Source organism: Pinus tabuliformis, chromosome 2_2 (genome assembly GCF_031772625.1).
Source record: "Pinus tabuliformis cultivar Carrire ecotype Pingquan chromosome 2_2, CPIR1, whole genome shotgun sequence".
Lineage (NCBI taxonomy): Eukaryota > Viridiplantae > Streptophyta > Pinopsida > Pinales > Pinaceae > Pinus > Pinus tabuliformis.
The window spans coordinates 90,607,820-90,823,899 of NC_142300.1; the positions used below are offsets into that span (position 1 = coordinate 90,607,820).

Sequence of the window (216,080 nt, forward strand, 5' to 3'; positions counted from 1 at the left end):
AAGCTTATTTGTTTATTTTTTGATATGTTTCCAAAGACAAGGCCTACATTTGACCATTGCCCTCCTAGGGTGATCACTAAGTTTCAAATGGACATGTGGGGGAAGATGATGCCTAAGAGGGGTCTATCGGAGTATCCGACCATGATTTCTCCCAAGGCAATGGTGCTACTAGATAGTGAGGATGACCATACATTTGTTGTGTTTGTGTTTTCCTATGCGGGGATTAATTGGACAATGTGTCCAAAAATCCTCTTCACAACGGCTGAGCCTCCAGATAATAGAGGTAATATTAGCATTTTCTTTAAATTAATCTAGTTTCATTTTCTTATTTTAAGGAATTAGAATCAAATTTTATCTAGTGTGTTCTTTAACTTGTTTTCTTAAATTGTTTAATGAATTTTTTTAATTATTTTTGTGTAGTATATATTTTGTTGACATCAGCTCATTTGGTGGGGACATGCCTCCTCCCCTACCATCGGATGGAGGAGATGAGGAGATGGGTGAGGCCCAAGAGGGTGAGGGACATCCTCAGGGGGGCATGGGCATCTGAGGTTATAGGGTTATTCTGTATTTTCAGATGGACTACTGCGACAAATTGGCCGAAGTTTTTGTTCAGCAGGGAATCTCCCTTGCGAGGCCCTCAAATATCAGCGCATATCCATTGTTCATTGATATCTATAGGGACTATCCACATGAGATTATGTCTCTTATGCCACATATCATTAGAGATATTAAGGCACTAGAAGCGACGAGGGATGCAGGCAAACATCATGCAATGATAGATACATCAGATGAGGGTGGTGATGATGATGATCAGGGTGATGATCATGATCATGATAATGAGGATGGTGATCATGATGATTCTGGTTGTAACACCCCATTGGATCATGGCCATCAGGGTGTCAGTGAGCCTTCTAGTAGTACACCTCCTCATTAGTCACATGATTATTAGATTCCAGAGCTAGAGGACGTGCCTTATGTTTCTCATGACAGAGCATACCAACCACCTCCTTCTCCACCTCAAAGTTCGCCAAACCACATTGAGGGCGTAGTAGTTGACTATCCATCATATTATATTGTAGACCAGCCACCTCCTCCTCCACCTCATATGAGTTTGATAGACGTTGATAATGCAATAGTTCACCATTCATCATATTCTACTGTAGACTAGGATTACATTACGTCTGTTTATCGGATATTTGATTACACTTATTTGAATTGATGTAGTTATATGACTTGTTTGTTTGTTTGTGTGTGTGTATATCTATATCTATATCTATATCTATATCTATATCTATATCTATATCTATATCTATATCTATATCTATATCTATATCTATATATATATATATATATATATATATATATATATATATATATATATATATATATATATATATATATATATATATATATATATATATATATATATATATATATATATATATATATATATATGGTGCATTTTTTTGGTTCATGTTTATGTACTTACTTTATATTTTGGTGTTGATGTGTATATTATTAGGTCAAATGTTACATAACCAACTTAGAAAAATATAGATCAACAACTTAAAAATTATTCTCTTCAAGGGGGAAACCTCCTTTACATTACATAAATGAAAAATTATTGAATGATACAAATGACATGACCTCCTTTGTATATAGGAGTATAAGGGGTCACAATATAATCAGAGCCTACATAAAAATAATAATTTAAGGGCACAACAAAAACAATAGTGGGCTTCTATGGGGTACAAAAATAACAATATGGTAGCTACATGGGAATAACAATAGTAATAAGGGGGATACACTAATATTATAGGAACCTAACATGCCCTCTCCTTCAAAAAAGTGTTGTCCTCAACGCTCGAGTAGTTTTGGATGCTTCTATATACAATTCTCATCCTCCCATGTGGAATCTTTAGCGGGTAAGTTCTTCCACTTAATGAGATACTCTAAAATTGATCGATTCCATAACTATTGGGTTCTTGTTTTCATGACTGCCTCAGGCTCAAATATGATTTTTCCTTCTTCGTTAAGTTCTTGCAACATTGTTTGAACTAGATGCTTGTCACCAAGAACCTTCTTTAAGCATGAAACATAGAAAACTAGGTGTACTTGGGAAGATGCAAGCAGCTCCAATTTGTATGCCATAGTACCAATATTTTGCAACACATTGTAAGGACCATAGTGCTTGGGTGATATTTATTATCCTTCTTAGCTTGCTTAAGAGACATTTTTTTGTATATTTGTAGCCATAAAAATACCCAATCACCTACATCAAAATTTCTTTCACTGTGATGTTGATCTGCCTGTTGTTTCATTAGATTCTGCACTAGAGTGAGGTTATCCTTCAAGAGTTGGAGAACTTTTTGTTGATGCTCGATGTGATCTTCCACTTCTTGAACCTTAGATTTTTCTCTTAAATATGATCTGATGGATGGTGGATGATATTCATAAAGTGCCATAAATGGGGTCATTTTTGTTGCAGTATGGAAGGAAGTGTTCAGGGAAAATTTTAAGGATGGAAATTTATATTAAAGGTTAGAAACCTTGATGAATCTTATTAATCCATAATATGTGAAATACAAAATTCTTGGTGATATTTTAGTAAAAATATTCAAACTTCTAATGATTTTAGATAGCCTCTATAACATTTTGGCAATTTTTAAGGTAAAAAAATGTTTTCTTATAAAATTTGGGCGAATCATTTTTAGGAAAAAATGGGAATTGGCGAATATTTTTTTGGAAAAAGGATGGAAAATTAGTCCATCTATGAATATTAGCCCCTAAAATTTTCCCTGGAAGTGTTATACCACCATTTAATTAGAGGTAACCACTTGACCCATTGTGTTGTTTATCAGATACAAAGCAACAAAGATATCCTTCTAAACATTTGTTCACTATCTCAGTTTTTTCATCAGATCGAGGATGATAAGATGAGCTATGAGCTAATTGAGTACCAAGACAAGAAAATAATTTCATCCAAAAATTTCCAGTGAAAATGGGATCTCTGTCACTTACTATAATCTTTGGATTTCAATGAATCTTTTGAATTATTTCCATAAACGCAGTAGCAACTGTAATGGATTTAAAAGGATGGGATAATGCACAAAAGTGTTCATACTTGGTAGGTATACCAACTACCACCATGATGAAACTCTTTCCTTCATATTTGGGTAAAACTATGATAAAATCCATTGAGACCTCCTCCCAACGCTGACTTGGAATGGCCAAAGGTTGTAACAAACCTAGGGTCATAATTGTCTCAACTTTATTTTGTTTGCAAATCAAACATTTTTTCACAAAATTCAGACTATCATATTTAAGGCCACCCCAAAAATATTCCTTCTTGACCCTATGGTAAGTTTTTAAAAATCCAGAGTGCCCTCCTAAGGGAGAGGTTTGCAATACCAAAAGTTTTTTTTGTTTGAGTTGCAAATTCCTACAAAGATATAAGCGATCTTTGTAAAATAATGAATCATTTTCCAGCTAAATGTATAAAATGTATTGGGATATTGCTACGAATTTTCAAAAATTGACCACACCTCTTCATCATTCTTCCATTCATCCCTTACTTCAGTTATCCACTTAGTTTGGATGATAGAAATGGCACAAATAAATGCTTCCACATCCTCATCCTTTCTTGAGAGTGCATATACAACAACATTTTTCTTCCGTTTTTTGTAAATGATTTCAAAGTCATAACCAAACATCTTTGTCACCCATTTTTGTTGCTCTTCTGAAGATAATATTTATTCCAAAAAGTATTTAAGACTATCATGATCTGTTTTTACCTTGTAGTGTCTTCCCATTAGGTAAGGTCGCCATTGGTTTAGTGCATGTAGTATTTCCAACATTTCCTTCTCATAAATATATTTATGTAAATAATTTTCGTTGATTGGATGACTTTAAAAAGAAATGGGCATTCCTTATTTCATTAAAACAACACCAATTCCATTTCCTGAAGCATCACATTCCACAATAATTTTTTTTGTGAAGTTTGGCGTAGCTAGGACCTATGCTTGGCACATTGCCTCTTTAATATGTTCAAAGGCCTTCATTGCTTTTGGAGTCCAAGAGAATGCATCTTTCTTAAGTGATGATGTTATAGGTACTACCATTCTCCCATAATTCTTAAAAAACTTACGATAATACCCTGTCAACCCGAAAAATCCTCAAAGATGCCTTATGGTTTTGGGGATTTTCCATTCCTTAATGGATTTAATTTTGTTAGGGTCTACATTAACACCCTGTCAATATGTTGAACATGATCCTTCCAAGACTTGTTGTAGATTAGTATATCATTAAAAAATAATAACACAAATTTTCTAGGGAAGGGTTTGAAAATGGAATTCATCAAACCTTGAAATGTGGAAGGTGCATTAGTAAGGCCAAAAGGCATGAACAAAAATTCGTAATGACCCTCATGAGTTCTGAATGTTATTTTCAAAATGTCTACAATCGACATTCTAATTTGATGATATCCTAAATGAAGATCCAGCTTGGCGAAGTAAATTTCTTGATGTAATCATCCAACAATTCATCAATGACAGGAATGGGAAATTTATATTTAATAGTGAGCTTACTGAGCTCCCTATAATTTGGAAACATACACCATGACCCATCCTTCTTGTGCACCAATACTACTGGAGCAAAGAAATAACTTTGAATAGGTTTAATTATACCTTCCTCTAGATTTTCTGCAACCATACGTTCAATTTCACTCTTTTGGACATAAGGATATATGTAAGGCCTGATGTTTGGAGGAACACTTCTTGGAATCAAGTGAGTAGCATGATCATGATCATGAATAGGTGGGAGGCCTTTGGGAGTCTCAAAAACCTTGGAATGATTGTCCAAGACTTTTTGGAGATCTGGAGAAATAAATGATTTCGATGTTTGAACCTCTAGTGATCATAATTGTGCAATTACACACCATTTTTATTTCTTCAGAAGATTTGTCATGCCATTAGAGCTAATTATCTTTCCTAGTTTCCCTATGATACCCATTAATTCAACTTCCTTTCCTTCTCAAATAAATTTCAAGAAAATTTCTTGAAAATTGAAATTTATCGCCCCCAAATATTGTAACCATTGGATTCCTAGTACAACATCAACACCACCCATTGGAATGTAAGGAATTGTTCTATTCAATACATATTCACCAATGGCTAACTTGATATTATGGCACTTTCTAGATAAATTTATAGTTCCTCCATTTGAAACCATCGCTTGACACTCTGGTGTTGGTTATTGGAAGCAATTCAATTCCTTGGCTTTCTTACAATGAATAAAATTATGGGTACTATCCGAATCAATCAAGACTATTACCTTTTGCTTCTTGACATATCCTTCTATATTGAGAGTTTTAAGAGTGTTAATTCTTTCTAATTCATTACATGATATGGTCAAATTCATTTCTTCTTTCTAGGGGGTTGTTTCCTAGTGTATATCTCCCTCTTTTGATGTTTCTTGTTCCTTTTCTTCCTCCTCTTCACAATCTATGTAGAATAAGTTATTCCCAGCACACTTATGATGTTTAGTGTATTTTCTATAAAAAATGTAACAAATCCCCTTTTTTCTTTTTTCCTCCAATTGTTATGGTGTCAAACTTGTAGGCTGTGGAAGACTAGGAGAAACAAAACTTCCATATTTATAGTTGGGAGTGGTAGAATTCCTTGTTGCCATATTTTTTCTTTCAACTTTTCTTGCCACCCTGAATGCCTTCTCCAATGAATCAAGTTCCCAAGGACGAACCTCATGTTGGACATTATCTTTTAAATTCCCTATGAATACATCAATCCTACCAGGGAAAATCTTAAGAACCCCCTAAAATTATATGTATAATAAAATGGGAAAATCCCCATGATACGTAGGAAAAATGAAAGGCGATTATATATATATATATATATATATATATATATATATATATATATATATATATATATATATGTGTGAATATCTCACCAAATTATATTATCTTGTAAAATCATGGTAAATCATTAGTAAAAAATGGTGAATCACTAAGAAATCCAAAGGTTGTTGCAATTGCTTGGAACCAAGAGAGTATTGAAGAAGAAACTGTAAAAGAACTTAACTAGATTGTTGCTAAATTAGAAGAGATTGACTAGTTATCATCAATTGTGGCACTCTAGCAACTAAATCATACTGATCTAGAACCATCAGTTTCCACCTAAGAATTGCTTTCAAAAGTGATAGTGCAATGATAGTTGAGATACTCTCTAAATTGATAAAGAGTGGACATTAGAAAAGCATATTTAATGGATCATTTGAGATGGTCGTATTTGCATGTGTTAAAATCATAACAAGTAAATTAACATAAGACTGCATTAAGGTATTGTCACTCTTTCTTGATGTTAGGTCCATATTAAAGACTGAGGTAATGTTGCTAGTGTGAATATCAAGAGATGGAAGGGGAAGTCTCAATTGGCAAGCCAAACATTTCACAAAATGTGATATAAATCCTTCATACTTAGATTTCAAATAATGCCCTAGTAGTTCAATAAAAGGGTCTAACATCGCTATTAAATATTAATGACTCTTATCTATTTTGAGTTTTTTCATATGGTTCTCAAGACGTCAAAATGCGAACACTAAAATTAGATACCTATTGGGTGTATCTAGATTATCATCTATAGGTCCCTCCATTGAATTATTATATCAGTCCAATGATCTTGAAAATTTTACGCTAGGTTTAATTAAAAAACAATCTTCCTACTCATGTTTTCTTCCTCCATACCATCATCAATCAATCCATATACAAAAACAAACAAATCTATCTGACTTAATGATGCATTAGCTTGAATATAGGTTGCTAAATAGCATAGCATGGACTCAATATTATTTTTTCTTTTGGTGCAAGTTTTCTATGAAGATTGCATCTAAAAGGTACCAACAATGTACTAGCATGCATAGAGAAAGTAATACTCCGAGAAATTAACTGTAATCTTTCAAAAAAATTGGCACTCCTTGTCTCCTTCATTTTGAAGGATTTTTTTTCAACTTCCTTTCTTCAACAACTTCTCCCATGATATCATTTTCTTCAACTTCTAGAAGTTGTTGCACACAATAATAGATATCTCCAATGTCCAGGGAAGTTGAAACTTTTTATAGGATGAAATTGGTAGTATAGCCCAAAAAATGTAATTCATAACCCCTTGTTAATATTGTATGTAGTGTTTTTACAATGAACTACAAATACTATGTTCTTAATTCATTCGCACATGCAGTTAAGCCCTGTAGGCTGGGCTCATCTCTTACAAAATGAGGGTGACCCTTCAACAGATTTTCAATATGTTGTATAATAGGAGGAATCTCTAATTCCATTGTCTCCAAAGGAATAATTTTCAATAACTTTAGTGAAGAACAACTAACTGAAATATTAACCACATTTGAGTGAGATATCATCAGCTTATTCATCTCAGATAGGACATACTTTTGCATACATTCTTGCTTTGAGGGGAGCTAATATTTGTTTTATCACTTTTCCTCCTTAATTCCATATTTGTCTTATCAAATGTTGTTTCACCAATATCAATTTGATGATCATGTTTTTTTGGTTCTATAGTTGAGGACATTCCATCAATAAAATGAAACTTATCTAATATAGAACAAATCATTCATATAAGTATATTTCTATTATCTTCCTCAGGTAAAACATCATTTGAAATGCTCTCATCAATAAACTGAAGTAAGAGTCCCATATTATGTGACCAACAATACAAGAAAGAGTTTCTAAGCAAGAAATTCACAACATTTCCCTCCTTGTCACCTTTGGCCTCACACAACAAACTGAAAAAGAGTGACACAAATATTTGCATGAGATTTCCCTGCATAACATTCTATATACACTAGAAATGTCAATGTATTGCAACAAGTTCTGGTAAGAAAATGATAGATAAAATACTAACAATATGCCACTCCAATGTCACTCACAAATATAAACATATAAACACATACAGACTCAAACATTATATCTTACCTCATATAGATTTCCAACATCTAGGATAAATAGACCCATTTATAAAAACCAAGATCTTTCACCAACATACCAACACTAAAGAAACTACATGAAAACTCTCAAAATCAAATAGAGAATCACTATTTCAGGAAGTCAAACAAGAAAAGTCACACAACTAGAAAACCTTACAATTTGATTGCTCTATCCCCGTAGGCTAGTGTTTTATATCGCATACTAATAGCCCATGGGTGTGGGAATGCAACATGAGTCTCAACCTCCAAGATTTAGGTTTTGGTGTTTAGGCTTTAGGACTAAGTTGCACAATGCAAAATTACATAATGTGAGTGTAGATAGAGAAGAAATTTTTCTAGAAATTCCAAAGACCCAGTATGGGTGAGACTGTGGTTATTGGAGTCTCAACATTATGGGATAATTCTATGCTGATCTAGGAGTGTCATCTTGACGTATTAATATTGTGAATACCGCATAATGCGATGCTTATTGTAAAAAACAATAAGAAAACCTATCATAACACAATTTTCAAACCAATAGTGGGGATAACCATCACTAACTGCTATCCCCAAATGTAGGTTGACTCATCATTGTTATTCAAGGAAAACCATGCCACTTGGAATTACTCTGATGGTGGTCTATAAGACGCACGCTTTCACTCCTACCAAATTCCTTTGGGTCTTAGGTTGTTTACATATTTTCTTATGTCTAAGGAAGACAGACCAAGATGAACTCTTAGCCAAACATAAGCAATTTTAGATATACTCCAGACCCGTATAGTTATATTATATATGGGTAAATGTTTTATTCTCCTATTAAATTGATAATAACAATTAAATGAAAAAAATACCAGTTAAATTTAAACCCAGAATCATGGCTATGTACTCATCTTAGAAACATTTAACATTAAATTGATAGTTAACAATTAAATAAAGAAAAGAGCAGTGAAATTTAAGCCCAGAATCATCACTACTTTCTTAATGTTAGAAACATTTGACAAAACAATGGGTCCGACAAAAAAAATGCACAAAATGGGCTAGGCATTTGATTATCAAGCATTTCTTATTGTGTTCAGTGACTTTTCCCAACAAAATAGAAAGAGGTTAATATCAACCCGTTGAGCAATGAAAGACCGACATTGTCAAGCAAGTGAAGACTGGGTTGTCAGACAATGGATGGGAACCAAAAGAAACGTCACAAATTCATCTTAAGGTATTAGCGGTTGAGAAAATATGTGTGGAAGCGTAGATTGTAGTGTTTGTAAAATGATCCACAAGCATTGATCATCCAGCGTTGAGCAAAAGGTGGGAAACAATTGCTGAGCAGAAGTTGGAATTATAAGAAAATGTGTTCACTTGTTGAGTAAAGAATCTTTATGCTTGATAGAAGATAATTGAAGGATTGGAAAAATTAGTTAGGAAAAAGGGCAATCGAGCATTAAGAAAAGAACAATATGAAAATTGAGTAATAGAAAATATTATGCACCTAGTATGAATGATTGGATTACTATTTTTTCATTTTTTCCATTGAATACCACGTTATTCTAATTTAATGGTTAAAATGATTTTTCATTTTGTCCATTGAATATCACATTATTATCATTCAATGGATAAGATGGAAAAACAATAAGTCTATTATTAACTTATTGCGTGATGAATAATATTTACTATTGAGGAAAGGGATCACTTATTTTAACATTGAACAAAGTAGGGTGAGGATATTATCACTATAGTGAAAACTAAAACATCAATTGGAAAATTCCAATTGAAGTGAAAAGCTTGAAAAACAAGGGAATTGGTAAATTATCATGGAGGAAAATGGTTATGAAGCAAATCACAAAATAATCGGTGGGAAAAACCTATAGTAATACATACACCGGGAAGAGGCCATTGGAGAAATTGAGTAACATCCAAGCTAGTGAAATAGAGTAACATTCAATCTAGTGCTTTCCCAATTATTTTAAAGTTCAATGTAAGATAAACGCATTGTTTAGCTAATCTATGTTTTGGAGTTTTTGGTTGGAATTCAACGAAATAATTCTTAGATACTAGGCTTTTTTGATCCATAATATTAATGCTAGTGATAATAATAATAATATTGGAATGAATAATAATAATAATAATTTAATAATAATAATAATAATAATAATAATAATCATCATCATCTCAACCACCTTTATAACAATACTAGTAACAATATTAATACTAGTGATAATAATAATAATATTGGAATGAATAATAATAATAATAATAATAATAATAATTTCTCTTCTCCTCTTTTTAAAAATGTTATTAATCTCTCTAGTAAAAATTTTAGTCCTTTTGTTTTTAATCTTTTAAATAAGGGTCTTAATTTTTCCCTCGCCCCCAATAAGATTCCCATTAATGACATTATTTGCAACATTGAATTTGGTATTAAGGACCTTCCTGATAATGTTAAAGAGGTTATAAGGCAAGACTGTGTTATCGTTCTTAGGAAGGCTAAGCCTCCCAAAAGAAACATTAGCAAAGATGAATTTCTTGCCCTTAAAGCTTTAAAGGATAACCTCGACATTGTCATCCTTAAAGCTGATAAAGGCGGAGCAATCATCATTCTTGATAAATCAGACTATACAAACAAAATGATTGACCATCTCTATAATAACGATAGTTACATCAAGCTTAATAAGAATCCTATTAAAAAATTTAACAAGGAAATATTAATCGTCATTAATTCCATTAATTCCCTTAAACCTCTTTGTAAGAAACTTATTGAAAGCAATCCCCTTACCCCCAGAATTTATGGCCTTAACAAGATTCATAAGGATGGGGTCCCCATTAGACCTATTTTTAATACAATAGGTGGGCCTATGTGTCTTCTCATTAAATTCTTAGCCCAGAGGCTCAAACCTCTTGTTGGTTGCATTGATTCCTTTGTTAAGGAATTTTCTTCCTTTGTTAAATAATTGAAGGATATTAGGCTGGAACCTGGAAATTTGTTGGTGAGTTTTTATGTTGTTTCCCTTTATACCTGCATTCCTATTTAAGAGGCCATTAATGTCATAAATCAGATCACTGACAATGACATTGGAAAATTAGTTGGCCTCTACCTCATCTCTACCTTCTTCAGTTTTCAAGGTGAGTTCTTTGAGCAAACCTGTGGGGTGGCGATGGGTTCTCCTCTTTCCCCTATAGTTTCTAACATATTCATGGAGGATTTTGAGGCTAAGGCCTTAGACTCAGCTCCATTTCAAACTAAAAAATGGAAGAGGTTTGTTGATGATACTTGTGTTGTTTGGCCTCATGGTCACAAAAAACTGGATTTGTTTCTTAACCATCTTAATTCTCAATCTGACTCCATCAAATTCACAATGGAGGTTGAGGTGAATGGGTGTGTTCCTTTCCTAGACATCCTTCTCTCCATAATGAATGATGGTTCTGTTTCTCCCTGAGTATTTAGCAAGAAAACTCACACAAAATAATATCTTTATTCCATTTCTCATCATTTTCCAACACAAAAATTTGGGGTTCTTAGTACTTTAGCCACCCATGGTTTAAGAATTTCAGATGAGATGCACTTAGAAGAAGTAAAATCCCATCTTCTTAAAGTTTTTGAAAATAATGGCTATAGCAGATCTCAATGCGTCAAGGCTTTCCAAAGAGCTCATAAAGAATAAAGGGTTAAGCCTCCTAGTGATGGTCCAATCTCTAAGGTGCAACTCTCGTTTATCCAAGGGACCACTGATAGGATTTCCCATATTCTGAAGAAGAATAATGTTTCCTCTACTTTCAAGCCCCTTAATACCATTAGAAATTCTCTTAAGATTCATCAAATACCCTATTGACCCCAAGGACATGAAAGGAGTCTACTCGATCCCATGTTCCTATGGGGTTCCCTACATTGGGGAGGCTGACCGCTCTATTAAACAGTGAATACAAGAGCATGCAACAGACGTCAGACACAACCAATATTGCTCATCAGCTCTTGTCGAGCATGCAAAGAAATATGAGCACCATGTTTGCATTAAGGATGCGAAGGTCATTGCTAGGGTTGATCACTTCCACCATAGGAAGCTAAGAGATGCTATTGAGATTGAGAAACATGCTATCAATCTAAATGGGGATGATGGGTGGAAATTGAGTGAGAGGTGGATTTGAGCTCTTTCATCTTGATTTTCCCCTCCTTTTCCCTTTTTTTATTTATCATAATTTCTTTTATATATAATAATAGATAATGAATAATCTCATATATGTATAAACAATTAGTAAATATTATATTATAATTATATTTTTATTATTTATTTATTTAAGAAATAGAAATAGGGTTAGTTTTTATTATTAATATGTTTTTATTTGACTATGGTCCTTTTCTAAATAAATTGGTTATTATAATCAATAATACATATATAATAATTACATATTATTAACAAATAATTACGTATTTATATAAACAATTAACGACTAGTTTATAACAGTTAGTCTTTAATTGGAATTACTTTCTTTTTATTAATTCATTAATTAAATAACTAATTCCTAACAGCTAATTCTGGACTCTGATGCATTCTTACTATTTATTAATTAGGATCTATAGATTTTTTCACCTTTGTCCTAAGGATGAATCACATTAGCTGGTTCGAAACATCGACCAAATAATATTGATGTGATTAATCTGAAAGAAATAATTTTTAGTCATATTGTGTTCCTTTGTTATTTAAAATTAATTTTTGAATGCATAAGTGAATTTAACACTCTAAAAAACTTCTGAGGCTCTTGAATTGTGTAGAGTTCACAAATCACTCTTGTGGTTACAACAAATTCCTACCAAATTTCCGAGAAATTTGACCGAAAAATATAACCACAAAACCTCAAAAATGTAAAACAATTAGACTACAACTTAAGTAAAACTGGATAAAAGGAAATAGAACAACATGGATCCCATTGATACTTATTTTTAAACTTGAATAATTGTTGATTGATTTACTAGACTTTGTTCGAGCCAAGCATCTATGTTTAATTAAGTTGTTAGGTATTTTGGTTACTTGGATTCCCTGCAATCTTGTGATTTTTGATGAAATTCCATGTATTATCTAGTGCCTTCATTGTTTTCTTAGAATAAAATTTTGTGGTAATTGAACTGGTAAGATTCATCGAGTATCCAGTTCCTTATTGGATTTCTTTGTTCTCCTTATCATACTGTTGATCATAATGATTGACTCCATTTCCTTTGATGCACCAATGAACCATGAGAAACACCCTCCAAAGGTTCCGTTTGTTGTTGATCATTTCATTCCTCATCATCATTTTCCATGAGCTCCATTGCAACATCTAGAGTACAAGGGCCTCAATAGAAATCTAATCATTTTTAGGGGACAATGCCTCAGATTGGAAAAGAAACAATCCTAAAGTGAGAGAAGCCTTGCTGTTGATTTTGTCATCCCTTCTAAACTGTTTCTCAGGGAATGATGTAATATTGCCCAGTCATGGTCCATGTGATTACATTAGATCACCCACAGGTTCATGAGAGTTTGTACTCACTCGCTGCAAGCCAAATCAATAGGTGGTAGGCTAGGGCCTCATATTTTCGCCACACAGAGAGTTGTCATTTATATGATCGTGTAAAAAAATGCATCTCAATTGAGATGTCTTGAAACTGTGTGTTGAAGAACTGAACTCAATGAAACATTACATAGATTTTTCATAACTATTCTTTTAGCCCCGGGGCCAAAATCAAGATATTAAAAAATAAAGTGATACAATAAGAGGTTAGATTATATCTACCATTATGTTTCTTTTACCTTTATTGTATAAACTTTCAAATATATGCATTGAATATGTCTTCTTCAATTCTTCAAGGTTTTGTTTAATTTATTTAAGACATAATATGGACATTCTCGCCTTGGAAAATAGAGTTTAAAGGCCCACATAACTGGGGTATGAGGCGACTCTTTGGATTTTTTTACTGATATCTGGTGACATGATTCTTAGTAAGATTATGATGTTTTGTTGTTTAAATCACATCTTTAAATGTAGAAATAGATTCAACATCCTAGGAAAACCTTGAACATTTAGATTGTGTAGACAGAATAACCTAAAAGACCAAAACATCACCTCGTTCGACTATTTATTTTGAATTTATGAAGTGGATAGACTCACAGAGACTACTTTTTTATGTTTTTATAATGTATGTATAGGAACCCTACCATGTGTGATGTAATTCGAAAAACAATATATTGCCATAGTATTAAAATCTTCGAAAAGAGTTATTGCAATCAAGACATCTAAAAAATTCACAGTATCACACATTTACACATGGGATAAAACAATAACCATCTTCATCATAACTCTTCACCCTTTCCTTAACACACATCACAAAGAAACTATCATGAACCCTCACAATACGGGCATCGATATCCTTCTTCCACCCAATCTAAGAACTACAACAATAAAAGACATAATTGGTATATGAATATTTTATATTCATTGATTCACAACATTGTTGGTAATATATAAGGAAATTTAAGCTCCCACATGTCAAATGAAAAAGAACAATAAATCTTTATGAACAAAAATATTATAATACTGTCTGAAGATTTCTCACCTTCTCTTCAACATTCAGGTCACTAGTGCCTTCACATTTTGTAGAAGGAAAAGCATAACAACAGATTTTGCTAAGCCATACATTTTCAATACATAATGGATTCAATTTTTTTTTTGAATTATATAGTCACAAAAAAAGAATACTTGTGCACAACGTTTTTCCTTCCCCTCTACAAGTAAAACACTTAGAAACCTTTGTACCACGTCGCTTATCTACAAGTCTTTGAGGTTATTCCCAATGGTTTTCACCAAGAAGGTATACTCACATTTCAAAAAGTTCAACACCTTCTATGTCACTTTTTAAAGTCTGTTGAATCTTGGCAACTTTTACTACAATCGGTATATGAGAAAGGACATTTATTACTTCATGTCACGTCAATGATAATTTTTGAAGCATAATTAACATTGAAGGGTGTGGGTAGTGAACATATTGTAATGAATTTAAGCATATACTAGAACTAAGGACAAAGTTTTTCAAGCATAATTAACACCAAAGGACATGACCAGTGAACATATTGTAATGAATTTAAGCATATAATAGAACTAAGGACATATTCATATACTGTTTAAACAATCAAGATATTTAAATTTTATAGTTTTGTAAAACTTATGTTTCCCTCTATCAAAACATAATAAATTTATAATATATCTTATTTTGGATTGTTGGTCTTTTTTCTTATTAAGATCTCATGAACATGTTATCCTCCACAACATCCCAAGCCTGAGAAAGGAGATCGAAGGAGTTAAACTTAGACCACTTAGGTTTCAAAAGCTAGCCCTTCCAAACCAAAGAGGGCTCTTGTTATAAATCTCACAGCCAAATATGACTAGAGTGGGAAAAATATGTTAGGCTAGGTATGTTCAACTCTAGGTTTTTGAAATTTAGGGTTTTGTTGGATCGAGAGTGAAAATCAGGGAACTAATTAATTCAAAGGATTAAAGGTTTCAGTTGCAAGAGATATAGAGTAGTAGGGTAGGTATGCTTTTGTGATAATTTAAGAGTTTGGTCGATGTAGCGTAGAGTGGAAAAGAAAAGATTAGAAATGAGCATGGAAAACATGAATTCATTTATCATAAGACTAAGTATAGAAAATGATATTCCTAACAAAAACAGAGCTTAATTAAAAGAATTATGCTTAAAACCTCTTAGGAAAATCATTGAAGAAGGAAGATATGGAAAAGAGACTTGTACATCATTCATATAAAACTATAACAGAGAGAAAACATTATCACATACTCACAACACAATAATTCCTAAATAATAGTTGCAAATGTCCTTTGATTTCCTGTAAAAAGCAATGAAGTATAAGCTACAGGAGTTCCACTCTATGATGTCCAACAATATCCTCTAATACTTCGAAATCTGAAGTATTTATACAATGGTTTACATAAAAGTATCTTGAAACAAAATTCAAGATTTATTACAAAAATTATAAAAATAGATCAAAACTACTAAGAATATTATTTGGATGAGCTTTTGGTACTGGTTTGGGCATTCTAGTGTAACTGAGGCTATTACAGATCCATTTGGGAACATCAAATCCCAATATTTAGATCAGTGTTTTAGGACTCATCAAACCCTAAATTCAGTTGTTTCATGCCCTAAACAAGTCAACCCTTTGAATGCCCCCATCTCAGATAGTTTCATGACTTGAATACATCCAAAAATTCCCTCTAGAGGGACCAGCGTAGGTAAGCCCTTATGAAGGTGCACTGCAGAGCAGTTGAGTCCACTGCCAGGGTGCTCTGCAGAGCACTTAGGCTTCCTTTCACCTTCGTTGGGCGAGAATGAGCGAAATTCACATAGGGTTTGGGGAATATTCTTATCTTTTGGATTCATCTAGAAGTTTCCCTATCTTATCAACTCCAATGAGCTCGAAAATGGATGAGGAATGAGTTAAGGATTTTCCTATCCTCTCATCCCTTCCTCCATAGAACTAATTCTAAGTATGGAAGGCCATTCAACGTCACCATTAATGACAAAACCTCCTTCATCTTCCTATAAATTGACCACTCGTCTAAGTGATTAGGGTCTGGATTATGTTGAATTATAAGGAGATAATGCTGCTATGAGACTTGACTTTGGAGCAAATGATGTGATGCCACAAGCTTGTATTGCTTTTGATGTGATGTGGATGGGATCCAAGCTGGAGGAATGACTTTGAATCAGACACTGATGATTGTAATTCCTTCTTCTATTTAATAAAGTGTTTGAACCTTTTTCCATATGATGTGTTCTTTCATAATGCTTATATGTATGAATTTATTCTGATTCCTTTCATTTATATTCAATGGATTGTATGCTTTGATCGGTTTTCATTTTCTGTTGTGTTGACAAGGTACTTTTCAAGCGGATTAAGTATGGGAAGGAGCGACAAAATCGATACAAGGGAGACGAGAGGAAAGCAGAACTATAGGTAGGCCTTCTATCCTCTCTTCTTATCTATTGCTTATAGGGAAAGTCTAAAACACTTTAAACTGTTGTTCTAGGCACAACTACTTGTCTAGTGAATTAGTATTTATCCGTAGATGCTAAATTCTCCAAAACAAATTGGTGACTCCACTGGGGAAGAATCCTCTTTCCTAGTAGCTTATCCACCTCCTAAGACATCTTTGCAGACTCTATTTGTGTTCATAGATTGTAATTCAGCTGTTTACATTGAAAAATTGGTCAAAATTGTGTTAAATTTCCTCTTGAAATGGCTTACTATCACCAGCGCAGGCTTGTGAGGGACACAATGCACTGCAGAGCATCCCTGGCTTAGGGGCAGTGCTCTGAAGTGCACTGTCTCCCACTATGGGCTACGCTGATTGTCCTAGGATCAGTTTCCCACCTTTGGAAAGAGTTTTTGCCAAATTTTCTCTGTTTGTTTGTTTCTTGATTGATCAATGAATGTTATGTCTCAGAAAATGAGTGTTTATCTCCTAGTCTAGCCTAACTTTGATAGGATTCCTTAATGTTTCTTCATTTTTTCTTTGTCATTATCGATCAATAGTCAATGTTAGGATATAATTGATTAATCTTCATTTGAAAGAAAGTTTCGTAAAGGCTTCTCTTCCTTCGAATTTGAATTGTCGTAAAAGTCTTCGTTCATATGAAAGATTGATTGATTTTATGTGAATATTTACTTTTTGTTCATATTCACATTAAGGGAATTGAAAAGAAATACATGCATGTTGCATTGAAAAATTTTGTGTGTGCTGATAGGAATAGTGTGGTGAAATTGCGTTTAGATTGTGCTCTTTGCTTTTTGATCAAAAGAAATCTGATTGCTCTATCCCTAAGTAGCTAGGATTTTCATCGTTAAATTGAATGGAAAGAATGTTTTTCATGATAGTTGCATTCCTAGGAATTTTTGAATATATCACGTGGTGAACTTGAAAGGAAAATTCCTAAGCAAGATCAACTTAAAATCAACATCAATTTACCTAATGGAGCATTGTCATTGACAAGAACATTTAGTGGTTCTAGGCTAGAGACATGTTCCGACGTCATAAAACAAAACAGTTGTTGCTAACTTGTCTGCGATACATCTCGAGTGCGATACCTCATTCCACGTACGTGAGTATATCATAGCTCTTCCACGTACCTTTGGGTATATAGGGCAGTGAATGCTCTTACTGTGCGATTTTGCATTAAACAATGCTTATACAGACTGGGCCTCCATCTACCTTCAAGTATATATGGGAGGAAAACTCTAGGCTGTTATCCATCCTTAAGTAACCGAGTCGGCCACCTTGTAAACTGTGATACACTGAACACAACATTCAGGGAGATTGTCTACCCGTACTTCTTGGTTCGCCAAGAGGTATTCTGCAGTTCACATTTTCTTGGTAAACCTTTTGCCTAATATACCCCTTTTTGTTTATTTCTTTTTTGATAATAAAAGTAATCAACAGTCATGGAGGAACATCAACCCATACCCCATCGTTCGCAGAGAACAGTGAGAAAATCGCCTTTGCCTCCCGAAGCAACACCAATTCGGGCAAAGCAGTCTCGCTTAACTGAGTCTAGTACATCAAGAACTCCTAGTTCTTCATATGAATTACCTGAATCATCTATTTCGGTAAGTATTGAGATTCCAATTACTCCAACTATTTCTGGCCCATCTGTTTCTGAAGAAGAAGTTTCACAATTACTTGAGGACATTAGCACTAATCCTAGTGAAACAATAACCGAGGTTGTTCAACAAGAAGTTGATCCTCAACTTGAAATTTCTCAACAAGAAAGTACTTCTGAACTTGAATCAGTTCAACCAAAAGTTAATACGGAATCTATCCCAGTTCAAATAGAAGTTACATTTGAACTTGAAGTTGTTCAGGAACCTCTTTCTGAAGCTGTTTTTCATTTACCCGAACATCTGGACTTCTAATTTGAACATTAAGAAGTTGTTACTTTACCGAAAGACGATCAACCAGTTACCCCTCAGACATCAGTAACTATTATAAGTTCAACTTCATCAACACCAGAAATATTTTATGGACCTGATGGTGAAGTTCTTCCACCAGGTTTAAATGCTATAGAGGAAGAATTGGAAGAAGATTCCACAACTGGAACCCCGTTTCACTTTGGAACTGGGCTTTATCTTTACCCTAATACTCCTAATTTTTTTGCTCCATTTGATCTTGCTTCTTTTCAAGTACCTGTCAACTCTTTAGGACAACTTTTGGGTCAGTTAACTATGGCTGAACAACTGTCAACATCTCAGACTGTATCATCTGATGCAGCTGCAACAAAATCTTCTATTGCAACCTCTTCGATGTTTTCTATCACACCTGAGTCGCACCTGTATGGCAAATCGTCCGTCCCAGTTGGTTACTAATCATTGTCTAGAACCCACTCATGGGTTGCTTCTACACCATGGTAGTCACCCATGTCCTCAACTAGAATTTTGCCTGGTTCTTCTCTAATGGGAACTCAACAGTTTGATCCTGCATATCAGTATCAAGCTGGGCAATCTTGTCAACAAAGACCTATATATCCATTAAATACTGGATTGCCACCATATGGAGAATAATATGCTTATTCACCATATCCTCCTTATTCCGGAGGACTACCAGATGGTAATATCCCACAATATTCAAGTCAATCTTGAATTAGAGTTTGTCAATGGCAACCAACAATGCCCGTTCAACCGAGGCTTGTGTATCCAACACAACCAATGCAAACTGTGTCAGCTATTCCTACTACACCTATTGTTACTACTGTACCACAGTCACAAGTTCAAACTGTTGTATCTCAACCGGTACAAACTGATCCTTCTACCTTGCAACCATAAGTTTCAAGTCAAGAGGTTGAAGTTCCTCAGGTTTTTGTACAACAACCACTTGTTTCTGGAGTTCAGCAACAACCTCAGGTTAGTATACCCTTATCTGGACCGACCTAGGCTTACACTGGTATAGCTTATTCGCAACCTAGTCAACCATTCATTGCTAGACAAAAACAACCATTAAATCAACAATAGTTGTACCAACAGCAACAACAATTGATTCAACAACTGTGGAAGCCTCATTTTCAGCAACCCCAATTCCAGCAATTCCAACCCCAGTTTGGACTTGTTCCATAGGCTCAACCTAGTTTTGGTCAATCTCAAGCTTACCAAGGTCCTAGTCAACAAGGCTTTGCAGGTTATGGACAACCACACATTCAACATGGTTATCAAAACCACCTTATCCTGGGTTTGTTCAACAACCCTACCAAGGTTACCAAATGCAGATGCCCTATGTCAGTATGCAAAGACCTATTGCCTAGGTGATTCTATCATATCCCGGTTATGCTCAACTTGACTTGAATCGATAGTTTCCATTTGTAGCAACTTTAGAATTACCAAGTTTAAAACGGCTCACTAATGATCCAATCTTATATGCACCTTGGTGGCTAATAATTCTGCATAAGTTACCATCTGACATTATGAAATTTAATAGAAATCCTGGAGAAGACCCATAAAATCATGTCATGACCTTTCATTTGTGGTGTTCATCAAACTCCTTAAATTATGATTTGGTTAGACTTCATCTTTTCCAAAGAACACTTACTGGTCCAGATGCTAAATGTTACATTGTATTACCAAGAGCTTCTTTCGATAATTTCACCACTTTAGCCGCTACATTTTTGACCCACTTCCAGTTATCCATTGGATACAAGACTAGAACGGAACTCCTAACCAACGTTAAACAAACTACTACTACCCATATATCAGATCATATTCATGAGTGGCGGCATCGTCGTCGAATAGTTAAGTCATATGTTCCCGATCAACTTTTAGCTGAGTGGTTCATAAAATCCTTGTTGCCATCAATCACCAAGGATGTGGAAAAAGGTGGAGTTGTCACAGAAGAGAAAGTTATTGCTCGTTCCTAATACTTGGATTTGATTTACGCACAACCTGGCACGCTTTATGACAAAATTCCCAATACACCTCGACCAGCTTTCACTGTTCCCCCTCCTCCACAATCGAGTAAGGATTCTCATGTTGGCGATGGTGTGTGATCGGTTCTTCGAGCATGCAAACAAGAGGAAGACCATCTGGTCAAACTCTTGCTATTTCCAATCAAACTACCAATGCATCAGAAAATAATCTTGCCTCCGAGGTTAATGTCATGTCATCTGACAAAGGAAAGATTCCAAAGCAACCAGGGAGCAAGAAAAAGGGGAAAATAAAAAAGAAACAAGAAAATTCCCCTCTAGAGAAATCTTCTGATTCCTCTACTTCGTCAAGGAAACCTTGTTATCCATGTCTGATATCTAATGATGAGCATTTTACAAGAGATTGTCCACACCGCTCTGAGGTCTCTAAACTTTTAAAGACATCAAACACATCGGCAGGGTTGACTAATCCGTTTCCAACCCCAGAGACACATTTGGTTGCAACAGACTATGCTTCCACATCCCAAGTACTCATGTTATCCATCACAAAGCCACAAAACAAAATTTTGGTGTCAACAAGAAACAAATATTATGGAAATCCATCGCCATCGTCAAATAATCAAGCCATTGATCAACCTAATCCGTCGACTTCCACTTCATATGAAGCTTTTCCACCCATTCTACCTGAATTGACAATAAAAACACCAAAGGGAGTTGTGCACAAATCGACATTCAACCCTCGCGCTCGAGCAACTCAAAATTATAACATAGTGGAAGATCTTGCTCAATCACCTTCTGCTATGTCGACACTCGAGGTTTTGCAAAACTGTCCCTCCCAGAAGTAGGCTTTACTATCAGCAATAGACGGAATAGATCCTATGGATTCAAATCTTGTGGTTTTTAACCATGCGGGATATACACCACAGTTACCAACGAAGTTATCCTTCCTAATTCAAGTAAAATCTCTCAATAAGAATGTTCATCGAACTATTATTGACGAGGGGGCATCTACTTGCATTATGTCCATGAGCTGTTGGAAAACACTTGGTTCACCACCGTTGTCACGATCACTGACCACGTTGAAAGCTTTTGATGGAAGAACATATACTCCATGTGGGATTTTGAGTAACCTGCAAATCGAACTAGGGGATAAAACAATTACTGTTGAAGTTGAGGTAGGTGATGGACCCCTCGATTACAACATTTTACTAGGAAGGCCTTGGGTATATGCTATGATTGCCATGGTTTCTATGTCCTTACATAGTATTGCATTCCCTTTTAAGGGAGGAATGACAATCATTGATCAGCTAGCCTTCCTTGCCAATAATTCATAGGCTACGAGAAGCATTCCATTGGTACACAGACCCCCGCTATCACTTCAAAGTGTTGGAGTAGGTCTCCTTAAAGATCCTTCCCTAATGGGTACTTTTACACTATCGTCACCATCTGATTTGGTGAAAGTGGCAAGAATAGAGACTTGAAACATGATTTCCTCCACCTCATCTAATTTAAGGAGGATTACCAACAAAGTTGAAGTTGATAATAATATTGAGGTGATGTCGTTAAGCCCCATTGAATCATCATAGCAATCAATCTTTTGGGATTTTGCAACAAACACAAATCAACACTCAACAATTGTATGTGTAGATAGGTCATTAGAATATGGTACCTCTTCGGATCCTTTTTCATATATACATTCTACGTATGAACGAATCATCCAATCACTGATGATAGGAGAGAAACCATGGGAAGATTATCATCATCGTTCCCATCTTCCAGATGACATTGAAGATTATTCCAATGAACTAAACCACCCATCAGTCACTAATTTCCTACTGAATTCAGTTTCCATAGACACAATCGAATCTAAGCGAAACCTGTCAAATATTGAAGAAACGATTTCTATTAATATTTCGACCAAGCCTAATATTATAGAGAACATTCATGTCGACAAATCTTGTTCTCCATTGGAACTCAATAATTATTGTACTCTCTTTTGTGAATTTAGAGATATTTTTGCATGGTCTTATGAGGAGATGCCAGGCATTGACTCTATTATTGTTGAACACGAAATTAAAATGTACCTTGATGTCAAGCCAGTTCGACAATGGCTTTGACCTGTTCATCCGAAGAAAGCTGCTGCAATAAAAGTAGAAGTTGAAAAAAAAATTCGGGTTGGTTTCATTTACCCTGTTCCTCTTACTGACTGGGTTTCCAACATTGTTCTTGTCATGAAGAAACAAGGAACAATATGAGTGTGCGTCGATTATAGGGATGTAAATAAGGCATATACAAAAGACAATTATCCTACTCCTTTTATCGACCAGATTATTGATGAATGTGTCGGATGCGAAATATTCTAATTTATGGATGGTTTTTCCGGATACAATCAAATCAATATACGCCCACGGGACCAATTGAAAACAACTTTTATTTCTCCATGGGGCACATTCGCTTATAGGAAACTCCCATTAGGTTTGAAGAATGTTGGGGCCACATTTCAGAGGGCAATGAATTATGCCTTCCATGACATCAAGCACATTGTTAAACCTCACCTTGACGATTTACCTGCTCATTCACGAAAGCAGACCAATCACTCGCAACATTTGAGAGAAATATTTTTACGATGCCAACACTACAAGATTCGACTCAATCCACATAAATGTGTTTTTGTGTTGTTTATGATATCTTTCTTGGATTTGTAGTGTCTCAAGATGGGATTCGACTGGATCCATTAAAGGTTTAGGCAATTCTAGATTTGTCTCCACCTTCAAATATTTTATAGTTACAGAGACTCCAAGGGAAAGGCGAATTTCTAAGGAAGTTCATTCCTAATTACGTTGAAATGGATAAAGGTTTTACACGTGTTTTGAAAAAGGAGATACCCTTTCATTGGGATTAGGATGCACAAGCTTCCTTTAACGCTCTTAAAGATACCCTGATTAGAGCTTCATTAATGTATTCTACAAATTACCAAAATGACTATTACCTGTATCTTGCCGCTACAGATACAACCATTGGCATGGTTTTAGTCTAGGAAGAAAATGGGATTGAACATCCTATTTATTACTTGAGTTGTAATCTCAATGATATAGAAAGTAAGTACTCTTATGTCAAAAAACTAGCTTTGGCAGCTGTGCAAGTTGTTCAAAGATTTCACCATTATATCTTGTTACGGAAAACAACTGTCATTTTAGATTGCAACCCTATGACATACATTCTATCATGTCAATTTCTGGGGGGCAAATATTCAAAATGGATAGTTATTTTACAGGAATTTGATTTATAATTCATTAAGTTTAAATCAAATAAATCTCTAGTTTTCACTAGGTTACTATGTGACCTTCCCTTGACCTCCATCGATTCAACATCTGAACCATCAATTTTGGATGAGTCTCTAATTCTAATATTATCATCTGACACCTGGTATGTAGATATACTGATTTATCTCCAAATCCAAACTTTCCGGCAAGATACCTCTTTTTCGCAACAATGACGTATTTGTTACCAAGCCAAAGATTATCTTATCATTGGTGACACACTTTACCGTCGTGGTATCGATATGGTTTTATAGAGGTGCCTCATGCATGAGGAGGTCGAGAAAGCATTGAACGATTTCCATTTAGGTGCCTGTGGTGGACACTTATCTGGATATGCAACCGCACAAAGGATTCTTCATGTTGGTTACTTCTGGCCAACTATATTTAAAGATTGTATTATTGCTGTCAGAAGCTATCATGCATGCCAGATATATGACTGAAAAAATAGATTACCACCTGCACCATTGCATCCAGTCATTGTTTTTGGCCCATTCGCCAAATGGGGCATTGAATTTATGACATGTAACCCCACCTCGGCTGGGGGGCATGGGTATGTTATAGTCGTCATTGACTATTTTACCAAATGGGTTGAGGCAATGCCAACATTGAACAAAAGTGGCGAAACAGTTGCTATTTTCTTCTTTAACCATGTCGTTGCCTGGTTTGGTGTACCACAAGCCATAGTTACAGATCATGCGTCGCATTTTCGCAATCACATGATGGTTTAGTTGAATGCTAATTTAGGACTATCACATGATAGTTCTACCCCGTATTACCCACAAGCGAATGGACAAGTTGAGGCCATCAACAAGGTCCTGAAGCAGATGTTGCAAAGAGTGATAGGGGTTCATAAAAGAAACTGGAACTTAATCTTGTACTCTTCCTTGTGGGCATATCGAACCTCAGTGAGAAATGCAATTGGATTTACACCCTTTCAGTTGGTTTATGGTTTGGAAGCAATCTTACTGATACAATGTGAAATTTCATCGCTCAAACTTGTGATTGACCTGTTATCTGACACTTCTGAAGAAGAAGCACATTTCTTAGAATTAATCCATCTGGATGAAACCCGTCGTGATGCTGCATTGGCTAACGAAGTGCATAAGAAAAGTATTAAGGCGTAATATGATAGGAATGTCAAGCCTCATATATTCTGAGAAGGAGACCTGGTCTTGCTTTACATTCAGGAAGTTGATAAACTTGGAGCAGGGAAATTCGAACCAATGTGGATGAGTCCTTATGTTGTCAAGCATGTTCTGGCGAAAGGAGCCTACAAGTTAGTAGATTATGATGGGATTCCATTATCGCAACCTCGAAATGGGTCGTACCTCAAACGTTACTATGCTTGATTAAGTGTAGTAAAACTCACTGTATATATGCTTTCATTGTATGTGTGTGTGTGTCTTTTAGAGATTTGTCTAGTTAGTAATAAGCTTTGCATTTATTGCAGATGTTGGAGTCTCCGAAACCTTTTGTTGGTTACGCCGATGGTGCTAGTTGTACTATGCAGAATTTGTCTTCTACAACATGGGCCATTTTTGCTCCAAGTAGCGAGTTAGTGAGTTTTCAAGGGATTTGTGTCGGTCGATCAACGAACAATATCGTTGAGTATAGGGCATTGATTGAACTACTCTCTGATGCCATTTAACTTGGCATTCACCGAATCATTGTTAGGCTGGACTCGCAACTCGTTGTACTACAACTAACAAACATTTATATTGTCTGAAATCCAACAATTTTTCGTATGTTCCTTAGAGTTCGTATTTTGGAAAGACGGTTTGAACACATTGAATATCAACATATTTCTAAAAATCTTAACACATTAACTAATTCTTTAGTGAATTATGTGTTAAATAGACATTTGTTACATATGTAAATGTACTATTTTCAATTCACATCATCAGTTGAATAGGATTGCATATAACCATAAAAAACTCTGAAAGTAAAATAGATAGGTGTTTTAAAAGTTTTCACAAAATTTGTGCCCAAGACACATTTTGTCATCTGACCCGAAAACTCAAAAATGCATACAAAATATCCTAAGTACTTCTAGTGTTGCTCATGGTAACAGGTCACAGCCTGTGCTATCATGCGCAAAAGCCTAGCCCAACGGTTAGGAACACCAATAGTGTGGTGTTGCAGCCTCATAGGTAACTCCTCGATCCGGATATCTAGAATGCCAAGGGTTAATCCCTCTATGTGATCCTACAACTCTGCTAAGGTCTCGGCCAAATCCAAGTCCTAGAGAACTGCTCTCTCGATGTTTCTCTGCGCTGGCCCACCAACAACTTGTTGGCGTACTGTAGGTCGAACAATACCTACATCTATATGCATAAGAGTAATTTTAGTTTAGTCTTGGAAACATTAAAAAACACAAAAAACATGTAGAAACTTGAAAAATCAAAAAACACTTTGGTCAAACAACTTACCCATAGCACCCCATTGTGCTCCAACTGGTAGAATCAAATCTGGATCTCCACGATAATCCATCCCTGAGTATGGATGCTTCTCGATAATGACATGTTGTCACTCAAGTCAACTGAAAAATGCAGAGGAGAAAATGATTGTTGATTGACCAGCATGTCAAGCCATCAGTTCAACCCACCTCTGCATACGTGGATCTATAGGACTAGCCACACCCAGTGATACATGTTGTGGTTGCATCAATGGGATTTTCTCTAAGGAAAAAGCAATTAAGATCGAGACATAGCAGAAATTCTTCGTCTTACTACTTTTTACCTTAGTCAGTTGTTATTTCAACAGTGAAAGTACAACCTCGCACCAGTTGAAAACTTTTGGCTCTAGACACTCTTGTGCATATTGCATATAAGATATGTTCGCCAAATGTAGTGTCACATTGCCATCCAATTTTGCGATAGTAAAGAGGATCGTTCTTAAAGGCAAATCACTTACATCCTTGATGTTTATTTTTCCATCTCTAGTAGGCTGTGTACATGGTCGACAAAACTGTCTGATGTAATCTCTCATCGATTCACCTCCGCGGGAGAATCCAGAAAGTGAGATGGGGGCACCTCGCCTTGACAGTTCAGTAAGAAAGTAAATATCCTCAATAGTAATAGGTACCATCTTGTACCTAATGTGAAATGTCTGATCTACTAGATCCCATGCATGAACAAGGAACTGCAATAGTTCTATTTGTGGCCTCATTCTGGACAACTTAAAGTATTTGAGTAACCTGTAATTCCTGAGGGCCTCAACTGTACCTGAGTTATTTAGGAAAACCATGTCTTGTTCTTCATGCTCTCTTTCTCGCCATGTAATCCAAATTTTGATATGATGAAAGCTTGAAACACAATCATAAGCTAAATTAGGATCCTTTCCATGCAAAAAACAGGGCAAATTTTGGAGCAAACAGCTAAAACAAACTTGGGAAATGCACCCAGTGCAGCCCATGCACAGAGACAGTGCACTGCATAGCATCTAGCCTTCTATCTGGGTGCTCTTCAGTGCAGTTTTTGATGTGAAAGCTTGCGTTGATCCCAGGGCAAAAAAATGAAACCCCAGGGGCACCAGAAAACCCTAAAACTTGCATGAAATGACAAAAGAATGGATTGAAAAGAAAGTAGAGAGGCTTAGTTCCTAACTAGTCCAGATGGCTTGAGAAATGGTCCATAGAATCTTTCGAAATTAGCTGGTGAAGTTTGAGGTAAAACTGAGCTCAGAGCACAAAATTGGATGGTAAGTTCCAAATGGTAAAAATGATATGGTAAAAACTTGTTTTATGTTTATTTCATGTTAATTAATCGATTAAACATTAGTATTTGCCTATCTTTTCCTATGAAATAGATATTTTTAATCCATTTGGCAATGTTTTTGAGCAGGTTTTACAACTGATTTGCAGAATTCAACGTGCTTGATTGTAAGTTGTACTTTTGACCACAAAGCACACATTTATCTCTTTTTCGAGCTTTTTTAAAAATGAAAAAGGAACCCCCTTGGAGTCCTCTTTAAGCTCTTTTCAGACTCTCTAAATATGAAAAGATTGCCGAGCGCTTATCCTTTCCAGCTCGTTAACGGATTGGAAATGATATCTCTCTTGTATTATTTTACGCTTTTTCAGACTTGAGAGATTAATTTACGAAAAAGAACTTGTGGAGTTTTCTTTTTTTACCTTTTCAAACTCTCTAAACATGAAAAGGACCAAGTTATCTTTTTCGTTAAACTCATTAAAAACATCAAATAGCAACAAACTTGTCCATCTATACAAGACTAAGTTTCACCTTCGCTAGACTCGTTAAAACATAAAATAGTGATGGATTCGCCCGAAGGGTGAAATTATAAAACAAGCATATGTTATCCTCGTCAAGCTTGATAAAAATAAAGAGGTACTGGTCAGCAATGACTGGGGAAAATGGAAAAATGGTAAAAACATTTTATGGTAGCAGGTCGCTCTTGAACATGACACTTTCACTCCATCACCGTGACTATCTAGGTTGGGTTATTAGCTTGATGGTTATCACACCGTTGGTCTATCATACCATCCATCACTTTGTTTTGGGTCAATGCTACCAATTCACTTTAGTGTCACCGACATGTTCAAGAGAAGTCATCCAGTCAAAATCCATCTTTTGCAATACCATAAACCTTCATTTTCATGACCGCCATTCTTGAACCTTCTGTCGTCAGTCAAATTCCATCTCTAAAATCACTACACTCGTTTCATGTCATTGATGTGGGATACATCAAGGCCCTCCTGCGGCGAGTCACTTCTTGTTGAAATCAACTCATTATCCAAGAAGTTGACTTAGAAACACCCATTCAGTACCTTGAGGCTTGCATGCATCAATGGCAGGTTTCTTGCTTTTGGAGATAGGCATACATCAATGGCCTTCGACCAAAAGACTTTGTATGGTGTCATGATCAAATCATCCATTCACACCATGCAAAATGTACTACAATACCTTGAGGATCATTATCATTATCAGTGATTTCTCTCACATCTGTTAACAACTTACATGATCGGCTGGTAATTAGATGGTTCCTTCTCATGTTCGACTTCAGATCACATATTCACATGGTTAGAATCATACTTGAGTGAATGGTTGAACGAGATTGAAGAGCCCAGATCTAGTTTCATCCATCTAAGCTACGATATCAGGAGTACTAAATCATATGTACAATGGCTTTACATTGATAGTCATTCCAATCTTGGGTCTATATCTGTAGATGATTGTTTATGTACATGTAATAAAAGTTTATACGCTGAGCATGGGTATGCCTTCCCTCAAAAATTCATGTAAAATCAAATATCATGATATGTGTATTGTAATTGATGTAGGTCACCTTCCACTTTGATACCTCCTTATCACATCATAAAGCATTTCATTCGACATTGGCATTTTTTCAACTTCATGCTTTAGTGGGTTACAGATCCATTTGGGCACATCAAATCCCAATATTCAGATCAGTGTTTTAGGTTTCATCGAACCCTAAATTCAGTTGTTTCATGCTCTAAACAGGTCAACCCTTTGAATTCCTCCTTCTGAGACAATTTCATGACTTAAAGACATCTAGAAATTGCCTATAGAGGGACCACTGCAGGTAAGCCCTTATGAAGATGCGTTGGAGAGCAGTTGAGTCCACTGCCAGGGTGCTCTGTAGAGCATTTAGGCTTCCTTTCACCTGTGTTGGGAGAGAATGAGCGAAATTCACATGGGGTTTGGGGAATATTCTTACCTTTTGGAGTCATCTAGAAGTTTCCATGTCTTATCAAATCCTATGAGCTCGAAAGTGGATGAGGAATGAGTTAAGGATCATCCTATCCTCTCATCCCTTCCTCCATGGAACTAATTCTAAGTATGGAAGGCCATTCAATGTTGCCATTAATGACAAAACCTCCTTCATCTTCTTATAAATTGACCACTCATCTAAGTGATCAGGGTTTGGACTATGTTGAATTGTAAGGAGATAATGCTGCTATGAGACTTGACTTTGGAGCAAATGATGTGATGCCACAAGCTTGTCTTGCTTTTGATGTGATGTGGATGGGATCCAAGCTGGAGGAATGACTTTGAATCAGACACTGATGGTTGTAATTCCTTCTTCTATCTAGTAAAGTGTTTGAACCTTTTCCATATGATGTGTTCTTTCATAATGCTTATATGTATGAATTTCTTCTGATTCTCTTCATTTAGATTCAATGGATCGTATGCTTTGATTGGTTTTCGTCTTCTGTCGTGTTGACAGGGTACTTTTCAAGCGGATTAAGTACGAGAAGGAGTGACGAAATCGATACAAGGGAGACGAGAGGAAAGCGGAACTACAGGTAGGCCTTCTATACTCTCTTCTTATATATTGCTTATAGGGAAAGTCTAAAACAATTTAAACTATTGTTCTAGGCACAGCTACTTGTCTAGTGAATTAGTATTTATCTGTAGATGCTAAATTCTCCAAAACAGAGGTCTTGAATAGACATTTTGTTAATCCTGCTGGTTGATGAATTACGTTGTTGTTCCATTTTTCTGCATTCGGTTATGAAAAGCATTGTAATGAATGTGTAATGATGGCTAACTTTTTCTACTATTTTTCTATTGAAAGTGAGCGAGGGGGACCAATTCTTCCTCTATCATTGATCCTTATCGCAATTGCATTTGGGATGGGCCTATTTCGTATTGCAATCACAATACAAAGGGACAAAATTCATTATTACATGCTGATTTTCTATTAAACAGATATGAATAAACCTTTAAATCCATTATAATATATATCGCATTCGGTCAGGGTTTTTACTACAGACCAGGACCCAAAAAATTTCAAAATCTAGTTACATATCCTGGTGGGTCCGGAAAGGGGGCTTTCACCATATTGCAATCGCTATCGGGAGTATGGATTTGCGGGGGAGGGATTTTAGATTGGTGCGATCGCCGAGAGCCGAGATTACCACAATCAGGGGAAAGACAATGTGGGGGGAGAGACATAAGGTCGGTGTGATTGTCGGGGGCCGGGAGCTGGGAGCTGTCGTAATCGGGACCCGAGAGGCTGGGATCTATAACCAGGGGCCTTATTAGTGTAGAAGTTATTGCGGGATGGTAATATTTGTGGGATGCAGGACTTAATGTGGGACTATTAGCCAGGATGTGGGGCCGTTAGACGGGATGCGGGACCGTTAGCTGGGATGCGGGACTTAATGTTGTAGGATCCTGCAATGGAAATTAGGGAGGGTTGTGGAGCATTATTTTTTTGGAAATAATACTGAGAGGTGGGGTGAATCAATATTATCAGGTTAATAATTTTATCTTCCAAACATATTTGTATACGCTACTTCAGCTAAGTGAACCAGTGTGTACACGCAATTGTACTTAAAGCAACTGGCGTATATGCAGAGAACTTTTGATTTACCCAATTTATCATGCATTGAACTTTAACTAGTATATCAGAGATTTATTAGATAGTGCAGTAAAAGAAGAATAAGGCATCAAACATAAGCAACACACATGAACACCAAGATATAAGGTGGAAACCCAATGTGGGTAAAAACCACCTGCTGTTGTCATCTCTGTCTTCTTTTAATAATAAGAAAATCTGTTTATAATATTTTACTGGTGCAGACTTATACCAGTATGCAGGCTTCTACCTGTAGAAGGTTACAACCTTCTCTCATTCTCCAGCTTCTACTGGAAGGGAGCTACAACCCCCTAACTCTTGTACTAGCTGATATGTTTACTAGTACGTAGGTGGCGACCTACAGAAGGCTATGACCTTCTTTCTTCCTTCAAGGACCACGTTTCATAAATTTTCAGACTGGATCCATCAACAACATCATAATTCAATCATCAAATACATATGCATCAACCAATCACTAAAACTCAACCATAACTGGATCAGTCAACCATTTTGACAACCCATCGTTAAATCACAATCAATCTGATCATTCAGAATACTATCATCAGAATATAGTAACCAAAACCTAGAACTCTACAACAGCAAAAAGAAACAACTGAAACATACTTTATGAGGTATACACTACTTCCATGTGTCAAACCTGCATGTATATGCACTTCTATCAAAGCCAACCAGCGTACACATCTACAAATGTGAATTCATAATTCTGCAGCTATTCCAGACTTCAGTTATACCCAGATCATAATATTTATAGAACAACACATGTGTCAGTATTTAGATATATTCTATACATGATCAAACCACATATTGATAATTCATTTCAAGCCTTAAGATCTTGACCCATCATTAGATCTTATCCTTCATCAACCGCTAAGGTTCATCCTTGGTTCAGATCAAGCACAACACCATAAGCCAATAACCTGCATACTAGATCTCACACTTCATTAGGTATTCGATACTTGCACACCTGGCCTAATGATCTTCTCCTCCTTTTATAGTTTTATGCCTTTCTCAATACCATGGATCAAAACCACTTAGGACCAATACATTGGACTAAATACTTAGGGTCAATACCTCAGACCAGATACCTTGGACAAATTCCATGGATCAAAATACCATGGACCAAATACTTCGGACCAAAAAATTAGTTTTCCAATGTATACGCGCTTTTCCTTCTGTGAAAGTGCATGTGTACGTATACGCTACTTGTGGTCAGTGAACCTGCATGTATAAACAGCTTGGTCAAGGTGAACCTGTGTATACCTCTCTTCATTTTGTGTAGTCTGATCTGTAATTCTTTGCTGTTAACTTGCTGCACTGCGAACTTTCATCTGAGTGAGTTGCCATCAAGGACAACACCTGTATCATAATTCCAACAATTTCCCCCTTTGGACTTGATGGCAACAACAACACCAAGTCACTCTCCCTCTTTGATGTCAAGGGCAAAGGGTCACACTCCCCCTTTGACATACATTATGCTGGTCATGCTCCCCCTGAGTACATGCTGAATTCTTTGATATGTTGAAATGTACTAATTGAGCTCCCATGATTGAGTCCATGCTCCCCCTGAGCACAAGTCTACAAAAATATTTTCTAAAAGAATAACATGACTCTATACATACATCATGAATGACCTTCCTATCACCAATGACTCATACATACATCCATCTCCCAACCAAGTGGGGATATACCAAATTTGACTCATCCACCCAACCAAGTGGGGATATACCAATTGTTTATACATGAAAAAAACAAGAAATATTACATCATCCATCCCATGTAAAGTGGGGATATAAATTACATAATTTTTCCAAGAGGACCCATTCAAATGTATGAGAAGACATATCACACCCTAGATTTTTACGTGACTTGAGCAACCAATGATATAAATATCTGAAGCCATAGCTGGACTCAACAACCATAATGCCAACAATGCTGAATGTTTGTGAAGGCTAATGCTCCCCTTGAACTAGTGCTACCTGTGCATTGTTAACAGATCAAAGATCAAGGCATATTTGTTAGTCAGATAAAATTAATGAACAGAGCATATCATCAATATCAGTCAAAGCACCCATATCAGAGCCTGCCCCACTATTTTTCTTGCCTGAAAAACATATACGCTCCTTGACCCACAGAAACCCGCGTGTGTATGCAACTTCACTTTAGGAAACACGCGTATAATCACCTTTCTTTGAAAAGTTTGATTTAACAGCAGGATGATGCAGCAACTACTCCCAGCTTTTGTCTGAGATATTCAAATGTCTCTCTGGGCAGTGGTTTAGTGAATATATCAGCAACTTGTTCTTTGGAGGGAACATATTCCAATTTGACCTTTTGTTCAAGAACTTGTTCATGTAGAAAATGGTATTTGACGGGTATGTGCTTGGTCTTAGAGTGCATGATTGGATTCTTTGAAATACTGATGGCATTTGTATTATCACATAGAATGGAGATGGGTGGAGTACATGTGATCTGAATGTCTTGCAATTTTTGCATCATTCAAAGTAGTTGTGTGCAGCAAGATGCAGCAACCACATATTCTGATTTAGCTGTAGATAATGCAATTGAACTTTGTTTCTTGCTAAACCAAGACACTAACTTGGAACCCATATAGAATGCACCACCACTAGTGCTTTTTTTGTCATCAACACTTCCTGCCCAATCTGCATCTGTATATGCATGAAGAGTAAGATCTATATATCTAGGATACCATAAACCAAAGTTTTGTGTTCCTTGAAGATATTTGAAAATCCTTTTGACTGCCTGAACGTGTGATTCCTTTGGATTTGCTTGGAATATTCCAACTATTCCTACTGCATGCATGATGTCAGGTCAGGTACCTGTTAGATAAAGAAGACTACCAATCATGGATCTGTAATTTGGTTGATATACTACTGCTGATTCATCATTTGAGCTGGGACTGCATCCTATTACCATTGGGGTACATACAGGTTTAGGATCTTCCATGCCATACCTTTTCAAGATCTGTTTGAGATATTTGGTTTGTGAAAGAAAAATACCATCTTTATTTTGTTGAACTTGTAGACCAAGAAAATAGGTAAGCTCACCAAGCAAGGACATTTCAAATTCTTGATGCATTAATGAAGAAAAATTCTTACTCATGGATTCTTCTTTGCTACCAAAAATGATATCATCAACATAAACAACAATTATTAGCAATTTATCAGTGTCAATATTTGTATATAGATTGCTATCTGTTGACCCTTTTTAAAAACCCTGTTGTTGTGTGTGAAGCATGATTGTTCAAAGGTCTTTGTTTTAGTCGGATGTATACCCCAGGAAGTCTTGTACACCCCTCCACGCGGGGGGGTGTGGGGGGGACTTGTCCCCCCCCGCGGGGGTCCAAGGGGGGCGATCCCCCCCGGCTGGGGGGTCTGGGGACCAGCGGTCCCCTGGCGGGGGCTCGGGGGCAGCGTCCCCGAAGCTAAAAACAAATGTAAAATTGCCTTGTAAAAGTATAGCAATTTCTAGTCAATCTGGGCCATTCATTAGCGGATGATCTGACGGTAGAACTTATGTTTAGTTTAGGGTTTTTTGCCCTAGAAGGCAACCCCTCTCTTTGTATGAGGGTATTGTATTTGAGGCTGTGAAAAATAGATGTGTATTTTGTGAGCGAGAAACAGAGAGGTGAGACTGTGAGAGAAAACAGAGGATATTACAGCGGATTTGCTGTAGGTTGTGTCTCTTCATTTTGCTGGATAATAGAAAGGAAGGACTGGCTGTTCGGGGTGGAAGTAGCCCAAACTGGGTGAACCACGTATATCTGTGTCTCTCTTGTTTTGTGCGTTTTCTGTGTTTATATTTCTGCAATATTTTATGTGTTCCATTGCTCCGTAATATATAATTTTCTAACAACTGGTATCAGAGACGAAGGTCTATTTGGATGATAAACTCGCAGGAAAGAAGGGTTCCTAGTTCGAGTGAGAGCAATGGCAGAAGATGGTAAGTTTAGGGTCGAGAAATTTAACAGCCAAAACTTCTCGTTGTGGAAGATGCAGATGGAAGATTATCTGTATCAGAAAGTTCTATACCTACCATTGGGCGGAAAAACAAAGATGCCGACGGGTATGAAAGACGAAGAATGGAACCTTATCGATAGAAAGGCACTCGGAACAATACAATTGTGCCTTGCTGCATCAGTCGCCTTCAACATTCCGAAGGAAACCAGGACAGAGGGTTTGATGCAGACGTTGTCGAAACTATATGAAAAACCCTCGGACTCAAACAAGGTATTTCTTATGAAACGATTATTTAATATGAATATGTCGGAAGGTGGATCTGTTGCAAACCATTTAAATGATTTTAATACAGTTACAAGTCAGTTAAGTTCTGTAGGGGTAAACTTTGATGATGAAGTTAGAGCTTTGTTATTCTTGTACTCATTACCAGAAAGTTGGAATGGTTTGGTAATGGCCATTAGTAACTCCGTTTCTAGATCTAGTACTTTAAAGTTTGATGATGTTGTCGGTGCTATCCTTAGCGAGGAAATGCGACGAAAAGCTCCGCTGAGACATCGGGAAATGCTTTGAGTGCAGAGTCTAGAGGAAGAAAAATGGAAAGAGGAAAGAGCTCAGGATATCACAGTAAATCAAGGAAAGGCAGATCCAAGTCCAGATCGGGGATAGTGTACTGGAAATGTGGAAAGAAAGGGCACCTAAAGAAAGACTATAGATCTCGGAAGGGAAAAGAAGGAGATGCACGCAAGAAAACAACCATGAAGCAAATGTGACAGGTGAGGTGTTACAAGATGCATTGATTCTTTCTTTCAAAAATATTACTAATTCCTGGGTGGTAGATTCAGGGGCTTCATTCCATGCCACACCTGATAAGAAATACTTTCATGAATATTTTCAAGGAGATTTTGGACAAGTTCGTCTGGGTGATGATAAACCCTGCAAAATCGTTGGAATGGGTAAGGTTCTTGTAAAACAGCAGAATGGAAACCAATGGCTATTAAAGGAGGTAAGGCATGTTCCAGATCTAAAGAAAAATCTGATTTCAACAGGGCAGTTAGGCGGTGAAGGTTGTGTGACAACTTTCACAGTTAAAGCTTGGAAGGTTACCAAAGGAGCCCTGGTAATAACAAAAGGCGAAAAGGTTGGTCATTGTATTTATGCAATGGTATTTCTAACTCTGTTAATGCTTTAACTTCCAAAGGAGCAGATGCAGCATTATGGCATCATAGGCTCGGACACATGAGTGAAAAGGGGATGAAGATTCTTCACTCAAGGAATTTGTTGCAGGTTTGTAGCATGTTGATTTGGACTTCTGTGAGAATTGCATTTATGGAAAACAGAAGAGATTCTGATTTCTCAGAGTTGGGAAAGAAAAGAAGAATGAAAAATTAGAGCTTGTGCATACAAATGTATGGGGACCTGCTCAGGTATCATCTCTCGGTGGCTCTCGTTATTATGTTACTTTTATTAATGATGCAACTAGAAAAACTTGGATTTATTGTATTAAGAATAAATTTGATGTATTTGATACTTTCAAGAAATGGAAAGCTTTGGTTGAGATTGAGACAAGAAAGAAATTGAAGTGTCTTAGATCAGACAATGGAGGTGAATATTGCAGCAAAGAGTTTGATAGGTACTGTTCAGAGCATGGAATTCGCAGAGAGAAGACAGTTCCAAGAACACCACAAGAAAATGGTGTGTCAGAAAGGATGAACAGAACAATCATGAAGCGTGCAAGGTGCATGAGATTGCATGCAGGATTTCCTTTACAGTTTTGGGCAGATGCTGTAGATATTGTTGTTTATCTAATAAACAGAGGGCCTTCAAGTTCCTTGGATGGTGATGTTCCAGAGGAAGCATGGACAGGTAAAAAGGTAAACTACTCTATTTTAAAGCCTTTTGGTTGTGAGGCCTTTGTCCATATTGATAAAGAAAATAGAACAAAGCTTGAGGCAAAGTCTAAGAAATGTACCTTTATTAGATATGGTGTTAATGATTTTGGTTATCGCTTATATGATTATGAAAATCACAAAATCATTAGGAGTAGAGATGTAATATTCAATGAAAAGGTCTTGTATAAGAATCAGTTGTAGGAAAAGAAACAGGAAAAGGAAAACAAGGAATACGCAGTTCTTGATGAAATCACTGAAAAAGGAAAGGTGCCTGAAAATAATAATAATCAACAACCACAACAACAACAACCACCACAACAACAACAGGCACCCCAAACACCTGAAAGTGGTGTTAGAAGATCTACCAGGATAAGTAGACCCCCTAAACGATACTCTCCTTCATTATATTATTTATTGTTGACTAATTCCGGTGAACCTGAATGTTATGAAGAAGCAATGCAGGTTGAAAGTAGGAAGAAGTGGAAGGTAGCCATGGAAGAAGAGATGGACTCCTTAATGCATAACCATACTTGGGATTTAGTCAGGTTGCCTGTAGGAAAAACTACATTGAAGAGTAAATGGGTTTACAGGCTGAAGGAAGAAGATGGAGGAAAACAGAGGTATAAAGCTAGACTTGTAGTGAAGCGGTTTGCACAGAAGAAAGGTATTGATTTTGATGAAATATTTTCTCCTGTTGTTAAGATGACTTCAATCAGAACCATTCTAAGTCTTGTAGCAGCTGAAGATTTGAATCTTGAGCAGTTAGATGTAAAGATAGCCTTTCTCCATGGGGATTTGGAGGAAGAGATATATATGCAGCAGCCACAAGGATATGAGGTGAAAGGGAAGGAGAAACTAGTGTGCAGGTTGAAGAAGAGCTTGTATGGCTTAAAACAGGCTCCAAGGCAGTGGTATCTAAAATTTGACAAGTTTATGTCTGAACAAGGTTATACTAGATGTCACTCTGATCATTGTGTTTATTTGAAAAAGCAAAATGATGGCAGCTATATTATATTGTTATTGTATGTAGATGACATGCTTGTTGCAGGATCTAACATGCAGGAAATAAATGTGCTCAAAAGAAAATTGGCAAATTCATTTGCAATGAAGGATTTGGGAGCTGCAAAACAAATCCTTGGTATGAGAATAACTAGAGACAGGAAAAATCATAAATTAACATTGTCTTAGAATGAGTACATACAAAAGGTGTTGAAAAGATTTAACATGCACAATGAAAAACCAGTTAGTACACCTTCTGCTAGCCATTTCAAACTTAGCAAGGAAATGTGCCCAAAGACCCAAGAAGACATGGATTATATGTCTAAAGTTCCATATGCATCAACAGTTGGAAGATTAATGTATGCAATGGTCTGCACCAGGCCTGATATTGCACATGCAGTGGGAGTTGTAAGCAGGTACATGAAGAATCCAGGAAAGGAACATTGGGTGGCAGTGAAATGGATTCTCAGATATTTGAAAGGTACCACAAATAAAGCATTATGCTTTGGTGGTTCAAACATCTCCCTACAAGGATATGTTGATGCAGATATGGCAGGTGACAAAGATAATAGGAGGAGCACTACAGGATATGTATTTACTGTTGGAGGAATAGTTGTCAGTTGGGTTTCAAAAATCCAAAGTGTTGTTGCACTTTCAACAACAGAAGCAGAGTATGTTGCTGCTACAGAGGCTAGTAAAGAAATGATTTGGTTAAAAAGGTTTATGGGTGAATTGGGTAAGGAGCATGATATGGGCATGTTATACAGTGATAGTCAAAGTGCCATTCATCTTGCAAAGAACTCATTATTTCATTCCAGGACTAAACACATACAACTCAAGTACCATTTCATACGATCAGTGTTGGAAGATGGAGAGTTGAAGCTGGAAAAGATACACACTAGCAAGAATCCTGCAGATATGCTAACAAAAGTTGTAACCAAGGAGAAACTAAGAACATGCTCAGTTTCAATTGGTCTTCAAGGATGACGATGAAGATGAAAAACAACCAGGTCCAAAGAGGAGCCATTGTCCAGCAAATGAAGCAGCAGTGGAGTTGCTACAATCATTCTCCAAGTGGGAGATTGTTGTGTGTGGAGCATGATTGTTCAAAGGTCTTTGTTTCAGTCGGATGTATACCCCAGGAAGTCTTGTACACCCCTCCATGTGGGGCGGTGCGGGGGGGACTTGTCCCCCCCGTGGGGGTCCGGGGGGGGCGATCCCCCCCGGTTGGGGGGTCCGGGGGCCAACGGTCCCCCCTGGCTGGGGGGTCCGGGGGCCAGCGGTCCCTTGGCGAGGGCTTGGGGGCAGCACCCCCGGAGCTAAAAACAAATGTAAAATTTCCTTGTAAAAGTATAGTAATTTCTAGTCAATCTGGGCCGTTCATTAGGTGGATGATCTGACGGTAGAACTTATGTTTAGTTTAGGGTTTTTTACCATAGAAGGCAACCCCTCTCTTTGTATGAGGGTATTGTATTTGAGGCCGTGAAAAATAGATGTGTATTCTGTGAGCGAGAAACAGAGAGGTGAGACTGTGAGAGAAAACAGAGGATATTACAGCAGATTTGCTATAGGTTGTGTCTCTTCATTTTGCTGGATAATAGAAAGGAAGGACTGGTTGTTCGGGGTGGACGTAGCCCAAACTGGGTGAACCACGTATATCTGTGTCTCTCTTGTTTTGTGCGTTTTTTGTGTTTATATTTCTGCAATATTTTATGTGTTCCATTGCTCCATAATATATAATTTTCTAACACCTGTTGGTGGAGATATTTGTCAAGGTGGTAATACTAGGCCCTTGGAGCCTGTTTTAGACCATAGAGAGCCTTTCTGAGTCTGCTTACAAGTTTTGCATAATTTCCAAGAATGAATCCTTCTGGTTGTTCAATATAGACTTATTCTTCTAAGTCTCCATTAAGGAAGGCAGATTTTACATCCATTTGGTATACTTTGAATTTCTTAAAGCTAGACAGAGTAAGAAACATCCTTATGGCTTCAAGTATAGCAACAGTTGCAAAAGTTTCTTCAAAATCTATACCTTCTTGTTGAGCATATCCTTTACAAACAAGTCTGGCCTTGTTTCTAATAACTTATCCATTTTCATTCAGCTTGTTTTTGAATATCCATTTAGTTCCTATGATATTTTTATCATGAGGTCTAGGAACTAATTCCCAAGTATTATTCTCTTCAATTTTCTCAAGTTCTTCATTCATGGCCTTGAGCCAACATTCATCTTTTCATGCTTCATTTACATTTTTAGGTTCGGTGGAGGATAGGATGCTAGATAGCTTGAGGTTTATGTAATAGTTCTTCTTGTCTGTACACCTGCCTCTTTTTCCCCTAAAATTTGAGTTTTGGATGATTTTTCTGAACATACCTGGATGAAGTCTTTTCTTCTACCGTTATCTCTTCTTTTGGTGCTTCATTGGTTTCTTCTTTAGAATCATTTTGATTTGATTTGGGAAAATAATCCCAATCTTCTTCATTGTCATAAACTTCGGTTTTTATCTGTTCTAGATTTTTGCATGCTCAATCAACTACAATACTTTCAAAAGTTTTCCCAAGTCTTTTGTTATAACATTTATATCCTTTACTTTGAGAAGAGTAACCAAGAAGAATACCTTCATCTGCTCTGGGTTCAAACTTACCAATTTTTTCATCAGTCCTTTTAATATAACATTTCCTTCTAAAAACTTTAAAGTATTTTACAGTAGGAGTCTTACCATACCAAAGTTCATGTGGAGTTTTAGTGATGTTCACCCGAACATTTGCTTGGTTGAGAATAGTTACGACGGTGAATGCAGCTTCACCCTAAAAGGTTGCAGGTGTTCAAGATTCATCTAACATAGCTTGAGCCGTTTGTTGAACAGTTCTGTTCATTCTTTCTACCACTCCATTTTGCTGAGGAGTCCTTGTGGTGGAGAACTGTCTTTTTATTCCATGTTATTCACAAAAGTCAAAGAATTCATCTGAGGTAAATTCCCCTCCTCGATCAGATCCGAGGCATTTGATTTTGCGATCTGATTCATTTTCAACCAAAGCTTTGAAAGATTTGAAATTTTCAAATGCTTCATCTTTATGCTTTAGAAGACCTATCAACACATTCTAGAAAAATCATCAATGAACAAAATAAAGTATTCTTCTCCACAAGGTGACTTTTTCCTTGATGGTCCACATAAATCAGTATGGACAAGTTCAAGAGGCTTACTAGCTGACCCTTCCTTTTCAATGAAGTGAGCTTTGGTTTGCTTATCAAATTGACATGGTTTGCATATTGTATTTTTAGGGACGCTGATATCTGGAAGATCACGAACAACCTGGAATCTTCATGCTTTTCTTATTTGAGAAAAGCTTAGATGTCCCAATCTTCTATGGCAAAATAGTTTTAATCATTTTTGCTTATATAGCACTATTGTTGTCCTCCCTTGAGTATGTATAAGTTGTTTGGAGTTCTTGTACCTTTGATCACGGTTTCTCCTGTATCAAGCTCATGAACAACACATCCATTTGATTGAAACACCACTTCATTTCCTTGATCACACATTTGACTGACACGCAACAGGTTATGATTTAGACCATCTACATACATAACATTCCCAACTTTAACCTTTTCTTTCAAGAAAATAGTGTAGGAATTTACAGGGTAAGTTCCTCAGAAAGAATACCAAAAGGACACCGCTCACAACCAGATCTCAAATCAATACACCAGTATTTTTGACGTGGTTAAAACCCTCAGAGTGCAAGGAGGGAAACAGTCCACGGCCTGTCCCAACGTGGGTACAGACAATTTATTAATCAAAGAATGAAAATTTACATAAGCTTCTCTCATGCACGGATTACACGAACAATGACCCTCCATGCGCTTTAAATAGAACTCATGGACCAATCGGGTGTCAAGCCACGGATCAAGTGTCGATAATACCGGGGTGAGAGTGAACCGTCGGATCACTACATATCGTGACCGTCGGATTGTAAGTTACAATATGTACAACGGTAAAGAAAGACACTTTACCTAACTCTATACCTAACTCTAAACTAGACCAAGTTGATCTTAACTATATCCTATGTGTCGGAATATCCTAACATCCCCCCTTAAGAACAACTTGGGATAGGATTGAAGGATTTACAAATATGACACAATAGGAGAAGGAAGGAGGCACTAGAGCCTATCCCCCCTTAGTGACAACTTCCTGAACTCTAAGCATATATCGAAGTTTAGTGAACTTCGCCTCTGTGAGAGCCTTTGTGAAGATGTCTGCAATCTGATCATCTGTTGGACAATATTGTACTTCAAGAGCATGGTCATGAATGAGTTTTCTGATGAAGTGCATGTGTAGTTCGATGTGTTTGCTGCGCTGATGCTGGACTGGATCTTTGCATAGCTGAATGGCACTTTGATTATCACACCAAAGGGAGGTTGGATGCTGCTGCTCAAAGCCAAACTCTGATAGGATCTGACGAAGCCACAAGGCTTCCTTACTAGCTTCCACGGCACCACGATACTCTGCTTCTGCTGACGAAAGAGAAATGGCAGCCTGTTTCTTACAAGCCCATGTAATAGGTCCTGAACCAAGAGTGAAGACATAACCGGCAGTAGACTTCCGATCATCAGGGTCACCAGCCCAATCAGAATCAGTGAAACCAACTAACAGAGGAGCTGCTTTGGCACTGTAATGAATCCCAAACTGTACTGTACCTCGAATATAACGAAGTATTCTTTTGGCTGCTTTCCAGTGACTTTCATGGGGGTTTTGCATAAAACGAGCAACAAGGCCAACAGCAAAGGAAAGATCAGGACGAGTATGGGTTAAGTACAAGAGTTTTCCTACAAGTTGACGGTATAAGGTAGCATCAACTTCAGGAGAAGAACAAGAGACTGAAAGTTACAATTTCTGCAATGTGGAATCTAAGATCAGGAGAAACATACATTCCTATCAAACCACGTGCTTGATCTTGTCTATTTTCCCATTTTTCGGCCTTGTCTTCATCTTTGGGTTTCTTCTCTTGGTCTGTGGCTATTCTGAAGAGACCTTTACTTCTAAGTAAATCTCCCATGTAGGCTACCCATTGGAAGTAGTTAGTGCTGTCAAGAATGACTTGGCATGGACTTTCCATTTTTTGAAAAAAAACTGAAGCTGAAGATGCTGAAAGTAAGTGGTCCAATGGATAGATCTCGAAAAAATAGGCGGTTTTAAAAAAAACGGCTCTGAAAAAGGCTTCCGGATGAAGAAGTTATGGCTTTTTGAAAAAAAATTGTTGACGTTGCCGGCAAAGTGCGCGAATGTGCGGGAATGAAAAAATCCGCCCCCACAAAATGGAGACTTGAACCCAAGACCTCTACTCTCTTAAAAATTCTTTGAACCAATTGATCTATACAAAATATTTGAGAGAGAGAGAGAGAGAGAGAGAGAGAGAGAGAGAGAGGGGGGGGGGGGGGGCCTCGATTTGCGTGCTTGCCTTGGGAAGGCTCTTTTCCCCTACAAAACACAAAACACAAAACCCAACACGAATATGCAAAGAAAAACGAACCTTACGGCTCAAAGTTAGCTTTAGCCAAAAAACTAGAATTTAAAAAAAAAAATCTCAAAGTTAGCTTTTAACCGAAAAACTAAATATTTTTCTCAATGTTTCTGATTTTCCAAGATCACACTAAGGTGCAGGGAAAAGAGCATACGCATGAGAAAAATCCTTTCTTTCTGTTTCTGATTTGCCCAGATCGCACAGAGTCGCAGGGCAAAGAGCATACGCAGAAATGAAAGGTATAGATCCGAGAAAAAAAAGGCTAAATAAACCGAAACCGAAATAAGCAGAGAGAAAATGACAGTAAACTGCAAAAAAACACTGTATACCTCCTGATCTGAAAAATGACGCAGCTAGGGCTACCGGAAACCTTTTCGCGTGAAACGAAAGGGGTTCCTCACTGAAACAGATGCTCCGAACGCAACAGAGCAGTCCTCTCGGCCCGAAAGCAGTCAGAAACAGCAGATCTAGGAAACGACAGCCGCATGCAGTTCTACCGGCTTCAGATTTGGATCACCAACGGACGCGGCCCTCAAATAGCTCCGATACCATGTAGGAATTTACAGGGTAAGTTCCTCAGAAAGAATACCAAAAGGACACCGCTCACAACCAGATCTCAAATCAATACACCAGTATTTTTGACGTGGTTAAAACCCTCAGAGTGCAAGGTGGGAAACAGTCCACGGCCTGTCCCAACGTGGGTACAGACAATTTATTAATCAAAGAATGAAAATTTACATAAGCTTCTCTCATGCACGGATTACACGAACAATGACCCTCCATGCGCTTTAAATAGAACTCATGGACCAATCGGGTGTCAAGCCACGGATCAAGTGTCGATAATACCGGGGTGAGAGTGAACCGTCGGATCACTACATATCGTGACCGTCGGATTGTAAGTTACAATATGTACAACGGTAAAGAAAGACACTTTACCTAACTCTATACCTAACTCTAAACTAGACCAAGTTGATCTTAACTATATCCTATGTGTCGGAATATCCTAACAAATAGAGCCTTTACCTTTTATGAAAGCAGGAGTGTCATTTCCCAATGAGACATTCTTTTTCTTTTGTAAGGCATTATATGAGTGAAGTTTTTCTTTGCCACCTATCATGTGTTTTGAGCATCCACTGTCGATGTACCACTGATTTTCTTGTCCTTCTTCATATAAGGCTATACCACATCTTTCTATTTGAGGTTCTTTCCTTCTCCATATCTTGGTATGTTTCTCCATTTGAGATGTTTTCCGGAATTTGCTCCTGCGTTCAGATTCTTCATGGCCAAAGTTGTTACAAATTGAGCATTCTACATCATTTTCAAGAAGAGAAAAGTTATTATAGGAACTTTTCTTGATCCCTGTCACATTCCTTTGATTTCGTGCTTCTCTAGTCATGATGGTTTTGTAAGCAACACATTGAGTAGCGTGTCCAAAATTATGACATGAGAAACATTGACCATTAAAGAAGTTCCTGCGATTATCGAATCTATTGACTGGGTGATTGTAGTTTCTATTGATATTCATCTTTGGAGCAAATTGAGTATGGTTTACCTAAGGTTGGTTGTGGCTTCTATTCATCCTTGAAGCAAATTGAGTCTAATTTACCTCGTGATCTGCTTTATGCCTTTGTTGATGATTGTCATACTGTTCATTGTTCTTTGCTGCATCAAGATAGATTTTAGTGGAGGTTGATGGCTTTTGTGATTGAGATGCTTCTTCAATATATCCAAGACCTGTATTTATCAGAGGAGAACGCTACACTTTGATAAATTCATTTAAGGTTTCTGATCCTTTAGCAAATATAAGATTGAGAGATTTCGTTTTCTCAAGATCCTTTCTTAGACCCACAATTTCACATTCTAGTTTTTCATTGTGTTTTTCTTTTTCAGCAAGTTGGCATGTCAAGGTATCTATAATCATATTCTTTTCTTCTAAACATATTTTGAGTTTATAGATTTCTTCATGAAGGTCATCTTCTTCTAAATCATCCCAAAAATTATCATTGTCATAAGCCATTAGAAGTCTATAGTTATTACTATTTTCATCTTCATCACTATTTGATAAACCATCTCTATCTTCATGAGTATAGTAACTCTTTTTACTCACAACTTGTTTTCTATTCCATTTTGCATATCCCTTCCCTTTATTAGATTTATCTTTATGAGGACATTTGGCAGCAAAATGACCAACTCTACCACAGGAAAAACATTTGAAGGGTAGTTTACCTCTAAATCTTCTGGAACCTCGTTGAAGTTTCTTGATAAAGTTTACGTCATCTTCTTCTTCTGAAATATGTCCTGATTCATTGAGTTCTTCCTTTCCTTTTGTTGAAGCTTTAAATGCGAATTCTCTCATATCTGATGGACCTCCTTTTCTCATCTCAAAGGCAGTTAAGGTTTCATGAAGTTGTGTCATAGATCCTATTTTTCTTCTATGGCAGACACTTTTGATTCAAATTTAGCAGACAAGGATCTTAAAACTTTCTCAACTAAGGTAACTTCCTTTATATCTTCACCTAGATTCTTCATAAAATTTCCAACCACATCTATACGTAAGAAGTAACTAGCTATAATTTTATCATTGTGCATCTTAAGAGTTTCATATTGAATTATGAGAGTTTAAAGTTTATCACGTTTTACCTGAGAGTCTCCTTTGTAGCTCAGAATGATTTTGTCCCATATTTCTTTGGCTGATTTGAGATGCATAACTTTGACAAACTCCGATTGTGACAGAATTCTGAATAATGTATTGATAGCCTTAACATTGGTTTCATATTGATTTTTACCTACCGTATCTGTAGGAATTGCTGATGGAAATGTATATCCTCCTTCCACAATTTCCAAGGCATTCGTTCCAAGTGATTGTAGATAGGATGTGGTTCTTATCTTCCAATAAACAAAGTTGCTCCCATCAAATAATGGTGGTCTGATGGATCCCACGCTTTCTTGATTACTCATGATGATGGATCTCCCTTCAAGCAATCAAGCTTCTTCTGAAGGACCTACTCTGATACCAATTGTTGGAAATAATACTGAGAGGTGGGGTGAATCAGTATTATCAGGTTAATAATTTTATTTCCCAAATAGATTTGTATACGCTACTTCAGCTAAGTGAACCAGCGTGTACACGCGACTGTACTTAAAGCAACCAGCGTATATGCAAAGAAATTTTGATTTACCCAATTTATCATGCATTGAACTTTAACTAGTATATCAGATATTTATTAGACAATGTAGTAAAAGTAGAATAAGGCATCACACATAAGCAACACACATGAACACCAAGATATAAGGTGGAAACCCAATGTGGGTAAAAACCACCTGCTGCTGTCGTCTCTGTCTTATTTTAATAATAAGAAAATATGTTTACAATCTTGTACTGGTGCAGACTTATACCAGTACGCAGGCTTTTACTTGCAGAAGGTTACAACCTTCTCTCGTTCTCCAGCTTCTATTGGAAGGGAGTTACAACCCCCTAACTCTTGTACTAGCTGATATGTTTACTAGTACGTAGGTGGCGACCTACAGAAGACTACGACCTTCTTTCTTCCTTCAAGGACCACGTTTCATAAATTTTTAGACTGGATCCATCAACAACATCATAATTCAATCATCAAATACATCTACATCAACCAATCACTGAAACTCAACCACAATTGAATCAATCAATCATTTTGACAACCCATTGTTAACTAGAACCCAGAACTCTACAACAGCAAACAGAAACAACTGAAACAAACTTTATGAGGTATATGATACTTCCATGTGTCGAGCCCATGTATATACATGCTTTTATCAAAGCCAACTAGCGTACACATTTGCAAATATTAATTCATAATTCTGCAGCTGTTCCAGACTTCAGTTATACCCAGATCATATTATTTATTGAAAAACACATGCGTCAATATTCAGATCTATTCTATACATGATCAATTCACATATTAATAATTCATTTCAAGCCTTAAGATCCCAATCCATCATTAGATCTTATCCTTCATCAACTTCTAAGGTTCGTCCTTGGCACAGATCAAGCACAACACCATAAGCCAATAACCTGCATACTAGATCTCACACTTCATCAGATATTCAATACTTGCACACCCTGCCTAATGATATTCTCATCCTTTTATAGTTTTAGGCCTTTCTCAATGTAGGTTTTAACCCCGTACAAAAATTACCTGCATACGAATTCTAAAACACATAAAATAAACAATGCGAGAGCATAACACATAAAACACATACACAGAGATTTTCCCCTGAATCCCAAAACCGGGACTACCAGCTTGATTTTTCATTATGTTCCTTTCAATGTTACAATACATATTTATACATGCTGAAGCATCCAATACCATGGACTGAAAAGCATCGTGTCCAAAACCATGGACCAAAAACCACCGCATCCAAAAACATGTGCGAAAAACATGTACAAAACCATAGGTAGGTCCAGCCAACTTAATATAGGGTCCAAAACCAAAATTTTCCGGGGCGCTGCACCAGACCCCATAGAGTGGGGTTACCTACACCCCTCAAAACCCCTGTGACTCCCCCCACTACGCAATCGGCACAACAAAAGCGGGGGTTCCGCCCCCCTTCTAACCCCCTGGTTAACTACGTGGGCTAGTCGTGGAAAGAATATAACACAACCCAACCTTCTCCCACTTGTTGTTTTATTTCCACAGGGGGTCACAAGAGAGCCTAGTCATTTATCCATCCCTGCAACACCCATTTTTTCTCTACACCAAGAGAACTTCCCAGAGCTCACGGATTTTGTCAATGCATTTATAGTATTCTTCAAAGTGTCCACCTTTACTAGCAACATCTTTTTGTCTTCTAGCATATCCCACACAAAGTGATACTAAACATCAATGTGCTTTGTCTTTGAATGATATGTAGGGTTCTTTTCCAGGAAAATTGCACTTTGGCTGTCACAGTCTATCCTTATAGCTCCCTGTACTAACCCCATACTTGAACGCAATCTCTCCAACCAAAATGCTTCCTTGCTTGCATGAGTGGCTGCCATGTATTTTTCCTCTGTAGTTGATAGTGCCACTACAGACTGTTTCTTACTCATCCAAATAACTACACCTCCAAATAGGCTAAACACATACCCACTTATAGATCTTCTCTGATCTAGATCTTCAGCCCAGTCCGCATCAACAAAGCCATGGATATCCAAAACTTTGTCTAATCCTGGTCTTCCTTGGTAGCACAAACCATAATCACTAGTGCCACACAAATACCTAAAAACCCGCTTCACTACTGTCTAATTCTCCTTCCCTGGTTTTGACATAAACCTGCTCAATAATCCCACTGCATGTGCAATGTCTGGTCTAGTATAGACCATCACATACATTAGGCTACTGACTGCACTTGCATATGGAACACGGGACATATCCTCTTCCTCTTCTTGTGCCTTGGGACACTGTTCAATAGATAAATTTACACCTACATGAATAGGAACCTTCACCTATTTACTATCATGCATATTAAACCTCTGCAATATTGTCTCAACATACTTCCTCTAGTTTAACCAGTGCTTCCTCTTTGCCTGATCTATTTTAATTTCCAAGCACAAAATATAGTTTTTAGCACCAATATCTTTCATGTCAAATTTGGAGGACAATTGGGTCTTCAAATCCTGGATAATTTCTTTGTCATTTCCAACCAGCAACATATCATCCACATACAAGACCAGATAAATAACACGGTCAACAATTAATGTAAAATACACATAGGGATCTTCTTTGCTTCTGGTGAAGCCAAGTCCCTGTATAAATGTATCAAATTTCTGATACCACATTCTTGGTGATTGTTTTAACCCATACAAAGACTTCTTTAACTTGCATACCAGTTCTTTCTTACCCTTCACTGCAAAGCCTTAAGGTTGCTTCATGTAGATCTCCTCTTTCATATCCTTATGAAGAAATTTTGTCTACACATCCATATGTTCTACCTCAAAATCAAAAGCAACAACAACAGATAAAAGTAATATAATAGAATCTACCTTGGAAATAGGAGAAAAAATATCACCAAAATCAATTCTCGGCACCTGGGAATAACCTTTTGCTACCAATGGAGCTTTGTATTTCTCCACCTTTCCTTCTGCATTTGTCTTCTTCTTGAACACACATTTGTTTCCAATGGGTTTTCTTCCAGCCAACAACTATACTAGATCCCAAGCCTCATTTTTGTGCAAAGATGCCATTTCATCAACCATGGCCTCTTTCCAAAGTTTTCCATCCTTTGAATCTACTACTTCCTTCACAGTTCTGGGATCATCATCAGTAATAGATAAAGCAAAATTTGAACAGAAAGTAGATGGACTATACCTTTCTAGCTGCCTTCTTTCTCGAACTGATCTTCTCACACCCGGAGTTTGTGGCTCTTCATATTTGGATTCCTCCTCTGTTGTAGAGTCTGATTCTTCCTCCTTTAGCTCAAACTCTATCTTCTCAGGTTCCTTTGGTTGGACTTCATGTTTAATAACATCTTTCACCTCTCTGAACACCACATCTCAGCTGTACACAGCCTTCCTTGTTACTGGGTTACAAAGCTTATAACCATTTAAACCATCCTTATACCCAATAAAGATGGACTTTTTAGATTTACTATCCAACTTGGTTTGTTTCTCCTTTGGAGCATGTACATATGCATCACATCCAAATACCTTCAGATGTGAAAGAGAGGGTTTCTTACCAGCCCATACCTCTTGTGGAGTCTTATCCTCCAATGATGATGAAGGTGATCTATTGACTAGGTAACATGTTGTCTCCACCACCTCTTCCCAGAATTCCTATCCTAACCCGACACCGTTGAGCATGCTTCTTGCCCTTTCCATTAACATCTTGTTTATTCTTTCTACAATTCCATTTTTTTGAGGTGTATATGGAGTAGTCTTCTACTGTGCTATACCACACTTCTTATAGAATTCTTCAAATTATTTACTACAAAACTCTCCACCATTATCTGTCCTCAGCAAATTTATATTCTTCTTTGTATGGTTTTCCACTAGAGCCTTAAATTCTTTAAATTTGGCAAAGACTTCAGATTTCTTCTTAAGGAAATATATCCATATCTTCCTTGAGAAGTCATCTATAAATGATACATAGTACACAGATTTACCCAGTGATGGAACCTTCATAGGTCCAAGCACATCACTGTGCACAAGATCTAATATCTATTTCGCCCTCTTACCACCAGAGGGGAAACTCACTCGATTTTTCTTCCCATATACACAATTTTCATAGAAATCAAAATTTAGAGATCTATTACTCATACCTTCTACCATACCTTTACCATGAAGTATTCGAAGGCCCTTCTTTCCAATATGTCCAAGCCTTTGATGCCATAACATGGTCTTCTCTCCATAGACCACTAGATTTTCTGCTCCACTTTCAGGAACCATGAAATTTTTGCACCCATCAACAACAGTGCTACCTTGCAGCTTGTACAAAGTTCCAATCCGAACTCCTCGCATCAATAGCAGTTCTCCCCGAACCATCTTGTAGGTATCCTTCTCGAACACTATTTTTACACCTGCATCATCCAACTTGCTTACAAAAATCAGATTTCTAGCCAATGCAGGAATATGAAGAACACCCGGAAGTGTTCTAACCCTTCGACCTTGCAACTTCAACTTAATTTTCTGCAACCAACGATTCTAGCCTTCTTATCATCCCCCAAGAAGACATCACCACCATCATATTTCTCATACTCGCAGAACCACTCTCTATGGGGAGTGAAGTGAAAGGATGCACCTGAGTCAATCAACCATGCCTCACGATCTACATGTGTACTTGAAGAAGCCAAGTACACATCCCCACCTTCATTTGAGGTGGTTTTCACCTCTGCAGAAGGAGCATCATCATATCCCTCTCCTTTTTTAGGAGCTTTAGATTTACAGTCCCTTTGTAGTGCCCTTCCTTTTCGCATTTCCAACACACCACCTTTACAGGTTTTCCTGGAGATTTAGATCTCCCTCTATATTTAGATCTCCCACTCAATTACTTATTTTTGTTTCTATTTTGGGACCATCCCCGTATAGACAAGGCATCACCACTCTGGCTCTCCATATTTTTCCGTCCCATCTCCTCCATTAGCAAGGATGAGACTATTTCATCAAACTACAAGGCAATTTCATTACTACCTATTGCAATAACCAGACTATCCCACGAGTCTAGTAGAGAACACAACAAACTAATTCACTTATCTTCATCTGAAATTTTGATATCAACAGACGATAACTAACTTACCACAGTATTAAATGCATTCAGATGCTCTGTCACCGAGTCTCCATCTTTCATCCTTAGGTTATACAGCTTTTTCCGTAGGAACAATTTATTCACTAGAGACTTAGATTGGTACAAAGTCCCTAACTTGTTCCACAAAGCCTTCACCATAGCTTCCCCTGATACATTCAGCAATACTGAATCTCAGAAACACAATCATATTGTTCCCTTAGCCTTCCGATCCAACTTCTTCCATTCTTCATCGGACAGTCCCGTTGGTTTAGTACCTGGATCTACTGCGATCCATTGATCTTTATCCACCAACAGATCCTCCATCTTGGGTTTCCACAACTCAAAACTCTGACCATTAAATTTCTCGATCTCTATCTTTCCACTGCTCACCATCTTCTATCACCACCAGAATCGATCTCGCAGATCTCCCATTGACCAGGGTCTACCACAGGCCCGAGCGAAACCCCTCAGCAACAAAGGCATCCCCTTGAAGCCAAAACAACTCTGATACCAAATGTAGGTTTTTACCCGATACATAAATTACCTGCATATGAATTCTAAAACACAGAAAATAATCGATGCAAGAGCATAACACATAAAACACATATACATAGAGATTTTCCCCTAGATCCCAAAACTAGGACTACCAGCTTGATTTTTCATTATGTTCCTTTCAATGTTACAATACATATTTATACATGTCGAAGCATCCAATACCATGGATCGAAAACCATCACGTCTAAAACCATGGGCTAAAAACCATCGCATCCAAAACCATGGACCAAAAACCATCACGTCCAAAAAGATGTGCGACAAACATGCACAAAACCATAGGTAGGTTCGCCCAACCTAATATAGGGTCCAAAACCAAAATTTTCCTAGGCGCTGCTCTGTACCCCATAGAGTGGGTCTACTTGCACCCCTCAAACCCCCTGTGAGTCCCCTTGCTATGCAATCGGTGGAACAAAAGGGGGGCTCCACCCCCCTTCTAACCCCCCGGTTAACTACGTGGGCTAGTCATGGAAAGAATATAACACAACACAACACTCAATACCATAGATCAAAACCACTTAGGACCAATACCTTGGACCAAATACCTAGGGTCAATACCTCAGACTAGATACCTTGGACTAGATACCTTGGACCAATACCATGGATAAAAATACCATGGACCAAATACTTCAGACCAAAAACTTAGTTTTCCAAGGTATACACACTTTTCCTTTTGTGAAAGTGTGTGTGTATGTATACGCTACTTGTGTTCAATGAACCTGCGTGTATACACAGCTTGGTCAAGTTGAACCTGCGTATACCTCTCTTTCTTCATTCTGTGTAGTCTGATCTGTAATTCTTTGATGTTAAACTGCTCTACTATGATCTTTCATCTGAGTGAGTTGCCATCAAGGACAACACCTGTATCATAATGCCAAAATGTTTTTCATTTCATGTAACATATGCTGATTGCGGGTTGCAGGATGAAGCAGGCCCAATTTATGCCTCGGGGTAGGTGGATTTATATACAATGTATTACATTGTAATACATTACAATGTAATGTATTACATTGTAATACATTACAATGTAATGTATTACATTGTAATACATTACAATGTAATGTATTACATTGTAATACATTACAATGTAATGTATTACATTGTAATACATTACAATGTAATGTATTACAAAGTAAATGCGAGCATGTTTAATGATATGGGAAAACATCTAGATTTAATGTATCAAATGGATTTTCGGCTAGAGTTGGAATTTTCAAAGGGATTTCGCATAAAGTTTCAATATCAAATGGACTTTGGGATAAGGCTAGAGTTTAGGATTTTAGATACAGAATATGAGTTTTTTCCAAGGAAAAATGGGGTTTAGCTAGGATTTAAGGATTTTTCCAAGGAAAAACAGGTTTTAAAGGGAATGAGGCGATTTATGAGGGAAGTTGAGGGAGGCATATGAAATACGAATAAAGATGTTGAAACAAGCTAAAATCTCCTTGAGAATCATTTTTCCCTATTACTACTCCCATGATGATGAAATAAGGTGATGACATGACCCCTATATGACTCATTGATAATATGACCAAGACACTCTTTATTGTCAAGGAGTGATGACAAGACTATGTTAACATTAATTGACCTTGAGAATGGAGAGAGTAGTAATGACCTAGAACTGACCAATAATCAAATTCTATTTTAAAATATAACAATTTGACCTAATAACCCTATCAACAACTTTGAAAGAGTACATTTAATCATTGGTGACTAGAAGGACTTACAGACACTAACATAACAAATAAAAACCATATATGTTTCCATAAAGATGATAGAAGTAGCTAACTTAACAGGCTAAAATACAAAGTGAAAAATGTCACATTGCTTAAATTCCTATTCCTCTTTCCCCTGTATTTCAATCATTAAATTCATAAACATTCCCTTCCTGGTTTTTATCTTTCCATTTGGGTTTATTTCTAAGGGGTAGATTCCAAATAACAAACTTCCCTATGAGTAAGTTTCTACAAATCTTTGCAACTGAGAAACAAAAATTTGTAACAAAAAAAATCAACAATGGTCCTGGAGAACAAAGCCTCACAATGAATTTGAACCTCCAGGTGTTGAACTGCCATATGTTTGACATGATTATTATGAAAAAATCTAAACTCATCCCCAAACTTAAATTTCATATATAACTAGACATAAAGGATTGATTGTACAATATACTCAAGCCATAGCCATAAACAGAACTAACCCGAGGTAAATATATATAGTAAATAGTAATAACATGGCCTACACAGATCATGTTACTATCACTTGAACATTATGAAACAATACACTGATGATACATGAGAAAACATAGTTCTTTTACCTTCTTTGATGATGGAACAAAAGAGTTATTAGTCAATCCATTTTCTATGCTAGTGCCTAGAATTTCTATGACTTGAACATTATGAAAATAATACACTAATGATAGATGAGAAAACATAGCTCTATTACCTTCTCTGATGATGGAACAAAAGAATTATTAGACAATCCATTTCCTATGCTAGTGCCTGGCATTTCCTCTCTGAGCAATTTTTCCAAGAGTTCTTCAGTCATCATCCCACCCTCTAAAGTGCCTATAGTTTCTTGTTGAAAAACAAAACGTCAACGTGAATGGAAGTTTCTGAAACTTATAGTCTACAAACTTCATAAGAGAGACACCATTTCTCTTTCTTGAAGACATGCTTCTTTTATCTATTTAAGAATGTGACATTTGAGGTGTCCACTTATACTAGAATCAAACAGATGCTGCACCCAAACTTGTATTTCCTTTGATATTGCAACTCTTCACCAACAACCTAGTGTACTAAATGATAGATCAAATGAAGTCCTTTTAAAAGTCATTTTTCTCACATCAAAAGCACTCGTGTGTAATAAAAATCTAGATTAGCTCTTTGGGCAACAATAGAAATAAGCCCATGATTTCCATAACAAACAATTTATTTTAAAGGGAATACAAAGGGTAAACCTTTTTTGTTGTAAATACAAGAACATAACCAAAAGAGCCCTACTTGCCCAAGGCAATGTTGTATAACCAAATTTTCTCCTTCACTTGGATGTCCAAGAGGGTTTAACATGAAAATACAACTATAGTAGTAGAAGGAAAAAAAACTATGAAAATATTTGATGTTGGGTTTGTACAAACTTAGTTACAGGAAATGTAACTATTGGACTTCTTTTAATTCCAGTTGGAAGTGATAATGGTATGTGCACTACAAATTGGTCAACTCAAAACAATACAATTGAAAAAATTTATATTGGATCTATAAAGAGTGACATTACAATTGTTACAAGTTAAATTAGGGACTTTACTGTGCGCAGATGATGCTATAGATGCCAATTAATCTACTACAAGTTGGGGTTTATATGGTGATTGAGTCCGATTAGTCTAGCGAATCAAATTTATGAAATATGATTTCTAGACATCATTTGCAAACCTAACTACTCATAACAAGCATTGAATTCACTTAATGTAACAACAGTGGTATCTTCCCTTAGTAATCATCAAAATCCTTATACCTGATATGTAAATTACTCACTTTGCATGACTTAACGACACTTTCAGTATCTCTTTCATACATGAAATATTCCATATCCTCCTCACCCAAATAGAAACCTAGCCTCTCTATAATGCATAGTAGGTTTAAAGGACAATATACAACTCACAATGGAACCTTGTAATCTAAGTCTCAAGAAAGTATTTGTACCTGCAGGATATCAACAAATATGGAAATTGCAACAATCACTTATCACTTGAACAAATAAGACGAATTTGTCCTTCTCCACATCTAAGGTTCATAACCTATGATCCAATCACGTATTATTTAAATAATATAGTGCACTTATAATGCTAGGTGCCATGATAAAAATTTCTCACTTGAAAACTGAATCTACTACACACCCCACCTGCACACGGTGGTGCCCAAATTCAGTTCCTACTTAAAAATTAAAATTTCTTGTACAATGCAATCTAGAACACACTCATACAAGAAGCACATGAAAGCCACCAAAAAACAAAGAAAAACATATCTCATATTTTTCAAAGAGGATATTTGAGTAAATCTACATGAAGCAGAACCTGCAACGAACTACTACAACCTTCCACCTTAGCCTTCTTAGACATTTTCCTAACCAACTAGATGCCTCTTTAGGTTCCTCAATATTGTAGTTTTCAGGGCCTTTACTAGCCATTTCTTTTGGTCCAAACCTAGATGTGACCCTTGGTTTTGTCTGAATGCCAAGTATCCTCAACACAAAAAGAGAAAGTTCCTTGTATAATACACTAGTTTGGTCAAAAAATATAGAGCACAGTAGAATAGAAAAAACAAAACCAGAAACCAATGGTCACATCGATACATATAGAGAGAAATATATGAAATACGTCAAAGTGAACATGGTTATGTGCAAGTTTTACTTAGAGAAGGGAAATCATAATAAAAATACAATGCTTGAGTGTTTTGATCAACAAGGATCGAAATTAGACCAAAAAATGTCATAAAACCATGCATCTATACTTTCAAAATATTTAAGACAAGTTAGAAAGGTCAAAATGCATAAAAATGTGATGTTCATCCCATGTCAAAACCTTCATACTATTGAAGGAAGATTTGTATCCTTCTCAATTTTAGGTTGAAGTTAATGTGTTATACAATCCAACAACATGCATTTTGTCACTATGTATATTGCAATAATAATCCCAATAATGAGGCATTTACTAAATACATTTAAGTGTGCATTCTTTTAAAGGAAAGAGATCGTAATTAGAATTTAATAGATTAATCATATAAACCATGTGTGTAGCTGGGTCCAGCTGTAGGGAAAAAAAATGAGAAAAATATTTTAAGCTATGGGTGCAAAGAAATGGCACCTTTCCTTTCTAAAGGACGAGTTTACCATGATTCGGGTACAACAAGATCATATGGGTATACCAAGTATAGGTATTGTTGCAGTGGTAAAAAACTACAGATGCAACTATTGTCTGGATAAATATCCAAACTTTTAAGCATCCGTCTCTGTCCAATAATGAAATGTTCCAAATAAGTCACTGCTTTAATTCTTTAGTTCCATCCAACTCCGAAAGAGAAGGGAAATCTAATCCCTGGAGAAAGAAATGGTAACTTTTAAAATAATTCCTGATCAACATGGTATTAGCACATGTTATGATAATACGAAGCTACTGCGGCCCTCAACTAGAAAAATGAAACCTCCCAACAACCTCCATTCATGGTTCAAAATGTAAGGTGATGCAAAACTGTGTGTGTGCACACATGTATCAGGAACATGCAAAATGAAAAGAAAAGTAAAAATATATTTGACTGTACATCATCCATTCATCCACTCAGTGATTTTTTTCATTCATTTCAATTTAAAAAATAAGTTATACTCTCTTATCTTGAAACACAAGAAAAATAAGACATAATAAAATAAAGCAAGAATACAGTGGCTACGTGAAGCATAGATGGCTAAAAGTTTGGCGGTGAAATAGGTCACCAAATGGATCATTTGGATTACCATTTCCATTGCCATAAGGACCTCAAGGTCCCATGCAATATCCACCCATCAGTACCCCCTCCCATTACTATACATTCCACCAAACATATTTGATCCATCATATCCCACTTTGTACATATTTTTGCCATAAAGACCAACATCATATGATCCTGACATCACCCCATATCCTCCTCCCATTCCCCAATATAAATTTTTGGATCCATAAAGGCCAAAAAGATAACATGAATTGTAATTTATCATGGAACCATAACCATAATTATAGTTTTTCACAGAACCATAGCTTGAATTTAGCAAAATAAAAGGTCGTCAGGTGTAGAACTTCTTAATAACACAATTACAATTTAACAAGAAAGATGTAACAAGACTGCGAGGTTATACCGATTACGAATAATAATCTTAATGATTATGTCTTAAATAATCAAGATAAAACTCAAAATAATCTGGGCTACATTAGTTAAACATGATATATTGCAACACATTTACCTCCATATTTACTTCCATAGTTGCCCTCCTCCGACAGTCTTAGTGGCAGAGGTCTACCAATATTGCTTCTGTTAGCAAGTGGAACATTTTGTTCAATAGAAAAATTTCCTCCTATTTTTGCTACTCCAAACGAGTCCACCACAGTAATTATGGATCTAGTTGAAGGAGTCCTAAATGGAAAAGGCCCAAATGAACTTCCAACACATTTCCAAGGCTTAAGTGGAGGAACAAATCCTGTTTATTTTATAAACCCAAAAGAAAAGATACTCCAAACGAGTCCACCACAGTGATTATGGATCTAGTTGAAGGAGTCCTAAATGGAAAAGGCCCAAATGAACTTCCAACACATTTCCAAGGCTTAAGTGGAGGAACAAATCCTGTTTATTTTATAAACCCAAAAGAAAAGATAAGTGAGGGAAAAGTTCCACAAATAAATAACTCACAACAATAATCCTAAACTTCCCATTGATTTAAATGGCCCTTGAATATTTTCTATTCAAGATAACTTTTAAAAAATATTGTTCTTGATAAGTTCTTTAACTCAGTGGAAGAAGTTGCATTGATTCAGTATGCCAATATCTCTTTTACAGGAAATTACTCTAAGCTAGGAAATGAAGATTGGCCTGTACGTCTTCCCCAACTTTGCTAGCACATGTTCTAGCATGCCATGGACATTTTATCACATAGATTATGACATAAACAGAAAGAATCATAGTAACCAACAAGTGGGTGTTTGGTGGGAAGAATCTGCAATAGTAAGTGGGTGTTTTCTGGACAGAATTTGCAAAAAAGATAAATATATTCAAAATTTGTGTCCCTCACGATGGATGCAAACAAACTTTCAAACCAAGAATGTGAATGCACATAATAATGCATTTCTTTAGAAAATAACTCTACATATTATACTTTCCCAACTAGTCACAATAAATACTTATTAGGACTTATATTATTGTGATTGATTTTAGACCATACTAATATACTTATTCTCAATTTGTCTAGTTTTTCTAAGGAACCATTATCCTATAGGCATGTTATTAAATAATTATCTTTCATACTTTCATCACAGAATTCAAATTCTTCACTTCTAGGGAAAACCAAGAAAAATCCCTGAAGACCCCATTCATTAAAATACATTTTATAAAATCCTACAAAAAACTGGAATAGCCATTAATATTCACCATACTTAGAGAACTTTGATTTGGCCCATATTCTGTTAAATTGGTAGAAACTTTATTTCACACGCTGCAACTTGTCCTTCTATCAATCGTACCAAGTCTAATGAGAGAGGGCTCTTCTAGTAAATCAAGAAAGGTTTCCCACCCACCCTAACCCTCTATGTAATGTCTGCTAAATCCATTGGCTATCTTATTCATAGTAGAATAACACATCACCTCATCAAAGGTTTCTTCTCTCTATTGTATATGTCAATCAATGAATGAATATTCACTTTACAAATGATTATTTTATAAACATCATTGAAGAGAATCAAAATTTGGACAACAACATGGATTTCTTGCAAATGTTATGTGAGGCTTCTAGGTGGAAGTTATAAATCTAAAAATACAATGCTATCGACATAGTCAAAAGGATTCCCCTAATTGATTGGTTAGGATCTAGCCAAGTGTTTTTTTCCTAAGGAGAAAATATCATAATTTCCATTAATTTGTTGAAAATTACATGCTGTAAATGCCATAGGCATATGCAAATATTGTGACTGTAGTTAGTTGTTTGTTGTTACAAAAAATGTGATTTCTAACAAAATAGACTCTGTTGGGTGTGCTAGTGTTTTTGTACATATATAAATAATTACATATTCAAAAAATCACCAGTAGTGATCGTTGTTCTGTTGCCAAATTTTTTGATAATTACATGATAAATAAAAACTATGAAAAAAACAAGTATAGGCTGCTGATATTAGGGCCTATCTTCCCTCTGAAGTTCCTGATCCATATATGGTCTGTGGAAGTACTAGTAGGTCCACTCTGGCATGTACTTTGTGATCAACCATTCTCCTCGAGGACAATGCATTGCCTCTTTTGATAGCTTGTCTGCACTTTCATTACGCTCCTTGTAGATATGAGTGCAAGAAATGTGATCAAAATGTGTTTTGAGAAAAAAAATTTCATCCATAATAGTTCTGAGAGTGTATGCATGGAAAAATGTTGTGTTGTTAAACTAGTTTATGACTATTTTGGAATCCCCAAAAATTTGTAAGTGTTTGCACTATTTGAGAATGGTAAAATGTAAAAGGTGTCAGAGGGTAATCAGCTCTACATAATTATTTGTACCTTCTCCCAGACTCATGCATATGCGAAAGTAATGAGTGTCTGATAGATGAAGAATTATGCCTCCCCCACATCCCTGTACTTGTGCAACCCCATCAACATATGCCCAGGGGTGGGCTTTTTCAATTTGTTCATGTGTGATGTTCCGTGTTCTGTAGACTTGTTCCTCAGCGAGGAGTTCCCCATAGCTCGAGTAGATTTTTGGAGGTATCAGGGCCCAGTTTATATTCCGGTCTCTAAAGATGATGTTATTGCGGCACAACCATATGTGCCAAGTGACCAAGAGTGGCAGATTCCTAGATCTTGGTTTAGTTGCAGCTTCCCACCATCTATCCCAGGCATTTGGGATATCTATGCCACTCCAAGTATGCTTAATATTTAGAGTGTGCAGGACTTGAGACGAGAGTATTTGGGATGTGGGGCAAGTGAGGAATAAATGATGATTTGTTTCCTCCTCCTCATGGCATAAAACACACCAGGTCAGACCTGGGAAAGCCCTTTTCCAAGATTTGCTCCTGTAGGAGTTTTATCCATTATGATATTCCACATCAATAATTTTGTGTGCGAAGGGGCTTTTAACTTCCAAAGGTGGCTCCAGCAGCTCATTAGTCTGTCTGGCTTGTGCTCAACATGTATGATATCACACCCTTGCTTGGAGGAGTAGTGCACAGTTTTAGTAAATCCCCAAATCAATTCATCCTCCTCTTCATTTAGGCGCACATGGGATTCTGATAAATTCTGCAGAAATATTCTCCATTGTCTTTCCCATTGATCTGGGATATTCCAAGCCTCTCCTGTGTGCCATGCTTGCTGCAAAATGGTTGTGTTACAATGGTCTCCAAGATGTGATATGAACAGGGCTCCATTGTGGTTGAGGAGTGTGATCAATTCCTATGGGAGTTGATAAGCATTTCCACTGCCAATCTAGGGATCAATCCCAATTTGGATTGATTCCTCATTCCCAATCCTCCAAATAAGGCCCCTTTTGATGATGGGCAGGGTGTTGATTATGGCCCTCCAGATGATTGAAATAACTTTCCTGTTCCATGTAGGTCACCTTACCCAGTCCAGTATAGTTCTAGGCCAAATGTATTTATGGGTGACCACCTCTGACCAAAGACTCTTGTGCTTTAGGAGTAGCCAACCTTGTTTAGTAGCCAGTGCTTGAGTGAAAGCCAGGAGGCACTTTAAACTCCAACCTTCCCAATTTTTGGGTGTCGTAATTCTGCGCCATTTGACCCACGCATAAGGCTTTCCATCTTTCTATCCCTTCCACAGGAAATGGCACCAGACTCGTTGGATCCTATGCAAAATCCCCAAGGGGATCAAGGAAAATGACATCCAAAAGACTGGGGTTGCTTCTAGTACTACTTTTATGAGTACCAGTCTTCCAACTCTGGATAGAAGGCAATGACACCAGATATTTTTTTTTTTTTCCACCTTTGAGATCAACTAGGTCCAATCTGCTATCTTATAGCCATCAACTTTAATCCTAAATCCCAAATACTTCAGACCATCCTTTAGTGCCAAAATTTGATATGGGAAATTTTGAAGGGCTAGATGGGATTCTTGTTGAGTACATTCAGAGAAAGATATCGTGGAATTTTCCCTACTGATTTCCATTCCTGTGGCAGCACTGAAGAGTTTTAATGTCTCTCTGAGAGTGATGATATCCTGTATACCCCCATTGAGAAAGATGAGTATATCATCAACAAAAAGTAGATGAGTTAAAAGGAAGTGATCAGTAATCATGAGTCCCCTGAGCCTCCCAGCTCGCTTCTCTGTTACTATCAATCTACTCATGCCTTCCATGACCAGAAGGAATAATAGGGGGGATAAGGGACATTCCTGCCTGATTCCCCTTCCCGCTTGAAAGGAATGGGAGGTTGACCCATTTATAAGGATTGCAAAGGAAACTGATGTTATACATCCCATAATCCATCTGGTGAACTCCATAGGGAAACCCAGATGTTTGAGTATCATCCTTAGATATAACCAACTTATTTTGTCAAAGGCTTTTGAGAGGTCGATTTTGAGTGCCATCCATTTTAGTTTTCTCAGTTTAATGGAGTGGAGGGCGTCTTGGGCAGAGCCTATGGCTTCATGTATATGTATATTATGGAGGAAGGTGAATTGTTCCTGAGAAATGTGTTCAGAGAGGATTGGCTTGATGCGGTTGGCTATAATCTTGGCAATAATTTTGTAGAGACAATTGCAGATGGATATGGGGCGAAAGTCATGGAAGGAGGTGGGGGAGGTAGTCTAGGGTATGAGGGCAATAAAAGTGGAATTTAAGGGGGAATATATGTAGCCTAGAGACTAACTCTCTTCTACCACTCCTAGCAGGTCTGGTCCAACGATATCTAGGAAAGCAATATAGAATTCCATAGGCCAACCATCCAGCCACAAACTTTTGTCCTTATTGAACCACTTGAGAATGCTTTCTAATTCCCCCATGGAAACTGGTTTTATGAGATCCTCCATTCCATCCAGTTCCAAGTACCTAGGGAAATCACCTGCAAGGTTTATGATTTCAGCAAGAGATGGGGCAGGGGGGGCTTTGAAGAGCTGCTTGAAATGGGAGATACCAAGGTGGGTGAGATGAGAGTGAGTGGTGGCTGACTGATCCTGATCCAATGGCATTTGCTAGATAGTATTGTTGGCTTTCCTTCCATTGGAAGAATTGTGGAAGAATTTTGTGTTGACATCCCTTGCTTGTAGCCAGATTGATTTGCTTCTGAGTCTCCACAATTCTTCTCGTTCAAGGAGGATCTCAAATCTCTGTGATTCCAAGTCCACAAGATGTATCTTTTCTTTAGTGGATAAGTAGCCAAGCCCACTAGCATCCATTAAGGAGGCGAACTGAACTTCGATGTCCACAAGGGATTGGTCATCCCTATCTCTTTTCCTTTTAGTCCATTCAATGGTTAATTTCTTGAACTGTTGCAGGTTGTTTTTGAAATCTGCAGCCTTCCTCTGATCCCTGAGGGGTGGCTAGGCATGCCAGAACTTTGAAACCATATTAATTTAACCAGGGTCCTTTAACCAAGAAGAGTTAAATTTGAAAGGTGCCCTTGGTTTCCTTGATGGGCCAGCCACTTCTAAGAAAATGGGAGAGTGGTTCAAAATCCCCCCGAGCCAACCCATTGCCTGTAGATGGCAAGAGTATGGAGGAGGTCTTCTTGAATGATATATCTGTCCAACCTTCTATCAAGGGCAGCTTCAATAGTACGTCTATTATACCATGTTCGCATCTTCTTATTCATGGATACATATATGAGCCCATATTGGTCTAGAAGAAAGCTCAGTTGATATGAGAGAGGGTCAAGCTGCGAGTGATGCCCCTATGATTCCTCATGTCCAATGGAAAAATTTAGGTCTCCCCCTATAATAGTGGCACTTTTAATCAAGGGAATTTCCAGAAAGGATTGCCAAAAAGAAAGCCATTTTGGTTGGGGGCATAGATATTAATGATGCGAAGTTGTTTGCCTAGATCTGTAGAGAAAATGTCCATGCCCAGGTATCCCTGGACCCCCAAGAGGATATCATCCTAATAGATTTTGGATTGATTACAATAGCTAAACCCTGAGATCTGCCCAATGCGTCCAGGCCTTGGAAGTGCCAACTAGGTAGAATGGCTTGTAGGATCTTAGTAATCTGATTAGAAGGCCCAAGGGTTTCCTGAAGAAGAATCATGTCACAGGGAGTACAATGCAAGAGGCGCTTGAGGGCCAATTTTTTTTTTTTGGGTTGGCCAAGGTCCTACAATTGAAAGAGAGCCAAATCATAAGGGAATAGTATCAAGGGTTTTAAATGCTCTAAGTGCCCTTTCAAAGGTGTTCTTTCAACCTTTCACCACATCTGCCCCTGGATATTTGATGACTTTGGATATCTTTGAAGGCCTACCTCTGGTGGGTTTAATCTCGGAGGGAGGGGGGGAGGCTGAGACCTAGATTGGGGGGGCTGTTCAAAAGTCAAGATCGGAGATTGTAGGTGTGCGAGCCCAAGGCAGACGGGGGGAGAGGGGGATGAAGGAGAGGGATCAAAGCTTGTATTGTTGGCAGGGTAGTAGAGAAAATGGGGGGCGGGGGGGCTCGAGATCACAGTTAATGGTCGAATTTATGCATGATAGGGATGCAGAATGGGATGTAGATTAATGTATAGATGCATTAAATTGATTAAGCAGAGCAGAGGAAAAGGAAACAGGAGCATTACCCGTTGTAGGAGTAGCTTTCAAGTAGACCGGGATCGAGTCAGTGGATGGGATATAGGTGGTATTAGTTGAGCACTAGTTTGTTGGGAAATGACTCCATCTGCATCCTTAGATTGATCTTGACCTGAGGGCTACTCGTCCACAATCGGGTCTTCAAGCTGACGGTGCTTCATTCCCCTTGCAGCCTCCTGTGAAGTAGGAGTGAGCAGTGGACAATCCTTGTATACATGGCCAACCTTGTGGCATCTTCTGCATCGAAAAGGCACACCTTGATAATCTAGATTTTGACAACGCGAGAAGTGCCTCCAGTGGAGGGTTATATTTTCCTCAAGCCCCTCCCTGGTATCCAGATGAACCAGGATACGCACCATTATTATAATTCCTGACTTTTCAAATGATTAATCATGTTCTAAGTAGGTACCCAGTGCATCTCCAATACGCTTGAAAACTACAGGGGTCCAGAACTGCATTGGAAGGCCCGACAGATGGACCCAAATCGGCCCAGCACCCAACTGTTCTTGCTCTAGGTCAAATAAAGGGTCCCATCTTTTAACAGTACTGGAGCAAGCCCGATGTGCCAGAATCGGGATAGTATCTAGTCGGTGTATTCTTCCCTATGGAAGCGTAGGGCAAACCATCCACGAGCTAGAACCCTGATAATGGGTAATTCTTTGAGCAGGGATCCCTAAATCTTCGAGGTCTAGAGGTGAAGACGATCCACAGAGTAGTTTTTGTGCCGCACTCAACCCACCAAAACCTTCTTTGTCGTCTCTGCGACTTTGCCCATCAGAATATCCTCGCTTAGGTTTAGGTTGATGTCCCTGACCAGAGTTTTTAGGCACCTTCCTTTCTTAGGTTTGTTTGAGTGGCGAGTAGTCAGGTAATCCTTGAAAAGACCCCAACAACCCTGGTTAATAGTTTGGGGAGTGGACAGGGTAGATTTAGTGTTTGGGATCGGGGAGTTGAAGCATCCTGAGCGGATGGGGGTGTTAGGGTTTGTACCTCCAGGGTTTAGGGTTGTAGTTGAGACGACATGATTGATGAGAGGAGCGAGCCCGGATGGAGGGATATGGGAGGTGGAGGGAGCGTAATGGGGCATAGAGATATGAGGAAGGTGTGGCAAGGGGGTGTCAAATGTGGGTAAGGGTTGAAGACAGGTTCCTAGTAGGTTTAAGGTCGTTGGAGAGAGCGAGGGGTAGTCTAAACTAGGTGCATGTTCAATGTGGACAAAGGGCAGAGGGTGCTTTTCAAAAGGACTAGGATGAACATGAGCGGACTGAGCAACTGTCAGCGGTCATAGAGTGGCAGTAAAAGGGCTAGAGCCCGACATGCTTCGAGGGTGCGACTAGATAACTTGATGGGGATGAGGGTCCACCTCATAGTCAACGTACTCTATCTCCATTGAAACCGACAGTAAATGGTCGGAGGAGCTACAGTTGTCAAGGAGACAAAACCGAGATGGAGGTTAAACTAGGTGAGACCACTCAGTGAGGCCTCTGTTAGCTAGGTAACCACGAGATGAATGAATTAAACGCCACAACGAGTTAGGGAGGTGAGGGGTAAGTTCATGCCAGCCAGGTGCTAGAGCCATGGCCATCAAACCCTAGGATATTGACCCCCGAGGCCACCATGGATGCTGGCTTCAGCCTTATAGAGCTCCTTCTTCAGCCTCCTTTGCGAGTTGTCTCTTTCTTGACCATTTTATCTAGCTAAGTGTTAAATTCCTTTGTATTCCATTTTGTTTTGAACCCTCGCCAGATGAACTATAAGGAGAAATGTCGGTAAATTGATCTAGAATCCTCTATTCCTCAGAGGTAAATTAAAATTTGTATCCAAATTTTAGTTGCTACCCAAATTTATTATTCATCACATTAAGTCCCTTCTCCCCAAACTTATGCCAAGCTGGAAATTCTTTTCAAAAAAGTTATTTGCACTAAATCTAGTGGAGATGAGGGTTTTCATATAGTTGGCTAGAGCCACTATTATGCCACTAAGGATAAAGGAAGATTGGGTGCTATAGCCACCCAAATGAAAGCCTAGGCTCTTTATGCCAAATGGACTGCTAGAGTAGTGGAAGGGAAGGAGGCATGGAAGAGACTACTTGGGAATCAATCATCTAGGGGCTTTACTCTACTGCAAAATATGAAGTAATATAAACATTCACAAGCTATTGACCACCCCAAAATCTAGCCAAATGATGAGATCTTTTTAGCCAAATCGACTCGGAAATCTTGGCAGGTCAAGTTGGTGTGTAAAAGTGGAAAAGTGACTTCCTTGAATCTGGGATTTATTTCAAGGCCCATTGTTTAATGTTTTTAAGTAGTTCTTCAACAAGGAAATCTACTTGTGAACATCTCTTGGATTTGAACCAAGAGACTGTACAAGAAAGGCATTTGGGTCCTGGTGATTTCTATGGGAAAATAGTTAGAGATTGGAAGGATTCGAAAACCTTATATAAAAAATCAATCTTAGTCTTACAAATAGAATTGCACTAGAAAAGGTTTAGATTTCAATCTTAAAATACCTTTTTCTTAAGCTTGACCTTCTATGATGACTAACTTGGTGGAAATATTGGAGATGGAATCAAAGAAAATGTTTTCTGAACTACAATTGAGTTGATGGTTACAAATGGCTTAGGAATAGACCTAAGAAAAAAGGAAACATCTAGAGAATCAACTCTAAGGAGAATAATTTTCTTTCATATTTGAAATCCATCTAAAACTACCACTTACAGCCTAGAAAGGCCTACTTCAATTAGTATTAAACCCATATAAAATTGGCAATTACAACCCAAAAAACCCTACTTCGATTGGTCTTTAACACATCATGACTTAGTCATAGTGAAATTCTTGAACACCTAGTAATTCTACACCTTGAAATTCCCCTATGTGGCAAGATGAAACCTTGAAGCACTTGTTTTAGTTTTGAAAATATTCTTATTGTAAGATTTGTCCATCCTTGCTCTCATCTAATATTTCTTAGAAGATTTCCCTATTGGGAGATTCTCTCCCCTGGGCCATAACTTTTCACATACCAAGTACTAGATTATAATTGGTATCTTATATCATCTATGGAACACAATAAAGATATGTGTATCAACTCGTTCTTAGCATAGTGCCAATGTACTTAGCAAGAGGGGTATCTCATTTGTGCACATTTGAATCTGCATATCCAAGTGAAAATGTGGAGGGGGAGATGGAAATAATCCACCTTCATGAGCTAATGGGATACTAGACAATGCACAATGAACAAAGTGCCACCTCAAGGATATTATCTTGCCCACTATATGTACTCTCAACCTTCATGCAATGAAATTAACATAAAGCAAGTTGAGTTGCAAGAGAATGTCAAGAGAAGAAAAGACATTGACCCCCAACAAGACCCCCAAAGTGGTCTATCACTTAGAAATAATTATGACTATTCTTCTGGTCACCATGATGAATCTACGCATGACAATGATGGATAGATGATCCTAAGCCCACAACTAAAGGTTTGGGTCCTCCTTCCAAGGATGAAGTCTCTCCTCCTCGAATGGGTTTAATTATTGCAACATCATGGTTTATTCACTTACTCTTTCCCAATGACGTAGTTGTTTATATGTTTATTTCTTTATGATTTGGGCTTTATGGCACTTCAGTTTTGGAGACATTGCATGGCCTATTTTAACTATATAGAATTTTTTCCTTATAATTGTAGCTTGTCATGGTTGCCTCAACACCCTTTTTTTTGTAAATAGATGTGAATGGAAATCTGAAGCATTTTATCTAAATGAAAAATTCTAACATATAAAGGCCATTACTCATCAACTCAAGTATTTTATCCAACTTCATGGGACCCTGGGAAAAGGAAATGAAAACCCATCTGAATATTCTACGAAAATACCTTGGAAATAATACCTACATGTATCTCTCCCTTTTCATTAACATATATAATAGATGGTGTTATCCTGGCCCTTCTGAGTTCTCAATTACTTTTGGGTTCTACAAATATTCAAAAAATAGTCTAATGAGAAGATGTGTGAAAACCAAAATACTAATTATTTTGTCATCTCAGCCTAGAGAAAACAATAAGGACATTAACATTCAAGAATAAACAACTAACCTTCCCTTCCATGATTTCCACACATGATTTGCAGTACCTAAATCAATACCAACCACATCATTCTCAATAGGCCTTGACCTGTAAGCCCTAACAACCTTTAGAGAAAATTCTAAAAAGAAAAATTAAATTTTCAATGCAGTATGGCCATCTACTTTTTAATTGCTGGAAATTAATCAAGCAATGCAATCATACCACAAAGGAAGGTTATAGTATAAATATGAAAGTTCTTGTTGTATTTGTCCATCTATGTATGAGAGGTGACCCAAGGCTTGGCATGTAGGTACTCTAGAAGCCCTACAAAAGCATTGCATCATATTGTGAATGGCAATCCAAAATAATCAAATTAAGGAAAAGTAGAGGCAGTAGACCCACCTAACCCTAAAGAAAATTTGTCAATGTATTTTAGAATGTCAAAATGTTAGGAAAAAAATAAAAAACTTAATAAGTATACACAACTCTACATCGAACATAGAGAATCCATGGAAATATATATCATCCTATCATAAAACTCTCCATTACACACACTCATGAACCACTGCTATCCAATGTTGAATCCTCTCAGTAATTGAAGTGACTCCCAAAATAAATGCAAAGCACTACCCTGTTGATTGAAAAACCAAATTGATTGAGAAGCTATGCGTGGATAATTTTTTATTACACACCTATACAACGATCTGCTTCCAACTTCTATAGGTATATCAACAAAAGAGGCATAAAAAATCCATTTTAGTTGGTGACCATTAAAGCTTCAATGTGTACAAGATTTGGAGAAAAGCATACCTAATAAGGTTCTTGTCTAGTTACAACAATTGGGCTCTGCACAATATGCTTCCCATCTGTCTAGGAAAGGAAGCCAAAGGGAATGTCTGCATTACCAAGGAGAAGGTTCATATTCTTTGTGGTTACAGTGACAGTGTAGCTCAGTTTCTAGTTTGTCTCAGTAAATACCAACTTTCGTGGCTTGACAGTTATAGTCACGACTCACACCTCCCCTTGGAGGAATGACCCTGACTCTGTAGATGGACTGAGGAGAGTGTGCATTAATGGCACTTCTAAAGAAGACAATTGAGTGCTTCTTTGGTTGACTGGGATGAAAAACTAGAGAGAATGAAGGATAGTTGAGATTACCAGGACTTATTCTTCATGTTGGGCACTCGAAAGGATTTTGGATGATAGCCTAAATGGATTTTGTGGTATAATTAAGGTTGCACATATAAAATTAAAAAGACAGAATGGATGAAAAATAATACCATGAAAAATAAAACTAAGTGGAAAGAATAAACATATGAATAATTCTACCATGATAAAACAAAACAAAAAGAGAATCATTATTGCAATAGTTACCAAGATGACATCTTGAGAAACCTTGCCTTGTCTTTTAGTACATATAACTTTAGCTTTACATACGTCAGCCTACATGAAAACCTCAACTTTCCTGATATGTCAGTGTTTCATTAAAATTCATCTCTAGTTAGATGAAATCAATATAAGAAGACATATTAAAATATTTGGAGCAAAAACATCATCTACATGGATTCTAATTTAATTAAGATATCATGATATCATCCATGGATTTTGCATAAAATAGTTGAGAAACAAATTTCACATATCAATACTTCACAGGTAAATATATTTTACAAATATAACTATATGAGGTAAGGCATTATTAGTTACTCCCATATTCTAGTGCAATTACAGATCATGCTCAAGGATGCTATGCCTCATGTCCCGAGGTGTTAAGTTTATCATTGTGGTATGAAAATTTTCTCTTTCCCTATCTGAAATAGGAAAATGGCATGGATCAAGCCAACCCCAAAGTACTTGACGCAATGCTAACCTTGGATTCAAGTAGGCTCTAGATGACACTCCAATGTATTCAATTTTCACTCAGTGCTGCTAACTTGATTTTAGTTTAGGCCTCTGAACAAAGAGTAAATATCAAATAGCCTTATGTCATAAAATTACACTACAAAAAAAGAAAATATTGTATATCTAACAATTCCAAATGAGTTTTTTATTATCACAACTCGGTGCCGAAAAAATGAAGGAGAACCTATTTATATGAAACCATTATTAATGCATCGGGAAAAACCAGGTGTTCAATAGTCTATGATAGGGCAGGGGATATATCAACACATTATGTGTTTGTATGTGAAATGATTTAGTGAATCTATATGATGAATTTTGTTAATTGAATACGTACACTAATACAGATCCATCTAAACCAATGTGTGATATAAACATCGAGGTTGCACACCTTCTAGCTACATAATGCAGATCTGAGTTCACACAAATAAGCAATATATCATATATTGAAATTCAGGAGATATGAAATCAAGAACTCCATGGCCTTGAGGTGCATAAAAGGGAGGTATAGATGGGTATGTGTTAGTTCTCAAAACTAAGAACTGGAAGACCATATTGAAGATCATCATTGAAAGTTGTCATATAAACTAAGACAAATATGGGATTTTTTAAAAGTATTCCCTTTGATTGGAAAATATCAGTTTCCGTATATACTGTACAAGGGATTTATACAGATCCGTTGCATAATTGTCTTCATAAATTTTATTAGTACATTTAATACTAAAGATATGAAACCCCAATCCATTTTAAGCTAGATGTAGATTAAAAAAATTCCCAAATTTTTAGAGCATAGAAATCCACATACCAAACTATAGCAAAAATTCGAAAAGACGATGAACATTGAGAGTCAGGGAAGATAAGAAATCCTGGTTGTCCCTAGATCCATTCCCCAGAAGCATCCTAAAAACAAATCCCCAAATTTTTAGAGCATAGAAACCCAAATACGCAAAAATTTGAAAAGACGATGAACATTGAGAGCTAGGGAAGAGTATAACTCTCTGTTGTCCAAATCCAGTTGTACTGATATGACCACATTCACTGTGCTGGTAATGCCCCTATATTTTCCCATTTGTTGCTATTTTTTAATCACCGATGGTCGAGATATCTGTTGGAAATAATACTGAGAGGGGGGGTGAATCAGTATTATCAGATCAATAAAACTTTTTCAATGCTCAGAAACATATACGCTACTTCAGTTAAGTGAACCAGTGTGTACACGCTACTGTGTCTAAAGAAACCAGCGTATAACCATAAATCTTATAATTCAGTTAGTTTATCTTCAGTTAAATGCATCAGGACATTATTCATCATATTAAGAATAGCAGAACAGATCATCACACAAAAGCCACACACATGAACACCATGATATAAGGTGGAAACCCAATGTGGGTGAAAACCACCTGCTGCAAGTCGTCTCTATCTTTCTTTAATAAGAACTTCAGTTTACAATATTTTGTACTGGTGCAACCTTATACTAGTACGCAGGCTACAACCTGCAGAAGGCTTCAACCTTCTCTCGTTCTCCAAACTTCCTTGGAAGGGAGCTCCAACCCCCTTTGCTCTTGTACTAGCTACGATACTAGTACGTAGGTGCTGGCCTACAATCTTCTTTCCTTCAGGTACCACTTTTCATCAATTTTCAGACTGGATACTCCTGAAGCACAACATTACAATCTGAAGACCATGATTCATTCACAAATCATAAAACAACCAATACTAGCATCATCAATCTTTGAATCACTGAACCACTGAAACCCTGTCAAACCCAGTCACCAGAACACAGAGCAGACTACAGAACTCTGCAATAACAGTCAGATCCAGCTGCAACCCAAAAATCAAGCTCCAAAAGATATACGCTACTATAATGAAGGCAACCCGTGTATACACGCGGTTTTACCGAAGACAACCTGCGTACAGATCTAAAATTAATTTTTCATAACTTGCAGCTGTACCAGATTTCAGTTATACCTAGAACATAACTTTGCGTCAGTATGCAGATCTAGAAATACGGATAATCAACCATATAAATATAGTTCATTTCAAACCATTTGATCCCGATCTCTCCTTAGATCTAGTTCTCCATCAACCGGTGAGATCTCTCCTTAGCTCAGATCAAGCAATACCTCATCAACCAATAACCTGCATACTGGATCTAATACTTCATCAGATATTCAAGACTTTTTCAGATGCCCTTGCCTAATGATTTCCTTCTCCTTATATAGCATTAGGCCTTGTTCAATACCAAGAGCCAAAACCATAGAAATCCAATACCATCATCTTCAAAAATAGGGATCAACACGTTCGTCGAGACATCAAGGTCCATAATCATAGGCACAACTTCCAAGGAATAACTGCCGTGGACCAAAGAGAAGTTTTCCACATACACGCGCTTTTACTGAAGCCAACCAGCGTGTACACGCGACTTGATATATAGAGAATCTGCGTATATGAACTTTCTTGGCATGCTGTACTAAGATCTGTCCTCTGATTACTTGTACCAACCTCTGAGCACCTGTACCAACCTCTGAGTGAGTTGCCATCAAGGACAACGCTTGAATCATAATGCCAACAATCTCCCCCTTTGGACTTGATGGCAACCACCACACCAAGTCACTCTCCCCCTTTGACATCAAGGGCAAAGGGCTGTGCTCCCCCTGAGTACATGTTGATATATTTGCTTGGCTGTGCTGAAACATGCTTCCTCTGACTGTAGGCAAGATCTGCAAAATATGTTCTTCAAAGGAACCTAGACTTATACACCATAAGGGACCTTCCTATTACCAAAAGACTCAATACATACATCCATACTCCCAACCAAGAGGGGATACATCAGAAACCAACATAGGCCGTTACATGACCTTGACACCATAAAAGAGATACATGACATAGAGACAACAAATCTAGACCAAGACTTATGAAAGTCACAAGCAGCATCTGATACACATCTTTTAGATCAGCAACCAAGATTTTCTTCTGAGCTCCTTCTCCTGAAACCAACAACAGTTGTGTACTAGAACCAAAAGCATCTAAATGCCAACAATGCTTTATGAGACTTTAATCTACTCCCCCTGAACCTGTGCCTGCTGCTCCCCCTGAACCTGTGCCTGAAGAATTCTGGCATACCCATCTCAGACCTTCTCTGACTGGAGTCTGCCCTTGCTGTTCAGAACTCCATATACGCGACTTCCTTTGCAGAAAACGGCGTATGCACGCGGATATGCTTTCTGCAACACGCGTACACCATATATGTGTACACCATATATGTGTTTACCAACTTTTCTGTAGAACAGATAAGCTTCAACAGCAGGATGAAGCATCAAATACTCCCAGCTTTTGTCTGAGATATTCAAAAGTTTCCCTGGGCAGTGGTTTTGTGAGAATATCAGCAACTTGTTCCTTAGAAGGAACATACTCCAGTTTGATCTTCTGCTCAAGCACTTGTTCCCGAAGAAAATGGTACTTGATTGGTATGTGCTTGGTCTTTGAGTGCATGACTGGATTCTTTGAAATGCTGATTGCACTTGTATTATCACATAGGATAGAGACTGGTGGAGTGCAAGTGATTTGAAAATCCTGCAAGGTCTGCATCATCCAAAGAAGTTGTGTGCAACAAGATGCCGCAGCCACATATTCTGCTTCAGCTGTAGATAAGGAAATCGAACTCTGTTTCTTGCTGAACCAAGATACTAATCTGGAGCCCATAAAGAATGCACCAACACTTGTGCTCTTCCTGTCATCCACGCTTCCGACCCAATCTGCATCTGTATAAGCATGAAGTGTGAGATCTGTATCTCTAGGATACCATAATCCATAATTTTGTGTCCCTTGAAGATATTTGAAGATTCTCTTCACTGCCTGAAGATGAGTCTCCTTTGGATTTTCCTGAAATCTCCCAACTATTCCGACTGCATGCATGATGTCTGGTTGGGTACCTGTCAAATAAAGCAAACTCCCAATCATGGATCTATAAGTTGGTTGATGAACTGCTGCTGATTCATCATTTGTGCTGAGGCTGCATCCTGTAACCATGGGTGTACATACTGGCTTTGAATCTTCCATGCCATACTTCTTCAAGATCTGCTTGAGGTACTTGGTTTGAGACAAGAAGATGCCTCCTTCATTTTGTTGGATTTGCAATCCAAGAAAGTATGTCAATTCTCCAAGTAGTGACATTTCGAATTCTTTCTGCATAACCAAGGCAAAGTTTTGACTCATAGTCTCTTCATTGCTGCCAAAGATAATATCATCTACATAAACAACAAGTATTAGCAATTTCTTATTTTCAATTTTTATATAGAGATTGCTATCTGCTGATCCTTTTGAAAAGCCTTGTTGGTGAAGATATTTGTCCAATCGATAGTACCAAGCCCTTGGAGCTTGTTTGAGACCATAGAGAGCCTTTTTTAATTTGCATACAAGGTTTGGATCATTCCCAAGTATGAAACCATCTGGCTGCTCAATATATACTTCTTCTTCTAAGCCTCCATTCAGAAAGGCTGATTTCACGTCCATTTGAAATACCTTGAAGTTTTGAAAGCTTGAGAGAGCAAGGAACATTTGGATGGCCTCAAGTCTTGCTATAGGAGCAAAGGTCTCTTCAAAATCTATCCCTTCTTGCTGCGCATACCCTTTACAAACAAGTCTGGCCTTGTTTCTAATTACTTCTCCATTTTCATTCAATTTATTCTTGAAGACCCATTTTGTCCCTATGACATTCTTATCTTTTGGTCTAGGAACCAGTTCCCAAGTGTTGTTCTTTTCGATCTGCTCAAGTTCTTCATCCATTGCTTTGACCCAACATTCATCTTTGCATGCCTCTTTCACATTTTGTGGTTCAGTGGAAGAGAGTAATGCCAAATAGCTTGAAGCTTCTGCAATTCTTCTTCTTGTTTGTATTCCTGCTTCTTTCTGCCCCACAATTTGAGATTCTGGATGATTCTTTTGAACATATCTGGATGGAATCTTTTCTTCTATTCTTGCCTTCTCCTCTGGTTCTTCTTGAGGTTCTTCTTCTTCATCATTCTGCCTTTGAGTGTAGCCTTCATCTTCTTCAATGTCTTCATGATGAACTTGCCTAGGAATATATCCCTTCTCATCAACCACTACATCAATGCTGTCAACAATTCTGCCAAGTCTTTTATTGTAGCACTTGTATGCTTTGCTATATGGAGAATAACCAAGAAGAATGCCTTCATCTGCTCTTGGTTCAAGTTTGCCAAGTTGCTCATCAGTATTCTTAATATAACATTTGCTCCCAAATATTTTGAAGTGATTCACCGAAGGAGTCTCACCACTCCAGAGCTCATGAGGTGTTTGAGTGCTGTTTACTCGGACATTTGTTTTGTTAAGAATAATAACCGCAGCATGTGCAGCTTCACCCCAGAAAGTTGCGGGAGTACCTGATTCATCAAGCATAGCACGAGCCATTTGTTGGATTGTTCTGTTCATTCTTTCCACCACCCCATTTTGCTGAGGAGTTCTAGCTGTAGAGAATTCTCTTCTTATCCCATGTTCTTCACAGAAATCGAAAAATTCGTTTGAGGTAAACTCCCCACCTCTGTCAGATCTGAGGCACTTAATTTTGTGTCCTGATTCATTTTCAACCAAGGCTTTGAAGGATTTGAATTTTTCGAATGCTTCATCTCTGTGCTTCATAAGTCCTAACCAAACAAACTTGGAGAAATCGTCAATGAATAATATCAAGTATTCTTCTCCTCGAGGTGTTCTTTTTCTGAATGGACCACATGTATCTGTATGTACTAGCTCAAGAGGCATGCTAGCTGATCCTTCCTTCTCTGGAAAGTTAGTTCTGGTTTGCTTTCCAAACTGACAAGATTTGCATATAGTGTTGTCTGGAATTTTGATATCTGGAAGACCACGAACTGCCTGATATTTGCATGCTTTCCTTATTTGTGAAAAGCTTAGATGCCCCAACCTTCGATGCCATAGCCAGTGTTCATCATCCTTGCTCAAATAGCATTGTTGTGTTCCTTCTTCAAATATGTATAGATTATTTGGAGTCCTTCCTTTGATCACTGTTTTACCTGTATAAAGATCACAAACACAACATCCATTTGATCTAAATATTACCTTTGTTCCTTGATCGCACATCTGACTGACACTCAGAAGATTATGCTTCAATCCATCAACATACAAAACATTTCCAGCTTTGACCTTCTCTTTCAATGGAGCCACACCTTTTCCTTTTATGGCTGCAGAGATATCGTTTCCAAAAGAAACTTTCTTCCCCTTTTCTAATGCGGTATATGACTCAAGCTTTTCTTTGTCCCCTGTCATATGCTTCGAACATCCGCTGTCAATGTACCATAGACTTTCTTGACCTTCTACATAAAAGGCTATCCCACATCTTTCTGGTTGTGGTTCCTTTATTCTCCATGTTGGAAATAATACTGAGAGGGGGGGTGAATCAGTATTATCAGATTAATCAAACTTTTTAAATGCTCAGAAACATATACGCTACTTCAGTTAAGTGAACCAGCGTGTACACGCTACTGTGACGAAGTAAAACAACGTATAAGAAGAAAACTCACAATTTAGTTAGCTTATTCTTCAATTAAGTGCATCAGGGCATTATTAATCACATTAACAGTAAACATGTGCAGTATAACAGAACAGATAAAAAGCCACACACATGAACACCAAGATATAAGGTGGAAACCCAATGTGGGTGAAAACCACCTGCTGCAAGTTGTCTCTATCTTTCTTTAATATGAAACTTCAGTTTACAATCTTTTGTACTGGTGCAGCCTTATACCAGTACGCAGGCTACAACCTGCAGAAGGCTTCAACCTTCTCTCGTTCTCCAAACTTCTTTGGAAGGGAGCTCCAACCCCCTTTGCTCTTGTACTAGCCAAGATACTAGTACGTAGGTGCTGACCTACAATCTTCCTTCTTTCAGGTATCACTTTTCATACATTTTCAGACTTGGATATTCCTGAAGCACAACATTACAATCTGAAGACCACAATTCATTCAATTTCCACAACAGATCATTGAAGCATAAAACAACCAAACTTTGAATCACTGAACCACTGAACCCTGTCAATCACCAGTTACCAGAACACAGAGCAGACTACAGAACTCTGCAATAACAGTCAGACCCCACTGTAAACCCAAAATCAAGCTTCAAAAGATATACGCTACTTTAATGAGCAAAACCGCGTATACACGCGCTTTTACCGAAGCCAACCTGCGTACAGATCTAAAAATAAACTTTCTCAATTTGCAGCTGTACCAGACATTAGTTAGACCCAGAACGTAACATTGCGACAATATGCAGATCTAGAAATACGCATAATCAACCATATCATGATAGTGCATTTCAAACCATTAGATCCCGATCTATCCTTAGATCTAGTCTTCCATCAACTGATGTGATCTCTCCTTGGCTTAGATCAAGCAACTCAGAACCTGCATATCAGATCTCTTTCTCTCTTAGATATTCAAGCCTTGTCGAAAGATGATTTTGCCTAATGATCTTCTTCTCCTTATATAGCCTTAGGCCTTTCTCAATACCAAGAGCCAAAACCATAGTAACACAATACCATCAACTTTAAAACTAGGGATCGACACGCCCGTCGAGACATAATGGTCCGAAATCATAGGCACAACTTCCAAGGACTAACCACCATGAACCAAAGGAACCTTTCCACATACACGCGCTTTTTCTGAATCGAACTAGCGTGTACACGCGACTTGGGCTTAACGAAACGACGTGTATGAGCTTCCTTGGCATGCTGTACTGAGATCTGTCTTCTGATTAAGTTGCCATCACCTGTACCAACCTCTGAGCACCTGTACCATCCTCTGAGTGAGTTGCCATCAAGGACAACACTTGAATCATAATGCCAACACTCCATGTTCTGAAATTTGAGTTTTGCTCCTTCTGAATTGTCTTCCGGAACCTGCTCCTGCATTCAAAGTCTTCATGACCAAATTTATTACAAATAGAGCATTCAACTTCATTTTCAAGAACCGAAAAGTTGTTGTAAGTCCTTTTCATGGTTTCAGTCATTCTCCCTTGCTTTTGAGCTTCTCTAGTCATGATTGTCTTGTATGCAACACATTGAGCTGCTTTGTGACCGAAGTTATGGCAAGAAAAGCATTGGCCATTAAAGAAACTTCTGCGATAATCAGATCTATCATCCAACCGATTGTAGCTTCTATTTATTCTTGGAGCAAATTGGGAAGATTTTACCTATGGCTTATTGTAGCTTCTGTTTGTCCTTAAGGCAGTTTGTCCCCAAATTTCTTGATGGTCTTTATTTGTTCTTGAGGTAAACTGTCCCTGATCCACCTGATTACTTTTATTTGGCCTTTGCTCGCTTTTCCTTGCTGCATCAAGATAACTTTTAGAGGTAGAGGCTTGAGATGTTTCTCCATTATATCCAAGATCTGTCTTGATCAGAGGAGATCGCTGCACATTGATAATCTCATCCAAGGTTTCAGATCCTTAAACAAATTTAAGATTAATAGCTTTTGTTTTCTCAATCTCTTTTCTAAGACCAACAATTTCACCTTCTAGTTTTTCAAGATGTTTTTCCTTTTCATCAATTTGAAATTGTAGAGTATCAATGATCATATTCTTTTCTTCTATACATCTCTTGAGTCTAGTAATTTCGTCATAAAGGTTATCCACATCTATTGCATCCATATAATCATCATCTTCAAATGCCATTAACAACTTATATTCATTACCTCGTTCATCTTCATCACTATTCGATGGACCATCACTATCTTCATGAGTGTAGTAGCTTTTCTTATTTGCACTCTGTTTCTTGTTCCATCTAGCAGGTTCCTTTCCTTTATCCTTATAAGGACATTTTGCAGCATAATGACCTACTCTTCCACAAGCAAAGCATTTAAAAGGCAACTTACCTCTGAACCTTCCAGAACCCCTTTGAAGATTTCTGACAAAATTTGATTCTTCTTCCTCTTCTTCTGGGACGTGGCTTGCTTCATAATAATCTTCTTTGCCTGATGCCTTGAAAGCAGCTTCTCTTCTGTCTGATGGACCTCCCTTTCTCATTTCATAAGCAGTTAGAATTCCATGTAGCTGAGACATAGTAAGAATTCGTAGATTTTCCTTTTCTTCTATTGCAGATACTTTAGATTCAAACTTGGGGGACAATGATCTTAGAACCTTTTCAACCACTATAGCCTCTTTTATTTCTTCACCCAAATTTTTCATACAATTAACAATCTCATCTACCTGAAGAAAATAGTTAGCCACACTTTCATCATTATACATCTTGAGAGTCTCATACTGAATCCTGAGAGTTTGAAGTTTAGCACGCTTTACCTGTTCATCTCCTTCATAGCTCGTGACAATTTTGTCCCATATCTCTTTTGCAGATTTGTAGTGCATTACCTTCATGAATTCCGTTTAGGATATACATCCTAATAGGGTACTGACTGCTTTTGCATTTGTTTCATACTTCTTTTTCTCAGCTGCATCTGTAGGAGTAGCTGAAGGAAAAGCGTAGCCTGTTTCTACGATGTCCCAAACTTCTGTACCAAGAGATTGAAGATAGGCAGTAACTCTTACCTTCCAATAATTGAAGTTTGTCCCATCAAAAACCGGTGGCCTGATTGATGCTTCTCTCTCGTAGTTGCTCATGATGAACGATCTACCTTCAAGCGATCAAGCTTCTCTGAAGGACCTGCTCTGATACCAATTGTTGGAAATAATACTGAGAGGGGGGGTGAATCAGTATTATCAGATCAATAAAACTTTTTCAATGCTCAGAAACATATACGCTACTTCAGTTAAGTGAACCAGTGTGTACACGCTACTGTGTCTAAAGAAACCAGCGTATAACCATAAATCTTATAATTCAGTTAGTTTATCTTCAGTTAAATGCATCAGGACATTATTCATCATATTAAGAATAGCAGAACAGATCATCACACAAAAGCCACACACATGAACACCATGATATAAGGTGGAAACCCAATGTGGGTGAAAACCACCTGCTGCAAGTCGTCTCTATCTTTCTTTAATAAGAACTTCAGTTTACAATATTTTGTACTGGTGCAACCTTATACCAGTACGCAGGCTACAACCTGCAGAAGGCTTCAACCTTCTCTCGTTCTCCAAACTTCCTTGGAAGGGAGCTCCAACCCCCTTTGCTCTTGTACTAGCTAAGATACTAGTACGTAGGTGCTGGCCTACAATCTTCTTTCCTTCAGGTACCACTTTTCATCAATTTTCAGACTGGATACTCCTGAAGCACAACATTACAATCTGAAGACCATGATTCATTCACAAATCATAAAACAACCAATACTAGCATCATCAATCTTTGAATCACTGAACCACTGAAACCCTGTCAAACCCAGTCACCAGAACACAGAGTAGACTACAGAACTCTGCAATAACAGTCAGATCCAACTGTAACCCAAAAATCAAGCTCCAAAATATATACGCTACTATAATGAAGGCAACCCGCGTATACACGCGGTTTTACCGAAGACAACCTGCGTACAGATCTAAAAATAATTTTTCATAACTTGCAGCTGTACCAGATTTCAGTTATACCCAGAACATAACATTGCGTCAGTATGCAGATCTAGAAATACGGATAATCAACCATATAAAGATAGTTCATTTCAAACCATTTGATCCCGATCTCTCCTTAGATCTAGTTCTCCATCAACCGGTGAGATCTCTCCTTAGCTCAGATCAAGCAATACCTCATCAACCAATAACCTGCATACTGGATCTAATACTTCATCAGATATTCAAGACTTTTTCAGATGCCCTTGCTTAATGATTTCCTTCTCCTTATATAGCCTTAGGCCTTGTTCAATACCAAGAGCCAAAACCATAGAAATCCAATACCATCATCTTCAAAACTAGGGATCAACACGTTCGTCGAGACATCAAGGTCCAAAATCATAGGCACAACTTCCAAGGAATAACCGCCGTGGACCAAAGAGAAGTTTTCCACATACACGCGCTTTTACTGAAGCCAACCAGCGTGTACACGTGACTTGATATATAGAGAACCTGCGTATATGAACTTTCTTGGCATGCTGTACTAAGATCTGTCCTCTGATTACTTGTACCAACCTCTGAGCACCTGTACCAACCTCTGAGTGAGTTGCCATCAAGGACAACACTTGAATCATAATGCCAACAATATCCCCTAACCGGTGCCATTATTGGAAATCAGGGGTGATTGAGAGAAAATCTGACCTGCAAACATATTTTCAAGGCGAATCAGGTGCTTGAAATGAAATTTGAAGAGGCGAAATCATATTTTATCCAATTTTTTTTTCATAATATTGGTGGCTAAAATACATTATTTATTTATTTTTGAAATATTTTTTGTGCGAACTATACAAAATATGTGTAGTTTAAAAAATTCGCCCCTCTCAAACATAAAACCCCTTAAATTTTGCCCATGGGCTAAGATTCACCCCTAACATTTTCTATGGATCTTATGCTCCTCTAAAATATAGGTTACCCTAATATTCAAGTTTTGGAAGCCTTCAATGTGCTCCTCCATTGAACCCTTTTATTGTAGGTTTTAACCCCATACAGAAATTACCTGCATAGGAATTCTAAAACACAAAAAATAAAAAATGCGAGAGCATAACACATAAACAAATATACACAGAGATTTTCCTCTGGATCCCAAAATTGGGACTACCAACTTGATTTTTCATTATGTTCCTTTTAATGTTATAATACATATTTATACATGCCGAAGCATCCAATACCATGGACCGAAGACCATCGCGTCTAATACCATAGACCGAAAATCATCACATACAATACGATGGACCGAAAACCATTGCGTCCAAAAAACATGTGCGAAAATCATGCACAAAACCATAAGTGGGTCTGCCCAACCAAACATAGGGTCCAAAACCAAAATTTTCTGGGGCGCTGCCCTGGACCCCATAAAGTGGGGTTACGGGTGCCCTTCAAATCCCCTGTTAACTACGTGGAAACAATATAACACAACCCAAAATTCTCCCACGTGTTGTTTTCATTCCACAGGGGGCCATAAGAGAGCTTAGTCATTTTCCTAGCCCTGAAATGCCCATTGTTTCTCTACACCAAGAGAACTCCTCAGAGCTCACAAATTTTGTTAATGCATCTGCAGTATTCTTCAAAGTGTCCACCTTTACCAGCAACACCTTTTTGTCTTCTATCATATCCCTCACAAAGTGATACTGAACATCAATGTGCTTTGTCTTTGAATGATATGCAGGGTTCTTTTCCAAGAAAATTTCACTTTGGCTGTCATAGTCTATCCTTATAGCTCCTTGTACTAACCCCATACATGAACACAATATCTGCAACCAAACTGCTTCCTTTCTTGCATGAGTGGCTGTCATGTATTCTACCTCTGTAGTTGATAGTGCCACTACAGATTGTTTCTTACTCATCCAACTGACTGCACCTCCAAATAGGTTAAACACATACCCACTTGTAGATCTTCTCTGATCCAAATCTCCAGCCTAGTCTGCATCAACAAAGCCATGAATATTCAACATTCTATCCAATCCTTGTCTTCCTTGGTAGCACAAACCATAATCACTAGTGCCACACAAATACCTGGAATCTCGCTTCATTTCTGTCTAATGCTCCTTCCCTGGTTTTGACATAAACCTGCTCAATACTCCCACTGCATGTGCAATGTTTAGTCTAGTACAGACCATTGCATACATTAGGCTACCAAATGCACTTGCATATGGAACACGGGACATGTCCTCATCCTCTTCTTGTGTCTTGGGACACTGTTCACAAGATAACCTCACACCTACATGAATAGGAACCTTCACCGGTTTACTATCCTGCATATTAAACCTCTGCAGTATTGTCTCAACATACTTCCTCTGGTTTAACCAGAGCTTCCTCTTTGTCCGATCTCTTTTAATTTCCATGCCCAAAATATAGTTTGCAGCAACAACATCTTTCATGTCGAATTTGAAGGACAATTGGGTCTTCAAATCCTGGATAATTTCTTTGTCATTTCCAACCAGCAACATATCATCCACATACAAGACCAGATAAATAACATGATCACTAATTAATTTAAAATACAAACAATGATCTGCTTTGCTTATGGTGAAGCCAAATCCCCGTATAAATGTATCAAATTTCTGATACCACATTCTTGGTGACTGTTTTAACGCATACAGAGACTTCTTTAACTTGCATACCAATTCTTTCTTACCCTTCACCACAAAGCCTTCAGGTTGCTTCATGTATGTTATAGACATTTTTGGGCACTACTACCCCAAGCATAAAATGTCCATATACCAAGGGCTCCTAAGTCCCTAAAAGTGTTGTTCCAAACCCTAAAGGAACAAGGTCAACTGATTACAGCTTCTCCCAGAAGTTCTCCATGAAAAAACACTCAGAACTGGTCAAAACAGGATCATTTCACCTGTTCCATAGGCAAAGTGCGTTGCATCTCACCTAAGTACACTCAGTGGGTGAATTGCATTTCAAAAATCCCTTCTATGGGGTGTGATGGGCGAGAAGAGACAAATGGAAGTGTCAATCTGCGAGGTGGAAAAGAATGGAATCTTCCAGAAACTTCTCCTGTGACACTTGCCATTCTGAATTCGACCAAGGATGAGTAAGAGATCATCAATCTCCAAGTGGAAGCAAGAACTACCAGAGGGAAGACACTAATCAAATCACAAGTTGACTCATCTCCCTTACAGATATCTATATATGGATCCCTCATCCCAGAGATCCAGAGGCTGGAATTTTGCATCTTGTAAGGAATTGTTGTTGGTTTCTTGAGGTAACATCATAGTGTTGGGTGATCTAAGCTTTGCATGAGGTGAAGAAGGGCTTACTTGCTAAGAGGATGATGCTGGGTCAGAACAACTGGTTGTAACTCTCTTGGCTCTTTCTTGATTATCAATAAAGCTATTCAAGTTTTCCTCCATACTTTTGTGTCATTTATGTTTCATGCATTTGTATGATCAATTTACATCTGATCCTAGATTGTTTATGATAATAGATCCATGTTCTTGTATAGTGTTATGCTGCTTTGATTCTACAGGTACTCTGTGAAGCTGGGTGTACAAGGAAGCATGTAGAAAAGGACTACCAGAAGAGAGAGGAATCGAGCAAGGAACCAAGCGCAAGACAGAGGTTGGTCTCCTTTATTCTTCCCTCATCTATCTTTCATAAAGGAAAACGAAAGTAGTTTTACTTTGTTTGTTTCTAAGGTAGCTACCACACCTTAGTGGGATTGGCAGTTCTGCATAGAAACTTTTCCATGTAACAAAATGGCGACTCCACTGGGGAGTGACTAGGTTGTTTGTTTATCTACATTTTGTTTACTTTATAAACTTACAGACGGAGCCTGAAGTTGAGCCAGGTAGCTTTCGAACTGCATTTGCTATGAAAATGCAAAGTAGATAAATGCAACTTCAGTCAATCTCCACGTTTTTTTTATGAATTAAACAACTGATTTACAAACTCTCTAATTGCCCTTGTGGTGGCTCTAGTAACCTCCTTAGATCTACCCCTGTTGTTGATTTACTGATTACCACTTGCTCAGCCAAAATCCCTGAACTGAACTGCAAACTGTGACCCGTAACCTAAGCAAAGTCTCATCTCTGGCCCAGCACACTCTCTGTTCTGTGAATCTGAAATTCAGCGCACTTCCCGAGTGTAGTAGGTGCGCTGCATTTCAAATTCACTATGTTACAGGTGTGCTGATCAGACTAGACATTGTTCCTGAATGTTGGTTTCTGTTCACTCTTTTCAGATCTATTCAAGAATTTTGCTGCCTGTAGTCAGTACACCTCTGTTTGAAACCCCTTTCCTTGCTGATATTTCGCCTCCATTGTGCAAAGAACTGTAAATGTTTTTCTGTATTTGTTGAGTCATTTTTAGTTCTCCTTTGCAAAAAAGTAACGTAATTGTAATGTCGTTTCTTGATTTGAAAGTGTCGCAAGGATCGTTTTCAGTCATATAAGAGAGTCTGATTGCTCTTGATAGTCGATTACCCTGTGACTGTTGTATTTGATCTGAATTTGTAGTTTTTCTAGTGTTGAAAGCAAGTCTTCGTTTTTGATTTTGAAAAGAAACTTGTTAATAATTGTCGCTTGAAAAGTAATTCCGATTTACGCATTAGCTTTCTTTTTATCATTCACATATTAAGAAGGCTGAAAACAAATACATGCATGTGCATTTGCATTTCGACTGTTTGATTGGTTTGATTTAGGACAGTGCATATAATGTGTGCTCTTTTCTCTTTGTTGAAAGAATTCTGTCTTTCTTTCCTTAGTAGCTAGGATTTTCATTGCACAAAGAAGATAAAAGATTGTTTATCATCTTAGATTGCATTTTAGGAATTGTACATCTACATCACGCGGTGAACCTGAAAGGAAAATTTCTTAAGCAAGATCAACTGTAAAATAAATTTAATGAATCTAACAATGCTTTGGAACCTAACGCACAACATCTAGAAGTCTAGGCTAGAGACGTATTCCGGCGTCGTAAAGCCTGGTAACTGTTGTTCTCACTGTTGGTTGGGTGATTCCTCCACTTTGAGATGATAAGTGCCAGTACGGACTTGTGCTCCCACGTACCATCGAGTATATTTTGGGAGACCAAAATAGGCTTAATCCTTTATCCATAGGAAGCCATGTCTGCCGCCCTATCGATCGCAATGCACTGAACACAGCATTCGGGAAGATTGACTGCTGTACCGTAAAAAGTATTCTGCAATTTTGTGATTGGTTTGGTAATCCCTCTACCTAGATTTCCAGAGCAGTCCCTTTCGTTCCTTTTCAGACTCCTTAATGGAAAAGGTCCATCTGAGCACTTGTCACTTCATGCTCATTAAAAATCGAAGGCGACTAGAGTCATCTTTTGTTTTTTATTGACTCTTTAAAATTGAAAAAACAAGTTGTGTCAAAGCATCTAAAATTTATTTTAAACGGAATAATCGTCACCTTTCCTACGTTGGTCTTAGGTTGAGAAAATGGAATCCACCAACCAAGGGATTCCCCTTGGAGGAAATCCTAGTCCCTTCTCCTCTTGGGGAGATGTTGGTGCACCCCACATGGCCACATTGTCGCTTCCAGGATTGACAATCGGCTTGCCCGTATGGATCTTCTCAACCTCTGTTGTTCAGAACACCGCAATTCCTGAAAAATTGAGTCAGCAATTAGATGATTCCAGAGTTACCCCCCAACCCTCTACTTCCTCCAATTCTTCCTCTCCTCCTTCCTCTTCGCTTGATGAGGCTGGTAAAGCCAAAAATCAAGTTCAGAGAAGAAGAAGGAAAAGAAGAAGAAAGAGAAGAAGAAGAAGGAGCCAAAGGTGAAAAGGGGAAACCAAGCGTTGTCTAGCGAAAATCCACACACTGCACCGACCAGGCCTAAATCGCCATGTGTCATTTGCAAAGGAGACCACTACCATAGAGATTTTCCTTGCATCCCTCAGATTTTAAGGGACTGGTCTCCCCGTTTGCACAATCCGGTGTCGTCAACCTCTGATGATCATGTTGGAAACACACCATCGACTAGTGAAAGTGAAGCCCCAGGACAAAAAGGAAAATATAGATTTCCTTGTAAACTGTGCGAAGGCGATCATGTCGTCCACCATTGTCCCTTCTTAGATGAGGCTAAAAGAGTTTTGGACGATCGTCCGGTTTTACCGTTACGACTTCCTCCTGGATATAAAAAACTCTTGCCGAGTCCGTCACTAGTTGAAAATCCAGCTGACCCGCGTAGGTGGTCGGCCGAAGCATCTATCATTGAAGATGAACCATCTGAACCCATACCAGATGAAAGTCAAAAGGTCGAGACGGAAGTTGACCCGGTCTTGCCTTCAGAGGTTCCATCTTCAGATGATACAGTCACCGAAGAGAACAAGGATGACACCGTCCAAATTCTATTCATAAACACAAACTCCGATGAACATGGGGGCAATTTACCCATTCCTTTACTGCAGGAAGGAAGTTCGTCAGAGTCGTACCCAGCCGTATATTCGGTCCCACCTCCAAGCAACCTAGTTGTTTCCTTCGACTGGAATCAACTAGGCAGACCTCGTTTACCGACTAGTGTACCATTCGGAATCATTGCTCAAGTATATAGAATGGTTATGGCCGGTACCATCATAGATGAAGGGGCTTCTGTGAGTATCCTTTCCTCGACTGCTTGGAAAGCGCTTGGTTCGCCATCGCTTTTGCCTGAGATGAGAAATCTAACAGGCTTTGACAAAGGATCTAGTCGACCGTTAGGGATCCTTCCCAATGTGCCCATAAAATTGAGAGGGAAAACTGTTCATATGAACGTCATGGTAGCCCAAGGACCCCTGGATTATAATCTACTCCTTGGACGAGACTATATTTATTGCATGGGAGCCATTGTCTCATCACTCTTTAGAGTAATGTGTTTTCCGCACGAAGGAAGAGTGGTCAAGCTCGTATACCAGCTTTCATTTCCCGGATCGCACATAGAAAATAGTCATATACCATCCCTGAATGGTCTTTTCACACAAGGAATGTCTCATCAATCCCCAGTCCGTCCACCTGATGAGCGCGAGTGATTTGGGGGACATGACTGAAACCCAGGGGGCATGCACCCTGGTCTGCTTCGGCAGGAAAACTTCGGGTATAGGGTAGGTTTCCGCGAGAGATATATGACTAGTCTGTACTCCCGTCCGTGATTGAAAAAGGGGGTTAGACTGGAATAAGATTCCCTCGTCAAAGTTATGTGAGTGGAGGCGTCTGCACCGCTCGCCTTTGTCTATTGCGGTAGACATCGCCGAAGAAGTTTTTTGTTTGCGGTGTGAATAGAACAATCTTTGGTAACCTGAAAGAGGTAGACCTTTCTTGATAAAACAAATGTTTTTTCGGTAGAATAAAAGGTGACCTTGAAGCTTTATTTTATACCTGGGGGCATGCAAACCTTTTGGCGTGCAAACGAAGAGCGACCATTTATTTTTTAAATTTGTAGGTCCTCTAACCCTTTAAACTCGTAGGATTGGTCGTTTCCTAACTTGCATAAAGAAAGGACGTGGGTCAAAACTCTAAAAATTACCGTTTTCATATATGAGACATTCTTATTATACGACTGGATTAATCGAGTAGTTTTAATGCGGACTTCATGCTCGTTAAAAGATAAACATAAGCAATGAGCAAATGTTTCCCCCAACGTTTAAGCTCAATAAAAAATGAACCAATTTCCGGTAAATAATCATCGTGAATGTAGTACTTTAGCCTTTAAAGCCTTGGTTGTGTTCCCATCATCACCTCCACTCTGTATCGACTGATCATTCACCTCCATTTGATTGTTTACCCCTTTTGAGGAACAGCTGCGAAGAGTGATCCCACTAGCCATCCTTGTAACACTGCCATGATTGGAAAATTCCAAACCTTACCTGGAATCAGCTGCTACCCAATTTTATCACTTGTTCCTCAAAGACGAGTCTCCTTTAAGCTCTTTTCAACTGACTCGTAAAATATGAAAAGATTGTCGAGCTATTGGCCTCTCCAGCTTGTTAAAGGGACCAAAAGTACTATCTCTCCTTTAGATTTTAATCTTTTCGGACCTGAGGGATTATTACACAAAAATATCGAGCGCTTGTTTTGTTTGGCTCGTTAAAAGTACCGAAAATTCATCCCTTCTGTATTGTTTTATACTTTTTCGGACTTAAGGGATTAGATGACGAAAAAGGATTTTTGGAGTTTCCTTTACGTCCCTTTTTAGACTCTCTAAAATTGAAAAGGACCGAGTTATCTTTGTCTTTAAACTCGTTAAAACCTAATAGCGACAAACTTGTCCATAGCAGACAAGAACGAGTTTCACTATCGCTAGGCTCATTAAAACATAGCGATGGGTTTGCCCGAAGGGAAAATTATAGAACAAGCATATGTTATCCTCCTCAAGCTTGACAAAAATAAAGAGGTACTGGTTAGTAATGACTGGGGAAAAATTGGGAAGAAAACTTGAAGAAACTTTGTTGGTAGCAAGTCGCTCTTGAACATGACACTTTCACTCTGCATCCAAGTCGGGTTGGGTTGTTTCATTCACCGGTCACATCACCATGTTCCCATCGCACCATCCATATTTGGGGTTAATTCTACCAATCCATCACGTCAGTGTCGCTGATATGTTCAAGAGAAGTCACTCAGAGAATTCACCTGTGTCTCACCCGCTGCAATACATTTACGCTCCATTCTTTCATGACCACCACCCTGAACCTTATATCACCAGATCGTTTTCACCTCCATTAAAATCATTTGCTCTGTTCCATGTCATTGATGTGGGATTCATTAAGGCCCTCCTATGACGGATAGCTTCTTGTCGACATCAGTTCATTATCCAAGAAGTCGACCTAGGGACACCCCTTTCAGTACTTTGAAGCTTGCATGCCTCAATGGCAAGTTTCTCACTTCCGGCGACAGGTTTACATCAATGGCCTTCGACCGAAAGATTTTGCGTGGTGTTCGATGCCAAGTCCTTTATTCACACCATGTGAATTGTACTGCAGTACCTTGAGGGTCATTATCATTATCGGTGATTCCTCTCGCGCCTGTTAATAGCTTACATCATTGGCTGGTAATCAGGCGATGTCTTTCCATGTTCGACTCCAGAACATCTCTCACATGGATCGACTTGTACTTTGAGTGAAAATCGAACGAGATTGAAGACCCCAGATCTAGTTTCATCCATCCGGGCTGCGATATATATTCAGGGAAATAAAGACATCAAATGTACATCATTGCTGCACAGATAATCATCCAATCAAAGGGATGATGGCTCTACCAGAATCATCAGTCTACACTCAGATGATTTTCTGTCCTATGTACATGAAAATGGATTTATAAAGTTGAGCATGGGAATGCCCGCCTCAGCTAGATCATGAAAATATTATGAAGATAATGTATTGTATTGTATCTTATTACAGGTCTCCTCCCAGCTTGAAAGAACTTCGGATCCTCATGATAAAGCATTTCACCCGGCATCAAAAAATATTAATGACCTCATGCTTTAGGGGGAAACTGTTATAGACATTTTTGGGCACTGCAACCCCAAGCATAAAATTTCCATAAACCAAGGGCTCCTAAGTCCCTAAAAGTGTTGTTCCAACCCCTAAAATTACAGCTTCTCCCAGAAGTTCTCCATGAAAAAACACTCAGAACTGGTCAAAACAGGATCGTTTCACCTGCTCCGTAGGCAAAGTGCGTTGCATATCACCTAAGTACACTCAGTGGGTGCGTTGCATTTCAAAAAGCCCTTCTGTGGGGTGCGATGGGCGAGAAGAGACAAATGGCAGTGTCAATCTGCGAGGTGGAAAAGCATGGAATCTTCCAGAAACTTCTCCTGTGACACTTGCCATTCTGAATTCGACCAAGGATGAGTAAGAGATCATCAATCTCCAAGTGGAAGAAAGAAATACTAGAGGGAAGACACTAATAAAATCACAAGCTGACTCATCTCCCTTACAGATATCTATATATGGATCCCTCATCCCAGAGATCCAAAGGCTGGAATTTTTCGTCTTGTAAGGAATTGCTGTTGGTTTCTTGAGGCAACATCGTAGTGTTGGGTGATCTAAGCTTTGCATGAGGTGAAGAAGGGCTTACTTGTTGAGAGGATGATGCTGGGTCAGAACAACTCGTTGTAACTCTCTTGGCTCTTTCTTGATTATCAATAAAGCTATTCAAGTTTTCCTCCATACTCTTGTGTCATTTATGTTTCATGCATTTGTATGGTCAATTTACATCTGATCCTAGATTGTTTATGATAATAGATCCATGTTCTTGTATAGTGTTATGCTGCTTTGATTCTACAGGTACTCTGTGAAGCTGGGTGTACAAGGAAGCATGTAGCAAATGACTATCAGAAGAGAGAGGAATCGAGCAAGGAACCAAGCGCAAGACAGAGGTTGGTCTCCTTTATTCTTCCCTCATCTATCTTTCATAAAGGAAAACGAAAGTAGTTTTACTTTGTTTGTTTCTAAGGTAGCTACCACACCTTAGTGGGATTAGCAGTTCTGCATAGACACTTTTCCCTGTAACAATGTAGATCTCCTCTTCCAGATTCCCATGAAGAAATATTGTCTTCACATCCATCTGTTCTACCTCAAAATCAAAAGCAGCAGCAACAGATAAAAGTAATCTAATAGAAGCCACCTTAGCAACAGGAGAAAAAATATCACCAAAATCAATTCTCGACACCTGGGAATAACCTTTTTTTACGAACCAAGCTTTGTATTTCTCCACTTTTCCTTCTACATTTGTCTTCTTTTTGAACACCCATTTGCTACCAATGGGTTTCCTTCCAGCTAGCAACTCCACTAGATCCCAAGCCTCATTTTTGTGCAAAGATGCCATTTCATCAACCATGGCCTCTTTCCAGAGTTTTCCATGCTCTGAATCCATTGCTTCCTTCACAGTTTTGGGATCATCATCACTAACAGATAAAGCAAAATTTGAATAGAAAGCAGATGGACTATACCTTTCTGGTTGCCTTCTTTCTCGAATTGATCTTCTCAAAGCCAGAGTTTGTGGCTCTTCATATTCTGATTCCTCCTCTACTATAGAGTCTGGTTCTTCCTCCTTTAGCTCAAACTCTATCTTCTCAGGTTCCTTTGGTTGGACTTCATGTTTAATAACAACTTTCACCTCTCTGAACACCACATCTCGGTTGTACACAACCTTCCTTGTTACTGGGTTCCAAAGCTTATAACCCTTTAAACCATCCTGATACCCAATAAAGATGCACTTTTCAAATTTACTATCCAACTTGGTTCTTTTCTCCTTTGGAACATGTACATATGCATCACATCCAAATACCCTTAGATGTGAAAGAGACGGTTTCTTACCAGTCCATACCTCTTGTGGAGTCTTATCCTCCAATGCTGATGAAGGTGACCTGTTGACCAGGTAACATGCAGTATCCATTGCCTCTGTCCAGAATTCCTATCCTAACCCAGCACCACTGAGCATGCTTCTTGCCCTTTCGATCAACGTCTTGTTCATTCTTTCTGCAACTCCATTTTGCTGAAGTGTATATGGAGTAGTCTTCTGCCATGATATAACACACTTCTTACATAATTCTTCAAATTCCTTACTGCAAAACTCTCCACCTTTATCTGTCCTCAACACCTTTATCTTCTTCTCTGTCTGTTTTCCACTAGAGCCCTAAATTCTTTAAACCTGTCAAAGACTTCAGATTTCTTCTTAAGGAAATATATCCATGTATTCCTTGAGAAGTCATCTATAAATGATACATAGTACATAGACTTACCCAGTGATAGAACCTTCACAGGTCCAAACACATCACTGTGCACAAGCTTTAATATCTGTTTCGTCCTCTTACCACCAGAGGGGAAACTCACCCGATTTTGCTTCCCATATGCACAATTTTCATAGAAATCAAAATCCAGAGAGCTATTACTCATACCTTCTACCATACCTTTACCATGAAGTATTTGAAGGCCCTTCTCTCCAATATGTCCAAGCCTTTGATGCCACAACATGGTCTTTTCTCCAGAGACCACTAGATTTTTTGCTCCACTTTCAAGAACCACAGAACTGTTGCACCCATCAACAATAGTGTTATCTTGCAACTTGTATAGAGTTCCATTCCAAACTCCCCGCATCAATACCAGTGCTCCCCATACCATCTTGCAAGTATCCTTCTCGAACAATATTTTTACACCTGCATCATCCAACTTGCTTACAGAAATCAGATTTTTGGCCAATGCAGGAATAAGTAGAACACCCAGAAGTGTTCTATCCCTTTCACCTTGCAACTTCAACTTTACTTTTCCATGAACAATGATTCTAGCCTTCCTATCATCCCCTAAGAAGACATCACCACCATCGTATTTCTCGTACTCGCAAAACCACTCTCTATGGGGAGTGAAGTGAAAAGATGCACTTGAGTCAATCAACCATGCCTCATGATCTAGATGTGTACTGAAGAATCTAAGTACACATCTCCACCTTCATCTGGGGTGGTTTTTGCCTCTACAGAAAGAGCATCATCATATCCCTTTCCTTTATTAGGAGCTTTAGATTTACAGCTCCTTTTGAAGTGCCCTTCCTTTTCGCATTTCCAGCACACCACCTTTACAAGTTTTCTTGGAGATTTAGATCTCCCTCTAGATTTAGATCTCCCACTCGATGACTTGTTTTTGTTTTTGTTCTAGGACCATCCTCATACAGAAAAGGCATCACCATTCTAGCTCTCCATATTTTTCCGTCTCATCTCTTTCGTCAGCAAGGATGAGACTATTTCATCAAAATGAAAGGTAGTTGCATTACTACCTATTGCAATAACCAGACTATCCCACGAATCTGGTAGAGAACACAACAAACTGATGCACTTATCTTCATCTAAAATTTTAATATCAATAGATGCTAACTGACTTACCACAGTATTAAACGCATTCAAATGCTCTATCACCAAGTCTCCATCTTTCATCCTCAGGTTATACATCTTTTTCCGCAAGAACAATTTATTTACTAGAGACTTAGATTGGTACAAAGTCCCTAACTTGTCCCACAAAGCCTTCTTCGTTGCTTACTCTGATAGATTCAGCAATACTGAATCTGAGACAGACAATCGTATTGTGTTCTTTGCTTTCCGATCCAATTTCTTCCATTCTTCATCGGAAACTCCCTTTGGTTTAGTACCTAGATCTACTGCAATCCACTGATATTTATCCACCAACAGATCCTCCATCTTGAGTTTCCACAACTCAAAACTCTGACCATTAAATTTCTTGATCTCTAACTTTCCACTACTTGCCATCTTCTTTCACCACCAGAATCAATCTCGCAGATCTCCGAATGAATAGGGTCTACCACAGGCCTGAGCAAAACCCCTTAGCAACAAAGGCATCCCTTTGAAGCCAAAATAGCTCTAATACCAAATGTAGGTTTTAACCTCATACAAAAATTACCTGCATACAAATTCTAAAACAAAGAAAATAAAAAATACAAGAGCACAACACATAAAACACATATACACGATATTTTCCCCTGGATCCCAAAATTGGGACTACCAGCTTGATTTTTCATTATGTTCCTTTTAATGTTATAATACATATTTATACATGCCGAAGCATCCAATACCATGGACCGAAAACCATCGCATCCAATACCATGGACTGAAAACCATCGCGTCCAAAAAACATGTGCGAAAATCATGCACAAAACCATAGGTGGGTCTGCCCAACCTAACATAGTGTCCAAAACCAAAATTTTCTGGGGCGCTGCCCCAGACCCCATAAAGTGGGGTTATGGGTGCCCTTCAAACCCCCTGTTAACTACGTGGAAAGAATATAACACAACCCAACACTTGTTTGAAATTTATCAATTGGCTAAAGAAGGTGTTTCTCTTTGTATCTTCATAATGTGCTATCATTTCCTCTGTAAAAATTGACTAGGTGACAAGTGGTTTACGAGAAAAAATCCATATATACCATACAAATTAATTTGGTTCTAAATATAAATATGAAATACATACTTTTTGTGAGGGTTGCACATCCTGTAGATCAAAATATTGCTCCATCTGTAGTATCCTTGTTACTGGATCCTTTCCATCAAACTTCCTCATATATATCTTTGGAATGTGGTGGTTCCTAAACCCCACATTAGAGTCTCTAAAATTGTAATTCATATTCATTTTGTCCTCATCGTGATTTTCATGGATTACCTTGTCACCACCGAGAAGCATTTCTTGCAACAACTTTGTCAAACCTTCCTTCAAACCTTCCATGTCTACTTTTAAACCTTTCATGTTGCCTTGTAGACCATCCATGTCGCCTTTTAAACCATCCATGCCACCTTTTATTTATGATTTTAAACCATACATGTCCCCTTTTAGTTCATCTTTGGTTGCTCTTTGTGAGAGTGAAATTTGTTGCACTTGGTCCTGTAATTTTGATATATCATACTGCAATTCTTCCTCTTCATGTGTCATAGTAAAGCTTTCTGAGGGCTTAATGGGTGTAGAATGATTTTTCTTGAGAGGAATTTTACAATCCAATACTGATATCTATGCTTCAATATGCCCTTGGAATCACTTCAAACTGATTTAAAAAAAAAAATTATGCAATATTAAAAACAAATACACACATTTTTCTTGCTTTTAGGAGCTCGATCTTGAAATGGTTGTAACTCTGTAATTGTGGATCGTGAAGTTTTGAAATTTCTCATAGTGGTAGCCCTCTAAGTCATCTTTCCAAACCCACAAGTCTTACCAAGTTTGGATTCTTCAAGGAAGAGTTACGCTAAATCTCCCACGATGGCCTAATTATGGAATGGTTCAATAGAGCACATTTGTACGAGATGCCACGTGTCACTGTTTCAACCTTTAGTGCTGAAATTGATAAATGAGAAACTAAAATCTAGAAGTTTTTAGCCACATTTTATAGAATACAAATATGGTGCATGAAATGAAAGTTATGATGAATTTCCTTAGGTCATCTTTTTGAGACTGAATTTTGGAGCATGCAAAAACCCTAACTTACCTAGATCATATCTCGAAAAATATAGTGAACCATAGTCTGAAATTTGTACACAAAATTCAACACAACTTCATATTCATGTGATATACATTTTAGCTTCTGAAGCCTTGTAGGGAAAAAGTTATAGTGAAAATTCCAAGATGAATTGTTTGAATAAGAAAAACCCTATAATCCAAAGCTCTGATTGTAACACCCTCATCCCACATATACCCAATTAATCGGCCAACTGGGGTAAATATTCAATGAGAGGGAACTGTAAATGGATTCAACCTCCAAGGTGACCTTAAGGAAGTGGAATCGATGGAAACCCACAATACATACCTTTTATACTTCCTAGAAAACTCCCAAAAGCTTTCTTAGTCATCCCCATGACCAATCCTTGGGTCCCACTGAGTTTTTAGACAATTAAACCCCTAGATTCCCCTTTGATATGGATAAGGGTGCATCTGGGAGGATCTAGTTGCTACCACAGCAAGGCATGGGTGCTTCTAGGAACTTTTCTACTCAATCATGTGTCTGCGACTCTATGATTTGTGCCACTTATTCATGCCCAAAGCCTAGGTCACTGACTAGAACTCGATGACACTTTCAGAACTAAAAGATAGCAACATAAAAATGATATAATGAAATTAATTGAACAAGGACTTGACTGGACCCCTACTAGCCATCATAGGTATTTCCTCAAACATGTTACAAATATGTAATCTACAGGTTTAAACAACATATCTAAACATAAGTGTCTCATAATTATCTAAGAATTGCTAAGAAGCATTGTTCACTTATATCATTAGCTGCCTTATAATCTATTAGGTCATAGATACATTTTTCATTCACTTACAAATCAAAATATGAGGAGAGCCATACATCATCACTATCATAATACATACTTATAACCAACATAATAACGATAGAAATATCAAGGATACATCAACCATAGAATCCACATATAAACCAATACATTTACACATAAGACACCAAGGAAATAACCTCTTATTAATGAATGAAAAAGCCAACCCAGTATGGGACTACCATGTTCCACCCGATCATAGATTGGTTGAGCCAACTTTCTTTTCAGCCAATCATGCCCATGCCATATTCCAAGCACGAATGTGGGACTTGAATCAGAAGAACCAACCAGGAAATCCTGAGGTTAAACCACCTCACCCTCATCAATAGAAACCAAAATTTACTATAATCCACAGTGGATCACTAGGTCAAATCAATAAACATGTAATAACAGGCTTTACCATGATCTCCACTAGATCACTAGGCCAAAACAAACATGGATGCCACCAGATTTCTCCACCTACACTGTGAGGAATTTTCCTGTCTCCTAGTCTCTAGGATTTACCGTAATCCATACCGATCACTAGGCCCTAACCGAGACTCCACTCTACTGGGTACCAATGTCCCATAATGGCCCTGCTCCTAAAGCGTTATACCAACATACTGCTACCTTTTCCAATTTATTTCACTGTTGCTACTAATTCTTACAGTCGATTTCAACCACCCAACTTGGGCATTTCCCATGATTTCCTTTACCAAGAACATAACTGCCATTAGATTTAAAATAAATTGAAATAAATTCACATCATACCTCATTGGTAGCTTGTCAATAAGGTACACTTGCAATTATGTTTACTTCTTATCACAACAAATCAAACTAGTATCTTTGATCAAATCATTATGTAAAAACATATCACATCAGGTTAGCTCAAAACATAGCCATCATAAATCAAAATCATGAATCACATGGAATCATCATAAACCAGAAGCATAGATCACATATAACCATCATAAATTAGAATCATAGGTCATATGTATAATAAAACTGAATGACATACTAATACTTATCCTTCAATCGTGCCTTACTTCTGCCTTTGTTCTTTTTGTACACACACCATATCATTTTCCACACATAGTAGGCACCCAATGCCGTTGCTTCTCTTCAATCATGTACACATACACACTACACATCACAACACATACATCCACACACAACATACAACATCACACAATGCATACACCTACACCTGATATACATCACGACACATACACCTACACTTGGTGTACAAAACAACACAATATACATACGTACAGATAATACAAAAGAATGAATACACATGTCACAAGGCCACAACTACACAATGCACATACATAGTAATGCATGTACACAACACAACATGTACACTAGTACCATATGTACAACATGTAGCAGTACCACCTATACATAGCACCAATTGTACAATGTGTACACAACATCACATGTACACGACACCACCTACACAACATGTAAACAACGCCACATGCACGACATATACACAACACCACCTGCACATCACATGTACGACATGTACGCAACACCACATGCACACAACACCACATATACATAATACCACATGTACAACATGCACACAACACTATATGTACATGGCATTGCATATACAACATGTTTAGAGCACCATATGCACACAACACCACATATCCAACATGTACATAACACCATCTATACTCAACACTACATATCCAATATTCACACAACATTATATGTATGACCTTGTACAAAACATGTACACACACTGTATATACACAACACCACATGAATACAACATCAAAAATGCAACATGTACAACATATACAACATATGCACAATAGTAGTACCACACATCTAAAACCACATTGTTTCTACCAAGAAACCTTGCTCCCGATGTCTTATCCATGCTTGTCCCAACATGCTGCAGACCACACTTCTTTCATTTCATTGATGTATCCCTCAGCCTAGCCTGTCCATAACATAAATATGCTTTAATAACATAATATAAATTCATATCCACATGATATTGACCTCATAGATTTTTCAGGGCTACTCTTCCTCATTGATTCCTCGTAAGACCAGGAACCTCTTCATGCCATTCACCTACATAAGCAATAATTCCTCCACAAGAATGATCCCTAATGACCCTATCGACAACAATATACATACATACATACATATATATACATATAAATATTAGCATTAAACAATCATGATCTTGTCAGAAAACGACATACATACATACACACATACATATAAACATCAACATAAAAAAATCATGATCCCTGATGACCCTGTCAGACATGGCATACATACATACATACATACATGTATACATATATAGACATCATCATAATCATGATCACAACATAATTACCATATATCATAAGGTCAGGGTTAATAGAACTCCATTTATTCATGCACAACATGAACAATATGGAGAACAACAATTCCCAACATAGCTAAGGCATATGAAACCTCATATCCATTTACTTTACCCTTTCTATTACCTTTCTCATGATTGTCCTACAAATGTCCATTTACCTAGGGGACGAAACCAATCAAACTAGTTATCATATTCTTTCCTTCAACTACCCTTTACTCATGCACTGAGCTTCAATTGAGTCTCATATTACCTGATGGGTTTCATTCAACTTCTCTCGAGATCCATTAACTTTTCTCTTTCCCAACCAATTCCCAAGACTCAAAAATTAAGAGGCAAGCACAAGAAACAAACAAGAAGAAGACCATGAAAATCAACAACAATATGAAACGACAAACAAAGTGGCAAGGCCTTGCACCAGACATAACAAAACCGAAAATCAAGTGCAAACAAATCGCAAAATATTGAAAGAACAAGACTAATAATAGACACCATTAATCAATCCCATGGTTCCCAAGGCAAGCTCAACCTGAGCCTTCTTCAATATTTCATGGAAACCTCTCTTGCCATGCAACTCCCTACATCACACTACCATAAACACATAATTGTCAGTGTATAAATATAACAATATACCAGTTATCTTACCTTGTTATGCCAAGCACGTTTCCTTTTAGCTGAACACATTCATGCTATGTCTTAAGGGACTCCAATTCCCTTGACAGATCTAGCTATAACTAGACACTAGTTTTTATACCTGTCAAATACATGTCCATGAATATAGCACATATCAACATAATTTCAGACAAATTAGGGTTAAGAAGACTTCCTGTACGCAAAACTCTCATTCATTTGGAATTGTAGTTTCTAGACATAGCCAAAGGAATTCTCACCCAATTACTTGGCAATCAACCTTCACCAAGTCTAACAACCATGTCATAATCAAAATAAACTTACATTCATCAGTCATAATACATAATGTTACACTCAAGTACATATCAGTTGTCTCAACACATATGTGTTAGTATGACCATCTTAAAACAAAATCATTTCTTCATGAAATCTTATAAACACATACTCATATCATGCAATTAATCAAAAATTCAAACAAACTATAAATGTATCATGTTAGATATATCAACTAGATGACATAATAGACACTGAACACTCAAACACCAAATAAATGACATAATCAAATAGTCAAGCACCAAATATACGACATAATCAAACTCATACCTTAATGTATCTCAGGGGAGGCTATCGTGTTTTCACAATCAAGCTATATTAGCATGATATAACTTCACAACATATCAAATCAAACATAAATAAGGTCATGATATCCATAATAGTCAATAGCTAACATGTTCACATCATAAAGTCATAAACAATTTTCATTCATGCATAAAAATCACATATGCAAAGTCAGTCTAGATTAATACAACACAATATAACAAATATGTTGACTCATACCTGAATGTCATAACCCTAATCATCTACATAGGGAAATCCAATTTAGCCTAACCCTGACATCAAGATCTTAGTTGCAATAACCCTAATCATCAAGTTAACTAACATATAACAACAACCAGTTAACATATAACATACTCATCAATTTAACTATCATATAACAATCAACAAGTTAAGATATAACATAATCATCAAGTTAACTAACATAAGACAACAACAACGATGCCTATAACAGCAAGTTACTATCATTCATGATTATGTGACCACATTGATTCACTAGCATCTACCATGCATGTAACCATAACAACAATAAAATGACAAACATGTATATAACCCTAATGATTATAGCAACCATTAACCACATACATGCACACTAAACATACAACCTATATGATGATCTGATCTTATCCTGAAGTCTAGTGCCACAACCTCACTCTAATGATTTGCATCTCCTGCTTCAACTCAATCAACACCATAACATACCAACAACATCATGATGACATGAAATGCCTACAACAACCTCATGCACAAAAACCATACCCATAATAATGCATGCATAACAAGATATAGACACTGACTTGCATAACAAATTCATATACAACCGACATGCATTAATTACTAATGCATTCCAAAATTAACATCATCAACTTCCACATGGAAACACAACGACAACATTGACCACCACCATGCATAGACAACAAGAACATAGTCCACAAACATAAATAACACATGCAACTGACATGCATGCATGACAAGCACATTTTGCCTATCCATTCCAAGGGTTAAACCATGCTTTGATACCACTTTGTGGTATAAGATAACGCCCAAAGAGAACATAAACTAGACATTCCCTAAAGAGAATAGAGCTTGCTCCGATACCACTCTGTAACACCCTCATCCCAAATCTACCCAAGTAACTGGCTAGCTGGGGTAAATATGCAACGAGAGGCCACTATAATGGGATTCAACCTCCTAAGTGACCTTAAGGAAGTGGAATCGACAGAGAACCACAACAAATACCTTCTATACTTGCTACAGGACTCCCAAAAGTATTCCCAGTCATCCCCATGATGAGTCCCTCAGTCCCACTGAGTTTTTAGACCATCAAACCTCTGGATGCTCCCTTGATATCAACAAGGGTGCATCTGGGAGTCTCCAGTCACTCCCATAGCAAGGCATGGGTGTGTCTCGGGACTTTTCTCCTCAGTCTTGTGCCTACAACTCCAGGATTTGTGCCAACTTTTCAGGCCCAAAGCCCAGGTCACTGCCTAGAACTCCATGACACTTTCAGAACTGAAAGATAACAACAAAATAATGATACATATGAAATTACTTGAAAAATGAATTGACTGGACCCCTACTAACCATGACAAGAATTTCGTTAAACATTTCATAAATATGTAATCTACATGTTTAAACAACATATCTGAGCATAGGGGTGTTATACTAATATGAGAATTGCTAAGAAGCATTATTCCCTTGTTCATTAGCTGCATTATCATCTATTAGGTCATAGATACATTTTACATGCACTTACAAATAAAAACATGATGAGAGCTATACATCATCATTGTCATAATACATACTTATAACCAGCATAATAACAACATAAATATCAAGGATACATCAGCCATAGAATCCACATATAAACTAGTACATTTACACATAATGCAGCAAGGAAAGAACCTCTTATTAATGAATGCAAAAGCCAACCTGGTATGGGACTACCATGTTCCACTTGAACATAGATTGGCTGAGCCAAATCCCTCTTCAACCAATCACCCCCGTGCCATATTCCAAGCATGAATGTGGGACTCAAACCAAAAGAACCAACCAAGCCATCCCGAGGCTAAACCACCTCACCCTCATCAATATAAACCATGCTTTACTACAATCCACACTAGATCACTAGGCCAAAATAATAAACATGTAATAACATGATTTACCATGATCTCCACCATATCAATAGGAAAAACAAGTGTGGATGCCACCGAATTTCTCCACCTACACCGCAGAGAATTTTCCTGTCTTCTAGACTCTAGGCTTTACTGTAATCCACACCGGATCACTAGGCCCAAACTGAGACTCCACTCTCCAGGCTTTACTGTATATCCCATCCCGGGACTACTAGGCCTGATGGAGAGAACCCACCTCTAGGCTTTAACATATTTCCCGCCATTCACTGGTCGAGGATTCATAGGCCCATTGAGGAAACACAAAATCTGGCTTTAGTGCAACCCACAGTTTGTTTCAGGGGTTAGTAGGCCATGTGTTATTTTATTCAGAGATCCACCTCACTCAGCTTTAACTCCATCTAGAACTCCAGCTCATCCAAAACATGAGAACCCAACACATCATCGCTATCTAGAAATGGAAATGCTAGGCTGAAAGCACTGTCACACTTGGAAAACCCCATACCATGAAAACAAAGAACCATATTCAATACCATGCATGCCAAATCTAGCAAGGAAATCACACATGCAAATCGATACTTGCAAAGAATCTTGTTGTCGTTGTTTTATCTTGATCTTCCTTCCTTTCTCCTTTCTTCATCTTTCCTTATTTTCCTTTCTTGATCCAATGCCAAAGCACTCCAAGAAAACTCTAAGTGTCCAAGAGTGAGTGAGAGAGAGAAAGAATAATGAAAGAGCTTCAAAAATGGATAGGAAAAAGGTTACTCTGACCAACCCTGAGCAAAAGCTTGAGCAAAAGATTTCTAGCTGATCTTTATAAGCCTTTTTATCAATGAGGCCTCTATTTTCTTCATTTTCCATTATTTTCCATTATTTTCCTCCTCAAGTGCAACTTGTAACCTTTCACCTTCCTTTTCTCCTAATTTCCATTATTTCCATAAATAAATGTGCTAAAAAAAGTCATTTTTCCCTTCCAAAGCCTTTTCCATTTCATTTGCCAATTTCCTTAGCCATAATAAAGCAATGGAGACCCACACTAGGATGTCTTGTCCAACATTAAGCTTGGAATACGTGTCCCATGACCTTGGTCTTATTTTTTCCTTTATTAAATTTTGCATGGAATACTGATGAGGGTTGTTACATTGATACCAAATGCTATGCAACTAGCTCAAAAAAAGATAGATCAATGACTTAAAAATTATCATCTTCGAGTGGAAAACATCCTTTACGTTAAATAAATGAATAATTCTTGGATGATAGAAGCGACAAAACCTCCTTTGTTTATATAGGAGTCTAAGGGGTGACAATATAATGAGAGCCTACATAACAATAATAATGTAAGGGCACAACAATAACAATAATGAGCTTCTACTAGGCACAAAATTAACAATATGGTGGCTAAATGGGCACACCAATAAAAATAAGGGGGATACACTACTATTATAAGGACCTAACAGAATCTGTGCCAAGAGGCCTCGAGATATCATCGCGAATTTGCTATTCGTGGATCTCTATAGGGACTGTCCGCGCCAGATGATGTCTCTTATGCAACATATCATCGGAGCTAGTAGGGCATTGGCAGTGATGAGGGATGCAAGCCAACATCATGCAATGATAGATACATTAGGTGAGGATGGTGATGATGATGATTAAGGTGATGATCATGATCATGATGATGAGGGTGGTGATCGTGATGATTCTGGTAGTACCACCCCATTGGATCATGGCCATCAAGGTGTTGGTGAGCCTTGTGGTAGTACACCTCCTCATTAGTCGTTTGATGATGAGATTCCAAAGCTATAGGATGGGCCTCATGTTTCTCCTAACAGAGCAGACCAACCACATCCTCCTCCACCTCAAAGTTTGCCACACCGCATTGGGGGAACAGTAGTTGACCATCCATCATCTTCTACTGTAGACTAGCTACCTCCTCCTCCACCTCATTCAAGTTAGATAAACATTGATAATGCAATAGTTTACTATCCATCATCTTCTTCTACAAACTAAGATGGCACTATGCCTATTTTATTGGATATTTGATTGCAATTATTTGACTTTATGTAGTTATTTGACTTGTTCGTATATATATGTGGTGATTTTTTTTTTCATGTTTATGTACTTAATTTATATGTTGGTGTTGATGTGTATATTGTTAGGTTATGTTATATATGTTCATTTAATGCGCTTGCAGATAGATGTGTATGTGATAGCAATTATTTGACATGTGATTTATATTAATTTGAGGATGTGTGTGGTGATGATGTTAGATTACCATATTTTTGTTTTGTTAGATGTGATCATGATGATGATGACTTGTTAGATTATTAGATTTGTGTGTTAGCTAATGACCTTTATATGTGCTAGAGGTTTATATAATTAGATGATGGTAGTGAATTCAAATGTGTATCTTAAATGATGTTTATGATTGTTAGATGGTTATCATCATGATGTTTATTTTTATGAAATAATATTTATTATAGATTATGTATTGGTGAACTTATATCAAACTTTTATATATGAAATTGCATGAAAAGCAACTTACTTTAAAAAAAGGCAAAGATATTTTTATGAATTACAAAGTGTTGACACCTAATCCTCTGTGGTTGGGTGAACCTGGAATGTGAACAGTCATCAGAAGATGAACTGAGCAGTCACATTCTTGTATATAACAATAGCTACCTAATGTAATAAAATGAATCAGTTTTTTTGAGTTTTCTGCGAAACTGGAGTTACTCCTGGCCTGACATGGTATCAGAGCCAGTCCTAAAAATAGTCGTAACTCCCTTCATCTCTGCCACTGCCTCTGTCCTAAAATAGTCTGCCACTGCCTCAGTGCTGAGCGCTGCTCTGCCTCTGTCGATGGCCTGACATGCCCAGAGATGCGTTGGTGCCTCATTTCGCTCTCACCCAACGCTCATGGTTGTTAACGTAACTCCCTTCACCCAACACTCTCACCATTCTCTCACCTAACGCTCTCACCGTTCTGAGGGATTCCATGCGCAGCGAAAACGCCATCGACAAACTAGGAGTTCCTCTTCTTAACTTTGATTTTCAATTTGGGTTCCTTTGTTTCACAAGATTCAGGTTCAGTGGGCTTATTCTTATGTTTGTCTGCAAATTCACGTTACTGTCTGCAATTTCAAATTCAATTTACTGTCTAGAATCCGCAGTTGAACGCTGCCTAATTGTGAACACTGGCGACTCCGCTGGCGATTCCACATCTTGAATACCATTGAACGCTGCTTGACATGGTATCACAGTCATTCTTTATTTATGTAAAACTCTTCACTGCCGTTAACCCTGAACGAATGCTTTAATGGTATTATGATTTTATTATGATATCGATTCGAGATACTTTCCCCAACTGAACTGCAAAGTCAGGAGGTTTTTGATGATGTCGTGCTGTTTATGTGAAGTTGTCAAGCATAAACGTTTGCACAAGTCAAATTCCTACTAATTTCTGCATCATATTAATCCCATTGTGATTATTTTCATATCCTATTATTTTGGTCAAGGTCTTTCAACTTTGATATTAACAATTAAAAGGTTGGAATATGTGCAAAAGCGGCTCAGTTTTGATAAGCACATATCAGAGCGCATTGTTGGTTTTGATAAGCACAAATGAGAGGGAATTGTTAGTTTTTATAAGGAGTTTATGAAGAAGGGACTTGTCTGGCTTGTCTACACATTGTTTGTTTCAGAGGATTATAGTTTTTGAGACTTGGAGATGCTGATGAAAGGGTTTAAAATCATCAGCCTTTGATTTGAATGCCTATAGTATTGCGCAGTTTTATATATCATTCAAAGCATTTGTGGTATTGCACAGTTTTGTTCATTCAAAGCATTTGTGGAGGTGACATAGTAGTATTGCACAGTTTTTTTTATCATTTGAATGGTAATGCTGCGTTGAAGCATTAAAGTGATATGTAATATTGAAGTGATATGTACATAATATTTCAATGAAATGCTGATGCTTCTATCAAATATTAGAGGGATTTGAAAAAAAAATATAGTGCATAAGGCTGTAACGTAAGGAAGTTTTTTTTTTTATCAGCAGAAGTTATTTATCAGCAGAAGTATTTTTTTACAGAATGCATTCAATCATCTCTATGGTAGGAATAGTTCTCACTGGCAAGGAGAACTATCCCGAATGGTCCCGGATGATAAAACACACCCTCATCTTCAATGAGTTGTGGAAAGGAGTGTGTGTCGGAGAAGGAGACAATGGCCCAGTGCAGCCTACATCAGACAAAGAGCTTGTCATTTGGGAAAACAAGAACAGCAAATCCTATGCATTAATCACAGCATCTGTAAATGAAGAAGTAAGTCGTCATATTTCATCATATTCAACTACCTTTGAAGCTTTACAAAAGCTGAAAGAACTCTATGACTCACATTCTGCACTTGAAGTTATTCAACTCATGATTAAACTCTTCACTCTTGAACTGAAAAATAATGATCCTCTTTCTCTTGCATCTGAAGTAAAGTCTATAATGCATGATATTAAATCCACTAAGGTTGAGTTGGATATCCCTCTTATTGCTTTTCTCAAGGCACTCTATCCTACCTACTCCAATTATCTTGAGTCTTTACAAGCAAATGGAAATCTTAAAGATATAACCTTTGACTCTCTTGTGAAAAAGTTTGCTGAAAGAGAGAAAGCCTTTGGAAAGAAGACAGTCCCTGAATCTTCTGAAGAGACTGTTTGCCTTGCTCATAAAGAAAAGCATCCTGCTCAAGATTTTACAAGAGGAAGAGGTGGACGAAGAGGAAGAGGAAGATACTTCAGAGGCAGGGGGGCAGACATTCTCAAGGAGAAAAAGCAGATCTGCATTGCATTCACTGCAAACGAAATGGATCACATGATGCCTCTACATGCAAGCTACCATGGGACAAAATTGAATAGAAAAGAAACCAGCAGAAAGGTAAAACTGATGATACAGACAAAGGTAAAGCACCTGAATCCGCTCACTATATTGAGGCACAATGTAACATTGGAGTAAATGAAGATTTGTTTAATGCTTCACTTGCTTCTTCGAAAAATGATTGGTTGCTTGATTCAGGAGCAACCTGTCATATGACTCATAGGAAATATTTTTTTGAAGATTTCACTGACAATGTTGATGGAGTAGTATACTTTGCAAATCAGTCAAAAATCAAGCCATCAGGGCTTGGCACAATCAGGCTTAAACTGCCTGGTCTTCCAGACTTTCTTCTGGATCATGTTCTATATCTCCCACAGCTCAAGAGAAACTTGTTGTCCTTGGTTCACATCTGCCAGCAAGGTCACTCCATTCATATGTTTGATGGCAAGCTTGAGGTAAGAAAAGCATCTGACCACTCAATTGTCATGAGGGGAATAGAAGAAGAAAGACTTCTCAAACTGCAAGGAACCTCTGCTCATGCACAACATTTCTCATATATTTCTCATCAAGAAGAAGGTACACTTCCCTCAAGTTTATTATGGCATGCTAGATTTGGACATTTAAACTATGACAGTCTCCGCTTATTGAAGAAAAATGGTGTTGCTGGTTTGCCTACAATTCCTAGGAAACATAAGCAATGTGATGCTTGCATTCTAGGAAAGCATAGCAAACAGTCTTTTCATGATTCACATGCAAGAGCACATAGGAATCTTGAACTCATTCATTCAGATTTATGTGGTCCAATGCCTGTTCCTTCTGCAAATGGAAATAAATATATCATGACATTTATTGATGATTACACCAGAATGTGTTGGGTTTATTTATTGAAGAACAAATCTGATGCTTTTAAAACATTCAAGAATTTTCATAAATGGATTGAAAATGATGCACAATCTCATATTGGGTCTATTCACACTGATAATGGAAAAGAATATACATCAAATGAATTTGAAAATTATCTTCACCAACATGGGATCAAACATCAAACAACTGTGCCTTATAATCCCCAATAGAATGGTGTAGCTGAAAGAATGAATAGAACAATCTTGAATATGGTACAATCCATGCTTTTCTTCAAAAATGTAAAGATAATGTTTTGGGCTGATGTTGTTCTATGTGCTGCATATATAAAGAATAGATGTCCATCTAATGCTATAAGAAACAAGACTCCTTATGAATTGTGGTATGGACATGTTCCTTCGGTAAAACATCTCAGGATCTTTGGTTCCACCTGTTATGCTTTGATACCAAAGGTACATAGAAAAAAACTTGGTGCTAGAAGTCGTAAGTGTATCTTCCTGGTGTATTCAAACACCTCTAAAGCATACCGCCTCTATGATGAAGTAAATAAAAAGTTTGTTGTATCTAGAGATGTCATTTTTCTTGAATCATCCAAATCTGACAATGTTGTTGAGCGACAACTTGATCTCTTGGATAGATTCACAAAAATGAAATCATTTCAAGAATTTGATAATTAGATTCCACATCTTGAAGGGGGGATTCCTATACTAGATCAACATGTGGAATTTTCTTCTGAAGAACAATCTCCCCTGCATGAAACTCCAACAACGGATGATGCTTTAAGTGATGTAATTGATAGAATTGGGAGACTCAATCTTGATTCAGTCCCAACTCAATCAACAGAGCAGCCTGGACCATCTCAGAAAGGTCCCCCAAAGTGGCTGACAAAGACACTTGAAAGTGTTCATCCTGATGAAATTGGAAAAACAGGAACCAGAAATTCAAACTGACAAAATGGAGGTGATGTAGATGACTCTAATTCACCTGTTGATATGGATGTTACTTATGATTGTGAATTGAACTTGTCTACAGATTTTGAACCAACTTCCTTCAAAGAAGCTACTTCTCATGATGAATGGAAAGAAGCGATGCAAAAGGAGTATGATGCTCTCATAAAGAATGGCACTTGGAAGCTGGTTGATCCTCCATTTGTAACCAAACCAATTGGCTGCAAGTGGGTCTACAAGAACAAGTACAAAGCTGATGGCTCACTTGACAAGCACAAAGCTAGGTTTGTGGCAAAAGGTTTTGCACAGAAGGAAGGGGTCGATTATGAGGAAACTTTTGCCCCCACAATAAAATGGGCCACCATCCGGACACTCTTTGCACTAGCAGCTCAGAACGGTTGGAAAGTCCATCAAATGGATGTAAAAACTGCATTCTTGAATGGAGATCTAAAAGAGAATGTTTTTATGTCCCAGCCTGAAGGATTTGCTGTGAAAGGACATGAACATAAAGTATGCAAACTTGTGAAGTCCTTGTATGGCCTCAAACAAGCACCGCGAGCCTGGTATGAAAAACTAACTGAGCATCTTCTGAAACTCAACTTCAATCATTTTGATCTTGATGATGCAACTTTGTTTGTCAAGAAAGTTGGAAAAATAGTTGTGTATCTTGTGGTATATGTAGATGATCTTTTAATGACAGGGAACAATAAAAGCTACATTGCATCCATAAAGAAGGAATTGGGGAAAAGTTTTGAAATGACTGATTTGGGCTATGTTCATTACTATCTTGGCATTGAAGTAACCCAACATCCAAAAGGCATATTTCTTTCTCAAAAGAAATACATTGGAGATTTGTTAAACAGACTTGGCATGACAGAATGCAATCCTCCTTCTACTCCAATGGAACAAAACTTAAAGCTCACATCTATTGAAGGAAAGGAATTTGAGGATGCAACAAAGTATAGACAACTTGTAGGAAGTCTCATCTACCTCACTACTACCCGACCAGACATTTAATTTACTGTTGGAATCCTCTCCAGGTTCATGCAAAAGCCTTGTGAGGGACATTGGTCTGCTGCAAAAAGAGTTCTAAGGTACTTGAAGGGAACTCAAGACCTTGGAATCAAGTATACATAGGTGGACGACTTCAGCTTGATTGGATACTCTGATTCAGACTTCGATGGAGACAAATAAACTGGGGTATCTACTTCAGGATATGCTATGAGTCTTGGATCAGGAGCTGTCTCCTGGAGATCACGCAAACAATCAGTTCCAACAGATTCCACAACAGAAGCAGAATACGTGGCAGCAACTGAAGCAACGAAAGAAATTGTGTGGCTCAGGAAAATTCTTGAAGATTTGCAGGTAAAACAAGTACAATCAACTCCACTCATGATTGACAACACCTCTGCAATAAAGTTGGCCAAGAATCCAAAGTTCCATGATCGTACAAAGCACATAAATACTAAATATCATCTAATCCGACATCATGTTGAGGCCAAAACAATCCATCTCCGTCATTGTTCCACAAATGACAAAATTGCAGACATCTTCACTAAAGCGCTTGGAAGAGAAAAGCTTGAAAGATTCAGAATGATGCTTGGACTCACCAACATCCCTTCAGATTAAGGGGGTGAATGTTGACACCTAATCCTCTGCGGTTGGGTGAACCTGGAATGTGAACAGTCATCAGAAGATGAACTGAGCAGTCACATTCTTGTATATAACAATAGCTACCTAATGTAATAAAACGAATCAGTTTTTCTGAGTTTTCTGCCAAACTGGAGTTACTCCTGGCCTAACACAAAGTTTAGTATTGTGGAAACAACGATTGTAAAATTACAATAAATATTTTTTTATTGCTTAGATACTTCATTGATATTCAATCTAACTTAATTAGTAAAATATTTCAATAATCACAAGGAAAAAATAATTAAAAGTAAAATAATTTAGTCAGTTCTTAATAAGATGAAAATGTATGATTCATTCAATTTTTAATATAAAATATTATTAGTAATAAATTATTCAAAAATACAATTTAACTAATTCAATATTGGCTTATAAAATTCAATGTAATATTACAATTAAAAAACGTAAGTAACATTTTTTTATACCCTGCAACCTAGACCCATCTTAACTCTGGATTTACCAAGCATCCAAAGGGATCAAATCTCTTGAGATGCAAGCATCTTTTAGAGTGAAAAGAGATTTGATCCCTCTAGGCGCTTGGTAGATTTGAAATTAAGATGAATCTAGGATGGTATAATATATATGTAGTTAAAATTGAAATATTTTATTTGTAATTCATGTTCTCCATATTCAAATGTTAAAATATGCCCCCTCATAAATTTTTCATGTATGTATACATTTAATTATTTTTATTATTAATATTTTCTAGAATAATACATATCAAATCCATATTAAACATTGAAAAATTTACAAATATCCCTCATATATTGAATTAGAAAGAAACTATTAATGAAATAAGAATTCTCTCAATCTTTCTCACTAAAGTAAATTCCATTGGTAATCCTCAAGACTAGATGCATATCGTTACACCACTCATCTCTCTCGAATGAGCTTCCTTTCGGCCTTCTTTTCATGCTTGTTAAATAATGAAAATATTGAGCTCCTTTTGTTGTATTTTCATGCTCGTTAAATTTATACAAAAATGCCAAGTTCCTTTTGGTATTCTTTTCATGACTTGTTAAACTCATGAAAATCTAGAGCTTCTTTTGCTACCATATTTTCATGCTCATAAAATCTATACGAAACGCTGAGTTTTTTCCATATTTTCTTGCTCGCTAATTATCTTATCGATTCTCAAGCTCGTTAAACCATGATAAGGCCACGAGTGTACCGTTATCTCCTTTTTGGACTTGGTATAAAATTTACAAAAAAGGAACTTATTGAGCTTACTTTTCTTCTTTTTCGTGCTCATTAAACTATGAAGGGGATAAACTATACAAAAAAGGGGGGAATCTTTTTCAGTATCGCATGTTTGTCTTGGCAGTTGTATGTCACCCTTGAACATGGAACTTGTTTGATTCATACTCTTACAGTTGGTTTTTGCCGAAATTTTGAACCACACCTTTAGCTTGAGTTGAGTTACTCTATTATTAATTTTCTCACCTGATTGGTTACCCTTCCAGTCTATGGGCTTTGGTGACGCCTCTTGTGTCACCATCATGTTTGTTAGTATTATTCAGTATATACTTCCAAGTTCACTACTTTTGCATTCCATTATATGTTCAAGGGAAGTCTCATTCAAGAGTCGACCATCTGCATGTATCATCATACCTTTCAAGTCATCCAACCCTGTGTCAGTTGTACATCACTTCTTCATTATATATAATCAGAGACCTCTTCTTGGTGTCAATTTTATGTCGACGATGGGGGATATATTAAGGAACTCATTTAAAGGATCTCTTCTTGTTAATATCAAGACCTTATCTAAGATGTATATCTAGAAATAATCTGGTACCTTAGAGCTTGTAATCATCAGTGGCAGGTTTCCAGATGGTTTGCCATGGGTTTTCATCCATGGCCCATGTTTATCGATTCTATAGAGCACTTGACTTTATCTCATTACTTCACACTCTGTAGAGTGTGATAGGTAACTTGGGAACCATTTTAATTATCACTGGTCTCCCTCACATATATTAATTGGATACATCAATGCATGGTAATTGAACATTCTCCCTGCATGCTCGGCATTACCTCATTCATTAACATTAGTCAAGGCGTACCATCAGGAAGTGTCAAATACCCTAGGGGATCAAGGCCACTTCACACATGATCATTGCCTCCCCCAAGGTGTGATTGGGAACTATATTATGTACTTTGAGGGCCACCAATGGGGGCACTGACATCAATGTCCAACCCTATTGATAGTTATTATGTAAGATATCTACATTGTATCATGACTAGTCCTTGGTGACATTCGTCCACAATATGTTGCATGGGAATATTTGCTATATTCTCTTAGTACTGAGTATGGGTATTCCTACCTCAGGGATGTACTTCTTCATCTATTTTCATATAATTTTGAGTCTCTACAGGTCTCTTTTCTATGGCTTCTTTCGGCCTCACTCACTGGTTTACTTATTGTAATGTATTTCAACCATTAGATTCTCTTATGACCTCATATATTAGGGGTCATTTGTTATATTTTAAAAATCCAACCCCAGGGTCAAGAAGATAAGAAAAATATTTTCCAAGTCATAGGATCAAATTGTGATTAGTGAAACATCAGAAAAATGGTTCTTTAAGGGATCAACAACCCTGCCTAGTCGTGGGGATCGAACCAAAAGGCATAGAAATGCTACTTCCCTCTTTGTACTAGAGTTTTGAAATAGTGTGAAAGTTTGTCTAGACAAGCTTAGATTTGATCCTATTTAACAACTTTGATTTAAATAATCACTGTTGATTAAAATAATGATTGAATTGGTCTAACTTAATCATCACCTATGATATAGTCAAGAAAGTGTCTAGGTTCAATGAAGGTCAATCATGAGGAATATCTCTCTCTCTCTCTCTCTCTCTCTCTCTCTCTCTCTCTATATATATATATATATATATATATATATATATATATATATAAACATATCTCTTCACTAGTCACAGGGAGAAGAAAGGAACTGATGTCAAAATGCTACTAGAGTTGTGACCATGATAAAATTATGCATACACACTAGTAAGAATAGAGTTTAGGAAGCATAGCAAGGGCAAAGGCTTGGAAAACATAACGATGTACTCCAGTTCAATTCAAGAGTTATAGTAATAAAATATTCTCCCCATATTCATATTTCATATTCTTTGGTATTTTGTGTGATTGATGTATTTTGTTTTTCACTAACGTTGTTTTGCAGGAAGATTGGATTAGTTTCCTTCTCTATGAGAAGGTTATTTAGGAGATGCAGGATGATTTGAGTTGACTCAACTCTTGGATTTAACCAAGATCTTTTGCTTTCGTGATGTGATTAGAATTTTAATTAAAATAGCATAAAGGGACAAATATTCATGCTATAAAGAAGGAGGAACATGACGATCATCAACAACATAAAATAACAAGACGTTGATAACAGAGTTCATTCAGGAGGGACTACGTCTCCAGGCCCTGGTGTCAAGATGGTGTAGGCCACTGCATTAAGTGTTGTCAATAGTGGTGATGTAGATAGGAGGTGACATCGCTATCATACAAGGAAAATGCCTTCATGCATGAGTGGCTCCAAGAGATGTTCCGCTGTAGGAACTTTCATTCAAAAAGGACTCCTATTAGTATGACATAAACTCATGCATGATGATAATGAATATCCCGCCAACATGGCATAAAAGGGATCTCAATGCAAACATACATGGTGACACATGAGTATCCCATCAACATAATGACAAAGGGATCTCAAACAAAACATGACGAATCATGAAAAAAAGTACATCCTACAAATGATTCCGTGTCACATCAAGAAGGAATCATGAAACAAGTAAGAAAACAAGATCCCACATCAAACATCAAACAGGGACCTGTGCAACACAATGCATCTCATAGCAAAAATAAGTACATGAACACACTGGATATACCTCACATCTTGGGGCCATTTGAAGAAAAGGACGTCAAACTGCTGAATCTAGTCATACCATCAATCTCACAGCGTTGAATCTCATGGAATAACTGCTCACATGTTGAATGCTGACACCTATAATCCACTTTGAAAAGTGGCCGAAAAATGAAATGAGAAAATGGAAAATCTGAATGCACCATCAGATTTGTGGCGTCGAATAGTGCAAAATTGACTGTCAATTTTCTGAATTATGAGAAAGTGGAAATCTGGAGCTTAAGGAATCTTTTAGATTCCCCCTAGATTCCTCAAAGGTTCCCTCCTCCAGGTCCTCTGAAAATATGCTACTCAGATCAGGAAATTGACTGTGCCATCAAGTTCATGTCGCTAAGAGGTGTAAGATCGACATAAAATTTGTCCAATTTGGACACTACAAAAATTTCACCCTCCTAAGAATTTCGCCCAATCATAGTTCCACATGCCTCTTCTTTGGGCTCATGGTTCCACCCTGCAATAAATTAATTAAAAATTTGCGCCTCGATTTCTGTGTGCACTCTTGGCTCCTCCATGCTTGGCACACTAGGCAAATGCTGGTTTATATGCCAAAAGTTAGGCGGACATTGCAATGAAGGTTGTTGGTGGATTGGTTAGGAAATCAAATTTGGTGGAGGAGGTTGGGTGGTCAAACCCTGACTCCTCCATGTTAAAACATTTCTTGTTTTACAAAAAACCACATTTTGTTTTGGGGGTCCCGCTGCATACGTATTATCCATTATTTGGTTTGTTGAATGTTACATGGGGGGTGACATATGAGGCCGCCGTGTGGGTGGGGCTGAACCTCTTGTCGGCCATGGGTTCAACTCTCACCGGCCCCTCCTATTAATATAACATTGAGTGTTGGGGTTTTGGGGGTGTGGGCCGCGTCCACCAGAGGTGGCCCACCCACCCCATAATTAAATGTTTAATATGGTGCTGTGGTGAGGGAGGCCAGTGGGGGTTATTGCCCGTCAGCCTATTTTGATTTTTTTTTAAATTTTGTTGTATTGTGTAGTTGGGAAGGGAGGTGGCGGGGGTCATGGCCTGCCACCTCATAACATTTTTTTTTATGTAATAATAACACATTTTTTTTAATTTGCTTAATATAAGGGATATTAGACAAATTAACGGTCCAACAAATTTTCCTGTTTTTGGGAGCTAGGTTTCATGCCTCGGGGTTTGTTACAGGGAAAAGTGTCTATATAGAACTGCTCTATCCCACTAAGGTGTGACAGCTGCCTTAGAAACAAACAGAGAAAAACTACTTTTGTCTTTCCTTTATGAATTATAGATAGAGAGGAACAGAAAGACCAACCTCTGTCTTGCGCTAATCCTTCGATTCGATCCCTCTCTTCTTTGATAGTCCTCAGCTATGTGCTCCCTTGCACGCCTAGCTTCACAAAGTACCTGTAAGATCACAGAGGCATAGCACTATACAAAGACATGGATCTATACTCATAAAAAATCTAGGATCATATGTAAATTGACCATACAAATGTAACAAGCATAAATGATACAAAAGCATGGAGGAAAACTCAAATAGTTTTTATTGATAAAAAAGAAAAGATCTAGGAGGAGTTACAACCAGTTGTTCCGACCCAGCATCAACCTCCCAGCAAAGAATCCCCTCTTCACCTCAAACAAAGCATAGATCACCCAACAATCTGATGTTTGTCTCAAAAAACCAACAGCAATTCCTTACAATATGCCAAATTCCAGCCTCTGGATCTCTGGGATGAGGGATCCATATATAGATATCTGTAAGGGGGATGAGTCAGCTTGTGATTTGATTAGTGTCTTCTCTCTGATATTTCTTGCTTCCACTTGGAGACTGAAGGCCTCTTACTCATCCTTGGTCGAATTCAGTGAGGCAAGTGTCACATGAGAAGATTCTGGAAGCTTCCATTGTCTCTCCACCTCGCGGAATGACACTGCCATTTGTCATTTCTCACCAATCACACCCCACAGAAGGGACTTTTGAAATGCAACGCACCCTCACAGTGTATTTAGGTGCAATGCAACACACCTAGCCAGTGGAGCAGCTGAAATGATCCTGTTTTGACCAATTCTGAGCATTTTCTCATGGAAAACTTCTGGGAGAAGCTGTAATCTGTTGACCTTGTTCCTTTAGGGGTTAGAACAACACTTTTAGGGACTTAGGAGTCCTTGGTTTATGGACATTCCATGCTTGTGGTTGCAGGGCACAAAAATGTCTATAACAGGTGCCCCCTAAAGTATGAGGCCGTTAACCTTTTGGTGTCGGGTGAAATGCTTTATTATGAGGATCCGAAGTTCTTTCAATGCTGGGAGGAGACCTGTAATAAGATACAATACAATACATTATCTTCATGCTATTTTCATGATCTAGCTTAGGCGGGCATTCCCATGCTCAGGTTTATAAATTCATTTTCATGTACATAGGACAGACAACCGTCTGAGTGTAGACTGATGATTCTGATAGAGCCATCATCCTTTTGAGTGGATGATTATCTGTGCAACAATGATGTACATTTAATGCTTTTATTTCCCTGAATATATATCGCAGCCCGGATGGATGAAACTAGATCCGGGGTCTTCAATCTCATCCGATCTTCACTCAGAGTACAAGTCGATCCATGTGAGAAATGTTCTGAAGTTGAACATGGAAAGACATCGCTTGATTACCAGTCAATGATGTAAACTGTTAACAAGCGCGAGAGGAATCACCGATAATGATAATGACCCTCAAGGTACTGCAGTACAATTCACGTGGTGTGAATAAAGGACTTGGCGTTGAACACCACGCAAAATCTTTCGGTCGAAGGCCATTGATGTAAACCTATCGCCGGAAGTGAGAAACTTGCCATTGAGGCATGCAAGCTTCAAAGTACTGAATGGGGTGTTCCTAGATCAACTTCTTGGATAATGAGCTGATGTCGACAAGAAGTGATCCGTCACAGGAGGGCCTTAATGAATCCCACATCAATGACACATAACGGAGCAAATGATTTTAATGGAGGTGAAAACAATCTCATGATATAAGGTTCAGGGTGGCGGTCATGAAAGAATGGAGTATAATGTATGGTAGTGGGTGAGACACAGGTGAATTCTCTGAATGACTTCTCTTGAAAATATTGGCGACACTGATGTGATGGATTAGTAGCATTAACCCCAAATGTGGATAGTATGGCATGACCGGTGAATGAAACAACCCAACCCGACTCAGACACGGAGTGGAAGTGTCATGTTCAAGAGCGACTTGCTACCAATAAAGTTTCTTTGAGTTTTCTTCCCAATTTTCCCCAGTCATTGCTGACCAGTACCTCTTTATTTTTGTCAAGCTTGAGGAGGATAACATATGCTTGTTCTATAATTTGCCCTTCAGGCAAACCCATCGCTATGTTTTAACGAGCCTAGTGATAGTGAAACTCGTTCTCGTCTATAGACAAGTTTGTCGCTATTAATCTTTTTAACGAGTTTAACGACAAAGATAACTCGGTCCTTTTCAATTTTAGAGAGTCTAAAAAGGAACGTAAAGGTAACTCCAAAATTCCTTTTTCGTCATCTAATCCCTTAAGTCCGGAAAAGTATAAAACAATATAGAAGGGATGAATTTTCGATACTTTTAACGAGCCGAACAAAACAATCGCTCGATCTTTTTGTGTAATAATCCCTCAGGTCTAAAAAGATTAAAATCTAGAGGAGGGATAGCACTTCCTGTCCCTTTAACGAGCTGGAAAGGCCAATGGCTCGGCAATCTTTTCATATTTTACGAGTCAGTTGAAAAGAGCTTAAAGGAGACTCGTCTTTTGAGGAACGTGTGATAACATGGGTAGCAGCTGATTCCAGGTAAGGTTTGGAATTTTCCAATCACAGCAGTGTCACAATGATGGCTAGTGAGATCACTCTTCGCAGCTGTTCCTCAAAATGGGTAAACAATCAAATGGAGGTGAATGATCGGCCAATGAAAAAGTGGAGGTGAAGGTGAAAACACGACCAAGGCTTTAATGGCTGAAGTACTACATTCACGATGGTTATTTACCGGGGAATAGTTCATTTTTTAACAAGCTTAAACGCGGGTGGAAACATTTGCTCATGTCTTATGTTTATTTTTTAACGAGCTTGAACTATGTGCTAAAACTGCTCGATTAATCCAGTCGTATGATAAGAATGTCTCATATAAAATGGCAATTTTTAGAGTTTTTCCCCACATCCTTCCGTTATGCAAGTTAGGAGATGACCAATCCTACGAGTTTAAAGGGTTAGAGGTCCTAAAAATTTAAAAAAATAAATATTCGCTCTTTGCTTGCACTCCAAAAGGTTTGCATGCCCCCAGGTATAAAACAGAGTTTCAAGGTTACCCCTTCTTTAGTCCGTTAAAACATTTGTTTTACCGAGAGAGGCCTACCTCTTATAGGTTACCCAAAGATTGTTCTATTCACAACGCAAACAAAACACTTCTTCAGCGATGTCTACCGAGATAAACAAAGGTGAGTGAAGGAGGCTACTCCACTCACATAACTTTGACAAGAGAATCTTGTTCTAGAATAACCCCCTCTTCCAATCACGGACGGGAGTACAGACTAGTCATATTCTCTCGCGGAAACCTACCTTATACCCGGAGTTTTCCTACCGAAGCAGACCAGGGTGCATGCCCCCTGGGTTTCAGTCATGTCCCTCTGAATCACTCACGCTCATCGGGTGGACGGGCTGGAGATTGAGACGTTTCTTGCGTGAAAAGACCATTTAGGGATGGTATATGACTATTTGCTATGCGTGATCCGGGAAATGAAAGCTGGTCTACGAGCTTGACCACTCTTCCTTCGTGCGAAAAACACATCACTCTAAAGAGTGATGAGACAATGGCTCTCATGCAATAAATATAGTCTCGTCCAAGCAGTAGATTGTAATCTAGGGGTCCTTGAACTACCATCACGTTCATGTGAACGGTTTTCCCTCTCAATGTTATGGGCACATTGGGAAGGATCCCTAACGGTCGACTGGTTCCTTTATCAAAGCTTGTCAGATTTCTCATCTCAGGCAAAAGCGATGGCGAACCAAGCGCTTTCCAAGCAGTTGAGGAAAGGATACTCACAGAAGCCCCCTCATCTATGATGGTACCAGCCATAACCATTCTATATATTTGAACAATAATTCAGAATGGTATACTAGCCGGTAAACGGGTTCTGCCTAGTTGATTCCAGTCGAAGGAGACAACTAGGCTGCTTGGAGGTGGGACTGAATAGACGGCCGGGTATGACTCTGATGAACTTCCTTCCTGCGGTAAAGGAATGGGTAAATTTCTCCCATGTTCGTTGGAGTCTGTGCTTATGAAAAGAATTTGGACGGTGTCATCCTTGTTCTCTTCAGTGAATGTATCATCTGAAGATGGAACCTCTGAAGGCAAGACCGGGTCAACTGCCGCCTCGACCTTTTGAATTTCATCTGGTATGGATTCAGATGGTTTATCTTCAATGATAGATGCTTTAGCCGACCACCTGAGCGGGCCAGTCAGATTTTCAACTAGTGACGAACTCAGCAAGAGTTTTTTATATCCAGGAGGAAGTCGTGACGGTGAAACCGGACGAGCGTCCAAAACTCTTTTAGCCTCGTCTAAGAAGGGACAACGGTGGACAGCATGATCGCCTTTGCACAATTTGTTGGAAATAATACTGAGAGGGGGGGTGAATCAGTATTATCAAGTTCTTTTAATAAATCTTCCTTATTTATACTTTGAATTATTTTTGCATGTCAGTACCATAAAATAATGAGCATGAACAAGAAAAATAGATAGTCACACCAAAGAACACCAGATATAAGGTGGAAACCCAATGTGGGTGAAAACCACCTGCTGCAAGATGTCTCTATCTTCTTTCAAATTAGAAACTCCTTTTACAATGGTTTTGTACTGGTGCAGTCTTTTACCAGTACGCAGGTTGCCACCTGCAGAGAGCTACAACTCTCTCTCTCTCGTTTTCCAGTCTCTCCTGGAAGGGAGCTACAACCCCCTACTTTTCTTTCAAGGACCACTTTTCATAAATTTTCAAACTGGATCCATGAACATCAAATGATCATCAAGTACAAGTAAATCACCCAGTCAACTGCAGTAACCAAATCAATAGTAACGGTAAACTAAACCCAGAACACCTTATCAACAGAGAAAATTCAGTCAAATAAATGCCTTAATACAGATACGCAGTTTTTCTTTCTCTGGCCTGCATGGTTATGCACTTCACCTTCTACTCCCCTACGTATACCCGCAGAGAGCCTTCTGCTGCACCGCATACCCACGCACTGTTCCTTCAATCACGCTGCGTACTGCTACTGTAGCCACGCACCCACAGATGTTATCGCGCCGCGTACTGCTACTGTAGCCATGCACCCACAGATGCTATCGCGCTGCGTACCTACGCACCTGCGGCTTCTGAAGGGCCATGTACTTTCACTGTGCCTACGTACCTCAACCTCTGTCGCGCTGCGTACCCACGTACTGAGCCTTCTTCTGTTCTGTGTACCCACACACTGCTCCTTCTTCTGCTCTGCGTACCCACGCACTTGCACCGTTAATCACCTGTGTACCTCTGATTAGGGCCAAATTGGCAGTCCACCAGTGTGCCACAGATAGTCAGATGCCCAGATCTGATCATGCGCCCACGAGATCACACTTCATAGATTCACTTTTAACTTCACTCTTATATAGATCAAGCTTTTAAACCGATAACCCAATATTGCAGATCTTAAGATATTCATTTTGCAAAAAGGTGTCTTAGCCAAGTGATCTCCTTCCCTATTTATAGTCAAGCCTTTATTCACACCATGGGGAAAAACCACCAATAACCAATACAAGGGATCCAAACCGGGGCTAAATTGGATCCTATACCACGGGCCAAAACCATAGAATCAAGAACGGCGGGCTAAATACCACGGGCCAAACATAAGAAACCCCACGTGAGCGCGCTTCTCTGCCTTGAAGTAAGTGAACTGGGGGTACGCACCTTCTGAATGGATGACCTGCGTGTATGGCCGCAGCCCCTTCACGGTGTACCTGCGGGTACGCACGCTTTTCACAGAGCACATGCAGACCTCTTAATTTTTATCATTTTGAGAGCCAGATCAGAGTTTTTCCACCTGTATGAGTTGCCATCAAGTACAACACATGAATCATAGAGCCATACCAGAATCATAATACCAACAATCTCCCCCTTTGGACTTGATGGCAACCTCAAAATCTTCAACGTCATTCTCCCCCTTTGACATCAAGGGCAAAGGGTTATGCTCCCCCTAAGAACATGCTCCCCCTAACTATAAACCAGATCTGCAAAGAAGAACCATAATCCACCAAACACCATAAATGACCATGAAAGAGATAGAGACATATTGCAGCAATATTCAGACCAGCATCCATGATGTACTTCATAATGCCAACAATGCATTATATGCTCCCCTTGAACCTGTGCCATTCGATCTTTGACCAATCCGCAACCCAGCAATTGTACGCATATACCCCAGATGAACCTTGCGTACAACCATCAATCAAAAGAGATTAAACAACATGATGATGCTTCAACAACCCCCAGCTTTTGCCTGAGGTATTCAAAGGTCTCCCTGGGCAATGGTTTGGTGAGTATATCAGCAACTTGTTCCTTAGAAGGAACATACTCCAACTTGACCTTTTGTTCAAGTACTTGTTCCCGGAGAAAATGATACTTGATCGGTATGTTCTTGGTCTTTGAATGCATGACTGGGTGTTATAGACATTTTTGTGCCTTACAGCTCTAAGCATGAAATGTCCATAAACCAAGGGATCCTAAGTCCCTAAAAGTGTTGTTCCGACCCCTAGAGGAATAAGGTAAACCAATTACAGCTTCTCCCAGAAGTTCTCCACCAGAAACTGCTCAGAATCAGTCAAATCAGGATCATTTCAGCTGCTCCACTAGCTAGTTGCGTTGCATAACACCCAAGTACACTAGCTAGGTGCGTTGCAACGCACCTAAATGCACTACCAGGGTGCGCTGAGTGGGAAATGACAAATGGCAGTGTCATTCCGCGAGGTGGACAGACAATGGAAGCTTCCAGAATCTTCCCCAATGACACTTGCCTCACTGAGTTCGACCAAGGATGAGTAAGAGGCTCTCAGTCTCCAAGTGGAAGCAAGAACTGACAGAGAGAAGCCACTAGTCAAATCATAAGTTGACTCATCCTCTTTGCATAATCTATATATGGATCCCTCATCCCAGAGATCCAGAGGTTGGAATTTTGTACATTGCAGAGAATTGCTGTTGGTTTTGAGATAGAGATCAGAGTATTGGGTGATTTATGCTTTGTTGGAGGTGAAGAGGGGATTCCTTTGCTGGGGGGTTGATGCTGGATCAGGAATCATCGGTTGTAACTCCTCCTGGACCTTCTTGTTATATCAATAAAACTATTTGAGTTTCTCCTACATGCTTGTGTATCAATGATGTTTTGTTATATTTGCATGTTTAGCTTAAATCTGATCCTAAGCTATTTATGAATATAAATCCATGTCTTTGTGTAGTTTTCCTCTTCTGTGATCTTGCAGGAACTTGGTGAAGCTGGGGAAGTAAGGGAGCAGGTAGCTGGAAGCTGTCAAAGAGGAGAGAGATTGGATCAAAGGACTAGCGCAAGACACAGGTTGGTTCATCCCATTCCTCTTCGTTTATAGTTCATAAAGAAGAATATGAAAGTAGTTTTCTCTGTTTGTTTCTAAGGTACTGTCACGCCTTAGTGGGATAGGGGCGTTCTGAGTAGACACTTTTCTCGTTAACAAAATGGCGACTCCACTGGGGAACGTGTCTAGTTAGTTAGTTTGTGTTTCTCTTGTTGTTTGTTTCATAAACACAGAAGTAGCAATCGAACTGCATTTGCCATTATCAAATGCAAAGTAGACACCTGCTACTTCAATCCATTCACTGGATTTGTTTATGATTTGAACAGCTGATTCACAAATGATCTGATTACCCTTTGTGATAGCTCTTAGACCTCCTTTAAATCCACCCTCTGATTGTGCATTACTGATTGCTTTTACTCGGCCAAAAACCATAGATTAAACTACAAACCGTGACACAGAACCCGGATAGAATTCTCGTTTCTGCCCCAGCGCAGGCTTTGTGAAGAGATTCTGCATTTCAACGCAATTCCCGAGAGGGTTACCTGCACTGCAATCCAGTTTCTCTGTGTAACAGGTGCGCTGATCAGCCTAGCCCTGTGTAGCTGAGGTTCTTTGCTTCATTTTTTCAGTTTTGTCTCTGATTTTTGCAGCCTGTGATCAGTGTGTGTCTGTTTAAAAACCCCTTTTATTTGCCTTAATTCTGCCTCCTTTGTACAAAAAGACTGTAGATGTTCTTTGTGTGTTTGTTACATCATTTACAGTTTTCCATTGAAAGAGTAGAATAGTCATACTGTCATCCTTGGATTTAGATCTGTCGTAAGTGTCGATTTTGGATCTTAGGAGAAAGTTTATTTGCTGTTGACAGTCGATTATGCTTTTACTTTTGACTTTGGTTTGAATTTGATACTTTCTAGTGTCGAAACGAGTGTTTATTTCAAAATCATAAAGTGTCGTAATCATCTCTACCTTTTGATTTCGAAAAGAAGCTTGTTTGTGTTTCTCACTTGAAAGCAAATTCAGATTTGTACATCAACTTTCTTTTTAGGCATCAATATTAAGAAAGTGAAAACAAATACATGCATATGTGCATTTGCATATTGATAGTCTGTTTAGCTTGATTTAGGAAAAGTGAATCTACAGTGTGCTCTTTGCTCTTTGAGAAAAGATTGTGTCTTTCTTTTCCCCTTGTAGCTAGGATTTTCATTGCTCAAAAGAGATAAAAGTTTGCTTATCATCTTTAGATTTCATTTTAGGAATTACATCTACATCTCGTGGTGATCCCAAAAGGCAAACTTCTAAGAAAGATCAACTTAAAATAAATTGAATGAATCTAACAACGCTTTGGAACTTAACGCACAACATTTAGAGGTCTAGGCTAGAGACGTATTCCGGCGTCGTAAAGCCTAGTAACTGTTGTCCTCACTGTTGGTTGGGTGATTCCTCCACTTTGAGACGATAAGTGCCAGTACGGACTTGTGCTCCCATGTAACGTTGAGTATATATTGGGAGACCCCTATAGGCTTAAAACCTTTTATCCATAGGAAGCCATGTCGGCCGCCCTACTGATCGCAATGCACCGAACACAACATTCGGGAAGATTGACTGCCGTACCGTAAAAAGTATTATGCATTTTTGCGATTGGTTTGGTACTCCCTCTACCTAGATCTCCAGAGCAGTCCCTTTCTTTCCTTTTCAGACTCCTTAACGGAAAAGGTCCATCTGAGCACTTGTCACTTCAGGCTCATTAAAAATCGAAGGAGACTAGAGTCATCTTTTGTTTTTTCTCGACTCTTAAAAACTGAAAAAACAAGTTGTGTCAAAGCGTCTTAAAATTTATTTTAAACGGAATATTCATACCCTTTTCCTACGTTGATCTTAGGTTGAGAAAATGGAGTCTACCAACCAAGGAATTCCCCTTGGTGGAAATCCTAGTCCCTTCTCCTCTTGGGGAGATGTTGGTGCACCCCATATGGCCACATCGTCGCTTCTAGGACTGACAATTGGCTTGCAAGTATGGATCTTCTCAACCAATGTCGTTCAGAACACCACTATTCCTGAACAATCGAAACAGCAATTAGACGAGTCCAGAGTTTCCCACCAACCTTCTACTTCCTCTAATTCTTCCTCTCCTCCTTCCTCTTCGCTTGATGGGGCTGGAAAAGCCAAAAGTCAAGTTCCTAAGGAGAAGAAGGAGAAGAAGAAGAAAGAGAAGAAGAAGAAGGAGCCAAAGGTGAATGGGGGAAAATGAGTGTCGTCTAACGAAAATCCACACACTACATCGACCAGGCCTAAATCGCCATGTGTCATTTGCAAAGGAGACCACTTTCACAGAGATTGTCCTTGCATCCCTCGGATACTAAGGGACTGGTCTCCTCGTTTGCACAATCTGGTGTCATCAACCTCTGATGATCATGTTGAAAGCACACCATCAACTAGTGAAAGTGAAGCCCCAGGACAAAAAGGGAAAGCTAGATTTCCCTGTAAACTGTGCGAAGGCAATCATGCCGTCCACCATTGTCCCTTCTTAGACAAAGCGAAAAGAGTTTTGGATGATCATCCGGTTTCACCGTTACGACTTCCTCCTGGATATAAAAAACTCTTGCCGAGTCCGTCGCTAGTTGAGAATCCAGTTGGCCCGCTGAAGCGCCTATCATCGAAGATAAACCATCTGAATCCATACCAGATGAAAGTCAAAAGGTCGAGGCGGCAGTTGACCCGGTCTTGCCTTCAGAGGTTTTATCTTCGGATGATACAGTCACTGAAGAGAACAAGGATGACACCATCCAAATTCTCTTCATCAACACAGACTCCGACGAACATGGGGGCAATCTACCCATTCCCTTACCGCAGGAGGGAAGTTAGTCAGAGCCATACCCGGCCGTCTACTCGGTCCCACCTCCAAGCAACCTAGTTGTCTCCTTCGACTGGAATCAACTAGGCAGACCCCGTTTACCAGCAAGCATACCATTCCGAATTATCGTTCAAATATATAGAATGGTCATGGCTGGTACCATCATAGATGAGGGGGCTTCTGTGAGTATCCTTTCCTCTATTGCTTTGAAAGCGCTTGGTTCGCCATCGCTGTTGCCTGAGATGAGAAATCTGACACGCTTTGATAAAGGAACCAGTTGACCTTTAGGGATCCTTCCCAATGTGCCCATAACATTGAGGGGGAAGACAGTTCAAATGAACGTAATGGTAGTTCAAGGACCCTTGGATTATAACCTACTCCTTGGATGAGACTATATTTATTGCATGGGAGCCATCGTCTCCTCACTCTTTAGAGTAATGTGTTTTCCGCACGAAGGAAGAGTGGTCGAGCTCATGGACCAGCTTTCATTTCCCGGATCACGCATAGAAAATAGTCATATACCATCCCTAAATGGTCTCTTCACGCAAGAAATGTCTCAATCCCCAGTCCGTCTTCCCGATGAGCGCGAGTAATTCGGAGGGATATGACTGAAACCCAGGGGGCATGCGTCCTAGTCTGCTTCGGTAGGAAAACTTTGGGTATAAGGCAGGTTTCCGCGGGAGAATATGACTAGTTTGTACCCCGTCCATGATTGGAAGAGGGGTTATTCTAGGATAAGATTCTCTTGTCAAAGTTATGTGAGTTAGCAGATGTCGTCACTCACCTTTGTTTATCTAGGTAGACACCGTCGAAGAAGTGTTTTGTTTGCACCGCGAATCGAGCAATCTTTGGGTAACCTGTAAGAGGTAGGCCTCTCCCGGTAAAACAAATGTTTTATTGGACTAAAGAAGGGGTAACCTTGAAACCATACTTTATACCTGGGGGCATGCAAACCTTTTTGAGTGCAAGCGAGGGGCGGCTATTTATTTTTTAAATTTTTAGGACCTCTAACCCTTTAAACGCGTAGGATTAGTCGTCACCGAACTTGCATAAAGAAAGGATGTGGGGCAAAAATCTAAAAGTTGTTGTTTTATATGAGACATTCTTACCATATGACTGGATTAATCGAGCAGTTTTAGCACATAGTTCAAGCTCGTTAAAAAATAAACATAAGACATGAGCAAATGTTTCCACCCGTGTTTAATCTCGTTAAAAAATGAACTATTCTCCGGTAAATAACCACCGTGAATGAAGCATTTCAGCCATTGAAGCCTTGGTCATGTTTGCACCGTCACCTCCACTTTTCCATTGGTCGATCATTCACCTCCATTTGATTGTTTACCCATTTTGAGGAACAGCTGTGAAGAGTGATTTCACTAGCCATCCTTGTGACACTGCCGTGATTGGAAAATTCCAACCCTTACCTGGAATCAGCTGCTACCCATTTTATCACTCGTTCCTCAAAAGATGAGTCTTCTTTAAGCTCTTTTCAATTGACTTGTAAAATATGAAAAGATTGCCGAGTTTTGGCCTTCCAGCTAGTTAAAGCGATCGGAAGTGCTATCCCTCCTCTAGATTTTAATCTTTCTGGACCTGAGGGATTATTGCACAAAAAGATCGAGCGCTTGCTTTGTTCGGCTCGTTAAAACTATCGAAAATTCATCCCTTCTGTATTGTTTTATACTTTTTCGGACTTAAGGGATTACATGACGAAAAAGGAATTTTGGAGTTACCTTTACGTACCTTTTCAGACTCTCTAAAAATGAAAAGGACCGAGTTATCTTTGTCGTTAAACTCGTTAAAAAGATTAATAGCGACAAACTTGTCTTTAGACAAGAACGAGTTTCACTATCGCTAGGCTCGTTAAAACATAGCGATAGGTTTGCCCGAAGGGAAAATTATAGAACAAGCATATGTTATCCTCCTCAAGCTTGACAAAAATAAAGAGGTACTGGTCAGCAATGACTGGGGAAAAATTGGGAAGAAACTCAAAGAATCTTTATTGGTAGCAAGTCGCTTTTGAACATGACACTTCCGCTCCGTGCCTGAGTTGGGTTGGGTTGTTTCATTCACCGGTCACATCACCATGGTCACGCCATACCATCCACATTTGGGGTAAATGCTACCAATCCATCACATAAGTGTCGCCGACATGTTCAAGAGAAGTCATCCAGAGAAGTCATCCGTGTCCCATCCACTACCATACATTATACTTCATTCTTTCATGACCGCCATCCTGAACCATATATCATCAGATCGTTTTCACCTCCATCAAAATCATTTGCTCCGTTCCATTTCATTGATGTGGGATTCATCAAGGCCCTCCTTTGACGCATCGCTTCTTGTCGACATCAGCTCATTATCCAAGAAGTTGATCTAGGAACACCCCATTCAGTACTTTGAAGCTTGCATGCCTCAATGGCAAGTTTCTCACTTCCGGCGATAGGTATACATCAATGACCTTCGACCGAAAGATTTTGCGTGGTGTTCAACGCCAAGTCCTTTATTCACACCACGTGAATTGTACTGCAGTACCTTGAGGGTCATCATCATTATCGGTGATTCCTCTCGCGCTTGTTAATAGTTTACATCATTGACTGGTAATCAAGCGATGTCTTTCCATGTTCGACTTCAAAACATTTCTCACATGGATCGACTTGTACTTCGAGTGAAGATCAAACGAGATTGAAGACCCCGGATCTAGTTTCATCCATCCGGGCTGTGATATATATTCAGGAGAATAAAGACATTGAAATGTACAACGTTGCAGCATAGATAATCATCCTACCAAAAGGATGATGGCTCTATCAGAATCATCAGTCTACCATCAGACGATTGTCTGTCCTATGTACATGAAAATGAATTTATAAAGCTGAGCATGGGAATTCCCGCCTCAGCTAGATCATTAAAACAGTATGAAGATAATGTATTGTATTGTATCTTATTACAGGTCTCCTCCCAACATTGAAAGAACTTTGGATCCTCCTAATAAAGCATTTCACCCGATAAACGGCCTCATACTTTAGGGGGAAACTGTTATAGACATTTTTGTGCCTTACAGCTCTAAGCATGAAATGTCCATAAACCAAGGGATCCTAAGTCCCTAAAAGTGTTGTTCCGACCCCTAGAGGAACAAGGTCAACCAATTACAGCTTCTCCCAGAAGTTCTCCACCAGAAACTGCTCAGAATTAGTCAAATCAGGATCAGTTCAACTGCTCCACTAGCTAGCTGCGTTGCATAGCACCCAAGTACACTAGCTAGGTGTGTTGCAATGCACCTAAATGCACTACCAGGGTGCGCTGAGCGGGAAATGACAAATGGCAGTGTCATTCCGCGAGGTGGACAGACAATGGAAGCTTCCAGAATATTCCCCAATGACACTTGCCTCACTGAGTTCGACCAAGGATGAGTAAGAGGCTCTCAGTCTCCAAGTGGAAGCAAGAACTGACAGAGAGAAGCCACTAGTCAAATCATAAGCTGACTCATCCTCTTTGCATACATCTATATATGGATTCCTCATCCCAGAGATCCGGAGGCTGGAATTTTGTACATTGCAGAGAATTGTTGTTGGTTTTGAGATAGAGATCAGAGTATTGTGTGATTTATGCTTTGTTGGAGGTGAAGAGGGGATTCCTTTGATGGGGGGTTGATGCTGGATCAAGAATCATCGGTTGTAACTCCTCCTGGACCTTCTTGTTATATCAATAAAACTATTTGAGTTTCTCCTACATGCTTGTGTATCAATGATGTTTTGTTATATTTGCATGTTTAGCTTAAATCTGATCCTAAGCTATTTATGAATATAAATCCATGTCTTTGTGTAGTTTTCTTCTTCTGTGATCTTGCAGGAACTTGGTGAAGCTGGGAAAGTAAGGGAGCAGGTAGCTGGAAGCTGTCAAAGAGGAGAGAGATTGGATCAAAGGACTAGCGCAAGACACAGGTTGGTTCATCCCATTCCTCTTCGTTTATAGTTCATAAAGAAGAATACAAAAGTAGTTTTCTCTGTTTGTTTCTAAGGTACTGTCACGCCTTAGTGGGATAGGGGCGTTCTGAGTAGACACTTTTCCCGTTAACACTGGGTTCTTTGAAATGTTGATTGCACTTGTATTATCACATAAGATGGAGATGGGTGGTATACAAGTGATTTGAAAATCCTGCAAGGTCTGCATCATCCAAAGGAGTTGAGTGCATCAAGATGCAGTAGCAACATATTCCGCTTCAGCTGTAGACAAGGCAATCGAACTCTATTTCTTGCTGAACCAAGATACTAATCTAGAACCCATAAAGAATGCACCACCACGTGTGCTCTTCCTGTCATCCACGCTTCCGGCCCAATCTGCATCTGTATAAGCATGAAGTGTGAGATCTGTATCTCTAGGATACCATAAGCCATAGTTTTGAGTTCCTTGAAGATATTTGAAGATTCCCTTTACTGCCTAAAGATGAGTTTCCTTTGGATTTGCCTGAAATCTTCCAACTATTCCTACTGCATGCATTATGTCTGGTCGGGTACCTGTCAAATAAAGTAGACTTCCAATCATAGATCTGTAGGTTGGTTGATGCACTGCTGCTGATTCATCATTTGCACTGAGGCTACATCTTGTGACCATGGGTGTACATACTGGTTTTGCATCTTCCATACCATATTTCTTCAAAATCTACTTGAGATAATTGGTTTGAGACAAAAATATCCCTCCTTCTTTTTGTTGGATTTGCAAACCAAGAAAATATGTCAGTTCCCCCAGCAAGGACATTTCGAATTCTTTCTGCATTACCAAGGCAAAGCTTTGACTCATAGCTTCTTCATTGCTCCCAAAGATAATTTCATCTACATACACAACAAGTATTAGCAATTTGTCGTTTTCAACTTTTATATAAAGATTGCTATCTGTTGATCCTTTCGAAAAACCTTGTACATGAATATATTTTTCCAAGCGATAGTACCAAGCCCTTGGAGCTTGTTTGAGACCATAGAGAGCCTTTTTCAATCTGCATACAAGATTTGGATCATTTCCAAGAATGAAACCATCTGGCTGCTCAATGTATACTTCTTCTTCCAAGTCTCCATTCAGAAAGGCTGATTTCACGTCCATTTGAATACTTTGAAGTTTTGAAAGCTTGAGAGAGCAAGGAACATTCGGATGGCCTCAAGTCTTGCAACAGGAGCAAAGGTTTCTTCAAAATCTATTCCTTCTTGCTGCGCATACCCTTTACAAACAAGTCTGGCCTTGTTTCTAATTACTTCTCCATTTTCATTCAATTTATTTTTGAAGACCCATTTTGTCCCTATAACATTCTTATCCTTTGGTCTAGGAACCAGCTCCCAAGTGTTGTTCTTTTCGATCTGCTCAAGTTATTCATCCATTGCTTTGACCCAACATTCATCTTTGCATGCCTCTTTCACATTTTGTGGTTCAATGGAAGAGAGTAATGCCAAATAGCTTGAAGCTTCTGCAACTGTTCTTCTTGTTTGTACACCTGCTTCTTTCTGCCCCAAAATCTGAGATTCTGGATGATTCTTCTGAACATATCTGGATGGAGTCTTCTCTTCTATCCTTATCTGCTCCTCTGGTTCTTCTTGAGGTTCTTCTTCTTCATCATTCTGTCTTTGAGGGTAGTCTGCATCTTCTTCGATATCTTCATGATTTACTTGCCTAGGAATGTATCCCTTCTCATCAACCACTACATCAATGCTGTCAACAATTCTTCCAAGTCTTTTATTGTAGCACTTGTATGCTTTGCTATGTGGAGAATAACCAAGAAGAATTCCTTCATCTGCTCTAGGTACAAGTTTGCCAAGTTGCTCATCAGTATTCTTAATATAGCATTTGCTCCCAAAGATTTTGAAGTGCTTTACTGAAGGAGTCTCACCATACCAGAGCTCATGAGGAGTTTGAGTGTTGTTCACCCGGAAATTTGTTTTGTTGAGAATAACAACCGCAACATATGCAGCTTCACCCCAGAAAGTTGCGGGAGTTCCAGACTCTTCAAGCATAGCACGAGCCATTTGTTGGACTGTTCTGTTCGTTCTTTCCACTACTCCATTTTGCTGAGGAGTTCTAGCTGTAGAGAATTCTCTTCTTATCCCATGTTCTTCACAGAAATCGAAAAATTCATTTGAGGTAAACTCCCCACCTCTGTCGGATCTGAGGCACTTAATTTTGTATCCTGATTCATTTTCAACCAAGGCTTTAAAGGATTTGAATTTTTCGAATGCTTCATCTTTGTGCTGCATAAGTCCTAACCAGACAAACCTGGAGAAATCGTCAATAAATAATATCAAGTATTCTTCTCCTCGAGGTGTCCTTTTTCTGAATTGTCCACATACATCTGTATGTACAAGCTCAAGAGGTATGCTAGCTGATCCTTCCTTCTATGGAAAGTTAGTTTTGGTTTGCTTTCCAAACTGACATGATTTGCATATGGTGTTGTCTGGAATTTTGATATCTGGAAGACCACGAACTGCCTGATATTTGCATGCTTTCCTTATTTGTGAAAATCTTAGATGCCCCAACCTCCGGTGCCATAACCAGTGTTCATCATCCTTGCTTAGATAGCATTGTTGTTTTCCTTCTTCAAATATGTATAGATTATTTGGAGTTGTTTTACCTTTGATCACCATTTTACCTATATCAAGATCACGAATAAGACATCCATTTGATCTAAATATCACCTCTGTTCCTTGATCACACATCTGGCTGAAACTCAGAAGATTATGCTTCAATCCATCAACATACAAAACATTTCCAGCTTTGACCTTTTCTTTTAACTGAGCAGTGCCTTTTCCTTTTATAGCTACAGGAGTATCATTTCCAAAAGAAACTTTCTTTCCCTTTTCTAAAGCAGAATATGATTCAATTTTTTCTTTATCACCTATCATATGCTTCGAACATCCACTGTCAATGTACCATAGATTTTCCTGTCCCTCTGCATAAAATGCTATCCCACATCTTTTGTTTGTGGTTCCTTTATTCTCCATGTTTTGGTGCTTGAGGCTTGTTCCTTTGTCTGCTGAAACCTGCTCCTGCATTCAGAATCTTCATGACCAAAGTTATTGCAAATAGAACATTCAACTTCATTTTCAAGAACCGAAAAGTTGTTATAGGTCCTTTTAGTAATCCCGGTCATACTTCTTTGTTTTTGAGCTTCTCTAGTCATGATCGTTTTATATGCAACACATTGAGTTTCTTTGTGACCAAAGTTATGGCAAGAGAAGCATTGTCCATTGAAGAAACTTCTGCAGTTATCAAATCTTCCGGCCAAACGATTGTAATTTCTATTGTCATTCATTCTTGAAGCAAATTGAGATGATTTTACCTGTGGCTGGTTGTAGCTTTTGTTCATCCTTAAGACGGATTGTCCCGGGTTTACCTGATAGTCTTTGTTTGTAATTGGTCCCTGCTTTACCTGGTGATCTCCATTGTGCTTTTGCTCATTCCTTCTTGCTGCATCAAGATAACTCTTCGAGGTGGATGCTTGAGAAGTTTCTCCATTATACCCCAGACCTGTCTTGTTTAGTGGAGAATTTTGTACATTGATGATCTCATCCAGAGTTTCAGATCCTTTGACAAACTTAAGATTAATAGCCTTTGTTTTTTCAATCTCTTTTCTAAGACCAACAATTTCACCTTCTAACTTTTCAAGATATTTTTCTTTTCATCAATCTGAAATTGTAGAGTATCAATGATCATATTCTTTTCTTCCATATATGTCTTGAGTCTAGAAATTTCTTCATGAAAGCTATCCACATCTATAGCATCCATGTAATCATCATATTAAAATGCCATTAAAAGTTTATAGTCATTACCTCGTTCATCTTCATCACTATTTGATAGACCATCACTATCTTCATGAGTGTAGTAGCTTTTCTTATTCTGTTTCTTGATCCATCTAGCAGGTTCCTTTCCTTTTTCAATCTTATCCTTATGAGGACATTTCGCAGCATAATGACCTACTCTTCCACAAAAAAAACATTTAAAAGGTAACTTACCTCTGAACCTTCCAGTACCCCGTTGAAGATTTCTGACAAAATTTGATTCTTCTTCTTCTTCTGGCACGTGACTTGCTTCATAGTAGTCTCCTTTGCCTGAAGCCTTGAAAGCAGCTTCTCTCCTGTCTGATGGACCTCCCTTTCTCATTTCATAAGCAGTTAGAATTCCGTGTAGCTGAGACATAGTAAGAATTCGTAGATTTTCCTTTTCTTCTATTGCAGACACCTTAGATTCAAACTTGGGGGACAATGATCTTAAAACTTTTTCAACCACAATAGCCTCTTTTATTTCTTCACCCAAGATTTTCATGCAATTAACAATCTCGTCTACCCGAAGAAAATAGTTAGCCACACTTTCATCATTATACATTCTGAGATTCTCATACTGAATCCTGAGGGTTTGAAGTTTAGCACGCTTTACCTGTTCATCTCCTTCGTAGCTCAAGACAATCTTGTCCCATATTTCCTTTGTGGATTTATATTACATAACCTTTACGAATTCTATTTGAGATAAGCATCCTAGCAGAGTATTGACTGCTTTAGCATTTGTTTCATATTTCTTCTTCTCGGCCGAATCTGTAGGAGTAACTGAAGGAAAAGTGTAGCCTGTATATATGATATCCCAAACTTCTGTACCAAGAGATTGAAGATACGCAGTAACTCTTACCTTCCAATAATTGAAGTTTGTCCCATCAAATATTGGTGGCCTGATTGATGCTTCCCTCTCGTAATTGCTCATGATGAATGATCTTCCTTCAAGCGATCAAGCTTCTCTGAAGGACCTACTCTGATACCAATTGTTGGAAATAATACTGAGAGGGGTGGTGAATCAGTATTATCAAGTTCTTTTAATAAATCTTCCTTATTTATACTTTGAATTATTTTTGCATGTCAGTACCATAAAATAATGAGCATGAACAAGAAAAATAGATAGTCACACCAAAGAACACCAGGTATAAGGTGGAAACCCAATGTGGGTGAAAACCACCTGCTGCAATATGTCTCTATCTTTTTTCAAATTAGAAACTCCTTTTACAATGGTTTTGTACTGGTGCAGTCTTTTACCAGTACGCAGGTTGCAACCTGCAGAGAGCTACAACTCTCTCTCTCGTTTTCCAGTCTCTCTTGGAAGGGAGCTACAACCCCCTACTTCTTTTCTTTCAAGGATCACTTTTCATAAATTTTCAAACTGGATCCATGAACATTAAATGATCATCAAGTACAAGTAAATCACCCAGTCAACTGCAGTAACCAGATCAATAGTAACGGTAAACTAAACCCAGAACACCTTCTCAACAGAGAAAAGTCAGTCAAATAAATGCCTTAATACAGATACGCAGTTTTTCTTTCTCTGGCATGCGTGGCTACGCACTTCACCTTCTGCTCCCCTGCGTATACCCGCAGAGAGCCTTCTGCTGCACCGTGTACCCACGCACTGTTCCTTCAATCACGCCGTGTACTGCTACTGTAGCCACGCACCCACAGATGCTATCGCGCCGCGTACTGCTACTGTAGCCACGCACCCACAGATGTTATCGCGCTGCGTACCTACGCACTTGCGGCTTCTGAAGGGCTGCGTACTTTCACTGTGCCTACGCACCTCAACCTCTGTCGCGCTACGTACCCACGCACTGAGCCTTCTTCTGTTCTGATTACCCACGCACTGCTCCTTCTTCTGCTCTGTGTACCCACGCACTTGCACCGTTAATCACCTGCGTACCTCTGATTAGGGCCGAATTGGTAGTCCACCAGTGTGCCACAGATAGTCAGATGCCCAGATCTGATCATGCGCCCGCGAGATCACACTTCATAGATTCACTTTTAACTTCACTCTTATATAGATCAAGCTTTTAAACCGATAACCCAATATTTCAGATCTTAAGATATTCAATTTGCAAAAAGGTGTCTTAGCCAAGTGATCTCCTTCCCTATTTATAGTCAAGCCTTTATTCACACCATGGGGGAAAACCACCAATAACCAATACAAGGGATCCAAACCGGGGCTAAATTGGATCCTATACCATGGGCCAAAACCATAGAATCAAGAACGGTGGGCTAAATACCACGGGCCAAACATAAGAAGCCCCACGTGAGCGCGCTTCTCTGCCTTGAAGTAAGTGAACTGGGGGTACGCACCTTCTGAACGGATGACCTGCGTGTATGGCCGCAGCCCCTTCATGGTGTACCTACGGGTACGCACTCTTTTCACAGAGCACATGCGGACCTCTTAATTTTTATCATTTTGAGAGCCAGATCAGAGTTTTGCCACCTGTATGAGTTGCCATCAAGTACAACACATGAATCATAGAGCCATACCAGAATCATAATACCAACACAGTTTACAAGGAAATCTATATTTTCCTTTTTGTCCTGGGGCTTCACTTTCACTAGTTGACGGTGTGTTTTCAACATGATCATCAGATGTTGACGACACCGGGTTGTGCAAACGGGGAGAACAGTCCCTTAAGATCCGAGGGATGCAAGGACAATCTCTGTGATAGTGGTCTCCCTTGCAAATGACACATGGCGATTTAGGCCTGGTTGGTGCAGTGTGTGGATTTTCGTTAGACGACACTCGTTTGCCCCCATTCGTTTTTGGCTCCTTCTTCTTCTTCTCTTTCTTCTTCTTTTCCTTCTTCTCCTTAGGTACTTGACTTTTGGCTTTACCAGCCCCATCAAGTGAAGAGGAAGGAGGAGAGGAAGAATTAGAGGAAGTAGAAGGTTGGTGGGTAACTCTGGACTCGTCTATTTGCTGATTCAATTGTTCAGGAATAGTGGTGTTCTGAATGACAGAGTTTGAGAAGAGCCATACAAGCAAACCAATTGTCAGTCCTGGAAGGGACAATGTGGCCATATGGGGTGCACCAACATCTTCCCAAGAGGAGAAGGGACTAGGATTTCCTCGAAGGGGAGTTCCTTGGTTGGTGGACTCCATTTTCTCAACCCAAGGTCAACATAGGAAAGGGGTAATGAATATTCCGTTTAAAATAAATTTTAGACGCTTTGACACAACTTGTTTTTTCAGTTTTTAAGAGTCGAGAAAAAGCAAAAGATGACTCTAGTCTCCTTCGATTTTTAATGAGCCTGAAGTGACAAGTGCTCAGATGGACCTTTTCCGTTAAGGAGTCTGAAAAGGAATGAAAGGGACTGCTCTGGAAGTCTAGGTAGAGGGAGTGCCAAACCAATCACAAAACTGCAAAATACTTTTTACGGTATGGCAGTCAATCTTCCCAAATGTTGTGTTCAGTGCATTGCGATCGATAGGGCGGCAGACACGACTTCCTATGGATAAAGGATTTAAGCCTATTGGGGTCTTCCAAAATATACTCAACGGTACGTGGGAGCACAAGTCCATACTAGCACTTATCGTCTCAAAGTGGAGGAATCACCCAACCATCAGTGAGAACAACAGTTACCAGGTTTTACGACGCCGGAATACGTCTCTAGCCTAGACCTCTAAATGTTGTGTGTTAAGTTCCAAAGCGTTGTTAGATTCATTGAATTTATTTTAAGTTGATCTTGTTTATGAAGTTTGCATTTCGGGTTCACCACGAGATGTAGATGTAATTCCTAAAATGCAATCTAAGATGATAAGCAAACTTTTTATCTCTTTTATGCAATGAAAATCCTAGCTACTAGGGAAAAGAAAGACATAATCTTTTCACAAAGAGCAAAGAGCACACTGTAAATGCACTTTCCTAAATCAAGCCAAACAGACTGTTTATATGCAAATGCACGTGCATGTATTTGTTTTCGACTTTCTTAGTATATGGATGCTAAAAAGAAAGTTGATGCACAAATCTGAATTTCTTTTCAAGCGACAAATATAAACAAGTTTCTTTTCGAAATAAAAAATAGAGATGATTACGACACCTTATGATTTTGAAATGAATACTTGTTTTCGACACTAGAAAATTACAAATTCAGACCACAAACAATAGTAACATGATAATCAACCATCAACAGCAATCAAACTCTTTCCTACGATTGAAATCGACACTTGCGACAGATTCAAATCAAAGGACGACAGTACGATTATGCTACTTTTGCAAAGGAGAACTGTAAACGACTCAACAAACACACAAAAACATCTACAGTTCTTTTGTACAAAGGAGGCGGAATAACAGCAAGGAAAAGGAGTTTCAAACAGACATATACTGATCACAGGCAGCAAAATTCAGGAATAGAACTGGAAGGAATGAACCACAGAAGCCACAACTGCACAAAGCTAGTCTGATCAGCGCACCTGTAACACAGAGAATCTGAAATGCAACGTAGGTTGTCCGCTCGGGAAGTGCGCTGAAATTCAGAGTCTCTGAATAGTACCTGCACTGGGCCAGAAACGAGACTCTGTTCAGGTTCCAGGTCACAGTTTGCAGTTCAGTTCTTGGTTTTTGGCTGAGTAAAAAGCAATCAATAATTCAACAATCAGGGGTAGATCTAAGGAGGATCTAAGAGCTATTACAAGGGCAATCAGATAGTTTGTGAATCAGTTGTTTAAATCATAAACAGATCCAGTGAATGGATTGAAGCAGCAATTGTCTAATTTGCATTTGTTATGGCAAATGCAGTTCGAATGCTACTTATAAGTTTATGAAACAAACAAACAAAGAATGATAAACAAACAAACTAATTAGTTCCCCAGCGGAGTTGCCATTTTGTTACAGGGAAAAGTGTCTATATAGAACTGCTCTATCCCACTAAGGTGTGACAGCTGCCTTAGAAACAAACAGAGAAAAACTACTTTTGTCTTTCCTTTATGAATTATAGATAGAGAGGAACAGAAAGACCAACCTCTGTCTTGCGCCAATCCTTCGATTTGATCCCTCTCTTCTTTGATAGTTCTCAGCTACCTGCTCCCTTGCATGCCCAGCTTCACAAAGTACCTGTAAGATCACAAAAGCATAGCACTATACGAAGACATGGATCTATATTCATAAACAATCTAGGATCAGATGTAAATTGACCATACAAATGTAACAAGCATCAATGATACAAAAGCATGGAGGAAAACTCAAATAGTTTTTATTGATAAACAAGAAAAGATCTAGGAGGAGTTACAACCAGTTGTTCCGACCCAGCATCAACCTCCCAGCAAAGAAGCCCCTCTTCACCTCAAACAAAGCATAGATCACCCAACAATCTGTTGTTTGTCTCAAAAAACCAACAGCAATTCCTTACAATATGCCAAATTCCAGCCTCCGGATCTCTGGGATGAGGGATCCATATATAGATATCTGTAAGGGGGATGAGTCAGCTTGTGATTTGATTAGTGTCTTCTCTCTGATAGTTCTTGCTTCCACTTAGAGACTGAAGGCCTCTTACTCATCCTTGGTCGAATTCAGTGAGGCAAGTGTCACAGGAGAAGATTCTGGAAGCTTCCATTATCTCTCCACCTCGCGGAATGACACTGCCATTTGTCATTTCTCGCCCATCACACCCCACAGAAGGGACTTTTGAAATGCAACGCACCCTCACAGTGTATTTAGGTGCAATGCAATGCACCTAGCCAGTGGAGCAGCTGAAATGATCCTGTTTTGACCAATTCTGAGCATTTTCTCATGGAAAACTTCTGGGAGAAGCTGTAATCTGTTGACCTTATTCCTTTAGGGGTTAGAACAACGCTTTTAGGGACTTAGGAGCCCTTGGTTTATGGACATTCCATCTTGTGGTTGCAGGGCACAAAAATGTCTATAACAGGGTTGGTCAAATTGTAGGACACTTAAGCTTGACCCATAGTCCAACTTTGAACAAAAATTTGACTGGCTCGTTCTCCCTCATACGAGCTCGGATTGATGAACAATTCACACCACTGCGATCAGGACGACAAGATCTACGCTCTGGTCCTAGTTCGAAAGCATTTTGATCATTTTGATTTTCAAGCTTCGATAAGCCCTCTTTGTCTTGTGTGTGTCCCTAGAGCCACCTGGATCAATCCTCCCCACTGAGGAGTTTTTGGTCCTCCAAAAGCATGAAAAATAATCTGCAGCTTCTCTATACCTTGTCTGCATCACAAGTGTCTTGAAAAGGTCTCACTTCCATCTCCTTCACCTTTGTTCTTCAGAGCCTTAAGCGATAAGCCGACACCTGCAACCTCTACAACCTGTAGTACATTGTCTTTTGCAAATTACATCCTTGTCTTACATGACCAACTAATGACCTAAGCATCCCATATTTGCCACAAGTTTATAACACATATTCAATGGTTGACTTTACATCAAAATAGACATAATACCCTAGCTACAAAAACAAGGCCAACATATCATTGTTGCTTCAACAAGTGATGGCAAAGACATCATCACTGCAACACATGATTTACAAAGATAAGGCTAAAAGCTATTTTTCTTTGAAAAGTGATGGAAACACGATTCACACCTCGATTTTTGTGCGTGCTCTTGGTTCCTCCATGCTGGGTGCACTGGGCAAATGCTGGGCTTATATGCCAAAAGTTGGGTGGACATTGCAATCACGGCCATTGGTGGATTGGTTAGGAAATCAAATTTGGTGGAGGAGGTTGGGTGGTCAAACCCCAACTCCTCCATGTTAAAACATTTCTTGTTTTATAGAAAAACCACATTTCATTTCATGGGGTCAGGTTTGCATTAGGAGGCCCGCCCCATGACTCTCGCTGCATACGTATTATCCATTGTTTGGTTTGTTGAATGTTACATGGGGGGTGACAAAAGAGGCTACCACGTGGGCAGGGCCGGTGCTCCCGCCGGTCGCGGGTTCAACTCCCATTGACCCCTCCTTTTAATACGACATTGAGTGTTGGGGTTTTGGGGGTGTGGGCCGAGTCCACCAGAGGTGGCCCGCCCACCCCATAATTAAATGTTTAATATGGTGTGGTGGTGAGGGAGGCCAGCGGGGGTTATGGCCTGTCAGCCTGTTTTGATTTTTTTAAATTTTTTTTTGTATTGTGCGGTTGGGAAGGGAGGTGGTGGGGCTCATGGCCTGCCACCTCATAACATATTCTTTTTTGTTTTTATTTAATAATAACACATTTTTTCGAATTTGTCTAATATAGGGGATATTAGACAAATTAACGATCCAACAAATTCACCCATTTTTGGGAGCTAGGTTTCATGCCTTGGGGTCGGTCAAATTGTAGGACACTTAAACCTGGCCTAGGGTCCAACTGTGACCAAAACTTTGACTGGCTTGTTCTCCATCATACAAGCTCAGATTGACAAATCGTTCACACTGCTACGATTAGGATGACAAGATCTATGCTCTAGTCCTGGTTTGAAAGAATTATGATCACTTTGATTTTCAAGCTTCCATAAGCCCTCTTTGTCCTGTGCGTGTCCCTAGAGCCACCTGGATCAGAGGATCAAAGATCTTGGGGAGATCTTCCTAGAGATGGTATCGTCAAATAGAGTTATGATTATAGTGTTGAGAGGTATGTTCTCTACTTTATTCTTGTGATATGAAGTTCTTGGAATTATCTAATTTTCTTAGCTCCACTTATTTAATCAAAAACATAGTTTGGGCAAGCCCTGGGCAAGGCTTGTTTGGTTTAAAGTAAACTATTATTTTAGGAATTTTTTTCCCTTAAACATTCTTATTCGATTCATGACTAGAGTCTTTTTGAGTCCCATATTTCCTTCCTTCCTTGGTTGCTTTGAATGTAGCGCCTATGGATCATATCTTCTCCTTTTCTATGATTAGTTTATATGTAGTAAGAGTTCCATGAAGGGTATCCAATTATAACTTTTGAATTTCAGATAGTTTATGAATGCCTGATGCATTAGGATTGAACCTTGAGGGAAGTGATCTCAATATTTTATGAAAAATATCAGATTCCTGGAATTTTTCATTGAGACCTGTAATTTTGTTGACAATACCATCTACTTGAAGGAAATATGAAGAAATATTTCCATATTCCTCAATTTTAAAACTTTCAAACCGATCTCTATAAATTTGTAGCTTGGGATCCTTTATTTTGTTATCCCATTCATAAAAAAAATTGAACTTGTCCCATCTTTATTTAACATAATTGCAATGTATCACTTTGACAAATTCAATATCTAATAAACCACTTAAGACGACATTTTTGGAAATTTCATTAAATGTATATAGATATTTGCCAATTTCATTAGAGGAAGGAGTAGTAGGTACTTGGAAACCATTCTCAATAACTTGCCATACATCAATACCCAAAGACATGATGTAGGTTTCCATTCTTATTTTTTAGAAAGCATAGTTTGTACCATCAAACTAAGGATGCTTTCCTGAAGATATGAGATTGTCCATGTTCCCTATGATCAACCTTCCAATGATTAATTATTCCTAAAGGAACCTGTTACGATACCAATTGTTAGAATAATAATTACATTTGGGGGGGTGGGGGTGGTGAATCAATGTAATGGCTAATTTAACCAATTTCATAAATGATCATAACTATGAACATAATAGTGCATCAATAAAGACCATAATCACATCAACACATTAATACACCAAATGTACATGGAAACCATTGCAGGAGAAAACCACAAATATTTTATTTTATTCAATAGTTAATTACATCAGTTTGTAGGCACAACCTAGTAGAGGCACCTACCTACTAGAGGCACCTACCTGAAAAATAAATTTGTAGGAACCAACCTACTAGAGGAAACGCCACTCAAAATATATTTTCAGGAACCAACCCACTGGTGGCATCGACCCTCAATTTCAATTTGTAGGCACCAACCCCAAAAGATATGCAATGAAAAACTTATTGTAGGCTCCAAGATGAATGCAACTTCAACCTCTAAAATATGTAGGTTCCAACTTGATTAAGGAACCAACTTCCTTCACCAAAACATAGTCAGCCACTTTTCACAACTGTTCAAATGGGATCCACAAGCTCAATACCGTATGTTCATTTCAATTCAACCCATTCTTCAATATTCAACAATGACATCTTCTCTTTTTCTTGTACATGTTCATAAGTTCTAAAAGTTATTGACAACAAAAAAATAACCTCTTTCCCTCAAAAAATTAGCTTCATGACTTTTCATATTATAAACAAAATATTTCCATTTTCCTTTTTTAAAATTACTTTAGATCTCAAACTGATCCACAAAATTTTATAAAAATTAATTGATCAACAAAATGCACTTGTTTAGTGTGCATTCAACAAAATTCAGCCTACTAGTCTGATTAACAATTTTGTAGAATGCACTTCCAATTTAAATTTTTTCTTTTTGGAAAACCTTATAGGACTCAAACTTGTGACCACTCATGGAGTAAGAAAACCAAATACCAACATTGTTGTCACATTCTTCTTTTATTCCAAGGGTCACAATTTCTTTTTAGGATTATTCAAACCATAGGTTGACGCTGAGACCAAATGCTAATAATGAGCCAAGTCTCAACCTTGTGATAGAGTTGAAAAATGTCACGCTTCACCACTATGCCACATTACATGTTGTGGATAAAATTATAAAACATGTTGATGATAATACAAGAATTGACCTCATGACATAGTTGAAAACAATATGCACTTAAACCACCATGCCATAAATTTTTTCATATGGAAACATGGAGCTGAGACTTAACCTCGCAACAAAGCCAAAAACTCCATGCCTAACCATAGAGTCACACCATACACCACCAATAAGCCAAGAATTAGCCAAGACAACCTTCATGCTTTAGCCACAAATTCATACCATATGCCAATACCGAGTTGACACTTATCCTCGCAATGAAGCCAATACTTCATTCTTAAACCACAAAGTCATACCATATGCCAATACCGAGCTAAGACTTTTCCTTGCAATTGAGCCAAGACTTCATGCTTAAATCATAGAGTCATACCATACAACAACGATGAGCTGAGACGTGACCTTGCAATTGCACCAAAACCTTCGTACTTAAATCACATAGACACACAATGAGCCAATAATGAGATGGGGTTCAACTTAAACCACAGAGATATCTGAAATAATATTGATTCTTGATACACTACACCAAGACACACATACATATGTGTGGGCACACCCAATCCATTTTTTTATCCTAAACATAAGTTGAGTTTGTACCGACATTAGTTTTGAGTTTGGACTAACATGATTTTAATTTGGAGCCAACAAGAAACTTCCATATGACCTTGCCATGTGACTTGGTCCTTAGGGGTCCATGGTTAACTAGACAATGATGCCAGCATGTTGTTATCATGCCATGTCTTGCCCTTTGAGTGGTGCCATGGGTCACTTATATTTGCTTCGATTGACCAATCAAAAATCTATGTGGACATGCCACATGTCACCCTTCCATGTTACCATGTCATCCACCAAATTTCCACGTCATTTGGCATACATGTTGCCATGTCATCTCATTTTTCCACTTGTCAACCTACCATTGATGTCACACATGGCATCCCTACTCACGTGTCAAACTTCCATTGGCTCTATTTGTTACATCATCAATCCATGTGCTCTACTGCTAGGGTTCACGTCAAGCCATGTGTGGTGATTTTATTGGTCCAACATGGAGAACATGGGGGATGTGACCTCTGTTAACCATCATGCAAGTTCTCACTCCATATTCCATACATAATGAGCACAACCATCAAATATTCGTGAGGTGCACATTGTTTAAGCTCATTAAACAATACACATATTCACATGCCCACCATTTATTTCCAGCAATGCATGAATTCACCCTGAACATGCATAAACTTTAACAATTTTGGTGTCTTGACCCTTTTTCACCATCTTACTTTCAAACTGGATTATCTTGTCATTAAGTAGGAATTTGACCAAGTGTAATATATTGTTGGAAAGGTATCAAAGAGGAATATACATCCAGATAATTAGAAAACTCATTTTATCACCATAAATGTAATAAAAACTCAATAATATTCAAGCTATCATACCTCCTTTTTCATCACTGATATGTCAAAAAATGCCTAATGATCTTCGAAGACATTGTACCTCCTTTGACATCAATGACATGACATTACGTGTCATCTATTTCCAACAATCTCCTCGTATGTCCTTTGAATCAATGACAAGACATTTTTTGTCTTAAATGACAACACTATGCTCAACATATTGGTATTAGGTTGGAATATCATTGAAATATCATCAAAATTTTATTGGATAATAGTTCATTTAGAAAGATAAATATGTTGCTTGATGTAGATTCTTATTGGTAAAGTATTGGTAATTTCTTGAGTAGATTTAGTTGAATGTCAAAAACACATTAGTGTTGTGTTTCTCACATTAAAGTTTGGTTTATTAGTATGTTGGTGATGTTAGAAAGTAGTCATAAATATATTAGTGTAGTTTGTTGTGATTGTGTCAATTGGTTGTTTATCATTATTTGTGTTGGTTATAGGTTTAAATCCCAACATAAAGAGGCCTTTAAAAAAATAGAATATATAGGAAAGTAGGTAGGTTGAATCATTTATTGGGCATGCCCAAATACTAGACCCCATTGAAAGCACACTTTTTTATTCATTAACTATGAGAGTGACATTCATGGACTATGACATACATGTATCTAGAGAGCATCAAGACTTCAATGGTGGGGACTACTAGATAGTCAATGGTGCAACCACTCAAGACGAGGGGAAAGGAGTGCCCTCATGGTGCCCAACTTTAAAATGGATGACTCGCACTTTGCTAGTTTCCTCAAAAATCTACTTCACATACTTAGATATTTCCAACTGTCTTGGGTTAGATTTTATTTTCATGGTAGCCCTATAGGTCCTTTTCAATGGCATCCTTAATAATTAGTTAAGAAATAATTATTAGGATTGGGAGGGAGGGATTTTGGTATATCCCTAATACCTATTATGAACTACTTAGAAGTAAGGGTATGTTGATGTTGTGAAATACCAGTAATTATCCAGTTAGCAATATAAGTGAATAAACAAAAGTAAGATAGTATTTTATCCTATGCTAATGGATAGGTGAAATATAATATGTTGATTTCCTATGACTAGAAAAAATATAAATAAATTATGTGAGTAGGATGAATGAGGAGAAGTGAAGATTAGTTGGCTCTAAGAAAGATTTGTATTGAAACATGAATACCAACACCCATTCTTCAATTTTACACACCTTTAGGCTAATTTACACTCACTTAATACATGATGCAAAGTTTCCTAAGTTAAGGATACATTTCCCTCATTTAAAAAGCCTCATAGGCAAGGATAGTTGCATAAACAGTTAAAGAAGTAGGAGAAATTAAGTTAAAAACTAGGTATATGGAAATTCCAACGTAGAACCAATTAAACCTATAATCAAAATATAAACCCAAATTATGTTTGTAATAAATCAAATATTACATGGAAGAATGTCAATGCATTGATTTCAGTGCTTTTTATTTTCTTTAGATAATGTAATTAAAATTTGATAATATTTGGCCAAAATTCATATTTCTTGTAATTTATGTGTGTTAGTTTTGGAAATTTCACCTTAGGATATCTTAAAGGAGGTGAAAGAGCATGCCTAAGGACAATGCATCTCCCCATGCTATAAATTCTTGAGAAATTAATAAGTGATAGTGTAGTTGCGTACTTTCTAATGATTTCATGAGGGTCCAAGCACTAGTGAAATTAGACCAAAATATGCAACTAAAAGGTAGAAAGGTAAGGTATGAATAATGGAATCAAGCTCCTAGCCTCATGGTTTGGAATATCCCATTGCATAATTGGGTGGGTTTGTGGAAACATTAAAACAAGACCCATAAGATACAATAAAAGTGACCAATGGAGACTTCTCTTTACACCTTGAATGAAAATAGAGATTTTTAAATTTTACCATAGTGTCAATGGGCATAGTATTAGACTCTAGTTTTTAGAGAGTGTGTCTACACATGTTACCATAGTGTCAATGGCATAGTATTATACTCTAATTTTTAGAGAGGGTGGCTACTTATCTTCACACTTTGAATGAAATTCAAGGTTCTTGCATGATACCAAAAACTCAATAGGTACACTGTTAGACTTTGATTATCAGAGAGGGTCTTAGTATGGAAGTCAGAAAGAAAAAGAAGATGGTGGAATTGAATTAACCCAAGCACTTGAGCCCTCTTTGGGCTGGTAACCATCCAATCACATGTACCTCACAAGATCTTGACATTCAACCAACTTCCAAGCTACGATTTAAATCTTATACAAGATGAAACATTCAAAGAGATGAAAGAATTGATGAAAGAACCCAAAAAATGGATGTAACACCCTAGTTTTGTTCCCTAGAATAATAAAGATATTTTGAATTCATCAATGGAAGAAATTGGTTGATTATTGATTAAGAGCTTTAGTGGAATCACTAGTGAAGATATTTGGTTAAATCACTAATGAATACCTTTAGTGGAACCATTTATGAAGGTCATCGACCAAATCATTGATAAACCAATGTATGGTTTTTGTTAAATTTTCAATGGATTGATTAATACTTTTGACAGAATCAATAATGCATACTTTTTTGTCAACCCTTTAGGGAGATGGATTTGTCGATTGTAGATGGATACCTTTTGGTTAGGTACAAATGGAGATTTTTTAATAATCCCTAATGAAAAGGAATCTATCGATCAATGATAAATAACTTTTGGTTGACCATTGTTAGGCCCCTATACTACTAGTGTAACCCCTTATTGTTATTAGTACAACCCCCTTATTATATTGTTGTACCCATGTAATCCCCATATTGTTATTATTATGCCCCATAGAAGCCCACTATTTTTATTATTGTGCCCTTACATTATTATTGTTATGTCGACTTTAATTATATTATGACCCCTTAGGCTCCTATATATAGAAAGGAGGTATTTTCATTTGTATCATCGAAGAATTGTTCATTTGTGTAATGTAAAGGAGGTTTCCCCCTCGAAGAGGCTTATTTCTAAGGCGTTGATCTATCTTTTCTATCTTTTTGTGAGCTGCTTTCATAACATTTGGTATCAGAGCTTTGGTTATAGGGTTTCACTACTCCAAATAGGTCATCATGGAATTTTCACTATAACTTTTTTTTGCTATGTTTTGGAAGCGAACAAAAAAACACATTTGAGAAGAACACGTGTAGAACCTCAGGTCCGAATTTTAGAGCTTGTCTCACTATATTTTTTGAGATATGATATGAGGAAGTTAGGGTTTTTGAAAGCTCCATAATTTTAATGAAAACAGGACATTGTGGTATTGTCACTATAACTCTTTCGCTACGAAGTTTCAAAAGCTAAAAAAAAAACCCATTTGAGAAGAAATCGGTCTGAACCTCAGTTCCGAATTTCAGATCTTGTCTCACTACAATTTTAGAGATATAGTCTAAAGAAGTTAGGGTTTTTTCATACCCCAAATTACATTCAAAATAGGTCACCTTGGAAAAATAGTCATAACTGTCTCGATAAGCATCGTATTGAAATTTCATAAGAAGTTACAGAAAGAGGACGGATTGTAGTTTCGTGTGTACATTTTTCAAATCCAAAAGGAAAATAAGTGACATGTTTTCATACAAGTTCATTCTTTTGAAAAGGTATATAATCAGGTCATCTTGGGAGATTGTGCATAACTCTTTCTTGGAGAATCCAATTTTGATCATACTGGTGGCATTGGAAAGAGGACACAATGGGCTACTTCAGGTCACAATTTTAGAACTAGAAGAGCCGAAATTACAGAGTTATAGTCGTTTCAAGATCAAGCTCCTAAAATCAAGAAAAGGTGATATGAGGAACTTTGATGGCAAGGATCCGGTAAATTGGATACTATAGATGGAGCAATATTTTGATCTACATGAGGTGCAACTGTTACAAAAGGTACGTATTGCATCTTCATATTTAGAACCAGATCAATTTTTATGGTATAAAGGGCTTTTTTCTCGTAAACCACTTGTTATGTGGTCAATTTTCACGGAGGAAATGATAGCACATTGTGAGGATACAAAGAGAAACACCTTCTTTAGCCAATTGATAAATATTAAACAAAAGTGTTCAATGGCAGAGCACATTGAGGACTTTCAAGAATTGAATATAAGGGTAAATGATATTCCAGAGAAGCAAAGGATTGATGTCTTCATAGGTACTTTAAAGGATAACATTCAACATAAGGTTCGTCTTTGGGAGCCTAATTTATTGGAGAAAGCATTCAGGTGGGAAAGAAAAATTGAAAGCGAAATTATGGAAACAATGAATCCCACCACTCATGACTATAATTATGAAATTGTTTCTTCTCCTAGCCTTCCACAACCTACAAGGTTGACACCACAATAATTGGACAAAAAAAGAGAAAAAGGCCTTTGTTACAATTGTGACAGCAAATGCACTAAAGGTCATAAGTGTGCTGAGAAGAAATTATTTTACATAGAGTATGAAAAGGAGGAAGAAAAGGATCAAGAAACATCAAAAGAAGAGAATATACGTCAGGACCCAACCTCGGAGAAAGAAGAAATGAATCCGACCATATCTTGTAAAGCATTGGCAAGAATTACCACTCCTCAAACTCTCAAGATAGAAGGACATATCAAGAAGAAAAAGGTTCAAGAAGTGAAATATCACATCGAGAAAGAATAAATGAATCCAACCATATCTTGTAATGCATTGGCTAGAATTACCACTCCTCAAACTATCAAGATAGAAGAACATGTCAAAAAGAAAAATGTTCAAGAAGTGAAAGATCACATCGAGCATCAAGAAATGAATCTGACCATATCTTGTAAAGCTTTGGAAGAAATTACCACTCCTCAAACACTTAAGATAGAAGGACATATCAAGAAGAAAAAGGTTCAAACAGTGAAAGATCACATCGAGGATCAACAACAAGTTATCCAACTTTTAAAGGATAATGCCACTTTAGTGCAGAATCGAATGAAACAACAGATAGATCAACATCACAGTGAATTTTTTTTTGATGTAGGTGATTGGGTATTTTTATGGCCACATCTCAAGCAAGCTATTTATGAGAAAGAAATGTTGGCAATACTACATGCACTTAAGAAATGGCGACCTTACCCAATAGGAAGTCACTTCAAGGTAAAAATGGATCATGATAGTGTTAAATACTTTTTAGAACAAATATTATCTTTAGAAGAACATAAAAAATGGGTCACAAATATGTTGGGTTATGACTTTGACATCATCTACATAAAAGGGAAGAAATTTTTTGTTGTAGATGCACTTGGTAGAGGGAATTACTCCCCTAGGGCTTTTTGGGTGAAACCCTAGCAGACTAAAAGTTGTCTATTCAAAGAAACATGCATTCATACAGCCATTATGCTATTATAAGCAAATTCTATGATTTGGTCCTACGTTTGAGAAGGCCTTTAGGGTCCAAACCCTTCTTGGAGTTCCCTTCTTCTCTTTTGTCTTGCAAAACAAACAATTCAAAGAACACAGCAGTACATGGACAAAAACTTATAAAGAAACCATATTCATGTTATAAAGAAAGGTAGTTAGTTATGAAATCCAAACAACCATTTACACATGAATTCAAAACATGAATATCATTAACATAAAGAAGATTCATTTCGGGAACCAAGACATGTGTTTCTTTTATTATAGACAAATAAAGTACATAAAAAGGAATATGTTCACCTGAGTCACCTTCAGCAGGCTCCAAGCAAAGTTTCCTTCTGGATCCGTTCCAGCCTCAAGCCTCTAACAAAACTCCTTCCATGACTCTCTCCATGATGTCATAAATGGTGGATGAACATCAACACACAAGGAAACAAAGGTTTCCTGTACAAAATGGGGGAAGTGCAGAAGGCACAAGGGACTTCAAACCTGGTCAAGGGAAAAATCTCAGCATAATAACCTTTCTCTCTATTCTCCTAGGCCTTACCTTTGAGGTCTTTTTATACCATCTCCAAAGTAGTTTTTTAGTTAGGAGTTGGTTGGGAACAGTTGGGCCACGGGCACTAACAGGTGATCAGCAGGTAAAACCCGCGATCTCCGCCCGAAAAGAAGGAATTTTGTATTTTTTTAAGTGTTTTAATACATACACGCGGGTTGGATATACACAGACCCGCGTATACACACATTTAACTCAGGGCAATGTCGCGTATAAGGGATAAAACACTATTTTTTAAATTTTAGGACCAGTTCTGGAAGGAGGGGTTGCCCTAGGCCATGAGTACAGCATCACAAACCATAAGAGTGAGATTTGGAGCTATAACAAATGCCCCCTAATATATGAGGTCAGAAGGGGTACATGATGGCCGAAATATATTATGCGAGTACATGGAAAGGAAGTATGTCAAAAACCGAGGAGGACTTCACCAGAATTCAGCCTGCCAAGCCACCAAAGGAGATCAGAAAGAAACACTGTCTGAGGCGGGCATACCCATGCTCAGAAAAAGTAAAGCATGTCTGCATATCAAGTACAAGCAGATCCACGAAGTATACAAGTATAAATGACTGAAAGATAGATAATGGATCATTTGATCATAATGAACAAGTACATGTCTGAATATCACATATAAGACTGTCAATGATGTTGAAAGATGCAATGGATCCCAAAAGGTACCAACTGAACATGATGGAATAGGATGGTACTACACTGCAAACTCAGGTGCCAGCATATAGAATGTCGCCATGACTGACTGCAACATATAAAGTGGAGTGGTATCAACTAGCAGCAACAGGAGCAACTGTCAAGTGAACCAATGAATGCTGATACAACCTGAGGTCTTCACCGACCGCCGTGGTACATTTCTACACCATGGGAATAAATGATCTGAAGTCGACCATGTGAGAAATCGTTTGATTACCGGTCATTGATGTATACCGTTAACAAACGCGAGACTACTCACCGATAATGATAATGAGCGTCAAGGTACCCAGTACAATCTAACAAGTGTGAATAGATGAGCTGGAGTCGAACACATGTAAGAATCTATCGATCAGGAGACAATGATGGTTTCCCACTGTCAATAGCAAAGGATCTACCACTAATGACTGCAAACCCCAAGGTACTGCCAAATGGACACTAGATCTTTGCCCCAGAGCAATGAGTCGGAGTCGATAGGGAAAGATCCGCTAGAAGGAAGGCATTAAGGCATCCTTCATCAATCTAGCGCGAGTGTAACCCGTAGGCCAATAATGTGGAAGGAACCAGACGAAAAAAATATGTAGTAACCCAACCGAAGTACGTTTCCGGCGTACACAAGATGTAGCTAGCGCACGGCAGAAACCCTCTGAACCAACCAATAATGAAAGCTGACGCAGAGGCGAGGTATCCACTAATAGGGTCAAATGGAAACCAAGGTACTGCACGAATCCCAATGTGTGATAATGTAAGCTGATGTCGAACACAAGGGAAACCACTCAGTCAAAGACCCATGATACTGATCGATGCTGAGCACAAGGTGACCTATCAATAATGAAAATAGGGCCAGGGTGCGGCTCTAGGCCTGTCCTTAGAGCAAGGTGTCGTCGTCGATAAGGACAAGACCCGCCAGCAAGAAGTCAATGGGGACCTTCTCAAACCGGCATGAGTAAAGGACCAATATAACTGATGTGATGATAGACATGACACTGACAACCAGGGATGGTCGACTGAAAAATGAGTCAAGAGACACCGCAGAAAGGCCGACTCAGGCTAACTTCCCTTGAACAAAAGCATGACTCAATGTGACTGTGTGGCAGCATATGATGACTCTGTATAAGTTCGCCATGTAGGAGGCATGAACGAACCCTCCATATGATTGGAAGAGATAACCAATCGGGGGAGAACTGACTCAATAACATGGTTATGGCGTACCTAAGTCAAACTAAATCCCACCCATGCAGAGGAGACTTTGTTTTGAGTGCTTTGTTCAAGGGCGACACGACTGACTCTAGCTGCCAACAATAAATGGAAATAATGTCCCGTTCCCGCTCTTTTTGGAATATTTAATTTTTTTTTGTCTTTTTCTGTTAAGCCGGAAAAAGAATAAAAGAATGCTATGGTACAGTGGAAAGAGCGAGTGTCGGTGAAACAGATGATCTAGTTCCCGGGAAAGGAACGTTCCTATGCTCAATGCAGGGAGGTGAAAACTGGTTAGTGACACTCAAAGGTATGTTCCTTCCATGGGTCAAGGTGTGTCAAGCTGCAGAAGTCAAGGGTATGAAAGGTTGATTTTGTAGATGTCATGGTCAAAAGTTGGCTTAAACACGAGTCCAAGTGAAGCCGGCTCTAGGCCAAAAGGTGCAAGTGGTCAACATGCAATGCAGTAGTACAACTTAACACAAAGGAGCCTCTAGGGTATAAGGCCAGAACGAAGCGAAGAAGCTAAGAAGAATGAGTCTTCAACGCACAAGTCATGGCGGGACTACAGAGGACTCCCGAGCCTAGGGATGAAAAATCAACATGAGTGCCAAGCAACAAAAAGATACTAACTAGGGCACCCATGATAAGGTAGGCTCTACCACACAAGTCATGATACTTCTAAGCAATGAGAAGGTTTCGCACCATAACTTGGTGGGGCCGATCCTAAGGCAAAATGGAAAAGGAAACTGATAAGTGCACAATTTAGGCGGAAAAACCTAACCTATATGCCAGTTTCAAGAACCAATACCTGTCAGAACAGACCAACCATAAACTTCCAAAGGAGACATCTTCCAAGTTCTGTGAACATAAATAGGAACACTAGACGAGAAGTTAATGCATCCCACATATAAACTTCATATAAGATCTTGTGTTATAGAATACCAAACTTGAAAATGCGTACCTCATATGTACAATATGGTACAGGGGACCACGCAGCCTTGTGGCTTACGCATAATAGTTCTTCTGGACAGACCCTTTGCAGGGATCAGACCAAGGACTCCTTTGGTAGTCATAACTCATGGCTTCAAAGAGTTCCTCCTGTGAAGGCAAAGCAAGATCTGAGAAATCATGAGAACTACAAGGATTAAAAGAGGGAATTAAAGGGTCCCATGTCCCTATAGGAAGAATCTCTCGGTCAACTGCCGGGACCAAGTCCCAAGAAGGAGAATAATAGGTCAAAGGATTCTTCTTAGAAGCGATTGAACATTGAGGATTCAATGCCACATAATTGACCCGTGGCAGGGTAGAGTCTACTTGAACACTTGGAACAAACCAAGGGGCATTCTGTAATAAAGTCGAATTAGGGTGGTGATTATCAGATGCAAGCTGATCAATAGTGACAATACTCCCGTTATGAGGAAAGCACATTACTCGAAAGAGTGAAGACACCACAGCATTCATAGCATAGACATAATCATGCCCAAGTAGCATATTAAAGTCTAAAGGGCTATTAACCACCATCATATCGATTAAGACAGTCTTCCCACCTAAAGTGATAGGCAATTGAGGAAGAACACCCATAGATTTACCAGGTCTTCTATCATAGGCTAACAACTGACTCTGAGTTGTCAACAACTTTGGGGAACCCAAAGCTTTCCAAGTCAAAGAGGATATAATACTTGCAGAGAATCCTTCATCCACCATACATTGATAGACATTTGTGGAATTAACCCTGACCTTTATTTGAAAAGGTGCAGCGGAAGGAAGACGAGGCTCAACAAGACTATCCCAATCAAAGGAAACACTCTTAGCACTTGGAGGGGGAACATTCGAAGTAACCAGAATGCCCCCTATAGTAGAAGACTCTATACTAGAGATCAAACAAACTCTTTTGTTAGGCCCTTCACCCCCCAAAAGAGGAGTGTAATCGGCCAGCGATTGCACTGGCTCTACCACATTATCAACCAATGGTTGATGGGATTGATGAGAAACCATATCAGGTTTAGGAGTAGAAGTACTTTTAGACTCAGACCATATCCTTTGAACCTCTAGAATACCAGGGCATAAATGAGTAATATGGTCTCCCTTGCATATCTTACAAGGGAACTTAGGTTTAAAACTTCTACGTCCAGGTTTCTTATCAACCTCCATTCCGCCAACATGACTAGCAGTGGTTCGCGGAGAGTCCTGAACATGACTTGCAGAGGTTGGTGACTCTTTGCTAGTATGACTCATAGTGACTAGACGTGTGCCCTCAGCAGGACTTGCAGCGGCTGAAGGCTCATCTCCAACATGACTAGCAGAGGTTGAAGATGAAGTGCTAGTGTGACCCGCAGTGACTAGACTTGTGCCCCCAGCATGACTAGCAGTGGCTGAAGGCTCATCTCCAACATGACTCGCAGAGGTTGAAGATGAAAGGATAGAATTATTCTTCTTCTTTGACTTCCTTTTTCTCCTCTTTTTAGAGTTCTTGTGACAAGAAGGAGGAGAAGAAGGAACCCCAAATTTCTCTTTGAAAGAAGATGAACAATTAGCACCCATGTGATGCCCTTGAAATAAAGCATTCAACTGAGAGGCTTCAAGAGCATTTGGAATATTCGGAGTGGACCACAGCCAAACGGGTAGTCCAACATTCAACCCAGGAATATTCAAAGTGGCCATCAAGGGAGTACCAACGTTTCCAAAGGAAGGAAAAGCACAAGGATCCCCTTTCAGGAGGGCACCTTGGTTGGTTTCCACAGGAATATTGGCCATATCTAATTGATCCAAAGACCCTTCCCTTACGGGAATATAGAAATAAATTTTCAAGGAATATGGATAAGCAATCAAAACCTTTGCCCTTGAGGAGGCAACTCCACAACTTCTGAAAGAACAACCAAAGGCCTTTCAAGATCGGTAGAGTGGTAAGCCGGTCACTCAGAACACAAAGTCCAAACGTGACTAGACAAAAATACCTAAAGCCAACTATATACAAGGAACAAAGAGCACACACTATAAAGTCCCTAAAGATATCAGCCAATCAAACAACTTCCAAGTATTTCCGCTCCGGGTGATGAGGACCGGACACCAAAATTCAAGAAAGTGGAGTAAGGGGCCTTCCGAAGATAGTCTGGGATAATGACAGCCCAGTCCTATCAACGAAGGTAACAGAGGAAGTTACGTTGATCTCCTAACAACAGCCTGTGCCGGTGCAAGCCCCCGAGCTTCGCAAGGGTGCCCTCTAGTAGTACTGTCGAGAGTGATGCAACGTCAACCTCAGGTGCCACAGGATTCCCCTCTGCAGCCACCTGTGTAGTTCCCTAGGAGTAGCAACTATGGATACCAACTCGTCGCAGAAGCCAGGCGGAACAGTCGTGAGGTAAGTTCGGACAAGTAGGAGAAGGGGTATCTCTCTTCCCTGTCTTCACAGACCCTCGTGCTTAACTCCCAGATCCGGAGCTTTCCTGGTCTTCCTAACGCTATTGGATTTTCTCTCGTTATTCAGACTCCTACGTTTGACATTTATATGGCCTTGGAGAGTTAACTCTCCACTCGCCTAATCCAAGGCCCTAAAATCCTAATCTTGTTGGTGTAACTGACTAAAACAAAAAGTTCTAGTGAATTTTAGTTAGCGCTTGATTTTAAATTAGGCTGTTCTTTAAGTCACAAGGTAACGGAAGTGAAACTGGTGGTGTTTTTTGACGCAAAAGAAATTCATAAAAACTTAACTACATGCACATGCACTTGTTTTCGTTTTTCGATGAAAAGTAATCTCTACATGGCTCAGAGGAACTTCAAATAAACAAACTTTTCTTTTTCTTTTCGTTAATGCACACTTCACACTCACAAAAGCTAACAAAGCTATGTATGCCTAAAAGGGGATGCAAATCTATCCTAATGCAACAACTATATGTGGATGCAAGATTCAAAACTACTCTAAAAACAAAAATGAAAGTTGCTTGCTTATCAAACTTTATCTTGCCACTTAATATGCCTAGATGGAATATGAGATGTTTCCATTCATTTCATCTAAACACTAAAAACAAGTTCTAAGACAAACATAAAGCACTTTCACTTCTCTAAAAGGAAACCAAATGAAAAGCAAGTTCAAGAAAGCAAAACTAAGATTTTCAAAAGATTTTCTTCAAAGCAACAAACAAAAAGTCTTTTCAAAAAATGCTCTCAACAACACTAAAACTTGTGATTGAAGAATAGGCAATTAAACACTTTTGCGAATCAACACCACTTAATGGATGAAAACCCAACAAAAATAAATGTGTTTGAAATTGCTCTTAACAATCAAAAGCAGCAACGAAAGCCTTGGCAATGAAAACCAAAAAGATCAAAAAGACAAATTCCAAGAAAGTGTCAAACAACAACTTTCATGAAACAAAGAAGTAGATGGTCACAAAAAGTGATTTTGTCAAGCAAACAAAAAGTCACCAAAAGCAAGATTAACACAAAGATTGAATTCAATCTTCCTACCCTGATGAAACAGAGCAGCCAAGATTCCTAGCAAGAAATCTTGCGTGCTTTAGCCAAAAACGATGACGCTTGCAATCAACAAAAAACAAGACCAACACTCCTTATAATCAGAGAGAATTCAGAACGAGATGCTCGATGTAAAACAAATAACTGATACTGGAAAATGACTGTTTCAGACTGACTCAAACCACCAGACAAACCTTCAGAGGCCAAAAAGATTTACAAATCTTGAAAATTGGAATGTATACGTGATTGTACTGTAGTACAGATTGCGTGTATACGCGACTGTGTTTGAGGAAACCTGCGTATACACGGGTTCACTCAAAGAAACAAGCGTATATACGCCTCTGTATCTAAGAAAAATAGCGTATATGAAAAGCTTCAAGAAAAATAAAAAAGACAAATTGAAGAAACTGGCAAAGCTTAAAGTTCAAGAACAGACCAGACAGTAACATCAAGCAGACAAGGCAGTTGAGCCCTGATTGGCTTGAAAAACACCCAAACTAGGAACAACAAGAGTGTTGTCCCCAGTGGAGTCGCTAATTCTGGTAGAGGGAATTACTCCCCTAGGGCTTTTTGGGTGAAACCCTAGCAGACTAAAAGTTGTCTATTCAAAGAAACATGCATTCATACAGCCATTATGCTATTATAAGCAAATTCTATGATAAGGGTACGTACCTTCGGTCCTACGTTTGAGAAGGCCTTTAGGGTCCAAACCCTTCTTGGAGTTCCCTTCTTCTCTTTTGTCCTGCAAAACAAACAATTCAAAGAACACAACAGTACATGGACAAAAACTTATAAAGAAACCATCTTCATGTTATAAAGAAAGGTAGTTAGTTATGAAATCCAAACAACCATTTACACATGAATTCAAAACATGAATATCATTAACATAAAGAAGATTCATTTCGGGAACCAAGACATGTGTTTCTTTTATTATAGACAAATAAAGTACATAAAAAGGAATATGTTCACCTGAGTCACCTTCAGCAGGCTCCAAGCAAAGCTTCCTTCCGGATCCGTTCCAGCCTCAAGCCTCTAGCAAAACTCCTTCCATGACTCTCTCCATGATGTCATAAATGGTGGATGAACAACAACACACAAGGAAACAAAGGTTTCCTGTACAAAATGGGGGAAGTGCAGAAGGCACAAGGGACTTCAGACCTGGTCAAGGGAAAAATCTCAGCATAATAACCTTTCTCTCTATTCTCCTAGGCCTTCCCTTTGAGGTATTTTTATACCATCTCCAAAGTAGTTTTTTAGTTAGGAGTTGGTTGGGAACAGTTGGGCCACGGGCACTAACAGGTGATCAGCAGGTAAAATCTGCGATCTCCGCCCGAAAAGAAGGAATTTTATATATTTTTAAGTGTTTTAATACATACACACGGGTTGGATATACATAGACCCGCGTATACACGCTTTTAACTCAAGGAAATGTCGCGTATAAGGGATAAAACACTGTTTTTTAAATTTTAGGACCAGGTCTGGAAGGAGGGGTTTCCCTAGGCCATGAGTACAGCATCACAAACCATAAGAGTGAGATTTGGAGCTATAACATCACTCTCAAGAAAGAATGAGGATGTGGAAGCATTGTTTGTGCTATTTCTATTATCCAATCAGATTGGATAAATGAAACAAGGGATGAATGGAAGAAGGACAAAGAAGTGTGGTCACTCATTCAAAAGTTGCAAAATATCCCAATTCAAACAATATTGCCAGAACTTGAAGAGGAACGAAAAATCATATTGAAACCTGAAGCAGTCATAGAAACAAGAACCCGACAGCTACGAAATCAATCAATTTCAGAGTATCTCATCAAGTGGAAGAACTTACCCACTGAAGATTCCACATGGGAGGACAAGAATTTTATATAGAAGCATCAAGAACTACTCAAGCGTTGAGGACAACACTTTTTGAAGGAGAGGGGCATGTTAGGACCCTATACTACTAGTGTAACCCGTTATTGTTATTAGTACAACCCCCTTAATATATTGTTGTACTCATGTAGTCCCCATATTGTTATTATTGTGCCCCATAGAAGCCCACTATTGTTATTATTGTGCCCTTACATTATTATTGTTATGTTGGCCATGGAAAATTTTAGGGGCAAATTTTCTCCCTTGGGCTAAATTAAGGAGTTTTATATTTTATTGGGTGAATATTTTGTATCATAGTACATTGTTACAAATCGCCTCAAATTTATTTTATAAAAAATCAGGTATGGAAGTTAGCCCACCTTATTTTAAGGGAGAGGATAAAAAAAAAAATTTATCCCTTGAAATTAGGTGTTACAATCTTCCATTCGCCCTCATTTTCAAGAAAAAGTATTTATAATAGTTATAAATAAAAGTATAAATACAGTGGAGGTATGGTAAATAAACAAAATCTAATTTTATACTTACTCCAAAGGTGTGGTAAATAAATAAAAATACAAATAAACTAGAGGTATGGTAAATAAATAAAACCTCTTTTTATATTTAGTCCATAACCCTCTTCCTATTTAAGAAGGCTTAAAAACAAGGTTTCAATTAAGTGAATCCTATGGGCCAAATACTATATCTATAAAAGAGGTATGGTAAACTAATAAAAGTATAAATAAAGAAGAGGTATAGTAAACAATAAAACATTTTTTTATATTTACTCCATATGTCACCTTATATTTATGAACAAGCAAGCGTGTAAATAAATAAAAATATAAATAAAGTGGAGGTATGGTAAATAAACAAAACCTCTTTCTATATTTAGTTCATAACCCTCTTTCTATTTAAGAAGGCTCAAAAAAGAGGTTTTATTTAATTAAATCCTATGGGCCAAATACCATATTTATAAAAAAGGTATGGTAAATTAATAAAAATATAAATAAACGAGAGGTATGGTAAATAAATAAAACATTTTTTATATTTACTCCATAAGCCACCTTATATTTATGAACACTCAAAAAATGTGTTATATTTAGGTGAAGCCTATGGGTTAAATACCATGGGCCAAATTATTATTAATACCATGCAAAAAAACATTATTAACCCTAATATTAGTATTAATAAAAATAAAGATGGCACATGGTATTGACCCATGGTATTCACATGGAATGCAGCCTATTTAAAGGGGGGAATTAAACTAGCATAGATCCATCTTTACTCTGGATCAAATATCGTGATATGCAAACTAACATAGAGTGAAAAATATTTGATCCCTCTCGGGGCTTGGTAGATCAAGAGTAAAAATGGATCTTGTAATTTAATGTCACTTAAACATTTTAACTTGGTTAAAAAAAATGAAAAAATCAATTATTAATTTTATTAATTTTTATAAATTACTAATAGTAGTTTTTAAGCTCCAGGTTTATGATAACCCATGGTATTGACCCATGGTAATACCATGGTATTCATGTGAGCATAGACTATTTACAGGGAAAATTCTATCAGCTTAGATCCATCTTAATTCTGGGTCTACCAAGTGCTGGGAAGGATAAATAGGTTTCATCCCTCTAAGAGTGGTAGATGTGGAGTTAAGATGGATATAGGTTGGTTTTTATGATAATGAAGATATTAAATAGACTTAGGAAATTATATTGTAAATTTTTTTTTAAGGTGAATGGTTAAAGATACATTTAGTCACTTCACAAAATTTTAACAAAAAATAAATTCAAAACAATGAAATCTTAACTCTTTCTGCATCACCCTCGCAAAAGAGAGATAGTCACTACCCAAATTTCCCACCATTTTTCAAACATTCTCAATATGATATCTTCATGAAAAAGTTAAGGTACTGATCTTGGATTAGTTGTTTGAAAAATATGTTGGTTTGTACAATCTTGTCGCTACCTAGATTTCTCACCATTTTTCAAAAATTCTCAATATGATATCTTCATGAAAAGGTTAAGGTACTGATCTTGGATTAGTTGTTTGAAAAATATGTTGGTTTGCACAACCTTTCATCTTCTCTACAATTCTTAGTTTGTCGTAATGATATGTAGGGGTTGGGTCACTGCACCATATTGTCCTAAAAGGCGGAGATTGTGCACCAAAAAGGAAATTAATCCACATGTTACAAAGCTAATAAGAAATTTAAATTGGGAGAGATGTAATAAAATTTTTTTATTTAATTGAAGATTTCCAATTAAAATAATAATAAATCTACATTTATATATTTATATATTGATTGGAAGGCTTCCGGTCACTTCTTTCCATTAGATCCCCTTCAGGCCTTTGGGATACCTACTACTTCATTATATTATATAGTTGGGGCTTACTACTTGTTGGCGTGTTGGGGTAAACAAACTTGATATGTTTTTTCTTTATCTCGCAGTTGGAGTCTATGGAATAAAAAGAAATTTGATAGCTTGGCAAAAGTGGTAGCATGACAAAAGTGGTAGAGAAAACATTAATCTCTCCTACCATGACAAACATGGCCACTAAAACAATCTGGATTTAAATAGGAACGCAACAAATTATAGAGATAACCATAAATATAGATATGCAGCGGAAATAATACTTCATTTCATTACTGTAAAATACTGAAATATGCTTACAAATGAAAATGGAAAGAAGCCAGCTAGGGCGATGGTAGCTTATCTCTAAGAAGAGATGTGGTGGCTACATGCCTTTGAAATGTGTTACAATGAGACTTTAAGGCCTATTGATTGTTGAGAAACAATGGAAAACCCTTAACATCCCAAAACCTAACCCTAGAAGATGAAACGCCAAATTGTGGGCCCCGTTTGGGTAAATTGGTACATCAATTTCCTGGGGTCATAACTTTTGCATACAATCTATGTTTGACGTGTACAATAGCTTGTTAGAAAGATCTATCTGAGCACTACAACTTTAGGAAGGGAACATCGGTCCATGGAACCATGTTGCCCCCAGATTTCTCAAAAAACATCATTTAGGACCTCAAAACAGCTCCGGAAGTTCAGGACCCAAAAAACGGCTAAAAATAGTAAATTGTGCTACAATTTAGGAAACTGAAAAACTGAAAGAGATAGTTGTGGGGGTCCAAATGGGATAGGTGGGTGGCCACTAACATCCACCTAGATCATTCCTCCCCCCCTTAGGAAGCAATGGTCCCCATTGCGTTGAGTTCCTCCATCTGCTGAACTTGGTCCCTGGTGAGTTGTTCTGCAATCTCGAATGTTTCTTGTAATGGGGGGAAGCATGGTCGAGGGCAGTAGACATTGAATAATTGGTGCAGGCAAAGGAATGGAGGAATGTTATGCTCCAAAGAATTATTTCCCACAGCCTTAGTAATGGTGTAAGGACCATGTCGGCGTGGCCGGAGCTTTTGATGGGCTCTTGTAAGGTATTCTTTCTGCAGATGTGACCAAACTTTGTTGCCCACCTGGAGCTTGTGTTGTACCCCTGTGGGTGAGGAGAAGTTGTTCCTGTGTCGTGTCATGACCGTACTCCTTTGCTGTTGTTGCTACTGCGTGGATGAACCCTTTGCGGTCGTCATGGATGTGGCAACAATCTTCCCCTTACTTTGGGAGCGAACCAGACAGATGAATTTCCTAGTCTAGGAGATGAGCTTGCTACCTTGCTTAGCAGTGATCAAAGAGGTGGTGGTATGTGGGGCTACCTCCACTATCCTGTATAATGAATCACCCAAAGAAATGATGACAGTGCGAGGCCTTGACTCATACACAACATGTCGCCTCCACAAGTATGGCTGGCCTAATTGTACATCACAAATATCCAAAGGTGTAACATCACATAATACCTCGTTTGTGAAGGGCTTGATGCTGTAGGGAAGGCGGAACTATTGGCGAACTTTGAGATCTCGTCCTTCATGAAGCCACCCGATATTGTACGGCTGTGGGTGTGATGTAGTCAGTAGACCCAACCGCTTCATGACCTCTGCTGAAATAAGGTTCTTTTGGCTGCCATTGTTGACAATGAATTGTAGCGGTGAATCCTTCATCCACATCTGTGAGTGGAAAAGACGTTCCCCCTCCTCTGGATCTTCGGGTTCATTCTTCTAGATCTTGGCAGTGGCAACAATAACGCTGGGCTCCGAATGTTCTGCTTCCCTTTGCCATTCCCCGTCGAGTTCTGGCTTAGGGTCGGAACATGCATCTGATTCTGAAGCCTTCAACTCAGCCACCAGTGATTACTTGGTCCGACACTCACTTATGTTATGAGTGGGACTCTTGTGGAACTCACACCACTTTCCTGTGTCCTTCTTTAGCTTTTTGGTGTTGTTCTTTTCTTGTGGCTTTGATGGGTTGTCTTCGGTCACCCCGCCTTAGCTTTGTCCTTTGGTCTTCAGATTTGCAGATCCAATGTCTCGCTTCTTCTGTTTGAAATTTTGCTCGATTTTGAGAGCATATCAGTACGCCATGCCAAGCAAGGAGATGTTCAGGAACTCCATCTCTTCCTGGTTGTATCTGTGTGGGCAGCCGTAGTATTTGAGTACTAGATGCAGCTTGGAGTCCTTAATACCCAACTGTGTGCGAAGGGTATGAAAAATGTTTATGAACTCCAGCACATCTTGGTCCCACCCCTGCCGCAGTGTGGTCCATCTGATGTATTTGTCCTCATAGCTTTTGACAGGGTAGTACTGCTCCTTGACGACATCCCGGAATGAATCCCAAGTGGGTGCAGCTGAAAATAGTGAGCTTGTATTTTCATCTTTTTGTTCGCAGTAGGTTTCCCACTAGTCATTGACGTGGGGGGCTGCTTTGAGAAGAGCGAAAATAATCTTTTCCCGACTCGAAAATTCATGAACAGAAAAGTAGCCCTCTAGCAGATTTAACCATTTATCTATGACATTTGCATCTATTTAACCCTCGAAGATGGGGATTTCAAAATTATCTTATACCTTAAACAGTGTGGTGTTTCCAGAGTAGTTGTTGGAAGCCGATGCATCGCCTTTGGGTAGCCACTGAAGAATCTGGGCAAAGCTATCCATCATCGCGTTCCATTGTCACTCAAGGGCTTCTTCGAGCAAGATTTTGATAGGATCTCCTACCCCCTCATATTTCTTTTCATCCGCCATGAGAGGTCATCGGGATTTGCGGGGCTGGTCTTGAAAAGGTTCGACCAGTTCAAGCCCTAACTCCTTATATTCTGATCTCGTTGGGGACATGCAAAGAAAAATAGAGAAAAAAATAGACAACTCTGAGACCACTGATCCGGATTTAAACAGGAACGCAAAAAATTATAGAGATAACCATAAATACAGATACGCAGCGGAAATAATACTTCATTTCATTACTGTAAAATACTGAAATATGCTTACAAATAGAAATGGAAAGAAACCAGCTAGGGCAATGGTAGCTTATCTCTGAGAAGAGATGTGAAGGCTACATGCCTCTGCACTGTGTTACAATGAGGCTCGAAGGCCTATTTATTGTTCAGAAACAATGGAAAACCCTTAACATCCCAAAACCTAACCTTAGAAGATCAAATGCCAAATTGTGGGCCCAGTTTGGGTAAATTGGTACATCAATTTCCCGGGGTCATAACTTTGGCATACGATCTCCGTTTGACACATACAATAGCTCGTTAGAAATATCTATCCAAGCACTACAACTTTAGGAAGGAAAACATTGGTCCATGGACACATGTTGCCCCTAGATTTCCCAAAAAACGTCGTTTAGGGCCTCAAAACGGCTCTGGAAGTTCAGGACCCAAAAAACTGCTAAAAATAGTAAATTGTGCTACAATTTAGGAAACTGAAAAACTGAAAGAGATAGTTGTGGCGGTCCAAATGGGATAGGTGGGTGGCCACCAACATCCACCTGGATCATAAAACTTGCAACATTTTTTGTAGGAAGTGAAAATTATTTTTCTTTTTTTCCGAACATGTATGTTAGTATATTACATTGTAATGAATATGTTTTATTATTATCATATATGGTTTCATACTTTAACAAAACATTCACCAAGACTCCAGAATGTTTTATTATTCAGTGAAAGATTTTCCAAGATGTTACAAGATTTTATAATTCAGTGAAATATCCACCATGACTTTACAAGATAATATAATCTGGTGAGAGATTCTCCAAAAGATATATATATACATATTATATTAGTGATAAAATCACCTCCCATTTTCCTATGTATCACGGGGATTCACCCATTTATTGTACATATAAATTTAGGGTGGTTCTTAAAATTTTTCCTGATGTTGGCTCTAATTATATTATGACCCCTTAGACTCCTATATATATAAAGTAGGTCTTGTCATTTGTATCATCGAAGAATTGTTCATTTTTGTAATGTAAAGGAGGTTGCCCCCTTGAAGAGGCTTATTTCTAAGGCGTTGATCTATCTTTTCTATCTTTTTGTGAGCTTGTTTCATAACAACCATCAATGGACACTCTTTTACTGATTCTCAATGAAAATGAATCCTTTGATTGCTAATGTATACTTTCAAGCATATCAACGATGGCCACCATTTTGGTGATATTCAATGGATGATTTTGTACAAACCCCTTATTGAAAGGAATCTAATGGTCTTCAAAGGGATTATTGAGCATCAACCAAAAAGGAAGATATCTTAAGTTTGTTAGCAAAAGGAGTCGGTCAATCATTAATGGGCTCTGCATTAAGCAATTGTTGATAAGAATTTTTCTTAATTAGTCGATAAGGTGGATGGCATGGCCAAATTAAGGGTGAAAATTGGACATTTGTGCCACATCAACCGCAACATGGATTTCCATGTTATCCAAATTGCCACATATGAAATATGATGATTTTTATAAAAAGGGGGGCTTGAGTCAAAAACTTGTTTTGGCCATAAGAGGAGCATATTAAATCCAAGATAAATGTAATTTTGGGGTCAATTTCGTAGCACCAATTCTTAGTGCTACTAGGGCCACTTATTGATTTTTCATAATTCCAAAAACTCCAAATTAATGTTTTTTGAAGAACCAATCTGTACTCAATGTTAAATAATCTATTGAAGCTGAAATTTTTATAAATAGTTTTTAAACTAGGAATGAAGATACCTAGTAGGGACTTTGGAAAAATTTCAAGGGGATTGGAATGGATGTGCCAAAATAGGAAAAATTATAATACTTTGGACCATCATTTGTTGTTTTTGAGATTTTTGGGGGAGAAAAAGTGACCACAAATATCAAAACTAGAAAAATTTACTTGCTTGAAATTTTACACACATTAATATAGATAACTTTACCTTAATGAAGTTTCCCTAGAAATTTTCCATATGGGAAATAGTTTGTTTTGCTAAAAAATTAGAGTCTAGAGAAAATATGAAAAGAGAAAATTTGACAATTCTATATCTATATATGATTTTATTGGAGCATCATATTTCGACTCTGAAAGTTGTTTTGTACTCATAATAAGCAATACAATATGTGTGAATTATAAAAAATTTCTAACTCCTAACATGTTTTCTTTCGTAGGTGACTAAAGTTGGTGTCTACGATTTATTACATCAATTAGACAAGCACAAAAAGTGACAAAGTTGTTGATTCCAAGAAGCTATAAGTTTAATCTCAGAACTTGAAATAAGGCATGGGTATAATTGTTGTAAAGATAATTTAGGAGATATTAAGCCTAACGGGATTATAATTTGGTTTATTGCATCCATATTATTCATTAAGTGATATGAAGAATGAACTATAGCTTGATTAATGATTATTTCAAAATATGCATAATTCTAATAGTGATCCTCACATGCATATTTCTAGAGGATTAGAGGTACAAGAAGGAAAGTTTTGGTTCTAAAATGAGGAATGGAGAGATGGAGGATGTACAAGGTTCTTATATCCATGGAGGTGAAATAGAGTGCTAAATATTATCCTAGGTAATGTAGAAACAAACTATAATGGACACAAGAGCATAGTGGATGCTATAGTGTTGGATGATTAAATTAAGAGATTGTAGAAGGAAGTGCATAGCTATAGAGCATAAAATCAAAGGTTGATAAGAGATTAGGAGGAGCATAATTAAATTAGCACTTAATTTCTACAGAATATGAACAATTTGTAGGGGAAAATTCACAAGAAATCCAACAGTAAACATGTATCCAGTGTGGGACATGTATAAAATCAATATATCATGAGAGAAGAGATCACTATAGAGGGTTTAGGAACTAAAGGAGTGTTAGTAGACATCATCATTCACCTCGATATTTGGTCAGAATATCTCATCCATTTTAAGGAATAGAGAGGAGCCCATGTTTGTCTCCCATCATGCATTAATGAAGGAGGATTAATTAGCTTATTTACAAGGTGTGATTAGAAATCTTAGGCTACCCGCACTCTATGGAGAGCATGGAAAGGGTAAATATGTTGAAGTATGGTTTTTAGGAATGATAAATTATTTCCATCTTCACAATTATTAATCAAATCTTGAAGCAAGGGTTGTTATTTATCACTTTCAAGGAAAATAATCCATGTGGTGGGACGAATTGAAGCAGGTGAAGCATATCAGTGAGAATAAAATTTCAAGGAAGCACTACAAGAAGTATTTTCATAAGAAGTACCTGTTGGAGAATTACTATGACAAGAAGATGCAAGAATTATTTGATTTAAAGCTAGAAAACATGACTATGGAAGATCATGAATAGAAATTCCTAGATATTTTGAGTTATGTGGATTTCATTAGAGATGAAAAGGTGAAAATTCAATGGTTTTTGAGTGGGTTTCTTCCATTTTTCAATGTTAAAAACAATTTGATGAGACAAGAACTTTGGAAGAAACCATATGAAAGGAATAATATTTGCATTAGAAGAACAAATTTAGGCCAATGACGGGCCTTTTAATCACCTTTCGAATCAATGTTAATGCAATCAAAGAGTTTGTACATTAAATTTGGAAACCCAAGGATTTGATTTGATTTGCGAGTTACCATGCACTATAAATGCAAGCTACCCTTTGTTATTACATTAGTTTGTCTAGAATGTAGTTATACTTACAGCAATCGTTTTCATAGAAAATGGCATAAATAGTTGGATATGTTTTGGCAAGGTTATAATAATTCTAATTAATCACATAAGAATCAGAATGGAAATGAAGGTCACATCAGTATCAATAAATAAAATAAATGGACTAAAAGGTAAATTATGGAACAGTTATTTCACATGAACTAGAAAGTAAATTCACACTTTTCTAGAAAGCAAATCCACACTTTGATTTGATAAAATAAAGTAGATTGTAGAAATTAAAGTTTATCATTGCTAATGTGATCATGACTTATAAATCAAAGTAGTAAATTTGATTATTGAGTTACACAAAATAATTTAGAAAATTTGTTGAAACAATATAAATCTCTTGGATCCTAATTTAAAAATGAAACTCTGCTAAAATAAGTTTAATTTAGTGCAAAAACCTTGAATAAATAGAAGAATATATTTTTTTCAAGATATGATAATATTGACTAAAAATATTCCCTAACACATATGATAATATTGTTGGGGGAAATAATAATATGATATACTAAATAAATGCAACTCTATTTGTAAAGGAAATGTTAATTTATAGGAAAATGAAATTAATCACACAACATGTGATTATAAGGAAATTAGAATTTAAATGGAATGATATGAAATGTAAATCTTAATATGAGCATGATGATAATATGTAGAAAAAGGGAAAGGATCATACTGCTCTTAGTTCTTAAAAGCAATAAACTTTAAATAGAGGCTACCAACAATGTAATCCTTTAGAATTAATGATTACTACAACACCTTTCCTATTGGATCGAACCCTCCTTCTTAAGACAAAGAGTTGCAAAAAGGTACGACAACTACTAAATAAGCTTCAAAAAAGTAAATATATGAAGGGACTAACGAAGCTTGAGAAATTTAATTTAAACTTTAGTTCAATTACAAAAGGTAGCGTCTTCAACCCATTCCCTCTACTTTTTGTTATTCTTCATACAAATGAAAGAGGTCCACTTTTAGAATGTCCTATGAATTCCTATGAATTTCTAAACTAAGGCAAGATGATACAGACATCCTTGAGAACCAATAATTCTCAAGATGTATTAATAGAAATTACAATAAATATGTTATAAGAAAATCACTGATTTGTTCTTTCCAAAAATTGAGCATTAGTGGCTTTTGAATTGTTCAACATGTTACTATTGTTGGGTTGGTCAACCATCAGATTCATTACAATATAAAAATACTATTTGTATTTATTCATAACCACATATTGATGGTGTTGGATATTGCCAACATGTAAGGGGGTCTCCTTGATGAAAGGTTCCTATTAGCCTTCACACTGTTTGGTGTGGGAGCCCTTCTAGAAATAAGGCCCAGCTTCCATATATTCTTACATATATACCTTGGATACAATGTTCAACATGAGAGAGTAATGCACAAATACTTTTGTATTAGAAAATGAGTATGCCTTGTGGAATGTTCAACTGCGGAATGTATGAAGGTCCTTCTACTGAAAGGGGGGGTGGAAGTGAGTTTTTTAAAGATAAGTAATAATACTAATCTAGAAAATACACATGAGCATGTTTATACCGATAAATTGTTGGACATATTTAAATAGTTCACATAGAAGCAATGATTGTTAAAAAACATACAACACACCTTCAAAAAGATAAGTACCAAAGCCACTGAAATAGTCCAATTTCCTTAGTACAGATGAAAATAACATACATTTCAAACATTCAAAGAATATTCTTACAATATTTATGACATACACATGAAAGTGTGTTGGCTCAACAAGCTTCTCAATTAAGAAAAAGTTCCAAGATACATCAATACAATGAACACCATTAGCCCCAATAGTGTAGCATTAGAGAAACCACTTGCTCCTCCAAAAGAACCATTTTCCTCTCTATTTATTGGTAGGAGGAGTCAAGGTGAAAGTTATTTTGCATGAGCTATGAGGGTGTATATATAACAATTGCGGTGACCATTCATCTTCCTTATGACTCTTGGACTACCCTCATGATTGTTTGACTTGTCTATGATTCTTTGAGTCCTTCATGAATTTTCACATTCTATGTATGACTCTTGAACTCCACTTTACATTACATTTCTGCAATATTGAAATTACATAATCCACAAATGATGACTCATGACATGGCAATGTCAAGGCATTCTTTGTTGTTTCTTTCTTTGTGTTCTCTTGAAATATAGAACATTCTCTTCTTCTTCCTGCTCCATAAGGCTTGAAGATAAGGAGTCTTCAATGTGATTGTGATTTCTAGTTGTTGTCGTAATATAATGTCCCTTTGTCTTTCTTGATTAATCAACTTGTCTTTACAGCTACAATGATGTCTTCTAGTAGGGTCTCCTTCTTCATCTCCTTCATAATCATCCTATCTTAACATGATAGAATACCTGCAATTGAAATCCACTCAAGACAAAATGACATTAGTCCAATAAAACCCTAGTCTAGCATGTTTTGTGATAACCACTGACTAAGCTGGAACAGAGTGATATGTTGGGAATCAAGCTCAAGGATTGCACAATTTCACAACTCAGAAGGTGAGGGGCCAAGGATTGAGCCTTGGGATTGCACAGTGAAAATTTCAGGGAGGCCAGGGCTAGTCATCTATGCAGTTGAGGGGCTCAAGAGGTCAGGCTGTGACATTGAGGCTTGAAGATGCCCACTGCGTAGTTCTGTAGGGAAGAAGGACAAGGCATTATGAATTTGCGTAGTTCAATAGGTCAAGGTTTAGGCTTTATTCTTGAGACTATATAGTGTGCAAAAGAGGATGGCTAGAGGTAGGGGATGCACAGTTCTGGAACTCAAGGGATGAGGCTGAGGATTGAGACTGCGTAGTGTAGAGTTCTAGAAGATAGGGACTACACATCACACTGTGCTAAGAGGAAATTTTGAAGCTTGAGAATTGAGGATATGTATTTTGCAGTTCAAGAAGGTTGAGTGAGGCCAAGTTGCTCAGGGAGGAACTTTGCCAGATTTGGATAATTATGGGATTAATGAGACCAAAATGGAAAATGTTAAAACTTAAGTATGATCACACACTTAGAATAGTTGATGATGCAACATTCATCACTTAGAACACATGAACAACATACTTCCCTCAATGTGATGACATTGTGACTACTTTCCTAAAGTGTGACAGTAAAGATACACTTTGTGACAACAGTGACATCACTTGTGTTATAGTGCTTGAAACTTTGGGAATGAGCATGATACATGTCTACATGGTAAGAATAAATCATTAAAACTAATTTTACCCCTTTAAACAAACCAAAACCACATATATGTGATGTGCAATTCTTGATATGCTAAAAGATGACACTTTGATTTTCTTTCAAACAAGATAAGAATACTTAAGGAAAACACATACAGTAACACTTAATACTTGCGAAGACAACATGAAAAGTCAAAGTAGGCTTTGAAATTTGGATGTAAGCCAAAATTTTAGAGGGTGTTGTAGTAGTGAAAACACTTGACAACACACTGGTTGAATTCCAACTTATTTTCCTTGGTTAATTCTTTTGTGCAGGGTCTAGTTCCTTAGGGATTATTGATTCAATGTTCAGATTACTTTGGTTTCCCCACTTACACTGTGTATAAATATAGTCCCCTTTATCCTTCCTCAGTTGAATAAAATCATAGAGCCAGCTATATCGTAATGTTTTGAATCAGGATAATGGTAATGTTATTCATGGGCTTTAGATTTTCAGAGTATAGTTTTTCATCTCTAGTGTTGTGCCACTGCTAGTAGGCCTGGATAGTACCCTAGCAGAGTCACTTTAAGAACACAAACAATGCTCCACTACCAGTGAGCCTGGATAGTACCCTAGTGGAGTTGTTTTCTTCACCTCCTTGCATAGGAAGCATTTCTCTTCTTTCACCCTTTACTTCAATATTCTATATAAGACTGTGCATTGAAACTTATTCATTTCATGGGTGGAAGAGGGATCCTGACTTATTGAGAGTAGAATAGGTTGTTCCTTCAGAGAAGAACATATAAAACATCTGATATTGGTTTGCTCGTTTATATTTTCCCCTTGTCCTTCTATACTTGATTAGATTAGCGTTGAAAACACAGAAACATAAAGAACTGAGTGTAGGTATGAGGTTTCTAGAATAGACATGGATATCATGGTTCGACGCAAATATTTCCTTACGTAAGGATCATATTTTCCATTAAAACATCATCAATCAAAAGGTGTAATCAAGATGAAGAATAAGGACTGAAGGTTAGCCAAATGTTGCAGTGTCAAAAGACTCTTTTCAATTCCACCACATACATTGGAACCAAAAAATACACTTACACATGATGCTTATTCACATGAACAAAAGAAAATAGAACAAAAAATATTGAACATGACAGAAAAATAAGACAACAAACTATGTACATAGGATAGGGAAACACCCTAGACTCTCATTGAAAATATTGTTTCAAATATTGGTCATTTACAGGAAGAGATTCAGTCTTCCTATCCAAATTTTGGAGACGATAAGTGTGATGGCTAAGTTTCTCATGAATGAAAAATGACCTGATCCAAATGTATTGGAACTTACTTTGTTTTCCCTTATCTTCCTAGGATTTTTCCCACTTTAATACCATGCCACCCACATTGAATTCCCTTTTCCCCAAAAACTTCTTATCAAACCATCTCTTGATACAAATTTGGTGAAGATAAATCTTTTCTTTTTCTTTATTTCAATCTTCTTATAGCTTAAGGAGGGTGTTTATCCTACTTCGAACCAAGAGGCAAGGCTTACCCTGGGATTCTTGTGAAATTTGAAGGGCAGGTAGGTAGATGTTCAGAGGTAGGATGGATTCTTTTCCATACACCAAGAAGTAAGAAGAAGTACTGAGAGAAGGTTTAGGCATGACACAGTCAGCCCATAGGGCATTCAACAAAGCAGTGTGTGAGTTCCTTTGTTCATAAAAGACAATCCTTTTAGCGGTGTAGATATGATTTTTATTGGTTGACTTGGGAACATTGTTTCCCTACGGGTAGTAGTTAGTTGAATGTTTCAATATGATTCCATTTTCCAATTGAAAATGATAAAGTTTTAGTGATGAAAAATATGTTTTATTATAAAAAAAAAAGTGAATTCAGAATGTTGAACCCGGTAATAATATTTTGCTTGAGGAAGCTGATAACTTCCTGATCATTCACTTGCTTTAGGGGAACCGCTTCTTTCCACAATGTGAATTAATCTGTAGCAGTGAGAATATAGCGGTGCTACTTCAATGAGTGTGGAAATATCTCACTGATCACATCTAAGCCCCATTGTTGAAATTATTTTTCTATAATGATGGGTTGCAATGGAGCAACTGACTTCTTTTCTTAGCAAATGCATTTCTGATAAATCAGACATTTGCAGGCATAAGCATGAGGACATTTGAAAAGTGTAGCCCAATAGAAACTAACCCGCATAACTTTGTGCATCGTAGTGTCACCCACAACATGTGCTATGGCTGGTTCTTCATGTAGGTCATGTAGTACCTTTTCCAAATTCAGTGTTTCCAAGCATCTAAGTAGGAATCTGATGTGGTGCTTTATACAAATCAGTCTCTGTGCCAACTAATAAGAGAAATATTTCAATCTGATTTCCCTCTTCTTTCTTGTTGACAAATGAGATGGCAAAGTACCGTGCTCAAGATATTTTCGTACATCTACATACTAGGAGGTTGGTGTGTTAGTGGGGTAGCTTGTTTGATATGGTACATTTCAATCTCCTATTCTCATCTATAAGAATCATCTGTTGGTGCATTTGTTTCTTATGCTGCTAGCTAGCATAGACCATGGACCTTGATAGTGTGATCTAGTTTGAACTCAAGGTCATACTCCTGTATGCTAGTCATCTAATTCACTCTTCTTCACCCAGTTCATGTTGAAAAATAAACAATCTAACAGTTAGGTGTGGCATAAAGATAACACAATGATTTTTCAAAAGATAAGGCCAAAGTGCTTCACCACCCTGTAAACTACATACACTTTTTATTAATGGTGGGGTAATTGAGTTTAGGTCCTTACAATTTGTAAATCATGAATGATATAGGCCGCTCATTATTTAGATCATATTTCTTTGTAAGAATGAAATTGAGAGAAGTATCAAAAGAGAAATTGTAAAGAAGGAAACCTTTGTTGAAGTCTAGACTATACAATGCTAGTACTTCTGTGATTATTTTATTTATACTGGAGAACACATCTTTTTCCCTTTTATTCCACTTATATATTTCATCCTTCATTATCATCTCTTGTAGTGATTTCACTATCTGATCGTAATCAAAGATGAATTTGCAGAGAAAATAAATTTCCCCCAAGAAGGACTACATGGATTTCTTATTCACTAGGAAGGGTATCTGCGTAATAGTTATGACTCTTTCAAGGTCCACCTTAATCCCCCTTTTTTCATAATATGGACCAAGAGACTTCCCTCGAACATTGGGAAAATTCTCTTCTTGGGATTGAGAGATATCCCATATTTGTGACATCGCTCGAAAATTTGCTTCAAATGGCACAAGCCTGGTCAGATCTTCTTTTTGAAAACACCGTTACCTCATTAAGATAGAACACTATGATTCGACCAATCAAACTGTGAAACGCAATGTCCATAACATGTTGGAAATTTGCACTGACATTAATAAGTCAAAATAACATTCTCTTGAAAGCAAATGTACCCCACTTGGTTTGAAAATTTATTTTATGTATCTTAGGTTCTGACACTATACCCTGGTTGTAGCCCAAAAATCCATCTAGTAAGGAAAACATTTAAGACCTCGATATTGTCTGTAGAATCTGTTCTATCGATGATACTAGATAGTTTTCCTTTTTGGAGGCATGATTAAGATTGTGAAAATCCACGCATAGGCATATTTACCCTTACTTCATCCTCACCAAGAACAAATTTGAGACCCATCTTGAATGTCATACTTTAAAGATGATCCAAGCATCCAAAAACTTCCTCAACTCTTTCTAAATTAGGGGCTCATGCGTCGGATGAACTTTATGCAACTTCTATTGAAAAGGCTTGGCCGCTTCCTTGATTAGAATCACGTGTTGGATTGTTCACATGTTATAAGTTTTGAGATCAACATATGTCCATGCGAAAACATCTCGGTACTTCTTGAAAAGGCATATGAAAGGTAGTCTCTCTTGAGGTGTCCAACAAGTACCAAGATTAATAAATTTCTGTTCATGTTCTATACCATGGTTGATCTGTTCGTGCGACAAAGTTGAGTTGTGAGTCTTCGTGTTCACCGACACCTTAAAGCGATTTTACAAGGCATACAATTTTTCAAGTGACACTAGGCCCTTGGGCATGTGATTTTATTTTCTTTCTTGAGCTTAATCCTACAATTCTTTATCATGGTCGTCCTCACTGATGGACGCGTATTTGAACACTTTAGCATTCTCCATAAAATTCAGTATCCACTAGTCCTCATTAAAAACATGAAAGTTAGTGATATTATCAGGAATAGATGGATTATAAATAATTTCAATAGAAAATCTAGCCCTAAGTGGTGACAACCTATCAACAACATTTTATGATTTATATGCGGTAGTGTTACATATTATAGGAATAGAAACAATATTGAAAGCTTGGAATTATGAAATCAAATGCCTTACCTCTTGTTGATAACTTTTGAGATTAGGTGACACACAGTGTATAGTATTTTGTACGTATCATATGATGATTTCTGAGTCATCTATTCTTTGAGTACCTCAACTTTGAGGTCAATGGCCTTCTTCAAACCCAAGATGAGTGTTCTGTATTCTGTGATATTGTTGGTGCACTCAAATTCCAAGCAACAAGAGATCATATTTTTTCTCTATTATAGGTCTAATAAAATGCAACCAGCTCTAGAGCTCTCTTGCGTTTTCGAACCATCAAAATACAAAATCCAAGTGTTAGAAATGATAGAGCTACTACCTACACTAGTAATACCTATGTATACTTTAAAAATGCCAATATCACAAGTTGGGTTTCTAGGAAGGAGTTTCAACTGTGTATCTGGTGGGAATAGTGAGGGTTGAGCTACATAACATTCATGATCCACTTCAAGGAAACAATTTCCGAAAATCAGTTATGTGAAGCCCATTGGTTCATTCTTTTCTTCAAGTCATGTCATGGTGAACTTCATGTAGGGTTTTCTTTTGACTCGAATCCAATTATTTCTCCCCTTGTATAAAAGTCATAAATGAGACTAGTCTATTGCAAAGTATCCTTGGAGTTTGTTGGACCAATCTCTACTCAGAAGTAATCAATAGGCTTCTGGAATGTCCACAACTATGTTATTTATACACTGGTGAAATCTATGATCAGATGAAAAATGGGTAAGAGAATTCTTGAGTTCACCTATAGCCTAGACAAGTGATATGTCCAGTTGTATGATCTATGCATAAGTTTTATCCCAGTATGCATTGATTTTCTTAGCAACCGACAATGGCATAAAATTTGCAGATGCACTAGAATCATCTAAATAGTTGTGAACATTATAATTAAAGATTTCAAAAGTTAAAAAAAATGGTGGGTAGAGAATGTTATAACTTAAATTTACAACATTTACAACAAATTTGAGGATATCACAAGAGTTACCGAACATTACTAGCGATGTAGAAACTTACTTACCTATCAGAGTGTGTAATGAGAGTGCATGGAGAATTAGTTCATGCTAGCCCATTATCTTTGCAAGTTCAAAGAGTGAAATGTTTGCGCAAGATCTCTTCATATCTTCAACAATGTTATAATCATTGTCTTCCATCACATTGGGTTGTGTTGATGAGTCAGGTGGTGTAACTTTTTCCACTGCAATAGTAGTGGCAGACTTGTTCTTATTGCTACTAGAAGTGTTATTTGAATAAATATCACCTCCTAACTTGTTTTGTGAATTATGAGTGGGGTTAGAAGGTGGTTTTTTTTTTTTTGCAACAATTGTTTCTTAATCTATTGCTTAGAAACAAGTCCCTTGCTCCTCATATTTCAATGATTAGTTGACTTCTTATAAGGAGTTTCACTCATCACAGGTTGATCATCACTCTGTTTATCAGCATTATATATAATTAAGGAATTTAGACTTCTGTGATCCATAACATTGTTTAGATAATCTTCGGCAAAATCACATAACCAATCTTTTGTCGACGCGTTTCGAACCAACCAGTGTGGTTCATCGTCAGGACAAGTTGAAGAACCAATCTGGCTAAGCTTGATTAAATAGAGGTGCAGAGACTCCAACGGCTAATTTTGACCAATGACCCTAGTCAAATTAGTTAATATTTAAAAAAAAAAAAAATTTAATAACGGAGTTAATTTAAAAATAAATAAATCTAATATTAAATAATAAGAGAATTCCTAGGTAATACCATATCTTAATAATCTAGTTATATTGGTCATTTCACATTTATTTATATTTGATATTATTCCAATATATTTTTCTAAAAAAGGTAATAAACACTATTAGGTAATTGGTAATAATGGTAAGATAGATCTTTAGAATATATTATTTTTATCTATTATTTAAATATAATGGTCTGTTCAAATTTAAATTTAGTAAGTTATATATGTTTATTAAATAATCTACTTAATAATTTATAATTCCAACCAAATCATAATTATTCCTAGAATTTAGCTCCTTAAGGTAAATATCAGATTATAGGGTTGTTAAAGTCCATAATCAAAGTGTAACTAATAATAATGGTATATCGTAAATATCTATTAAACAAATGGTCAAATATTCAGTATTAATTCAATATTTCAAGTTTAAATATATTAACACTAATAATACACGGACAGGATTGCGAGGATTCTAAGGAAGTATGATGTATCCGCATCTTTTAGACCTCTCAATACTATCCATGGCTCCCTCAGGTCTGTAAAAGACCCGGTTGACCCTAAGAGCATGAAGGGTGTCTATGTCATTCCCTGTTCCTGTGGGACCCCTTATATCAGTGAAACTGGTCGTTCTATCAATCAGCGGATCAGCGAGCATTCGGCTGACTTAAGACATGGTAGGACCAAGTCCTCGGCCCTGGCTGAGCATGCAGGGAAGACTATGCATCATGTATGCATAGAGGAGGCTCAAGTCATTGCCAAAATTGCGCAGTTTCACCATCGCAAATTTAGAGAGGCCCTGGAGATTGAGAAAAGGCCGAACAATCTTAATAGGGATGATGGCTGGAAGATTAGCCGTTGCTGGGTCCCAGCCCTGTCTTCCTAGCCTCCTCATTCCCCTTTGTGTTAGGTCTTAGGGTTTCTATCCTCCTTTAATTTCTCTTTTGGCAGGTTTGTCCTATTATTATGGAGTGTTTAAGTCATTATAGGTTTTGTTTTAGTTTCGGGCTTCCTGGTGTATTACCTTAACTTGTTTTTGATTCTATTGGGCAATTTATAATTAAATTTGATTTTTTCCATATTTCATTATTATTTCTATTACATCTTTAGAATCGAGTTTCCCTTTAACTTATGTCTAATAATTAATTTTTGGAAGAATTAATATTTAAATATATATATGGATTATTAATGAATATAGAATATTTAAGGGTATATTATGATATACCAATATTATTAGTGTTAATATATTTAAACTTGAAATATTGAATTAATACTGAATATTTGACCATTTGTTTAATAGATATTTACGATATACCATTATTATTAGTTACACTTTGATTATGGACTTTAACAACCCTATAATCTGATATTTACCTTAAGGAGCTAAATTCTAGGAATAATTATGATTTGGTTGGAATTATAAATTATTAAGTAGATTATTTAATAAACATATATAACTTACTAAATTTAAATTTGAACAGACCATTATATTTAAATAATAGATAAAAATAATATATTCTAAAGATCTATCTTACCATTATTACCAATTACCTAATAGTGTTTATTACCTTTTTTAGAAAAATATATTGGAATAATATCAAATATAAATAAATGTGAAATGACCAATATAACTAGATTATTAAGATATGGTATTACCTAGGAATTCTCTTATTATTTAATATTAGATTTATTTATTTTTAAATTAACTCCGTTATTAATTTTTTTTTTTTTTTTTTAAATATTAACTAATTTGACTAGGGTCATTGGTCAAAATTAGCCGTTGGAGTCTCTGCACCTCTATTTAATCAAGCTTAGCCAGATTGGTTCTTCAACTTGTCCTGACGATGAACCACACTGGTTGGTTCGAAACGCGTCGACAAAAGATTGGTTATGTGATTTTGCCGAAGATTATCTAAACAAAATTATATATAATATTAAACATGTTTACTGAATGTCCAACACCCAAATATCTTCAGTCGTGGAAAGTTCACTTGTTTCTCCATTCTGCTCAGACTGTTATTTTGTTAATATAGTATCAATAAGATTAGCCATCATAGTGTTCATATTATGATTCCACTACAGGCATGTCTTTTCTGAATGTTTCTCTTGATGAAAAGTGCTAAATGTTGAAAATAGCAACAAGAAATGCTAAAAATATCACTGCTATAAATAGCAGTTCAGCCAGTGTTGAACATAGCACCAAGGAATGAAAAAATGGAAGTGCTAAAAATAGAATTCTATAAATAGCATTTCGGGATACCTTCCTATTTTAGTTAGTCCCTGAACTAAAATAGTGAAGTAAAACTCGAATTTGATCTTAGTAGATGTTTGTAAAATAATTAATTATTCATCTTGAGTTAATTAGTTAAGGAAAATCAAACATAAAGTCTATGTGGGGACATGCAACAATTTCTCCATTAATTGAGGAATTTATCCATTAGTTAAAGAGATAAGGATGAGTTGTAATTAGTTGGCTCAGTTAACTGAGTCAAGTCCAGTGTGATTAATTAAAATAGTTTTTTGAATTAATGTAATTTCAGTTAGTTAATGCTTGCAAGCACATAACTACTGCACTTTAGATAACTGAGTATTCTCTCATAAATAACTCATGCATGTCAGTTCAGACAGAGATCCAATTGAGATCAGACGGAGGGGCAGTGTACTATTAGTTGCTAGAGTATTCCATTGTGAATATTCCTTGCATGCAGAAGAAATTCTTTCCTTGAGGATTGCACAGTTACTTCTTCAAGTTTAGTGAGTGTGATGAGGCCAATTCACACATGTGGCTTCACTAGACCCCAAGGAAAACTGTGCAAGGAAATAGGAGGCTTGGAGGGCTTGAGGAGGACATATACAGTGTCTATTCAGTCTGAGAGCTATATTTTTTTATTGCAGAGAGAGCAGGATAGCTTGAGAGATGATTCTTTTTGTAACTTGAACAAGATTTCCACTTGTATGATAATTCAAAGATTGGGGTTTTAGGCTAAGGCTTTCCCCGGGTTATTTCTTCTATGTTATGTGTGATTGATTTCTCATTCTCAGTTATATGTGTTCTCTTGATCTTGCTCAATTCGATTAAGCTTCCGCAAAGTGTTGTAGAAGTAGATCTTGTATTGTGTTTTAGTATATTGCATAATCTGTTGATCTACAGTGGGAATTTCTACATGGTATCAGAGCAAAGGTGATCAAGGCAAAGAATAGTATACAAGAAGGAGAAGTTCGAAGTTTGTGGTTCCTGAATATAGAAATCGAGTTCTTATCATATCCCAATTTCACCAATGGCATTCAGTTGTTTAAGACTCAAGTATACCCTTGATGGCAGCTCGAATTATATAGCCTGGAAGGATCGCATGGAGGCAATATTTGAAGATAACGGTCTAAAGGACTTCATTGATCAAGAATTCCCCAAGCCGATTGATGCTACTCAGCTAGTGAAATGGAGGAAATGTGTGGCTAGAGCAAGGAGAATCCTCCTAGAGGGAGTTCCAGACCACATTGTCTCGAGCCTCCATGGGAAGGAGACACCATTTTCGATGTGGAAAACATTGAAATATCTATACCAGAATAGTAGTGATCAGAGAAAGCTAGTGCTGAAAGACAAGCTTCATAAGATCAAGTGCGAAAAGGGCGACACGATCGCTACATATCTAAACAAGCTCACCACCTGTAGGGATGAGCTTGGAAGTGTAGGGATCATGACCGCTGATGATGACATGGTGAGTCTTTCACTCCTCGGTATTCCTAAGAGTTGGCATAGCTACCAAGACTCAGTTAATGGAAGAGAAAAACTGCCAGATTGGGAATGACTTTGGTCAGATCTGATGCAGGAGGAAATAAGAAGAAGCACCAGAGATGGATCCTCATCGAATTAAGATGATGAGGAAAATATAGCCTTAGTGAGTAAGGTGAGGAAAGGGAAAGGGAAGGCGTCCCATCCCAAGTCCGGTTCTTCCCATGGTGGGAAGAAGATTGACAAATCGAAAGTGTGATGCTTTCATTGTCATGGAGTGGGCCATTATGCTATGAATTGTCCACAGAAGAAATCCAAGAAGGGTTCCTCGAAGGGATCTGATGGTGAGGCACTGGCCTCACAGTTTGAGCTAGATTTCTTGCTTATCACATGCATGGTTTCATCCATGGTGGGATGTGTATGGTACCTGGACAATGGAGCTTCATTCTACATGTTAGGTGATAGGAATCTTTTCAATACCTTGGAGGAGAAGGATCTCCAGATGCGGATCAAGATGGGCGATGATGGAAATTACCATTGTTCAGGTGAAGGTATAATTGTGTTTCAGAGGGAGCATGGAGGTCCCCTCACCCTAACTCATGTAAAGTATGTACCAAGTCTGAAGAAGAATATTGTGTTTGTCGCTTTGCTAGAAGATAATGGCTATGATGTAGTATTTAGTAAAGGAAAGGTATTCCTAAGGCATATTGGTACTAGATAGACAAAGTGAATAGGGATTCGAGTTAATAATCTCTACAAGCTGGAGGTAGATGACTGTGTTGCTTTCAGTTCCAAAGATGAGATAGTGCAAAGCCAAGATGTTGACGAGCTATGGCATAGAAGACTATGCCACTTGTACCATGGAGCCCTGAAGATCATGGAGCGGATTTCTACCAGATTACCCAAGGGAAAACTTGAGCAGATGACTACATGCAAAGGTTGTATCTTGGGTAAGTATGCGAAATCTTCCTTTTTGGATCAAGATAGTAGAGTTGGAGCAATCCTGGAGCAAGTTCACTCAGATGTTTGTGGACCATTCTCTACAGCCTCCACTGCTAAACAAAGGTACTATGTTATTTTTATTGATGATTTTTCTCGTAGATGTTGGATCTACTTTATGCAAAAGAATGATCAAACCTTCTTGAGGTTTTGTGAGTTTAAAGCCTTGGCGGAGAAAGAATATGGAAAGAAAATAAAAGCCTTGCATAGCGACAGTGGTGGAGAGTATATCTCCTAATAGTTTAAAGAATTCTATGTTGCAGAAAGAATTAAATAGGAATTGACGGCACCCCATAACCCACAGTAGAATGGGGTGGCCGAAAGGAAGAACAGATTGATTGTGGGAGCAGCTCGAGCGATGTTTTACGCCCAAACACTACCACTGCATTTGTGGGCTAAGGCATGCAATACAGCAGTATACTTGTAGAACAGAAGCCCGCACCATATACTGGGGATGAAGACACCTATGGAGGCCTATTCCAGGAAGTGACCTAAAGCAAGTCACTTCTGAGTCTTTGGATCATCAGTTTACTGTCATGTGACCAAGGATACAAGGAAGAACCTAAACCAAATAGCTAAGTTGGGAATACTTGTGGGGTACATGGATAGACCCCACAACTATCAAGTGTACCTGCCTTCCACTCAGAGGATTGTTGTACGCAGGGATCTGAAGTTTGAAGAGTAGAAAGCCATGGAAGTGTCACTTGAGAGGGAGCTCAAGTTGCATGTAGAGGAGGAACCTTCAGTTCCTAAGGAGGAGGAGCCTCAGATTGATGTGGAGCAGTTGCATAAAGAGGATCCGAGAGTGGATACATCCACTCATGCTGAGACTTCCAGAGATGGGCAGAAATGCTCAAGGGAAGCTGACAGGTTGATGCTAGATGCGTGGGAGAATGTGGGACAACCATCTTGTCAGTGTAGATAGAGGAGGTCACCAGAGCGGTACACTAGGTACATGGGCCTAGTTAGGGAGTGTGTAGATACTGAACCTTCTTCATTCTAGGAGGTAGTGCAACAACCAGTCTGGGTTGATGCAATGTTAGAGGAGTATGACTCTATCATTTGGAACAGTGTGTGGGATGTTGTCCCAAGGCCTTAGGGCAAGTCAGTGGTGAGTTCCACATGGCTTTACAAGGTAAATTTGGCAGCTAATGGTAGTGTTGAGAAACATAAGGCAAGGTTTGTTCCCTGAGGTTTCTCACAGGTCGAGGGGATCGACTACGAAGAGACTTTTGCTCTTGTAGCAAGGTACTCATCGATTAGATCGATGTTGGCACTATCAGCTCAGATGGGGTGGAAGATCCACCAGATGGATGTGAAGACATCATTCCTCAATGGGAATATTGAGAAGGAGATGTACATTGAGTAGCCAGAAGGTTTCGAAACCTTCGATCGTGAGGCGCATGTGTGCAGACTCAAGAGGGCTTTGTATGGGCTGAAGCAAGCACCCTGTGCTTGGTACACCGGGATCAACAACTATTTCACCAGGTTGGGCTTCACCAAGAGTGAAGTAGATGCGAACCTTTCCCACATCATGGTAGAAGGTAAACCATTGATCATTGTTCTTTATGTCGATGATATGACTTTGACAGGTGATGATCAGCTGATACAACCTTGCAAGGAGGACCTTGCAAGAGAGTTCGAGATGAAGGACATGTGCCTTATGCACTACTTTCTAGGCATGGAGGTGTGGCAAAAAGATGGTGAAGTATTTGTGTCTCAAGGTAGGTATGTCAATGAGATACTCAGGTGCTTTCACATGGTGAAGTGCAAGCCCATGCAGACTCCTCTAGCTAGGAACTGGAGGAAGGAGGATGCTACTTCAGGTGAGGTAGTAACTGCTATTATTTATCAGTAGCTGGTGGGTTCACTTATGTATCTGGTGAACACATGACTCAACTTATGCTTTGCGATGAACCAGCTGAGTTAAGCTATGGTTTAGCCTACCAAGCTGTTTTGGAAGGTAGAGAAGCATGTGATGAGATACCTCAGAGGCACATCTCAGTTCGGATTGTGGTACAGATGGATAGAGGGAGTGAAGCTTTAGGGCTTCACAAATGTGGATTGGGTAGGGAGTCCATCAGACCTGAAGAGCACTTCTGGAGGAATCTTCAACCTTGGTTCAGCTATAGTTTCTTGGTACAACAGGAAACAAAGATCAGTTGCAGTTAGCTTAGCAAAGGATGAATACATGGCTGCTAGTCAAGATACATGTGAGTCCATTTGGATGCGGAAGATTCTAGTGGGATTGTTTGGTTAGAGGATGGATCCTACAGTGATCTACTGCGATAACTAGAGTTGTATCAAACTCTCTGAGAATCCAGTTTTTCATGACAGGTCCAAGCACATTAATATCCGGTATCAACATCTTCGAGATTGTGTGGTCAAGAGGATCATGTTGTTGTTGTATATTTTGACCAAGGAACAGGATGCAGATATTTTGACTAAGGCATTGTCAAAATGCAAGTTCAATTTCCACAGAGACAAGATTGGGGTTACTGATAATCCCTTTGTTGTTGAGAGGGAGTGTTGAAAATAGCAACAAGAAATGCTAAAAATAGCATTGCTATAAATAGCAATTCAGCCAGTGTTGAACATAGCACCAAGGAATGAAAAAATGGAAGTGCTAAAAATAACATTCTATAAATAGAATTTCAGGATACCTTCCTATTTTAGTTAGTCCCTGAACTAAAACAGTGAAGTAAAATTCGAATTTGATCTTAGCAGATGTTTGTAAAATAATTAATTAATTCATCTTGTGTTAATTAGTTAAGGAAAATCAAACATGAAGTCTATGTAGGGACATGCAACAGTTTCTCCATTAATTGAGGAATTTATCCATCAGTTAAAGAGATAAGGATGAGTTGTAATTAGTTGGATCAATTAACTGAGTCAAGTCTAGTTAGATTAATTCAAATAGTTTGTTGAATTAATGTAAGTTCAGTTAGTTAATGCTTGCATGCATGTAACTATTGCACTTTAGATAACTGAGTATTCTCTCATAAATAACTCATGCATGTCAGTTCAGACGGAGACCCAATTGAGATCAGATGGAGGGGCAATGTACTATCAGTTTCTTGAATATTCAATTGTGAATATTCCTTGCATGTAGAAGGAATTCTTTCCTTGAAGATTACGTAGTTACTTCTTCAGGTTTAGTGAGTGTGATGAGGCCAATTCATACATGTGGCTTCACTGGAGCCCAAAGAAAACTACGCAAGGAAATAGGAGGCTTGGAGGGCTTGGGGAGGACATATACAATGTCTATTCAGTCTGTGAGCTATATTGTTTGATTACAGAGAGAGGAGGATAGCTTGAGAGCTGATTTTTTTGTAACTTGAACAAGATTTCCACTTGTATGATAATACAGAGATTGGGGTTTTAGGTTGAGGCTTTCCGGGGTTTATTTCCTCTATGTTATGTGTGATTGATTTCTCATTCTCAGTTATATGTGTTCTCTTGATCTTTCTCAATTCGATTAAGCTTCTGTAAAGCGTTGTAGAAGTAGATCTTGGATTGTGTTTTAGTATATTGAATAATATGTTGATATACAGTGGGAATTTCTACACTAAAGTTATCCATGCCCAAACTTTTGATGTTGAACATCGTGTTAGAACCTTGAGAAGACTTTGCCTTCTTTGAATTGTTATTGATTTTAAAGAATGGTGGTCTAAAAGACTTGCTTCTAGTAGTGGATGCCTCGCTTGACCATCTCTTCAATTCTAAAAATTCGTTTCTGAGTAAATTCAACGACTTGTTCAAGCACTCCATGTCAAAAGAGTATTTTTATTTTGTTATGCTAAAAGAGGCATGGTTTTTCTTAACAACTTCTTTTGAATATTTGGGATCCTCATCATATACAATGACTCCAAAAGATCACAAATAATTTTCTATAGAAAGAGATTTTGTAAAGTTTAAGGCCAAATTTTCCTTCACAACTCTATTTATGAAAACAAAAATGTTAGTTGTCAAGGGAATGTGTAATAATCCTTAGTGATGTCATCATGAGTTTTCACATTAGCAGGGAACTTGTTCAACAATCGCATAAATCTCTGATTAAAATTTTTGAATATTTATTTATACCCTACTTCAAATTCCCAAGTTCTTTCAACAACATTGCGGGAGTCTTATCGTCCCCAATTTTTTCAAGAAACAACTTCTTAAACTTCCTCCAATTTCAGATTGAATTGGTTGGAAGACGATGATACCATATAGATTCTCTACCTTATAAAGTATACAGTAATATTTCAATCAACGTCATCGAAACATATCTGAAGCATCTGTAGATGCATGCAGAACTTGTCTATATGATCTTCATCGTTGGTCTTCTTGTCCGGATTGAACTTTAACAACAACTTTTCAAATGTTTGGGAATCTTGTGAAGATTGTCTGGAAGAGTGAGTGGCTCTTGGTCCATCTAATTTATCTACATTGACCATGTATTCATGTTTTTCCTCCTCCTCTTCCTCTGAATCTGAAGAAGCTTCTCCCTCACCGTTCAGATCTGCAATGTAATCAGGGTGCTCCTCGTTAGAAAACTGAAAATATTCTCCTTCACTATCTAGATTCTCCTCAACTAGTAGAATTTCCCCTTACTTTTCTGTAGGTTCAACCAAATATTGGAAGGTTGCGATGATCAAGTATTCCACTAATGAAGCAAGTACGCCATTGGGAGTTTCTTACTTTTTTGCAGGCTTATGAGGCAGAATCGCAATGACATGGGGAAAACTAAGAGCTCTCGCAACTAATGAGTAATGGGTTGTATATTCTAGAGTTGACCGTAAGTAACATCAAAGGCTTGCCCCAGGCTATGCTGAACAATTTCTTCATTTTTAGGAGTATGAGCAGTAGTGGAAATGGGAATGTTGTTTCCTTTCACAACAGTGTTTTTGTTAGGATGTGGTGAGTTATCAACCATAAAAAGGTGGCTTCCCTCCTTCTAGTGCTAGAATGTTGACTGTGTTGGATACCACCAATATTCAAGGGGGTCTCCTCGATGAAAATTCCTAATTAGACTTCGCACCATTTGGTGTGGGAGCCCTTTCAAAAATAAGGCTCGGCTTCCATATATTCTTAGAGATATGCCTTGGCTACAATGTTCAACAAGAGAGAGTAATGCATGGGTAATTTCAAATTAGAAAGTGAACATTCCTTGTGGAATGTTTAGTTGTGGAGTGTATTAAGGTCCTTTTACCAAAATGGGGGAGCAAAGTGAAAATTTTAAAGATAAGTGATAGTATTAATCTATAAAATACACACGAGCATGTATATATGGATGAATCATTGGAAAACTAGCAAAAAGTTCACATAGAATCAATGATTGTTAAATCACATACAACACACCTTCAATAAGATAAGTACCAAAGCAACTAAAATGGTTCAATTTACTTAGTACAAATGAAAATAACATACATCAAAAACATTCAAATAATAGTATTACAATATTTATGACATACGCTTGAAAGTGTGTTAGCTCAACGAGCTTCTAGATTAAGCAAAAGTTTCAAGATACATCAATACATTGAACATCACTATCCCAAATAGTGGAGCATAGAGTAACCACTTGCTCCTCCAAAAGAACTATTTTCCTCTCTAATTCCTAGTAGGAGGAGCTAAGGCAAAAATTATTTTTCATGAGCTATGGGGTGTATATATAAAAATAGGGTTACCATTCACCTCCCTTGTGACTCTTGGACTACCCTCATGACTGCTTGAATCCTTTATGACCCTTTGACTCCTTCATGACTTTTCACATTCTATGGATGACCCTTAGACTTCCACTTTACATTACATTTCTCCAATATTTAAATTACATAATCCACAAATAATGTGGCAAATGATGACTCATGACATGAAATGACATGACATTGATGACATGGAATGCATGATGACTTGGCATTGTCAAGCCATTCTTTATTGCTACTTTCTTTATGTCTTCTTGAAAGATAGAACACACTCTTCTTCTTCCCCCTCCATAAGGCTTGAAGATGGGAGTCTTCATTATGATCTTGATTTCCAATTGTTGTCACAATTTGGTATCCCTTTGTATTTCTTGATTGATAAACTTGTCTTTATAGCTACAAAGGTGTCTTATAGCAGGGTCTCATTCTTAATCTCCTTTATAATCATCTTGTCATAACACGATAGAATACCTGCAACTGAAATCCACTAATGACAAGACAACATCAGTCTGATAAAATCCTAGTCTAGCATGCTTCATGATAACCACTGACTGAGCTAGAACCAGGTGATAGGCCAGGAATCAGGCTCAATGATTACATATTTGTGTAGCTCAGAATGTCAGGAGCTAGGATTGAGCCTTGAGACTGTGCAGTGCCCAGTTCAGGAAGGCCAGGGCTAGTCATTTGTGCAGTTGAGGGGCTTAAGAGGTCAGGTTGAGGGCTTGAGGCTTGAAGATGCCCATTACACAGTTCCAAAGTGACAGAGGCTAAGGGATTGTGTAGTTGCATAGTCCATGATGTAGAGGTTGAGGCTTGATGCTTGAGATTATGCAGTGAAAAAAAGAGGATGGCTAGAGGTAGGGTCTGCGAAGTTATGGAACTCAAGGGTTAAGGCTAAGCACTAAGATCGCACAGTGAGTGGTTCTGAAAGGAAGAGACTGCACATTTTGTAGTGCCAAAAGGTAATGTTGAAGCTTGAGGACTGATGCTACATAGTCCACATCTTAGGAAAGCTGAGTGAGGCCAAGTTTCTCGGGCATGGAATTTTCTAGAATTGGCTAAGTGTGGGATTAGTGAGACGAAAATGGAAAATGGTAAAAATTAAGTATGATCACACACATAGAATAGTTGGAAATGAAACATTGATCACTCATAACACATGAACAACATAGTTCCCTCAATGTGACAACATTGCGACAACTTCCCCAAGTGTGACACTAAAGATACACTTTGCGACGATAGTGATGACACTTGTGCAACAATTCTTGAAACTTTTAGAATGAGTGTGATACATGTCTACATGTTAAGAATAGCTCATTAACACCAAGGTTACCTTTTTAAATGAACTAAAACCACATATATGCTATGTTAAAATATTACACTTCAATTTTCTTTCAAGTGGGATAATAATAGTTAAAGAAAACACATATGATAACTTTTAATACTTGCGACAACAACATGCAAAGTCAAAATAGGCTCCAAAATTTGGATGTATGCGAAAATTTTGGAGGTTATTGCAGTAGTGACAACAACACGTGACATTGAAAATAATCCATGGTTATATGCCACAGATATACTTTATGCCAGTGATATTCCCTTTCCAAAAATTTAGAGTTTTCTCTAATTGTGTACTATTTAGCCATACATAGTTTCAAATCCTTATCTAAGAACTTAGGATTTTTTGTTTCAAATATTCAATTCAAGAGTTTCTATAGTGTTGCTATAGAGTATTCATGGAATTGGGGGTTCCTTAGCTATACAATAGAGTTTAATGTGGAAGACCTATATAAGAATACCTTCTTATAACCAAGTAGTCAATAAATTGTGATAAAACACAATCCAATAAGCACCCTATGACAAAAATGTTGCTTGATCACAAAAAGGGTAAGTAGAGGCTCAATATGTAGACAAAAAAATGTATCGACGGTGCCAAAAATTGAATACAAAGATGTTGGTAGTGTGTAATTTCATTGATGTCAACTACAGTCTCATTGATGTCAAGGTTAGTGTGAGTCAAACCAAGATCAAGCAGTAGAAGGATGAATAGGATGAATTGAGAAGCAAAAGGCCAAGCCGTTCGAATAAATAGAAAGATCAAGTAGTAGAGGTGAGGAGGTAGATCCATATCATATATGAGTATGAAGGAGGCAACAATATAAGGGTCACATGATGTGAAAATAAAAAAAGACCAAAAGATTTATAACTAAGAAATAAAATTTTATCGCAAATGTCGCCCAAACTTAATCTTGGCCCCAAATCCATGATTGATGTTGACTAAACCAAGATTAATCAATATCAAACATGAATATAAATTCTTAATTATACCAAGGTACTAGAGAGTTGGGCACTGGATGGAGTAGAGAAAAAGTGTTAGGACAACATGACATGGGGCCGACATGACATGGCATTTCCACATGGATGACAAGTGGCATGATTGATGAAGTGGATGCACATGGTGATGTCACATGGTAGACATAATTGGAAATTTTGATAGGATAATTGGGCGATTGGTAACTGACACTTGGAAGACTCTGATTAGTCGATGCAGATGACACAACAGGTGACTTGGAAAGTGATATGGTCATGGTGGGTCACATACTGGGGTACTAGACATTGAAGTGTATTTATATATATGAAATTTAAGGTCAATGTCTGGTATGAATTGGTAGTAAGACGTGGCAGAGATGATGTGATAGAAGGATCACATGGAGGGTTTTGATTGGTCCACCATGGATTGACGTGGAAAATACATAGGTCTCAAGCTTTCTTATGAATCATATTTTGGCCAAAAGGTGAAAAACTCAACATTTTGGGTCAAATTAATGAATATCCAAAGGCTCAACTATAGTGGGGCTCGTAATGGGGTATCGAAGTATTAGGAAACCAAAATTAAGTCATATTAGGGTAATCTGGTATGAATTGTTTCAGTGTAACATGGACTTTGTTGAAAATTGTAGATTTTGGAAGTGATGTATGAGAATATCATCAGTTGATGGGTATCACGATACCAAGGTATCAAAGTAATGGAATGAGTAATGAGTTAGAGCTTCCAGTATGTGGAATTCATGTGTGATGGAGAAATAGTTATTGGTTGCAACTAAGGGTGAAAAGAGCTGTCAGATAATGTTCTATCTATATCAATTAGAATCATACCACTACTGGGATGTTTTAGAAGATCACTTTTCTAGCTCATTGAAGTTTCATAGTGGAGGACATGGTCCAAGCTCATGGATGTGAAAGGAAAATTATGCAAGGGTCTTACTATACTAACAGATGGATGGTTATCTGACATAGTTGGTAATGGATTTGACAATGTTAGTTCTATCGAAGGACATGGATGCAAAGTTTGGTTGCATATTTTTAAAGGGATCAAGCACCTAACTCTTGGTTGGTTGGATGGAAGTTATCTAGAGTGAAGAAAGAGAACTATACAAGTACCAATTAAGAGATCAGATGAAAATAGTGTAAAAGAAGATCTAAAGGAAAACAATTAAAGGCTCACACCATATAAAAATATGAAATGTGTAGTTAAATAACTTATGGGAGTCACATAACATATGTTCTATTGTATAACTTTGTAGTTTGTCATAATACTACCAGTTAAAAAAGGAAGAGAAGATCATTATTAAAGAAAAGATTCACAAGAAGATAGTTGTGTGTAAGAACTTGGGAAGGAAGGAGAATGTTTTATGTGAATAGAATGTAGCATGTTGAAGTGGTCAAAGGACCTGAAATACCATGGGTCAATACCATGGATCAATTCCCATGGTAAATAAAGAAAAAAATATAATAGTAGAGGAAGACAATCGATATAGGTGCTAAACCTATGTATATGTAAAAAATAGAAGAAAACTAAGAGATTGAGAAAACAAAAACCAATCAAGTGAATAGGGGTAAGCCAACTTAAGAAAAGGGGACCCAAGCAGATTAAATTTCAGAGTGAAGGATGGTGATAGTGTTGAGTGTCCATAAGTCAAGAATAGAACATATCATGATAATGTAAATATAAGTTGTAGTTGAATAACTAGCTAAGATGAGAACTGAAGAGAATTTGAGTAGGGAATGAGAAATGCAAGACTTGGGCTAGTAAAGAGAATATGAGAGATCAAAGAGTTTGAATGTGTGAAAGATAAGTAGATTTCCTATGGATCTAGTTTGAAAATGTGATGAAAAAGAGATCTAATAGCAAGAGAAGGAGATAGGAGTATCCTTCAGGATGTTTCCTATAATCAGAGGGGATAGGAGTCTCCTTCAAGTTGGTTCCTATAACTGAGGGGATAAATGTCTCCTTCAGTTTGGTGCTTGTAAATTAGGGAGATCAGTGCCTCCTTTAGGTTGGCCTATAAATAATGAGATTGTTGTCTCCTTCAGGTTGGTGCTTGTAAATTAGGAAATTTCTGTCTCCTTCAGGTTGGTGCATATAAATTAGGGGATCAATGGCTCCTTCATGTTTGTTCCTATAAATTAGGGGATGGGTGTATCCTTTTAGTTGGTGCAAATAAATTGATGTAATTGTAGGTTCGTGCCTATAATAATATTTAGAGAGATAAATTTTGCGGTTTTCTCCATTTATGGGTTTCCATGTACATATGGTGTCCTTATGTGTTACTTAAGTGATTGATGTGTTGAATTGTTTGAATTGTTTGACATTATTAAAATTGTAAAATTTTCATTATACGATTCATGTCCCCTTAGTATAATCATAATTCCAAAAATTGGTATCAAAGTAGGTTCCTTCAGGAATAATTTAAACACTAGAAGTTATATCACAAGGGACCATGGGGACTCAGGATGGATTTCCCTCAAATAGAGAACCATTATTGAATGGATCAAATTATGCAATATGGAAGGAAAGAATGAAGTATTATCTAATGGAACTTGACTTGGATGTCTAAATATATGTAGTGGATGGAAGTATTGAAAATAAGCATAACATAGAATCCATTAGACCATCTTGAGCGGGCTATCAAAATCAGATTCTGATAAGGTGATTTATTGTGAAATCGAAAAAGAAATGATGGATAAGATAAAATGTATCTATGAGGGATATGATATGCATGTTGCATATGAAACAAATATATAGAATTAATCTCAAAAGGAATACACATTCAAAGACCATGATTTCTCAAGTGATGAATCATATGGTGAAGAATGTCCCCTAGCCATCCGTGCCCAAGTTGTTGATCTTAAAAACATTGATTCATATTTAGAGGAAGAAGTTGAAGGTGAAGAGGATGCAAAAGAGATGTTATCCACAAAAATATGTAGCTCATCTAAAGATAGTGATAGATATGCATCTAATAACAAAATGGAATCTCTACTCATGACCATGGAGGCTCAATACACTAATAAAGAAAAAAATTATTCATAGGAAGAAGATATTAATTCAAATGTACATTTTAGAAGAAAACTTATTATTGCCTTAAAAGAGATAAAGATACTCATAATAACAAACAAAAGACAAAAGGAGCTATTTTAGGAGTATGATGATAAGGATATTAAGCTTTATGAAATATAAATAATAGTATCTTCTGCATAGAAAATTTTAGGGGCTAATGTTTGCCTAGTGGGCTAATTTTCCATTATTTTTCCACAAAATATATTCGCTGATTTCCAATTTTATAAAAGACAATTCACCTAAATTTTAGAGTATAAAATTATTTTACCTTAAAAAATGCCAACATTATATGGAGACTATATATAAAATCATTATAAATTTGAATAATTTTACAAATATATCAATAAACATTTTATAGTTTGCATATTAGGGGTTAGTTAAATTCACTAATGTTTTTAAACTTCAAGAAAATTTTCCATCCTTAAAATTTTCCTTCCTTCCATTAAAAATCAATTAGAAGAAGTAAGAAGAATGAAAGCAGTGGTGACTAGCCATTTGACTAAAAAGGAAGAACATTGTGAGAAATTAGAAGCTGAGATTATTTCCTTGAGAAATGATCTTGAAAAAGAAAATGATCAGTTGAAGTTTTGATAGAGTTCTAAAACCTTGGAGACTATACGTAGCAACTAGAGATCCCTTTTATTAAGAAAATCATCGGTTATCATGAAGCTGGAAAGAAAGAATTGAGTGAAAGCATATAAAAAATAAAATAAACTAAGAGATATGTTAATATACTTAAAATAACCAACATCCAGTCCAATATATTGAGAAAAAAACATATATGAATAGAATATTGACCAAACCAACAGTAACAGAATGGGTGAAGAACAACTAAAGAAAATAATATCATTCTTGTAGGTAGATGATTAGGTGAACAGTATTTAGCTCAAAACTCAAAGTGCTCAGCATCGCTCAAAACCTGAACGATCGCATCCGTCTCGGTGATACAATCCCAACACAACTAATTTCACTCAAAACGGAGCTCGTATGAGAAAGATATTGTGTTATGTCCGCTTTGCCAAACAGATGAATTTTGAAAAAAAAGTACAGTCACTGCACATTCAGCAGTTTGTACTACTGATGTCGTAGATCACTATGCAGGTCAAAGTTTTGGTCAATAGCCATTGAGGTCACGCCAAGTGGCGCATTTCGGTTCATTGATAGTTTGGTGAGTTGGTGTTTTTTTCATTGGACAAGGGAGGACCAATGAGAAGGAGACATGTGGCAAGCCAGGAGGCTGCCATGTGTCCCTCCCCAAAGGCCTGGCAGAATCGATGCGCAATGAAAACTTTTATTGGTAGGTCGGTGGAATTGAACCCGTGAACTTGCCTGCACAAGTCTAGAGTCTTGCCGTTATGTCGCGCCATTTCTTCTTACAATACTATGGTTACGGTTTATATTTGTTATGTTAAACTATGGTATTTGGGTGAGGAGAGGGCTAGCCCCCTCCACATGTGATCACTACCACAAAAACGGAGGCCAACAGTTAGCAATAACCACATAATTTATGCGCTAATTGCATATTAGTGTTAATTAAATCATGTTAATCCATTAATTAAAGCGTATTTAACTTGACGGGTCCGATAAATTCAGAAATTTCTCTGAATTTGGTGGGATTAACTAGAGTTTCTCTAGTTTTGATGGAGTTTTCCTAGGGGAAACTAAAGAAGCCATAACTTTTGCAATTTTCGACCAATTTGGGCTCAGAAAAAGTCATTCCTAGATGATTTTGATGGTTTGAGCACATTGAAGAAGGTTTCAGGATCAATAGAGCATTATAAACATCACGTTTTTCCATTTTGAGCTAATACAGAGTCGCAAGCCATGGAAGTTGGACCAAGGAGATGTAGCCCAGGAGGGGTGAACTCCTTCATCAAAACACTGTGTTAAGTGTTAATTTTGATGGTTTGTTGTATATTTGTTTGCTGCTATTCAACACCTCATTTACATGCTATTTTGCTCATGAATTTGACATAAAACTTGACAAATTTACTTGTTACATTCAAAAACACCATAAAGGAAACCTATGCACATAAAGATAATTACGATCAATTGTTTTTAATTCTGAAGTTGAAATTAGCACAACAAAACTAACATTCAACAACAGATCAGTTTGGTATCAGAGCAAAGGTTATTTGCTTGATTGCTAGATTTTTGTGCAAGTAGGGTTTTAATGGTTGCAAATTTGTGATGCTTACAAGGTTAAAGTTGCAGAGAGGAGAAGGGAAACTACTGGTTGCACATCCTGAGGTAATGCTCAGAAGAAGGAGAGCCACAAGGCCACAATCTCCACCCAAAGTTTTAATCCCAACTGTACTTGAAGCACCTCAATTCTTACCTTTGGTTGAGATTCAGGAGGTACAAGAAGTACCAGAAGTTGAGCTTGAATCCAAAGCCATCATGCTTGGAGCAAGAGAGACTGAAGGTCTTTCAGAAGAGGAAGAATTCAAGAAATATTTCTATGATTTAACTGACATGGTTAGAGTCCTCTATGAAGAGAGGAATACTAGGATGGCTGGAGAGAGTTCTAAGTCCCCACATGGAGAGGGAAGCTAAAAAGATAAAAAAGATGAAAAGAACGATTCAAAGGGTAATGGAGGAAATATTCCTCCATCTTCACCATATTCGTCATCTTCATCGTCATATTCATCATCCTAAACATCACAAACAACATTATATTCCACTTGCACCATAGAACCTGTTCATAATCATTCACAAAACCCAAAAGGAAAAACTCCCTTACTGAAATTTGACATTAAGTTTGAACTTCTCGTGTAAAATGGTGAGGTAAATGCAGAGAAGTTAGAAAATTAGATTCGACAATTGGAGGTTTATTTTCAGAATTTAGAACCTTCAAGAAGATGACATAAATATCCATTTTGCTTCATTGAGGCTAGAAGGAGCAACACTAGTTGGTGGGAAGAAAAGACTCAAGAGGAAGTGTGAATTTATGGTAAGATATCAATTTCTTAGGTTGAATTTGTTTCTTCAATTAAAATAAATTTTTATCCTTTAGCCTATATGAAAAAATCCATTATGAGTTGGCAAAATTTTAGGCAACTCAAGGACCAAAAAATTCAGGACTATACCCAGGAGTTTAGGAAAAGGGCTTTGTTGTTAGGAGCAAACTTGAATTCCCAAGATACACTATTGAAATACATTGGGTTTTTACATTCCTACTTAAAACACGTTATCCTTATGTTCAATCCAAGCAATTTATATGAGGTATGTGTGCAAGCCATGCACCTTGAAGCAAGAGGAAAGAACATTCAGGAAGAGGGTAGTAAGAAGAAGCCATTCAAGGGTAAGGAGAAAGAGAAGGGTGGAAAATGGAAAGGAAAGAAGAATGCAAGTGTAAATAAAGGAGGGAGAAAATTACATGAAAAAATTGTTCCAAAGAGAGGCATGATGAAGCCCACTGTTGGAAATTACATCCTGAACTAAGGCCTAAGAAACCAAACAATAAGGGGAAACAAAAGATAATCGCTACCACACAACATGATCTTGGGTCCGATTTCAGTGATGAGACCAAGATTTCAGCCATGGTCACAAAGGGAAAAGAAGCTATAGCAAGCACTATTTCCTCACATAGTCACAAAAACACTCCAAATGAAGAATCAATGATAGAGTTGTTCCATGTAAGGGTAATTTCAAATCATACAAAGATTGATGCATTATTTGATAGTGGGTCACAATCGAACTTAATTTCAGAAGACATGGTAAAAAATATTAACCTTGAAATTGTACCTCATCATAATCCATATCTTTTGGGTTGGATATTCAATAATGCAAATTTACAGCTTACAAGGAAATGCTTATTCAGGTTTGCCATTACTGAAAAATTCATTGATGAAGTTGAGTTAGATGTAGTTCCACTTGACATCTCAGCAACTATTTTGGGAATCCCATTTTTGTATGATAGGAAAGTGGCATTTTATCGCCATGAGAAAAAATATCAATTTCTCAAGGATGGAGTGGAGTATATTGTCAGAGCCCATCGCAAAAGGTTAAATATTTCTTTGGTTAATGCAGGGCAGATGAAGAGACTAGTAAATGCAAGTAAAATTTTTTGTGCTTCTCATTGTCAATAAAAAGAATGATATATATTATGAATCTTTTGAAGGTTGTGATGAGAAGTTAAAATCTGATTTTTTTGATGTGGTAAGCAAGCATGGTGAGATGTTTCAGGAACCAAAGGGGTTACCTCCCAAGAGGGGAATTCAACATGAGATACAGCTGCAACAGTATGTTCCACTTCCAAACATTGGCATGTATCGCATGCAGATAATGGAAAACATGGAAATCAAGAAGCAAATTCAAGAATTTTTTAACAAAGGCATCATACGCCCATCTACTTCGCCATGTGGTTCACCAATTGTTTTGGTGCCAAAGAAGGACGGGGCATGCTGCATGTGTGTGGATTTTTGTGCACTGAATAAGATAACAGTAAAGAATCATTATCCACTCCCAAGAATTGATGATTTTATTCATCTATTGAGGTATGCAAAGTATTTCACTAAGTTAGACTTACGAAGTGGTTATCATCAAGTTATAATAGTTGAAGAGGACATTTGGAAAACTGCATTTAAAACTAAACAAGGATTGTTTGAGTGACTTGTTATGCCTTTCGGTCTTACAAATTCTTCAGATGCTTTCATGAGAGTTATGAATGATGTACTAAAACCATTTCTAGATGATTTTGTCATTGTTTACTTAGATGATATTCTCATATTCAAAAAATCCAGAGATGAACATGTCATGCATGTGAAAAAAGTACTTGATGTCTTGAGAAAAGAACATTTAATTTTAAAGATGTCGAAGTGTGAGTTTGGAAAGACTTCTTTAGTGTATTTGGGGCACATTGTTGGAGGAGGTGAGATGAAAATAGACCCCTCTAAGGTTTATGTCATTGTGAATTGGCCCAAGCCCAATACAGTTACAAAGGTAAGAAGCTTTCTAGGGGCAACACAATATTGGAGGAAATTTATTGCTATTTTTTCTTCCATTGCAGCAACTACATGCATTGACTAGTGTCGAAGAAAGTCTTCCATTGGGGATATGTACAACAAAAATAATTTGATGCTTTAAAACAAAATATCAATTCAACACCATTATTGGCTCTTCTGGATCTTAGACAACCATTTGAGATTCAAATGGATGCTAGTGATTACACCATGGGAGAAGTTCTCATGTAGCATGGTAAGCCCATTTCATTTCATTCTGAAATTTTTAATGGTGTTGTGACTAATTATCCCACTTATGACAAAGAACTTTACGCATTGGTACAAAGTGTTAAAAAATGGAAACACTACTTGATGGGGAAGGAGACCATTATCCATACCGACCATCAACCATTGTAGTACTTACAGTCACAGTCAAAGTTGAAGCAATCATGACACTTCAGATTCATGGGTTTTCTTCAAAAGTTTCATTTGTTTATCAAGTATAAAAAGGGAATCTACAATAAGGTAGTTGACATGCTTTCTAGGCCTATTGTAAATTCATCTATTATACTCGAGCACAATTCTGTTTTACATGAAAGTTACATTGAGCAATATGCATATGATAATGACTTTCAAGATGTGTATACAAGATTGAGGCAAGGAAACCAAATTGAAGAGTTAGATTACCATGTACATAACATTTTTTTGCATCACTTGGGCAAGTTATGTATTCCATAGGGAGAAAGAAACAATATCATAAGGGAGGCACACACTTCATTGATTGCTGGACATTTTGGTGTAGGCAAGACAATAGTGAATATCCAAAGGTTTTTTTATTGTCCACACATGTTTGATAATGCATCTCGTTTCATTAGAGGATGTTCTTTGTGTGCAATAAGTAAGCCTAGAAATAGGAAACTAGGATTGTACACTCCACTTCCGATACCTTCATGTCCATGGGAGAGTATCTCAATGGATTTTATAGGAGGCCTTCCATTGTCAAGGAAAGTCATGATTACTTGTATGTATTTGTAGATAGGTTCAACAAGATGTGTATTCTAACACCATGTAAAAAGAAAATTACAGTTGAACAAACAACTCATATTTTCTTTCAAAATATTTGGGTTCATTTTGGTCTTCCTACTTCCATTGTAAGTGATCGAGATTCTTGATTTGTTAGGAATTTTTGGTCAAATTTGTGGGACATGATGGACACTAAGTTGAAGAAGAGTACAACCTTTCATCCGCAAACATATGGAAAAACCGAGGTGGTCAACAAGACAGTCCTTCATATTCTTAGAGGATATTGTAGCAAACATCTGAAGTTGTGGGATGAACGGTTGCATTACATACAACATGCATACAACAGGGCAGAGCATTCTTCCACAAATACATTGCCATTTAAGGAATGCTTTGGATACTTTCCAAGATCACCATTGTACTTCATCTTTGAGAAAGATGTCGCTATTGATGGTCATAGCGACATCGATAAGGAAAGGAAGTTCATTGAGAGAATTCAGTTGATACATCACATAGTGCAAGAACAACTTGAAAAGAGTCAAAGTAGTTACAAGGAAAGGCATGACAAACACCGTGTCAATCATAAATTTCAAGTTGGAGACGAAGTTTGGTTATATATTAGAAAAGGGAGACTTCAAGGGGAAGGTAAAAAGCTGAAGCCAATCCATTATGGTCCTTTTAAAATTCTAGAAATGATTGGTAACAATGCATTTAAGCTAGATTTGCCTCCTTATATGCAAATATACCTTGTTGTTAATGTTGAGAATTTGAGATTGTTTGAGCCTCCTTTGATTTATGATCAAGGAGAGCATGTTCAGCGGCCATCAATAGATAATTTATCGCCATAATATCTTGATGAAATTTAGCAAGATTTCATACTTGACGGAAGAACTAGAACTTCAAATAGAGGGAATGTCAAATACCTTTGAGTGGGACTCAAGGGACAAAATTCTTCTAAGGCCAAATGGATGCAGATTGAGAAGGTGAGGGAATTGTACCTTCACCTGTTGAACAATTGATAGTATCTTTTGAGGTCCAAAAGGCTTCCAGTGGAGAGGAATGATCAGGTGATCAATATTTAGCACAAAAATCAAAGTGCTCAGAATCACTCAAAACCTAAATGCCTGCATGCGTCTTGGAAATACGATTCCAATGCAAATTGTTGCACTCAAAACAGAGCTCGTATGAGAAAGATATCATGTTCTGTCCACTTTGCCAAACAAAGGAATTTTGAAAAAAAAAGTACAGTCACTGCATAGTTAGCAGTTCGTACTAATGACAAGGCAGGTGATTGTACAAGTCAAACATTTGGTCAACGACCAGTGAGGTCATGCCAAGTGGTGCATTTCGGTTGCTTGAAAGTTTGGTGAGGTGGTGTTTTTTCATTGGACAGGGGAGGACCAATGAGAAGGAGACATGTGGTAAGCCTAGAGGCCACCACGTGTACCTCCCCAAAGGCCTAGCAGAATTGACGCGCAATGGAAAAAATTTATTCGCAGGTCGGCGGAGTCGAACCCGCAACCTTGCCCACACAAGTCCAGAGTCTTATTGTTATGCCACACCATTGGTTCTTACAATACTATGGTTACGGTTTATATTTGTTATGTTAAACTATGGTGGTTGGGGGAGGAGAGGGTCAGTCACGTGGGCCAACCCCCTTTGCATGTGACCACTACCACAAAACCAGAGGCCAGTGGTTAGCACTAACTGCGCGATTTATGCACTAACTACATATTAGTGTTAATTAAATCATGTTTATCCATTAATTAAAACATGGTTAACTTGGCGGATCTTTTGGCGGGTCCGATAAATTCGACAATTTCTCCAAATTTTGTTGAATTAACTAGAGTTTCTCCAGCTTTGGTGGATTTTTCCCAGGGGAAACTGAAGAAGCCATAACTTTTGCAATTTTCGACCAATTTGGGGTTAGAAAAAGTCATTCCTAGATGATTTTGATTTTATGAGCACATTGAAACAGGTTTCAGGAGTAGCAAAGCATTGTAAACAACAATATTTTCCATTGAGCTAATACAGAGGCCCAAGACATGGAAGCTGGACCAAGGAGATGTAGCCTAGGAGGGGTGAACTCCTTCATCAAAATATTATGTTAAGTGTTCATTTTGATGGTTTGCTACTATTCAACACTTAATTTACATGCTATTTTTCTCATGAATTTGACAAATTTACCTGTTACATTCACAAACACCATATAGGAAACCTATTCACATAAAGAAAATGATGAGATATTTTTTTTAATTTTGAAGTTGAAATTAGCACAACAAAACTAACATTCAACAACAGATAAGTAGAGATGGAGAAAGAAAGCAACAAAAGTTTTAACTCCCTTAATCAAGCAACAAAGCAAGCCAAATCCTTCATAATTTCCTCCAAGAAGACCCTTTACAACAAGTAACTCAAACTTTATTTAATGGATATTGTTTTAGTTGTTTTAACTTTAGCCACAAGGCATACTATTGTAGATTAAGAAGAAACAAATTCCCTCAATAGAAATCATTAAGTAGAATTATCAAATATAGAAAGTATTGAAATAGTGGATTTAGGAATTCCAACTCTTTTGCTCCTTTATTAGATCACATCAAAAATTTAAAATGAAACAGCTTTTGACATAAGGCTCTTAATTGCAAAAGAAATCAATTAAATCCTTGAAATCAAAGAACAAAGATATGGAGAGAGAATCCAGAGTATTGCAAAGAATGTAGACTAGAGCTATGTGTTCAAGACAAAGGAAACCAATGGTGTATATACAATAGATGCTCAAGTCATATGACATGTGTTAAAGAAAAGTTTCTCTCTCATGGAAGTCAAAGGAGGCGACATCAGTCTTGGAAACAATGATACAAAAAGGATTATTAGAAGAGGTATAATCATTATTGATGATGGAAGGACAAAAACCCTAAATGTTTTGCTCCTTGAAGTTTTGAAGTACAATCTACTAAGTGTAGGTAAAATGATTGATCAAGGTTATGATATAAAGTTCAATTCCAAAGGATGTTAAGTAAGAAGATCAGGATTAGGAATATTAGTAGAAAATGAAACTAGATCAATATATAATGTGTATATTCTCAGTGAGATTAAAAGGAAGGAAACTATTCTATGGGACAATTTCCCTCACAACATATTTGTGTATGGAAGTGCAACTTCAAATGAAGTAAGAAGTGGAAGGTACCATAAATGTTGCAAGTCCTTATGCTGATGAGGTTCCAATACTGCCACTAGATGAGAAGGATGATGGGAGAGATACTACTGCTATTAATAAGGTTTCACAACCGATAGCTACACTTAATCATAACACATCGAGTAGATAAGATTGGGCTTTCACCTATAAGGCTGCATTCAGAGTTAGTTGCACTTTATACCTTCCGAGAGTTAGTTTCCCTCCCTTTTTTCTGCTTTTGGATGGGATAGAGTGGGATTCCCTTTGTTCCACTTTTGGAAGGGAATAGCGTGGAATTGGTTTGTTTCCGTGTTCCTGTTTATCCTCTGTTGGAGTGGAGTGGGTTTAAGAATAATAATAGACATGATACATCAACTATAATATGAAGAAAGTAAATCTAATGTTGTACTTCAAATTAATATAAAGTCCAAAGGATGATAATTCAGCAAGTTGGATTAACTATAGTAGTTTATGGATCAGCAGAGTAGTTGATAGAAAAAATTGCAGAAGTCAATGTATAGAGGAATAAGAAGAGAGAAACGATCTAGCACATCCTAAGACTACATCAAAAAATGCTTGAGTTAAGGAAAGGAGTAGTAAAAGGAACATCAGACAAGCAAAAGGAAATGATTCATGTGCTTAGGGGGATTAGTCATTTGGTAAAAACAATAATAATTTAGATAATGGAAACTAACACACATCATAATATAAGGGGTGGTATCATAATAGACACAATTGTAAAAATATAATTACTTGAAAATAAAAGAAGAGTTACTGATTAAGAGAAGCACATGTAAAAGGAAGGCATAAGCACAACAAAGTCTAGTTGTAGTCAACAAACACATAGGAAATAAAAGGAAGTAAATTTCATGTATTTCTCAACTAGATAGAGTGGAGACAAAACTCCAATCCATGTTTTGGGAATTGGTTTCTATAACTAGGACTAAAGAAAAAGTGAGCAATAGGAGAATAATGATTAAAGGAAAAAAATTTCCAAGATATACACAATTGTTATCAATAGACACATCAGTCATTGGTATCAACAAATCCATTAGTGCCAGACCATTAGTAGTCAAGAGAATCAATAACATCAGTTATCTTCTATTAAAATAGGGGGAGAATTGTAAATTACCAACAACATTAGCTTGCTGGGAGTTCAACATCCAAGGTATAGATGCACATTTGCGCAGCATCAGGAAGATTGGTATTAAAAGGAATTGGTCTCAGCTAGACTTCAAGTTTATAATTGAAATAAAGTGGTATCATTAGGGACACATACAAATACCTTTTCCATTAGTTTCAAAGGGGGAGAGATTGGATATTGGCCACTAGGGAGACTAGCCAATGGATTAGATATTGACCACTATGGAGACTAGCCATTGGAGTAGGGATTGTCCATCAGGGAGACTAGCCACTGGAGAAGATTGGCCATTGGAGTAATGAGTTGCAAAGCTTGGAATCTTGGTCCAAGATAATTAGTTTAGAGTGAGAGTAGAGATTGGCACTTGGTGCTAGAAATTAGAATTGGAGAAATTGGTGATTAATCAGAGTGATTGGAAATTTGTGCAGAGAGGTGAAAATATAGTACTGCGAGGTGTAGATATTGGAAGTTTATTGAGGACTCAGGTAAATCATAGGTTGGCAACAATGCTCCAATGCCTAGGGATGCTCGGGGTTGCTAATGCCTAATGCTAGGGGTTGCCAATGCCTAATGCTGGGGGTTGTCATCGATTACCAAGGGGGATATTTTTGGGAGGGTGTGTTGTCATCGATTTCGACTATAATTTCATTGATGTCAAGGTTAAGGGAAGCCGAGCCAAGATCAAGTAGCAGAAATATGAACAATGTGAATCAAGTAGAAGAAAGATAAGCAATTTTGCTGAGTAGACAAATCAAGCAGTAGAGGCGAGGTAGCAGAGTGGTATTGTATATGAGTATGAAAGTAGCATTGGTAGAAGGGATCATGTGGTGCAAAATCAAACAAAAGGATAAAAAATTTATAACTATTAAATGGCATTTTGCTGCAAACTTTAGCCAACCTTAATATCAACACCTAATCTATGATTAACATTTATCAAACCAATATTAACAAATATTGTATAGGATTAGCAATGCTTAAGTATAACAGGGCACCAGAGCACTGGGAACTGGATGGAGGAGGGAAAAACCTTAGGCTAGTATGACATGGGATGGATGTGAAATGGAAACAATCTAACATGGAACTTCCACATGAATGATAGGTGGCAAGATAATGATCTGGATGCATGTCGTGATGACATGTGGTAGAAAAATTTGGCAATTTTGATACTTTAATTGGATGATTGGAAAGTGACATAGGTCATGCTCTAATTGATCGAAGTAGATGAAACAAGATACGACTTGGCAAGTGACATGGACATGATGGATCACATATTATGGTACATGGCACTGAAGTGTAATTTTATATAAAAATTCAAGTTTGATATCTAGTATGACTTCGAAATAAGTCGTCGTAGAGCTAATATGGTATAAGGATCACATGGTAGGTTATGATTGTGCCACCATGGATTGATGTGGCAAAACCATAGGTCTTGGGATTTGTGTTAGTGCCGTGTTTGGAAAGGTTTTCCTATGTATCTTGTTTTAGCCGAAAGGTTAGAAGCTCAACATTTTGAGCCAACTTCAAAAACATTCAAAGATTAAGCTATTGCAGGGCCACTACTAGGGTACCAGAGTACCAAAATGAAGTTGTATTAGAGAAATGTGATATGAATGATCTCATTGTAATGGAGATTTTTCTGACAATTGCAAATTTGATAGGCAATGTATACAAATCTTATCATTTGATAGGTAATGCGGTACCAAGGCATCAGAGTACCAGAATGAGTGATGAGTTAGATCTTCCTATATGTGGAGTTTCAATATTAGGGATAAATACTTGTTGGTTGTAGCCAAAGGTGAAAAGGACTGTCATATAATGTTTTGTCTACTAGGCTTAGAATCAAACTGCTATCAGGACAGTGTAGAAGGGCACAATTCCAACTCAATGAAGTTCTGGAATGGAGGATGTGGTTTGAGCTCATGGATGCGAAAGGAAAAGGATGTAGCCTAGAGAGCTATATCTATCGGGATCTTGTTATACTAGCGGATGGATGGGTATACATCAGAACTGGTCATGGTTTTGACAATCATGGTTCCATCAAGGGACACAGACCCAAATTATGGTCATGTAGTGTTAAAGGGCTAAAGTTCCTATAACTTTGTTGGTTAGAAGGAAGGGAGCTAAAATAAAGAAAGAGCACTATACACGTAATGGTTAAGCACTCGGATGAAAAAGTGACTAAGGAAGATCCAAGGGAAAATAATTGAAGGGTCCCACCTTATATGAATATTCAATGTGTAGTTAAATAACCTATGTGAGCATAGATCATATGTGTTACCATAAAACTGTGTAGTGTGCTAGAATACTTTCGATTAATGAAGAGTAAATCAATGTTAAATAAAATAGAATGAAAAGAGTTGTGCATAAGAACTTTGGATAACAACAACATATTATGTATGAAGAAAATGTAGCATGTTGAAGTGGTAAAAAGATTTGTAATACCATGGATAAATGCCCATCTTAAAGAAGGGGAAAAAATTATAAAAGTAGATAGATACAATTGAGATAAGTGTTGAACTTGTGCATATGTAAAGAATAGCAAAAACCTCAGAGATTGTGAAAACAACATTTGTTCAACTGAAGAAGGCTAATCGTTGATCAAGTGAAGAAGGGTAAGCCAACTTAAGCAGAGGATTCCTGAGTAGAGTAAACTGTAAACTGAATTGTGGTGACGATTCTGAGTGTGCATAAACCGAGAATAGAATATATCAGAATGCAAATATAAATTGCAGTTGAATATCTAGTTGAGTTGAGAGATGAAGAGAACAGGAATAGTGAATGCAGTGAAATATCTAGGATATTAAAGAGAATATTAGAGGTAAAATAAGCCTAAATGTGTGAAAGTTAACTAGAGTTCCTATGGATCTAGCTCGAAAGTGTGACGAAAAAGAGATTTGAAAGAAAATCAAAGGGGATAGGTGTCCCCTTTAGGTTGGTGCCTGTAAATCAAATGGGATAGGAGTCTCCTTCAAGTTGGTGTCTATAAATCAAGAGATCGATGTCTCCTTCTAGTTGGTGTTTTTAAATCAAGGAATTGGTGTCTTCTTTAGGTCGGTGCATGTAAATAAAGGGATATGCATATCCTTTAGGTTGGTGCCTACAAATCGGCGGATTGATATCTATTACAGATTGGTTCTTGTAAATCATGGAATGGGTGTATCCTTCTGGTTGGTTCCTACAATAATATTTAGAGAAATAAGGTTTGTGGTTTTCTTCCTTTATGGGTTTCCATGTACATCTATTGTTCTTATGTGTTTCTTATGGGATTGATATGTTGAATGGTTTGAATTGTTTTACATTATTAAAATTGAAAAATATGTCATTATACTAATTCACCCTTCCCCCTCTTAGTATAATCATAATTCCAACAAAGCATGACAATATCAAGGCCCACCAGTCAGCTTTTCAGAAATCTTGTGATGATAAGAAGAAAGGAAAGATGGATTAGAGGGAAGAAGGGGTTCAATCTATCCCTCTTTAGGAAAATATCTTAGTCACATTTGTAAGGGGAACAAGCACAAAATGAGGCTAATATGATATATTCCTTGGGAAAGAGGCCAAGACAATAATCCATGAGATGTTTAGGATGTGAGGTAGATCACTTGTAGAAATATTTCTCTCATAAGGGAGAGAGAATGAGGATTATACACAACATCTGGAAAGCTGATATAGTGGAATATATGGGTGGAATCTCACATGATCAAAGTGGAAGGTAAAATTGATGATCATCCCATATTTATTTTGATTGATTTTGGATATAGACATAGTTATATAGATCTTAATATGGTTGAAAGATTTAAATTGAAAAGATATAAGCATGAAAATTTTCATTGGTTTAGTCGGCCACTATAACCAAGATAAGAATCAACAAGCTTGTCAAGAATTTCCAAGTGAACATGATTGGAGTTAAGTCTAAGGAAGGTTTAAACATCATACTACTTGGGTCATATGATTTCTTGATTGGTGTGGATTGGTTGTGTTGTAACCCTTGAGAAAAGTTTTGGCTACAAGGGAACCAATGCCTAGGACATAAACAAAACCGATAAATATTTTTATAAATATTTTCCTGAAGACATAACACCCTTAGTTAAATGTCAACTTAATATTGGAGACAAACTCAATGGACCAAAAGGGCCTTTAATGATTGAGATTCTAAAATTTATAAATGAAGAGGAAATAGTTTAGAACATATTTTATCACATTGGGCCAAAAGAAATTAAATGTTTACACCATGAGAAGGAAATGGCCAATGAAACAATTCGAACAAAAGAGATGATACTGAGGAAGTGATGGAACACTCTTTAAAGCTTTCTTCAATATTTACATATTCTTCAAAATAAGCTTGTTGCATCTTACATTAACCTCGTAAGAAAAAGCATAACATAGATAAAATGAAAAACATAAAAATAAAATATCATATACTAGAATACATCAAAGATCTAGAATCATTTTGGTCATCTTTATTTGAGGACCAAAAGAAGATTTGATATTACACTTCTGGCCCAAAAAAAATTCAGATCCCCCAACCCTTACCAATATTTTTCAGAGATTTATTGCTGGCCCACGGTGTAACTATCTAACTATCCAATCATTTGTAAAAGATGATCCTTTGAACGGTTAAATTGTTTTTTTTGAAATAAAAAAATTACAAACACCAATTTAATATAAATATGTTATTTTTTTTAATCAAAACAAAAACAAATAAAGTGCATGCAGGCCCATAATCTTGGTCAGATGCCATATTGGAGTTGAGATAGATATGTGCATACTTCGATGGCAGGGTCCCAATATTCCATCATACATACGACAACGAAACCATGTGTGGCTACGTGAAACCACAAAAATTGGGAGGGGGATCGAGGTTGGAGCAATAGATCTGGGCCGTAGATCTTTGTATTGATGGTTTTTTGAAATAACTTTGGGATGGGTTCCCTCCGCTTAAACCCCAACAGGTTTGAGGTCCTGCATTCCATCCAATCCATGGAGATTCAACTTGGGTCAATGATTGCATGTTGGTAGATGCAACAAAATTACCATCTTAAAGGCATGCATACGTAGAGGTTGTACCCAAGATGGCCTCCATTCTTGATAAAACCTTGCATGATAATAACTATTTCTTCCCATTGAATCTCCACTGCCACCATATCCATCTTGTTCTCGTCTTCAGCTATGTCCTTGTGTGTACTCAAAGTTATTGCAGCATCATAATTGGAAGTCCCTATTGTCTTCAATATTTCAGACCTTCCCCAAACTTTGTCTCTGATACAAAACTTTTATATTAGGTCCACTTTTATTTCCATCATGATTAGTTTAACTTGGTTTCTCTTTTGTTTGCTTCTTTACAGTTCCAGTCACCACCTCAAACATTTTATGAAACTCATTGATCATGTTGAAAAATCCCCTCCCGCAATACAACGTGGCATAGGTATAATATCCAGGTCATCGACATTCTAGGGCAAGGGATTCAATCTTACTAGAACATTTCTCATTCAATTTCTGAATACTTTGATTAAAAATTCTGAATGTGACCTAATGAATATGGTTGCTTAGCCTCGTTGTTAGGGATTTTTACTCCAGAAATGCTACCAGAATTTTGAATTCGACTTTTTGTTGATTTACTTTCAACTTTCCCTATTTCTACTGACCACTCCTTTAGGTTGGAATGACTATCACATCATTAGAATGGCTTCTCTGTTTCTTGTTTGAATTAGTTGTAGGAATGCAGGATCCATTTATTGAGAATGCCAAGCCCTTCTTTTGTGCCAACAAAAGCCTTCACAACAGCAGCAGGGAGTTGCAACATCTCCAGCTCCTAGATTTCCTACTATTCGTGAAGAATTCAATAAATTCAATCATGCATTTCTTCATATTTATGATAGGTAACGAATAATGTTGAATTCTGCGCAATAGCAGAGCATGGTACATAAAGCCTGCATAAGGAGAGATGGATAACTTCTTCAAATTATTTGATCAATCATGGTATAAACGATATTATTGTCATTGCATACCTGACTATTTCTGCTAATATCTGCGTTGAGAAACTTTGATGGGACAACCGGGTTCCTCCCTTGGTTTGGCGCCTTGTGTGCTGCTAGCTTTCTTATGATCTATTGTTGGCTTGGTAAAACTCCAATGATATATGTTCCATGGAATGGGGACTTGGAGATTGGGCTTTCGTCTCAACAATTTAAATACAAATAAAATTTATTTTTAGGCACAACCCGAGATCATTAAAAATGCTTATAAAAGCCTTTCTCTTCTTTTCTCTTTTCTTCTTTTTTTTCTTTTCTTCTCTTCTTCTTTTTTAATGGAAAATTATAAGCATTATGTTTTTCATCAAAAGAGATAATTTATTGAATCAGAGTACCATCAGTGATTTGTTGAATCAGATCCATAACACAATCACTGCATGCAACTTCCATTTTGCCACTTTTCCCAATGTAAATGACTAATTTTAGTTGGCTCAAATTCACTCCCAGAAATTTTATTTGTTTAATGTGATAGATTGATCTACAACATCGGCTCCTACTAGGGACAATGTCTTGGATTGCATGGCACTGAGAATAACATGAGAGTAACCTTGCTTTCCATGGAGTCAAAATATGAAAACCTTGAAATTTGGATTATGGTTGAAACTTATTTTCCTTATTTAAAACAAATACTAAATTGTTGAAGCACAACTTTGAAAACTAAAACTAAAATTGAAACTCTCACTCATTGAGCTTATTTATGTAAAATACCCTACCTATATAGAGGGTTGATCTCCATCAACTATAATCAACCTTCCAATGGTACGATTCCAACATTTTAGTGTTAGACCTTACACCAGCTCCCTCTTGAGATATTGAAATAATTGGGATAACTTGGAGCTCTTGAGATATTGAAATAATTGGGATAACTTCATTAAAACAGTTTGATATGTACCTAGGAAAACACATAAGCTGCAAAATAGGGATGTATTTTGGGTTTCCAATACACTCCATATATTCTACTATGGTATCATAGGAAACATGAGTGAAAATACCTTCTTGTTCAACAAATTTAACTGTTTCTTTGGGTTGCACAACAATTGGGTTCTTTGCACAATCAGATAAAAATGATTTTTCTTTAAAAAGATGCCTGCATAACTCTTTGTTCATCTCTCACACACCTTTGTTGAAGACAAATTAATCTGAAATAAAATTTTTGGAGAATCTGACACGTGATCTTCCTCATCCATTTGCTGATGTGATAAAGTTTTTACAGAAACTAGGAAATTTTCATCACTATGAGAAAAATGCTCAGTATAATGTGACCATCCGATGCCAATTTTAGCAATATCATCTTGAAGAAACCCCATGTCAAAACCATTCATCATCTCATGAAAGGGAAAATCATCTATTGCTCGTGTAAAATTTTATTGCCGACACAAATTATTTGACTCCTTGGAAAAATCTGATTTCCAAATTGTAAAATTAGAAGAAGAAAACTTTGAAGATGATGCATCTTCATTTTCAAACCAACATAGATTCAAATCTAATGTTTATTGTTTATATTCCTTCTCTTCTTGAACTATTTCCATATTTACATGCAAATTCTGATTTGGAAGCTTCCCACTAGCCCAAAGGTTATCCTCAATTTCTTGTGCATCAATAAACATTTACTCCAGGGTTTTAGGCCTCCTTTCCCTCAGATAAAAAGCTAGATTAGAATGACGGGATTTTGAATAGTATACCATGGAAACAACTTTCAGGAGTGTGAATTTCTTTTGGCATGTTGAATTAAAAATTCTGAAATCTCCTATTAAATTTGGTAACTGATTCACAACTCTCCCTCTACATAGTGTACAATTCTGAAAGATATTTCTCATGAGATTTGTGTTCACCCCAATATCTCAAAAGAATGTGAATAAATATTTTTCATGAATCAATCGAATCTCGTTTTAAATCTTGAAACGACCATTGAGCATTTCCTTTTAAAGAATGATAAAATAGTCATAACACTACATCTTCATACATAATATCAACTCTGTCAAGAAAACATTTAAAGGTCATAATATGTTTCTTTGTCTCCACTAAAATGAGGTACATATTTAAAACATTTTGGAGGACAGTGATGGAGAACAAGTGGCAGCCTCATGGGTTTAAAAATTTCCCTAATTTTTGACTAAATGTCAATGGGTTGTTTAGAAGACACAACAATGATTGTCAAAGGAGATGATGAACCATAATTTTTATGCTCAAGTTGACAAGATTGGTGATTTTGAGGAGGGATAGTGTTGCCTTAGGTGGTCCAAACCCAGGTTTAGAGTTAATTGGGCCAACCAATAAATCCCTACACTACTAGCCCTTTCGACAACAACCTGTGTAGCGCGGGCTGTAGTCTCAACCAAAGCAGTATGGGGGGGTGAAATCACCAAGTTTCTGCATCCAGAGACATGTGTGATGTCTTTTTAGTGCCCTAAATCTGCCTTTGCGTAGATCTATAAGCCCTTAGGGCTTGGTACTACAACTCCCTTTGAATAGCCTCTAGACCTTCATGAAGGTAAACCCTTTATAGTCGAAACATCCACTCACGTGCATCAGAAATTAACCCTAGATTTGAGCTCATTCAAATCTACTTAAGTAGTTTAATAAAAATAACAGCATGTATCACAATCTTTGCGAAAGTACTTAACATGCAGTGCGTACAGTTATTAAGACTTATTTTATAGAGTCACACATCACTAGATCAATATTTCATAAATACATTATTCATCCACAACATATATTGCAATCATAAATAAACATAAGAAAACAAATAAACACATGAATTCTTCGATAATCTTCTTTATTGATCTTCAGTTAGGATTTACAGACTCAAAACTACCCTACGCACTTAGCTTTAGGGGTCCGCGCACTCAGCTATGGACTCTATCTAGGCCTCTGTGCACTCAGCTGCAGAGCCATTCTCTCCTATCTGACCCACTTCTTTGTGTTATCTTCTATTGACCCATTACTAACATGATCTGCCTTAGACTCTCTAAGACATGCCTACTTATACAATCCCATGGTCCACGAACCATGGGTGCATCTCAAAGACGACTCAACTTTACATAAAAAAAGGCGTTAAAAGCCCCTTTTACTCCTAATCATCTATGCGATCCACATCCACAATTCACGGAGACTTTACATCATTTACAAAAAATAGATCAAAACTTGGGTTTTTAACCCCAAAACTGACACAGGGGACCCCATCCCAACAGGCGCCCAACACAAAGATCGTGACCTGCCCTCGAGTCACTCGGCTGGTGTTGTGATATTGCTGCAAAGATCCCCCAACTCCACCTACACTACAACAACTTCGGCAGCACTCTGCATGGTTTCCTGCTTGACCTCTTCCACTAGCTTCTCTATAGCTGGTCCTTGTACAACCAACTTCTTCGTCTGCTGGATCTGCTGCAAACCCTTTAGCTTATCTTGAATGTTTATCGAGATCGGATAAGATTCTTCCAACCAAGGCTCTAGCCTGGCCTTAAGCAAGGCCTTCTTCTTCTGTGTTGCTTCTACATGCACGAGGAGTTGTTTCCCCTTTTACAACTTGGCTAGGCACTGCGCTGGTGCAATGGAGCACACCGTTGCCATGAATTCATTGTACTGCTTCTACAACTCCTTAATCCCAGTATTTAGTAGCTCTAGGTTTGGATCATCCTATAGATTAGTGAGCAACTCCATGACCTGCTCAAATATTCTTGTGCAGTCTGCAACTGTGGCATCCAGAGTAGCCAAGCCTTCCTTGATCGTGGCTCCACGCTGCTCCCGAACCTCCAGCAGAGTCAATGGTTGCATCTTCAATTGCAGCTCGATTATCTTCATGTTGAGTTCAAATTGAACTTAACTAACCCAATGTTTGCCTCGCACACACTAGCAACTAATTTTCTAATCTTCGCTTTTGGTTGTGCATCCTCGGGAATATAGAGTTTAGACATAGTTTTGCATGCCTTCGCAACCACTGACTCCAATTGTGAACTGTGCGCCTGGAGCGCCTCATTTTCTTCCAAAATCTGTGTCTTCTCAGCAAATAGTTGTTGATTATTAACCTTGATCTCACTGATAGCACTAAGTGCTCATTGTTCCTGAAGGAGAAGCTCCTCCATGACTCCAGGTAATAGTGCATGCAATGAATCTATTTGCATCACGGCAAGGTTCGGGCCCATCTTTGGGACCCTATCAAGGATGGCGCGCTACTCCTCGGTGTTGGTGCAGACTAAACCTGCAGCCAGGGGGAATACTCGCACATCCATTGACGGTCATGAAATTATATCCATGCCTGTACTGTGACCCTACGCTGAATTGCTAGCTGCGTCGCTCACTTTTTCGACATCTGCTTGGATCTAGGTTGCTCGGATTTGCAACTCTCGGAGATCCTTCAGAATCTGCCAAAAGTTTGTATGTACTATTGTTCCAACTGTTGCAATACTTCAGTGGTGACGTCCCTAAATTTATCATCGATCTCATCAAGATTGCTTTCTGTGAGCACCAGGTCAACCTGTGTTTTCTGAGCCTTCTTCTTTTTCCTCTATCCAACTTGTTGTTCCAATTCTCGCCTTTTCATAATGAAGGGGGTGTGGTGCCCTTCCTCGCCTCTATCGCCTTGCCCTATTTCTATTTCTGTTGTTGTTGAAGGTGACTTGTTATCTTTTTGGGTCTCGCACTTCTCCTTCTCTGCCTTCTCCCATGCAGCATGTTCCTCCTCGACTCGAGCCTTTTCTACAACATCTTTCTTCTTCTGCGCAACTAAGTTTTGTGCATACTGCTTGGTTTCCTCCTTCCTTTTCTTTGCAGCCACACTCTCTGGACTTGTGCTCGGCCCAACAGCTAGATCTAAAGGGGTGCGCCACTCGGCTAGCCAACGTGCCACTACCTCCTACACATCAAACTCTATTACCAAGTAGGGCAAGTCATACCATTTCTATGCAGGATCCTTCTGTACCTGGATATAGAATTGGTGGAAGTGAACCTTGAATGTTGCATAGGTTGACAGTTGCGTTTACAAGGTTGGGACAACCTTGGGCGTTGGTTAACTACCATATGGATACTTTCTTCCATCAGGACCCAAAACATCTTAGGCTCTATGACGCGTGTGGAGTCCTTTGTAGCCCATAGGGAGTCGAACTACATGGCCTCTGACAATCCTTCTTCCAACGAAGGAAAATGGTTGTCCCCTAACAGCTCCCATGCAACCAACACAATGGAGAGCAGCAACCAAGCGTAATGGAACGACTTGGTCTCAGCCTGAGCCCTGTGAAAATTCATGAGGAATTCTTGGCATAGGTACCTGGACAAATTGAATAGTACGCCTTTCGCATATTGAGCCACTAGAGACATGATGAGCGCTGAAACTTCATCCATGTGACATTTCATTATCACCTTTCTAGCCAATATTTGCGTGGCCAATTGAACTGCAAGGTCGTTTATTGATAGGATGGAATACCCTTGCTCCTTCTTCACAAGTTCATAATATTTTTTCATGCACTCAACCAACTCTTTCTCTCTTGTCTTTCCGCTAAACTCTTTGGCCAGATTTAGACCTTCATGAGGTAGGTGGGTAATCCTATGGATAAGCATATCTATGATGGGTGTAGGCCCTCCTAGCC

General features: G+C 37.8%; 1 pseudogene; it reads right to left on the reverse strand.

Annotated features, from left to right (window-relative positions):
- Positions 1-56,844: 56,844 nt before the first annotated feature.
- LOC149191568 (peroxisomal membrane protein 13-like) lies at positions 56,845-214,299 on the reverse strand (annotated as a pseudogene).
- Positions 214,300-216,080: the final 1,781 nt, after the last annotated feature.